This window comes from Loxodonta africana, chromosome 1 (genome assembly GCF_030014295.1).
Source record: "Loxodonta africana isolate mLoxAfr1 chromosome 1, mLoxAfr1.hap2, whole genome shotgun sequence".
NCBI classification, from domain to species: Eukaryota; Metazoa; Chordata; class Mammalia; order Proboscidea; family Elephantidae; genus Loxodonta; species Loxodonta africana.
In genome coordinates, this window is record NC_087342.1 from 102204697 (window position 1) to 102493054 (window position 288358).

At 43.8% G+C, this 288358-nt stretch overlaps 2 protein-coding genes and 2 pseudogenes across 3 annotated transcripts; 2 read left to right on the forward strand and 2 right to left on the reverse strand.

Moving 5' to 3' along the window:
• Positions 1–17977: 17977 nt before the first annotated feature.
• Positions 17978–19517, forward strand: LOC104845645 (small ribosomal subunit protein uS8-like; annotated as a pseudogene).
• Positions 19518–33274: 13757 nt separating this feature from the next.
• DAAM2 (dishevelled associated activator of morphogenesis 2) lies at positions 33275–88790 on the forward strand. The gene is made up of 24 exons (XM_064285546.1): positions 33275–33664; positions 38272–38361; positions 40264–40338; positions 40845–40939; positions 44064–44397; positions 45665–45775; positions 47904–48007; positions 50351–50417; positions 51507–51624; positions 53816–53954; positions 56806–56864; positions 57010–57194; positions 57821–58120; positions 64255–64362; positions 68110–68216; positions 69410–69494; positions 71712–71818; positions 71981–72069; positions 80897–81065; positions 81256–81363; positions 82547–82607; positions 83414–83545; positions 85260–85430; positions 85778–88790. Exons 1-24 carry the CDS (start codon positions 33497–33499, stop codon positions 85997–85999), a joined length of 3204 nt encoding a protein of 1067 aa, XP_064141616.1. The 5' UTR covers positions 33275–33496; the 3' UTR covers positions 86000–88790.
• LOC100669147 (small ribosomal subunit protein eS1-like) lies at positions 48367–49303 on the reverse strand (annotated as a pseudogene).
• Positions 88791–90614: 1824 nt separating the features above from the next.
• On the reverse strand, positions 90615–141300 carry MOCS1 (molybdenum cofactor synthesis 1). 2 transcript variants are annotated; one of them, XM_023546059.2, is made up of 11 exons: positions 141123–141300; positions 132893–133019; positions 130930–131097; positions 106776–106940; positions 106101–106162; positions 105634–105745; positions 105110–105222; positions 104478–104588; positions 101804–101924; positions 101262–101309; positions 90615–91418 (listed from the first exon to the last, which is right to left on the reverse strand). In XM_023546059.2, exons 1-11 carry the CDS (start codon positions 141243–141245, stop codon positions 90658–90660), a joined length of 1911 nt encoding a protein of 636 aa, XP_023401827.1. In that variant the 5' UTR covers positions 141246–141300; the 3' UTR covers positions 90615–90657. The 2 variants fall into 2 exon arrangements, with proteins under 2 accessions (XP_023401827.1, XP_064141629.1); XM_064285559.1 differs by having other exon boundaries at positions 91316–91418; positions 101247–101309.
• Positions 141301–288358: the final 147058 nt, after the last annotated feature.

Genomic DNA, 288358 nt, shown 5'->3' on the forward strand with positions numbered 1-288358 from the left:
AACCAACTTTCCCAAGGTCTTATAGCTGGTAAGTGATAGAGCCAATTTTAGAATCTAAACCTCTGGACCCTTATCCCCATTGTATTCCTAAAGCTTTTGCTGCTTCTCAGAAAAAAGTCATGACGGAAGGTTCTTTGGCTAACACTCAGTGACTGATGAAATGTAGTCCCTTGAATGTTTAAAATTTCCTGAGAAAGGAGCGTTGGCTTCAATTGCTCAACAACGGTTAATATCAAGGCATATTCCTATGTCAAAGGAGTCCTGATGGTGCAGTCAGTTAAGTGCTGGGCTGTTAACCAAAAGGTTGGTGGTTCGAACCTACCCAGTGACTCTGCGGGAGAAAGACCTGGCAATCTGCTATGGTAAAGATTACAGCCAAGAAAATTCTACGGGGCAGTTCTACTCTGTCATAAGTGTCTCTGTGAGTCAGAATTGACTTGATGGCACACAACAACAACCCCTATGTCATAGGACATCTCATTCTGTGAAGAACAGGGCGTGTTGGTCTTCAAATTTTCCCTCATTCGTATGTATATAAATATTTGCATCTTTCTTTCCTCATCAGTCCTGACACAGAAATGGTTTTCACTACGTGTCTGTATGTCTGAGCTTGACAAAGGTTTGGTGTGACAACCTTCTGCCCACTCTGCCTCCCCAGTTAAAGAGACTTTTGACGCACAGCTGTAGCTGCTTTTCGCAGAGCCTGGTACAGCCCTGACTCTCAGCCCCAAGTCAGCCCTGCCCTTTTCTGTCTGCCAGTAGCTCTTTTCCAGCCACTGAGGACCGTGATGTGGAATTTGAAAACTCAGCTTCTTGCTTCCGTTGCACTGGGGTTGAAAGGCCAAGGGGTATCTGGGCACCACCTAAAAATAGTCAGGGGAAATAAAATCTGGCTTTGTATTTTTAGATTTTATTACATAATCAGCATCATGTTATTGGTGTTATGACGTTAGCTCTCAATAAAAGAAGGGAAAAGTCTCCCTATGGCCATACCACATGCACATAAACTCATTTTTCTAGAAGGTCCAATGACCTGAGTATCCTGAGATGGAGCGGCAGGGAAGGGAAGGGAAGGGAGCAAAGCCAGTGAGACGAGATTAAGTTGATCTGAAGTGGCAGGCATGAGGGTTCAGTGGTAGATTTCTCGCTTTCCATGTGGGAGACTTTGGTTTAGTTCCTGGCCAACGCACTTCACGTGCAGCCACCATCCATTAGTGGAGGCTTACGAGTTGTGATGATGCTGAACAGGTTTCACTGGAGCTTCCAGACTAAGGCAGACTAGGAAGAAAGGTCTCGTGATCTACTTCTGAAAATCAACCAATAAAAACCTATTGATCACAACAGCCCAATCCACAACCAGTCATAGGGATGGTGCAGGACCAGGCAGCTTTTTGTTCTGTTGTGCATGAGGCCACCACGAGCTAGGAGCCAACTTGATGGCAGCTAACAACAACGAAACTGGCAGGAGCCAACCAACAAACAGGCTCAATTTCAGATGTGTTGTTTCTAATTTTTAAGGCTGAGCTCTGAGTTGCCTCCTGCAGAAAGCCTTCACTCATGTCCTCTCCATCAACAACCAGGCTGTATGAGATGCCTCTTTCAAAGCCTTTCCTTGATCACTGTGTGCTTCCCATGTTGTATTAGGACTATCCGTTTATGTGCATGGCTTTCCCACTAGACCAGGAGCGCTGTGTGCCCAGGAATGTGTCTTGTTCATCTCTGTACCTCCAGGGCCTGGTACATCCAAGCAGGTCAATAAGTGTTGGTTGATACGATCACTAAGCTAAGATGCTGACATAGAGACTGAGGCAGTGGCTGGAGATGGGATACACTGAGGCTCAGACAAATTTCTAAAGCCTGTGAGGTGGGAGAAAGAGGAAGACCTTCAATGAGATAGACTGACACGGCAGCTGCAACAATGGGCTCAAGCACAACAACAATTGTGAGGTTGGCGCAGGACTGGGTATTTTGTTCTGTTGTACATAGGGTTGCTGTGAGTCAGAACTGACTCGATGGCACCTAACAACAACAACAACATGGTAGGGAAAGCAGCATGGAGCCATGAAGCATGCCGTCTGCGTCTGTGTTTTTCCTTGTGTGTTTTGTGTGTGCAAGAGAGAGGAGGGTTTAAAAATTACTCTGAAGCAAAGATGAGAAGGTAAGGGGGCCGCGAAACTAGAGCACTGGAAATGGTACAACCAGAACGGAATGAATGAGAATAATGACACATTATGAAAAATGTAAGCAATAAAAATACCACTGAATAATTTGTGTAGAAATTGTTAAATGGTAGCCTAATTTGCTGTGTAAACCTTCACCTTAAACACAATAAAACATTATTTAAAAAAAAAGAAAGAGAGGAGGATGATTTGGTCTCATCTTGCCGTAGCTGGGAGGGTTTTTTGTTTTGCTTTTAATAGACTTTATTTTTTTTAGAGCAGTTTTGTGGTTATTGCTAGTGCTGTGGAGTTGGCTGACTCATGGCGACCCCATGCACAACAGAATGAAATGCTCCCTGGCCCTGCACCTTCTTCTTCTAGCACCCTATCAGACGACGTCCTGTTGTGATCCATAGGGTTTTTGTTGGCTAATTTTTGGAAATAGATTGCCAAGCCTTTCTTCCCAGTCTCTTAGTCTGGAAGCTTCACCGAAACTTGTCCACCACGGGTGAACCTGCTGGTATTTGAAATACTGGTGACATGGCTTTCAGAGTCATAGCAACACACGAGTCACCACAGTACGGCGAACTGACAGGCAATGGAGAGCAGTTTTAGGTTTACAAAAAAAATTGTGCAGAAAATACCAGGAGTTCCCATATGCCCCTTCTCATACACACACACACACACACACACACACACACACAAAACAAAAAAATGTAGTTTCTCCTATTATTAACCTCTTGTATTCTTGTGCATTTGTTTCAATTGATGAACCAATATTGATTCATTATTATTAACTAAAGTCTATTGGTCGCTAGGAAACCCTGGTGGTATAGTGGTTAAGTGCTACACTGCTAATCAAAAGGTTGGCACTTTGAGTCTACCAGGCGCTCCTTGGAAACTCTATGGGGCAGTTCTACTCTGTCCTATAGGGTTGCTATGGGTTGGAATCAACTCAACGACGGTGGGGGTTTTTTGGGTTACTGGTCACTATGAGTCAGAATCATCTCAATGGCAATGGGTTTGGTTTTTTGATTATTGTTCTACTTTGTCACGTGAGGTTGCTGTGGGTCGAAAGCTACTGGACAGCACCTAACAACAGAACAACATAGTTTACGTTAGAGTTCACCCCTCGTGTTGTACAGTTGGGAGGTCTTTTATTGGAAGATCTTTATTGGGTTAAAAGAAGAAGAGAAGACATGAAGAGCGTGAGGAGGGGCCCCACTTCCTCCCCAGGACTGTCAGCTCCCACTTCCGGAGGGCAGGGACTGTGATGGCACTGTGCCTGGTCACAGCGTAGATCCTCAGGAAACATTTGTAGAATGAAGGGATGAATGAATAATCGAACATGTGGAGGGAGGAACTCTTGGCAATCCTGTGAGGCTCATCAGCAAAGACTTCAGGGAGCTGAGCATGGAGCTGAGCTATGGAAGAGGGAGGGGCATCATTGGCAAAGCTGACAGAGAGGACTTTGGGGATGGGTGATGGGAGGGAGGCCATTGGTGCTCCTCCTGGTGTAGATCCCCTTGGCCAGATGGCTGGACTGCTGCTGACTCAGAATGACTGTCTCTTGCGGGGAGGGTCCTGTGGGGCTGTGGGAAGTCATATAAAGACATAGGCCTAGAGAGAGGATTTTTTCCCTTTGTATTTTGGTTGTGCTTCGTTTCCTCCAGTACTTAAACTGGAGACATTGCTAAGATTCCTTGAGTCCCTAGGGCGAGGGTGGGGGTGGGGGGCAGTTCTAACAAACGAGTCTGGACAGAGGCTTGTGGAGTGTGACCTAGAGAGAAAGGAGGTGGGAAAAGGCAAGCTGCGACCTTGGAGGGAGGGAAGTTCTATTTTGGGTGACACGGCATCCTAGCCCCTCCATCTACATCTGTGGCAGACCCCCACCCGCTGTCCTTAACTCGCCTGTCCCCACTTCTGTGCACTTTTTCCTGCTCCGTGTCTGACTTACATCACCCCATCCGTGAAGACTTGGCTCATTCTCCCCGCGGTGCTTTCTATCTCTTCGTATTCTTCCCTACATCCCAAACCTCCCCCCAATACTCATCTTTTCAAAGAAACCATTCCTAAATAACAATAGCAATAATAATAAACGTCTACTGTATGTCGAGTAGAAGCCCTGGTGGCACAGTGGTTAAGAGCTTGGCTGTTAACCAAAAGGTCTGAAGTTCAAATCCACTACACTAACTGCTCCTTGGAAACTCTATGGGGCAGTTCTACTGTGTCCTATAGGATCCCTATGAATCAGAACTGACTTGACAGCAATGGGTTTTTTATATATCAAGTAAGAAGCCCTGGTGACACAGTGGTTAAGCAAACTGAAAGGTCTGCAGCTCGAGCCCACCAGCTGCTTTATGGGAGAAAGATGAAGCAGTCTGCTTCTGTAAAGATTACAGCCTTGGAAACCATATGGGATAGTTCTACCCTGTCCTGTAGGGTCTCTATGAGTCGGTATCAACTCTATGACAATGGATTTGGCTTGGTTTTTATGTATCAAGTGCCCACTCTGCAGTAGGTACTATACTAGGTACTTTATGTGTCCTCATTCAACTCACAAGACACCTGTGAGGTCATCATTACTGTGACCCCTATTTGACAAGTGAAGAAACTGAGCCCCAGAAGGGTTAAATAAATCAGTCAAGGTCATACTGTTAGTTGATTGCAAAGCCATGGCTAGAACTCAGATACGCCTGACTCCAAAGCGCCTGCTCTTCTCACAGCTCCAGATCCTCTGCGAATCCCTAGTAGAAGCCATCCGTGTTTAGCTACTGGAGTGAAGTGGTGATTAAGAGGTTAACTCAAAGTCAGGACCTTGATGGTGGAGGTGGCCAGGGGCTGGGAGGTCAGTCACATGGTGATCAGAGGGGGCTTCGTTTTGATTTGGATGCAGCAATCATGACTGACCACTAACGAGGTGTCTTTTATATGTCATCTCATTAACTTCAACAATAACCCTGTAAAGTATATGGTGTTGGGGTTGTATGGGGTCAAGTTCAGGACCAATTGAGCAGACAAAATACTTGAAACAGACAGATGGTTGTGAAAACATTAGCCTTGTTTCTTGTATGGGATTTTAACTGTGATTTGGCCAAATGGACATTCTCATAGCCCACTCACGAATGAGGCCAACTTACACACCCAACTCCTGGCACAGGAAGGTGAGGTGGATGTCCCCATTAGAGCAGACTCCTCACCATAGCAAGCTAGTCAGAAATACCCACCCTCCAGGATACAGAGCCCAGAATGGGGAGGAGGGAGTTGGCAGGCTCAGCTCATAACTTCTCTCAGAGTCACTGACCAGAGTCACTCACCTCTTCCCTTGAGGAAGTGAGGGGATAGAGAGAAGCCTGGGAGTGAGTAGCCAGGGCTCTCTACCTAGGATGTGCATTGGAACCACAGATGCTCCGACTCCACCCCCAAAACTAAAACCTTTGCTGTCAAGTTGCTTCTGACTCATGGCAACCCTGTGTGTGCAGAGTAGAACTGTTCCATAGGATTTTCTTGGCTGTAATGTTTCTAGAAGAAGATCACCAGGCTTTTCTTCTGCAGCACCTCTGGGTGAGTTCTAACCACTAACCTTTTAGTTTGTAGCCCAGAGTGCCATCCAGGGACCTTTTGACCCCACCCCCGCAGAAGCTGATTCAGTTGGTCTAGGGAAGGAACCGGACGTTAATCTTTTTTAAAAGTTCCCCAGATGATGCTTAGGGACCAGGGTTGAGTCACCACTTCTGGAAGATCTTCCTCATGGAGACAAGAAGACAGGGAGCTTTCCTTCTAAGTTCGGGATTGTTCCTATTTCACACCACACAGAACAAGTGTCAGGGAATTTGAGCATCTTGCCCTATGCCCAGAGCTAGTCAACAGAATAGTAAGGATCAGTTCATAGCCATGAATGGATAAGTTTTCCCCAAATTTAGGGTGAATTTGGAAGTTTTCAACCACATTGGAGCCAGATCAGCTAAACCAGAGTGTCTTGGATTGGGTTGTGTCCCCCCAAAATATGTATATCTATTTGGCTAGTCCATAATTCCCATTGTTGTGTGATTTTCCACCATTTTGTCATCTGATGTGATTTTCCTGTGTGTTGTAAATCCTATCTTTATAATGTTGATGAGATGGAATTAGCGGCAGTTATGTTGAAAAAAAAAAACATTAAAAAAATTTTTTTTCATGTTGATGAGGCAGGTTGCAATGTACAAGATTGGATTGTGTCTTGAGCCAATCTCTTTTGAGATATGGAGAAGAAAGGCAAGCAGAGAGATAAGGGGACCTCATACCACCAAGAAACAAGAGCCAGGAGAATAGCACATACTTTGGATCCAGGGTCCCTGCACTAAGCAGCTCCTCGACCAGGGGGAGATTGATGACAAGGACATTCCTCCAGAGCTGACAGAGAGAGAAAGCTTTCCCCTGGAGCTGTCACCCTGAATTTGGACTTGTAGCCTACTAGACAGTGAGAGAAATAAATTTCTCTTTGTTAAAGTCATCTACTTGTGGTGTTTTTGTTATAGTAGCAGTGCTACATAACTAAGACACAGCGGTTTTCAAACTTTCATGGGTGTCAGAATCCCCTGGAAGGCTTGTTGAAATGCATTTCACTGGGCCCCACCTCCAGAGTTTCTGATTCAGTAGGTCTAACATGGAATTTTAAGTTCCAGGTGCTGCATCTGGTTCAGGGATGTGTTTTTGAGATCACTTGAGCTAAATAAAAACAAAAGGCAGGTGAGCTCTGGCTTGACGGTATGCCCCAGGGGAGCTGGCTGATTGGAAGAGGCATCTCCCAACCTAGATGTAGTGCCAAACCAACCCCTGCTGTCGAGTCAATTCTGCCTCCTAGTGACCCCATAGGGTTACCAAGGCTGTAATCTTTACAGAAGCAGACTGCCACATCTTTCTCCCGTGGAGCTGCTGGTGGTTTTGAACCGCTGATCTTTCGGTTAGCAGTTGAGCGCTTCAACCACCAGAGCTCTTTTGGATGTAGTGCAGTGCTTCCCAGCCTTGGCTACAAATTAAAATCACCTGGAGAGATTTTACAACTGCCACTGCTCGGTAGGGTGACCAACCAGCTCAGTTTGCTCAGGACCATGGAGTTTCCTGGGATGCAGCACTCTGAATTTTCAAACCAGGTCAACCCTGGGCAAACCTGGGCCAGCTGGTCACCCTAGTGCCCAGCCCCAACAGAGATTCTGTTTTAATTGGTCCTAGTTGGGATCCAGTCACCAGTATTTCTCAAAATGCCCCAAGTGATTCTACTCTGCAGCCAGGTGTGAGAACCTGAGGGGTGTGCTCACAAGTCTGGAAAGAAGAGAAACTGGGTGAAATGTGAAAAAAGGTTCATAAAGGGAAATGTTGGCAAAAGAGAAGGGAAGAAATCCCAGAGAGAAGAAATTTGGGGAAACTTGTTAAAATGCAGATTCCTCGGTCCTTACTCCAGATCCTCTCATTCAAAAACATTGAGAGAAGATCCCTGGAATCTACAACTTTGATTAGTCCTCTATGTGGCTCAAAACACTGAAATTTAAGATCTTCCATGGAAAAGTGGAAAACCCAAGAACTAAATTGAGAGACAAGAGCTAGGAACCCCAGGATGTGCCCCAAGCAGGTAGTTTGTTCAATGGTTTTTACCTGAGTCCAAAGACCAGGTAAGAGGGATGCAGTTGGGGTCCAGAAGAAAAGGGTCAGTCTTGGCCTGGGCTTGGAGATCAACCAAACCGGTAAGAAAGGATAGATCAACACTGGAGAACCGGTTCTAAGATTATAGCACATACCAAGCTCAGTGAGTGAACACGAGGTGAGGTCAAGTGACTTATCTCAATGGTGCCAGTGAAACATACAGGCCTGTACACCCAACATCCCTGATGCCATGAGAATTTGGCTACACCCTGAGTGGAGCCTGCGTGTCCATGTAGGAGAGCAAAGAGTTGATACAGGAAGCATTTCTGAGTAGAATTCATTGAACATGGAGATTGATTGGATACTTTATAAAATAATGGAAAGAACAAAGCATTGGGGAAAAGGAATAGGACCTTTGGACAGTGAATAGCTTTGGATAGTCGAGTAGTGTCATTCCAATATTCATGTCCACACAGAACATCATTTGGATGAGACCAAATGAGGAGGATGTAGCCTCATTTGGAAATAGGGTCTCTGTAGATGTAAGCAAGTTAAGATGAGGTCATACTATATTAGGGTGGGCCCTAAATCCAATATGATTGGTCTCCCCATAAGAAGAAGGAAACTTGGATGCAGAGACACCAACACACAGAGAAGGTGATGTGAAGATGGAAGCAGAGATTGGAGTGATACAGCTACAAGCCAAGGAACCGTAAGGCTTGCTGGCAACCACCAGAAGCTAAACAAGGCAACCCCCCTTCCCCCACCAAAACAAAGCAAAACCAAACCTGTTGCCATCGAGTTGATTCTGATTCCTAGTGACCCTATAGGATAGAGTAGAACTGCCTCACAGGGTTTCCAAGGCTATAATCTTTGCAAGAGCAGACTGCCACATCTTTCTCCCATGCAGTGGCTGGTGGGTTTGAACCACCGACCTTTCGGTTGGCAGCCAAATGCTTAATCACTGCACTACCAGGACAAAAACCAAAACCAAACCCACTGCTGTTGAGTCAATTCTGACCGATACTGACCGTATAGGACAGAGTAGAACTGCCCATGGGTTTTCCAAGGAGCAGCTGGTGGATTCAAACTACCGACCTTTTCGTTAGCAGCTGGAGCTTGATTTTATCACCAGGGCAAGGATGGATCATCCCCTAGAGCCTTCAGAATGAGTATGGCCCTTCTGACACCTTGATTTCATACTTCGGGCCTCCAGAACTGTGAGAGAATAAATATCTGTTGTTTTAAGCCGCCCAGTCTGTGGTACTTTGTTACAGCAACCCTAGGAAACTAATACAAACGGCTTATTAAGTCCTGCTTCTAACCCCAGCTCAATCAGTTACTCACAGTGACCTTGGGTGAGTCACTTAACTTCTCTGAGCCTCAGTTTCCTCATCTATAAAATCACGATGGGAGTACCCGCTATTATGGGCTTGTTGTGAAAGTTAAATGCAATTGTGTGTGTGTGTGCGTGTGTGTGTAAATATATATATATAGAGAGAGAACTCTGATGGTGCAGTGGGTAAGCGCTCAGCTGCTAACCAAAAGGTCAGTGGTTCAAACCACCAGCCACTCTGCTGGAGAAAGATGTGGCAGTCTGCTTCTGTAAAGATTTACAGCCTTAGAAATCCTATGGGGCAATACTGCTCTGTCCTATAGGGTCGCTATGAGTTGGAATCAACTCGATGGCAATGGGTTTGGTTTTGGTTTTTGCCCTGCGGGTGCAGTGGTAAATGCCTGGCAAGACATTACCTGGTGGTACTCAAGACACAGGAAAGGTTAAAGATGCCATTCATAGCAAAAAAAGTGGGAGTGATCTGAAGATGAAAGGAAAGGAATGGTGAGGATGGAGATGAAGAAGCTTGGGGGTAAGTTGATGGCAGTGGTGTTAGGACATCAGAATAGTAATGTAGGTAGTTGGGAATATGGAGTTGGGGCTCAGAGGAAAGGATTTTGGAGTGACCGTCTATGAATTGGAAACTCTGGTAGCATAGTGGTTAAGTGCTACTGCTGCTAACCAAAAGGTTGGCAGTTCAAATCCACCAGGTGCTCCTTGGAAACTCAATGGTACAGTTCAACTCTGTCCAATAGGGTCGCTATCAGTTGGAATCAACTCGACGGCAAAGTGTATATATAGGGTATATCGCTGAATTTGTCTGAAATAAGAAGACTGAGGGTGTTTTTTTAGAAGGAGGAAGGATAAGGGGAGAAGGGCAGAGATTTGAGGTGTGAGCCTTGCAAAGCCCTGGGACATCTACTATGTGCCAGGCTCTGTGCTGGGTGTCAGGATTCCTGTAAAACTGGTGAGACCCTGTCCCTGGCCTTGAGAAGGTCACAGGCCAGCGGGAGTGACTGTGGTCCAGGAAGCAGTAGCACATGGGCCTGATGTTTGGTGATGGGAGAAAGGCAGGATGCCATGTAAGGAGGGGGTGCCTGACTCACGATGGTGGGAAGAGTGTCAGGGTGGCTCAGCTGGGAATGAGGCTTTCCAGGTGAGTGGCCAGCAGAGCCAGGAGGGGCAGGGAGAGGGTACTCCAGGCAGAGGGAAACAGCTCTCAGACGTTGCAGAGGCGAGGGTCTGCTTGGGGCATGGGGGCAGGTGGACCAGATTCCACATTGTTCAGAAAGACCAAGAAAGGGGTGATCTGAGCAAAAGAGGCTCTGGAGGGGTGACAGGGTGGAAAGAAGTGATACCCCCCAAAGTGCAATTTCCAGGAGGAGGTGGGTGATGGACCCCAATAACTGGACACTGAGGAGGAAGAAGAGGGAGAGAAAATGGATATTCTGCTGTGAAAATAAAATCCTATCAATGGAGAGATTTTTTTTTTTTAATTTACATTTAACTTTATTACTAGCCATGTTTGTTACATTCTGTCAGACAGGAGGCACCTCAGAGCCTGGCCCTCTCTGGGCATTGACACTATAGTAACAGGCCCCCCAAAGCTGGGGTTACCAAAGAGAACCCTTTCCATGTGGGCGAGTGGTCCCGCCCCCAGCTGTAGGAGAACCTGTCCGATTCCAGCACTTGGTACTTCAGCAGGGGTCACCGTGACATGAGCACAGCAGTGGTGTGTAATAAGGAGTTTTGGGGTGCAGCCCAGGTCCCCAGAGCAGTTGAAGTGGCTGGATCTGCAGTAGCTCTGGTGGGCCAGAGGGGGCCAGCTATAATCCAGCCCATGTTTTGTGAACTCTGCTGCTGTCAGCTGGTTCTGCAATGAGTCCAAAGGAATGTGCTGGAGCCCTCAGGAATCCTGGGGGTCCTGGTAGAAGAGTTCCACTTTGATGTGTCTCGTCCAGTCTTACCTACATGAGGCCCAAGCCTCCAGGCCACACATAGGGATGTCCTGTCAAAGAAAGGTGATTTAGAAACAGGGAACCTCCATACAAGGACTGCTCCCAAGGGCAGCCCTTAGAGAGATGGCCTGAATTCTTAGAGGAAATCTCAGCCTCTGTGTCCTAAGGTCCTGGAGTCAGGTCTCATTCCCTCGGAGGAAGCATCTGATCCTTCGAAGCATAACCAAAAAAAAAAAACCAAACCCAGTGCCGTCGAGTCAACTCTGGCTCATAGCGAGCCTATAGGACAGAGTAGAACTGCCCCATAGAGTTTCCAAGGAGCGCCTGGCGGATTCAAACTGCCGACCCTTTGGTTAGCAGCTGTAGCACTTAACCACAATGCCACCAGGGTTTCCCTTCGAAGCATAGGCAGGAAAAAAAATCTCTCTTATGACTTTTATGTTCAAGATGCCTTTTATTGGCAGGGAGTGAAAAAAAAACAGCTTACCAGTTGCCATTGAGTTGACTCCGAGTCATGAATGCTGTGTGTCAGAATAGAACCGTGCTCCCTAAGGTTTTCAACGGTTGATTTTTGGAAAGTAGATCACCAGGCAACTCTGGGTGGGTTTAAACCTCCATCCTTTTGATGAGCAGCCGAGGTCGTTAACTGTTTGCACCACCCAGGGACTCCTGACAGAATGGGGTGGTGGGGGGGAGGGGAGGGGGCAATAAAGAACAAACCGAAATGAAAATGTCCTGATTTTTATCTGGTAATTCCAAGATCTGGTTTAACCATGCAGGCTTATAAAGGAGAATTTCTTGGCCTCTTGCTGCGTGTCATTGAGATACATCTCAGGGGTGTCAGGCCAGGGTGGTGCTTTTTACTCTCAATGGACTCAGAAGAAGACAGAGAGTTGAAGGACCTAAGTTCACTGGGATTGCCATAAAGATTTCTTTCAGGGAGCTAATAACTTTCTCCTCTTTCTCTCCTTCCACACACTGCCATTAGATTCATTCATTCATTCACTTAGGACCTGTGCCAGAAACTATTCTCTAATTCATGTAAAAAATATTAACTAATGTAAGAAATCAAATAACATGAAGTGCCACAATAGTATATAATGAAATACCCTATAAACAGCAGACAAAAAGTGCTCTATCTGGGAGAATTAATATAGACTGGGGTGGTCAGGAAGGCCGTTGGAGAAGGTAGGATCTGAGCTAGGCCTTGAAGGGTATATAGGGGTTGGATGGGAGAAAAGCAGGAGGAAGCAGAGGTTGGCATGGGTGGGGGGATTAAATTGTCAACCCAAACATAAAATGAGCAGACGAAAAACCAAAACCAAACCCGTTACTGTCAAGTTGATTCCGATTCATAGTGACCCTATAGGACAGAGTAGAACTGCCCCACAGGGTTTCCAAGGAGCAGCTGGTGGATCTGAACTGCTGACCTTTTGGTTATCAGCTGTAGCTCTTAACCACTATGCCACCATGGTTTCCACAGAATGAGCAGAGGGATTCTTTGCTGTATTTTTAAGCTAAGATAGTCTTTCCTTGCTTTTAATGTTTACCTAATACTTGGGTGATGCTAACCCAAAATTGGCAGTTCGAGTCCACCCAGAGGCACCTCGGAAGAAAGGCCTGGTGATTTACTTCTAAAAAATCAGTCACTGAAAACCCTATGAAGCACAGTCCTACTCTGACACACATGGGGTCACCATGAGTCGGAGTCAACTTGATGGCAGCTGGTGGTGTAGTGGCTGAAGTGCTTGGATCCTAACCGAAAGGTCAGTGGATTCAGCCCACCAGCTGCTCCAGGGGAGAAAGATGTGACAGTTTGCTCCAGTAAAGATTACAGCCCTGGAAATCCTATGGGACAGTTCTACTCTGTCCTATAAGGTTGCTAGGAGTAGGAATCGACTGGCCGGCAACAAGTTTTGTTTTGGTTTTGTGTTTGAATTGCAGTAGGGCATCCAGTGTTATCACACTGATGATATGTCTTAGAATTGATGGGGTCAAGAATTCAGGAAATACCGTTATTCATTTAATCCCTCAGCTCTTTTCAAGTCCCTGTTGTGCGTGCAGAAAGAACTCCCTGGGGCAGTTGGAGATAAAAGCACAAATATCCTTGCCCTCTAGGAATTTAATTCCCTTGAGCATTAATGCGTTTAGGGAGCAGTGAATGTGGAGGGAGCATGCAGAGAAGGTGGGTGAGCAATCAGGCTGGGGAGTAGCCTGGCAGTTACTAAATTGTGAATCAAAGGCATGGAGCAGGAAGCGCCCCCAGATTAAAGTAATTTGTCTCTGTCCAATCCTGACCATTCCAAGACCGGGTAGCATTTTTGGAAGCACAGAGGGAGTGGCTGGCAGGGCTGCCCTTCCTGGAAAAGCCTGTCTGTGCTGGTTGCTGTTGAAGACCGCCTGGACTGGCTACAGGATTTGCAGGGTCCAGTGCAAAAGGACCTCATACGGTTCCTTGTCCAAGAGCATCAAGAATTTTAGGATGGCCATGGCAGAGCATTAAGCCAGTGTGAGTCCTTTTAAGCATGGGACTGTACAGGTCACACACCTCAAAAGCTGGCCCTGAAGATGAGACTGAGCGAATCTCTTTGTGCCGGTGAGATGATGGGGCTGGGTTGCTGGCTGCAGCTGGGGACAAGTGCTGAATTCTTCCCTGAGAGCTAGGATGGGAAGTGGGGAGACGGATGAAGGGATGGGGCACGGGCTGCCCTGGATGAGGGAACCGATTGTAGAAGGTAATATTGCCATTTACCAGTTATCAGTTGCTGTCGAGTTGACTCCAACTCACGGTGCCCCGATGTGTTTCAGAGTAGAACTGCACTCCAGAGGGTTTTCAGTGGCTGTAATCTTACAGAAGTATACGGCCAGGGCTTTCCCCTGTGATGCTGCTGGGTGGATTCGAGCTGTCAACCCTTGGGTTACTAGTCGAGAGCAAACAGTTTGTGCCACCCAGGGACTCCAGTATTGCCATTTGCATGTGAGGGGAAGGGTTATGTCTGAGCCTTGGAATCAATCAGATGGGGGTTCAAATGTTTTATGAACTTTACAAAACATTTACAAGTGTTTTATGAAGGCAATTTACTAACCTCTAAGCCTAAATTTCTCCATCTGTAAAAATGGAGATAATGACACCATCTTTGCAGGGTCCTGGGATAATTAAATGAAATAGTGAATGTAAAAGTTTGAGCTGAGCCTAGTGCTTAGTAAATGGTAGTATTCTTCTTTCCAGAAATATATCAAATATCTAATTTTTTTTAATGTAGAGCATGGTATACCTGAAAAAAAAAAACACTGCCATCAAGTCGATTCTGACTCATAGTAACCCTAGAGGACAGAGCAGAACTGCCCTATAATGTTTCCAAGTTGCGCCTGGTGGATTCGTACTGCTGACCTTTTGGTTAACAGCTGTAGCTCTTAACCACTATGCCACCAGGGCTTTTGAATATACCTCCAGGATACATTATTGTTAGCAACATGTTTTTTCTCAGGCTTGATGGGGAAGCTGCTGAAATACAACAGTGTAACTTCAAATAGCAGAGACAGGGAGTGTACACCCCATCATAATATACACATCAGGGAAACTGGGTTATATCAGCTCGACACACACACAGGCACATATATGTACACACGCACACACATGAGCACATGCACATACCCACGGCTGAATTGAAACTGGATTGGAGTGGGATGGCGTGTTATGGGAAAGAGCCCTAGTTTTGCCATCATTTCCTGGTTTTGTACCTCAGTGTCCTCATCATTCAAAACTCCCAACTTTGCTGAGTTGTGGGATTAAGTGAGACAACGTGTGTGAACACTCTGTCTCTGGCCCCCAGCAGGGGTGACATCCATTGAATGGATCTCTGCTCCCAGTCCATAGTGTAGTTCATGGAAAACAGTAAAACACACTGCTTTCCCAACAGTAACATTTCCTAAATAGTATGCTTGGGCAGCTCCTTTATAAACCCAGGGTGGGCTGATGAGAAGTTGGCATGGGCTGGTTTTCCATGACATTACTGTTTCCTCCACTTACATCCTTTGGGGAGCTAAGTCTTCTTGCTGTTCAGATTTGAAAGTCAGTTGAATCACGTGTATTTATTGCCTAGGTATGAATACACACATACATACACACACATATCACATACGTACATAAACACATACCACACACATACACACACACCCCATGTACACATACCACGTACACATCATATGCACACATGTGTGCGTGTTAGGTGCCATCGAGTTTGTTCTGACTCATAGTGACCCCACGTACAGCAGAACAAAACACTGCTTGGTCCTGTGCCATGTGCACAATCCTTGTTACGCTTGAGCCCATTGTTGCAGCCACTGTGTCAGTCCATCTCGTTGAGGGCCTTCCTCTCTTTTGCTGACCCTCTATTTTACCAAGCATGATGTTCTTCTCCAGGGCCTGGTCCCTCCTGATAACATGTCCAAAGCAGATGAGACATAGTCTCACTATCCGTGCTTCTAAGGAGCACCCTGGCTGTACTTCTTCCAAGACAAATTTGTTTGCTCTCTTGGCAGTCCACGGTATTCAGTATTCTTTGCCAACGCTGTAACTCAAAGGTGTCAATTCTTCTTTGGTCTTCCTTATTCATTACCCAGCTTTCACATGCATATGAGGCAATTGAAAACACCATGGCTTGGGTCACACCTTAGTCTTCAAGGTGACATCTTAGCTTGTTGCTGTTAGTTTAACACTTTAAAGAGGTCTTTTGCAGCAGATTTGCCCAATGCAATGCATCTTTTGATCTCTTGACTGCTGCTTCCGTGGGTGTTGATTGTGAATCCAAGTAAAATGAAATCCTTGACAAGTTCAATCTTTTCTCTGCACATACACACGTACTGCACACATATCAGATACACACACACCACTCACACATATACACCACACCGCATACACACACAAACACCACCCACATGCCCCACGTACACACATACACACACTCCACCACACCACATACACACATATGCACACGCCGCCTACCCATTCCACCCATCCACACATCCACCGCTGCGTGCAAGGATTCAAACCTCTCATATGCCAGTGTGCATCAATTTTCTCCCTTCCTTTGTTCTTTCCTTTCTTTTTCCATCTTTAGAACTACTCCTATTCTTGTTTGTATCTCCTGTACCCTGCCCCACTCAGCCCACCTCCTTCCTGATACATTGTCAGGATTCTGTGTCCCTCTGGTGTCCTGAAAACCCCATTTCGTGGCTATGTTCTCAATCCCCCCCCCACCATCTTGTCTGCCTCTATCCAAGTCCTGGACTGAAAACCAGGCTGAGAGGGCCCTGTGAGTACCCTGGCTGCTGTTGATTCAACCCCAGACCCAGAGACCTCAGCTGACACCACTGTGCCTGTTTGTGCTTCTAACCTCTTCCTCACTCAGCTTCTGGAAGCCCCTCAACTTCTCTCTGTGTTTCTGTAAACTGAGCCCCAGGCCCTAGTCACACTGTGTGGAGTGTGGGGCCAGGAAAGGGGAAGAGAACACACTGTGAGGACAGCGATGTGCCCAGTAGTGTCCTGACTGCTTTATACATGCATTTCATTTCGTGCTTACAGAAGCCCTGGGAAGTGGGCCTTGTCATCCCATTGTGGAGGTACGGAGGGGCAGGGGAGCTGAGGCTCACAGAGAGAAGTAACCCAGCCACAGGCTAGTACGATGCACATCGTCTTTGCCCTATCTTACACTGCCTCCAGGGAAAAAGGAGGGAGGCTGAGCTTGGGCCTGGGCGAGGATTCTTCCCTTCCTGTCTTGCCACACCTGGCATATGGGATCTTTCCCAGAATTTGTAGAGTAGCTTATAGTATCAGTAATTTTCTAGACGGGAGCTGCTACAGTGACCTGAGGACCTGGTGCTTTGATATTGTGAGGCAATAATAGACCTAATTAGTTTGTTTTTTTTTAACAGTTTTTATCACATTATAATTGACATATGGTAAACTGCACACAATTTATTTGGTAAGTTTTGACATATGTACATACCCTTCAAACCATTGTCACAAATAGTGAACATTTCCATCATCCCCTGAGACCCTATGTAGTCCGCCCCCTCCATGTCTATCCTCTAGTCCCTCCCCAGGCAACCACTGATCTGTTTTTAGCCACCATAGATTAGTTTGCATTTTCTAGAACTTTTTATAAATGCAATCATAAAAATGTACACTTTTTAATCTGACTTCTTTCACTCAGCATAACTTTGATATTCATCTGTGTTATTGCATGTTCTACTGTATGGCTACAGTACGATTTGTTTATCCAGTCACCTGTTGATGGACGCTTGGGTTGTTTCCAATTTGGAACTATTACAAAGAGCTGCTCTGAACCTTCATGTGCACGGCTTTCTGGGGGCACATGCTTTGATTTCTCTTGGGTAGATACCTGGGACTGCATCGAATGGTAGGTCTAAGAAACTGCCAAAACTGGTTTCTATAGTGGTTGTACCACTCTACAGTCCCACCAGCAGCATGTAAGAGATCTAGTTCCTCCCCATCTCTTTGCCAGCACTCTTGAGGCTTGGTTGGTATGGACTTTTTTTTTTTCGATGACTAGCATTAACTGTATTAAGTTGTTGAAAAAAAATTTACAGCGTTAGAAATGTGCTGAGATTAGTAGTTGGTTTATTAACAATTATTTTATTATAATTAATATACTTTTTTATAATAGAGGAATTTTGACTAACTTCACTTTGTCTTTCGATTTAAGGTAACATTCCTTGATTCTAGATCCAAAAATCAAACCACAAGATTATTCGAATCTGCTTTATGTAAATGAGAAGTGCTATTGCTAGATACTCTTCAAAGTAACATAGTAAGAAATTTTACCTTTTTTTTTTTTAATGCATTCATTTTCCTTCTTTTTTTTTTTTTCGGTATGGAACTTTTGAGTCCTACCAAATGACTGAGCCTAAAAATTAGAGAAGGTGGCTTTCAGTTTGTACTGGGAACCGTTGAGGGATGTTGAACTGACGACTGCAGAATCTGGATGCTCCTAGAAATATTATTCAAGGTGCTATTTGCAGGATAGTGAGCCCTGGTGGTACAATGGTTAAGTGCTTGGCTGCTCACTGAAAGATCGATGGTTTGAATCCACCCAATGGCTCCGTGGGAGAAAAGACCTGGTGATCTGCTTCCATAAAGATTACAGCCTAGGAAACCCCATGGGTCAGTTCTACTATGTCCTATAGGGTCACTAGGAGTTGGAATTGACTCTATGACACCCAACAACAACATTTGCAGGATGGCTGGGAAAGGGGAAAGGGGAGCAGTCAGCAACAGTTCCATCGTGAAATCACGTGGGCAGGACCAGGCCTGGAGCTGGGTGTTTCAGAATGAAACAAATGCAACTGAGGCATTTTGGGGAAAAGGCAGCAAGTTCATTAGTGGGATGGGCCATTAGGGATGTAATCGAAAGAGCATTTGAAGAAGACTTCAGCTTGGGAGATTAGAGCTCTGTGAGGGCAGGGCTGTATCTGCTTCATTTACCTCTGTATTCCCAGCACCAAGAACAGTGCTCAGCAGAGAGTAAGTGCTATAAAAAAGGTAGCTGAATAAATGAATGAATGAGTGAATGAACAAACTAATGATTCGATTCAACCAGCATTATTTCACACCTAACGTATCTGTGGCACAAAGCCTACAGTGTCAGGGTAGAAGCAACTTTAGAGCTCACGTCAAGTAGAATCTTACAGTGGTAGAGGAAACCCTAGACAGTGCAGGGCTTAGCCTGCTGATTTAAGGATAAGACTGCTTTCTGACTTCTTCCTGTGCCACCATAATGGTGTACATGTACGTCCTAGTCAATGCTTTTGAGAGCATCAGCAATGCTGAGAAGAGAGGCCAATGCCAGGTTCTTAGTAGGCTGTGCTTCCAAGTCGTCATCTGGTTTCTAAGTGATGATGGAGCATGCTTACATTGGGAATTTGAAATCACTGTTGGTCATAACAACTTGACTAGTTGTCGTTGAGGTGACTCCAACTCATGGCGATCCCATATAAAAAAAAAAAAAAAAATTTTTTTTTTCATCATAATAAAACCCTGTTCCATATGGTTTTCAGTGCAAATTTTTCAGAAGTAGCTTGTCAGGCCTTTCTTCTGAGTTGCTTGTGGGTGGACTTGAACCTCCAGCCTTTCTGCTAGCAGTTGAGTGCCCTAATCATTTGCACCACTCAGGGACTCCATTGTTGATAACAGAGCTGGGAAAACTGTGACCCTCACAGGCATGTTAAACAAGTTGAAGTGATCAGCCCCAGGACTGATGTGCAGTTCAAAGATCTAGAAGAGGAGTAGAATAAGCTGCTCCTGTCTGTCAGCCTGGTTGCATTGTACTGACAACCTCAGCTGCCATCACGGACTATGAGGAAGCAAGATGAAAACCAAGGCAAAAACACACAGGAACAAAAATCCTGGGATGCTTTTTCTAAGGATGTAATGCATACCAAAAAAAAAAAAAAAGCCTCAATGGACCAAAAAAGAAAAGATAAGGAACGAAGAAATGATGTCTTCTTGCCCATGGTCATTCAGATAGCCCATTAGAGCAGAGACGAAACTCAATCCTAAATCTCCCCATTCTTAGTCTAGGGCTTTTCTTCTTCTTTTAAAAACAACATTATTTTTTTCTGATTATAAAAATAATAAATGCCCACAGTAGGAAATTTGGAAAATTCCAGGAAACTATTTATTTATTTATTTAACCAATCCCCTATGGTTGAATATTTAGGTTGTTTTTAGTTTTCTGATGGTATCAGTCACCCTGGAATGGACTTCTAGTCCTGAATCTTAGATAGCATCGCTGACTCTTCCCCCGCCTCCGGGCCCACTACGTGATACCTCTCTAAACAACCCTATTTGTGTGAGCAGAGGGCTGAGGCTGGAAGGAACCCCCACTGGGATGAGGTTCTGTAAACATTCCTTAAGCTCAAACATTTGTGCTTGCCCTTTCATAACCTTCTCCACACTGAATTATGTATATTCGCTGAATTATCTTCTTTTTCCTCCGTACCGAACTCCCCACAATACAAGAACTAGGTCTGTCTTGTTCATAATTGTATTTTTCCAGCTCTTAGCATCGTACTTAGGAGTCCCTGTGGGTGCAAACGATTAAGCCCATGACTACTAACAAGTTTTCCAGTTTGAATCTACCCAGATGTGCCTCAGAAGAAAGACCTGGCAATCTATTTCTGAAAAATCTGCTATTGGAAACCCTATGGAGCACAGCTCTACTTTGACACACATAGGGTTGTCGTAAGTTGGAATTGACTTGACAGGAACTAGCTTGGGTTTTTGTTGTTGTTGTTGTTGTTGTTGTTGTTGTTAGGTGCCCAAGAAACATTTCTTAGATTGAATGAATGAACAGATGAAACCCTGAACAAGACTGAGGGGCAGGTGAGGGGTCACCCTGGGTCTGCATTTGCAATCATATTTGCTTCCCAGGAGTCAGTGCAGCTCCCGTCCCCCACCGGTCCCACAGCCCCAGTCCTACCCCACTCTGCTGCTGGAATGTTCCTTTGGTCCAGGATTATGTCCAGCCATCCCAGAGGCATACAGGGGACCCTTTCTAGTGTGAATGCAGGATGCTGAGAGGGACTAGCTGGATCATAAGGAGGGTACCCTGTGCTGGAGAAGACTTGCCCAGTGTTCCTGAGTGGGACCATGTACACAAGCCCAGCTAGTGTCTCAGGGTGGGTTTGTGACAGCCCTCCAAGGTGCCGCCTTCGTGAGTGGTAGAATGTCTTCTGTCCTGGGACTCCAGGGGAAGAAGACCAGGAGGAAGGATGAGTCAGGAGCTTCTCCCAGCCCCAGGGTCAACTTAGTAACCCGTTGCCCTTGAGTCCTCTCCAACTCATGGTGACCGCATGTGTGTCAGAGTAGAACCGTGTTCCACAGATTTTCAGTGGCTGATTTTTCAGAAGTAGGTTGCCAGGCCTTTTTTCTGAGGCACCTCTGAGTGGACTCGAACCACCAACCTTTCGGTTATCAGCAGAGCACACTGTTTGCACCACATGAGGGCTCCAAGATTGCTTGGAATGGTGGTGAATTCTCAGAATGGTAGGCTTCTTTGGTGGGAGGCCTGGAAGAAGAGGGCAAGAGGAAACTGTGGGCTGTTTTTTCCTGTGCCCTTTCCATAAAGACAGCTCAATCTGTGTAAACTAGAAGAGGGGCTTGGATTCCCGGAAACAGAAGAGGGTGAGGCTGCAATGGGTTGTGATGTGTAGGGTGGTTTCCCTTTGGCCAGGAGCTCCAGACCTCTGACTCTAATGGGTAGCAGAGGCTTGGGTGTTGAAATTCCTTCTTCTCTGACTCCACAGCTGTTGCTCAATGACTCCCCCGCCCCCATTCCCCCTCCTTCTCAGCCCAAGTCCTTGTTTTATGCACCCTGTGCATGTCCTACCAAAGCCCCTCATGCACTCACACAAGCACACTGGCATGCACACCCTGCTGTGACATCTCCGGCATCTGTCCCCTCCTCACCATTCTTAGCAGTTCCGGGCCTCGACAACTCTTACCCAGAGTTGCCTCCTAACACTCTCTGTCATCTGTCTTTCCCTCCTGTAATCCCCCTCATACAGTGCTGCCAGCATTGCCGGTCCAAGTCCCAACTCTGATCAGGTCTCACAAACTCTCTCCTCTGTTACAAGCCAACCAACAGATCAGCCAATAAACCAACCAATCAACTGACGACCAACCAGACTTGAATGACTTCTTCCTCCGTAGCCTGGCATTTAAGGCCTTCCTTCATCTGACCCCAATCTGGTTCTTACTGCACCTCTTAGAACGCTAGGTTGCAGCCTGATAGAGCTACTTCTCTAGACTCTTACTCAGCTCTGGGCTTTTCTGTATGCAGATCCTCACTCTGGCACGCCCTTTGTTGAGACTGCTTTCTTGGAGCCCCACTGTCATGTGGCAACATTCTCTGAGGCCAAGCTTCGATGCCACATCCTCTGGTGGCTGTTCTAGATTACCTCTATATGAATCGTTTTCCCTCCCCGGAAGGACTGGTGGTACAACGGTTAAGCACTCGGCTGCTAACCTAAAGGTTGCAGTTGGAACTCACCCAGTGGCTCCTCGGAAGATAGATCTGGCCATGTGCTCATGTAAAGATTACAGCCTAGGAAACCCTGTGGCCTGGTTCTACTCTGTCACAGGGGGTGACTATGTGTCCAAAATCAACTCGATGGTACCTAACAACAGCACAGTCCCAGGGCCTGGAGCTGTACCACCTCCCATCTCTTGTATGCCTTCCTCCCCAACAAGACTGTCAACCCATGAGGGTAAGGGCTTGGTGTCTGGTTCATGTAAAACACCTGGCAGATTGCTCTGTACATGGTAGTCACTCAGGGAGTAGATGAATGAATGAATGAGTCAGTGAATACATGACCATGGCCTTGGAGAGGGACCTTCTGCTTGTTTCCTGCTTTAGTGAGACAAAAAAACCTATATTCTCCTAATCATTTCTCAAAATGACAAAGCCAGTGGGAAAATCCACAACTCCCACCCTCATTCCCAGCCATCCCCTTGCAGTCAGAGAAGTGTCACTTTGGGGAATTTTCAGTTTCACTTTTCCCACCAGGACACCCTTTCCTCTCCCCTTCTCCCTGGGTCTCAGCGAGTCCTTTCTGGCTCTTCTACTCACCAGACAGCCCAGAGGGGACTCTGGGGCTGAGGGAGTTTGCTTTTGCTTTCCTTGCCTTTCCCAGAGCAGAGGGGAAACCATAATTTAGGCAACTGCTAAAAATAGCTTCCCTAGTCCAGGAAAAAGAACTTGCTTATTTTTGAAAGCACTCCCTACCCCCTCTCCAGCGCAGCCTGAGGCTCACACTACAAGACTTATTGTTGAGAACAGGGCCTGGGGCCTCCAAGAGAACAGAGCACAGTCCCACCGTCCTGGCTGGGAAATCACAGGACTGGGTGTAGTTAGGACGGGACCTCAGCACTGTCTAGGGCAGAGCCTGGCTCCCAGGGAGCTGGGCTCACAAAGTGGACAGATGGGGTGGGGCATCTCCAAGCTCTCAATTCCTTGTCCTAATCAGAGGTGGATCACAGTCCTAGCAACTTCTTAGAAAGCTCTGAGTGGGGACAGCACTTCAGATGTGGGGTTTGGAGAACTAGTTTGAGTCCCAGGATCACACTGAGCATCTGTCTGAGCCTCAACTTTCCCTCATCTGTAAAGAGATGAGAGGATGATCGTATTTACCTTGCAGAGATGTGGTGAGGGTTCAAGATAAACCTTGCACATACTGTGTGCTCAATAAATGATAATTACAACTTTATTAGTATTGGAATCACTGTATTTAGAGCACTTGTAAACCCATGTGGTCGAGACGATTCTGATTCATAGCGACCCTGGAGGACAGAGTAGAACTGCCCCATAGAGTTTCCAAGGAGCGCTGGGTGAATTCGAACTGCCGACCTTTTGATTAGCAGCCGTAGCACTTAACCAGCATAGCACTCCGGATTTAATGAGTAAGACGGGACGTGCAATGAACCACTTGTCATTGTTAGCTACCACTGAGTCAGCTCCCGACTCATGGTGGCCCCGTGCACAAACAGAAAGAAACACTGCCCAGTCCTGCACCATCCCCAGGTCATGGTCATGTGTGGATCAGACCATTGTGGTCCATATGGTTTTCACTGGCTGATTTTCAGCAGTGGATCACAGGCCCTTCTTCCTAGTCCATCTCAGTCTGGAAGCTCTTCCGAAACCTGGGCAGCGTCATAGCAACACACAAGCCTGCCCTGACGGATGGGTGGTGGCTGAGCGTGAGGGGCAGTAGCCGGGAACTGAATCCGTCTCCCACGTGGAAGGCGAGAACTCTGCCGCTGGGCCACCACTGCCCCCCTGACAAGCCAATAAAAAAAAGAAACTATAGTAAATTGAACCATGTGAAATGGATGTTTTTGTACGTTAAATGTAATTGGATATTGCTGATTATATATGATTCAACCTAATACACAGGAGTGACAAAATTTCTGTATATGGCCAGAGAGAAAATATTTTCGCTTTTGTGAGCCCTACGGTTTCTGTTGCTTGAGAGCAGCCATAGACAATACTTAAACGAATGGGCGTGGCTGCGTTCCAATAAAACCACATTTACGAAACAGGCTCCTGTTGGCCCACATGTTATAGTTTAGTGACTGCTGTAATAATATATAAAATTCACTCATATATAGAGAACATTTTCTGCAATACATACTGTCAACATTTAGGTATCTTCGTGATAACAGTAGCTTTTAGATAGATGATAGACATATGGATGGATGGATGGGTGGGTGGGTGAGTGGTTGGACGGATGGATGGACGGACGGATGGATAGGCAGATAGACAGACAGACAGATAGACAGACAGACAGACAGATAGATATAGCATTTACCATTCCCATGCACAGTTCTAAGTACTTTACAAATATTAGCTAATTTCATCCTCATGACCAAACCAAAAACCAAACCTGTTGCTGTTGAGTCAATTCTGACTCATAGTGACCCTATAGGACGGAGGAGAACTGCCCCACAGGGTTTCTAAGGAGCAACTGGTGGATTCGAACTGCCAAACTTTTGGTTAGCTGTGGAGCTCTTAACCACTGAGCCACCAGCGCACCATCACGACAACCCTATGAATTATGTACTACTATTATTTTTCCATTTTACAGATGAGGAAACAGGCACAGAGAGGTTAAGTAACTTGTCTGAAGTCACATAATAAGAGATGATGGTAATTGAACAGAACCCACCCAAGTTTGCAAGGGTGTACTTGTAGGGTAGAATTGTGTGTCAGTATTTCAGACAACTTCTGGGAGGAAGCGTGTGTAGATAGGGTTGTGAGGGACTCCCAGTCTGTTATGCAGCAGGCATGGGGGCGGGGGGGTCTTCAGAGGCTCAAGGTGAGAGCAGGGTGGTGTAGGTGGGCATCAGGAGAAGAGTGGGCAGTGCAGTCTGGGATGGGGACGCACACACTCCTCCCTGGTAGCCAGGCCTGTGGCCATTTCCTAGGTACCCCAAGAGGCACATGCAGGGTCAGTGTATGGGGAGGAATCTCTGGCCCTTGGAGCAGAAAATTGTTTACATTCCTTGTGTTTCATGCAGCAGCTCTGGGGAGCTCTGGGCCCCATTCCCAGACCCTGGCCCCAGGGGATCTGGTGGGGACAAGAGGGCAAAGGAGCATGCTCCCCAGGATGCCTGCAGCTCTGGCATCAGACCAGGGGACTTGTGTATGCTATCTGTTCCCTTCACCTAGCCACAAAAGGACAGGGCCACTGACCAGGTCCCCCCACACACCATGCTATGCCTTTGCTTGTGCTAGTTCCCATGCTTGAAATGCCTTTTCCCACAGCTTGCACCCTTCCTTTATTCTTTCGTCTCTTTCAAAACTGTGTCATTGCCACCTCCTCCTGAAAGCCTTCCCTGACATGTCTTTCACCCCACAGGCTGGACAAGAACCCTCCTCTCTCTAACCCTCTGTGCTGTCACTGACTCAACTCACCTTTCTTCTCCACTAGAGAATGACTTCGAGGAAAGTGACCATGTCTTGTTTACTTCTTTGTCCTCCTTGTCCAGCTCAGTGTCCAGCACACCATCTAGAAGCCTGATTAAAAGCATATGTATTAGAGCTAGACACCACTGTCCTCAAAACCCAGCTCTTTCACTTATAGGAAACGGTCCTTGAGCAAGTTGCCTGACCTTTGTGAGTCTTACTGTAAGGGGATAGTGAAACCTACTCCCAGAGGTATTAGGGAGATTAAATGAGAGAAAGCAGAAAATTACCCACATGGTGCCTGACTCCTAGTAGGCACTTTGGAAGTGGCCAAGGAGAGATGGACAATGGCATGTCCCTGCCCTCTTACCCTAGATTATGCACGTGGGGAGAGGGATAGGAGAAGCAACGTGAATACTCCAAAGCCACAACATTGGCCACTAGAACTAAAGAAGGGCTTATGAGTTGGTTCTGTGACAAGGGCACTGGACTTGGAGTCTAAATACTTAATTGTGAGTCCCAGCTCTGTCTCTTAGCAGCTGGGTCTCATTGATCAAGTCATGTGACAGCTCCTGAGGGCTCCATGTCATCGTCTGTAAGGAAGGGAGGATATAATAACCACCTCACAAGGTCACTGTGAGGCTTCAGCGAGATCTCAGAGCTGTATAAACACCTGGCCCAGCTCACAGGAAATGCTGGATCACGAGTTATGGAATCTCAATCTGCAGAGCACTTGAGAAACCTCTGAGCAAGTTTCAGCTTAGGGCAATCCTTGAAAATGTATCCTATGGTTTAGTGATTTGCAGCTTCAGCATCAGGCAGTCCTGAGTTTGAATCCCTGCTATGTCACTAGTTAGCTGTGTGACCTTAGGCAAGTAACTTAGCCTCCCTGGATCACAGTTTTATTTATTTATTTATTTATACTTTTCTAAAATGAATCCACTGTCTTGGAGAGTTGTGGGAATAAAATGTAGATAATGCCCAGTGTCTGGCACATAGCAGAGACTCAAGTAGTAATATTAGTCTGCTTTTCTGATGGTTTAGTGGGAGAGGGTGGGGGCATTGATGGTTCAGTGGTAGAATTCTTGCCTTCCATGCAGGAGACCTGGGTTTGATTCCTGGCCAATGCATTTCATGCGCAGCCATCACCAGTCTGTCAGTGGAGGCTTGTGTGTTGCTGTGATGCTGAACAGGTTTCAGAGCAGCTTCCAGGCTAAGATAGACTAGGAAGAAAGGCCTGGTGATCTGCATCTGAAAATTAGCCAGTGAAAACCCTACGGGGTCATAATGTTCTGATCAGCAACCATTCTGTTGTGTGTGGGGTCGCCATGAGTCGGGGGCCAACTCCACCGTAGCTTTTCCCCAAGGCTCAGGAATAGGCACTGATGATATAGGGCTTTTGGAGTCCTAATCAATGCAAAAACTGGTGTGTGGAGACGTTAGGGGCCAGAGTGTGGGAGGTAAGAGTTAGGATTTTCATTGTTACAGACCAAATGGGAGGAGTGAAATAAAAAATAACAAATATTTTTGGCTTGGGGGTAGAACCTTGGAGGAGTCCTCAGTACCCACTGAGGAAAGCCCCTTGGGAACCCTTTGAAAATGGGATCAAGCCAAACAGTGTGGAAGTTCAGGGTTGATGGGGTCCTTGAGGTCTTTAGTTGAATCCTGCCATTTCAGAGGGTAAACTGAGGCCCAGAGGGGCTAACACCTTGGTTCTCTAACCCTCAGCTGACTAGTGAAAAAGCTGAGACTAGCCCTGGTCTCCTGCCTTAAGGCTGCATGTTTTTTCTACAATGTGGAAGGTCTTTGACAATAAGGAGTAAAATCTGGCAGGAACCAGAGGGATGAAGGAGACCCCCTTCGAGTGCACCTTGCAGCTCTCACAGGACATGTTGACCAAATGGTTGTATCCTGATGGTTTGATGTCTTAGGGCTGTTTGGGGACAGAAAATCCTGAGAAGGCCTTGTCCCCACAGGAAGACGAGGAGAGAGCTGAATAGGAGGAGCAAGGAGACCAGACGTGGAGGGTATGGAGCTGTTAGTGTTGGGAAAGTTACCCAGGGACGGGAAAGTGAGTTGGGTAGGGAGATTAAATCCCTCTGGTCCAAGTTCAAGTCCAAGTCCACTGGGTTTTGTTCTGTCTTTGCTTCCCGTTTTTCTGTTTTGCCTCCCAATTCTTCTCCCAAGTGGAAGACTTCATTGCCCCTCTTTCTAAAGCGCTTTTACAGAAATGGATCACTCTGGGCACCTCCACTTTTCACACTCCCTGTCCAAGGTCAGTGGTTTACCTTGCCAACTAGAGAGCGCTCAGAGCCCAAGGAGAAGCCCAGCAACTCTGGGCAAGATCTTTAAAGATCTGGAAGGCAAAGCTGGGTGACTTCTTAAATCTGGCTGGCCAAGTTCCCCCAATGCCAGTCCTTCTGCAGACCTGTGCCTGGAGAAGGGCAGAGAGTCACGGGGTCTGGGCAGGGCAAGTCTGACCTTGCTGGTGACAATGATAGTGAAGTCACAGCATCAGTGTTAAAAAAACAAAACAAAAACCCGTTGACGTTGATTCTGACTCATGGAGACCGCATGTGTGTCAGAGTAGAGCTGGGCTGCATACAGTTTTCAATGGCTTATCTTTCGAAAGTAGATCTCCAGGGCTTCCTTCTGAGGCACCTCTCGGTGGACTCTAACCTCCAGCCTTTCGGTTAGCAGCCGAGCACATGTACTGTTTGCACCACCCAGGGCCTCAGCACCAGTGTTGGCCTTCATTTATTGAGTGCCAGCCGTGCTCCAGGCATTTTTCTTATGTTACTTCATTTACTTCTCACCTAAATCCAATGAGGAAGATGCTATTATTATCCTAATGTCACAGACTAGGAACTGAGGCTCTGAGAGGTTAAGAAATATGATCAGGGTCACCCAGCTGAGAAGGCAAAGCCAGGAGCTGAATCCCCAGTGCGCCTGACTTCAGGGTCTCTGCTCCTCCCTCCTTGCCACCAGGAAGCTGGAGTGAAGGAGGCATTAGAGCAGAGGCGGGCCAAAAATTGAGGTCGTGGGAGATGGAGACAGTTCTTACCGATGGGGGAGAAGCAGGCAGCCTTTGGGATCTCTGTAAGCCTCTCTTGACCTAGAGGACACCTTCAAGACTGGAGCTATTTCTTTCTTTAAAAAAAAAAAAATTGGTGAGAAGATACACAGCAGAACATACACTCCTTCATCGATTCTACGTGTACAATTCAATAACATTGGTTATATTCTTAACATCGTGTCACCATTCTTGCTAGCTTTTCCCATATTGTTTCACCACCGTTGATGTAAACTCTCTACCCACTAAACTTCTCATCTATGCTGTAGCTACTGTTGACAATTTGATCTCATATAGATAATTCTTTAAAAGAGCTCAAATCTCATGGCAAACATTCTTTACTAATTTAGCTAAACAGTTGTTTAGTTTAAAAATGGCTTCGGGGATAATTTCGGTTCATGGTTTGAAGCTTTTCTCAGAGTGATAGATTCGGGGGTTCCTCCACGACTGGAGCTATTTCTAAACAAAGCTGTAGAGATTGGTCTTCTCTAGCAGAGGAAGGTTACTGGGGGAAGGGGACAAGATGGGGAGAGGGGCTCATTGAAGTGGGAAGACAAGCTCTCATGGGGTAGACTAGACCACAGCCGATGCCGTAGTCCTGGGTTTCAATCCCAGAGCGTCCCTGAATGTGTGACCTAGGGTAAGACGTTCCCTGTCTTTGGACTCGATTTTCTGATCTCTACCACAAGGCTGGAATCTGTGGTGGTGTAAATGGTTAACATGTTAGGCTGCTAACCGAAAAGTTGGTGGCTTAAGTCCACACGGCAACACCTTGCAACACCACACGCCAGCACCTGGCGATCTACTTCTGAAAAACCAGCCTTTGAAAACTCCATGGAGCATAGTTCTACCCTGTGGGTACATACACGGGGTCTCTATGAGTCTAAATCGGCTCAAAGACAACTGGTACTGGTTACCCTGAGAGTAAAGTAAGTGATTTCTGAGGCTCCTACTAGCTGGGAGCCTGTGGTTTGGGTCTTGTATGTTCCAAGGGGCCCTAAGAAAGGGAGGCAGGAACAGATTTCAGGGAAGTCATGAGTGGGAGAGGTGTTCTCAGGAACATAAGCACATTCAGGAGCTGTCAAACAAGCAGCCCCTTAAGAGGGCTAATATGCAGTGCTTCCTTGGGTACCCAGCCCCGCTCTGTGGGGATGGCACTTCCTGTTTGGAGGGTCTGTATCAATTTCTTTCTTAGTCCTGAAGGCCACTGCCCCTTGCTCCCTGGACTCAGGTGAGACATTAAAAATATTTAACAAGTATAGTAGGAGCCTGGGTGGCACAGTTAAGTGCTTAGCTGCTAACTGAAAGGTTGGTGGTTCAAACCCACCCAGTGGTTCTGTGGGAGACAGACCTGGCAATCGGCTCTCATAAAGATTATGGCCTAGAAAATCCTATGGGACAGTTCTACTCTGTCACATGGGGTTCCTATGAGTCATGATTGACTCAATGGCACCTAACAACAACGGCAACACAGATGGGGACTGTTTTAGTCATCTAGTACTGCTCTAACAGAAATACCACAAGTGAATGGCTTTCACAAATGGAAGTTCATTTCTTCACAATAAAGTGGGCTGAAAGTCCAAATTCAGGGCATCGGCTCCAGGGGAAGGCCTCCTGTCTGTGTAGGCCTTCTTACCAATCTCCCCCTGACCAGGAGCTTCTCCACGCAGGGACCCCGGGTCCAAAGGACCTGCCCTGCTTCCTGCACTGCTTTCTTGGTGATTTGAGGTCCACCTTCTCTGCTTGCTTCCCTTTCCTTTTTATCTCTTGAGAGATAAAAGATGGTGCAGGCCACACCCCAGGGAAACTCCCTTTACACTGGGTCAGGAATGTGACCTGGGTAAGGGTGTTACAATTCCACCCTAATCCTCTTTAACATAAAATTACAATCACAGAATGGAGGACAGCCACGTAATAGTGGGAATCACGGCCTGGCCAAATTGATACACACTTTTTTCGGGGGGCATAATTCAATCCATGACAGGGACGGACTAATTGAAAATCATGGCTGTAAACAGTGAGTATATATGACTGTAGTAGTGTGTGCCAGCTGTATGCCAGCCTTGCCTGCACCCCTGATTGTCCAGGTAAAACCTGGCTTACAAGCTGATGAACCAAAAGCTAAGAAGGATAAGAAGGGAGGCTGGAAAAGGAAGAGAATTTGAGGAGGTGAAGGCAGGAAGAGGGGTTCACAGGTCCTCCCAGGCATCTACCTATCCTTCCCTAGAACCCCATCATGCTATCAACCCAGCCTCACCAGCTGCAGCTGCATTTCAGAGGCTGATGAAACAAAGAGGACCTAGTCTGTGTTCGGCACGACTCTTCCAAGCTTGACAACGATCAGAGGATCCCAGGGTAGTCCACCCCTATCTGCCTGCACAATTGGCACATTACTAACACTAAGAGTTGGTGACCAGGGCTTTGTCTCACTTACTCTTGGCTGTTGGCCATCAAGTCTCATGGAATATGCTAAAGCCTCCCTTCCTCTCTTTATTACTGCATACCAGGATCGCTGCGCTAGGCTGCAGTCTGCTTCTCCTATACCCAGCCTCTGGCTGTCCTACTCTTGTACTCCACAATAATTCCTGATTACTTGTGAACCACTAGTAGTCAGAGATTTCAATCAATAACTTATTAATAAGGACCCCTTTTCCCTCCTTTTCCATGAGAACAAATAGTTTCCCAATTGATAAAGAAATATTTATTGAGCATCTACTAAATGCAACACATTTTATTAGCTATAGAAATGGGGGAGGAAGGTCAAAGAAACAGAAGACACAGCCCCCTGCCCTCAAGAAGCCTTCGCTATAGCTGTGGAGAGCCAATATGTAAACACAGAAAAGATAATCTATAATGTAAGGCAACTTTGGGTAATGTGTACTATGAGGTTATCCCAAAACCCCCCAAAAAAACCAAACCCGTTGCCATCAAGTTGATTTCAACTCATAATGACCCTGTAGGACAGAGTAGAACTGCCCTATAGAGTTTCCAAGGAGCGCCTGGTGGATTCAAACTGCTGACCTTTTGGTTAGCAGCCATAGCACTTAACCACTATACTGCTAGGGTTTCCTGAGGTTATCCCAGGTCTATTAAAAGGCCTGTCACAAAATTTATAAGGACAGATAAAATGAAATTGGTTTAAAGTTCTGCAACTATGATTAAAATGGATCATGATTTACATAAGAGGCAGGTCAGATTAAACTAAATTATTAGCTAGATTGTTAGGGTTTAGGAAATCAAATAACATTCTCCGGAAGTTATCTTGAGTTCACAAGGAACAAGTTATGCCAAATTTATCTTGTTTTCTTTTTCGATATGATTCTAGAGCTTGGTTCAAGGGAATGCCTTAAGTTTGGCACATCTTGAATTCCTCAAGGCTTTAGGAAAACTCTTTTAGGGTGCCTTTATAGAAAAGCGGGTTAGATAAGAGTGTGGTTACATAGATTCAGAGTTGGTTGGAGAACCGTCCCCTGTGAGTGTTGATAAATAGTTCCCTGACATTCCAAGAGTAGGTCACTGTGCCACCAGGGTCTGTTTATGTCCTTGTCATGGTCAACATTTTTTGCAATGATATGGATGAAGACCATGGAGGCATTCCGATCATTCTGCTAATGGCTTGAATCTAGGAGGAACAGCTAAGAAAACTGAAAAATAGCTTGTCCCCAAACCAATGAGATAATATTCAACAGTGATAAAGGCAGAATCCTATGTTTGTGTTCAAAAAAATAAGATATGTAAATACAGGGTGGGTAGAATCTGGCTTTGACGTGTGAACTGTGGTCTCTCTGCTGAACCCACTTGGTTCGCCTGAAAGCATGTTTAACAACCAATGGCTAAGGATAGTCAATCCTTTTGGGAAGACTGTGTGCTGATAGCTTAGCTTAAGCTACCTAAAGACTATGTGGTGTCAATGAGTGGGGCCAGTCCTTTTCAAACTGGTCAGCGTTGAACGAAGCTCTCTCAGTGACAAGCCAAAGACTTAACCATTTCTGTTCCAATGACCACCCCCCAAAAGAGTTGGATGTCCACCAGTTCCTGTCTCTGGCCAGAGTGATGTCTTCTGTTCTCAGTTGGAATACCAAGTAGATTTGATCAGGTTTCGTTTGAGATACAATTGAACACCATTCCAATGATCATTTCCATTTCCTTGCCCAGCTTTTACTCTAATGACTCTCTCAGGTGATCCCTCTAAGGATGGGAAGCCAGTGCCTTGATAATATTTCACATTCACCTTGGTGTGCCTGAGTACAGTAGACTGGGCAGAAAACTGTGCCAGTCTCTGAAACCTTCCATCCTCTACTCCTGTGGAGTCGCCTGCTCCAGGAACCATGCCATATAATTACCCCTGGGTCTCCTCTGTCAGTGTGCTTGAACCCGCCCCTCCCTATTAGATGCTGCCCTTAAATCAGTCATCCCCATATCCTGAAATGATCAAATAAGTGAAACCTGCTGAAAACTGAGCTACCAGAGGACAAGGACAGGGAATAGGATTCCCATCTGTACAATCATGGGGAGGGTAAGATTAGCCCTAGCTCTGGCTGCCCGGAAGTCACATTCTGTGACTATAGCCCTCCTCTCTTTTCTGGGGGCATGGAGGGAGAATCTGAAAATGTGGCAAGAAACACTGGGAGGGTGATGTGGGAAGAAATGTAAATGCCTCCAGGCAAAGGAGCTGGTGGGAACCAAGAGAACCTTTTGGAGAAGGAAGGGGGCCTTGGGTATTGTGTTGAGAGCTCCTGCCAGTCTGTGGGATGAAGAGGTTATGAAGATTACTGTGGCTGACTACTCTGTGCTCTCTGTTCTGCCCAGATCACGATGAGGACCTAGGGCAGCTGCCTGCTGACCCCCAGCCTGCAGAGACCATGGCCCCCCGCAAGAGGAGCCGCCATGGCCTGGGCTTCCTGTGCTGCTTCGGGGGCAATGACCTCCCCGAGATCAACCTCCGGGACAACCACCCTCTGCAGTACATGGAATTCTCCAGCCCCATTCCAAACCCAGAGGAGCTTAACGTCCGATTTGCGGAGCTGGTGGTCAGTGAGGGGGCTGGAAGGAGGGTGTTGACAACGGGGAGGAGGGTGGATGGAGCAGGCAAAGCAGGACAGAGGGGAGGAGCCCATGTGCTGGGACTTCCACCTTTCAAAACTCTGCTTCTGGCTGAAGTGGGATCCCCATGAAACCTCAGCTGTGTGGGGGAAACAGAGTCACTCAGAGGAGTGGAAGCCATTCCTTCCAAGTGTATCCTGGAAACAATGAATCAATCTCCTATCTCCAATGGATGCTAGACCTCATGGTACAGCATTTAAGCCAAGATAAAATGGGGCAGATCCAGGGTTTTTGTGGAAAAAGACAGTGAGGAACCTCCAAGAACATCAGACCACTTAACACCTTTCTCTCTTCTGCAGTCTGGAATTTCCCCGGGATCACCTTATCTCAGAGACAGGCAGAGGGACAGAGTGCAATTCTAAAGGCAGACACTGTGGCACCTGTCAACAGGCAGAGATGCCTGTAGCATGCGTGGGGCCTGGTTTGGGTCCAGGATGATTATATCCTGTGTCTGGCCAGGGTCACATGGAAGCTCTGTGGCTCATACTAGTACCAACTCTTCCTGATGCTGTGATGCCCGTCCAGACCAGTGCATTGCTACCTTGTGAGAGCGCCCTGTGTGCGAAACTTTATACTCTGACCAGAAAGAGACAGAACAGGGGAAAAAGCACAATTCCTCTCTGGAGGTTTGATATTAGAGACAAAACTGAGTACCAGTGAAGGTCCTAGGCCAGGAATGCAGAATCTGTACCCAGGACGTGGGCATGAACACTGGGATATGATCATCTACAGCTTCATCTATGATTAGCTCTTGGGCATTCATCGTCATGGAGGGCAGGCAGTAGAGAAGCAGTGCCGTGTGGTTTGGAATGTGGTTTCGTACTTGTATTTGGTAATGGATATGTCTGATTGAGGCAACCCAGCCCTTCAAATAGCAGAACCATAAGATGAGACCATGCAGGTTAAATGAAAAAGTTGTCCAACTTTCCTCATAACGTCAGGTTCAGAAAAACTCATTGTTGCCTTGACTTATACCTCGCCTCAGCATAGGAGAAGAAACGAAGCCTTCAATAGTGTAGAATAACATTTGAAGCCTGACTGGTGTTAGTCAGGGACATTTTCTTGAATAGAGTGTGAGAATTTTGAAAGAAAGACATGACAAGAGGTGTTGCTTTCTTTGGCCCTTTTATTCAACATACATTTATTGAGCATCTTCAGTGGGCAAGAGTGTTTGCAATGCACTTTGGCAAAAGCAGAGATGAATCAAATAAGTCTTACCTGCACGGAGATTAGCATCGTGTATGAAATAAATGAAAAATATTTCTTGAGGGGCTGCTGTGAGCTGGGCCCTAGGAGCACCCTAGGGATTTTGTGATGAGCAGTGATTCCCGCTTCTTACAGGACATGAAGCCTAGCAGAGAAGACTGGTTTTGAACAGTAATGAGGTGGTCTCCCTAAAGCAGTGATATTTCTACTGAGATCTGAAGGCAGAATGATGGTTAGATGGATGAATGTGGGTACGGAACAATGCCAGAAGGTTCCCTGCAGAAGAAACAGCACATGTGAGAGTCTCAAGTCAGAAAAGAGCTAGGTCCTCTTGGGGGACACAATGAAGACCAGAATAACTAAGGATTTGGGATTAAATCCTCAGGGCTAAGGGAAGCCGCTGAAGGCTTTAAGCAGGGGTTCAAGGTGACCCAAACTGCTTTTCTAAAGGACCAGTAGGGATACTTTGCTGAAGAAGGGTTCTGGTTAGACTATTAGGAGGCTATTGTAGCAATCCAAGTTAGGGAGAATGGTAGCTCCAGGATGTTAGCAGTGAGGGCAGAGAGCCGCAAATAGATTCAACACTTAGCTAGGAGAAAAGATAAGAGGACTTGGCAGGACTGGTGAATGAGTAGGAATCAAGGAAGAACCAGGTTTCCGACTTGAGAAACTAGGTGGATGGTGGGGCCTCATACAGGGTAGGGCCAACTGAAGGAGACTCAGGTTTGGGGGCTGGGATGATGAGTTTAATTTATACGATCTCTCTGTGCCACAGTTTTCTCATCTGTAAAATGGGTTGTGGTAAATTTCAAATAAATGAATAAACATTAAACACTTAGAAAAGTACCTGACACATAGTAACATTGCATAAGAGTTTGAGGTACCTAACGGACATCAAAGTAGGGAAGGACAGAAGGCAGTTGGGTCTGAGGGTCTGGAGCTCAGGAAACAGGTGGGAGGGAGGCACAAGTTTGAGAGCGTTTGGGGTAACAACTAAGTCCTTGCCAATTGTGGGAAAGCCTGGTGGTGTAGTGGTTAAGTGCTGCACCTGCTAACCAAAAGGTCGGCAGTTCAAATCCACCAGGCGCTACTTGGAAGCCCTTTGGGGCATTTCTACTCTGTCCTATAGGGTCGCTATGAGTCAGAGTTGACTCGACAGCAATGGGCTTGGTTTTTGGGGTTTTTTTTGCCAGTAGTGAGAAGGCTTCACTTAGAGAGAAACAGCAAGGGAGGAGAGAAGAGGAACCGGGATGGTGCCTTGAGGGGCTTCCGCCCCAGAAGGAACTTGGAGAGACGCTCCTGAAGAGTGTGGTTGTCAAAGACACTGGGCAGAAGGATTCAATATGGAGTGATCAGCAGAGTCAAATGCTGCCTGGGCCGGGCAAAGTTATGTCCATTGATATACTACTGAGATCTGTGCACAGATTTAGTGATGAGAGACCACTAGTGAGAAGAGACAAGCCCATAAATATCCAGAATATAAGGCTGACTATTTTTTTTTTTTTTATACTTTCTCTGGGGTTTAAGAAGGGGGAGATTGTTCTGACTTGGTCTATAGAAGGCTTGCAGGGGGCTGACTTTCCGCATGGAAATTAGACTAGGGTGCTTAGGGTGGCTGGTCAGGGAGGGCAGTCCCCGTAGAACTAATTGTGTAAGCAAATGCACAGAGGTAGAAGAGGTACAGGGTTTATGCTGGGAAATGTATGGTGTACAGAGCTCTAGTTTTCCTCCCCTTCCTGATTTTGAGGAAACACGCAGAAATCTCAAGCACGGCTCTGGGGATTTTGACTATGAATATCCCTGGGATATGTAGAGAATGGTTACAGGGAAGAACTTTTGGCGTTAAAGCTGCAGGAGTCTTTAATTCCAAGGGCAGGGAAGCTGATGGGCGTTATTTCATATAATCTATGTCTGTGCTGTCCAATATGGCAGCCACTGGCCACATGGGGCTACTAAGCACTTGAAATGTGATTCGTTTGAATTGAGACGAAGTCAGTGTGAAATATACATCCGATTTTGAAAACTTAGTGTGAAAAAATATATATATAAGATATGACATTGATAATTTTTCACACCGATTACATGGTGAAATAGTAATATTTCTGATTAGGCTAAAGAAAATGTATTATTAAAATTAATTTCACTTATTTTTTTTTTGCTTTTTTAATGTGACAAGAAAATTTAAAAAATATTTGAGGCTTGCATTGTGTTTCTATTGGACATTTCTGATCTAGGTGAAGGAAAGTGTTAAATGCTTTCTCTTCAATAAAAAGTATAGGAAAACGAGTATAGATATTGACATTTAATATACTTATCTAGTTAGGTACTTACACTTCTTAGACATTGCTTTCATTGTTTATTACTTTGGCAAATCCAAAGATTAGTAATCTTATGCATTGTTGTCCTAATTCGAGTTTTGCTTTCGATAAGAAAAGAGCCCATTATAATTGAGCCGAAAACACATTCTGTTCTTTATGGCCCATAGCTGTTTCTTTAATGAGCCAGAGCATTGCTCATGAACCACGGGAGAAGGAAGCTTCAAGAAGAGAGCTTTTTAAGGGCCATCTGGCACAGCCAATTCTATAAAATCATCCCAAATTACCTAGAGAGTTACCCTAAACTTGATGAAACTTCCAGTTCTTCTCCTTGGAAAGTGTGGGCCAGCCTGGTGGAGGGCTGAGCCCTGTGGTTCTGGCTGTGTACAGCCTTGTCTTGGTTGTGCAGGAGGCGAGGGCTGCCTTCAACAGGCCTGCCTTCCTGGGAAGCAGATTGATGCCTCCTTTGATGTGGCATTCCCTTCCTACTCTGCTAAGCTCCTGGGCCTCACCAGCTCTCCCTGGCCCGTGCTGGAATCCACACAGACACTGGGGAAGCCAGAGAATTGCTGAGAGTGAGGCAGGACTCAGTCTGTAGACTGAATACTGTACTTTCTTTCTCAGGCCTTGACTTGGTGGGTGGACAAGAGAAGGCAGGACAAGGGAGAGAAGACAAGAAATAATGGTCAGGAGGATTAAGGGCTAGTGAAGCAGTGCAGTAGATGGCAAGGCACAGTGGCCTGGAGAAGGAGGAGGGTGGATTTGGAGAGACAGGGGGCTGTGGACAGGAAGTAAGGAAAGCATGAGCAGAAGAAGCACAGGCTTGGACTGCGGTGAAGAAATTGAAACTGTGCTTCTAGTAAGAAAAGGAATTGCCCTGTCATACCTTTTGTGCTCTTTGGGAGGAAGATATAAGGCTGAGGGCTGGATTTTGGAGGACTGTAATTTCCCATAGGACTGAACATTCTAATCTCAATGTCTCTGACATTGTTTTGTTCTTGTTGTCTTTGCAGGATGAGTTGGATCTCACCGACAAAAACCGGGAGGCTGTGTTTGCACTGCCTCCTGAGAAGAAATGGCAGATCTACTGCAGCAAGAAGAAGGTGCCAGCTCTGAGCCCCTTCCACTGCCACCTCAGGCCCCACAGCCCTGGGGCAGTTCTTGCCTCCATACTCACTTGTTCATTCAATGGACACTATTATGGGCCAGCAATGGAGAAACAGCAATGAATAAATCAGAGAGAGATGGAAAGAGAGAGGGAGGGAGAGAGAAAAAGAGGGAAAGAGTAAGGGGAAAGAAAATAAATTCCAGGTGTAATTAATCATGTCTCATGACTCCCTGCTTTCCAAATTGATTTATTTTGGAATTCCCTTAAGCTGACCTCTTGTACAGCTAAAGTATATGGTTTATTAAGATATAAGAGCATCTCTCACTACTTTCCCAACCAAATTGTGTATAATTTCCCCACCAAATTTTAAGCCCCTCTACCTTCTTGTATGATACTTCCTCTTTCTGTAACACCCTCCACCCCGCCCCGTACACACACCTGTCTTACCTTCAACGATGTCTATTAATCTTTAATAACCCACACCAGGGGGCTTAGATCAACCAGCCCCCCTCCGCTACCTCCCAAGCCTGTGTTAGATGCCGCTTCCCCCGGTTTCCACGGTTGACTACTGAGTTCTACCGTAGAGCGTTTAGCACTCTGCCTCTGGTATTAGACTGTTCTGTCCAAGTCAGAGACCTGCATTCAAGACTCAATACAGTGATTGGCGTTTAGCAGGTGCTCATTAAATGCATATGGAGTGGAGGAGTGATGAGCCACCCAGTGCAGGAGAGTATGTGTTTGCTCACTCATGCAGTTGTTTTTGGTGGTGAGATTCCTCTCCCCACCCCTAAAACAAGGTAGAAGACAGAATTCTTGACCTTGAGTCATGGAGATTTTAACACATATGTCCACATGAAGTCACGAAGACCAAAACAAGGATTTTATGAAACAAAAGAGTGAAAGCCAAGTGGACATGGCTGAGGGAGGCAGGGCAAGGGCCAGGGCAGCTAGCTGGCAGAGAGGTGCTTCTTTGGAGAGGTTCCTGGAGGAGGTAGGTGAACACATAGATTTGGAGGCAGGAGATTGACAAAAGGAAGATGAGAAGGAGCATTCAAAGTGACCAGAGCCCAGGGACAGGAACAAACAGGGCCTGGGTAATGCCCAGAAGCATATTTATTTGGCTGGAGGAAAGGGCTAGATTTTCAATCAACATTAATGTTTATTAACTTCTTGTCATTCTTGCTCATATCTGGGGGAAAGTTGGGTCTTTCTCTTGGGGCCTGAGAGCTGAGCAAATGGTTCTCTGATCTAGACACTGCATTTACCCCTCGCTCAGGAAAGTTTGATTATTAAACCACAGGCCTGTGAGGACTCCTGAGTTTCCAAACCTGGGGCCTTGGGAGTTACTCTTTCCTTTTTGTTAATTTACTATTTACTGAGCACCTACTCTGTGTTTGGCATTACACCGAATGCTTTATATCAGTGCTTCTCAAACTATGTGAGAGACTGAGGTTTCAAATTTCCAAACTGTCACAGACCAAGACTTCTGTAAAATACAATAAGAATGACATTAAAAGAAAACAAGCTAGAAAAAACATATAAAAAATTTAAGCACACATTTTTATGAGATCGAACAGACATAAAATTATGTTTTATTAGCATAATCAGAACAAAGGTAGCATAGGAAAAGGGAAAGATTTTTTTTCTTTTTTCTTGTTCACATTGTTCAATGAAAGTGTGTCTACCTGCATAGTTTTTGCCCATGTCATTTTGTCGTCATGAGATTAAATGTTCATTATCCCAAGGAGGAAATGAAGATTTTGTAACTTCCCGAAAGTCGCCCATCTGGGCTGGGCTGGGAAATGAATCCCTCTGCTGACACCACATGAAGCTCAGGACCTCAGGCCACGGGCCTCGTCTTGCCTGTTGGTCCATACCATCCCTCTTCTCATTCCAGGAGCAGGAGGACCCCAACAAGCTGGCAACCAGCTGGCCTGACTATTATATCGACCGTATCAACTCCATGGCAGCGGTGAGCAGTCCCTCTCCCCCTGCCCGACGTCACCCTGCCTACCCCATCCCGGCACTGAAAGGCTGAGGAGGGCAGAGACCCTCGAGATGTGTCACCCTACCTTTCCCTGTGCCTGATGCCCCACTCACTGGGGCTCAGCAGCGTTCTGATTATACCCAGGATCTTAGCATAAACCCTCCCCACTCTGTGTGACTTTAGATTGCCCAAACATTTAAACATTTCTGAACCCACTTAGATGTCACACATGCTTGGGAAATGGGCTGGGCCCATAATTCTCCCCATTTTAGAGATGAGAAAACTGAGGTCCAGGATCAGAACCAAGGTCTTCTTAGAGTATCAAAGTCTCTTCTCACTGGATCACTTTGTTTTAGCAAACCATTCCCTGAGGCCTCACCCTTCCTGAAGGGAGGGTGGCCTCTGGGTCATACCTGGGGTGGGGGTGCAGGGTGTTAGGAGACAGGCAACCCAGGATGACCTTTGTACTCTCTTATTCTCTCGCTCCACAGATGCAGAGTCTGTACGCATTTGATGAGGAGGAGACCGAGATGAGGAACCAAGTCGTGGAAGACCTGAAGACAGCTCTTCGAACGCAGCCCATGAGGTGTCACTCTGGTTCACCTTCCCTCATTTCCTTCCACATCCCTTCACCCAGTCAGTTCCCCCCACTTCAACTTCCTATGGCTTCACACAGTTCTCTGCTTCTCTCCTGGTTCAGCTTCACTCCCAGCATTCACTTAAGGTCACTTACATGACTTTACTTCCCAGGTCCTTTCATCCTCTCTGCCTTGGGGTTGCTGGGGCTGAGCACATTGGGGAGGAGGGGAGATTTACATGTGAAAACTGAATAAACCTTAGATCCAAAGAGTACCTAAAGAGAAATTGAGGGCAGGTGCTTGTTTTTTGGGGAGGCTAGAACAGGAGAGTGACCAAATGGAGAAGGTGTCCAAGAAGGAGCTTCCTGAGAATGCGGGGCAGGGTGAGCGCCCCAGCCAGGAAGGAGGTGGGTGTAGGTTGAGAAATACTCCCACCACTAGGGGGAGATGCGGTGTCTATGGATGTCCTTTCTCCATCCAGAGTGGGAGCAATGCAGTTTTCCCTGAGGAAAGGAAAAGGGAATGATGAGTGTCCTAAAGACCATAAAAGAACCCCAGAACCTCTCTCCTTCTCAGACCACACAGTGCAGGAGGCAAGGGTTCTTGGGTTTGGGTCTGCTCAGTGGTGTGCTGCAACTGGCTCTTACCATCTTGTGAGAGCTGACTGTTAAATTCTCAGGAATTTTGCAAACCAGTTGTAAAACATAGCTATGGTTAAAAACTAAATTATGTAAACTTACAATTCAATAAGGTATATCAAAAACAAAGGTAATAAATACTCAAACCTTATCACTCCCTAATTATTTTGCTGCATTTTACCGTGACCTATATGCTTCTTGAGTTTATTCGCATCCATTGTATCTGCCTGGTGGAAATACGATATACATAATGGTGTACTGGAGCCCTGGTGGTGCAGTAGGTAAGAGCTCGGCTGCTAACCAAAAGTTCAGCAGTTCGAATCCACCAGTACCCACTCCTTGGAAACCCTACGGGGCAGTTCTGCTCTGTCCTGTAGGATCGTTATGAGTTGACATTGACTCGACAGCAATAGGTTTGGTTTGTTTTGTTTTTTTTAATGGGGTACTATCCTGCATGTCTCCTGACCTACATGCTCAGTGATGTCACATTGGTAGCTTGAAATTGGCTCTATGGGAGTATTTATACCACGAAATGTGGCGATTGTCTCCCCCCCACCCTTTCTTCCCTAAGAGACCCAGTTTTTAGACATTTACCAGCAATCCACTGGCTTGTCCTCTGCATGTGTGAGTGTGTGTGTGTGTCGCCTGAGCTGAACCCTCTGCCCTAGGAGCCTGGAAACAGAGCCTCAAGGAGTATAGGAAGATCCTAACTCCCCTTTTCTTCTCTAGTAGGGGTGCAGGTCTGGTATGGGAAGAGGATGTAGGAAAGGGTGAGGAGGTCAGGAATAAGAGACCAAGGGTTGGTGTCACAACCTCTGACTTTCTAATTCCTCCAGCCCCTTGACATGCAAAGAGTGGACAGCTCACCGGGCTGAATCACTGACATATTTGCACAGTGTCCTCTGACCAGGCCATTCATCTACACACACACACACACACTCACACACACACACTCACACACAACACACTCACATACGCTCACTCACTCTGAAGGTTGCCAGGTTCATCTCCCACCTCAATTTGTTTTTCTTTCCCTTAATAACATTCTGATTATAAATTTTACATGCAGTTATTGTGAAACTTTTGTGGGCTACAAAAAATCATGTAATAGAAGAAAGTAAAAACAAAAACAGAAAACCTAGTATTAACAACAGTTTGAAAGTTTATCCTTCTATTTTCCTAGGCACATTTGTATGCTAAAGTATGGAAACACACACAAATACACTTTGTGTATTTATTATGTTTAGTGGTTTCCTCATTTATTTATGACTATTTCTCTGGGTCATTAATTATTCTACTAAATCAAGGGTTCTAAACCTTTGTGTGTGTGTGTGTGTGTGTGTGAGAGAGAGAGAGATGTTTTTGGCACCTGGGTGAAAAATATGGACCACTTTATCAGAGTAATGCTTTTAAGTAATAAAGTAAAATAGATAGGATTTAAAAATAAACCTAGTAAGTTATTTAAAATATTACAAATTTGTGAGATAGCACTAAATGTGCTTCTTTATGCTTCAACAGCAAGAGCTAGCGGTGGGTCTGATAACCGCCATAATCTTGAAGTACTGATAAGTATAAATGATATTTTGAGATACCTGCAACAACCATAATTTGTTATGAAAATAGCTGTGATTTCTTTTGGTGATCGTCACAGGTTCTGCTAACACCACTATCGTTTATTGCCTCCATTTATCACTGAAGGAAATGCTAAGTTTCAGTGAGAGGTTAGCAAAAATAAAAATGTGATTTTCTTTTCACGTCCAAGTTCATGGACCCCTGAATTGAGTCCCTTTAGGGGGGCACAGACTCCAGGTTAAGAACCCACCCAACCAGTGGTTTTTAATGTTTTCTGCTGACATTCAAGAACTCTCTGCTGTTCCCTTAAGGATCCCTTGAAAAGTAGCTTACCGGTCTTTGTCCCTTGACTCAGTGACTCCAGTGGGCTCACTGTCTGGAAGTCCTTCTTGTTATCTGACTGTAATTCTCTTAATTCCTATCCTTGGTGGAGATGAGTCTTCAGAATTCTTTGAGGTGGATTTAGGTTTAACAGCCATAATAATTATGATAATCTTCTTCACATACACACCATCATAGTTATGCAAGTCAATGATATTCAAATGCAAGACATTTAAAATGCAAATAAGATGCTAGTCTGCGAGGGTGAGAGGATGGATTTTGTGCTTTAGGTAAACTTTATAAATGAACCTAGAGGCTACTATAGGTACAACAGGGTGCATGGTGGTACACAGATAATGGGGGTAACTATCTGCAAAACAGAAACCCTGGTGGTGTAGTGGTTCAGAGCTACGGCTGCTAACCAAAAGGTTGGCAGTTTGAATTCACCAGGCACTCTCTGGAAACCATATGGCGCAGTTCCATTCTGTCCTGTAGGGTCATTATGAGTTGGAATAGACTTGATGGCAATGGGTTTGTTTGTTTGCAAAGTGTATTCAGAATAGTATGCAAATGCAAGACATCATTTTTCTTGCTGGGGTAGGTTTGTGACCCGCTTCATCGAGCTGGAAGGCTTGACCTGTCTGCTGAATTTCCTCCGGAGCATGGACCACGCCACCTGTGAGAGTCGCATCCACACCTCGCTCATTGGCTGCATCAAGGCACTGATGAACAACTCCCAGGGCCGGGCTCATGTGCTGGCACAGCCTGAGGCCATCAGCACCATTGCACAGAGCCTGCGCACGGAGAACAGCAAGACCAAGGTGGCGGTTCTGGAGATCCTGGGTGCCGTGTGCCTGGTGCCTGGAGGCCACAAGAAGGTACTGCAGGCCATGCTGCACTATCAGGTGTATGCGGCCGAGCGGACGCGCTTCCAGGTAAGGGGCCTGATGGAGGGCGGGGTGCCAGCCAGGTGGGGCAGGCAGGGGTGTCATATTCTGGGGGTGACAGACAGAGGATTTTCTGTGGCAGAGACTTGGGGGAAAGGGGGAAGGTAATGTGGGCTGCATGGGAGCTCCTGGCAGGTAACAGGCAGAGTACTGGGACCCAGAGAGTTTACATAAAAAGACACGAGGGGCCTTAAGAGTTAGAGCCCTCTTTAAGAGTTAGGCTGGGAAAATGGACGTGTCCCCTTCACTAGGTCCTGGGCCTTCCCAAGAGGTTGGAATATTAACCTGCTTTATTTTGTGGCTTTTACACCTCTGAGCCCAGCACCTGCTCATTATAGGGCGTCAGTCAAGAATTGTTGACTAGCATGCAATTGCCGGGGTCCAGGTGACACCCTTTGCTGAGCCAGTGTCCACTGGGAACACTGGGACCAATTCTGGGAGCCCAGGCCATGCCGTTCTCTTTTCTTCTCCCTGACCTGCCCTAGAGAAGTACCAATGAGTCAGACAATAAATATGGAGTGTCTTTAATTTTTTTCTTTTTTAGCACAGTGCCTGGCACACAGCAAGTGCTCCATAGACGTGAGCTCTCATTCCAAATTCTATGGTTTCTCCTCTAGCATATGCTATTTGTTCATTCTGTCATCTGACAATATTGAGCACCTGCTCTGTGCAGAAAGTGGCCCCTGGCCTTTGCAGAAGACACAAAAGAGATAAAAGGCAGTGTCCATACTATCAAGGGGATGGGTAAGGAATACATAAGAGCTGTAAACAACTGAGGAAACCCTGGTGGCATAATGGTTAAGTGCTACAGATGCTAACCAAAAGGTTGGCAGTTCAAATCCACCAGGTGTTCCTTGGAAACTCGATGGGACAGTTCTACTCCGTCCTATAGGGTTGTTTTGAGTCGGAATTGACTCGACGGCAACAGGTTTGTTTATTTATTTATTTTTTTTGTAGACAACTGAAGCACAGTTATAAGCAGCACTTCGGCACTGCCCAGCAATATAAACCAAGCCCTCAAAAGATGAGTGATGAAGAAGTTAGTCGGTACTGAGACTGAAGTGTGGAAAGGCAAAGAACTCTTCCTGGCAATTTGAGTTTTAGGGGTGGTCTGAGAGAAGCTAGGTAGACATGATAGGTAGAGAGAATGGGTGGGGCATCTTAGGTAGTTGGAATGGCAGGAGCAAAGCCTTAGAGGCTGGACTTGTAGTATTCTGAGCTGTCCTCTCCTTGTCTGTCCTGCCTTTCCCTCCAGACGCTGCTGAACGAGCTAGACCGAAGTTTGGGCCGATACCGGGATGAAGTGAATCTGAAAACAGCTATCATGTCCTTTATCAACGCTGTCCTCAATGCTGGAGCTGGAGAGGTGAGGCACCTTCTCCTGGCCTTTGCTGTTCACTGACTTCCTGGGTCTGGGGCAGGTAGAGGCGTGCATGGTTCCTGGGGAAGCGGTAGTGGGAAGGGGTCAAGGCATTTGGCTGGTGTGGCTGCCACTATCATCACCATCGTTAGATTATCTTTATAACCTCATGCCGCCTTCACTCGGGACCAAGAGAGAAGAGCATGTCATGAACCCTATTGTTACGGAGGGCAACACAGCACCAACCAGACCTGGACTGTATATATCCCACAGCCTAACTTATCTGTGGCTCTCAAAAGTTGTGGCAAAAACTAATTCTGGCTTTGCTTCAATACAGAATTCTTTTGGGTTTTTGTCTAAACCTGGGAGCACTCATGGCGAGTTTCCTACATAGGCAACATCATGCATCATGTATGTCATGGGCAAAGAACATAGACAACCACTGAACTTGGCTGCTGATGTTGGCTCAGGTGGTGGGGGGTCATTTATAGGAGGAGGACAAGTGTTGGCCCTTCTTTCTAGAGCTCTGTTAGCCTGCTCTCGGACTGGCTTCTAGTCCTGCAGGAGGTATGGCTTCTGGCGTCCCTTCTTTTGGAGTCTGAATGACAGTGTTGGTGTCACTTAGTGCAGTAACTCATGGTGTCACCTCCCCACTCGACCTCCTCCTGTACCAGACCATGCAGAATCCTTAGTAATGTTTTTTGTACTAATGTTACTCATAAATTATAATTTCCGTGTATCACTCCTTCTTTTCTTTAACCACTACTTCATTCTCAAAAAGTTATTGATAGAGGTTCACAAATGCTAACCACCATAATATTGTAGCTAAAACACCAGTAAATCTGATAAAATCGGGGACTATAAAGCACTGGCAGCAATGAAAACAACTGTGCGTGCTTGTAGCGCATGTAGACAAAACCAGGTGATTTGAAGCATCGTTGTAATTGGGTAATAATGACAGCTCTGACCAGAGGGCATTAAAAAAAACAGTTGCCTTCAAGTCAATTCTGACTCATAGTGACCCTGTAGGAGAATAAAACTGCTCCACAGGGTTTCCAAGAACTGCCTGGTGGATTCAAACTGCCGACCTTTTCGTTAGCAGCTGAGCTCTTAACCACTGTGCCACCAGGGTGCCACCAGAGGGCATTAGAAGGTTCAGAAAGTAAATTAGCATAGAGCTTTAGCCTTGTAGGTATATTGATAGCTGTAAACTGGGCTTATGAAAAATGTTTTTGTTGTTATGACTACAGGGACTTTTTATAAAAAAAATAAATTTCTGCTGAAACACTGCACAAAAATTTTATAGAGTCTTTTTGGTATCACCCCCTCTGACAGTGTCACCCAGTGCAGTCTGCACCCCCTGCCCTCTCCTAGTGACACCACTGCTATATGGGGTCCTCAGACTATAGAAATAATGACATTAGAGGAAGGACTTGAAGAGCAGGGGAACTCCACAAATTCTAAGTCAATCATACTCCCCAGTTAAGGTCAACTGTTGAAGGACAAAAGGAACAATTTAAAGATCTTTACATTTCCCTTTTTTCTCCCAGCATGTATTTTTGCATTTAGTCCTTATGGACTGGTTAAGTGAGAAGGGTTGGAGGAATTATCTGCCCTTAAGATGCTAACATCACCTTTACCAGCACCAGCTATTCATGGCTGGCATCTGTTCCGCTTAGTTGCTAACTGTGACTCACCAGGTAATTTTTATGAATATCACCCTAAGTAGGTAGGTAATGTTCCCATTTACAGATGAGGAAACTAAAATTTTCCCAGGATTACAAAGCCATTAAGTAGCTGAGCAGGGATTTGAACCAAGATCTGTCTGATTTCAAAGCTTGTGCTCTATCACTATATACCACTGCTGTTTGATGCTGAAGGCTAAGAGAAAACTGATAAGGACTTGAAGGAAATGAGGCAGGAACCTTAAAGGAGTTGGGCAGTGGGCATGCTTTAGAGAAATAACAAGGTCAAAGGATGTCTCCTCCTGTCCTTTCTTGGAGCTCTGGGACTTGAAGCAGCTCCAGGTAAGTTTGCTGCAGGAGATGTGGTGGGACAATGGCTGGGGTGGGACAACTGAGAACTGGGGTCTTGAACCAGCCAGTAAGTCTGGTTTTCCCTTGGTGACCCCCAGGATAATCTGGAGTTCCGCCTGCATCTACGGTATGAGTTCCTGATGCTGGGGATACAGCCTGTGATTGACAAACTCCGGCAGCATGAGAATGCCATCCTGGACAAGTAAGGCTCAAGCCACCAGTCCCCACTGCAAACCTGTGAGCAGTGCCTCAGTTTGGGATGGTCAGGACATTTAAGGCTGCTATTCCTACTGGAACCCACCCATCATAACCCAGCATAGATTCAGAATCAGCTCTGTGCGTGTGTGGGAAGGTAGACAGCTCTCCTGCCACCTTGTCCCACCTCTTACCTATGTCCTTGACTGTCTTCTTTGCTGACCTGTTTGACTTATCTCTGATCTTATAGACAGATGAGCCTAATAGTACTCAACCACAGAAGTACTGCTCCCTAGGGGGCATTTAAAAATATGTGGAAATGGTCTTTGGTTTTCAAAATGGCTGGTGAGGGGCACTTCTGGTATGTGTCATTGGGGGCCAGGAATGCTAAATGTCCTTCATTGCACTCCTGCTCAACAAAGAAATGACCCACCCAAAATGCGAGCTATAAAGGTTCTTTTTTTTTTTTTCCACAAGTAAGATCTTTTATTTGTCACCATTAAAAATCTTGAATTTTAAACAGATTCTTGAACAGGTGGCTCATAGCCATAAGCTCGTTCAACTTTAGCACCTATTTCATCTCCGGTAGCTTTTCCAGAACTACTACCTTCACCATGAAGCTCCATGAGTTTTCCCAATTCAAACATGGGCTTCTTTAGCATTTTTACTTTTCTAACTAACACCTCATGGAGAGGATAGATTGGCAAGCCTTTTCTATGTCTTTCCCAATGCTATCTGGAATCAAGTTATTGACCACTTCTTTCAAGTCATTTGTCTGCACCTCTTGGCTCATGATTTCCATCATTTTCTTCTGGATTTGGTGGACTTGTTGGTGCTGAGCATAAAATGTCTTCCAAATCTGATTATTGCATTTTTTTAGTAAAACCAACACAGAACAGACGAAGCAAATAACCACCGGTGGTCTTGACATCGACATGAGCTTCAATCATGGTCTGCCAGTTTTTGACCATGGAGCACATTTTGTCACTGGTAAGATCCATGCCATGGAAGTTGGTGTGGCAGTTTTTGTGCTGGACATCCTCAGTAATTAGCTAGAATTTTCTAAATGTGACTTCATCGTTCTGCAGGTTAGCAAGGCTCAATTCAAAAACATGACCCTTGAGGCCATCAGATGCAATTTTTGTTCCTTGAGATCTTGTGGCTAGAGTTTTCACAATATTTCTTATATTGAACATGGCTGGTACTTTCACATCATACCAATCTTTCTTAGAAAATGGATCAGCCACTTCGTGGCTCCTTTTTTGCCACCTTTTGTAAGGCGCTTGTTCTTGCCAACTGCCATGGCGCTGCTCAAAGCCCCAAAAAGCTAAAGGTTCTTGTTGACTAAAGGGTACAATAAAATTCCTGTGTGTTACCAGTAAGCCCCCTCTGGTTCTGTTCCATTAAAACCTGTAGGACATAGTAGAACTGCTCCATAGGGTTTCCAAGGCTGTAATCTTTATGGAAGCAGACTGCCATATCTTTCTCCTGAAGAGTGGCTGGTGGGTTCAAACCCACCAGCTTTCAGTTAGAAGCTGAGCACTTAACCACTGTGCCACCAGGGCTCCTTTCCCATTAGTACAGGCAATTTTATTATACTGGGTCTTAAGGGACAGAGGATGGATCTGTTTGGGGTTGAGGTGGTGAGTGGAGGGGGCTGAAAATGAGAGAGATTAGCTTTACAAATGCTGGGAAAGAACACTGGGGAAGATAGGTGTAGGTTAGTGGTTCTCGACTGGGGATAATTTTAACCCCCTGGGGACATTCAACTGTAGACATTTTTGGTTGTCGCAACTGGGGGAGGGGGGTGAGGGGCTGCTATTGACATCTAGTGGGTACAGACTGGGGTGCCAATAAACATCCTACAAGAAACAGGAAAGCCCCCCGCAACCAAGAATTATTCAGCCCAAAATATCAATAGTGCTGAGGATGAGAAATTCCTATCTAAGTGAAGGGACCCCAGGTTGGCCTCTCTGAAGGAGAGGCATGGGGTCCTATAAAGGAAAAGAGTGTTGGCCTACAGGCAGATGGTTTCTTTCTGGGTTTGCCTTGGAGGGGACAGAGTGGGGGTAATGCTGTGTGTATTATCTAGCCCCACTGACTTTGGTCCTATGGCCTCTCACTCATTTCCACGGTCATTGCCCCTCTCCAAGAATAAGTGAATGCTCATCTATAAGTCCATTTCCAGCCTCTGTGGGATGCCCCTCTGGACAAGATCAGATTCCAGAACGGAGAGTCCCCTCACCTGAATAAAGCATTCAGATAGAGAGGGCTCAAAGGGGCTGGAGTCCTCCACTGGGGGTGTCCTAGCTATAATGTCTACTCTCTCTACCTCCCCTTTTCTCTGTAGGCATTTAGACTTCTTCGAGATGGTCCGGAATGAAGATGACCTGGAGCTAGCCAGAAGGTTTGACATGGTGAGGAGCCTGGAGGTGGGTGGGTTTCATCGTGAGCCCACAGTCACTTCTCCAGATCCTGTGCTGTGTTGGATCTAGTGTTGGTTCTCTGATGGGTGCCCCTCTGTGGCCAGGTCTTGTTTCTGGAGCCCTGGCAATATGCTGGCTCTGGTGGGCCTTATTTGGCAGACTTTACCTGGAGGGCTTCACCTGATGGGCTTTTGTGCCCTCATTGTGTGGCTCCAAGGAAAGGAGACTGCAACCCCCAAGAGAAGGAAAGCCAGTGCTTATAAGTAATTAGTCCCAAATGCCACTCCTAGGCTGACATTCTCTCTGCCGTCCAGTAATTTCCTGAGTCACCTCTCCCCATCACTAACCAGATCATACTTAGCAAACCAAACCATATTTTCATTTTGCCCATAAAGACCATGAAAACACACAACGTTGCTGCCTAAAAATTGTATTATAAAATCCTTATCCAAATAAATAAAAACCTACTTTTGGCTAACATTTCATAGTCGCAAAGCACTATCCATTGTAGCACAAAAGCCTTGGATTTGTAGATGAAGAAACTGAGGTCAGAGAGGTTAAGCACCTTACTGTTGTCACACAAGTAGACAACACAATATGAACCCATGAAGTGCCCTTTCCACCTATACCACTTGCTGCTTTGAGCCATCTATGCCCCTGCTTCCTTCCCTTAGTTTGGATCAGTAGTCCTCAAACAGGGACAATTCCCCTCCCCACCACCAGGGACATTTGTCAATGTCTGGAGCATTTTTGGTTGTCACAACATGGGAGGAGGCTACTGGCATCTAGTGAGTAGAGGCCAGAGTAGGTGCTGCTGAACATCCTACAATGCACAGGACAGCCCCACGACAAAGACTTACCCAGTCACAAATGCTGAGCTTAGGGAACCCTGGTCTATGTAATTAACACATTGCCCTCCTCCTTTTCTCAGTCTCTCTCTTTAAGCTGGGGCAGAGGCAGGGGAAGGAAAGCTCTCCTAGGAGATAGGCTCAGTGGATGGGAACAAGGTCTTCTCTCCCTTGTCTTTTCCTCCTCTCCCTTCCCTGCTCCCCATTAACTGCCTGCCCTGTGCTCCCCCAGGTCCATATCGACACCAAGAGTGCATCCCAGATGTTTGAGCTGATCCACAAGAAGCTGAAGTACACTGAGGCCTACCCTTGTCTGCTGTCTGTCCTGCACCACTGCCTGCAAATGCCCTGTGAGTCCACTGTACTTGCTGCTTCCTGACCAGACCCCCAAGCTCTGGCTTTCAGAGCAGGCTGAGAAAAGGCTGCAGGGCCCACTGGGTGGGTGAGCCCCCCTTGGGAAGCTAGACCACAGGACTCAGGCCCCTGCACTTCCCTCCCTTCTTGGGGTCAACAAAATAGAGCAGCCTGCACCGTCACCCAGGGGAGGAGCTGGGGACTTGGCCCTGAGGTACTCCAACAACCCAGGACAACAAGCAGTAGCTCAATCTTTGCATTTTCAGAATCAAACTATTCCAGCTGTCAGCTCATGACAAGGGAGTGATCAGTCCTCTTGGGGAGTTCCAGTAAGAAGTTTTGTGCTTGGGGGAATGATATAGATGTGGAGTGATCATGCCTTTTTAAGTGTTTTATCTACTCCTCCACCTAGCCCTTGCTGACTCCCCATCCTGTCTCCTTTATCCCTGCCTCAGACTACAAATACCAAATGTCAGTGACTATAGGACTAGGGTGGCTAAGTTCTTAAGAACCAGATATACACAGTGATTGAATAAATTACATGGAACTACTAATAAAACCAAAACCAAACTCACTGCCGTCAAGCCAATTCCAACTCATAGTGACCCTATAGGACAGGGTAGAACTGCCCCATAGAGTTTCCAAGCAGTGCCTGGCGGATTCAGACTGCCAACCTCTTGGTTATCAGCCATAGTACTTAACAACTATGCCACCAGGGTTTCCAGACTAATAAGCCACCCAAAAATACAATTTGAAATGAGCTGTAATTGCACCATTTGGTATTTAAGCTGTTCACAAAATACAATATTTTGAAAATTCCTATGGTCAATTATAATGCTCAGCTTAGAGTCTCACTAGTGATGATGATGGTGGTATTGGTAATCACGGTGATGGTGACAATATCCACAATTTATTGAGTGCCAACTCTGGGCCAAGCATGATGTAAGGTCCTTTATTTACCACATCATCTGTAAACCTCAACATGACCTAAGGGGTGAGTATTATTATTCCATTTTACAGTGAATGAACCTGAAGCGGAGAGCATTCTTTATATATGGAGGGGGTTTTCATTTCTTCGTGGTCAGGGCTTTTGATAAAACATGTTTACCCAGTTTTCCTCGGTGAGAGGCAAATGGAAAAATGTGTCACTTTGAAATGCCTGTGTTGGGTGGAGTGGTGGAAAGAAAGACAGGCACTGCAGTGTAGACCAGGAAGCTATCAGTTCTCCAAAACTCAGCCCAGAAGGTCTTCATGGCAGACACAGGAAGACCTCAGGAAACATGACTTCTGCTTCCAGGGGTTCCCATGCCTGGTGTTCCATGGGGGTAATGTGAAGGGGTCCCTCTATTTTGTTCCCAAATGGGGCTTTGTGGACTTGACCTTCTACCGAGAAGGCATCATGATTTGACTTTGATGTAAAAATCCCTATGATTGACCTCCCTTGCTGATCAGTAGAGACAAAGCTATTGGGATACAGAACCAAAAGAGGAGACTTGTGGCTGTCATGTGAAAGGAAAGTCTACATCCATCCAGACTGTCATTAGAGGGGGACAGACTAGGGCCCTGTGAGAGCAGGCACATCACATGGTGCCTTTGTCCTCATAGTTCAGGGTCACCTCCGCCAGAACTCTTCCTGGATTCCATGAATCATTTCTCTAACCCATTCTGACTCCCTCTCAGCACACTTGCAATTATTTCCCATTCATCTTTCTCTTTAGAGCAGTAGCATAGATAATTCTACCATTTTTAAATTTCCCTAGAGACTTCATTGTTCAGCATGTAATATTTTAGAGCAGACTTACTTTCCTAATGGTGGTGGGTTGGGTTTTTTTGTTTTTGCTTTTTTTTTTTTTTTTTTTGAGATAATGTAAAAAGCAATTTGCATTCCCAGGACATAGGATGCCCAGAGTCCAACCAGGAAGGAAAGGCAGCCAGGAAGGAGAGTAGAGAAATATGTTGGGAGGATTGACACATACATATAAGATCAGTTGTGGATAATCCAGAGATGACTGGACTTGTGAATATTCACCATCCGTAACTGCACTGTCTCCTCCATCAGACTGCAAGGTTACCAGGGGTGGTGAATGGAACACCTCACCAGCCTCGGCCCAGGCAGTGATTCTGGGACAGGGCTCCAGGGGGCTGCAGGGAGCCCCAGTAAAAAAGATGATGCCTGTCACCCCTCAGATAAGCGGAACGGTGGCTACTTCCAGCAGTGGCAGCTCCTAGACCGCATCCTCCAGCAGATTGTCCTCCAGGATGAGAGGGGCGTGGACCCTGACTTGGCTCCATTGGAGAACTTCAATGTCAAGAACATCGTCAACATGTGAGCAGTGACCAGCCTTCACCCTGTCCTCCTCCTCCTTCCCCAATTCTCCCCCACACTGGGTCTCACCAGTGAAGCCTCAGCTCTCAAATCAGACTGGTTGCTGAGTCGATTTGACTCATGGCAACTCCATGTGTGCCAGAGTAGGACAGTGCTCTGTAGGGTTTTCAGGGACTGGTTTTTCAGGAGCAACACCAGGCTTTTGTTCTTAGGTGTCTCTGGGTAGAATCAAACCTCCAACCTTTCAGTTACCAGCTGAGCACATTAACCATTTGCTCCACCCAGGGACTCCTCTCTCAGACCAATGGGTTTTGAGCGGCGCTGTCTAATAGAACTCTGAGATAATAGACACGCTCCTTATCTGTGGTAAGCACTAGCCACATGTGGTTGTGGAGCATTTGACATGTGACTAATTTTACTGAGGAACTGAATTTTTAATTTTAATTGATTTAAACCTAAATAGCCACATGACCTGTGGCTAATGAATACCCCGTTGGACAGCACTGCTTTATAGGGATGTGTAACTAACTCTCAATCACCCACTGCATGGACTGGATACAGGGGGGATTTAAATGTATTAACATAAAGCAGAGGTCAGAAAACTATGGCCAGTGGGCTAACTCAGATCCTCCAGCTGGTTTTTGCATGGCTCATGAGCTAAGACTAGCTTTTACGTTCTTCAGAAGTATTGTTACAAACAAATGAACAAACAAGAAAATGCCTCAGAGACTGTATGTGGTCTGCAAAACCTAAAATATTTACTCTCTGATCCCTTACAGAAAATTTGCCAACCCCTGAACTTTTGGACAAGGCATGTCAGAGCCTAAGGCCTTCTGGCTCATCATCTTTTTCTGACTCTGGGTTTAGAGAAAACAATTTAAAAGCACATCAGTTAATAATAAGACCTTACATTAACACACTGATTTTTAATTTTAAGCCTTCATTTAACTTTCGGTATGAGTCTGAGCCCACTGCCCTTAAGGAGGTAAACGGACCCTAAATGATTCATTATTCTGCATTCCAAAGCCAAGTAGAAAACAACTTCTGAACTGTTCATGCTGTTTTCCTCAGCACAATTGGGTGTTGATCTAGTTAAAGCCCTAACTGGTATGTTGAGCAAGTACAACCAGTAAAGTTATCAAAATGCGATTTCATTTTGTTTTCTATCATTCCTTACACTAGTTGGTGGGGAAAAATTTCCTCTGCCAAAGGATGAAAACTTCTCAGGCCCATTGACATTTTTGGTCCTTTCTGGGTAATAGAAGTCTTAAGGTCACTCAGCTGTCAGCATAGTCTCAAATCTGAGAAAGACTAATCCCAGATGTGAATCAACATTCTAGACTTGATTTAGCCTTAAATTTCTCTCTTCCCCTAGCTGGGACTGGGAGGCTACAGTGGGAAGGTGTGTGTGTGTGTGATGGCTGGCTTCTTTTCTCTGCTCTCAGTTTCTCCTCTAACCCCTGCTACCCCTCCTCCTCCCACTAGCTAACCAGTCTTTCCAGAGGCAGCGATGGGGGCAGGAAGGAGAAAGGGAAAAAAGTCTTACTTGATCTGGTGACTTATTAAGCAGTCTTTGCGTTCTGTTGGCACATGGGTGGAGACACGCGATTATGTTCCTGGGACCTGCACAGGTTCCTTTGTGTGAATCTCCTCTAACAAAACCCAGGTCACTGGTCATGGAAGCTGTTTTGGTTTTTCCCAGCTGGCTAGCTGGCTGCTTCCATCCCTTCTGTCAGCCCCTGGCTCGCTGACGATCCAGAGCACACAGACTTACACTGTTGGTGGTTCCAATTTTCTCCCACGTGAACCTCTTGGGCAGGACTTAAAATAGCTTTAGCCCAGTTCCCCCACAAGGCTTACATCTGGCCTGTGGGAAACTTTCATGCCATCTCTTGTTCTAACAACCTCTAGGAATGCCAGCAGACCCCAGCACAGCAGTGCTCTTCCGATCAGTCCTTCACCCTCTGGATTTGCCTGGCCCCAAGTCAAAACCAGTCCACCATGCCTCCCTCCATGGGTCGAAACTTTCTGGGTGGGCCTGGAGAAGCCCCTTCTTTAGGACTGTAGTCAAAGAAGTAGTCTCCCCCGCCTTCTGGGGAAGTTGACAGTGGCTGTCTTCAAAAAATACTCTTCACAAAATACTCCTCTGTCTCCATTCTTTGCCCCGTTTAGATCCTTGATCAGGTTGAGAAACCAAGGGTCATGGATCTAACTCTTCACATTTCAGGTTTAAAAAGGAAATTATCACTGAGATCTCACTTGGGGGTTCCCCCTCTCTTTTATACCTGGGTGTGGAGATGAAAGCTTAATTTTAACACCCTGTTATAAGAGTTTACGTGATGTTTCAGATATGTCCCTTCTTTACCCTCAACATCCTGTGTTATGGGATATGCGGCAATTTCTTTTGCTCTTACATATTGGTCTTTGCTGGGCCTGGAAATTAGGACCACGGTAGGGTCAATATTTTTCTCTCTCAGCTGCAAAAATCTATTTTTACAAAGGGATACAGGTCTTTATACGACTAAGGGAAGTCTGAGACTTAGTCCTAGTTCTAAAGTTAATTAGCTGTTGTTCCTGTGTCTGGTCTCTGAGCCTCAGCTGTATCTCAAAGGGGTTGGGACAGGGCATCTAAGGGTCCTTCCAGCTCTCATCGTCCAAGGAGAGACACTTAATGAAGACTGGGCAGGGGTGGAGACCTGAAGAGACATCTGGGGAATTAAAATCCCAGCCACTTGTGGCTGGACAGATTGGTGATCAGGGTACCAGTGTGGGGAACAGGGAGATGACATGTCTGCTCAGAAACTGAGCAGACAGTCAGCAGTCACATTGCCCCCTCCCCATCTGTCCCCAGGCTCATCAATGAGAACGAAGTGAAACAGTGGCGAGAACAGGCTGAGAAGTTCCGGAAAGGTGAGGGGTTCTGCCTGAGCCTCCTGCATGCTCTGCACCTTTGTTCAGCACAGCCCAGGGCCCCACATCCTCCCTTGGAGATGAATACACACACGTACTCATGCTCTCTCTTCCCATTTCCTCTCCTGTCCCACCCCCATCCCAGAACACACAGAGCTGGTGAGCCGGCTGGAGAGGAAGGAGAGGGAATGCGAGACAAAGACGTTGGAGAAAGAAGAGATGATGCGGACACTGAACAAGATGAAGGACAAGCTGGCCCGAGAGTCCCAGGAGCTACGCCAGGCTCGGGGACAAGTGGCAGAGCTGGTAGCCCAACTCAGTGAAATCTCAGTACGCGGGCACCCTTTTCCTTTTCACGTAGTTGAGCTGAGACCCTGGGCTTCCAGGCAGAGTGGGCAGAGCAGATGTGGGGAGGGGCCAAGGATCCTAGAGTGAGGTAGAAGAGAGAGAGAGAACTTCAGGCCAGGGTAGCGGAGACCCAGACCCCTGAGGCTGTAAGGGCTGACTGTGTCCCCCAGTAGTCTAGACGGCATCTTTGTGTTAATTAGAAAAAGTAATGCTCCTTCTCTGGGTGACGCTGTCCCAGGAAGCATACCTTGGAAAGCAGAGTGCAGGTGGGATTTTGGCTCCCTCTCACCCTGTCAGCTGGATGCCATTGTGCAGTCAGCAACCGACACAACTGTACGTATCAACCCTGCTGTTACATCATGATGACTGTGACTGATTATCCAGTATCTGTGTATGTGTTTGAATGTATGTGTGTCTGTCTGTGGTTGTATCTGTGTGTGTTGGATGTTTGGGATGCAGATAAAGCAAGGGGACTAAATGTGTGTGGGAGGTGACAGAGGATTTGGCGGGTAGTATACATGGAAATTAAGAGTAAGGAATAGCTCTGAGGGATCTGAATGGCATCATTACTGATGGCTTTGTCTTTTGATTTTTCTGTCTCCCCACAGACAGGCCCTGTATCCTCTCCGCCTCCCCCTGGGGGCCCACTCACCTTGTCTTCCTTGATGACAACCAATGACCTGCCTCCACCCCCACCCCCTCTACCCTTTGCCTGCTGCCCCCCACCGCCACCGCCACCCCTTCCACCTGGTGGGCCTCCCACTCCCCCAGGTGCCCCACCTTGCTTCAGCATGGGCATGCCCCTCCCACCGGACCCCTTCCCTAGCAATGATGCTCCACTCAGGAAGAAGCATGTTCCCCAGCCTTCCCACCCACTGAAGTCCTTCAACTGGGTCAAGCTGAATGAGGTGAGTAACCAGGATGGGGTCAGTGGGTCCATTCTCCTACAGCCAGTAGCCATCAGCCCCTGGATTGACTGACCATTGTTTACAGATCACCACGCTGGGTTCTTTCTTTGGTGGAGGGAAGGGTGGACACAGCAGCTGCAGAAGGTCGGGTTGCTGATGCCAGGCAGCTCCCTCTACTCTGGGGGGACATCTACACTGGGAGAAGATGCTTGGCACCTGATAATTATCACACTAGCAAAGCCACCTACAAATGGAATTTGCGATTTGTGTGTGCTGAGGGAGTGGAGCAGGGGATGGGCCAAGCAACTGACCCTGGAAATTCAAGGTCAGGGCCAAGTTGAGGAAGAGAATGGAAAATGTGGAAGAGCTTTGACCAAGGTCTAGAGATGGTAAAAATCAATGAGGCCATGTCAGAGGGTAACAAGGCGAGGGTGCTGAGGCCCTGGAGCCCTTGCAATGAAGAGTTTGGTGTCAAGATGCAACCCTGTCTCTCTCAGACATCCTCCCCAGGAGAAGGTGCACAGCACTGGCCACATTTCTTAGACCAGCAGTGAGAGATCTTTGTGAGTTTCATCCAATAATAATCACCATTCCCAGGTCCAAGTGTGGGAGCTGATTCCTCTCTTAGACTTTCACAGGCATGAAGTAAAAATGCCTTAGGTCTCATTAGACCACAGTAATTGAAGGCTGGATCCAACCTCAGCTAAACCCTATCATCTCTGGTTCTGTAAATTGGCAAGTCCTATTAAGAGAACCGAGGGAGCCCTGGTGGTACAGTGGTTAAAGCACTTGGCTGCTAATCAAAAGGTTGGCAGTTCGAACCCACCTGCTGCTCTGAGGGAGAAAGATGTGGCAGCCTGCTTCCTTAAAGATTTACAGCCTTCAAAACCCTGGGGGAAAGTTCTACTCTGTCCTATAGGGTTGCTAGGAGTTGGAATTGACTCAATAACAGTGGGTTTAGGTTTGGATATTAAGAGGACCAGGAGTTCCCTGGGTGGTGCAAATGGTTAAGTGCTCATCTACTAACTGAAAGGCTGGCAGCTCGAGTCCACCTAGAGGTGCCAGCCTCCAAAAGGTCACCAAAACCAAACCAAACTCATTGCTGTTGAGTCAATTCCGACTCCTAGTGACCTCATAGGACAGAGTAGAACTGCCCCATAAGGCTTCCAAGGAGCCAAGGAGCGGCTGGTGGATTCGAACTGCCAACCTTTTGGTTAGCAGCTGTAGCTCTTAACCACTGTGCCACCAGGGCTCTCCAAAAGGTCATAGCCATTGAAAACTCTATGGAGTGCAGTTCTACTCTGGCACACTCATGGGGTCACCATGAGTCAGAGTTGACTCAATGGCAACTGGTTTTGATATTTTTTGTTTTGTTTTGTTTTGTTTTTTTTTATTAAGACCCTGGGGTAAACACATACCTGGCCAAATACAGTGGCGACTGGCTGCAATTAGCCTGGCCCATACCCACACTGCAACACCAGTCCTGCAGGCATCAGTTTGGAGCTGGGACTAATGAATCCACTGTGACCTTGTTGTATGGGCCTCTTGGACTAAGTCTTGGGGAATTCCTAACTGGATCGTTCTCTTTGAGCTAAACTTGAACTCAAACAGAGACTCTAGTAGGAGAAGACTGGAGATCGTTAAGTGAAGTACCAAAAAAGACCCAAACCCGTTGCTGTCTGGTCGATTCCGACTCACAGGGATCCTGTAGGATAGAGTAGAACTGCCCCATAGGGTTTCCAGGGAGCGCCTGGCAGATTTGAACTGTTGACCTTTCGATTAGCAGCCATAGCTCTTAACCACCACACCACCAGGGTTTCCTTAAGTGAAGTAGGTGGTCAGCTGTTTGTCAGTCACCTTCTGCTAACAGTAGGCCAGCTAGTCTGAGGTCAGTTTTATGTAAAGGCCTTGCTGGGGGCCATAGTGGATAGTAATAAAAGGTGAGACGTGACATTACCCTATAAGAGGTTAACCAAAACACAAATCAGTTGCCGTCAAGTCATCCCCGACACCATGTGTGAGCTCCATAAGATTTTTAATGGCTGGTTTTTCAGAAGTAGATTGCCAACTCTTCCTTCCAAGGCACCTCTGGGTGGACTTGAATAGCCAATCTTTCAGTTAGCAGCTGAGCACATAACCACTTATACTATCCAGGTACGTCAGGATCTGACAAATTAGGAAATGTGTTCAAGAAAACACCTAGAGACCCTGGGGATGGGTTGAAGGAGAGATTCTAACCAAAGCAACTAACTAGCCCTAACTAGCTGTGCGAGCTGTGGAAATCCCTTGTTTATCTTAGTTTGCTGGTCTGTGATATGATCTCTAAGCTTCCCTCCACCTCTGATTGATAATCTAGCTCATTCATAGTCTGCTGGGCCTCTGATGACGTCTGCAGTTTGTGTTATTGGCCTTGTAAAGCCACCTGTTAGCAGCATTTTGAAGCAAGATTGTTAAGGTCTGCAACAGCTGCACTGCACAGCTATGCCCTGTGGAGGACCAAAACGGCAGCAGGCAAACAGCTCTGCAGAAGCAAAATCTATGGCCTATGCAGAAACGTTCGTTCTTCATGATCAGATGCAATATTGCTTTGTTTTAAACTGCATGAAAAGTCGACCAGGCACGCCAACAATTAGGGAAGGGAGACAAAGCAACTAAGATTTTCTCAGTGTTTTCATCATATGGAGATTTATGCTTAATGGGATGCTCTCCGGGGCCCACTAATAATAAAACTGATATAAATCCCCCAAGGCCCCAGAGGAGGCTGGAGCTTCATTGCTAGACTGAAACATGTAGGTTTGATAGACTAGGCAATGGGGAGCTTTTGGCTGGGCTGCAGCCATTTCTCCACAGGAGTGGGCAGCGGGGGTAGGGAGCATCAAGTAATATTTGAGAACCTATTATCCCAGCCCTAAACATTTAACCTCATATGCATGTGAAAGCTGGACAATGGATAAGGAAGACCGAAGAAGAGCTGATGCCTTTGAATTATGGTGCTGACAAAGAATATTGAATATACCACGGACTGCCAGAAGAACGAACAAATCTGTCTTGGAAGAAGTACAGCTGGAATGCTCCTTAGAAGGGAGGATGGCCAGACTTCATCTCATGTACTTTGGACATGTTATCAGGGGCCATTAGTCACTGGAGAAGGACATTATGCTTGGCAAAATAGAGGGTCAGTGAAAAAGAGGAAGACTGTCCTCAAGACAGACACAGTGGTTACAGTGGGCTCAAACATAGCAACCGTTGTTAAGGATGGCACAGGACTAGGCAGTGTTTCATTCTGTTGTACATGGGGTCACTATGAGTCGGAACTGACTCAACAGCACCTAACAACAACAACAAACTTTTAACAGAGTCCCTGAGTGGTGCAAATGGCTAGTGTGCTTGACTGCTAACCGAAAGATTAGAAGTTCAAGTCCACCCAGGAGCAACTCAGAATATAGGCCTGGTGATCTACTTCTGAAAAATCAGCCATTGAAAACCTCACAGAACACACTTCTACTCTGACACACGTGGGTGGCCATGAGTTGGAATTGACTCAATGGCAATGGGGTACTGGTTAAACTTGTGTGACCAGAGGCAGGTTATTCCATTGTTTGGACTTCAGGCTCCTGATCTGGACAATGAGGGTAATAATAATTTCCATCTCATAGGACTGTCATGAGGTTTCATTGACTTAATGCATATAAGTACTTGGAACAGTGATGGCCAAGCACGTAACCACTGTGCCACCAGGGCTCCATCTTGACACATAGAAAGTCTTAATAATATGAAGTTCATTATTATTAATACCACAGTGTGCCTTAAATATGTTATCCCACTTAATCAACTCAGCAAGGTAAGCATCACTGAGCCTCAGTTCCTTTTACATGAAACGGGACAAGAGTAGCGACACTCCATTTGCACACAGTCCCCCAGAGTGGTGGGGCTGGGGGTTCAACCTAGCTACTCTGACCCCAAAGGAAATACTTTACGAGGGAAACATAATGAAATGTGCTTTTGAGAACAATTCCCCTGGCATATAAGGCATGCCAACAGAAGAAAAGAAGGTCCAGGAATCTAGGCTAGAGGTGATGGGCCTTGGGCAGAGTGTTGCAAAAATTAAATCCAAGAATTAGTACACAAGATGGGCATATCAGGGAGGCTTGGTGAAGTCCAGGATGTGGAGAATAATTGGAATAGATACATCTCTCTCTGGCTCCAGACCTCAGTTACACCTTCACAAAGACCCCCGCCTGGGTCCCTCTGGCAAAGGTGGAGAATCTAGATGGGGCCAGGGGAGGAGCATGCTGGGAAGGAAGTGAGGAAGAGTCAGGATGTCTATTGTTAGGTAGGAGATTCTTCCAGGTGTTGAACGGCCAGCTCTTTTTGTCTTGTCCTGGTCTCAGGAGATTTACCTTAGTGGCTTTCCCATCCCCCCACCCAACCTCCACCCAAGTCTGAATTTAGCCAGCAAATGAGGTGGGAGTTTCCCACAGAGCAGAGTGGGGTCTCTTTGCACCCCACACTGCTTCAGTCATTGCCCCTGCTTACCATCCCGGATTCCATCCTCCTTCCCATCTTCTCTCTGTCTCCCACACACCTCTCCACAGTACCTTCCCCTACTCCATGCATGCTCCTATGTGTGCACACTCACACACATACTCACTCTCAGGCACACTCATACGTGCACACACTAGTTATTTCTGCCATGAAAAGAATGTGTCTGTGTTAGGTTTGGCCAGTTGCCTATATCCCTTGCTTCTTTGAGCTTCCCAGCCCGACATTCCACAAGAGGGTCCCTGGCCTTGGGAAGGCCACAGGAATGTCCCCACCCCCACTCTGGCCTAGCCACCCCTTTCCAGAGTTTAAGAAAATAAAAGTGAGTGAAAGGTATGTTTCTCTTGCTGAGGGGGAGATGTAGAAAGGGGGAGGGGGCATTAAGAAGGTTCTCTGGCTGCCCCTCCACCCACAAAGAAAGATGGGAGATTATGTTTTAAAGGACAGCAAAGCTCTGGGCTCACTGAGGATTCCTGGGAGAGGTGGAACACAGTGGGAGGGGCTTTGCTTTTCATGCTTTAAGGACTTCACTCCGCTCCTCACCACTCACTGCCCAGTCTCCTCCTCCAGTTCTCTAACCAAACCTGTTGATGTCAAGTCAATTCCAACTCATGGAAACCCCATGTGACAGAGCAGAACTGCCCCATACGGTTTCCAAGGCTATAATCTTTATGGAAGCAGACTGTCACGTCTTTCTCCAGCGGAGCGGCTGGTGGGTTCAAACTGCCGACCTTTCGGTTAGCAGCTGAGCGCTGAACCACTGTGCCACTAGGGCTCCTTTTTACAAAAGTATGGGGATGTTTTCTGGCTTGGCTAATAGCTCCTTCCTGGATCTTTGGGATGGGAATTCAGCCCAAGGGTCTCTTACATAGAGAGTTGAGGGACTAAGCTAAAAACCGTTGGAATCTAAAACTCTGGGCCCATCCCAATCATAAAGAATGGGATAGCTTCCCTGGGTCTGACCAACGGGAAACTGTGGCAGCGTCTTGTTGGTCTGAGCAGCGTCACTGGAGAGGCCAGGATGTCCCGACCTTTGGCATTGGTTCACTTTCTGCGAATCTGGGAAAGTGGAAAAAAGACCCTTGGGAGAGAAAACGATGATCTAAGATAAATATATTCTGCAGTGAGGCTTTGAGCAATCCCAAATATGTGTGGGCACTATTCCTTGCAATGATTCCAGCCAAATGATTGGAACCACCTCCCAGCAGACCATAGCCTTCAGGGCGAGTGGGCCCTGTGTTCTGAGAGCATGGTTTGTTTGTTTTTCCAAAAGGAGCGTAGTTCGCACCCTTTCATACATGCCCACCCATCACTCTAACACTCGCACGGATTTCCAGAACATGCTTACATGTGGCCCCACACAAAAGGAAGAAGGGGGTTGTCATTGACTTTCATCCTGGAGGAGAGAATTTCCACACAGTTTCTCAAGGATGGTGGAGGTTTGAGGGGAGAAATTGACCCCCTTCTGAAAGTCTAATAGCCTGTCCCTGTGGTACGCACAGCCGGGGGACAGGTGGGGTCAGGGAGGTATCGGGAGGCTCCATAACAGAGTTGGGTCAGCCATGGCATCTTTTCTCTCATCTAAATCTTAGGAACGTGTCCCTGGTACCGTATGGAATGAGATTGATGACATGCAGGTATTTCGGATTCTGGACCTAGAGGATTTTGAAAAAATGTTTTCAGCCTATCAGAGGCATCAGGTAAGACCTCGTCCCCTCTGGCCTCTTGGGCCATGTGTTACCTACTTTTCCTGCGTTGACTTCCACACACAAACCTTGAACCCAAACCTAAGCTCCCTTTCTGGCCCTTTTCCTTTGTCTCTCCCTCCCTCCATCCTTCCCTCCTTCCCTCCTTCCTTCCTTCCTTCCCTCCCTCCTTCCTTCCTTCCCTCCCTCCCTCCCTCCTTCCCTCCCTCCCTCCCTCCTTCCCTCCTTTCCTCCCTCCTTCCCTCCTTCCCTCCCTCCCTCCCTCCTTTTCTCCTTCCTTCCTTCCTTCCTTCCTTCCTTCCTTCCTTCCTTCCTTCCTTCCTTCCTTCCTTCCTTCCTTCCTTCCTTCCTTCCATGTTATTTGTTGAGGACATAGATATGAATATGAATAGATATGAAGTGTGCAGTCCAGTGTGGCGGGGGGGAACATCCCATTGTATTAGTTTATAATTACAGACGAAATGATGAAATTGCATTTTGTGTATTTCTGTTTTTGTCCTGGAGCACTGGAGAAGGAGTTGCAGAGCCTGGCCACTGTTGACCCCTGCTCTTTCTTTGGCCCTAGGATTTAGGGTCTATACCTAGAAGACATTATAAGTTTTCACACTACTTTCTCCACCATGCTCTCATCTCCCAACACCCCCATGAGTCAGCAGATGTTCCCAGGAAGATGCTGCTGCTGCTCCGAGTCACTTCTGGGGACTGAGACTGGGCTGAGCCCTGAGAAGGCCCTGGATAGACTCTGATCTTTGCTCTACAGGCACCATGTGTCTATGGCTGGTCATCCAGTACTGGTCTTCCAGCCACAGAGCAAGTAGGGGGAGTGGGGTTGGTGGCAGAACACAGGGCATTCCCAAAGCGGGGCTCTCAAACTATGCTGGGTACCCACAAAATTGCCAAAAATGTTTATTCTCAGACCTCATCCTCCTGTGATTCAGGAGGAGAGCTGGGGCCCATGAATCTGCATTGTTAGTAGCACATCTGGGGACCTTCCTACCAAGTCCAATTTGGGAATTACCAACCTAGATGCCCCGGGGTACTTGCCTTCTCTCTAGCCTGCCACAGAGGGGCTGTTTCCTGTCTGGGTTGTCTTATTTTCTCCTTTGTTTCTCTGCTCAGACTAGGGCTCTGGCCTTGGGGACCTCCTCAGGTGCCAGTAAATGGAGTCTGTGTCCTCCTGGGCCCTGGGCAGCTCTTGGACATTGTGGTATGTCTTCTACTGGTCTGGAGAGGTGCCCCACCCTGCTTTTGGCCAAGCCCAGACCTAGGGAGGATCTTCCTAGGAGCAGACAGGACTGAAGACAGATTTAATTGCTTCTAGGGCATTGGCAATGTGTGTACTGGGTTGAGGAGTTAGACACTGGTCCTGTCTTGGGGTTCTAGAAAAACCAGATAATTATCGATTTCATTCAGGTGTGGGGACCCAAGGAATCTGATTCTCCACCTTAATTCTATGAAATGCTTTAGCGCCACACTCACATTAAGCTGCCATGACCACAGGCAGCAGCTAAGGCCCAGCTGGGGCTGGCAAGAGCTCTTCTGAGCCCTCGGCTCCTGAGAATCAGTGCTCCCTGCGTGGATGTCCTGGTTGGGTGCTGGGTGATGAAGGGAGTGTGTGCAAGGGCATAGAGGGCACAGCCCACCTCACACACTTCCCCCTGCTTGGAGAGTCTTCCTCCAGGCCAGGGCTGTAGTCCTGCCCATCCAGTCCCCGGGGCCCTGAGGTGGGGTTAGGATGGGGGCCAGTGGGGAAAAAGCAGGTATGGAGTTTAGGACAAACTGGGTCTGGGTCCTCCCAGTTTGGTGGGTTGAGAAAAGCTGAGACTGAAAGCCCCCTGTTCTATCCCCCCTCAGCTCTCAGAGCCTACTCAGTCTAGTGCCCTGTTTCAGGGCTGGGCTCACCCAGAGCACTGTCACGCGGCAGGTCACCCCGTCTCTGGGACTGAATTCATAGCAACAGAGATGGAGAGATCCCAGGGGCTGTGCTGCCCTCTCTCTCTGTCTTGGGGCCCTGGGTGGTGTGTGGCAGGTGATGAGGGGCAGAGGGTCCTGGGGATCGTGGTCTTCCTTTTGGGCCCTCTGCAGGTCCTGAGTTAGTGACTGTGCCTCCATTAGGGTCAGGAAGGGAGAACACAGGTGTGGGCTCAGCTCCCTCAGTGCCCCTTAGAGAGCAAACACTGGCTCCTACTCCTTTCCTGCCCCTTCCAGACAGAGGGCAAGGGCCAAAGATTAAAGATCAGAGACATTGGCTTTCCTCTGCCTCAGAGAATACAACTTACACATGCTTCCCAGCTCAAGTTTGTTTGCGTCTGCTCTCCTATCTAGAAAGATGAGTTTATCCAGGTTGGAGGAGATGTCTCTACCCTCTCAGCAGTTCTCAGGAGAAGAGAGGGAATAACTGGCAGCCAGGCCTGGGATGGGGAACTCAGGGGCCTGATCTGCCCAGACCTGGGAGGGGTGACCCCAATGGGCCTAGGTGGGTGGGAGAAGCTGTGTGTTGTCCGCTTTGTTTGGCTCTCTGTGAGTGAATGCCTGCTAGAGTCCATGTTTGTTCAGTGCTACTTCTGGGTCTCTCGCTCCAACCTTGGGGGTTGCATTGGGATGGGGCTGATAGAGTGGAGTTGGGGGATCTCATATCTGTCCTGTTGTTCCTGGGTCCCCGAATCTCATGGCTAACGTTGTGCATGTTTAATTCTCTGTTGGCTGTGGCTGCTGCCTGCCTAGGAGCTGATAACTAATCCTTCTCAGCAGGTGAGTCATTCCTGGGGCTCTGGACGCCTCAACTTTTAACCAATGTGCTGGGATGCTGCCCTATGCAGGGTCCTAAAGAGAGGGCTTGTCCATTCTGCCTCCTACCTTATTACCCATCCTCACGTGGGGGAGGGTCCCCAAAGAGAGAGAAGATATGTAGGAGAGGTAGGTAATGCAAGGGACCCCCACCAGCAATAGAGGTGAATGTCTACTGGAGTAAGGAGAAAGCTTCAAGGTCTATTGTCTTACCCCCCAGGCCCAAGGCAGGGCCATCCTGTAAGGTTGCACAGGCTGGGTACTGCACTATTCCAGGGCATAATTCACGATGATGTGATTGGTGCCCCCTGGAGTTGTGCAACATGGAGAGGTGCTCAGAGTGACCTCCCAGAGCAAGAGCCAGCCTCCTGTCTACCTCACCAGGGCCCCATGAGAAGGGTGTACATTTCTGATTTCTTAGATATCTGCCTGCTGGGGCCTCAGAGGAGAGACTCCTGCATGGAATTCTGCCTGCTTTTCCCCACCTCTGAACTTGTGGAAGCGCTTTACCCTCAGAAGTCCAGGAACCGTGGCTTTATGGAGGGCTTAGAACCAGCTTCTCATCCTAAGCTTGCGGAGACTCTTTGAGTGGGGTGATAGGAGTGGGGGTTGATTCTGTAGGGGACATGGTAGGTCATATCACATTGTCCAAAGCCACAGGGATCAGCCACCCCCCATCAGAGAAGCCCCTTCCCTAGATTGCCCAGAGAGGACAATCTCTAAAGACGGGGTTCCAGCCCATTCTAGCCCATGGTAAAGTCAATCATACCTGCTGCTAGAGTCGGTTCTCAACCACCCTCCTCTCTTTCTTCTGTCTTTTTCTTTCCCCTTCTTTCTTCCCCTCACCCCAGGAGCATTCTTAGGTTGGTAGGGTGTTGGTTTCTGAGGGGTAGGCAAGAAGAGAATGGGGGAAAACTCACACCTCAACCTTGCCCCTTGGCTTGTTGGTTGCAGAAAGAGTTGGGTTCCACTGAGGACATCTACCTGGCCTCCCGCAAGGTCAAAGAGCTGTCGGTCATCGACGGCCGGAGGGCCCAGAACTGCATCATCCTCCTCTCCAAGTACGCACTCGTTTTGTCTCTGTGGTCCTGCCCCATGATGGGTTGCTGGGGTAGAGAATGGGCCTCTTGGTAGCAGAGACCTGAGATGAGACTTGAACAAAAAAAGATGGTTGAACTGAATGCCTGGGGGGAAGGTGGCAGAGCAACAGGGTGAGGGACATCTCTGGGCTCCCCTTTCTCTGTCCCCTGGGAATCGGGGGGATGTTGCACTGGTCTAGAACCTTCTCAGGGGAGCCCACTCTGAGCAGCAGTGTAGAGCTCTGCAGACAGGAAACTGCCCAATCGCGAGGCCAGATGGTCAGCGTCTGGCAGCTGAGTTGCTCTAAGCCCGCGGAGAGCTCTGCTCAGCTTAGGCCCCAGAACAGCATGATCTCAGCCCCTAAGCATTTCCCGCGGCCTGCAGAACAAGCAGGGCAGTATCTGCACTAACAGCACAGCTTCTGTGCTGGGCCTCCAGCCTGAGCCTGGGTCAGAGGGTACTGCCTGCTGTACTATTCTTAGTCCTGCCTCCAGCCACCTCTGGAACATCTGCCCTCCCCTCCCTCCCACAAGGTCCCGGGCCTCAGCTTCTTTCAGTTGGTGGTGGGGGAGAGTTCTGCATCACCAGGTATCCCAATGGGTGTGCATTTGCAGGAGACAGGGAAGGACTGTCAGGGGTTTGTGCTGGGGGGTGCTTCTTACTCCCCCAGACAGCAAGACAGATTGGAAGAGCTGTGTGGCAGCTGGGGCTGTTTCAGAGGACTGAGGACTCTTCTCTCTTCCGAGAATGAAGGAAGCAGGCAGTTGCCCCCTTTGTTCCCTGCTGATATTCTCATCCTCCCGTGGAGGATGCTGTAGAATTTTTAGACATGAGGAGCAGAAGGATCAGAAACATTTTGCTTCGTCTCTCAGTTCATGCTGAAGACATCCCTTTTACTCCCAAATGCCCCGTTACTTCTGATGGAAACTCAAGCAAGAGACTTGAGAGACTCAAGTCTCTATTTAGAGACTAAAATAGCTCACTCCAGAGTGAATCATAGCAGTGGAGTCTGAGAAAACTTCACAGGGGAGGCAAGGAGAAGTACCGTCCAACGTAGTCCTAAGTTGACATGAGGGAGGGAGGCTGGGCTGTACCTTCTGGAGAAGCATATTTGAAGTCTGTTCTAAGCAGAGCAGCCTGGCCAGGCTGCTCAGAGGGTGGGGTTTTACCCTAGGCTGAAGCTTTCTAACGAGGAGATCCGGCAGGCCATCTTGAAGATGGATGAGCAGGAGGACCTCGCGAAGGACATGCTGGAGCAGGTGAGGACCCTCAGTGGGGAGGGAGGGGAGTTGAACCTAGAGAGCAGCCATAACCCTTCCCGACAGACCCTACTGAGGCTGAGATTCTTAGGTCAAGGAGAAATCAGGCTGGGGGAGAAGGTTTATGGAAATTTCCTTAGGCCAACCTTTCTGGAAGGAGGCCAGCTGCACCTTTTTCAGGGGTCTTGGAGGTCCCTGGAAGGAGTTAGGAGGTACCATCCCTCATGAGTCTCAAGGAAAATGAGGATGCTCTATAATCGTGCCTTTCCCAAATCTCTCTCACCCTGACTTGTGTGTCCTTCAAACACCAAGCAAAATACCATCGATTAGACTTTGTTAAAATTAAGAACTTGTGTTCCTCAAGAGGCACCATTGCTAGAGTGAAAAGGCAAGCCAATCCCCAGAAGAAGAGTTTGCAATACAGGTAGTCCCCCACTTACGACGCATTTGGGCTACGACAAACCAGACTTAACCATCCTCCTTTTCTTTTTTGTTGTACATCTTATCACTAGTAATATGTACTACATACAATGTTGCAGTGCATAATTTACTGATGTTATCATTCTCAGATGTCCACTCAAAGATGTTTCCAACCCCCAAAGACAAATAAAGATGAAATTTATAAAGATACTGATAACAAAAGTCAATAATAATGAAAACTTAAAAAAATGAAACAAAATAAGGTATTCAACTTAGATCAGAACTGACTTACAACGGAGTCATCAGAGCAAAACCCTGCTGTAAGTCAGGGACTACCTATACATATAGCTAGCAAAGATCTCATATCCAGAATAAACCGAAACCCAAACCAAACCCGCTGCCGTTGAGTTGATTCCGACTCATAGTGAGCCTATAGGACAGAGTAGAACGGCCCCATAGGGTTTCCAAGGAATGCCTGGTGGTTTCGAACTGCCGACTTTTTGGTTAGCAGCCAGAGCTCTCAACCACTATGCCACCAGGGTATGTATCCAGGATAAAGAAGTCTACGAATCAATGAGAAAATGACAATAAATCCAATTTTAAAAATGAGCAGAAAGAGGATTTTCAAATGGCTAATAAGCAAATGAAAAGTGCTTGATGCTATTAGTCATCAGAGAAATGCAATAAAACCACAATGAGATAGCACCACACATCCACTAGAATGGCTAAAATTAAAAAGACCGACGATGCCAAGTGTTGGCAAGGATGTGAAGCAATCGGAATTCTCTTTTGGTATAATCACTTTGGGAAACTATTTGGCAGTGTATACTAAGGCTAAACATACGCCCACTCTATGGCCCTGCAATTCCACCTCCTAGTGTATACCCAAGATAAACAAGTACAAATACCCACTAAAAGACATACACAAGAATATTTATAGCACCTGTATTTATAGAACTCCCGAACTGTGAACAACCCAGCTGCCCACCAATAGGAAAATGAATGAATAGGTTGTGGTATATTCTTACAGTAGAATACTACTCAGCAATTAAAAAAATATATATATATATATATCAGTACTCACAAATGGATGAGTGTCAGACATTACGTTGAGTCGAAGAAACCAGACACAAAATTAGAACATACAGCGTGAGTATATTTATATGAAGTTCAAAAATAGGCAAATCTAATTAATCTCAGGTTATAGAATTCAGTTGAGAGGCTATGAGAGGGCAGGTTGTCATATCGAAGTGGCAAAAGGGAGCTTTTTGATGGGATGGAAATCTTACGTATCTTGATCTGGATTGCGGCTCAGTGTGTGACCAGTTCCGTCAAAAAAAATCGTTGGACTGCACGGTTAGAATGAGTGCATTTTATTTTATGTAAGTTATACCTCAATAAACATAGTGGCTAAGTGCTATGGCTGCTAACCAAAGGGTTGGCAGTTCGAATCTGCCAGGTGCTCCTTGGAAACTCTATGGGGCAGTTCTTCTCTGTCCTGTAGGGTCGCTATGAGTCGGAATGGACTCGATGGCAACGGGTTTTTTGTTTGTTTGTTTTGGTATATCTCAATAAAATTGATTTATAAAGAAAAAAATCATTGAGCTGAATACTTAAGACTAGTCTACTTTACTGTATAAGCCATATCTCAGTTAAATAAATGGAGGGGGGGTGCCTCTCTCTTTTGAGGCTCCCCCTCTCGTCTTGAGTAGGGTCAGGGCTTGGGTTTCTAATGGGCTGCACCCGCATCTCAGCTTCTCACTAGTTTCCTGTCTGACCTTCACCTGCTCTTTGCAGCTCCTCAAGTTCATCCCAGAGAAGAGTGACATTGACCTCCTGGAGGAACACAAGCATGAGATCGAGCGGATGGCCCGTGCCGACCGCTTCCTTTATGAAATGAGCAGGTGGGCAGCAGATATAGCTGGAGGGGCTGGGCTTGGGGCAGACAGGGGCTCTGCCCAGGAAGAAGTAGAGGGGGTCAGGCAGGCTCAACAAGAGGCTGTCTCTGGCTCCCAGTGCTGGGGCTAGTGGAGGCTACCTCACCACGTGTCTCACCTTGCCCGCAGGATCGACCACTACCAGCAGCGACTGCAGGCCCTCTTCTTCAAGAAGAAGTTCCAGGAGCGGCTGGCTGAGGCCAAGCCCAAAGTAGAAGGTAGGGCTGAGGGTGTGGAGGAGGCCTGGAGTGGAGAAGGTGTCTGGGAAAGCCAGGGTGGTGGGAGGCAATGTGAATGGGACAGGGAGAGCACCTCCCTTATCCTCTGCTCCAAAAGAAAAACTAAAGTCAAGGACAAAATTGAAAATGATCGTTATTGTAAATACATGCACTTGTTTATATTAGCACGTGTGCCAGCATGTAACACAGTCCTTATGCCTCAGCATGGGAACTTGCCCAGGTGGGGGATCTGTTGATGTCTGCCCAGCAGGGGACAGAAACACTGAGAAGATAACTATAGCAAACGCCTATAACAGTGCCTGGCACATACTGAGCTCATCAGTCTTTACCCCACACAGGAGGGACTGAGTTAATCCATATAAATTTCCATAAAAAAAAACAATCCATAGAACACGACTGGCACGTTATTTTAAGTATGAGCCATTCAGGAAGTAGGAAATTGGGCAAAGCAATCCCTGGAAACATCTGATTTGGGGTTGGAGAAACTCCTTTGACACAGGCCTTTTCCAGATGAGAAATTTGTAATTTAATGAGAACCAGGTGCTGGGCACTGTGTGAAACACTCTAACATGGATAGCCTCATTTGGTCCTCACTACAACACTATGGGTGTGCTGTTATAACTTCTGTGTGCCTCAGTTCTCTCAGCCTAAAATGGGGGTATGTTAGTTGCCTGAGGTCATACTGCTGGAGTCAGAATAGGACCATAGATGTCGTTTTTCAAAATCCATCTCTTCACTCCTGTGCCACATTGGTTCCCAGATAGTATCTCCCTGGAACTGTCTATGGGGGTGGCAGAGCAGGAAGGGATGGGGAGTTGGGGGCAAAGTCTGGCAGTCAGGATAGTGGGTAGACATGCAGAGCTCAGAGGGGAAAAAGCAGGAGAATTTGTGAGGTCCATTTAGTGGTGAGGACGGATGGGTCAGCAGAGCAGAACAGGAGAGCCTGTGTCCCAGATGCTGAGGGTGACAGGCTGGGGCAGAGCAGAGCATGGGCCCCCTCTGCTGGACACCAGGGCCAGCCAGCACTCCCCAGGATGCCCAGTCCAGAGAGGGGCCCTTCCTGGAATCTGAGGAGCTGCTGCTGGGAGGATTCTGGGAATAGGGTGGGGAAGACAAGAGCATGAGAGGGCTAGGACCAGACGATTTTCTGTAATCTGGACCTAGCTGCTCCTCAAAACACACACACACACACACACACACACACACACACACACACACAAAAGGAAACTGCTGGCTGTGATCATAGCTGTTTGACCTGGGGTGAGGGTGGGGGAGGAAAGGCGTTAGCAGTGACTTCAGCTCTAGGACTCTCTGGGTGGTGCAAACAGTTATCGTGCTTGGCTGCTACACAAAAGGTTGGAGGTTTGAGTCCACGCAGAGGCACCTTGGAAGAAAGGTCTGGCCATCTACTCCTAAAAAATCAGCTGTTGAAAACCCTATGGAGCATCAGTTCTGCTCTGACACAGGTGGGGACACCATGAGTCAGAGTCAACGGGTACTGCAGCTCTAAGGTCTGGCAGCCATCTTCTGCCCTGGTGATGGGCGAATCCTTCTCTTCATCACAACTTTCTTTTGTCCTGCCACAGACTGCCCCTGGAGAATGTGGCACAGATAAGGAGTTCAGCCCAAGAAATATGTGCTCAACTATTCACGTGTCTTGAATCAGTCCAGCACATGTGAGCAATTGCGATTGGGAGCTATGGAACTAGAGTAGCCGAGCCACCCGGAAGGCTTAATCCCGCCTGATTTCCTGCTCCCAGGAGCCCACTCCAAGCTCTCCCTAAGTTATCTGTGACTTATCAGTGGATGTTTAAGAAAGAGTCTCCCTTTAATGTCAAGTTCAGCAAAGCAAGATGTGTTTGACATCGCAAAATGCTGGGAAAAGTAATAACCACTCTGCTATAGCCATGGCTGCTGTCCTTGAATGGCCCAGATGTCTCTTCCATCTGAGCCATGGGTGGGGGACAAGTGGCTGTAATTGTACTTCACTGAGTCAGGTGAGTTTGCCTGACTGGGGGTTAGTAAATGTGGGACATTCAACAGTAAAAATATTCATAACAAGGGTAGATTCAAGAAGAATATATTCATGAATATATTTATAGAAAATTGGAATATTTTGTTGAATTGGCTTTTTGCCCACTGACCCAGAGCCCCTGCTGTGGTGTGGGTGACAATAGCCCATCAACCAGCTGGGATATGCCAAATCTTAGGTCCTCCAGAGATATTTCTTGGAGAAAATGAAAGGATAATTATGAATCCCCAAGGCAAGAGTATTATGCAGGAATTGGAATTCATAATCCTTACATGCATAATCCATAGTAATTTTCAGGAAATATTCCTGGAAGAACTAAAATTTGGTATATCCCAATTGGTTGATGGGCTGTTGATACCCACCAGGGGCTCTCAGTCCAATGACCAGTAATAGCCAGTTCACCAAATTCACCAGTTCTTTTATGAATATTTTTTTATGAATATATTTATGACGTGTTCTTCTTGAATCTCTTCTTCTGAATATGTTTACTGCTGAATGTCCCAAAATCTACTGATTCTCATTATGAATGTATTCACTGCATATATTCAAGATGAATATGGCTGCAAATGTAAACATATTTTATGAATATATTCATGAATATATTATTCATATGGATATAACTAAAATGTCAGCATTTCATACAGTTTTCCCGTTTATACTTATTTCCTCAGAACTCTTGTCATTTTCTGTTTTACCAACATTTTAGCATTTTTAAGATTTCTTTGCAAATTTCTCAAAGAGCGTAACAACCTTTGAAAAACTATACCAAACAATATAAATTGCTGGAAACTTTTATAAGTAGGTTTTTTTAAATAAACCTTTTTATTGAAATGTAGCCTACATATAGAAAAGTATACGAATCCTAAGAACCTACCTGATGAATTATCACAAAGTGAACCCACCTGTGTAATCAACTCCCAGGCCAAGAAATGGAATATTTCCAGCCTCTCAGAAGCCCTTCTTCATGCTCCCCCCAACCCTTATCTCCTCCCTCCTCTAAAGATCTATCCTGACTTCTAGATTAGTTTTGTCAGTTTTTGAACTTTATATAAATGGAATAACACAATATGCGTTCTTTTATGCTGGCTTCCTCTGTGCAATTATGATTATGCCTATCCAGACAAGTTGTTAGTTGGCCTTCCACTCGTGGTGACTCCACACACAATGGAACGAACCACTGCCCAGTCCTGTACGATCCCTGTGATCAGTTGTGGATTAGATAGTTGTGATCCACTCCACAGGGTTTTCTTTGGCTGATTTTGGACGTAGATCAGCAGGGCTTTCTTCCTAGTCCATCTTAGTCTAGAAGCTTTGCTGAAACCTGTTCAGCATCATAGCAACATGTAAGTCTCCACTGATGCGTGTTGTTGTGTGTTGTCAAGTCAATTCTGACTCATAGGGGCCCTATAGAGCAGAGTAAAACTGCCCTATATGGTTTCCTGGGCGATAATCTGTATGGAAGTAGATCATCAGGTTTTTTTCCTCCATCAAGCAGCTGTGGGTTTGAACCACAACCTTTGGGTGAGTAGCCGAGTGCTTAACCATTGCACCACTAGGGCTCCTCTTCAATGAAGTGCTGTTGTTGGTTAGCGGCTGAGTGCCTAGCCATTGTGCCACTAGGGCCAATGAGGTATAAAACCAAAAAAAAAATAAACCAGTTGCCGTCAAGGCAATTCCGACTCACAGCGACCCTAGAGAACAGAGTAGAACTGCGCCATAGGGTTTCCAAGGAGCACCTGGTGGATTCAAACTGCCAAACTTTTAGTTAGCAGCCATAGCTCTGAACCACTACGCCACCAGGGTTTCCATAGCAGTGATTTATTTATTTTCAGTGCTGTGTTTTATTTCACTGAAGAATGTACAGTAATTTATCCAATCTATTCATAAACTTAAAAAAAACAGCTACCAGCCTAAATATCCATCAAGAGAAATGCTACTGTGAATGTTTTTTCCATGACTTTTGGTGCACATTTATAGGTACTTCTGTTGGGTAACACCTAGAGTGGGGAGGTTAGGTCATAGGGCATGCATATATTCACAACTTTAGAAGATACTGACAAACCTTATTACCTGTTTTTACACCTTCTTTTTTACACTGATTTATTTTTACACTGCAAACTTTTAGTCAATTGATTTTCGTTTTGTTGTCATGGCAGCATTTTAAGGAATATTTGGCTTGGCATAGCCAAAGAGCATAGAATGGGTTAGTCTTCTCATCACCTCGCTTAGTATGCAAAAAGTATATTAAACAGTATGTAACTGTTGTTGTTGTTAGGTACCATTGAGTTGGTTCTGACTCATAGCTACCCTGTGTACAACAGAATGAAACACTGCCAGGTCCTGTGCCATCCTCATGATCATTGTTATGCTTGAGCCCATTGTTGCAACCACTGTGTCAATCCATTTCTTTGAAGGATTTCCTCTTCTTTGCTGACCCTCTACTTTACCAAGGATGATGTCCCTCTCCAGGGCCTGGTGCCTCCTGAAAACATGTCGAAAGTATGTGAGATGAAGTCTCGCCATCCTTGCTTCTAAGGAGCATTCTGGCTGCACTTCTTCTAAGACAGATTTGTTCATTCTTATGGTAGTCCATGGTATATTCAACATTCTTCACCAACACCATAACTCAAAGGCATCAGTTCTTCAGTCTTCCTTATTCATTGTCCAGCTTTCACATGCATATGAGGCAATTGAAAACACCATGGTTTGGGTCAGGCTCACCTTAGTCTTTAAAGTGACATCTTTGCTTTTTAACACTTTAAAGAAGTCTTTTGCAGCAGATTTGCCCAATGCAATGTGTCTTTTGATTTCTTGACTGCTGTTTCCATGAATGTTGATTATGGATCCAAGTAAAATGAAAGCCTTAACAACTTCAATCTTTTTCTCTGTCATGATATTGCTTATTGGTCCAGTTGTGAGGTTTTTTTGTTTTCTTTATGTTCAGATGTAATCCATACTGAACGCTGTAGTCTTTGGTCTTCATCAGTAAGTGCTTCAAATGTTCTTCTGTTTCAGCAAGCAAGGTTGTGTCATCTGCATATCATAGGTTGTTAATGACTCTTCCTCCAATCTTGATGCGCCCTTCTTCTTCATATGGTCCAGCTTCTCAGATTATTTGCTCAGCACACAGATTGAGTAACGATGGTGAAAGGATACAACCCTGACACACACCTTTTCCTGACTTTAAACCACGTAATATCTCCTTGTTCTGTTCGAACAACTGCCTCTTGATCTATGTACACATTCCTCAAGAGCACAATTAAGTGTTCTGCAATTCCCATTCTTCGCAATATTATCCATAATTTGTCATGATTCACACAATTAAATGCCTTCGCGTAGTCAATAAAACACAGGTAAACATCTTTCTGGTATTCTCTGCTTTCAGCCACAATTCATCTGACATCAGCAATGATATCCTTCGTTCCATGTCTGCTTCTGAATCCAGCTTGAATTTCTGGCAGTTCCCTGTTGAAGTACTGCTGCAAACACTTTTGAATGATCTTCAGTAAAATTTTACTTGCACGTGTGATACTAATTATATATATATAATAAGGTTTGGATATTTTTTATATATTAATTATATATATAATATATATATATAAAAAGAACAAACCAAACCCATTGCCATCGAGTAGATTCTAACTCATCACAACCCTATAACACAGAGTAGAACTGCCCCATAGGGTTTCCGAGGATTTGAATTGATGACCTTTTGATAAGCAGCTGAGCTCTTAACCACTGTGCCACCAGGGCTCCAATATTAATGATATTGTTCAATAATTTCCACATCCGATTGGATCACTTTTCTTTGGAATAGGCATAAATATGGATCTCTTCCAGTTGGTTGGTCAGGTAGCTGTCTTCCAAATTTCTTGGCATAGATGAGCATGTCCTTCCAGGGCTGTACCTGTTTGTTGAAATATCTCAACTGATATTCCATCAATTTCTGGAGCCTTGTTTTTTACCAATGTCTTCAGTGCAGTTTGAACTTCTACCTTCAGTACCATCGGTTCCTGATCATATGCTACCTCCTAAAATGATTGAACATCGACCAATTCTTTTTGGTATAGTTACTCTGTGTATTCCTTCCATCTTCTTTTGATGCTCCTGCATCTTTCAGTATTTCGTTCAAAGAATCCTTCAGTATTGCAACTTGAGGCTTGAATTTTTTCCTCAGTTCTGTCAGCTTGAGAAATGCCAAGGGTGTTCTTCCCTTTTGGTGTTCTACCCTTTTGGTGTTCTATCTCCATGTCTTTGCACCTGTCTTTATATTACTTTGTCTTCTGGAGCTTCCCTTTGAAACCTTCTGTTCGGATATTTTACTTCATCATTTCTTCCTTCATTTAGCTATTCAACGTACAAGAGCAAGTTTCAGAGTCTCTTCTAACATCCGTTTTGGTCTTTTCTTTCTTTCCTGTCTTTTTAGTGGCCATTTGCTTTCTCCATGTATGATGTCCTTGATGTCATTCCACAAGTCATCTGGTCTTCAATCATTAGTGTCCAATGTGTCAAACTAGTCTTGAGATGGTCTCTAAATTCAGTGGGGGGGATATATTCAAGACCGTATTTAGGTTTTCATGGACTTGTTCTAATTTTCTTCAGCTTCAGCCTGAACTTGTATATAAGCACTTAATGGTCTGTTCCACAGTAGGCCCCTAGCCATGTTCTGACTGATGATATTGAGTTTTTCCATCATCTCTTTCCACAGATGTAGTTGATTTGATTCCTGTGTATTCCGTACAGTGAGGTCTAAGTATATAGCCACCATTTATGTTGTTGAAAAAAAGTATTTGCAATGAAGAAGTTGTTGGTCTTGCAAAATTCTATCATGTAATCTCCTGCATCATTTCTATCAATGAGGCCATATTTTCCAACTACCTATATATCCTTCTTCTTTGTTACCAGGTTTCATATTTCAATCACCAGTAATTATCAATGCATGCTTATTGCATGTTCGATCAATTTCAGACTGCAGAAGTTGGTAAATTTGAATGATAGTTGTATTAACTGATCTCCCTTGTAGGCATACGGATATTATCCTATCACTAACAGCGTTGTACTTCGGGATACACCTTGAAATGTTCTTTTTGATGATGAATGCAATGCCATTCCTCTTTGATTTGTCATTCCCAGCATAGTAGACCATATGATTGTCTGACTCAAAATGGCCAATACCAGTCCATTTCAGCTCACTAATGCCTAGGATATTGTTTATGTGTTCCATTTCATTTTTGCTAATTTCCAGTTTTCCTAGATTCATACTTCATACATTCCACATTGCAATTATTAATGGCTGTTTAGGTGGCACATATCTGTCAGTTTGTTGTACTGTAGGGGCTTGCGTGTTGCTGTCATGCTGGAAACTATGCTACCAGTATTCAAATACCAGGAGGGTCACCCATGGTGGACAGGTTTCAGCTGAGCTTCCAGACACACTAAGACAGATTAGGAAGAAGGACCTAATGGTCTACTGCTGAAAAAAAATTAACCAGAGAAAACCTTCTGAATAGCGGTGGAATACTGTCTGATATAGTGCTGGAAGATGAGCCCCTCAGGTTGGAAGGTATTCAAAATATGACTGGGGAAGAGCTGCTTCCTCAAAGTAGAGTAGACATTAATTACGTGGGTGAAGTCAAGCTTTCAGGACCTTCATTTGCTGATGTGGCAAGACTCAAAATGAGAAGAAACAGCTGCAAACATCCATTAATAATTGGAACATGGAATGTATGAAGTATGAATCTAGTATGTAATTAGTACAGAATTTCAGTGTAAGTCTCATATGCTAATTCCGCATCGCCACCACAAATACATCACAGCTGAAAAAGGCCAGAGCATTCACATTAGAATGAAATACTAAGGTTTTGGCTACTATTGGCCTTAATTTGTATTTGTAGCAGATATATCATTTAAAGCAATAGGGGAAATAGTTAAAATATCTAAAGGTTCAAAAAATTAAAAGCTGATATTCAACAGCATGTCAAGAAACCTATTTTATCAAAGCTAAGACACCGTCAACTGTAAAGCTCACCTTTATCTTATAGAAGGAGCCTCTGGGTAGTGCAATGGTTAACATGCACAGCTGCTAGCCAACAGGTTGGCAGTTCAAGTCCACCCAGAGGCACCTCAGAAGAAAGGTCTGGTAATCTACTTCTGAAAAATCAGTCATTGAAAACTCCATGGAACACAGTTGTACTCTGACACACATGGGGTCACTATGAGTCAACTGACTCCGCGGCAACGGGTACCAACACAGAATGAAAACAATATGAGAATGCATGTTGTAATTGATGATGTTATCATTTAATTGACAGGGATTTCCCCCCCAAATCAATAAAATACAGTATTTCAAAAGAGTCATAAACAGTACTATAGTATGTAAAATTCTGAAATTTAAAAATTTAATTGCTAGGTTTAGAAAAATAAAAGTATTATATTCATGCATATATGCATAGAAAAATATTGATAATATTTAAATATATACAGGAAAAGATATCCTCAAATATATTCTTAGGAAGAGTTGGGACATTCAGAGAATGGGTTATTTGGTGAGTTGGCTTTTGGTGTATTGGTCTGCTTGCTTGGATGTATGTGGATACGGGAATGTGGAGTAGGTTGGTCTGCTGATGAGTAGGTATAATCTCTGCCCTTCTGAGAGTTGAGGTCACTTGGCAATCCCTTTTCTGAGCTTTGTGGTGGCATCGTCCTGGGGTACAAGGGGACCTGCTCCCCTGGCCCAGTCTGTGTAGAGCTCTGACCTGTCTCTCCTCCTCCCAGCCATCCTGCTGGCCTCCCGGGAGCTGACCCGCAGCAAGCGTCTAAAGCAAATGCTAGAGGTCATCTTGGCCATTGGAAACTTCATGAACAAAGGGCAGCGTGGGGGTGCCTACGGGTTCCGGGTAGCCAGTCTCAACAAGATCGCTGACACCAAGTCCAGCATTGACAGGTGGGGCCCCCTCCTAATTCCTTAGCCTCCATCTCACTCTACCCTGGTCTCTCCCCTCCTCCCCTGTATCCTTCTTCTATTTCCTAAGCCAAGACTCATCCCTCTTCCCTTAACACCACACCCTTGTTTCCTTCTGACCTCAGTCCTGATTTCCTTGGTCCCTTACCCCAGACCTGACTTCCATCCACAGAAACATCTCTCTGCTCCATTACCTGATCATGATCCTGGAGAAGCATTTCCCTGACATCCTGAACATGCCCTCAGAGCTGCAGCACCTTCCAGAAGCCGCCAAAGTCAAGTGAGGAATCTCTCCAAGACATCCTTCTCCCTGTGACCACACACACTCCTGTCTGACTTCCTACCTCAGGGCCTACTCTGGGCAGTGTCTCAGAGTCTGCATCTGGGAGAATCAAATGAAGACAACTATTTGCCCTCAAATCCTTATTTCAGAGATGGTCCCAGGGAACACTAACAGTGGAGTGGGGGAAGAACAGCAATAACAAGAGTGTTACTAAGCCAGTTACCACTGTGGGCAGTTGGAGCTTCATTCCACTGGATGACTCTGTGACAGTGTAGAACACTCACTTCAGTGGTCCTGCCCAAGGGTGAGGGAGCTGGGCAATTATACACCGTCTCCTGTCAGTCACTGGTTGAGGGGTACTAGGGGGCACATAACTCTCTGGCTATGGGTACAGACAAAGTTATCCTTGGTCCCCAGAAAATGTGTCCACACAGTTGGAAGTCAGGGCCATGCACTACAATGGAGTGGCCCAAGGCGATATGGGTGGGGCACCAACATCATCTGCTATAAGCAAGATAACACACCTGAACACACAGCCGAAGAGACACCATCTACAGTAGAGCCAGGAATGCAGTGGTAAATGGCTGTTGTTGTTGCAGCTGTGTGCCACTGAGTCAATTCTGACTCATAGTGACCCTATAGATCAGAGTAGAACTGCCCCATAGGGTTTCCTAGGCTGTAATCTTTATGGGAACAGATCGCTAGGTCTTTTCTCCCATAGAGCTGCTGGTGGGTTCCAACTGGTGACCCTTCCGTTAGCAGTCAAGCACTTAACCACTCACTTCACCACTAGGCTCCTTGGTAAATGGTTTGCATGGGTCAAATGCTTACTGCATACAGGATACCATGTTAAGAGCTTATTAGCATTACCTGGTGATGATAATAATAAGTCTAAGGCAGAGGCCAGGTGTTGGAAACTTTCTGATATGTAGCATGGCACCTCTGAGGTGGAAGAACCTATAGAGTGCAGGTTACACCCCTGTTATTTTATAGAATGGAGATGGAGGTACAGAGGGGAAGTGTATGGCCAAGGCCACAGGACAGTGACCAGAGAGCAGGGCTGGAGCACAGGTCCACTGACTCCCAGGCTGTTGTGCTTTGCACTGCCCTCTCCTGGAGGTACTCTGAGCCCCTCAAGTCTAAGCTGATGACCCTCCACCCCTCCCCATTCTCCCCACAGCCTGGCAGAGCTGGACAAGGAGGTGGGCAACCTCAAGAGGGGCCTCAGAGCAGTCGAGGCGGTAAGTACATCTCTGCCTGCTGGGCGTGGTTTCCAGGGGGATGCTGTCAATAGCTGGTCATGCCGCCTGTTTGCTGCTGCCTGTCACTGGGCCAGATGGTGGCCTTATAGTAGCAGAGCCCCTGTGGGATGCATTTCTGGACCCAGAGTCCTTGGTTGGTGTGATAGAAAACTGGTACAGTGGGTACAAAGGCCCTACAGCACAGAGTCAGCCCTCAGGAAAGGGTGATTGGATTACCTGGGGCTTACAATGAGACCCTCAGACGAGGACATCTGAGACTATATCCACATCACTAAAACATGACAGCGGTCTGGAGTGGGGAGGAATGGACCACAAATCTGCCCCATGCTTCAGTTTGATTCAAGTGGATGGGAAAGGGAACCCACACCCCTCGTAGCACACAGTGTGCCAGTGGGGAATGCTGTTACCAGAAGCTTCTATTAGTTTCTTCACCTCTTTCCTGGCCCAGTGGAGGACCCAAGCCTCTGCTCCACACCATTGCTGCTGTGATGGCTTCTCAGCCAGTACTGTGGCTTGGCGGTCCCAGAACTGGGATGTCTCCAACCCTTTGTCCCCCATACCGAGGAACTACAGACCTTTCCCAGCTTCACTGGGGAAGACGGGTTAAGGGGACAATGGATTTAGAGAATGAGGTTAAGTATGAGAAAGGACCTTTCGTTGCCACTGTGGCTGAGGCGTGGTGATTTCCAATTTTACAGTGCTGTACTGTAAAGTCTTGGTGACCCCTGAGCTCCTGACTCTGACCAGGCACCAGTCTAACCAGCCTCTCCCTGTGACCTCCTTAGGAGCTGGAATATCAGAAACGCCAGGTGCGGGAACCCAATGACAAGTTTGTCCCAGTCATGAGTGACTTCATCACTGTCTCCAGCTTCAGCTTTTCAGAGCTGGAGGACCAGCTAAATGAGGCCAGGAACAAGGTAAGCATGCCCTAAAACCCCAGCTTGACCCCCAGCCTAACCCTGGCCCCCAGTCCACTCTAATTCAGCCTCATCTCTGCATGGCTCCTTCACCCATTTCTACCATAGATGGCCAGAAGGGACAAAGCCAGAGTCACAGAGCTTTGAGGAAAAACCCAGTTTCCTCACTTCTACAAGAAAATTCACTGCTACAGAGATCATTTTTCATTTATCAGGTGTCAGGCACCATATTAAGCATTTTACATGATTTATTTCACTGCCCACCTATGGGTTCATTGGGAAAGTTATCCTAGTCGACAGGTGTGTAAACTGAGATTCAGAGAGGTTATCCCTTCAATGATTTCTAGTAAATAAACTTACCACTCACATTTTCTGCACTTCCTGGGCCATGGTACCAATATGTACCATGGGTGTGATGTGCTTCATGGACCATGGTAGCAATATGGCCTGCTCTAAATCAAACCGATAACAATTTTATGTACAGCAAGTGCAATGTTTATCTAGTATTTTGTGTCTTTTTGGAAAGTTGAGTAAGATAGTTTTTGGTTCAAGTGTAACCAGATAGCACGATGTACTTCCTGGGCCATGGTACCCATATATACCACATTTGCGATGTGCTTCGTGGAACACGGTACTGATATGCTCCACTTGCAGCTGGCACCCCAGTTTTTCAAGTAATAAAAAACTAGCAGCAAACAATGATTCAGCATCCATTCCATTAGTGAAAAGCCATGGCATCACCAAAAAAATTCAACACACACAAAAATCCATCCACGAAAGGGTTAACTTGGCTAAGTTCCCAGCTGTAGGTGATAAACAGAGATGCATTACAATCCTGACTCAGAGAGCTCAGCTTTGGACTTAGCTGCACATGGACCATACTTCCATGCACTTTGAGTAACCAGGTCTTTCTTAGAAGACATTGAGTGAGTTGAACTAGAGACTGTTGTTATTGCTAACTGCCATCGAGGCTGTTCTGACTCACGGTGATCCCGTTGTGTGCAGAGTAGAACTGCTCCACAGGGTTTTCCAGGCTGTGACCTTTCAGAAGCAGAGCACCAGGCCCATCTTCCGAAGTACCTCTGGGTTCGAGCTGCCAACGTTTCGGCTAGTAGTAGAGGGCTTAACCATTTGTACCACCCGGGGGACTCCTGAATTAGAGATAGTAGCTCTCAAGGTCTGGACAGTGCCTGGCACATATAATTATAGCTAGTACTTTACCTTTCACTTACTTAATGCCACAGACAACACTATGAAGTGGGTTTCATTATTATCCCCATTTTACAGGTAAGAAACTGAGGCTTGGGGTGGGAGGTTAAATAACCAGCCCAATAACTAGATGCTCTCTGAGGTCTTCTTGAGTTCTGACTGGGCAGTTCTGACTTAGAAAGGGCTTCCCAGACTCCATAGCTCCTAATCCAATACAGACATAGCTATCAGGCAGACCGTCAGGTAGCCAAGGTCTGAAAGCTGGCTCCTGTCCCTCATCTCCCAGGTGTCACCTCAAGCCTTTCCTTCAGCCTGGTCCCTTGATCCTCATGATAAGGGGGCTGTCCCACTTCTCCCAGTCCTGTGCCCCCCCCCCCCCCGCCCCGCGCCATGCCAGTGCTCTTCAGCCTGGGACTGAGCTCTGCTCTGGCTGGAACCCATCTAACCACATGTCTGAGCCACCACACTTCAGGTTGCCCCACCAACCCTTCCCCTCCTTTGTCAGTTCGCCAAGGCTCTGATACACTTCGGGGAGCAGGAGAGCAAGATGCAGCCAGACGAATTCTTTGGCATCTTTGACACCTTCCTGCAGGCCTTCTTGGAGGCCCGGCAGGACCTGGAGGCCATGAGGAGGAGGAAGGAGGAGGAGGAGCGGCGGGCACGCATGGAGGCTATGGTGAGGGCTGGAGCTAGGGCTGAGGGGAGAAAGCTTGGTCCGACGGGGTGTGTATGAGGTGCGCAGGCTCTGAGGAATATGGTAGGGACCCATGTCAGCCCCAGGAGAGAGAAACCCCTTCCTGGGCTGAGGAAGAGGGCCTGGGGAAAGCCTAAAAGAGAACAGTGAGGTTGAGAGGCCAAGGGCTTCCTGGAAGGAGGAAAACCGGGCCAATTGATAAACACAAGAGTCATGGCTCACAGCCCAGAACTTGGCCCCTGGTGGGAGGGCAGCCATTTCAGGCAGCATTGGCCTCTGCCGCAGCTCACCCCGGGTTCCTCTTACTCTCCACCCCGCCATACCCCCAGCTGAAGGAGCAGAGGGAGCGGGAGCGGTGGCAGCGGCAGCGGAAGGTCCTCGCAGGCAGCGCGCTGGAGGAGGGAGGCGAGTTTGATGACCTGGTGTCGGCCCTGCGCTCCGGGGAAGTTTTCGACAAGGACTTGAGCAAGCTCAAGCGCAGCCGCAAACGTTCAGGGAGCCAGGCCCTGGAAGTCACCCGGGAGCGGGCAATAAACAGGTTAAATTATTGACCTGGGGACTGGCCACAGATGAAGGCCGGGAGATAGGGGCCGGTCCAGAGGGGCTGGGTGGAGGAAGTGGTGATGCTTAAACAGTGTGGTGCTCAGTGTGGAGCCCTGGGCTGGGTCCCAGGGTGGTGGGTGTGCCCAGCTGCACCAGGAGTCGCCCCACACTTGGCTTAAGGGGGCTCCTCTCATCTCCCCTTCATATTATCCTTTCTGTATCCCTGCCCCCAGGGGTCATCTTCTGAGGATGGCCTGGACATCCCTGGCGGGGCCTAGGCCACCGGCCAGGTAACCACAGGCTGAGAGAGCCCTGTTCCCCATCCCCCACCATGGGCACTCACATAGTGGCACAGAATGGTCCCAGATCTAGATCCAAGGGGCCCATGTACCTTGTCCCGATTTCATGTGCACTGGGGAGGAACAGAGTGGGGGTGGACCCCCAGGAGCTGGGGTGAGGGAGTCTGGGTTCACATCCCTCTAGAGGCTTGGAACATCCAGCTGAGCTCCAGAGCTAGGGTGAACTTTCTACTTGGATGGAAAAGGAAGAGGCGTTATATATTCTAACTAGATCAGCTCCGATATATTCCAGGAAAAAAAAAAAATGCTGGGAGGATGATGCAAGCACTAAAGCCATCAGGACACAGAGCACCAGTGTCTGTTTCCTGCATCATGATTCCATTGGCCTCCCTCTTGCATGTCTTAAGTCTCCTGCCCTTCCTTCCCTACCCCCACCTCCATCCTATCTAGCAATGCAGAATTCCAGAAAACTCACCTTTGGGTTCCACTGACTATGGATGAATCTGGTATGGGAGGAAGTTCCAAGAAAGATCCCATTCATCACCCCATCTCATGCCTTGGACACAGGGACTCTGGAACGACCTCTCCCCCAACCTTCCCCATACAACCTGCCCATTGTCTTGAAGTGAGATGGTGACCTCACATGTTGCCTAGGAGTTCCTCCTGATAGCCACTCACCAGAGGGCAACACTTGAATGCCATCTCTATCCAAGAGCTCCCTATTCTACCACCTAATGTCACACAGATCCTGTCTTTCTAATACGTGCCACAGGGCAGAAGCCACCTGACCTCCCACTCTGTCTAGCCTGCAGAAGACTATTTTGAACCACATGTGCCCTGCTATAAGAGTCAGTTCCTGAGAGGGTCCCAAGGGCCAGAGCTGCCTATCTGCATTTACAAGTCACTGCTAAGGCATTGTGTCAGGGGGCTGAGAGAAGAGCAGGTGGGGGAAGCTGGGGAGATGGAGGAAGAAGGAGGAAGGCCAACTCCTCCGGGGAGCACACTGACTGAAAGAGTCAAAGGAGGAAGCTGAGAGGGGGCTCCCACCCCATATCTCTGTTACCCAATTTGGTTCTTCAACCTGACTTCCAAGGGGCCTGTTTGGGTTCTCCTGTCCACTTCCACCTTGCATTTTGTCAGTCTTGAGCTTTTCCTTGGGAGGCAGACAACGGCTGTTATCTAGACAAATTTTCTCTCTTCTAAAGGAGGGTGAGGTTTACTCCACTAAGGCTCACTACATTTTCACCCCAGAGACAACCTTTCATCCTGTCTGAGGCCAGCCCTGCCTGACCCATCAACCAGCTCCTCATCCTTCAGCCCCCTGCCCTTCCTTTTGTCTCTCACCTTCCTAACCCAATCCTCTGGCTCAGGGTATCCAGTGGACAGACTGGTGGGCTGGGCCCACTTTTCAGCTGCCTATCTTCTGCCTTTTCCCTACATTACATTCCTGGGGGTGGGACTTGTAGCTGGGGTGGAAGAAACAGATTTGGTGAGCCCAGCATGTGTGTTGGTTTGAGTGGGTGTGCGTTTGAGTTCTGGTGGGAGGGACCTGAGCAAGTGCAAGCCTGGCTGGGACAGGTGTGAAGAAGCCATCCTGGAATTCAGGCGAGGGCAAGATGCAGGCTTCTAGGAAGAACAGCTGCAGAGAGCTCTGTTATACCCATCTGCACACCCAGAGCCCCCACTGCAGGAAGCAGGTGTTGGGAAGGTTGTGGGTGGGCCCCCTACTCCTCTCCCAAGCTGGCTGGGCTGAGGGAAACCTCACCTGCCAGAGCCAGGGAACAGAGGAGGGCTCCCCCATCTGTCCAACAAGCATTTCCAAACCTTGACATTCCACCCACCATGGAAGACTGGATATACACCAGCAAAGACAAGGGATGTGGAAGCTGTTCATGACACACTCAATCTGCAGAAAAGCATAGTTTGATTTAACTGTTTACAGAGGGCACATATATTATTCCGGGGCCCAGGCTTCTCACCCCCAGTGATTTCTCTTTATTTATTATTTTCTAGTTCTGGCCAAAGGCTCTGGTGCCAGAGGTTATTGTAGCCAGATACCCAATAGTGCCTTGGATCATGGACCATGGTGGGTAACTAGAAGGGGCTGGTGCTCCACAGAGGTGGCTGAGATGGTCCTTGATATGCTAAATGTTGAAGCCTACTACATTTGTTTCTTGGTCCTGCTTTCCCAGCACCCTTCCTGCCCCTCCTCCACTTTTGGGTAGATCTTACCCACTGTCTAATTTTGTGTCCAATGTAAAATTCATAGTCGACCTAATACAACCTGGTCCCTTCTCAGCAGTAGCACCCACTTCACTCTCCCCTGGGTTGGAAGTCAAGGGTGTTGAGGGCAGTGGGAGGAGACAACTTTCCAAGTGGATGGGGAGGGGTCTGGGCCAGGCTTTTCCCATTCCATTTCTACCAAATGGGGCACTGTGACCATCTCCCCCACCTCTACCAGTGAGGCCTTCATGCCGCCGCTGCTCTCACCAGCTGTCTTGGATGACAAACGAGTCTAATGTACAAAATCTGCAGTGTCTTTTTTATCTGCAACTTTTTTTTAATAAGAATATATGGTAATACTAAAAATTATTAAATCCATACCACCCCTACCCAGCCTGCCTTGAAACTTGTGCCTCCTTCCTGGGGTCTTCAGGTGGGCTTGGGGAGTGGACATAGCCAGCGGTGTGCTGGAGACAACGCGCACCAATTCCATGAGAGCTGATGGTTACATTTCCAGGAATCTTGCAACCCAGTTGATGCCATATTGTTAGCTTAAAATCGACCAAGGTGGGCATAATTATACATGGAAATTGGTGTTTTCTGGAGAGTCAGTTGTCAAATGTTTACCAGCACCTCTTGGCATAGGGCAGAGGGGAGGCAAGCAAGGTCACTACTGAAGATGGACCCAAAGAAACTCATCTTTGGTAGAGAACTCAGAGGGCCAGTCCAGTGTTTTGGGATGTGAAAACCAGGAGCCTATAATTGCACTTCCCCTGCTCTTTAATAAGCTCCCTGGTTGGTGTAAATGGTTAAGCATTTGACTGCTAACTAAAAGGCTGGTAGTTCGAACCACCCAGGTGATCTGCTTCCAAAAAAGTCACAGAAGTATTGGACATGACTACCTGGCAAATTTACTTGAGATAGTACATTTCTATGTCTCCCACTCCACACCTACATTCTCCCCACAGGGAGAAGGGCAATATGCTGAGAATATGCCTTTCCAAGGTCTCTACTTCTCCTCTCCCCCCAGGGGAGTAGGTCTTGAGATGAGGCTGAGGGGTGGGCATGAAATCACAGCAGCTCGGTGCCCTCTGCACAGACACAGTCTCACCCTTGCATTCCAAAATCGACATTGTGGCTTTATTTGTGTGTGCGCTGTGAGGGTGAAGGCAATCTTCAATGCTCTCCTTTCCCTGATGTGTTCCAGAATCAAAGGGTGTGGGTAGAATGGCGGTGAGCAGGGCCAGGTGCACACATGTGATTGGTCAGAAGTCCTGGTATGGGATATGTGGTTGGTCAGAAGTAATTAGGGCTGTGGCCACGTGTGTCCCATTTAAGATGAAGGGGAGCTGGCAGGGCAGTGCAACTGTTAAGCTGAAAGCCTGGACGTTTGATGGGATAGACTCAGGCAAAAGGAGGGAAAACTGTCTCTTTCAAAGGAGGGTAGAGAGGTAGGACGGGGGGGTTTGCAGCTGCCACAACCATAGGAGGGTCCAGCTGCTGCAGAAAAGTCTGGATACATTCTTTATCTGAGTGAGTGTGTGAGTGTTTTCCCTCCTCGAAGGGGGTTCCACTCCTTAAAACCATTGCCGTTGAGTCGATTCTGACTCATAGTGACCCTACAGGACAGAGTAGAACCGTCCCATAGGGTTTCCAAGGAGCGGCTGGTGGATTTGAACTGCCAACCTTTTGGTTAGCAGCTGAGCTCAAACCACTGCACCAGCAGGGCTCTACTGCTTAATAAGTCTTTATTCCTTTCTGGGGGAAATATGAGAAGAGAAAACTCAAAATGGGAAGTGGAAATGAAGGGCCAGACTGGCTGAAATGAATTGTCTGAAATAGTCCACAGATAACACAATGTGGTTTTCAGGTATCTAGAATTGCATGTTGTAACCCTATTTCAGGACCTCAGTGTCCTGGAAAGTTTAAGGGGTTTGCTAGTTTCCTGTTTGTATAAATGAAACACCTTCCAGGTCATCAAATTCTAGATCATCTAGCAGTAAAGAGTGCGGGTGACCTTGGGTTCCTACTGGTAAAGGTAAACGGTGACAGTGTTAAGGGAACTTGACATCTTCTCCTTGACCTGAATTGCATCCCAACTCTTGGCCTGGCTGGGCCATGGGAGGGTGGGGAGGGCAGGAGCTCTAAGTCCTGTGGAAGTCCCCCCGCTGGCCCCCAGTCTTGCTAATGAGCTTGATCTCTTCCAGCACGATGTCCCTGCTCACAGCCTTGCACATGTCGTACATGGTGAGGGCAGCCACCGCAGCCGAGGTCAGGGCCTCCATCTCCACCCCTGTGGGGCCCCGAGCCCGGCACGATGCCCGGATCATCACGGCATGGCGAGTGCTGTCCAGCTCCAGCTGCACCTGGACGTGGCTCAGGGCCACATTGTGGCACAGAGGAATCAGCTGGCTGGTCAGCTTGGCCGCCTGGACTCCAGCCAGCTGGGCCACCACCAGGGCATCTCCTTTCTTTAGCTGGTTTTGCTGGACGAGCTGAAAGGCCACAGGCCCCAGCAGGACAACAGCTGAGGCCACAGCCACCCGCTCTGTGTCTGGCTTCCCGCCCACATCTACCATAGATGCCCGTCCTTCCGTGTCCACATGGGTTAGTTTGTCTGAGGGTGGCAGGGGTCCTGAGGGGGTGGCAGAAGCCTGGGACCCTGAGCTAAGGCACTTTGGGTTGGTGGCCGAGTCTAGGAGGGAGTTGTAGTGTCTTTGAAGGAAGACAGATCCCAGCCACGGCTGGGCTAGGAAAGGGGCTTGGGGGACCCCACATCCTTTCCATAAAGTCAGCATCTGGTTGGAGAAACCCACTCCAGGTCTCAGATTCTGAACACAGAGGGAGTCCCAGGAAGAAATGCTTGGGATGGCTGGTGGGGAATCTCGGTGCATCGAAGGTAACTCTGGAAGACAAGAGGGAAAGGGAAGAAAGACTAAGCCCAAAAGGTAATTGCTTTTCTTACCTCTTCTTCCCAATCCCGTCCCTATCCCACCTGGAGTTCTCTCTTCCACATTAGGGAAAGAGAAAGGACAGACGAAAAGAACAGGGAGAAGAAATGAGGTAGAAAATATGCAGATATAACTCACTACCATTGAGTCAATTCTGACTCTGAGCAACCCATAGGACAGCACAGAACTTCCACATAGGGTTTTCAAGGAGTGGCTGGTGAATTTGAACTCCTGACCTTTTGGTTAGCAGCCAGAGCTCTTAACCACTATGTCACTGGGGCTTCCTGCCATACAAGCTTATAGCCCTTCTCATCACGTCATAGACAGGGCAACAGTTCCGCCTGTTACTATTGTGCAATGCTGGTGGGCTCCCTTTCTCACGGTAACTCATTGCCAAATGCCTAAGGTCTGGAGGCTGAGGCCTGGATCAGATACCTCTCCACGTGCCTTCATCTTCTTAAAAGAAAACTATAGCCAGGTCTCAGCCTCAATTACCAATTAGTTACTTTCATCTTCACATTCTTTATGAAGAGCTAACACTAATCATTTAGTTTACGGACAGAATACTAAGGGAAATATTTAATCTACTGAAATAATATCTTGAAGTCCTCTCAAGCATATCAGAAGTGCACATCCACACGCGAACTGCCAGGCTGACTGATATGATCCTGAGGGCCTCCTAGAAGCCAGCCTCCTTAGGGAACCTTGTTATTCACAGATGGTCCATGGACCAGCAGCACCAGCACTATCTGACAGCTTGCTAGAGATGCAGATTCCCACCCTAGTCCTCCCAAATCAAAATCTCAAATAATAAGATCCCCAAGTAATTCATATGCACATTAAAGTTGAGAAGCCCTGTGCTAGGCAACTCTTCGTTTTATAGAAACCAAACCAATCTAGTTATGATATTCTTGAAAGTAATAAAAATGCTTAAGAAGCAAATAAAAACTAAACCAGATCTGTTGCTGTCAAGTCAATTCTGACTGACAGCAACCCTACAGGACAGAGTAGAACTGCCCCACAGAGTTTCCAAGGAGTGCCTGGTAGATTCGAACTGCCGACTTTTTGGTTAGCAGCCATAGTTCTTAACAACTATGCCAACAGGGTTTCCTAAGAAGCAAATAGTTTCCCAAATTCCAGCCTTTTCATACTCTGGGTCCCCAGCCTTGTCAATGTCAGAGGTACAATCGCCCTTCTAGCATGCCATCCCTGCTATGAAGGTACATGAGCATGGGTCAAAGCACAAGAAGAGGACTATGACCCTGGAGGTGGAAGGAGAAGAGAGATGCTAAAGTTTCCTCTTCTGGGTGGCTGGTGTGCAAAGGGGGTCCTTGGGCTATCTCTGGCTCACTACAGCTTGCTTTCCTCTGGACTACTGGGCTCAGTCTGCTTCACTTCTAGACAAAAGAATCCTTTCTTCTAGCTTTTTCACTGCTTTCTCTTGCCTAGTAGTAGAATTCAGAGGGCCTAAATATGAGTGTAGACAAGGGATGAAGCTTCACCTGTCTCTAATCTGGACATTATGCCCGGGAAATAACAGAACCCTAAAGCTCACAACAAGATGCCCAATGCTTAGGCTGCGTTCTCCAGAGAAACAAAACCAATGAAGCCTGGCTATCTCTCTCTATCTCATCTATTTATCTACCTACCTACCTAGTTTATCCAATCTATCATCTACCACCTACCTACCTAGTTTATCTAATCTATCATCTACCTACCTACCTAGTCTATCTAATCTATCATCTACCTACCTACCTATCTATCCATCTCTCTATCTCAAGAAAATGGCTCACACAATTGTAAAGGTTGGCAAGTCCCAAACTCATGAGTTAGGCATCAGGCTGGAGGCTTCTCCTGACTCATGTAGCCGCAGGAGCTGATGAACCCAAGATTGGCAGGTCAGATGGCAGGCTGCTGGCTCACGGGCTGGGGAGACTGACAAATCCAAGATCAGGTAAGACAGCAGGCTGCTGGCTAACAGGCTGCAGAGGCCAACAAAACCCAAGATGGGCAGCTAAGATGGCAAGCCACTGGCTCACAGGCTGCAGACGCTGACAAATCCCAAGATCAGCAGGCAATACGGCAGGCCGCTGGCTCAAGTCTCAAGAACTGGGGGTCAGATAATGATGAGCCACATGCAGAATCCAGACCAAGCAAGCTAGCTTTTCCAGAATATCCAAATATATCTCGGATGCAGGCCACATCCCAAGGAAACTCCCCTTACAACTGATTGATCGCATCAGATCACATCATAGAGGATGAATACATTATTACATAAATGCCAAACCAAGGAGAATCATGGCCCAGCCAAGTTGACACACAACCGTCACCATGACAGTCCACCCATGTCAAGTTGGCACCTGTACACAACTCCTTAAACTATATGCAATCTCTGAATAAAGACAATTACAAAGTTACACTTCGTTTAATGTGACAGAACACGTGTACAACCAAAAATGTGCTAGCCCTGTTTATGTTTTATATTTCATAAGTGAAGAAAACAAAAACTCTTGATGCTCATATACAAGGAAGTAATACCCATTAAAAACTACTGTCCTCGTTTCTTTTACTGGTCACATGGCTGTAACAGGTATTTAGAACTACCTTCTTCCACCACCCATTGCACACTCTCTTTACCCTCAGTAAGCACCTCAGCTGGTCATGGTTCTTTGGTGGTGGGGTGACCCAAACCTTCATTCCTGAAGGGTCTGGGCCATTAGTAGTCATATTGGAATTGGGTTGCTATAGTTTTCCATTGACTTTAATCACAGGGCATGGTAGTATTAAGAGATGCCCTAAGGGATCTCCTATATTCCAGGTATACTCTTTTTTACCTCCATTATGCTGAGTCAGAATCGACTCGACGGCACTAGGTTTATGCAACATCAACCTGATTTCCCCCTGGTAGTCAGTGTCAATCACACCAGCAAATATGGTAACTCCCTTCTTTGCCTGTTGATCTACAGGCATGAGGAGCCCAAAGTGGCCGAGTGTCATTTTTAACTTCCAGTTCAATGGAATCCATGTTGTGTCTCCAGATGGGAGCATTCCTCTTTTTGGAACTAAGACCTCTAGACCTATAGAGCATAGGGTCACAGGGACAGAAAGCAAAAATTTTGCAAGTGTGTTGGTAGGGGTAATAGTGAGTGGTGCTACTCCCATCTCCACCACTTGATTCCTGGAACTGTGAATTCTGGTTACGGGATAAACAGCACCATATATTGGACTCTGATTTACACCATATACAGCCTCCTGGAGAACACTGTCCCAATCCTGCAAATTGTTGCCACCTAGCTGACACCATAAGTGTGTCTTTAGAAAGCCATTCCATCGTTCTATCAATCTAGCCACTTCAGGATGATGGGTAATTGTGTCTTTAGAAAGCCATTCCATCATTCTATCAATCTAGCCACTTCAGGATGATGGGGAACATGGGTAAGACCAGTGAATTCCAAGAACATGGGCCTGTTGCCATACTTCATTTGCTGTGAAGTGAGTCCCTTGATCCGAGGCAATGCTGTGTGGGATACCATGATGGTAGATAAGGTATTCTGTGAGTCCACATATGGTAGTTTTGGCAGAGACACTGTGTGTCCAAAAAAAAAAAAAAAAAACCAAACCCGTTGCTAACAAGTCGATTCCAACCCATAGTGACCCTATAGGACAGAGTAGAGCTGCCCCATAGAGTTTCCAAGGAGCGCCTGGTAGATCCGAACTTCTGACCTTTTGGTTAGCAACCATAGCTCTTAACCACTATGCCACCGGGGATTCCACACTGCGTGTAGGCAAGGCAAATCTGTATCCAGAGTATTTGTACCAGCAAGAATGAAACGCTGCTCTTTCCATGATGGAAGTGGTCCAGTGGAATCGCCTCAAGGAATGGTGCAATATCAGGCCACAGTGTTGGTCTCTGCTTCTGGCAGATTGGGCACTCAGCAGTGGCTGTAGCTAAGTCAGCCTTGGTTAGTGGGAATCCATGTTGCTGAACCCATGCATAACCTCCATCCCTGCCACCGTGGCTACTTTGTTCATAAACCCATTGACCATTGATGGGAGTAGCTGGGGAAAGAGGATAACTTGTTTCCACAGAATGTGTCATCCTTTCCACGTGACTGTTAAAATCCTCCTCTGCTGAGGTCACCCTTTGGTGAGCATTCATATGAGACATAAATATCTTCATTTCATAGGCCCATTCAGAGACATCTATCCATAGACCTCTTTCCCATATCTCCTTGTAACCAATTTTCCAATCATGTTCCAAGACCCTGGCCATCCAGCCAAACCACTGGGCACAGTCCATGAATTGGTATACAATTGCCCATCTGGCCATTTCTCCTTCCAAGCAAAGTGAACAACCAGGTGCACTGCTGGAAGTTCTACACATTGGGAGGATTTTCCTTCACCACTGTCCATTAGGGAGGTCCCAGAAAGGGGTTGCAGTGCTGCTGGTGTCCAGTTTTGAGTGGTGCCTGTATATCGTGCAGAACCATCTGTAAACCGGACACAAGTCTTCTCTTAGTCAAATGATCATAAGGAACTCCTCATGAGGCCATAGATGCAGACAGGGAGAGGGCAGGAAAAGTGAGAGAAGTGGAGACCACGGGAATTTGGGCCACTTCCTAATGAAGCTTACTTGTGCCTTATGCTTATAACTATGCTTCACTTTAGAAGGTCTTGTTCGAGCCAGATCTCATATATACCACTTCTATTTAATGATGGAGTGCTGCTGCGTATGTCCAACTTTATAACTCTGTGGGTCGAACAACACCCAGTTCATGGTGGGCAGCTCAGGCCACATGGTAACTTGGTGGCCCATGGTTAAGTGTTCAGTCTCTACTAAGGCCCAGTAACAAGCCAAAAGCTGATTCACAAAATGAAAGTAGTTATCTGCAGAGGATGGCAAGGCTTTGGTCCAAAATCCTGAGGGTCTGCACTGTGATTCACCAATAGGGGCCTGCCGAAGACTCCCAACAAGCATCTCTATCTGCCACTGACACTTCAAGCACCATTGGATCAGCTGGATCATATGCCTCAAGTGGCAGAGCTGCTCGCATGGCAGCCTGACCCTATTGCAGAGCCTTCTCTTGTTATGGGCCCCACTTAAAAACTAGCAGCTTTTTGAGTTGCTTGATAAATAGGTCACAGTAGCACACTCAAATGAAGCATATGTTGCCTCCAAAATCCAAAGAGGCCCACTAGGCATTGTGCCTCCTTTTTAGTTGTAGGAGGGGCCAGATGTAATAACTTATGCTTCACTTTAGAAGGAATATCTTGACATGCCCCACACCCCTGGACTCCCAGAAAATTCACTGAGGTGGAAGGTGCCTGAATTTTTGTGGGGTTAATTTCCCACCCTCTTGCATGCAAATATTTTACAATAACTCATTGACACTTCTTCGTTACCAGGTCCAGTCAGCATAACATTATCAATGTAATGGGCCAGTGTGAAGTCTTGTGGAAGGGAAAGGCAATCAGGGTCCCTGCAGACTAAATTATGACATAGAGTTGGAGAGTTGATATACCCCCGAGGTAGGCAGTGAAGGTGTACTACTGGCTCTGCCAACTGAAGGCAAACTGCTTCTGGTATTCCAGAAGCGAAGTCAAGAAAAAGGCACTGGCCAGATCAATAGCTGCATACCAGGCACCAGGAGATGTATTAATTTGCTTAAGTAGTGAAACCACATCTGGAAGAGCAGTTGCCACTGAAGTCACCACCTAGTTAAGTTTACAGTAATCCACTGCCATTCTCCAAGATCCATCTGTTTTTTGCACAGGCCAAATAGGTGAGCTGAATGTAATGTGGTGGAAATCACCCCCCTGCATCCTTCAAGTCCTTGATGGTGGCGGTAATCTCTGCAATCTCTCCAGAAATGTGGTATTGCTCTTGGTTTCCTATTTTCCCAGGTAGGGGCAGTTCTGACAGCTTCCACTTGGCGTTTTCTACCCTAATAGCCCTTATTCCACTTGTCAGAGATCCAGTGTGGGTGTTCTGCCAGTGGCTGAGTATATCTATTCCAATTACTACAGGGTGGATTCAGAGACCCACTGGACCTACTGTAAGACAAACCTGAGCTAAGACTCCATTGGAAACCCTGGTGGCGAAGTAGTTAAGTGCTACAGGTGCTAACCAACAGGTCAGCAGTTCAGATCCACCAGGTGTTCCTTGGAAACTCTGTGGGGCAGTTCTACTCTGTCCTATAGAGTCACTATGAGTCAGAATCAACTTGACGGCAGTGGGTTTTTTAAAGACTCCATTAATAACCTGACCTCCATATGCCCCCACTCTGAGTGGGCTACAGTGACTTTTTGGGTCTCCTGGAGTTAGCATCAGTCCAGAGCCAGTATCCAGGAACCCCTGAAAAGTCTGATTATTTCCTTTTCCCCAGTGAACACTCACTCTTGTAAAAGGCCGTAGATCCCTTTGGTGAAGACTGGGAGAAATATTAACAGTATAAATTTTTGGCAGTGTAGTGGGGTCCTTCCTCAAGAGGACCCAGCCTCTCCTTCATTCAAGGGGTTGTGGGTTTGTAAGCTGGCTCAAGTCTGGGAACTGATTGAGGGGCCATGAGTCTATTCTGGCTATTCAAGTTAGACTACCATTCACTTGACCTAGAATTCTGCTTATACAGATCAAGTAAATATGCAGTGGATTTCCCATCTATTTCAATCCTAGAAAACCATGACTAAATAGTCAATGCCGTAAGTCCACATGAGTCAGGCTATTCTGATTACTACTTTGACTCCCTTGTCCATTATGATAATCACACCCACTTTGTCAATCGAGTGCTGCCACTTGGCCCCTACCATCACAGGGTCCAATCAGCCTCACTGTAGTTAACCCACTGCCATTAAGTCAATTCTGACTCATAGTGACCCTATAGGACACAGCAGAATTGCCCCGTAGGATTTCCAAGGGGTGGCTGGTGGATTCAAACTGCCTATCTTTCGGTTAGCAGCCAAACACTTAACCACTGTGCCACTAGGACTCCCCATTGTAATTAGGTGTCTTAATTTGGTTAGGGTAGTTCCCACTGACAAATCTGATCTACATAAAACAGCAATCACAGCCCTCTTCAAGGATGCTGGGACTCCTTTCATAAATTTGTTCCTCACCAGTGTGGTAAAAGGTATGTCCTCTGGGCACTCCACACGTGGGTCTGTGGGTCTAACCTTATAAATCCACTAACATGCCTTTGGATACTTTCTTCTACAGCATACCAAGGCAGGTCTGGTACTTCAACTTGATTTAGCATAGGCCACCGCGTAATCCATGCTTCAGCGACCCAACCAAACAATTAGATCCTTTCCTAAACTCTCGAGCTGAAACCTTAAATGAAGAATATGTGCTTAGTGGGCCCATATCAATAAACTCAGACTGATCTATCTTTATATTTCCTTGTACCATTATCCCACACCCTTAATAGCCATTCCCACACATATTCCCCAAGTGTCTGTTTGTACATATTAAAAAAGTCAAGCAGTTTTTTTGGACTGTAGCATACCTCCTCCTGGGTCACACTTTGTAATTCACCTTTTGGCACTCGGTGAGACTTAAGTCTAGTTATAGGTCTAGAAGCCAAAATGGGTGGTGGGGATCTGTTTTCAGAACATTCAGCGTTGTCTTGTAAGGCATCTGCCTCGGTCGATGCCCCAGGCAATGATAGACACAAAGGCTGTTTAGACCCAGCTGGGTTAACTTCATCAGATGGGGGTGGAAGGGCTAATGGTTTTATTGGAGAGGGTGGCTTAGCAGACAAACACAGAGTAATCTCTTCAGATGAGAGTGAGAGGGCTGGTTCTGTTGGCAGGAGTGATTCAATGGAATTTAGGGGCTCAGTGTCCCTAGCCTTCTGATATCTGTCCATATGTCCCCATCCCAAGCTTCAGGATCTCATTTCTTCCTAATCAATGCCCTCACTTTAACTTCAGACACCACTTGAAGTTGGGAATTCAGTTAGCGTTACTACAAGAAATAAGGCTTTCTTTCCAGGTACGAGTGGAAACTTTTAGGTCATTTATGTACTGCTTAAGCTTTGAGTCTGAAGCCCTGAACTCACCTCTTTATTTCACCACTTTGTCTAGCAAAAGTAGGACCGACCAACCAACCAGCTTCCTTATACTTCTCATTATGACAAAACCGTAGAAAGGTATCAAGCATGTCATCGCCCAGAGCCTTGGCTCTCACCAATACCATATCTACTGGTGGTGATTTAGTGTATTTCTATTGCCACCTCACACCATGGATTAGCAGTGCCCTCTTTACTACTGGAAGCAGAGTCATCAACATCTTTAAGAATAACCAGACTTGAGAACCAATTTAGAAAACTCATCCTTAAAATTCTGTTTCTCTAGAACCCCTCTCAGTACCAAATGTCTTAGGCTGGGTTCTCTAGAGAAGCAAAACCAGTGAAGAGGACAAATATAAATACATATCTAAAGGAGAGAGACTGAGAGATTTATCTGAAGCAAATGGCTCACGCTACTGTAGAGGCTGGCAAGTCCCAAATCCATGGGCCAGGCATCAGGCTGGAGGCTTCTCCTGACTCACATAGCTACAAGGGCTGACAAACTCATGATTAGCAGGTCAGACAGCAAGCCACTGACTCAAAGGCGGCAAAGGCTGATAAATCTCAAGATTGGCAGGCAAGATGGCAGACTGCTAGCTCATAGACCACCAGGCCACAGAGGCTGATAAATCCCAAGATCAGTAGGCAATACAGCAGGCCGCTGGCTCAAGTCCCAAGAACTAGAGGTCAGATGATGATGCGATAGATGAAGGAACCAGAGCAAGCAAGGCTTTGCCAGAATGTCCAAATATATATTGGATGTAGGCCACATCCCTGAGGAAACACCCCTTACACTTAATAGCTGATTGCATCAGATCACATCATGGAGGATGGTTACATCATTACACAACACGCCGAATTACATCATTACACAGCTTCCAAACCAATCATGGCCTAGCCAAGTTGACACAAAACCCTAACTATCACACCCAGAGTAGGTGACCACATACAGCTTTATAAAAAAGATGTTTTTTTTTCTTGAAGAATCCTGTACACATGAGATACGTTTACATTAGCTCCTAAGAGTTTAAATTGGAAAGTTAAGATCCTGGCCATCTCCTTGTTGAAAGGTAACATTACTACCTTGCTGGCTCAAGCTCTGCCTAGCACAGAAGTAAATAATACATCAGTCAATGGTTGCTAATGGTCCAGATATCCCCTCACTGATTTGGCCTTACTATAGAGAGGAAGTGAGGGTCGTAACTGTACCCAGGCTGGGGGATTCTAAAGCTGAGGAAAAGGCCTCTATTTTAACCAGTTCAATTTTCAAGGCACAATTAACCTTTTAAAAAAAAAAAAAAATTGCTGTCAAGTTGATTCTGACTCATAGCAACCCTATAGGACAGAGTAGAACCACCCCATAGGGTTTCCAATTTGCGGCTGGTGTATTCAAACTGCTGACCTTTTGGTTAGCAGCCAAGCTCTTAACCACTGCGCCATCAGGGTCCTGATTAACCTTAGTGATCTTGAAATCTGGAGCCCTGCCCCCTGTTCTTGTTGAGACGGAATGATCATTTCTGTGACATGTGTAGTGAAGAGGAGCCACAGACAAGGCAGAGAAGAAACAGCAAAGGCTTAAAGGAGTAAGAGAAGATAAAGGAGGAAAAGAAGAAAACAAGGAGGAGAACATCAGAAGGAAATGCAGGAGTTGGAGTGCCTCATGGCAGGGGCCCCATCCCACAGGACCCCCAATGACAAGGGTGAGTGGTTACGTACTGATGGGTCACCCACCGATGAGGATCATGGGCCGGTTCTTCATCTGGGAAATATTGAACATGCCTGGGGTAAGGGAAAGGTGGGGAGGGAGAGAAAGAGGGTGGGAGGATAGTTCACTGACGTGAACAGATGGACATAAGTGGTATGACAACCACCTATATATGTTCAAAAATAGCTCCCACATGTATAGTGCAAGGTCGCCCATGACAGAATCCAGAGAACAGTCTATGGACACCCAGGACCCAGCCCGCCCTAAGCAGAAGGCCAGGTATGGGATGAGAGAGAGGCAACAGCACCCCCCTTTCCCTCACCCAATAAAACTGCTCAAGAGAATCCCAGCGCCTCTCTCCTGTGCAGCCTCTGCTATGCCAACTTCCCAAGGAAGGAGAGCCATCACTATACCCCAAGTCCAGAGGCCCAAGAGGACAATACTGAGTCCCACTAGCTTCCTCCTCAGCTTTCCTTTGTTCTCTCACACTACAACTATGGCCCCCTCCCTCCTGCTAACAATGGCCCACTCCCCATCCAGCCCAGCCTTCCCCATTCCTGGCCTGTACCTGCGTGCTGCCGCTTCTTCCTGCCCACAGCAGCCCCAATGATTCTCAGCAGCTCTTCCTCGGAGGCCCCCATTCGCAGGTGATCCCGTAGAGATACCTCTGAGTTCCCAAAAAGGCAGACCTGTAGGGGTCACCATGGGGGTGAGGACAACCACGTCTCCTTCATCCCTCAACCTTGGCCACCCAGCCTCTAAGCACCCACCCGTAGAGTCCCCCATGGGCTAAGCATGAGTGCCCAGATCTCCCCTGGTAGGTTCATACTCCAGGCAAGACTCACTGGCAACTGGGAGACAGATGGTGCAGACAGAGGAGTCAGAGAGGCCGGAAGGGCAGGAAGTAAAGCCAGGCATCCCAAGGCCTGTATTTGACTTGTGGTTATGTTTCATTCAGCTTGTGTAGTGTACTTTAAAGAATAAACAGTTGTCAACAGAGATAGCACATAAAAATACAGATTTGCACCTTTTCCAGAGACATTCAATGGGATGGCCCCTTTATTGCCGTGAGAATGGACCCTAATCAGTTGGAGCTGAGTCCTGGCCAACCACTTCAACTACTTCATTCCATTTCACCTGTCCCCTCCTGGTCCCTCACTCATGTACATTATTTACCTTCCCTGACAGTTATTTGAGCTTGGGGTACCCTTACTGGTATCTTAACCACAGAGGGCTGGTGGAAATGGCATCTTGAGGACAAACTTGACCAAACACTCTTTCTGTGAAGAGGCTTAATTGGGTGTTATTGGGGCTGAGGGATGGATGAGCCAGTCCCAGAAATCAAGGTACCCACCATCCTTCCAAGAGCCCTGGTGGTACAGTTGTTAAGTTCTCAGCTACTAACTAAAGGGTCAGCAGTTGAACTCACCAGCCACTCCACAGGAGAAAGATGTGGCAGTCTGCTTCCATAAAATTAGAAACCTCTGTCCTATAGGGTTCCTATGAGTCAGAATCGACTTGATGGCAGCAGATTTTGGTTTGGTTTATAACCTTTCCACAAAATCTTATAAAGCACCTATTTTGCAACAGTTCTGTATAAGGCATTGGGGATACAGAGACAGAAGAACATTTGGGAGACCCTTGAGGACACAGCCTACCAGGGAAGATAAGACACAAATGAAATCTAAGACAGAAGGTATAACTAGTACACTATACTGGCTATTCACTCCTCGCTTCCCCCACCAGACCCCAGGTTTCATTCTCTGCTCTTGTTTGCAACCAGGAGGCTACCTGCTGTGGGCTATAACTTGTGGGTTCCCTTTCAGCTGGCTTCTGCCTGGGTTTGGCCGATGGGAGATCAGAGGGTGAGAGGAAAGGAAGGTTGTGGTATTTTTTCCTTGCTTCTTCCCTGATTGGCATCTCTGCTCCACAACTATGGCTCCAGCCAGGTGGCCTCTTCTCCAAGGCCCCAGCTTTCACTGGGCGCCAGTGACATGATTTCCTCCCTTTCCCCTTCCAGCAAAAAAAGTAACAGCTTTTTGCTATTGCTTGTCCCTAGTGTCTCAACAATCCTTATTGATTACCTTAATCCTGCACCATAAAGACCCTCTTCATTACATTCCTTCAGAAATTCACCTTCCATTTCCTGCTGGGACCCTGATTGATACAGACACTACCTATAGTCCAAATCAATCTATATCTCCAGCCTAGAAAAAAATCCCCTACATTTTCAACAACCTGCTGGATGGTTCCATTTGGATGTCCAATTTGATACATTAAACTCAACCCACCATCACCCTTCCAATCCTAACCAGGCCAAGGCCAACTGGCCACCTTGGCACCCTCCTTTTCTCCTTCCGCATACATTACCATTAATTCTTCCCATCTTCACCTCACACTCCTAAATATCTGAAACATTGCTAAATGGCCATCTAATCTGTTGTCCTATCTCCAAATCCAACCTGTAGGTTATTCTTCCTAAAACATTGGTGGGGGCTCATGATTCTCCCTTGCTCAGAAACCTTCCCTGTGCTTTATTGTCAACAGAAAATATTCTTTGTCTTTTATCTGGGCATTCAATGTCCTCCACGATGTGGCCTCACAATACTTATTTTAATCTCCCCTTGTCAAATTGGTTCAAACTCCAAATATACACTCTTCTCTCCCCTTACTTCTACCTCATCCATTCTTCAACGCTCACCAAGGTCTACAAAGCTCCTCCTCAAGGTCCATAGACCACAGCCTGTCTGACTGCTCATCTGACAAAGATTCGTGTGCTGCCATACCTCATCTCTAGTTTGTTCTTTAGTAGTCTTTACACTCCTAAGGGAATTGCCATGTCTTCTGACATCCCCCACAGGGCTGAGCACATTACACATGCTTATTAGCTCTGAAGTAAGTGAGGAATGAATGCTGGTTTCAGAGCTAAGCCCTGGCCTGGTAGGAGGGGCCAAGTAGGCAAAGTGCCCCCTAGATGGGTCACCCATTACCCCTCCCCTCTGGTAGCTAAATCAATTGGAAGCTACTCTAGGGACCCAGTGAAGGAAGGAGTCAGGTTGAGAGTTCCACAGGGGCCATGAGTTCACCCTCACCTGCTACTCTCACAGTCCTCCCAAGTCTGATACTATTTTACCATCTACCCTTTGGGCCCAGCTAGTATCCCCTCCAATCAGAAGCACAGGTAGGAAGAGATATTCAGAACAGAGGTAGCAAGGGGGTCTTGTGGAACAAGGGACACTCACCTTAAGGTTCCCATCAGCTGTGATGCGCAACCTGTTGCAGGTCCCACAGAAATGCTCAGACATGGACGTGATGAAGCTGATCCGGCCTCGGAAGCCAGGGATCTTAAAGGCCTAGGGGGAAAGGAGGGGAAAATGGGCAGTGGAGGGACAGAAAAGAGCTACTGAACCTAAGCCCTCACTTCCTGTCATTGGAACACTTACTCCATACTCCTCGCCCAGAGAAGCCCCTTGGAAGGTAGTGCCCAAGGCCCTGCGGGCAACAGAAGACTCCAGGTACGATGACCCATGAGCAATCTGAAGCAGGCAGTGACAGCTGCCTGTGCCTGGCCCACCTGCAGGGAAAACCTGTAAGGTTGATGAGCCCTGTGGGCAGCATGTCCAGAGGATGCCTCATGGAAGTCCAGGATGAGCACCCCCCTGCAACACTTACTGGTCCTAAGATAAGTTATTTAACCCTGCCAAGTCTTCTTCTTTATCCATCAAACAGGGAGGTTGTTGGGATGGCACTGTAATGCCTTCTGCTTAAGCTGCACCATCCCACACCACTGCATTCCAACCTCAATTTCGGCCCTCCCCTACAGTGGAGGCACACCCTTCCTCCCTGTCTAGCCCTCCTCTTCCTGCTTCCCAACCTTGGCTGTGCTGGACTCTTCCTCCGGCAGCTTCTCCAGCTCAGGCCACTGCTGCTGCACTGTGTCCAACATCTCCTTGTAGCTGACCATCTTCTTGAAGTTCCACTTGTTGCCTGTATTTGGGTGGGGGAGGCAGGAGGAATGATTGAATCACGGAGTGGAAGGGGCCACAGAGTCAAGTCCATCCTCTTACACAGCATAGGAATCAGCTCTCCAGCCTCTCCTATGGGAAGTCATGAGACCCTTGACTAAAATGGGTGCATCAAATCATACCCACAATGGCTCTGAGGGGCCTCCCACGCCCCATTCACAGCACAGGGGCCTTCCTAGTCCCCTCCCACCATCCCTGGAACTATTCCTACACACACAGCAAAGATTCGGGGTCAGCAGCACTCACACTCAGCCCTTCCCACCACCCTCAGCATGTACCAATGCCATACAGCAGTCACCCTGCCACACCCTCAGTATGGCCCTGGTCACGCTCTACTGACAGACCCAGCCTGCCCCACCCTCACGTCACTGACCATCAAAGGGCATGTATTCTATGAAGCGTACGTCCAGGGGGAGCCCCTCAGTCAAGGCCACAAAGTCCAGGAGTTCATCCTCATTCAGGCCTCGCATCACCACACAGTTCACCTGGCCAGGGACAATAGCACCATGAGGGCTGGCCCGCTTCCTTTCTTCTATGTAAATGACTTATGTGGGTCTGGCACGTGCCTAGGCACTCCACTGGGGGGCCCATTCATCGTTTCCCCCCAGTTCTTCTTTAGCTGGGGAATTCCATGGGGTCAGTGATTTTCCTCCCCTCCCTGGTAGGGGGCAAGGACTGGATGCGACTGGGGAGGAAGTGGTGATAGCAGGGTGCACTTGTGCTGCCTGGCCAGGGCCAGGAGCTGTCAAAGAGGCCAGGAGCTGGGAGTGGAAGGCCAAACTTTTGGGGGGCTGGGAGTAGTGTAGAAAGTCAGAGTGAGCAATAGTGGCACATACTCACTTTCACAGGGTTGTAGCCCAGCTCAATGGCCTTGTGGATGCCCTCCATGACCTTGTGGAAGCCTGCAGTGAGGAAGAGAAAAAGAAGGTCCATGAACCTCCTCCCATTCCTCTCCTCCTCCATCCCTCAAACACAGGGAAGCACCTAAAGCTATGAGGGGCCTTAGAGACCACCTAGCCTGGGAGTCAGCCAGTGTTTTCTGTAAAAGGCCAGATAGTAAATATTTTAGGCTTTGTATGCCAAGAGGAAAAATATTATGTAGGTATACGTCATAAAGTTGTTATTGACAAAATTCAAAATACAATAATTAAGTACAATTTTTTGTAATACAGGTCTACAAAAAAGAAAACAGAATGGGGGTGGAGGATAAATTTTGCTTAATTGGAGTTCAAAGTTAATGTCCCCTATCATCAAATTGATTCCAAATATTCATTTGTAAAATCCATTTGCAGCTCATGGGCTACACAAAAAAGGCAGCTGGTCAACCTGGATTAGCATCTGATCCAAAAAAGCCCCCAAGGGTGTGGCTACAGAGATGAGGGACATTTAGCAAAGGCGAAGGAGGAAGAATAAATGCCTAAGCTTTATCTACAACTCAGAAACCAAGAGGGAGAGACCAGACCCCTTGCCTGGCACCTCCCACATGTTCCCTAAACACCAGCGGCATCTGATCACCTCTCCTGCGGACGATGAACTCAAACTTGGCCGGCACCAGGGTATCTAGGCTGATGTTGATGGCACTGAGACCAGCCTTCTGAAGCTGGGGCAGCAGCCGGGCAAGGTTGACACCATTGGTGGTGACGCCGATGGTCCTCAGCCCTTCCAGCTGGTGGAGCTTGGCTATAGGAGAACAGGAAGGGGTGTTAGAGTGCTTGTTCTTGGTGAGGCCGGGAGGAGGGCTGGAAGGTAAATGTCTTTGTCTAAACAGGATGAGTGGCCAAGAGGCTCTCTGCAGACTTCTGTTAACCAGGATTGTCTTAATAAGAAACATAATAACAAAGGCAAAAATAACCAAAGCATTAAACCCTGAGTGTTCTCTCTATGTCAGATGCTCAGCTGAGGGCTTTGCATACGTTAGCTCATTGAAGTCTGACAAAATAATTATCCCTATTTAATAGGTGAGGAAAGGTAGCTCAGAGAGATTAAGAAAATTGCTCAAAGTCACATAGCAAGCCAGAAGAACAGCTAATAGTCCCTGGTGGTGCAAATGGTAAATGCACTCAGCTACTAACCAAAAGGTTGGAGGTTCAAATCCACCCAGAGGCTCCTCAGAAGAAAGACTTGGCAATCTACTTCCAAAAGATCAGCCATTAAAAACTGTGAAACACAGTTCTACTCTGACACACATGGGGCTGCCATGAGTTGGAATCAACTTAAAAGCAACTGGTTAGTTTGGTACAACACAGACAATGCCACTGACTAGAATCTTCCAGCCCCCAAACATGGCACTTCTGACAAACCACTTGAATGTCTGCCTCTTTGTGTAGAATTGGTTCCGCTCTGCTTGAGAGCAGAAGCCAGAAAAGGAAATGCCCAAGCAAAGCCGAACTGAGGAAAATGCATCAGATTACAAAATTGATACCTAGTTTAGGGAGGGGTGTGTAGAAATGCATACCTTCATGGTGTAAGACTAAAATTACATAATCTTTCTGGAGGGAAATTATGTATATAAGGCCTTGGAACTTTATAATGCTTTTGACCCCAAAAGGCTTTCACTTCTAAGAATTTAATCTAGGGAAATAATCACGGAAGTGAACAATATTTATCTATAAGGATGTTTATCACAGAACAACACATAATAAATGAAAGTGAGGAATAATACAAATAGCCAACAGTAGAAAACTGGTTAAATTATGTTTTCTCTGGATGATGCAGTATGATGCAGGCAAAAATGATTCTGTAAAATAATATATTAGGGGCTGAGAAAGGCACAAGCTATATGAAGTAGAGAGAGCAGGTCATAAAATAGTAAAAACTAGATGCAGAGACAAACCAAAATGTTGACAATGGTAACAAACGGGCAGTAGCAATGTTCTTTTTGCTTATCTGAAATAAATATTTATTTTTTACTTTTGTGATAAGAAAATGAAAGTGTAAAAATAAAAAGCTGTTCTTTTTAAAAGAAAGAAAAGAGCTTCACTGTGGTTCTGTCAACATGGAAAATTAGTAGTGGTTGTTGGCTCCCTCTGCCAAATCAGCCCTGGAGAAACTATTGAGGGAAATGTAGAATCCAGGAACTTAAAAAAAAAAAAAAAATCTTGAGAAACTCATAAGAAGATAGATGGTTGTTTTAAACTGGTATGAGGGAGGGGATAGTAGTCTGGGGTGAAGGCAACTGGCAGAGAATGTGAGCAAGTAAAGGAAGGCAAGAAGTTTAAGCTCTGTTCTTGCCCACACCCACTAATGCCTCCGAACAATCATTGTCCCTTCACTGAAGAAACTTGTGGAAAAGGCCCAGAGAACTTGGCTCGGAGAACTCAGTTAGGAAACTAGTACCAGAGTTAAACTCAGGGAAGCTGCCGAAGCTCCGCTGGAAGAGGAATTGAAGACAACAGATAAGGACTGACAAGCCTCAGGTACTCCCTCCTTCCCCTCCCTGTCCAGTGCCCCAAGACTGGTAGGTGGATTAAAATCAAGGGTGCTTACAGCCTTCCAACTCCGCTTCTCCCTGAGGGTTTGAAGGTGAAAACCTGCAGGACGTCCAAGTTACACATCTCTAGGGGAAGCCACTCTCATCATAATCTAAGTGAATAATATCTCCTGGAGTTTTGCAGTGCACAACCTGTGTGGTCTCACTTGACAAAGCTGGTTGTTTGGTGGGATGATAACAGACGTGTGAACAACTGTGATATTCTGGGGCCTGAGGCTCTCCTGTCCTTGGGCTCTAAGGGCCTATCAAAGACTGGGATCTGACCTTAGTTAGACCTTTTCCTAGTAAGCAATGCCAGACAGACTAGCTGATGCCCCCAAGGAGTATAACTAACCTATTTTCCACATCCCCCACCCCCCCAAAAAAAAGCCTTGTAAAATATATAACAATGGAAGAAAAAGTATTAAAACAGGCAGACCAAGAATATAAGCAAACATGATAAATGCAGTTAAAAGAAAATAACGGTATGAGACATAAATCAGTGGGATACAGACCCCAAATTCTCATAAAAAGACCAAACTTAATGGTCTGACTGAGACTGGAGGAATCCCGGCGGCCATGCTCCCCAGACCTTCAGTTGACACAGGACAGGAACCATCCCCGAAGACAACTCATCAGAAATGAAAGGGACTGGTCAGCGGGTGGGAGAGAGACGCTGATGAAGAGTGAGCTAATTATATCAGGTGGACACTTGAGATTGTGTTGGCAACTCTTGTCTGGAGGGGGGATGGGAGGGTAGAGAGAGAGGGAAGCCAGCAAAATTGTCAAGAAACGAGAGACTGAAAGGGCTGACTCAAGAGGGGGAGGGCAAGTGGGAGTAGGGAGTGAGATGTATGTAAACTTATATGTAACAGACTGATTGGATTTGTAAACGTTCACTTGAAGCTTAATAAAAGTTATTAAAAAAAATTTTAAAAAGAAACAATGGGAAATATTAAAACATCACTGTGAAATAAAGAACACAAGAAATAAGATAAATTGTAAGACGGACACAGAAGGAGAAAATGGTGAGTAGGAACATCAGACTGAGGAGCCCACCCAGGAGGAAGAAAAGGGCAAGGATAAAAAATCACAATACAATTTAAGAAAAATGGAGGCTACGAGTAGAAGGGGCAACACCCAGATAATAGAGGTCCTGGGGTGGGTTGGGGCAGGGTGGCCTAAAATGGAAAGAAGTAAATATTAAAAGAAATAATGGAGAAAATTTCCCCCAAATTTAAGATAAATGGCTTAATAGCAACTTCACTGAATGTCAATAAGACAGAGGAGGAAAAGCCTATTCTAAATACGTTATAAAACCAAACCAAACCCAGTGCCTTCCAGTCGATTCCGACTCATAGGGACCCTATAGTAAAATTTAAGAAAGTCAGATACAAAGACAACACTTGAAGTTTCCAGAGAAAAAGAACCTATTATTGTTATGTTAATGAGCCAAAGGTGGCTCCAGGTTACTTATTTCTTCACGCAAGCTGAGGCCCATTAGCCCAAAACAGCCTGCTGGCACCAAACTCAAATTTGTACACATCCAATTGTTTTAAAGATAGCCCAAATAAACATAATTTTAGCCAGTTAGAGCCTGCTTGCTTTATATACTCCAAGAAATTGTACCCAACATCTGGTAAGCATGTATAATATAAAATCCTGTAGTTACAAGGACCCTAAATTGCTGCTGCCTCTGGAGTTCTCTGATCCAGAGACTCCCCACCTTGCTGCAGGACATCACATAGGGACATGTAAGCTTTCCCCCTCCCTCGTCCTCTTCCCTGTGGATTTTTCATGCCCTCTTCCCCTTCTGTTGCCTCTGGCAAAGCCCCTGCTGAGAGGGAGGGGGCCCTGCATGTGGCTGTCATTCCATCGCCCCAATAAACAGCTATCTCATGGTCATATCTTTTTCCTTGATTAACCCCCCCTTAAAAAAAAAACGCCAAACCAAACCAGTTACCATTGATTTGATTCCAATTCATAGCGACCCTATATGACAGAGTAGAACTGCCCCATAGGGTTTCCAAGAAGCGGCTGGTAGATTCAAACTGCTGACCTTTTCGTTAGCAGTGGAGCTCTTAACCACTGTACCACCAGGGCTCCAGATTCCCTCAAATTTCTGTACAAAGAGCAAGAACCATACTGACATCAGACGTTTCTTAATAGCAGGACTGGCTATAAGAAGACAATGGGGTAACATTCTTAACATAATTGAAAGAAGGAACCCTGAACCAAAAATTTTATATGCATTTAAATAACATTATAAAACTATTATTGTACGGAAACATTATAAAAATAGTAGAGGCGGGGCCAAGATGGCGGACTAGGTGGACGCTACTGCGGATCCCTCTTGCAACAAAGACTGGGAAAAACAAGTGAATCGATCACATACGTAAAAATCTACGAACTCTGAACAACAAAAACAGATTTAGAGACTGAGAACGAACAAATACGGGGAGGCAGCGATTGTTTTCAGAGCCTGGAGCCAGCGTACCAGTCAGGTGACCTTCGGAGCCCGATTCGGGGCAGAGCCCAGGGGGGGCAGACGGCACACACAAGGGGCCCAGCCCTAGCCCCTGAACTCATTCCGGGAGGGGGCCCAGCCGGTTCGCGCGGGCCGCGTGACGGCGCACCCGGTGGGAGAAGTGCCCGGGAGGCAGCGATTGGTCTTGGAGCGGGGAGAGCAGCGCCCCAGCCGGGGAGCCGTCCCGCCGGGATTTTGGAGGGCACGGGTGTGGCGTGAGCACGGGGAGCAGCTACATCCCCCTGAATTGACCCCGGGGGGGGGGCCCAGCAGGTTCGAGTAGGCGGCGCCCAGCCAGTTCGCGCTGGCGGCGCGGCAGCGTAGCTGGTGGGAGAAGACCCCGGGAGGCAGTGACTGTTCTTGGAGTGAGGAGAGCAGCGTCCCAGCCGGGGAGCCGTCCCGCCAGGATTTTGGCGGGCACGGGCGTGGCGTGAGCACGGGGAGCAGCTCCATACCCCTGAATTGACCCCGGGGGGGTCCCAGCTGGTTCGCGGGGGCGGCGCGCGACGCGGCTGGTGGGACGGGGAGTCCCCGGGAGGCAGCGACTGATTTTGGAGTCGGGAGTGCACCGTCCCAGTAGGGGAGCCTTAACCTAGGGGGTAGGGCTGACAGCGGAGGATCTGACCGTGACTCAAGCGGGCCAGACCCCCTGGGGGCAATCTCCACACAGACAGTACACATAGGCGACACGCCCCGCGGAAATCTCAGATATAATAGTCATTCCAAGCAAGACAAGCAACTCTGGCTATATTCTGAGGTGCTACTCTCCTAGCTCTCTGATCCCTCCCCCACCCTCTCCAGGCGGCTCCATTAACATCCGAATAGCCTGAGCCAGAGGGAGAACTCTGATAGGGATCTGACTGCATTTTTTTTTAGCGGATTTTCTGGAAAAACTAGTTTCCCAGTGATGGCTCGGAGACAGCAGTCCATATCAAACCACATAAAGAAGCAGAAGATGACAGCTTCTCCAACCCCCCAAACAAAAGAATCAAAATCTTTCCCAAACGAAGATACAATCCTGGAATTATCAGATACAGAATATAAAAAACTAATTTACAGAATGCTTAAAGACATCACAAATGAAATAAGGCAGACTGCAGAAAAAGCCAACGACCACACTGATAAAACTGTTGAAGAACTCAAAAAGACTATTCAAGAACATAGTGGAAAAATTAATAAGTTGCAAGAATCCATAGAGAGACAGCATGTAGAAATCCAAAAGATTAACAATAAAATTACAGAATTAGACAACGCAATAGGAAGTCAGAGGAGCAGATTCGAGCAATTAGAATGCAGACTGGGACATCTGGAGGATCAGGGAATCAACATCAACATAGCTGAAAAAAAATCAGATAAAAGAATTTAAAAAAATGAAGAAACCCTAAGAATCATGTGGGACTCTATCAAGAAGGATAACTTGCGAGTGATTGGAGTCCCAGAACAGGGAGGGGGGACAGAAAACACAGAGAAAATAGTTGAAGAACTCCTGACACAAAACTTCCCTGACATCATGAAAGACGAAAGGATATCTATCCAGGATGCTCATCGAATCCCATTTAAGATTGATCCAAAAAGAAAAACACCAAGACATATTATCATCAAACTTGCCAAAAACAAAGATAAACAGAAAATTTTAAAAGCAGCCAGGGAGAAAAGAAAGGTTTCCTTCAAGGGAGAATCAATAAGAATAAGTTCAGACTACTCAGCAGAAACTATGCAGGCAAGAAGGGAATGGGACGACATATACAGAACACTGAAGGAGAAAAACTGCCAGCCAAGGATCATATATCCAGCAAAACTCTCTCTGAAATATGAAGGTGAAATTAAGATATTTACAGATAAACACAAGTTTAGAGAATTTGCAAAAACCAAACCAAAGCTACAAGAAATGCTAAAGGAGATTGTTTGGTCAGAAAACCAATAATATCAGGTACCAGCACAATACAAGGTCACAAAACAGAACGTCCTGATATCAACTCAAATAGGGAAATCACGAAAACAAACAAATTAAGATTAATTTAAAAAATAAATAAAATAATACACATAACAGGGAATCATGGAAGTCAATAGGTAAAAGATCACAATAACCAAAAAGAGGGACTAAATACAGGAGGCATTGAACTGCCAGATGGAGAGTGATACAAGGCGATATAGAACAATACAAGTTAGGTTTTTACTTAGAAAAATCGGGGTAAATAATAAGGTAACCACAAAAAGGAATATTAACTCCATAACTCAGGATAAAAGCCAAGAAAAACGTAACGACTCAACTAACATAAAGTCAAACACTATGAAAATGAAGATCTCACAATTTACTAAGAAAAACGCCTCAGCACAAAAAAGTATGTGGAAAAATGAAATGGCCAACAACAAACATGAAAAGGCATCAAAATAACAGCACTAAAAACTTATTTATCTATAATTACGCTGAATGTAAATGGACTAAATGCACCAATAAAGAGACAGAGAGTCACGGACTGGATAAAGAAACACGATCCATCTATATGCTGCCTACAAGAGACACACCTTAGACTTAGAGACACAAACAAACTAAAACTCAAAGGATGGAAAAAAATAGATCAAGCAAACAATAAGCAAAAAAGAAGAGGAGTAGCAATATTAATTTCTGACAAAATAGACTTTAGACTTAAATCCACCACAAAGGATAAAGAAGGACACTATACAATGATAAAAGGGACAATTGATCAGGAAGACATAACCATATTAAATATTTATGCACCCAATGACAGGGCTGCAAGATACATAAATCAAATTTTAACAGAATTGAAAAGTGAGATAGACACCTCCACAATTATAGTAGGAGACTTCAACACACCACTGTTGGAGGACAGGACATCCAGTAAGAAGCTCAATAGAGACACGGAAGACCTACTTACAACAATCAACCAACTTGACCTCATTGACTTATACAGAACTCTCCACCCAACTGCTGCAAAATATACTTTCTTTTCTAGTGCACATGGAACATTCTCTAGAATAGACCACATATTAGGTCATAAAACAAGCCTTTGCAGAGACCAAAACATTGAAATATTACAAAGCATCTTCTCAGACCACAAGGCAATGAAACTAGAAATCAATAACAGAAAAACTAGGAAAAAGAAATCAAATACTTGGAAAATGAACAATACTCTCCTCAAAAAAGACTGGGTTATAGAAGACATCAAGGAGGGAATAAGGAAATTCATAGAATGCAACGAGAATGAAAATACTTCCTATCAAAACCTCTGGGACACAGCAAAAGCAGTGCTCAGAGGCCAATTTATATCGATAAATGCACACATACAAAAAGAAGAAAGAGCCAAAATCAGAGAACTGTCCCAACAACTTGAACAAATAGAAAGTGAGCAACAAAAGAACCCATCAGGCACCAGAAGAAAACAAATAGTAAAAATTAGAGCTGAACTAAATGAATTAGAGAACAGAAAAACAATTGAAAGAATTAACAAAGCCAAAAGCTGGTTCTTTGAAAAAATTAACAAAATTGATAAACCATTGGCTAGACTCACTAAAGAAATACAGGAAAGGAAACAAATAACCCGAATAAGAAACGAGAAGGACCACATCACAACAGAGCCAAATGAAATTAAAAGAATCATTTCAGATTACTACGAAAAATTGTACTCTAACAAATTTGAAAACCTAGAAGAAATGGATGAATTCTTGGAAAAACACTACCTACCTAAACCAACACATTCAGAAGTAGAACAACTAAATAGACCCATAACAAAAAAAGAGATTGAAACGGTAATCAAAAAACTCCCAACAAAAAAAAGCCCTGGCCCGGATGGCTTCACTGCAGAGTTCTACCAAACTTTCAGAGAAGACTTAACACCACTACTACTGAAGGTAGTTCAAAGCATAGAAAATGATGGAATACTACCCAACTCATTCTATGAAGCTACCATCTCCCTGATACCAAAACCAGGTAAAGACATTACAAAAAAAGAAAATTATAGACCTATATCCCTCATGAACATAGATGCAAAAACCCTCAACAAAATTCTAGCCAATAGAATCCAACAACACATCAAAAAAATAATTCACCACAATCAAGTGGGATTTATACCAGGTATGCAAGGCTGGTTTAATATCAGAAAAACCATTAATGTAATCCATCACATAAATAAAACAAAAGATAAAAACCACATGATCTTATCAATTGATGCAGAAAAGGCATTTGACAAAGTTCAACACCCATTTATGATAAAACTCTTACCAAAATAGGAATTGAAGGAAAATTCCTCAACATAATAAAGGGAATCTTTTTTTTTTACAGCCAATATCACTCTAAATGGAGAGAACCTGAAAGCATTTCCCTTGAGAACGGGTACCAGACAAGGATGCCCTTTATCACCACTCTTATTCAACATCGTACTTGAAGTCCTAGCCAGGGCAATTAGGCTAGACAAAGAAATAAAGGGTATCCCGGATTGGCAAGGAGGAAGTAAAGTTATCACTATTTGCAGATGACATGATCTTATACACAGAAAACCCTAAGGAATCCTCCAGAAAACTACTGAAACTAATAGAAGAGTTTGGCAGAGTCTCAGGTTATAAAATAAACATACAAAAATCACTTGGATTCCTCTACATCAACAAAAAGAACACCGAAGAGGAAATAACCAAATCAATACCATTCACAGTAGCCCCCAAGAAGATAAGATACTTAGGAATAAATCTTACCAAGGATGTAAAAGACCTATACAAAGAAAACTACAAAGCTCTACTACAAGAAATTCAAAAGGACATACTTAAGTGGAAAAACATACCTTGCTCATGGATAGGAAGACTTAACATAGTAAAAATGTCTATTCTACCAAAAGCCATCTATACATATAACGCACTTCCGATCCAAATTCCAATGTCATATTTTAAGGGGACAGAGAAACAAATCACCAATTTCATATGGAAGGGAAAGAACCCCCGGATAAGCAAAGCATTACTGAAAAATAAGAAGAAAGTGGGAGGCCTCACTCTACCTGATTTCAGAACCTACTATACAGCCACAGTAGTCAAAAGAGCCTGGTACTGGTACAATAACAGGCACATAGACCAATGGAACAGAATTGAGAATCCAGATATAAATCCATCCATGTATGAGCAGCTGATATTTGACAAAAGCCCAGTGTCAGTTAATTGGGGAAAAGATGGTCTTTTTAACAAATGGTGCTGGCATAACTGGATATCCATTTGCAAAAGAATGAAACAGGACCCATACCTCACACCATGCACAAAAACTAACTCCAAGTGGATCAAAGACCTAAACATAAAGACTAAAACGATAAAGATCATGGAAGAAAAAATAGGGACAACCCTAGGAGCCCTAATACAAGGCATAAACAGAATACAAAACATTACCAAAAATGATGAAGAGAAACCAGATAACTGGGAGCTCCTAAAAATCAAACACCTATGCTCATCTAAAGACTTCACCAAAAGAGTAAAAAGACCACCTACAGACTGGGAACGAATTTTCAGCTACGACATCTCAGACCAGCGCCTGATCTCTAAAATCTACATGATTCTGTCAAAACTCAACCACAAAAAGACAAACAACCCAATCAAGAAGTGGGCAAAGGATATGAACACATGTTTCATTAAAGAAGATATTCAGACAGCCAACAGATACATGAGAAAATGCTCCCGATCACTAGCCATTAGAGAAATGCAAATTAAAACTACGATGAGATTCCATCTCACACCAACTAGGCTGGCATTAATCCAAAAAACACAAAAGAATAAATGTTGGAGAGGCTGCGGAGAGATTGGAACTCTCATACACTGCTGGTAGGAATGTAAAATGGTACAACCACTTTGTAAATCTATCAGGCGTTATCTTAAACAGTTAGAAATAGAACTACCATACAACCCAGAAATCCCACTCCTCGGAATATACCCTAGAGATACAAGAGCCTTCACACAAACAGATATATGCACACCCATGTTTATTGCAGCTCTGTTTACAATAGCAAAAAGCTGGAAGCAACCAAGGTGTCCGTCAACGGATGAATGGGTAAATAAATTGTGGTATATTCACACAATGGAATACTACGCATCGATAAAGAACAGTGACGAATCTGTGAAACATTTCATAACATGGAGGAACCTGGAAGACATTATGCTGAGCGAAATGAGTCAGAGGCAAAAGGACAAATATTGTATAAGACCACTAGTATAAGATCTTGAGAAATAGTAAAAACTGAGAAGAACACATACTTTTGTGGTTACGAAGGGGGGAGGGAGGGAGGGAGGGAGAGGGTTTTTTATTGATTCATCAGTAGATAAGAACTGCTTTGGGTGAAGGGAAAGACAACACTCAATACATGGAAGGTCAGCTCAATTGGACTGGACTAAAAGCAAAGAAGTTTCTGGGATAAAATAAATACTTCAAAGGTCAGCGGAGCAGGGGCGGAGGTCTGGGGAACAGGGTTTGAGGGGACTTCTAAGTCAATTGGCAAAATAATTCTATTATGAAAACATTCTGCATCCCACTTTGAAATGTGGCGTCTGGGGTCTTAAATGCTAACAAGCGGCCATCTAAGATGCATCAATTGGTCTCAACCCACCTGGAGCAAAGGAAAATGAAGAACACCAAGGTCACACGAGAACTAAGAGCCCAAGAGATAGAAAGGGCCACATGAACCAGAGACCTACATCATCCTGAGACCAGAAGAACTAGTTGGTGCCCAGCCACAATCGATGACTGCCCTGTCAGGGAGCACAACAGAGAACTCCTGAGGGAGCAGGAGATCAGTGGGATGCAGACCCCAAATTCTCATAAAAAGACCATACTTAAGGGTCTGACTGCGACTGGAGGAATCCCGGCGGCAATGCTCCCCAGACCTTCTGTTGGCACAGGACAGGAACCATTCCCGAAGACAACTCATCAGACATGAAAGGGACTGGTCAGCGGGCGGGGGAGAGAGATGCTGATGAAGAGTGAGCTAATTAAATCAGGTGGACACTTGAGATTGTGTTGGCAACTCTTGTCTGGAGGGGGGATGGGAAGATAGAGAGAGAGGGAAGCTGGCAAAATTGTCACGAAACGAGAGACTGAAAGGGCTGACTCAATAGGGGGAGAGCAAGTGGGAGAAGGGAGTAAGACGTATGTAAACTTAGGTGTGACAGACTGATTGGATTTGTAAATGTTCACTTGAAGCTTAATAAAAATTAATTAAAAAAATAGTAAACATTATAAAAGCTACTCTCAGGCATCCCATATTTACTCAGATTTGCCATAAAAAGACCAACACTGAAACACTTTTATTGAAAATACTCAAATCAGAAGAGAAACAAATTCAGGAAATCATGCAAGAGTTATGGGAATTAAGGGTAATCAAACACCTTGGTAAAGTTTGCCACTATCTTAAAAGACAGGGAGTATACTCACAAGAGACATTCAAGGACAGACTATTCATAACAACCCAGAAGTAAAAATCTAGAAAATGTCAACAATAAGGCTGAGGGGAAGGCTGGAGAAAATCAAAGGGCGTAAGAGTGTGCTCAAGTTCCTGTCCTGTGAGGGAAAAGAAGGGAGATCATTTCTTAAAAGACAAAAAGAATGACAAATCAAAAGATTTTATAGAAAGATATCCAAATGTTTCAACAGTCACAATAAAGGGAAACAAAATAAACTCACCAGTAAAAAGACAGAGATGATTAGGTTTGATAAAAGAAACAAAAGTTAACTATTGTGCCAATACAAAAGACATACCTAAAGCATGCTGTTGTTAGTTGCCATCAAGTCAGCTCTGACTCAGGGTGATTACTTTATGTATAAAGACAAGGAAAGGTTTAAAGTAAAAAGATAAAAACAGATATAACAGTCATACCAAAACCAAAGGAAAGGTGATATAACGTCAGTAAAAATATACATAGACCTTAGGACAAAATGTACCATTAAGGAGAAAGAGATCCACTACATAATGGTAAAAGATTCAGTTTACCAAGAAGGCATAATGTTTCTAACTATGAATCCAACAAAATACATATGAAGTAAAAAGTAATCAAACCCTTGGCAGAAGATAACAAATCTACCCATTGATTTATTACTGGTTGGCCAAGCAGATAGCCAGCAAAGATAGAGATAACACAGAGGTTTGAACAATAAAATTAATAAGCTGGTATCAATGAACAAATATAAACTTCTCCATTCAATGATTAGAGAACAAAGATTTGTCTCAAGCACACAGAACTACCAATGTACTTGATTATAAAGCAAGGCTCGATAAATTTTTAAAAACAAGTATCATACAGATAACATTCTTTAATCGCCATCCAATTAAATTAGAATTTAATAATAGAATGATAAATTAAAAATCCTCATACACTTGCAAATTAAAATCGTTACTTCTAAATATCTCATGGATCAAAGAACAAATTATAATAAAAAATAACAAAATACTTAAAACTAAATTTTATAAATGCAGTAGTCTAGATTTTTGTTATGGATTGAATTGTGCCCCTCCCTCCCAAAATATATACTGAAATCCTGGCTATATGCTGTTATGATTCAATCATATAATTACATCAGTTGGCCCTGGACCGGGCAGATTACCTTACATAAGGTAGCCTAATGTAACGTAATGCAATCACCTCCCAAGATGCAGTCTAATGTAAAGTCAGGAAAGGTGTACCTCTGGGTTGTATCCTTTCACCATATCTATTCAGTCTGTATCCTGAGCAAATAATCCAAGAAGCTGGATTATATGAAGAAGAACAGGGCATCAAGATTGGAAGAAGACATTAATAACCTGCATCATGCAGCTGACACAACCTTGCTTGCTGAAAGTGAAGAGGACTTGACGCACTGACTGATGAAGATCAAAGACCACAGCCTTCAGTATGGATTACACCTCAACATAAAGAAAACAAAAATCCTCACAACTGGACCAATAAGCAATATTATGATAAATGGAGAAAAGACTGAATTATCAAGAATTTCATCTTACTTGGATCCACAATCAACACCCATGGAAGCAGCAGTCAAGAAATCAAAAGATGAATTGCATTGGGCAATCTGCTGCAAAAGACCTCTTTAAAGTGCTAATAAGCAAAGATGTCACCTTGAAGTCTAAGCTGAAACTGACCCAAGCCATGGTGTTTCCAAATGCCTCATATGCATGCGAAAGCTGGACAACAAATAAAGAAGACTGAAGAAGAACTGACGTCTTTGAACTGTGGTGTTGGCAAAGAATATTGAATATACCATGGACTGCCAAAAGAACGAACAAATCTGTCATGGAAGAAATACAACCAGAATGCTCCTTAGAAGCAAGGATGGTAAGACTACGTTTCACATACTTTGGACGTGTTATCAGGAGGGATGAGTCCCTGGAGAAAGACATCATGCTTGGTAAAGTAGAGGGTCAGCGAAAAAGAAGAAGGCCCTCAAGGAGATGGATTGACACAGTGGCTGCAACAAAAGGCTCACGCATAACGATGGCACAGGACTGGGCAGTGTTTTGTTCTGTTGTACACAGGGTCACTTTAAGTCGGACTGGACTCGTTAGCACCTAACAGCTACGACAATGTAATGTAATGCAATCACCTCCCATGATGCAATCTAATGTAATGTAATCAATCAATCAGATCAGGTCATACCAGTGTAGGCTGGATCCCAAACCTAAAGACTTCAGAGATATAAAAAGAGAAGATTAAACACAGAAGGGGAGACAGATGCCATGTAAAGATTGTCTACAGGGCAAGGAACCAAGGAAGGCTGAGATTACCTACAAGGAAGGGATCTACCGAAGCCCCGGTCTGGACTTTCAGCCTCCAGAATTGTGATAAAATAAACTTTTATTCTTTAAAGCTACCTATTTGTGGTATTTGTGTTACAGCTAGGAAATTAAGATAGCTATTAAAAGAGAAAAAAAAGATAGAAATTATAAATACACAATAAAGACATTTAATAAATTCAAAAGTTGCTTTGCCTAAGACAAGCAAAATAGTCTTCAAGATTAACCTGAAAAGATTAACCTCCTGCTAGATTAATCAAGAAAAGAGATAAAGCATAAATAAACTATATTAAGAATTTTTTAAAAGCCTAAATCACGAGTAAAACAGAGATGTAAAAGATAGTAAGAAACAATCCACCAAGAAAACATAACTCTTATAAATATCTATGCACTCAATGACATAAAATACATAAACTCTAACAGCACTGAAAAGAGAAATAGTTCCACAATAATAGTAGAAGACTTTAATACACCATTCTTGGTAAAGGACAGAACGTCTAAAAAGAAACTCAACAAAGATACAGAAGATCTAAAGGCCACAATCAATCAGCTTGACTTCACAGACATATATACAACACTCCACCCAACAGCAGCAAAGTAAACATTCTTTTCCAAAGCACAGAGAACATTCTCCAGAATAGATCATAGTTTATGCCACAAAGCAACTATCAGTACATCCAAACAAAAAGTTAAAAGAAACAAAAAAAAAAGAAAGAAAACCAGGCCAAAATCAACATGTTAGCCCTACAACTCGAACAAATAGAAAGAGAGCAGCAAAAGAAGCCCGCAGGCACCAGAAGAAAGGAAATGATAAAGATTAGAGTAGAAATAAATGAAACAGGGAACAGAAAAACAATAGAAAGAATCACAAAACCAAAAGTTAGTTCTTTAAAAAGATCAACAAAATAACAAACCACTGGCCAAATGGACGAAAGAAAAACAGGGAGAAAGCAAATAACCCAAATAAGACATGAGATGGGGGACATTACAACAGACCCAACTGGAAAAAAAAAATCATAACAGAATACTAAGAAAACTTGTACTCTGACAAATTTGAGAACAAAGAGGAAATGGACAAATTTCTGGAAACACACTACCTAAACTAACACAAACTAAAATAAAAAATATGAACAGGCCCCTAACAAGAGAAGAAATTGAAGAGGTAATTAAAAAAAAAAACAACTCAAGAAAGAAAGCCCTGGCCTGGACGAATTCACTGGAGAATTCTACCAGAAATTCAGAGAAAAGCTCACACCAGTACTACTCCAACTATTTCAGACCACAGAAAAGGAAAAATACTTTCTGAATTCATTTTATGAAGCCAGCATAACCCTGATACCAAAGCCAGGCAAAGACACAAGAAAATTACAGATCAATATCTCTCATGAATATGGATGCAAAAATTCTCCACAAAATTCTAGCCACTAGAATTCAGCATCATATCAAAAAAATAATACACCACGACCAAGTGGGATTCATACCAGGTATGCAAGAGTGATTCAATATTAGAAAATTAATCAACAAAATCCACCAAATAGAATAGAGAAGAAACACATGATCATCTCAATCAATGCAGAAAAGGCATTCGATCAAGTCCAAAACACCCATTTCTGATAAAAACTCTCAATAAAATATACATAAAAGGGGAATTCATCAACATAATAAAGGGCATCTACACAAAACAAACAGCAGCCAACATCATTCTTAATGGAGGATGAAAAACATTCCCCTTGGGAACAGGAACAAGACAAGGATGCCCTTTATTACCACTCCTATTTTACATCGTGCTGGAAGTCCTAGCTAGAGCAATAAGGCAAGAAAAAGAAACAAAGGGCATCCAAATTGGTGATGAAGAAGTAAAACTGTACCTATTTGCAGATGATATGACACTATACAAAGAAAACCCAAAAGATTCCACAAGAAAACTACCAGAACTAATAGAAAGATTCAGCAGAGTTGCAGGATACAATATAAACACACAAAAATCAGTCGGATTCCTATACACCAATAAAGAAAACAACAAAAAGGAAATTGGGAAAACAATACCATTTATAACAGTCCCTAAAAAAATAAATACTTAGGAATAAATCTAACCAGGGATTTAAAAGACCTACACAAAGAAAACTACAAAACGCTAACATAAGAAACCAAATGACATCTTCATAAATGGAAAAACATACCATGTTCATGGATAGGAAGATTAAACGTTATGAAAATGTCAATTCTACCCAAAGCAATCTACAGATATAATGCAAACCTGATCCAAACACCAACAGCATTCTTTAGCAAGATAGAAAAGCTAATCACCAACTTTATATGGAAAGGGAAGAGGCCCCAGTTAAGCAAAGCATTACTGAAGAAGAACAACAAAGTGGGAGGCCTCATACTACCTGATTTTAGAATGTATTATATCTCACGGTAGTCAAAACAGCCTGTACTGGTACAGACAGGCACACAGACCAATGGAACAGAATTGAGAAACCAAATCTAAATCTATCCACCTACGATCAGCTGATCTTTGACAATGGACCAAAGTCCATTAAATTGTGAAAAGACAGTCTTTTTAACAAATAGTGCTGGCAAAACTGAATGACCATCTTTAAAAAAATGAAACAGGACCCATACCTCACACTATATACAAAAACTCAAAATGGATTAAATACTTAAATATAAAACCTAAAACGATAAAGATCATGGAAGAAAAAATAGGGACAATGCTAGGGGCCCTAACACATGGCATAAAGAGAATACAAACCATAACTAACAATGCAGAAACACCAGAAGAGAAACTAGATAACTGAGAGCTCCTAAACACTTATATTCATCAAAAAACTTCACCAAAAGCATAAAAAGAGATCCTACAGACTGGGAAAAAAATTTTGGCTACAACATATCCAACAATAGTCTAATCTCTAAAACCTACAAAATAGTTGAACACCTCAGCAACAAAAAGGCGAATGATCCAGTTAAAAAAAATGGGCAAAGGATATAAACACACACTTCACCAAAGAAGACATCTTGGCAGCTGATAGACACCAGACTCACGAAGAAATGCTCATGATCATTAGCCATTAAAAAAAAGTGCAAATCAAACTACGTGAGATACCATCTCACCCCAACCATTACTGGCACCAATCAAAAAAACAGAAAACAACAAATGTTGGAGAGGTTGTGAGGAGGCTGGAACACTTATGCACTGCTGGTGGGAACATAAAATGGTATAACCACTAGGAAAATGATACAGTGTGTCTTGGTCATCTAGTATTGCTATATAAAAATACCACAAGTGCATGGCTTTAACAAAGAAAAATCTATTCCCTCACAATTTAGTAGGCTATAAGCCCAAATTCAGGGTGCTAGTTCCAGGTTCGGAAGGCTTTCTCTCTCGGTTCTGGGGAAAGGTCCTTGTCATCAATCTTCCCCAGGTCTAGGAGCTTCTCAGCACAGGAACCCTGGGTCCAAAAGACCCACTCTGCTCCTGGTGCTGCTTTCTTGGTGTATGAGGTTTCCTCTGTCTCTCTGCTCCCTCCTCTCTTTTATATCTCAAAAGAGATTAACACAAAATACAACCTAATCTTGTAGATTGAGTCCTGCCTCATCAACATAAAAAAAACCTGCCTCTAATTCTGCCTCATTAACATAGAGGTAGGATTTACAACACATAGGAAAATCACATCAGATGACAAAATGGTGGACAATCACACAATACTGGGAATCATAGCCTAGCCAAGTTGACATACATTTTTTGGGGGAACACAGTTCAATCTATAACGTGGTGTCTCCTTAAAAAGCTAGAAATAGAAATACCATATGCTCCAACAATCCCACTACTAGGAATATATGCTAGAGAAAAAAGAGACGTCACACAAATAGACATCTGCATACCCATGTTCATTGCAGCATTATTCATAATAGCCAAAAGGTGGAAACAACCTAGTGCCCATCAACAGACGAATGGATAAACAAATTATGTGCCATAACACAATGGAACAGTACACAACGATAAAGAACAATGATGAATCTGCAAAGCATCTCAGAACACGAATTAATCTGGAGGGCATTACACTGAGTAAAATAAGGCAATCACAAAAGGACAAGGATTGCACGAAACTATTATAAAAACCCAAGAAAAAGTTTACATGCAGAAAAAAAATCTTTGATGGCTACAAGGGAGTGGAGGAACAGGGAGGGGGAATCACTAGATAGACAAGCGTCAACCTCAGTGAAGGGGAAGACAACACACAATATAAGGGAAGTAAGCACAAGTTGACCAAGGCAAAGTCAAAGAAGTTTCTTAGACACATCCAAACACTTTGAGGGACTAGTTACTGGGGCTGAGGGCTGTGGACCATAGTCTTGGGGACATGTAGTTCAACTGGCATAACACAGCTCATAAAGAAAATGTTCTACATCCTACTTTGGTGAGTAGATCACCAAAGTAGGATGTAGAACATTTTCACCAAAGTAGGATGTAGAACATTTGGGGTCTTAAAAGCTTGCAAGCAGGCATCTGAGATACATCTATTGGTCCCATCCTGTCTGGAGCAAAGGAGAAAGAAGAAAGCCAAAGACACAAGGAAAATATTCATCCAAAGGACTTATGGACCACATGATCCACAGCCTCCACCAGACTGAGTCCAGCACAACCAGATGGTGCCTGGCCACTACCACCGACTGCTCTGACAGGGATCACAATAGAGGGTCTCGGATAGAGGAGGAAAAAAATGTAGAACAAAATTCAAATTCACAAAGACCAGACTTACTGGTCTGACAGAGACTGGAAGAACCCCCAAGACTATGGCCCCAGACACCCTGCTAACTAAGAATTGAAGCCACTCCCAAAATCCACCTTTCATCCAAAAATACAAAACAAAAAATAACACATGTGAGGAACGTGCTTCTTAGTTCAAACAAGTATAGGAGAACAAATTGACAACACCTGCCCAAAGGCAAAGACCAGAAGGAAGGAAGATATAGGAAAACTGGAGGAATAAGAATGGGGAACCCTGGGTGGAAAGGGAAAGGGGGAGAGTGCTGAAACACTGCAGGGATTGCAGTCAATGTCACAAAACAAACTGCGTATAAATTTTTGAATGAGAAACTAATTTGTGCTGTAAACTTCACCTAAAGCACAATAAAATTTCAAAAAAGGACAAACATATAGAAGTGACAATGTTATAACTGAAAAAATAAAACTAAGAAATGTTATCGACACTTCATGCCGATAAGTCTGAAGTCAGAAACAATGAAAAATTTCTCCAAAGAAAACAACTCATCAAACTGACTCTGAATGAAGTAGAGGACTTGAATAGTGTAATTACTATTAAGGAAATTAAAGCAGCAGTTAAAAATCTCCCTGCAAAGAAAAGACCAGGAACAGTTTTACAAATGAGATCTACCAAATTTTCAAAGAAGTAATGATTACAGATTTACACAAACTCTTGCAGAGAATAGAATAAGAGATAATCCTTCCTGATTTGTTCTTTGAGACTTGACCCCTAAACCAGTTAAAGCAGACATGAGAATGGAAAAATTACAGGCATATTTCACTCATGAATATTGATGCAAAAATCGAAATAAAATATTAGCAAACTGAATCCAATAGCAGATAGAAACACAATATGTCATGGCCAGGCTGTACTTATATATTAGAAAATCAATAAATGTTATTCAGAATAACAGAATAAAGAAAAAAACTCATAGATCATCCTAACATATGTAGAAAAAGGCATGCAATTAAAGGAAGAAAACACTTTAGTAAACTAGATAGATAATTCCATTAACCTGACAAAATTTATTTGTGAAAAAACTTACAAGCATCATTCTAAATGGGGAAACTTTAGGAGCAGTCTCCTCTTACTACTACAACTGAACATTGTACTTGAGGCCCTAGATCTTGTAATAAAGCAAGAAAAGGAAATTAAAGGCAAATAGACAGGAAAAAAAATAGTCTTTGGTTGTAGATGATATGGCATGGCGTAGTGGTTTAGAGCTACAGCTGCTAACCAAAAGGTCAGCTGTTTGAATCCACCAGGTGCTCCTTGGAAACCACGTGGGGCAGTTTTACTCTGTCCTATAGGGTCGCTATGAGTCAGAATCGACTCAACGGCAACGGGTTTGGTTTGGTTTTTGGATTTAAACAGACGTATTACATAGAATTCATAGGAGAGTTAGCAGCCAGGCTGAGTAGAAGATGAATATACCAGCAACAAAAAATCAGAAGATGTAGCTTAAAATATGACACTGTCAAGATCTAGAATAGAACAGAAATCACCCCAGAGGCTTAAAATAAAGAGACTTTAGTGAAAGGACTACTTACAAAGGTGTGGGCAGGATTAAAGGACCCAACAATGCATAGTACAGTGCTCATACTAGCAACCTTGGGAACTCAATAGCAAGCCTAGGGCCAAAGGAAAGTCGGGAGAAAATTAAGAGCCCAATGAAGTCACCTTAGAGGAGGGGATGCCCTGTGGGACTATTAGTCCTGGAGAGAACTTAGCTACTGTCCTGGGTTAACTCAGCACAGAAACAGAGAGGGAACAGATGGAGAAGTGCTGGAGAGGCAAAGGGTTGGTGGAGGGAATCACACATAAGTGCAGAAAGAGAAAGTCAGGCAGAGCTTGAGTCCTTCCCACAGGGAGTTCTGTGGCACCAAACCAAGACTGACAGAGCTTCAGGCAAGGACCCCAAGTGAACAGAGCAATCCTTTCCCTTCACTCTGCACTCTGGATGGGGTAGGGGAACTTGGAAGCGTTTGTAAACATCCTAGCTCTAACTTCTGCCCCCACCCTTCACTCCAGCACCCCCCCCCCCCACACACACACTAGCACCCTCTTGCCCTGCTGTTCAGGACTGTTTTGCTCTGAAGAAGTACCTCTGCAGAAGATCAAAGGAGTGAGCCTGACAGATCAAGGTGTCAGTAAGCACTGCATCACTAGAATTCAAGGCATTGCAGCCGCCATTCTTTTTAGTGTGCTGGGAAAGGAGGAATGGTGTAATCTTTCCCCCATCAGCCCACACCCACAGCTGGGTGGCAGAAGTAAGTCCTCAGAAGCTGGCTACTGTGCTGTGTCCATGGCCTACCCAGTACCTAGTGGTGATCAGTCCTTGCCCCACCCATGCTATTAGTCTGATAGATAATCATGGAATATCACAACAGAAAAGGCCCTTACGTGGCTGTTCCACAGATGAGGAAGGTGAGGCCCAGAGTGGAGAAGAAACCAGCATAAGTTCCTGGGGTCAGGGGGTGGAAGACCAGAAAGAGGGCTCCCATCCTTCTCGCCGTGCAAATCTAGGGCTTCCCGTGGAGGCTCTGAGTCCTCACATCTCTGCTCAGTCATCCCGTGTCTGTCTGGCCAGTGAGGGATCCCTGTCCCCTCTGTTCTCCCACAAGCCAGCCTTGTCACAGAGCTCACTTAAGGAGGGACCCGTGCCAGAGGGTGGCCCAGAGAAGAACTGGCCTGACTGAGGAGGCTGGGCCTAGCATCCAGCCAGGTTCATGAGTTTCAGAACTTCCTGAAACCCAGCCTACCTTTCAGCTCTGAGGAACCACCTGGAACAAGGGAGTCAGCTCCCCTGGGCAGCCCATGTAGCACAGGAATGAAGGCACGATTTCAGGTCAGGTGACGAGTGGGGGCTGGAAGGGGTTGGCCATGGGGAAGTTGAGAGGAGAGGGCTGTCAGGGGGCCCTGGGCTCCTGCAGCTCATTCATCTGCGTATCCCCCCGCACAGTGTCAGGCACATGGAAAGCACTCAAGAAAATGAATGAAAGAAGCAGAAAGCTGAGTGTGGGGAAAAGCCACTCGAAGCAGCTCAGGTGGGGAGGGCAGCAATGAAGAACAGAGAACTTTATTTTCCTCTGATTTTATCATCTGTGAGCAAAGGTCTCTCTGCCTGACCTGAGGCTCAGAAGAAGCACATGGCGGAAGGATCTGTAGAGCTACCCCTTACAGAGCACTTGCCATGCGCTGGGCATTTCATTCTCATTTCTTCCTCCTGTTGACCATATTAAACCCAACCCGTTGCCATGCAGTCAATTCCACCTCATAGCGACCCTACAGGACAGAGTAGAACTGCCTCATACAGTTTTCAAGGAGTGCCTGGTGGATTTGAACTGCCAACCTTTTGATTAGCAGCCACGGCTCTTAACAGTACACCACCAGGGTTTCCTTGACCTTATTAAAAAAAAAACAAACAAAAAAAAACCACTTTGGGTAGGTACTATTATTGTCTAGTGGCTTAGAAGAGAATTTAAAAATTGCCCAAGGTACACTGCTATAAGAGGCACAGCTCAAGATTCAATACAGGTATTTACTGCTTGAGAACCAAACTTTGAACCACTGTTCATTCATTCAACAAATTCCAGCGAGCACCCACTATGTGTCAGGCATGGTTCTGAGTGCTGGAAACACAGCTGTGAATAAAACCCACAGCAGCTCTCCCTGAAAGCTTCCATGCTAGATATTGGAGGACACAGACAATAAAAAGCAAACACATAACTAAGTAACATCATGTCAGAATGAGATAAACCCGATGAAGAAAAGTAAGGCGGGATGAGAAGATAGAGCAGGGGTCAGTACACCTTTTCTGCAAAAGGCCAGAGAGTAAATATTTTCTGCTTTGCCAGCCATAGGGTCTCTGTTGCAATTACTCAGTTCTGCCTTTGTAGCACAAACGCAGCCATAGACAATCTGTAAGCAAAGGGGCGTGGCTGTGTTCCAATAAAACTTTATTTATGGACACTGAAATTAGAATTTCATATAATTTTTACATGCCACAAAATGTTATTCTTCTTTTGACTTTTTTTAAGCTATTTAAAAACATAAAAACCATTTTTAGCACGGGCTATACAAAAGCATATGGTGGGCCAGATTTGGCCTGCGGGCTGTAGTTTGTCAACTCCTGGGCTAGAAAGTGGCTGGAGCGTGTATATAGGAATGTGCTTTAGATGGAGTGGTCAAGGAGGGCTTCGCTGAGGAGACAGCACCTGAACAGAGACCTGAATGAGGTCAAGCAATGAACTCTGTGCTCCAGGCAATGGGAACAGCAAGTGCAAAGGCCCTGTGGTGTGACCAGAGAGGAGGCAGTAAGGTAGAGTGGCAGGCAAGAGGTCATAGAGGTCAGCAGGTGCCAGATCATGTGGGCCTCCAGGCCTTGGGGGAACTTTGGTCTAAATGTGATGGCAAGTCACTGGGCTCTAACACTTACTAGCTTTGTGACTTTGCACAAGTTATTGAACCTCCCTGATTTTTTCATCAAAATGGGAAAAAACAACTGTACTTGTCTCAGAGGGTTGTCATAGGATTAAAGAAGCTAACATGTACAAGGGATACCCCACCCACCACCACTGAGTCGATTCCAACTCACAGCCACCCCATAAGGTTTCCAAGGCTGTAATCCCCTTTGGAAGCAGACTGCCACATCTTTCTTCCGTGGAGCCACTGGTGGTTTCGAACAGCCAACCTTTTGGTTAGTAGCCGATCACTTTAGCCACTGCATTACCAGGTCTGCTAGATAAGGGACACAGTAAGCTGTAAATGAATGTTGGCTTCAGGTATCAATATTGTTGTGATCTGCTCTGACTTATATTTTTAATAGGGTCACTCTAGCTGCTGCATGGAGACAAAAAGCTCTAGAGAGGAAAGGAGGGTACAGGGAGACCAGCTAGGAGGCAATTTTGGGCATCCCAGGGTAGATGACAGTGCATGGCACCAGTGGAGGTGATAAGGGCACTACTCGGACTGCCAAGTGGCTTTGCAGATGGCAGCTGCAGTCCTCCAGACAACCCTCAGTGAAGGTTCTGAGAAGTCTCCAATGACCAGCAAACCTGGATTCATCCCCAACACCATCACATCCAACTGCGTGAAATAGGAGTGGGGAGAAGAGGTGATAACTTTCGTCAAAACTTACCCACGATGTCCACAACGTCAGGCCGGATGAGCGGCTCCCCACCCGTAAGCCGGATCTTGTCCACGCCTTCTTTCACGAAGAGCCGTGCAAGAGCCAGGACCTCTTCAGTGGTCAGCAGGTCAGCCTTGGGGGTCAGGGGGACCCCCTCCTCGGGCATGCAGTATTGACCTGGGGGCATGGGAAGGGTCGTGGAGGTGGGTAATGGGCACAGCAGTCAGGCCTGTGATGTCCTCACTCCCCAACTCCCCCACAAGGCAGAAAGCTCTTCCTGAGCCCCATATAGACAAAGAGAAGAGACCTCCCCAAATCTGGGGGTCAAAGCAGGGTGGTGATTAGCCCTAGGCCAGATTCCACCTGGGGCTCATTTTTCTCATCTGCCCTAGTGGCACAGGGGTTAAGAGCTATGGCTGCTAAACAAAAGGTTGGCAGTTCAAATCCACCAGCCACTCCTTGGAAACTCTATAGGGCAGTTCTACTCTGTCCTATAGGGTTACCGTGAGTTGGAATAGACACAATGGCAATGGTTTTTTTTTTTTTTTTTCGGTCTGTTCATTTGGCCTTAATATCCCTCAGTGGGGGAGCTGAGGACATGGGTTAAAGAGGATAAAATAGGCTCTGAGCACAGCCTGGCCTGAGGTAGCGGGAGGCCGAGATGCTGAGTCCCTCAGCATCATTCATCTTTCTTCATTCATCTGATTCTGGCATACAAATATTAGCACATACTACCTGCATCACGTGGGGAAAGGGCCTGGGAAGTTCTCATTCAGCTGGTGGTAAAAGCTGCCCTCCTCTACAGCTACCAGTGTTGTCATAGCCATCCTATGTATTTCAGGCCATCATCTGTCCCATTTTATAGGTGGGAAAACTTAGGTACTACTTGTTCAAGGTGAGGTAACAGAATGCAGTAAATTAGGTGAGCTGGGGCAGGTGGGGGGTGCCATCTACTATACCACTTGATCCTGTAATACAGGTTTCTCAAGGGTTAGGTCAAGATCGGCTTGAGGGCCACGGAATCAAATTACCGAGCTGGATCTGGAATTGGTTTTTAAGACAGAATAGTAACCAAACCAAAATCCACTGCCGTCAAGTTGATTCCGACTCATAGCAACTCTATAGAACAGGGTAGAACTGCCCAGAGAGTTTCCAAGGAACGCCTGGCAGATTTGAACTACTGACCTCTTCGTTACCAGCCGTAGCACTTAACCACTACGCCACCAGGGCTTCCAGGATAGTAACAGAATAGGTAAATATGTCAGAACATACTACATGCAGTTAAAGTAAATATTACTTGACTAAACATTTATTACTTACACACATACACACATATACATGCATTTATTGGGCTATGAGGTTAATTAATTTCTTATTGTAAGCCACAGTGAAAAAAGAAAGAGAAAGGCAGAAAGACAGACACAAAGACAGGAAGGAAGATCAAAACTTTAGGAGTACCCCCAGCAATGGATACAGCCCCTAGAGAGCTCCCCTGAGATTATGAAATGGGTATTCTTCATATCAGTACTGGTCCCAGCCAACTGGCATAGCAGGCAGGGTTGGCCACGGGCACTGTTGTGTATTTCACATGTTTATAGTGCCCACCCCCCACATCCTGAACTTTGAGAACTGCAGAGAAACAGCACAAGAAAGGGGAGAAAAGAACCCTAAACAGAGAGAGAGAGCCAAGACCCAACTCCGAGCCGAAACCCAAAAGCCATTCTGTTTTCAAACCTAACCCCAAGTGGAATCCACCTTTCAGAATTGTAAAACTCAACATTGATCCCTATCTCAACCCTGAACCCTGCCTGGCCTGAGAGGCCGGGGGAGTGGGTGGAAAAGTCAGAACCAGGCATCAGGAGAGCTGAGGACTCCTGGGCATGGGGCGATTCCAGAAGCTGCTTCAGTGGAGGCTCAGCAGTCCCAAACACAGGATTACAGGAGCCCAGAGGGGCTGAAGCAGGTGACTCACATCTGAGGTTGCACTTTTCCGTGAGGGAGATTCGCAAGTAGCTGTGCTGGCGGCCGAAGCTGTCGGTGAGGAAGGCGGAAAAGGGGGCGGCGTGCTCCCTCAGGAACTGCCTCCGCCTGGACAGCTCCTGGGGGGACAAGACAGAGAGGACAGCGTGGGCCCCTGCTCCCAGCCTGGGGGGAGGAGCCAGGAGAACCCACCTGGGGCCAAGTCAGCCAACCTTAGGTCTACCGTCCCTCCCTCATCTATGACTTGCCTACAGCACTGCTAACATTTTCACACATTCAGACCCCACTGTCCTGAGGGTGCAAGGATTCTCCTTCTCATTCACAAGATTGGGAAAGAGACTTGAGACTAGGGCATGCGGTGTGTTGCCAGCTGGGCAGCATGGTGGGTGGCAGGGACAGCAGACAGGTAAGGCATTATACCCAACCCAGGCCCGTCTTCTTCCCTGCTGCCATCTTACCACCTCCACCTCCCTCCAGGAAGCCTGTCCAGGAACAAACATTTCCAATCTCTCTTGAACAGGGTCACTGGGAGGGAATGTGCCACCTCAGCATCATGCCAAACTGAGGTGGGAGCTTGGCTTGGTTGTCAGGAGCTGGCGGGAGCTTGGCCAGAAAGGAGAAGGGATGGAGTAGGCGACTGTAAGAGGACTTTGGCTCAGACCGTACTGCTGCCTCTGCCTGGGAAATGGTGAGCCACTCTCCAACCTAGGCCTCCCCATGTGCCTTCCCTTATAACAAGGGACAGAAGGAGCTCAAAGCCAAATTGCTAACTGTGAGTTTGGGGTGTCACGCAAGCTGCCTTTCCCATAGCTACACCCCTGCTGGCTGGGGCATCCCCTCTCCCCTGAGGAAAAAATCAGGTCAAGCCATCAGGAACCGCTGGGGCTGCCCCCACCTGGGAAGGATGGTGCTTGTAGAGTGGGCTCCCCTCGTTGAGAAGGGTTTTGGGACAAGGACAGCACAATCAGGGAGACCCACAGGAGGAAGGAGGCAACAGCCCAGCCCCAAGCAAGGGAGAAGTAGAGGGCCAGGATGACCACCCGCAAAAACATTGCTGTTGATTTCAACTCAAGGCTACCCGATGTGTGCAGGGGCAGAACTGCTCCATACGGTTTTCAAGGTTGTGACTTTTCAGAAGCAGATTGCCTGGCCTGTCTTCCTAGGTGCCTCTGGGTGGGTTCAAACTGCCAACCTTTTGTCTAGCATTACCTAGTAGTCAATTGCTTTTCAACCTTTATTCTTCATCCTGTCCTGTGCCAGAAGGAAGGATTACATACCCATTGTCTGGGGCCTTAAGGGGAAGAGATAGCTAGAGGCACCAAGCAAGGCCCAAACTTGTCCCAAGGAGAGAAAGGAGACCGCCAATCTCACCCTTTCCCACATCGGATCTCCCTCTCCCTAGAGAGCACAACCCGACAGATGTTGATGAGATAACTGCTCCAAGGAAGCACACTTTGCAAAGCATCTCACAGTTTCCCAAGAAAGTTCTCTCCTTCAATTCCCACACCCACCCATAAGGCGATTATTATAACTAAGGCTTGGATGGGGTCCAAGAACACCCTAGGCAGAACCAAGATTCAAATCCAGGTCTTCTAATTCCAAATTCTAAATTCCTTCCCCTAATCACACAAGGAGAGTCCAAGAAGGTATGCAGAAAGATGATGGGGTGGGGAGAAATCACTTCTCTAGGATTCTTAGAACAAAGAAATCATGACTCCAGTGGTCTTCCATGAGGTCTACCTATGAACAGGACTCTGGATTAGGGGCAGGAACCCCTGGTTTCTGGGCCTAGTATAGCCAGACATACTGGGAAAATTCCTTAACTTCTTCAGGCTTGTTTTCCCAGTTATAAAATAAGAACATAGTATGGGCTAAGAAGTAGTCCCTGGGTTGTACAAATGGGTAACACATTCAGCTTCTAACCGAAAGACTGAAGGTTCGCGTCTACTCCAAGATGCCTCAGAAGAAAGGCCTGGCAATCTACATCTGAAAAATCAGCCACTGAAAACCCCGTGGAGCACAACTCTACCCTGACACACACAGGTAGTCATGAGTCCATTGACTTGACAGCAGCCTCTTTTTCCAATGGGCAAAGGATGTCTGTGAGTAAGGGAGTGGAGGGGGACGGGAAGCTGGTGGGTAACCTAGGAGAGCAGAAGGCTTCAAGTTATCCTGAGGTCCAGGGTAACAACACCTATACTCTAGGAGGCAGTGGTGACCTCTTCAGACTTAGCTGATGTCAGAACCATCAGGGAGCTTAAGGAAAAAAATTCCACTGGAGACCAACTGAATTGGGAATCTCTGGGGCTGGAGTCTAGGCACTGGTGGGGTTTTGTTTGTTTTTTCATCTCCCCAGGTGATTCTAATGTGCACCAGGGGTGACAGCCATTGATCCACACAGAAGACAGAGGAATATGAGAGAGGGTGGGGGAGTGGGGAGAACCAAAAACTGCTTCCATGATTTTCCTGGGTCCATAAAACTTACCTCACTCTACCCACCCCAAAACCAGTTTCCCAAGGCTGCCAAGAAACCCTGCTCACGGCTCCATGACAAATGAGCAGCAGCCACTTCTCTGAACTGCAGCATGCTTGGATCCAGCAGCCACTTCCTCCCTACGGACTCACTATGAACACAAGCTCACCCCTTGGCTTTTCTACCAGTAGCACAGGGGTGGGGCAGGCGGAGCTCCACAATGAAGAATCCCAGCGCCAACCAGAGACCGGGAGATAAGATACCAGGGAATTTGGATTCAGGACGCAGATGCACCCTCTTCACCAACAGCTCAGTCATTTGTTAGCCCAGACCCCACCTCCTCATTTACCAAGATGACTACCCCGCCCCCACCAATCTTAACAGATTGGGGGTGGCTGGGTGAGGGAGGACCTCAAAAAAATCTAGGAATTTGGAGCGGTGAGAAGACCAAGGAGCATGAGTCAGCAGAAAGCAGAGGGCACACAGTGTGATGAGGCAATCAAGAATGGAGAATGGCGTTAGGCACGCTAGTTCTACCCGAGGGAGGGGCCGGTCAGATTTCACTTCGACACCTCAAGTGACCTTATCTAGATTCATTCAGACTCTGTACCCCTGGTGCCCAACCCAGGCTCCTACATACCCACACCCTCACCCTGCTGGAGAGACACACAAACTCACTACTTGGAGATTAACAAACTTCATCCCCTACCGCCCTCCCACTCCTTGTCCTCTCTAACACTGGGTGTCCTACTTTCATTCTTCCAATTTTTTTTCCTTTCCCTTAAATCCCTTATTGTTACGAGTTGATTTCAACTCATAGTGACCCTGTGTGACAGCGTAGAACTGCCCCATAGGGTCTTCTAGGCTGTAATCTTTACAGAAGCAGATCATAGGTCTTTCTCCTGCACAGACAATGGGTGGGTTCGAACTGCCAACCTTCCAGTTAGCAGCCGAGCACATGACTGTTTGTGCCACCTGGGCTCCTTTTAAATCCCCTGGAAGAAAAAAAATCTCAGTACCAGTCAAAGGAGTCCAGGATCCAGCAGGTGTTAACAGGCGGAACAGACAGCGACCTCCCTCACTCAGGAAGGGGTGGGGTGGGGTGTGTTGGAAGCAGTAGGACCCCAATACCCTAGGCTGTTCCTTTGCCCATCTGTGTGCAAGGCCTTTCTGCCTAGCTCGATATCTCCAGCGGCTAGTACATTATGTTGGTAGAAAGTGTTGAACCATTGTGTCAAGTGAACAAATAGGTCTATCCCCAATCCAAAGGGAAAGGCGAGGTGTGCAAAGCCGAGTGGCATGGTGGTGATCATTCATTTCCCGGCTGCTTTCCGCTGTCAAAACTTAAACCTAGAACAGTCGTTCTCAACTCTAGCTACACATTCAAATCACCTGAAGAATTTTAGAAGTATTCATGTGAGGGCCCACCTCAATCGCTCTGGAATAGGGCCTGGGCTCTGTTTTTTTTTTTTTTTTTTTTAAGTGCCTCAGCTTTCTACTGGAGCCCTGGTGTCAGGGCTGAGAGCCACACGCCTAGTGGAATTAGCATCAGGCACTACTTTAATCCAGGGGGTAGCTGTTGCAGTTATAAGCACAGACTTTGGAAAAGCCTGACTCTGTTACTGTTAGTCTGTATGAGCAAGTTGCCTAAACTCTCTATGCCTCAGTTTCCTCATCTATAAAATGGGGATAATCACACCCAATTGGAGGACTGGATGTGAGAATATAGTTCTTGCCACATAGCAGGTATTTAATGAGTGGTCACTGCAAATTTTCTTAATTCTTAGATACATATATTCATTCATTAGACACATATTCATTGAGGAGCACTAGATGTGTGGGCTATGACCAGTTTCCTACTCTGTCAGCGTCCCCAGGCCTGAAAGATCCTGGCCTTCCGACACTACTCAATGGCAGATGGCCCAAGGCCAAGGGCTTCAGACCTGCTGTCGCACCACCCTAAGCAGGACAACTGGGGTCTGAGCACCCCCATGACCATGAGCGCTACTTCTAGTAATCAGGCACTAGTTAGTGGTTGCCATATGTTGCTGGTTCTCTTTTGTCTGGAGTTCCTGGGTGGCACAAACGGGTAATGCACTTGGCTGCTAAAAAGGTTGGAGGTTTGAGTCCATCCAGTGGCACCTTGGAAGAAAGTCTTGGTGATCTACTTTTGAAAAAATCAGCCATTGAAAACCCTATCGGGCACAGTTTTACTCTGACACACATGGGTGCCCCATGAGTCCAAGTTGACTCAAGGGCAACGTGAAAAAAAATTCTCTCTTCTACCCAACCCGGTTTGAGTAGGGTGGTACAAGGAAGTTAGTTAAGGGAGGGACCCCACCCTCAAAGGATCTTCCCATAATAGTCACTAACCTTGGGCATTTGATTTGATTGGGAAAGGCCAGCCCCAAACAGCTCTAGAGTCAAGACAGAGCAGCAGAGTTAGCCAGGAGAAAGTGCACATTCCAAACTCCAGTATCAGTGCCCTAAATTACCTGTTATATTGGAATGATGCATACCAAGGGCCCCTCAAATAACATTAATCTCTATTAAATGACTGGACACAGCCAAGTACCTAGCCCCAGGCGTGGTTCTCCTCCCCTCTCTGACACTCCAACCCTATGTGGCTCCTGGCAAAGAGAATCACACTTCACTGAAACAAAAATTGTGAGGAGCTGTGCAGACTAGAGGAAACCCTGGTGGCATAGTAGCAGAAGGTCAGCAGTTTGAATCCACCAGGCGCTCCTTAAAAATTCTGTGGGGCAGTTCTACTCTGTCCTATAGGGTCACTATGAGTCGGAATTGACTTGACGGTAATGGTTTTTTTTTTTTTTTTTTGTGCAGACTAGAAGTCAAGATGGCCCCCTGACAAATCTCCTTTCCCTCCACATGTCACTCCCACGCCAGGCCCTGGCTGTACTTCTCCTGCCTTCTATCACACTAGTTACCTTCCTACAAGCCCCCACTCCAATGTTCATTCCTTCTGACCCCTGAGCTCCTGGGTGCCTTTGCCTTCTCCCCTGCCCCTGCAGGCCCTGGGCCTCAGGCCAGTTCCAGAGGTCTTGCTGCCCCGACAAAGCCTGCATGGAATCTGACAGGAAGAAAGAGGGACACTATGCACCCTGGCTGGGATAGACCCTCTAGATTGTCCAGGTCACCCCAATCCAGACACCAGGTGGCTGTATCTCCCTTACCCACCTCCCCTACCCACCTCCCCTTTCCACCTATAAAAGCTGCTCAGCTTCTCCTTGGACTAGCCCAAGGCCCCCTTCCCACTGTCCCAACAGCCAGCTCCCACTCCACACCTCACCTCTTCATCACACACTCACATCCTAACACCCAAACAGGTTAACACCCAGTGGCTTTCCCTTCTGCCTCTCCAGACATCTCCCATCCCAAATAAGCCCACCAGAGCCCAGTGGAGAGCATGGGAAGAGGGACCTGCAGGGAGGAAAGTGGGGGATGCCCCACCCCTGCTCCTGCAAACAGGCGAGCTCTATGGCTCTGCCAAACGTATGTATCTTGGGACTCATCTCACCTCTGAGGATTCTATTAAAGACAGACTTCCCTTAGTGCATAAAGATGGGCTGATCCAGAACTTAGGTTTTATAGACATGAAAAGAGGGAAGTGAGCCAGGAGCCAGAAGATACTGCAAGCAGGGTAAGAGTGGAAACCTAAGGCTCTCTGTCCAGTGCTGTCTACTACTCCACCTGCACCCTCCCTAGCTGGGTTTCAAACGATGTAAAATATCTGCTGATGCCACTACTGTGTAAGCACTGTAGGGAAATACCCAGAAAGGCAGGGGAGCACCCAGCACTCAGGGAGTTCCCCATCTGCTGAGGATAACCCTACTGGGGGTCTGTGATCAAATAGTTAACAGAATGGCTGCCCTGAGTGTCCAGGTGGGAGAGGACTAATAGGACACCACTTGTGCCAATGGTGGCAAAGATAATAATAACAACTACAACAAACATTTATTAACACAGCACTTACTTTGTTCTAATTACTTTACATATATTAACTCTTTTAACCCCTATACCTGAGTTGATTCCAACTCATAGCAATCATAGAATAGAGTAGAACTGCCCCATAGGGTTTCCAAGGAGTGGTTGGTGGATTCAACCTGCTGGCCTTTTGGTTAGCAGCTGAGCTCTTAACCACTGTGCTACCAGGGCTCTATCTTATAAAGCAGGCATCATTATTCCCATTTTACAGATGAGAAAACTGAGGCACTGAGAGGTGAAGAGACTAACTCAACTTCACACACCTAATAAGCGTGTAGCTGGGATTCCGCTCCCGATTCTGTGTTCATACCACTGTATTATAGCTCCTCTCACAGTGTAGAGGAAAGGAGAGGGATAGACTCTCTTATTTTCCCACGTGGAGGAGAAATGAGCAGAGGGGTGAGAGTTTCAGTTCCTGCTCCCTCACTTTTCAGCTCTGTGACTTGAGTGAAGTCACTTAACTTTGATGAACCTCAATTTTCCCATCTGAAAATACAGACCTTGCTTATATCACAGAAGTCCCTGGGTGGCACAAAGCGTTCAGTGCTTGACTGCTAGTGAAAGAGTTGGCTGTTCGGACCTACCCAGAGGCGCCTGGTAATCTGCTTCGGCAAGGTCACAGCCTTGAAAACCTCAGAATCTATTAGTTCTCAATTAACAAAACTCTGGGAGTGTTTTACTGTGAAGACTAAATGAGACCATGCATGAAGTCACTTAACACAGGGCTCCTCTCATAAAGTACAAAATAAATGGGTGGGGGGGAAGGCTTTTTTCTTGAATTCTTTAAAGACCTCTCAACAATCTTTACTTTCCATTTTCCCCTCAAAGAAGTTCAGAGTTCAAGGATACTGAAAACAAACACACAGACACAAAACTCCATTTCCCAGCAATGGGGCCTGCTTATCTGAGGCTCCCAGAAGGACTCTGGTTTAGGAAAAGCCCTTGGCCTCACTGAACAATAAAAAGCCTAGTCCTGGGAGATGAGGAAAAAAAAAAAAAAAAAACTAGATAGGCCTTGAAAACAGGTTTCCCCAAATAAAAAAAGATGGTTCTCTCCAAAAGTATTCTCCTGACCATGTGTGCAAAAGAACAACAAACTCAAAACTTGTTATTACATGCAAAATTCAGGGGGGCTCGTCAAGGGCTCTAAAGAGATCCCGGAATCCTGAACCTGGAAGCGCCCAGGTCTTGCTCTGCTCTGTTCTAGAATGAGGATGAACCCTCCCAAGAGAAATGAAGATGAAACAGAGTCAAGGAAGGGTGGGTCACAGAGCCCTGTGTCTACAGAGGTGACTACTGACAGCTGGTGGCAGCGAGGTGACACTTTTAGTCAGTGTCACACTGTGAAGCAGTGTCACATAGACATCTGGTCACACACTGACAACCTCCATTTGGGATAGGGAGGAAAGGGTTTAAGGAAGAGGCTGAGTGTGGGGCGGGCTGAGGGGGACACTAATAACACACCTCACTGGGCCAAAGTCCTAGTCCTATTCCCCCATTTCTGGCAGCCACTCACACCTGGAAGAGGACTGCATGGCTGGGTGGGCAGGGAGCCCCTTCCGCTGGGATAGCTAGCAGCTTCAAGAGAACATCAGTCCATCCCCACTGCACCCCCTATTAAGCACCTAAGGGTCCTTCCCAGAGACAGCTGCCGGGAACGGGCCGAGGTGATTCTCGGAGTAAGGAGCAGCTTGCCCGGCGGCCCCCTCCCGGGAAGGTGTGGCTTTCCGCGGGGCGGACTCACCTTCGGGGCAGGTTGGGAGGACTCCCCAGGACTGGGGTCCGTCATCGGAGCCCCAGAGCTGCAGCTCCGGGTGCTGGTCCTCAGGACTCTCCACAGCATCCGGGACACAGGCCGCGCCGCCATTTAGCCTTTAGGCCTGGGGGGAGCCTCCGCGGGGCAGGTGGCTTCTGGTAAGCGCTATACTGGGGCTAGTGGCCCTGGGTCATCCCGGCAAGGGTGGCGTGGGGGTGGGGTCCGCGCAGCCAATCGGCAGGGGTGCCGCGCCGCCTTCTGGGAGATGTAGTCCACTGGCTGCGCCTTTTTTTTTCCTGGGCGGGCTTAAGGACACAGCCTTGTCTTTGTTATTGTTAGTTGTCTTGGAGTCCACTCCGACTCATAGTGACCCAGGGTGGCAGAGTAAAACGGCCACATAGGGTTTTCTTGGCTGTAGCTTCATTTTATTTTATTTTTTTGGTGAAAATATACACAGCAAAAACCCACTCCCACTTCACAGTTTCCTATGGGGTCGCTAGGAGTGGGAATCAACTGACAGCAACCGGTACCCATAATGATCAGTGACACTGGTTACATTCTTCACATTGTGTCAGCATTCTCCTTATTTCTGTTCTAGTTGTTTCGCTTACATTTACTTAATCTCCTTGTCCCCCAACCTTCTCACATAGGCTTTAAAATAGTTGCTGACTCTTTTGATCTTACACAGATTATTTGCTTGTTTTTAAAGAAACACAACACTCAAGGGTGATAAGCTTTACTCTTTGGGCTAAACAGTTACTCAGTTTAAAGTTGACTTCAGGGGATAGTTTCAATTCAAAGTCTGAAGAGCAACTCAGAGCCACGGTCTCAGGGATTCAATAAGTCCAGTAAGTCTGGATTCTTTAAGAATTTGAAGTTCTGTAACATACTTTCTCCCTTTTTATCAAGACTCATCTATTCTGTTCCTGATCAGAAAGTTCAGTAGTGGTAGTGGGGCACCACCTAGTTCTGGTCTCAAGGTGGCAGAGGCAATGATTCAGATAGACAATCCTGAGGTCTAGTTTCTTCTCTGATTCTTGGATTTCCTTCTTTCTCTTTTGTTCCAGATGAATAAAGACCAATAGTTGCATCTTAGATGGCTACTTGTAAGCTTTTAAGACCCCAGACACTATACACCATACTGGGAGGTAGAACATAAACTTTAAGAACTATATTATGTCTTGGTTGTAATCTTTACCAAGGCAGATCACCAGGTCTTTCTCCCAAAAAGCCACTGGGTGGGTTAAAACTGTCAACCTTTCAGTTAGCAACTGAGCACAGGGCTTGGAAAGCAAAAATTTAAACTCGGGGGGAGAACCTGGGTCTTTTCCTCCAGGCTTCTCTGTCTGTCCTGGTCTGGCAAGGAGATCATGATGGAACTGGCACAAAGTGCTGTAGGCAGGGCAAGACTAGACCTAGGAGAATGAGGCACTTGGGTTGAGCACAAAATTTAAGGAGGCATCAAAAAAAAAAAAAAAAAAAACTTGGTTATCAAGATAAATAGTACATTACTGCAACATTTTTAAAAAATCAAAACAAATGCAAAGATGTCTGTGATAAACTATCAACATTTTAAAAGAAAACAGAATCCAGCCTGCACTTGCGTATCTTTGTCTCAATAGCTTAATCCTAATCCAGACCTTATTGTAGAACTGCCACCTTCCTCTTTCAAGATGAACTTCTCCATGTGTGCCCTAAAAGGACATTAGCAATTGTGATCTCTCTATTTATCATGACACTGTTTATTGGTCCAGTTGTGAGGATTTTAGATTTCTTTATGTTCAGGTGTAATTCGTATTAAAGGCTGTAGGCCCTGGTGGCATAATAGCCAACCAAAAGATCAGTGGTTCGAACCCACCAGTGGCTCCTCGGGAGAAAGATGTGGCAGTCTGCTTCCTTAAAGATTTCAGCCTAGGAAACCCTATGGCGCAGTTCTACTCTGTCCTATATGGTCATTATAAGTTGGAACCGACTTGACGGCACACAACAACAACAAACACGGCTCCTTGAGGATAGGAGCCTTGGTGATGAAATGGTTAAGTGCTTAGCTGCTAACCGAAAGGTTATAGGTTAGAACCACCCAGTGGCTCCCCAGGAGAAAGACCTGGTCTTGTAAAATTACAGCCTAGCATACTCTAAAGGGCAGTTCTACTCTGTCACATAGGGTTGGTATGACTCGAAAATGACTCCATGAGACCTAACAACAAGTCTTCGAAAAGGGTTGTTAATGAGTCAGTACGTGTTGGAGAAAGGGGCCTCTTTTTCTGTTTCTGAAAAATAGAAATGCTAATGCACACTTAGTAATGAACCTACGTACTAAGAATCATTATGCTGGAACCAGTTATCAATTGTATCTAAAACCCTATCATCCTGGAATTGCAAAGAATCAAACACTGACAAGAACATACTAGCTGCCAAGTATGTATTAGGTGAAAAGATACAACCCTTTTCCAGTTTTAAACCATCCAGCATCCCCTTGTTCTGTTTGAGTGACTGCCTCTTGATCCGTGTGCAGGTTCCGTGGCAGCACAATTAAGTGTTCTGGAATTTCTAGTCTTCATAATATTATTCATAGTTTATTACCATCCACACAGTCAAATGCCTTTGTGTACTCAACAAAACACACGTAAATAAATATCTGTCTGGATTTCACTTTAATCAGCCAAGATCCATCTGATATCAGCAATGATATCTCTCAGTTCCATGTCCTCTTATGAATCTGGCTTGAACTTCTAGCAGTTCCTGGCCAATGTATGGCTGCAACCGTTTTTTAATTATCTTGAGCAACACTTTGCTATTGTCGTTGTTGTTAGGTGCCACCCTGTCAGTTCCAACTCATAGTGACCCTGCATACAACAGAAGTAAACATTGCCCAGTCCTGCGGCATCCTCACTATCATTGTTATGCTTGAGACCATTGTTGCAGCCACTGTATCAATCCATTTCCTTGAGGGTCTTCCTCTTTTCACTGACCCTCTACTTTACCAGGCATGATGTCTTTCTCCAGGAACTGATCCTTCCTGATAACACGTCCAAAGTATGTGAGATGAAGTCTCACCATCCTTGCTTCTAAGGAGCATTCTGGTTGCACTTCTTCCAAGAAAGATTTGTTCGTTCTTTTGGCAGTCGGTGGTATATTCAATATTCTTTGTCAACACCCTAATTCAAATGCGTCAATTCTTCAGTCTTCCTTATACATTTTCCAGCTTTCGAATGCATATGAGGCGATTGAAAACACCATGGCTTGGGTCACGCGCACCTTAGCCTTCAAGCTGACATCTTTGCTTTTCAACAGTTCTAGGAGGTCTTTTGCAGCAGATTTTCCCAATGCAATGTGTCATTTGATTTTTTGACTGCTGCTTCCATGAGTGTTAGTTGTGGATCCAAGGAAAATGAAATCCTTGACAATGTCAAACTTTTCTCCATTTTCCATGATGTTGCTTATTGGTCCAGTTGTGAGGATTTTTGTTTTCTTCATGTTGAGGTGTAATCCGTACTGAAGGCTGTGGTCTTTGATCTTCATCAGTAAGTGCTTCAAGTCCTCTTCACTTTCAGCAAGCAAGATTGTATCATCTGCATGTCATAGTTTGTTAATGAGTCTTCCTCCAATCCTGATGCCCCATTCTTCTTCATACAGACAGGTTTCTTAGATTATTTGCTCATCTTATGAGTATACAGAGGAATTTTCCATGGGCTACACTATGTGTGGTTTTACAACAGATTGAATGCAGAAGCAGATATGAGAATCTAGCTATTTTCTACCGAGACAGACACTAAAGAGATCTGCAAAAGTGTAACACAATGCCACACTTCTCCCTGTTTTTTGAAAATGTATTATTTTCATAAAAACATTATGTTAACATGTAGTAGGTATTACTGACACTGCTATTTTTAAGTGAGTTAATAAATGTTTTTAAAATTTCTCAGTTTTAATTTCTAATATGGTAAACAGAAATTAGGAAGCCCTGGCAGTGCAATGGCTAAGCGCTCAGCTGCTTACCAAAAGGTTGGTGGTTCAAACTCATCCGGCAGCTCTGTGGGAGAAAGTACTGGCAATTTGCTTCCATAAAGATTACAGCCTAGGAAACCCTAGGGGGCAGTTCTACTCTGTCACATGAGGTTGCTATGAGTCAAAAATTGACTCTACAGTACCTAACAACAACAATAAAAAAGAAATTAAATCGATTAATATAATAAATAGATGTAACCCATATAAACCAAAGGTCTTTGGGGTCTTTGATTTTTTTTTAAGAATGCAAAGTGTTTCCGAGACTAAAAAGTTTGAGAATTGCTACTTTAATAGAAACTCTCTCATCCTGGAAAACCCAGAGGCATTCTAATAGTGCTTTATAATGGCTCTGCACCAACGTTATCTTCCCCAAACCATGAAAATAATGGCTGGGATAGTGATGATAGGATGAGGGCTTCATGAGCCATCCTCCCTAGGCCCACCAAGTTCAACGCAGGCGCCTCACAGTGGGAACCAGGGGACTCTCCTTCACAGCCAACCTCAGCCATTTAGTTTCTCTCTTTTCTACTGGTTTTAGTTTCCTCATCAGTTAGAAATCATAAAAAGTGTCTTTAGTTTTGTGGTGAGAATTGAATCATAATTTTTAATGTATAAGTAAGTGCTTTGTTGTTTTTGTAATATCATTTGGGGGCAAGGAGGGCCTTACTAGTGTCACGAAACCACCCTTTTCTCCCATATGAAATTCTGTTTTAAAGAGAATGGCCCCTTTGGGTCCATTGAGCCTCCCCAGGAGACCTTTTATAAGAATTTGGTAATCTCTTTAAGACATCCATTACAAACCACGAATACTTCACTTAACTGCCTGCTTTCCAAAAACAGGCAGCCAAAAGCAATAATGGGAAATAAGGTAGGTATAATAAGAAGTTGGGATGATTAAGAAGACACAGGGCCTACCAAGTAGAATGGATTCCAATACAGCCTCATTTACTAGGAAATCCTGAGGCCCTTGGTGCATGGAAGAAGGGGAGTGCGTGGGAGGGCTCTGAGAGCCTTCTTTCTAGGTTTTCTCAGATCTTTTGCAGGCCAGTCCTTCATCCCTGTTGTGATAATCATCCTGAACTATTTCTCCTACTGATCTCTTCAAAGCATGTGGTGGTTTTAAATAGGTCCACAAATTACTATGTACTCCTCACTTCAAAATGTGGAGTCTAATTCTCTGCCCTTAAATCTGGGTTGAACTTAGGAACTCTAACAAATAGAATGTGGCAGAAGTAATGGTGTCAAACTTTTGAGAGTAATTAATAAAAGACTTTGTTGCTTCCTCTTGCTCTCTCTTGGATCACTTACTCTAGGAAAAGCCAGCTGCCATGTTGCAAGCCATCCTATGGACAGGCCCATGTGCCAAGGAACTGAAACCTCTTGCCAACAGCCAGCGAAGAGCTGAGGCCACCAGCAATAGCCATGTGAGTGAGGCATCCTGACCTGGATGCAACCTCATCCAACACCCTGAGCCAGAGCCACCCAGCTAAGCCCCTCCCGGGTTCCTAGCCCCAAAAAACTGTGTAGGATAATGAATGTTTTATTTTATTTTGATTTAAACTGCTACACTTTGGGGTAATTTGTTACACAGCAATAGAAAATTGACATAGTGTGTGATTGCCTACTGTGCGTTACTATTTCTTGGAAGATATGCCTGCCCCTGTTACAAGAACACGATGCTTTTTGGTATTGGAGTTGATGAAATTCTGAGTTGTTTGCTCTCCATTTGCCCCACCCTCATCTGAGATCTATTCCCCACCTGTCTTTGCCCTGCCCTCTGCCTCAAGAGGTTGAATCTATGAACTGCGTTATCTGGACTTCCTTGTCCTCAGGATTCTCTTTGGTTTCCATCGATGGATAGCACTGGCAAGGAAGCAGAGGGTGAGATGAGAGAGGTCCAGAAATTTATGTCCTCTGACTTTGCTTTCCTTCCTACCGGGCCTCGGAGGCAGAGTTGATATTACACGTGACTTTGTTTTACTCATACCTGCAGAGTTGGTGTACTCCATGTTAATGTCCATGCATTTAGGAGAAAAGCAGTCCACTCTTAATTCTACCTTTGAATTAGAAAACTGCCTTTAATCCCCTTACAACAACCAAATCCACTCCCTCAGTCCTGCTTTCTCTGCAAGCAAGATCAAGTTGCACTCCATGGATTATGTGATTGCTCTGTTAAAACAAGTTGGGATAATTATCTGGGCAGAGATATGAAACAAGAAATACCAAATGCTGATGTTTCTGGAAGCACCTCAGAGCCCTTCCTGCTTGCATGAGAATTGGCCAGGCCGAGAACACCGTGTGACAGGTTCCCTTCCTGGAGAAGTCAAGGTTGGGGCATGACTCTGTGAACCAGGCAGGTGATGGATTAGAAAGAGCACAGCCTTGACGGTGGGAAGATCTGACTGCCAGTCCTTACTTGCTGCGAATTCACTGCATAACCTTGAGCAAATTACTTAGTTTCTCTGATTTTCTCATATGTCAAAGGGATAAAGCTGCCAGTCATGTCTACTTCACAGGCTGGTGATTGTGAAAAGTCAGTTAAATAGGATTTTACTGTATTATAATAATGTAAGATGAGGCACAAAGAGATTTAGTAACTAGCCCAAGGATACGTAGCAAATGGGGTTTGAAGTCAGGAAGTCTGGCTCCAGAATCCATGCTATTAAGCACTCTCCTCTGTTGGTGTCCTCGACCCTGACCACACCCCTGCAAATAGTTCCTTCAGTAAATTCCCTTCAAGTAGCCCTTTGGGTCTCTCATCTTTTTCCTGCTACAACCCTGTACTGTACTGTCTCTCATAGTCTTACATAACATTCCAAAGGGGTGAAATTTAAAAAAAAAAAACTAAGTTATATACATATATATATCTCTTATATTTTATTTCAAAGCCAATTCTAGGTAAAGAATTTCTATTAATTATAAGTGAAAAACATAGTTTTCCCAATCTGTTTTCTAAAGAATATTATGGAACTGAAGTGAATCAGCACATAATTCCCAGATCTCTTATGGGAAGGCCTGGGGCCAGGTAGATTTTGGAATTTAGAAATGTTTCAGAGTTTTGAAAAGTACCATAGTATGCTTAATCATAACACTAAGCAGAAATAGCTCATCAGTAGGCCATGTGTTGCTGAAAAATGTATTACGGAAAAACTTTCAGTTTTCAGAACTAGTTTGGATTTTGGAATTCTAAATAAAGGATTATGGACTTGAAGTAATACAGAATTGGGCCAAATGTAATTAAGATCAACTTTGTTTCATCAGGCAGGAGTACACCCTCCCTTCTTCCAATTCTAATCACCTAGCCAGGGAAAAGGACCAAGTTCTACAGCTCTGCTCTCTCCCAAGATCAAGATCAAAGAGATTTTTTCCCCTTTAAAGTTCAGTACCATTGGGGCAGTCAAATGTTATGAAACACTTTGATCCTGTTAGGGATTGAGTTGTGTCCCTCTAAAATATGAGTCGAAATCCTAACTCCTGTGCTTGTAAATATGACCTTGTTTGGAAACAGGGGTTTTCTTTTGTTTTGTTAATGAGAGCAGAAGTATGAACAAGTCTGTAATGGAGGAAGTACAATCAGAATGCTCCTTAGAAGCGAGGATGGAAAGACTTTGTCTCTCTTACTTTGGACATGTCATCAGGAGGGACCAATTGCTGGAGAAAGACATCATGCTTGGAAAAGTAGAGGGTCAGTGAAAAAGATACAGACCCTCAATGAGATGGACTGACACAGTGGTTGCAACAATGGGCTCAAACACAATAACAATTGTGAGGATGGCACAGGACTGGGTAGTGTTTCGTTCTGTTACACATAAGGTTGCTTGAGTTAGAGCGAACTCAGTGGCACCTAACAACGACAACCAGAATAGAGTGGGCCCTAAACTTAATCACTTCTATGTTACAAAAACAGCAGAATAGACACAGAGATACACACAGAGGGGCTGGAGGGTAGTTGCCAAGGAATGCCAAGGATTGCCGCCAGACATCAGAAACTAAGAGAGAGACTCACAGAAGGAGTCAACAAGGCAAAGACCCTGATTTGGACTTTTAGTCTCCTGAAATGCGAGAAAATAAATTTGTTTTCTTTAAACCCACCCACCTGTGGTATTTCCATCACAGAAGCACTAGGTAACTAAGATACATTCTAAGAAGGAAAGTGAAGCCTTTGCTGCTGGGGTGGGGGTATTTTCTGTTTGCACCTCCAGACCTCCTCTGCAGCTGCTCCACCCTGCTCTGGACCTCAGAATGCTGACTGCCATGGGCGGGCTAGCCTCACCCCCTGGCTTCTGGCTGGGCTTGTCCAGGGGGATTGCTGGCAGGGGATCATAGGAGGGAGAAGAGTGATGCCTGGGTACCAGTCCCTCCACTCCTTCCCTAGGTGGCCACCTTCGGCTGGCTGCCACAATTAACAGTGACAGATTTGGTCAAGGTGTTTCTCTCCAGCTTTCTGGGCTCCATTATCTGTCCGCTCCCCTTGCTCCTTTCAGCCTCAGAGTGGTATACTCCTCTCCCACTCTCTTCTCACTCCCATACACAGTTCTAGCTCTAGAACTTCGAACTTTTTCTCGTGGCTTCCCTATACCTACCCACGCCTTTATAGTTATCACTTTATTGTTGCTGTGTGCCATCGAGTTAATTCTGGCTTACAGCAACCCTGTTTGACAGAGTAGAACTACCCATAGGGTTTCCAAGGCTATACCCTTTATGGAGCCCTGGTGGCACAGTGGTTAAGAGCCACCAACATCGGTAGTCAGGAGGCAAAAGGTCAGCAGTTCAAATCTACCAGCTGTTCCTTGGAAACCTTATGGGGAAGGTTTACTCTTTCCTATAGGGTTGCTATGAGTCAGAATTGACTCAACAGCAATGGGTTCAGTTTTTTTTTTTTTTTTTTAATCTTTACGGGAGCAGATCTCCAGGTCTTTCTCCTGCGAAGCTGTTGGGTGGGTTCAAATCGCTGACCTGTCGGTTAGCAGCTGAGTACTTAACCATTTCACCTGACAGGCAGCTGACTGGTATCAAAGCCAAGGTAAATTAAAATGCAATAACAGTTGAACCACTCTGCACCTAAGAGTTAAATTTATTTAAAAATGGCAATTTAATATATAGTTAACATGGAAAAAGCATCGTTTAAAAACCATTTATTAAAGAATAATAATTTTATAGAAAATCGTTATTAACTAGACTTTCTCAGTGTGATTAAAACTTACTCCACGCATGCATGGTCTGTTTTAAACCCTTACTAGATCAAGATGGATCTAAAGGCGCAGTGGTCTAAAGGTGTGTTGGCACGACTCCATGAGACATCTGGGAAACTGACACTTGACCTGCAGTTCTGAATGAAGGAAAGTACTTGGACCAGGCTGGACTACCTTACAGAGCCTGAAGGTAGTGTCCTATCTGTGCAGTGACCTCAACAATCACATTGTGCGTTTTATCACACCAAGAAAGATAAGGCACACCTGGTCTAGGAGATGAGGTCTCCAGCACATGTATAGGTTGTGCCTGTGGAAAGACTAACCTGACCTGATGTATATACGACTGGGCCTTAGAAGGGAATGACTTACGGTTCCAGAAGACCTGAGAGGCCCCTAACTCATGGTGAGGCTTTGTGGGCAAGGGAGCTTGCAACCCTCCTAAGGTGGAAAGGCAGCGTAACTAGTAAACCAGTTGCTGCCAACTGGTTAGGTCACTTAGGACAACCCCATGTGTGTCAGAGTTTTTCAATGGCTGATTTTTGGAAGTAGATCGCCAGGCCTTTCTTTCAAGGGACCTCTGGGTAGGCTCAAACTGCCAACCTTTTATTAGCAGCTGAGCACGCTAATCACTTGCACCACCCAGGGATGGACAGGAAGTAGTGCAGTGGTTATGAATGTGGGCTCTGAAGCCAGGATGCCTGGAGTTAGTTAGATCTTGTCCCCATCACTTAACAGCTATGAGACCTTGAGCAAGTCAGTATCTCTCTCTATGCCTCAGTTACTTCATAATTTTTTTAATTTTATTTTTTAATTATTGAACTTTAGATGAAAGGTTCACAGAACAAACTAACTTCTCATTAAACAATTAGTACACATATTGTTTTGTGACATTGGTTACGAACCCCATGACATGTCAATACCCTCTCTTCTCAATCTCAGGTTTTCTATTACCTGGTTTCCTGTTCCCTCCTGCCTTTTAGTCCTTGCCCCTGGGTTGGTGTGCCCACTTAGTCTTGTTTTGTTTTATGGGCCTGTCTAATCATTGGCTGAAAGGTGAACCTCAGGAGTGACTTCATTACTGAGCTAAAACGGTGTCCAAGGGCCATACTCTTGGGGTTTCTCCAGTCTCCGTCAGACTAGCAAGTCTGGTCTTTTTTTGTGAGTTAGAATTTTGTTTTACATTTTTCTCCAACTCTGTCCAGGACCCTCTATTGTGATCCCTGTCAGGGCAGTCAGTGGTGGTAGCTGGGTACCATCTAGTTATGCTGGACTCAGTCTGGTGGAGGCTGTGGTATTTGTGGTCCATTAGTACTTTGGACTAACCTTTCCCTTGTGTCTTTGATTTTCTTCATTCTCCCTTGCTCCTGATAGGGTGAGACCAGTGGAGTATTTTAGATGGCTGCTCACAAGCTTTTAAGACCCCAGACACTACTCACCAAAGTAGAATATAGAACACTTTCTATATAAACTATGTTATGCCAGTTGAGCTAGATATTCCTCTAGACCACGATCCCCACAACCCTGAGCCCAGTAATTCGGTCTCTCAGGGAGTTTGCATGTGTTTATGGAGCTTCCATGATCTTGCCTTGGACAAGCTGTTCTGGCTTCCCCAGTATTATGTACTGTCTTACCCTTTACGAAAGTTACCGCTTATCTAATGTCTATTTAGTGTTTTTCCATCCCCACTCCTTCCCTCCTTTGTAAGCATCAAAGATTTTTTCTATTTGTGTGTAACCTTTTCATGAGTTTTTATAGTAGTGGTCTATCATGGATTGAATTATGTCCCTCCAAAAATGTGTGTATCAACTTGGTTAGGCCATGATTCCCAGTACCGTGTGATTGTCCTCCATTTTGTGACTGTAATTTTATGTTAAGAGGATTAGGGTGGGATTGTAACACTGCCCTTACTCAGGTCATCTCCCTGATCGAAGGTAAAGGAAGTTTCCCTGGGGTATGGAGATAAAAGGAAAGGGAAGCAAGCAGAGAGTTGGGGACCACTTACCACCAACAAAGCAGCACCAGGAGCAGAGTGCATCCTTTGGACACAAGGTCCCTGAGCCTGAGAAGCTCCCCGACCATGGGAAGATTGAGGACAAAGACCTTCCTCCAGAGCTGACAGAGAGAGAAAGCCTTCCCCTGGCTCTGACACCCTGAATTTGGACTTGTAACCTACTAGACTGTGAGAAAATAAATTTCTCTTTGTTAAAGCCATCCACGTGTAGTAGCTCCGTTTTGGCAGCACTAGATGGCTGAGACATGGAGTCATACAGTATTTGTCCTTTTGTGATCAACTTATTTCACTTAGCATAACGCCCATCAGATTCACCCATGTTGTGAGATGCTTCACAGATTCATGGTTGTTCTTCATCATTGTATACTACTCCATTGTGTGTAGCTATTCTAGTTTATCCATTCATCTGTTGATGGATAGGTGGTTTCTATCTTTTTGCTGTTGTGAACTATGCTGCAATGAACATGGGTGTGCATATGTCTATTTGTGTGATGGCTCTTATTTCTCTAGGAAATATTCCTAGGAGTGGGATTACTGGATCATATGGTATTTCTATTCCTAGCTTTCTCAGGAAGCGCTATATCATTTTCCAAAATGGTTGTACCATTTTGCATTCCCACCAGCAGTGCCTAAGAGTTCTAATCTCCCTGAAGCCTCTCCAACAATTGTTATTTTCTGTTTTTGTTTTTATTCATGCCATTAATACTGGGGTGAGGTGGTATCTCATTGTGGTTTTGATTTGCGTTTCTCTTATGGCTAGTGATGATGAGCATTTCCTCAAGTGTCTGTTAGGTGCTTGAATGTCTTCTTTGGTGAAGTGTCTGTTCATTTCCTTTGTCCATTTTTTAATTGGACTATTTGTCTTTTTGTTGTAGAGCTGTTGGATTTTCCCGTAGATTTTAGAGATTAGGACTTTGTTGGATTTGCCATAGCCAATTTTTTTTTCCCCAGTCTGTAGGTTCTCTTTTTACTCTTTTGGTGAAGACTTTTGATGAGCACAAGTGTTTAATTTTTAGAAGATCCCAGTTATCTAGCTTATCTTCTGGAGTTTGTGTGTTGTTAGTTATGGTTTGCATCCTGTTAATGCCATCTATTAGGGCCTCTAGCATTGATCCTATTTTTTCTTCTATCAATTTTATAGTTTTTGGCTTTATATTTATGTCTGATCCCTTTTGAATTAGTTTTTGCATATGGTTTGAGGTATGGGTCCTGTTTCATTTTTTTTTTGCAGATGGACATCCATTTTGCCAGCACCATTTGTTAAAAGGCTGTCTTTTCCCCGTTTGATGGACTTTGGTCCGTTGTCGAATATCAGGTGACCATAGGTGCATGGATTTACATCTGGGTTCTTAATTCTGTTCCATTGGTCAATGTATCTGTCACCATACCAGTACAGGCTGTTTTAACTACCATAGCTGTATAGTAGGTTCTGAAGTGAGGTAGTGTGTGTCCTCCTACTTTATTCTTCTTCTTGAATACTGCTTTACTTATCTGGGGCCTCTTCCCTTTCCATATAAAGTTAATGATTAGTTTTTCCATCTCTTTAAAGAATGCTGTTGACATCTGGATTTGGATTGCATTGTATTTGTAGACTGCTTTGAGTGGAATTGACATTTTCACAATATTGAGTCTACCTATCCATGAGCATGGTATGTTTTTCCATTTATGTAGATCTCTTTTGGTTTCTTGCAGTAGTGTTTTGCCGTTTTCTTGATATAGATCTTTTACATCCCTGGTTAGATTTATTACTAAGTATTTTATTTTTTTAGGGACTATTATAAATGGTATTTTTTTCCTGATTTCCTTTTTGTCATCCTCTTTATTGGTGGTTTTTTTTTTTTTTTTTTTTTATTGGTGTGTAGGAATCCAACTGATTATTGTATGTTTACCTTGTATCCTGCTGCTCTGCTAAATCTTTCTATTAGTTCCAGTAGTTTTCTCATGGAGTCTTTTGGGTTTTCTATGTATAGTATCATACTATCCACAAATAGGGACAGTTTTACTTCTTCATTACCAATTTGGATGCCCTTTATTTCTTTTTCTTGCCTTATTGCTCTAGCTAGGACTCCCAGCACAATGTTAAATAGCAGTGGTAATAAAGGGCATTCTTGTCTTGTTCCTGTTCTCAAGGGAAATGTTTTAAGCCTCTCTCCATAAGCGTGATGTTGGCTGTTGGTTTTGCATTGATGTCCTCTATTATGTCGAGGAATTTCCCTTCTATACCTATTTTATTGAGGTTTTTTAAAATCAGGAATAGGTGTGAACTTGTCAAATACCTTTTTTGCATCAATTGAGATGATCATGTGATTCGTTACTTTATGTGGTGCATTATGTTGATTGAGCTTTCTAATGTTGAACCATCCTTGCATAGCTGGTATGAATCCCACTTGGTTGTGGTGTATTATTTTTTTGATATGATGCTGAATCTATTGACTAGAATTTTGTTGAGAATTTTGCATGTATGTTCATAAGAAATATTGGTCCGTAATTTTCTTTTTCTCTTTTTTTTTTTGTGGTGTCTTTGCCTGATTTTGGTGTCAGGGTTATGCTGGCTTCATAGAATGACCGAAGTATCCTTTCCTTTTCTATCTTCTAAAATAGTTTGAGTAGTACTTGTGTAAGCTTTTCTCTGAATGTTTGGTAGAATTGTCCAGTGAAGCCATCTGGGCCAGGGCTTTTTTTTTTTTTTTTTAAATTACCTTTTCATTCTCTTCTCTTGTTATGGGTCTGTTCTGATTTTCAACATCATTTTGTATTAGTTTGGGTAGGTAGTGTGTTTCTAGAAATTTGTCCATTTCTTCCAGGTTTTCGAATTTCTTGGAGTATAGTTTTTCATAGTACTCTGCTATGATTCTTTTTATTTCACTTGGGTCCATTACAGTGTCCCCCATTTCATTTCTTATTTGGGTTATCTGCATCCTCTCCTGTTTTTCTTTTGTCAGTTTGGCCAGCGGTTTGTTGATTTTGTTGATCCTTTCGAAGAATCAACTTTTGGTTTTGTTGATTCTTTCTATTGTTTTTCTATTGTCTATTTCATTTACATCTGCTCTGATCTTCATTATCTCCTATTGCTGTGGGCATCTTTTGCTGTCCTCTACTTGTTCAGGCTGTATAGCTAATGCTTTGATTTTGTCCTTTTTTTCTTTTTTGATGTGTGCTTCTGTTGCTGTAAATTGACCTCTGAGCACTGCCTTTGTTGTGTCCTAAAGGTTTTGGTGTGATGTGTTTTCATTCTCATTTAATTCTAGGAATTTTTTTTGATTCTGTCTTTGATTTCTTCTATTACCCAGTGGATTTTAGCAAGTTGTTATTCAGTTTCCGTGTCCTGTTGTTAATTTCTGCTTTGATGGTGTTTTGATCAGAGAAGACACTTTGTATTACCTCAACGTTTTGGATTTTGCTGAGGGTTGCTCTGTGGCCTAAGATGTGATCTATTCTGGAGAACGTGCCATATGTGTTGGAAAAGAATGTGTACTTTGCAGCTGTTGGGTGCAGTGTTCTATATATGTCTACAAAGTCAGGCTGGCTGATTGTGGCCTTTAGAGCTTCTGTATCTTTGATGAGTTTCTTTCTAGATGTTCTGTCTTTTACCGAGAGTGATATCTTGAAGTCATCTACTATTATTCTGGAACTGTCAATTTCTCTTTTCAGTGCTGTTAGAGTTTGTTTTACGTATTTTGGAGCCCTGCCATTGGGTATGTAGATATTTATTATGGTTATGTCTTCATGATGGATCATCCCTTTAATCATTCTGTAACGTCCTTCTTTGTCTTTTATGGTGGATTTTGTTTTAAAGTCTGTTTTATCTGAGATTAGTGTTGCCATTCCTGCTCTTTTTTGGTCGCTGTTTGCTTGATATATACTTTTTTCCATCCTTTGTTTTTAATAAATGTCTTTGTTTCTAAGGTCTGTCTCTTGTAGGCAGCATATTGACGGATACTGTTTTTTATCCATTCTGTCACTCTCTGTCTCTTTAAGGGTGCATTTAGGCCATTTATAATTCAGTGTAATTATTGATAGGTGTGAGTTTATTGCTATCATTTGGTAGTGCTTTTTTGTGGTGCTATGTCTTTGTTTGTTCCTCTTACTCTCCTGTGCTGAATTCCTTTTGTTTGTGGATTTTTTTTTTTTTTTTTTTTTTGTAGATTTTGTATTTACTGAGACTTTATGTTTTTCTTCTTTATTTTGATGAGTAGGTTTGTTAACTTTCTTTGTGGTTATCTTGAAATTTACCCTTATTTTCCTAAGTTTGAACCAGTCTTTTATTACTTGGTATTGCCTTGCCTTCATCACCATTTGAAAGTTCTATACTTAAACCATTTAGTCCCTCTTTTATTGTTCTGATATTGTTGTCGTTTACAGATTAACCTCTCTGGTTCCCTGTTGTAAAGCTTTTAGTTTTGATTAAATCTATGGGAGTTCATTACCTAGGTTGGTATCTGGCTGATGTGATCTTGTGTCCTGGATTCAGGCTATTGTCTGATGTTGTTTGTTCACAAACTGAAGGACTCACTTTAATAATTATTGTACGTTTGGTTTGGTTTTTACATATTCCCTTAATTTCTGTTTATCTGGAAATATCCTAATTTTACCATCATACTTGAGTGAGAGTTTTTGAGGATATATTGTTCTTGGTTGGCAATTTTTTTTCACTGTTTTGTATGTCATTCCATTGTCTTCTTGCCTTCATGGTTTCTGTTGAGTAATCAGAGCTTAGCCTTATTGTTTCCCCTCTGTACATGACTCAGTTTTTCTTGAGCTGCTCTCAGGATTCTTTGTTTGTATATGGTTTTAGTGAGTGTGAGTATGATATGCCTAGGTGATTTTCTGTTGTGGCCTATACAAGATTTGTTGAGCTTCTTGGATGGTTAGCTTTTCATCTTTCATGATATTAGGGAAGTTTTCTGTCAGCAATTCTTCAATGATCCTCTCTGTATTTTACATTTTCTTCCCCTGTTCTGGAAATACAATCACTCACAAATTTTTGCTTTTGATTGTATCCCACATCACTTTCAGGGTTTCTTTATTTTTCTTTCTTCTTTTCTCTGATTTTCCCTCAAACAAAGTGGTATCAAAGAATTTGTCTGCAATTTTGCTGATCCTGTCCTCCATTGTCTCAAACCTGCTCCTCGTAACTTCTATGACCTAGTCCATTTCTGAAATCTTGTTGTTTATCTTTTGGATTCCTAATTGCTGTTTTTGTATGATTTCTAGTTGTGAATTAATTTTGACATTTTGTTTCTGTATTATTTTCCTGGGATCTTCCATCGTTTTGTCTATCTTTTCCATGATTTTGTTTGCTTTTTCCGTGATTTTGTCTATTTTTTCCTCATTTTTGTCTACTTTTTCCTTCAACTCTTGGCTAGCTCTGAATATTAGAGGTTTGAATTCCCTATCAGGTAGTTCCAGAGCCTTTTCTTCTACTGGAAGATCATCTGGTGTTTTATTTTGGATGCCTTCTGGAACCATCCTGAACTTTTTTTTTTAAATATGTTTTGATATTGTCTGCTGTCTTTGGGACATTCAGAAGTTATTTTCTTTTTTTTTATTGATTGTAGATTTATTTGTTTCATCCTCCTTTTTTTGTTTTATTTGGTTATGTTTGAGCAGGTGGGCTGGGTGTTCTTTGTTGTTTGCTTGTCTGTGGGCACGATACTTCTCACCACCTTGTCTAATGGGCAGGGCCAGCCACTCAGCTATGTTGCAGCAGGGCATGTCCAGTGGAAGGGGAGAGGCTGGGATGGGTTGTTTGTGGCATGTACTGGGCCCAACAGGGTGGGGTCAGGGGTCAGTACAGGGCAGGTTCTGGTAGACTGTGTTTGTCCTGCTTGGGGGTGCAATATTCAGTGCATGGTGCAGATAGGCAAGAGGGAGAACAGGGGTTGTGATGTGTGGAGCTAAATGGGTGTGGGAAAGAAGAGAAAGAGGAGAGAGAAACAGGAGCCAAAAAGTAAACAGTGCTGAAGGAGCCTGCCATTGAAGCAGCACAAACTCAGGGAAGCTGTGTGCTATTGGAGCAGCACAAACTCAGGGAAGCTGTGTGCCTGTAGCTTTCTAGCCAGGCAGTGATGCACAGCCCAACACAAAGGGACGATATGGTGCACGCAGCTAGATGGGTGGGAGAAAGGAAGGGAGGGGAGAGAGAGCTAAGAAACTAGATTAAAAGACAAAAAAGAGAGATAAATGCACACACAGCTGGGTGATTGGGAGAAAGGGATGTAGAGAGAGACAAGAAGCTGAGATGGGGAAAAAAAGATGTTAGGTGGTTGGGAGGAAGGAAAGGAAGTGAGGCAGAGAGAGACAAGAAATAGAAAAAAAAGTAGAAAGAAGAAAGAAAGAAAAAAAAATGCCCCCACAGGAGCCCACCAGATGCAGGTCCCCAGCTGAGCATTGCTGTACAATCTGTCCAGAAGGAGCGTAGTTTGGCACACAGTGCCAGATGTTCAGGAGAAGGATAAGGAAGGGAGATAGAGAGAGACAAGAAAATGAAAAAAAAAAAAAAAAAAGAAGAAGAAGAAGAAGAAAGAAAAGAAAAATGCCCCAAGGAAGCCCACCAGAAGTGGGTCCCCAGCTGAGTGACATTGCACAGCCTGTCAAGAAGAAGCGGAGATGGTACACGGGTCCAGGTGTTTAGGAGAAGGGTAAGGAAGGAAGGTAGAGGGAGACAAGAAATCAAGAAAAGAGAACAAGAGAGAAACAAACAAACAAAAAGATGCTTCAAGGGAGCCCACTGGTGTGGTGGCATAGACGGGAGAAGTGGTTTCCCAGTTGAGCGGTGCTTCACAGCCTATCAAGAAGAAGCGGAGACGGCACATGGAGTCAGGTGTTCGAGAGAAAGGATGGGAAGGAGGTGAGAGAGAGTGGAAAAACCAAAAGAAGCCGAAAAAAGCAACAACAGCAACAAAAAGAAGGCACTGAAGGAGCTGACCATTGTGAGTGGGGCGAATCCAGGCAGCACGGAGCCAGAGCCTCCCTGGCGAGGGAGTGACCAAGGCCCGCCAGGAAGCGGCAGACTCTGAGCAGGGGAAAGAAAGGTGGGGAATGGGAAAGCGTGTATCGCTGGTTACTGGGTGCTCTGTCTCCTGCTGGGAAATCCTTGAAGCTGTCTTCCTGTACTTCCTGTATGCTGATCTCAGTGGTTGAGGAGTCCAAGATGGCGAATCCATGGCGTGTCAGCTGTTGGTAGCAGACCTTCACTCCATATCTCTTCTCACTTTCTGTTCTCTGTTGGTTTCTTATTCCGTTAAGTGCTTGGTTGAGTTCTTTATCCTTCATTTGAACTTAGGGTTCCAGGACTTATGTTTGTCTCTGTTTTACTCAGTTTTTCAAGTCTTTGCTGTGGAGAGACAGCGTGGTGCTTTCGTCAATAATGCCGTTTGGCTCCAGTTTCTTCATTATTAAGAGAAAAAGATAGCGCCAAGTTCCTAGGGGACTATGAAGGATAGATGAGTTAGTATCAAGCCTTCAGACTCAGAGCCACACCTTGCACGTTGGGATGTTCAGTAGAGTTAGCTCCTTACATTGCAGAGAGTTGCTGAACTCTCTGTGTTGTGTCCAAGCTGCTGCCTTCTTTCTGTATTCTTTAAGTACACCTGGGCTTGGCCTTTCGGTTACTCCATCGTATCTCTGACACCCATCTGTCTATCTGGGCCTTCCTTACATCCCTGACAGACACCACTGACCCCTCGGTGACATCTGTACAACACACAGTTTGGCATCTAAAAAGAGCCAGCTGCCTCTACAAAAAGAGTCCTGCAATGTTACCCCTGCAAGTTATAAAAATGGGGTTTTCCATGTGAGATGCATAAACCAGAGAGAATATAAAAATTAACACAAAGACCCCTCAAATGATTTCACAGAGAAACTAAAAACTGTTCTGCAGTTCTGAGGGGTCAGGAGGCGGGTAGAAATGATAATGAATTTGCTCTTTTCTAAATACACAGTTTTCACATTCTTGTCTCATTTTGCTAGCTCCAAACCCATAAACCAGTTCCCGTTGAGTCTATTCTGACTCATAGTGACAGTATTGGACAGAGTAGAACTGCCTCATAGTGTTTCCAAGGAGAGGCTTGTGGATTCAAACTGCCGACCCTTTAGTTAGCAGCTGGATACTTAACCACTGTGCCACCAGGGCTCTTTTTGCTAGATAGTCAAGGAAAATTTCTAGAGCTGCAGTTTAAGTTTCTTCATGAAAGCAGAGGGCTTGGGAAGCTGGAGGGAGCAAACATTATAAGCCTAGGGTGGGGTAGAAAAGCCTAGGATAGAAAAAGACACAAAGGTAATAAAGGAGAGAAAAGGGTATGGATGCTCCTGGGAGAAAGAAAGGTGAACAGGCAGAGGTGCTTCCACAGGGTTGAGGATGGAGAGGGAAGCATGCCCTTGAGCAATGAGTGGTACCATCTTGGTCATGAGCCCAAGAATTTGGCAATAAAGAAAAATATTTATTGCCAACTCTAAACACAAAACTTGTTGTTGCTTTTAGGTGCCATTGAATTGTTTTTGACTCTTGGTGAGTCCATGTGGCCGAGCAGAACTGCCTCATAGAGTTTTCTAGGCTGTAATCTTTACAGGAACAGATTGCCAGGTCTTTCTCCTGTGGAGCAGCTGGTTTGGCTCAAACCACCAACCCTTCAGTTAGCAGATGAGTGCTTAGCCACTGTGCCACCAGGGCTCCTTTCACAGATTAACTCTGGCATAACCTTTCACCCCTATTTCTAAAACAAGTCCGTAATTAGCTCCCCTTAAATGCTTATGAGGAAATCCCGATGGTGTAGTGGTTAAGTGCTATGGCTGCTAACCGAAAGATCGGCAGTTTGAATTCACCAGGCGCTCCTCGGAAACTCTATAGGGCAGCTCTACTCTGTCCTATAAGGTTGCTATGAATCAGAATCAACTTGATAACAATGAGTTTTTAAATGCTTAGGAAGGAGCCCTGGTGGTGCAATGGTTAAGCACTCCGCTGCTAACTGAAACGTCAGTGGTTGGAACTCACCAGCAGCTCTGTGGGAGAAAGATGAGGCAGTCTGCTTCCGTAAATATTTACAGCCTTGGAAACCCTATGGAGCAGTTCTACTCTGTCCTATGGGGTTGCTATGAGTCAGAAACGACTCTATGGCAACGGGTTTGGTTTTGATTTGGTAAATGCTCATAATTCCCCTTACCTATTTCCCAGTATTTGAAACTTCATAAGTATACATGTGTCTTCTTCATGTGGTATTATCTATGCAGCCCTTTTTTTCAGCAGCACAGAGGATACAAGAAAGCTCCCAGAAATGTGTGAGGGTGTTGTTAACAAGGCAAAAAGATAGGGCGGACTCGAGATCACAGGCATCCAATTGTTCAGCTCACTTTCTACAGCGAACACAGGGATCACCCTTCCTAAGTGTCTACCTATAGGCTGCCTGGCTTCCCCAGTGCTTGTGTTCAGAAGGCATGTATTCGGTTATTTGTACTGTCACAATTCTGCCTCTACAGTGCAGTGGAAGGAGCACCTAAGCCCAAATGAAGACTTTCTGGGACTCACAGCTCTACCAAACTTTAGCTTAGTTTTAACCACTGGTGGCATTTCCAGCTCTCTCTGTGTTATTTTTTCCCTGGTCACCCTTGATCTTTGGGGAGAGAGATGGGAGTGGTGAGTGGGGGAAGTGGTCACTACCTGCTGGTTCATTGTACTTCCATGACTTTGCTGTCACAGTCCATTGCCATTTCCTAGATGGGTATAAGGCTCATTCCTCACCTTTTTTGCAAAATTGTTTCCCCAGCTCCCAGAGTATGGGGTGATGAATTAATATTGAGGAACTGATGAAGGTATGGGTGAACGTGAGGGAAGAACAGTCAAGTCATTGGGCTGTGTGTTTAGTATAGAATGCATAGAGCTTGAAGTCCCTGGGTGGTGCAGATGGCCAACGTGCTTGGCTGCTAATCAAATGGTTGGAGGTTTGGGTCCACCCAAAGGTGCTTTGGAAGAAAGACCTGGTGATCTGCCTCTGAAAGGTTGTTGTTGTTGTTAGGTGCCGTTGAGTCAGTTCTGACTCATAGCGACCCCATGCACAACAGAATGAAACACTGCCCAGTCCTGCACCACCCCTACAATTGTTGCGATGCTTGAGCCCATTGTTGCAGCCACTGTGTCAATCCATCTCATTGAGGGTCTTCCTCTTTTCCGCTGACCTTGTACTTTACCAAGCATGATGTCCTTCTCCAGGGACTGATCCCTCCTGACAACATGTCCAGAGTGTGTAAGACGCAGTCTCACCATCCTTGCTTCTAAGAAGCATTCCGGTTGTTCTTCTTCCAAGACAGATTAGTTCGTTTTTTTGGCAGTCCACGGTATATTCAGTGCTCTTCACCAACACTAAAATTCAAAGGCATCAGCTATTCTTCGGTCTTCCCCATTCATTGTACAGCCCTCGCATGCATATGATGTGATTGAAAATACCATGGCTTGGGTCAGGCACACCTTAGTCTTCAAGGTGACATCTTTGCTTTTACACACTTTAAAGAGGTCCTTTGCAGCAGATTTTCCCAAAGCAATGTGTCTTTTGATTTCTTGACTGCTGTTTCCATGGCCGTTGATTGTGGATCCAAGTAAAATGAAATCCTTGATATCTTCAATCTTTTCTCTGCTTATCATGATGTTGCTTATGGGTCCAGTTGTGAGGATTTTTGTTTTTTTTTTATTTTGAGGTGTAATCCATAGAGAAGGCTGTGGTCTTTGATGATCATTAGTAAGTGCTTCATATCCTCTTCACTTTCAGCAAGCAAGGTTGTGTCATCTGCATAATTCAGGTTGTTAAGAAGTCTTCTTCCAATCCTGATGCCCTGTTCTTCTTCATATAGTCCAGCTTCTCGGATTATTTGCTCAGCATACAGATTGAATAGGAATGGTGAGAGGATACAACCCTGACGCACACCTTTCCTGACTTTGAACCACTCAGTATCCCCTTGTTCTGTCTGAACGACTGCCTCTTGATCTATGTACAGGCTCCTCATGAGCAAAATTAAATGTTCTGGAATTCCCATTCTTCGCAATGTTATCCATAATTTGTTATGACCCACATAGTTGAGTGTCTTTCCATAGTCAATAAAACACAGGTAAACATCCTTCTGGTGTTCTCTGCTTTCAGCCAGGGTCCATTTGACATCAGCAATGATATCCCTGGTTCCACATCCTCTTCTGAATTCAGCCTGAATTTCTGGCAGTTCCCTGTCAATGTACTGCTGCAGCTGCTTTTGAATGATCTTCAGCAAAATTTTGCTTGTGTGTGATATTAATGATACTGTTCGATAATTTCCACATTTGGTTGGATCACCTTTCTTGGGAATAGGCATAAATATGGATCTTTTCCAGTCAGTTGGCCAGGAAGCTGTCTTCATATTTCCTGGCATAGATGAGTGAGCACTTACAGTGCTGCATCTGTTTGTTGAAACATCTCAGTTGGTATTCTGTCAATTCCTGGAGCCTTGTTTTTTCCCAAAGCCTTCAGTGCATCTTGGACCTCTTCCTTCAGTACCATCGGTTCCTGATCGTATGCTACCTCTTGAAATAGGTCGAACGTCAACTAATTCTTTTTGGTATAATGACTTTGTGTATTCTTTCCATGTTCTTTTGATGCTTCCTGTGTCATTTAATATTTTCCCCATAGAACCCTTCACTACTGCAACTCCAGGCTTGAATTTTTTCTTCAGGTCTTTCAGCTTCAGAAACACTGAGCATGTTCTTCCCTTTTGGTTTTCTATCTCCAGCTCTTTGCACATGTCATATAATACTTTACTTTGTCTTCTCGATCTGCCCTTTGAAATCTTCTGTTCAGTTCTTGTACTTCATCATTTCTTCCTTTTGCTTTACCTGCTCAATGTTCGAGAGCAAGTTTCAGAGTCTCCTCTGACATCTATCTTGGTCTTTTCTTTTTTCCTGTCTTTTCAATGACTTCTTGCTTTCTTCATGTATGATGTCCTTGATGCCATTCCACAGCTTGTCTGGTCTTCAGTCATTAATGTTCAATGCTTCCAATCTGTTCTTGAGATGGTCTCTAAATTCAGGTGGGATATACTCAAGGTCATATTTTGGCTCTTGTAGACTTGCTCTGATTTTCTTCTGTTTCAGCTTGAGCTTGCATAGAAGCAATTGATGGTCTGTTCCACAGTCGGCCCTAGGCTTTGTTCTGACTGATGATATTGAGCTTTTCCATCGTCTCTTTCCATGGATATAGTGGATTTGATTCCTGTGTGTTCCGTCTGGTGAGGCCCATGTGTATAGTTGCTGTTTACATTGGTAAAAAAAGGTATTTACAATGAAGAAGTCACTGGTCTTGCAAAATTCTATCATTCGGTCTCCAGCATTGTTTCCATCCTCAAGGCCGTATTTTCCAATTACCGATCCTTCTTCTTTGTTTCCAACTTTCGCATTCCTAGCACCAGTAATTATCAATGTATCCTGATTGCATGTTCCATCAATTTCGGACTGCAGAAGCTGATAAAAATCTTCTATTTCTTCATCTTTGGCCTTGATAGTTGGTGTGTAAATTGGAATAATAGTTGTATTAACTGGTCTTCCTTGTAGGTGTATGGGTATTATCCTATCACTGACGGCGTTGTACTTCAGGATAGATCTTGAAATGTTCTTTTCAACGATGAATACAGCACCATTCCTCTTCAAGTTGTCATTTGCAGGACAGTAGACTATATGATTGATTCAAAAGGGCCAATGCCAGTCCTTTTCAGCTCACTAATGCCTAAGATATCAATGTTTAAGTGTTCCATTTCATTTTTGATGACTTCCAATTTTCCTCAATTCATACTTCGTACATTGCATGTTCCAATTATTGATGGATCTTTACAGCTCTTTATTCTCATTTTGAGTAATGCCACATCAGCAAATGGAGGTCCCGAAAGCTTTACTCCATCCACATCATTAGGGTCGACTCTACTTTGAGAAGGCAGCTCTTCCACAGCTGTCTTTTGAGTGCCTTCCAACCTGGGGGGCTCATCTTCCGGCACTATATCAGACAATGTTCTGCTGGTATTTATGAGTTTTTCACTGGCTAATTCTTTTCCAAAACAGACTGCTGGGTCCTTCTTCCTAGTCTGTCTCAGCCTGGAAGCTCAGCTGATACCTGTCCTCCATGGGTGACCCTGCTGGTATCTGAAAAGTTACAGCCTTGAAAACCCTACAGAACACAGTTCTACTCTGCAGCACATGGAGTTGCCATGGGTCAGAATCATCTTGACAGCAACTGGTTTGTGTTTTAAAATTTTTTTTTGTATGTGTGTGTCTGTAGAGCTCAGGCAAGGAAAGGAAAAAGTAGTAAGATGATATAAGGTACAAAATTTTGATCCTGCCCTTTCCCATGTTTCTGTAACAACAGGAGAAGCAGTATCTGCACCTCTTCCTTGTCCTGCCCCTAAATGAGTTCCCAATTTCGGAAAAAAAATTGGGATTGGGAAAAGTTTTTATCTACAACTTAAATGCATCTCTTCAACTTTTGCAAAGATTAATCTCCTACAGGCACATTGCATTGCTCATCTGCTGTTTTATTCTAAATGTCTCTATCCCCTGCCTGTTTGGGGTTACATTTCAAAGGGCCAACTTCTAGGGGGCACTTTATAGACATAAGGTTTTAATTTGGCCACCAGTTGGTGACATCCATTTTGGCCCCATGTATCCCCTGCCCAAGAAACACAAATGAAATTCATGGCTGTTCATCAGGCTAATTGGTAAGACACAGCTGTGCCAGGCATACTTGTCCCTGCATCTATTCTGTAGAGCAAATGTGTGCCATCAGCCCAGGGCCCCTGGCTTGAACCTCTACTGTGGTTCTGTAACCAGACAATCCAGTGTGGAAGACTGATGCAGCAAAGAGAGAGAGAATGAGAGACAAAGACAGGACACATGAACATGTGTATCAGGACTCAGGTAGTATGGATCTTCCATCCCACTTGAGCTCCTATCCTAAGTGTCTTATATCAATTCATCTTTTTTCTCTTTACTTCTCCTTGCGTGTCTTAAAATTGATTTAATAACCCATGCAATTTGAGCTTTAAAGAAAGGTCCCTATTACGGTTTGAATTGTGTCCCCCCAAAATATGTGTTGAAGTTCTAGCCCCTATACCTGTCAATATGACCCTGTTTAGAAACATGGTATTTTCTTTTTTATGTTAATGAGGACATACCAGAGTAGGGTGGGTCCTAAACCTAATCACTTCTGAGTTATAAAAAGACCAGAATAGACACAGGGGGAAGATGCCATGTGATAAGTCACACATGGTAGACACTTTTAAAAGCCCAGGAAGGCCAAGGATTGCTGGCAGCTGCTAGAAGCTGAAATAGGTAAGGACAGACCTCCCCTTAGAAGCATCCCCTGAGTTTGGACTTCTAGCTTCCTGATCTGTGAGAAAATAAATTTCTGTTCTTTAAAGCCACCCACTTGTAGTGTATTTTGTTACAGCACCATTAGGTAAAACTAAGACAGCCCACTTCTATTACCTTAGCCACGTTACTTGGTGAAGGAGTGAAGGGGTTATGGGTGGGGTACGTGTGGCAAACACTGGACTAATGCTCCACCCCGTATTCACTCAGCCCGTCCAAGTTCACAGCAGCTATGGCTGACAGCGTCTGCACAGTGAACACTTTCCACCTCAAGCCTAAGTGTTTTCTCAGATATCACCAGAGCTTGCTTGTCAAGTGCCAAGAGGATGGAATTTGATGGGAAGGATGCTCCCTGAGGTGATCCTCAACCAACAGGGTATGGGAATCAGTGAATACATGGTCCTCCTAGTTCCTCAGAAGGATCACAGGACTGTGCCTCAGTTGTTCCCAGAAGTCTTGCCCATTAATGCCCCCTTTTACTGCCTTTTCTTCCTTCCCTTTCTCCTACATTCTTCACCTCATTTGTGCTTTCAGAGATCACCTCCCAGATAAACTGACTGTTCTTCAAGTCTGCTTTTGGAGAAACCTAAACTAAGACAGTTGGAAAGGCAAAAAAAAAAAAAAAAAAAAAAAGTCTACACTGCTCTCTCTTCTTTTTTCCTCCCATTTATACTCCACTCCCACTGAAGGCTGGCCTCTGCCTCTGCCATTCTGAAACTTTCAATCTTATGAAACACAGTAGATTCTGCCCTACCATACATGAGTTCTTTGTAGCCACCGACTGACTATTTCTTCCTTAGAATGCGTTCCTCTCTTGGTTTCTGGTAACAGCCATCTCTCCTGGATTTCCTTTTATCACTGAGCTTTCTGTCACAGTCTCATTCAAGATACCCTGCATTTTCACTTTTCCCTGAGATGTCCATATTTCCCAAAGCTCCATCTTAGCCCTTTTCTGTTCTCCTCACACTTTCTGGAAAATCCCATTGACTTCAGTGGCTTCAATTATAACAAATGCCAGTGATGCCCTAGTCGATATCTTCCATCCAGGATTATGTTCGACTGCCAACTGGGTAGAAACCCTTGAATGTTCCATGGATCCTAGTCCAAGTATATCTCCAACAGAACTCTTTGTGGCAGGACATCCTCCTCCCTGCCTCCCAGGAAATTTGGAAGAGGACATAGAAAAGAGGCAGGGAAGTAAGGAGGTGGGGTTTTTAAAGGTTATGACTGGTTTTAAAGTAGAAAGCATGCTAACTTGCATGAAAGGTGAATGGAACAACTAGTGGAAAGAAAGAAGTCAAAGACAAGGAGTTGAGTTTTTGTAAAGACAGAGGAATAGAGTAGAAGAAAGTAGGAAGCTAGGCTCAGACTCAGAAATATTTAAAGACATTGGGGAAATAAGTTGATAGAGCTCCTGCTATATAGTATCCATTTCCTTTTTGAAATACAAAGCAAAATCTTTTGCTGAGGGTGTAGGTAATTGGGAGATTTGAGGGTAAAGGTAAAATTTTGGAATGGTGCATCAGTTAAGATGCAAATAATGGAAAGCTTAATATGAACCAACTTAAAAAAAAAAAAAAAGGAGGAGGAGATTTACTGACATATAATTTGAAGGTCTAAAGGCAGACCTGAATGTAGGTACAGTGTGATCCAGAGGCTCAGGGTCCTATTAGGACTCTGGCTCCTGCAATTCTCTTGTGTTTGCCTGTTCCTCCTGTCTCAGCAGTTTCAAACATTACATCTGTATTGCCACACCCAGAGGAAGAAAGAGTCCCCTTTGGGGCTTCTGAAGAAGAGAGAGAAAACTTATTTTCCAGGAGTCCTTACAATTGTCTCCTTGTGTCTCATTGGCTGAAATTGATGAACCAATCGCTGTAGCTGGAGAAATGGGAGAGTCAATTAGCTTAAACCAATCAGGGCCCACCCCTGAAGATGGGAAGGAGGTCAAACCCACCCACACAACGTGGTTGAGAATGGGGGAGGAACACTTCCTCAAAGGAAAATCAGGATGCTATTGGTAGGAAAAGGGGAAAATGGATGCTGGGAAGACAATCAACAAATTCCACTGTTGTTAATCACTGAGGAAAATGTGAAAAGCCACTGTGGAAAGATTTGTTAAGGTATGACTGGGGATTAAGATGAGTTTGGGGGAGAGAAATTTGTAGTGGCGCCAAGCCTCATGGTTTTATGATTGTCCCCAGCAGCCCTGAATAGGCTGTTGGTAGGAGTGAACAAAATGAATAATTGGATTGATCTAAAGTTGGAGATTTGCCAGGTATGTATTCTGTAAGGACAACTGGACAAGATTTGAGTTGAGGGTAATAGAGTGCTTGAAGTGATGGATGGGGGAAGAAGGGAATTTGGAAGGGAGCTGATAGATCAGGATAAAATAGAGTGATTCAGGACTGAATGTTTGGATGGACTCAGAGAAGGGTGGATTGGGAGGGAGGAGGAGAGCATGCTTGCACATGTGGGATACAAAGTGGGATAGCAAGTGAGCTAGAAAGTGAGAGAGATAAAGCTAAGTAGAAAAAGTAAGAGGGAGATGAGAGGGAGAGGGAGCTAGGGAGGAGGGAGGGAGAGAGGATATGAATAAATGACAAATACTGGGAAGGGTAAAATACTGGTATGTAAAATTCAGAGGAGTGCAAATTAAAACAATGAGATACCACTATACATCTATTAACCACTATGCCACCAGGGCTCCATACATCTATTAAAAAAAGAATAGCTAAAATCCAAAACACTGACAATACCAAATGCTGGTGAGGATATGAAGGAACAGGAACTTTCATTCGTTGCTCGTGGGAATGCAAAATGGTACAGCCACTGTGAATGACAGCTTCTTACAAAGCTAAGACTCACTAGACGACCTAGCAATTATGCTCCTAGGTATTTACACGGATGAGTTAAAGGCTTATGTCCACACAAAAACCTGCACAAGAATGTTTATAGCAGCTTTATTCATAATTGCGAGAATTTGGAAGTAACTAAGATACCCTTCAATAGGCGAATGGATAAACAAACAGTGGTGCATCCATACAATGAAGTATTATTCTGCAATGAAAAGAAATGATCTATCAAGTTATGAAAAGACATGGAGAAACCATAAATGTATATCGCATGTGTAACGTGTTTCTTTGGGGCCCTTTGGCCCAGCTTTGGCCACCGATGGGAATTATCACCCCTGTGGGCTAAATAGGAGCCCATGCTCTAGCAAAGACTCTTATGAAGATATTTCTAGAAGGCCCAGTCGATGTCTTAAATATGCTGATAAATACAATACTCCTCCTCATCTTCCCTACCCCCACCTTCACATGATGTTAATAGCCATGACCTACTCTGCCTGGTGAAAGGCCCTCAGCCTTGCTCCTGTCCTCTGGAGTTCAGAGGCCCCTCTAGTCTTACCCTTTACCATTGACAGCCTCCTGCCAGGGCATAGGATGGTGGCACCTCGAACTGCCAAAATTTCCACAAATTGCACCATGTTCATACAAAACGGGGTTGAAAGAGTCTCTCTTTTCTTGTGTTAATAGTCAATATGCCATTGTTGGGTGCCGTCAAGTAGATTTCGACTCATAACAACTCATGTGATAGAATAGAACTGCCCCATAGGATTTTCTAGGCTGTAGTATTTACAGAAACAGATCACCAGGTCTGTCTCCTGCTAAGACACTGGGTGGGTTTGAACTGCCAACCTTTTGGTTAGTAGCCAAGCACTTCGCCATTATGCCACTTGGGCTCCTTAATATTTAATAGAGAGCTATTTAAAAAGAAAGAAAGCTAGTGTCCACTTAGGCTTGAATGTAATGAGGAGAGACATTTAACTTGGTGATGGGGTTAAGGCTGATGTATTACAGTATGTAATGCCAGCTATCATTAATAACCTTTTACTGTTAAAAGCCACTTAATGTTTTTTGTTTGTTTTTCATTCACATCACAGTACCATGCAGGTTGGGGCTGGAAGGGGAGAATCTTTATTCTACATAACTACTCAAGGACCCCATCTTCTTCCATCATATGACTCTACCAACTTTCAGAAATTTGTCCTTTTCTCTGTTCAACCAGGGTGGCAAAAAGTGGGAGAAAGGGGAACAGAGGATTGTGTGGGGAGATTTTATGGCCCAGGGCTGGAGATAGAAACATCGCTTCTATCCACATTTTCACTGGCCAACTCAGTCACATGGCCATATTTAACTGCAGAGGAGGCTGGGAAATAGAGTCAAACTGTGGGCTAGATAGGCAGATGGCCACCTCCATTGCATGGAAGGATGAGATATGGAGGTGGTGTTCTGTTGTTTTTAGGAGCTTGGCAATTAGTAATGAAGAAAGACGACTGGATATTGGGGAGGCAGCTAGACATCTCTGTCATAAGAAGAAATGGAAGCAAATATAAAGACATCTTCTGAGGGGGAAAAAACAATATTAATTTGTGACTAACCAGACTGAGGCAAGACATAAGAAGCACCAATAATCATTATATTTGCAGCTACTCATGCACGTTTTACATTTTAAAGGTCACTGTTAAGTTCATAAACTGCTAACCTTGAAGGTCCCCACCTTTGAAGGTCTGTTTAAATGTAGAGTTCCTTATAGAATCTGGTTAAACATTGTATTTTAACCACCCCCAAATTACACAAAATTATGTGTATGATTGATTAACTTTATATTCTTTCTACACAATGTGAATTCTCAATGCAATAAAATCTTATTTCTATTAAAAAAAAGAAAGAAAGAAAGCATGGCTAGGGATGGTTTACCCAATAAGAAAGGTATGCATGGGCTTAATTGTGTTTACTCACTAATCTGTAATACATAATTTCATGTGGGTTGTGTGAAAATGTGCACTATAAATTAGTAAGCAAATGCAATTAAGCCTGTAAGCTGGTGCATACATTGTTTACTGTAAGCCGGTACATACTGTGCTAACTGGTTAATCCACCCCTGGCACTGGTGACCATGAGAATGCACCTGGCAGACCTCCTAGTACAAGGAGCATAACAGGCCCAAGGCCCCAGCCATGGCACTTTGAAATCCATCAGAGCGTTTCTACCAGGCCACACCTCCCATAGGCATTATCTTGCCAATGACTGAGTCTGGCAGAGATACTAATGCACACCCACTCCTGGGAGAGACAGAACTCTTTTATCCATTCTTGGGAGAGACAGAACTTTTTTACCAGCCAACTTTGGCTCAAGGGCTCCCTGATAACTTTGCCAAACGTAGGCTGTTCTGCATTTTAAGAAACTTTCACCCAGAATTCCCTTTCTCTTCTCATACTCTCATGGTTAGGATTGTGTCATGATCTGATGGCTCTCCTAGCTCTTCCCAGCTTCCCCCTTATTTCCTTTTACACAGGCATTTCCCTTAATAAAATTCTTGCACATTTATTCCTGTCTCGGTGTCTGATTCTCAGAGGACCCAGATTATCACAGTGGAGAAAATAATAGTATCCGAGTCACTGAGGGGATAAATGAGTTAATTCCTTTAAAATGCTTAGAACAGTGCTTGGTAAGTAGCAATAACTCAATCCATTTCAGTTATCATTACTATTAAAAACAGGCCTCATCTTATACTTCTAGTATTGTAGCAGATTAAATAATTAAAAAAAACCTCCATTAAATATTAACATGAAAATACAAAAAAATATAGCAAATAGTCTTCTAAATAAGCTTATGAGAAAGGAAATCCCAGAAGCCAAAATGAAGAGGGAACTGAAAATCAGAGCAGGAATCTTGAGTTTACATTGCAGCTATCCTTACAGGGTTTGCTTGTCTCAGGAACCTTGATGAAGCCTTTAATCAAAAAGATGAGAATCACCAAAAAGCTACTATAGCCTCATAAAAGGGGATTAAAAACAAAATCAACCCCTCAGCAAAGAGGGATACCAAGAAAACTTTTCTGTCTTCACTTGTATCTGCATAAAGAGAAAGATATCCCAAGATACATGCCCTTACTGAAGGCAGAGTTAGACATTTATGTTATTTATGTTGTTGAGAACTTCCAAACTGGTTTTATCTGTGATACAGCAAATGCAAATCCCCTCTGGAGGGACATGCCCTCAGTTAAAGCCTCCCAGAGTTCCCTTCAATATAGTCCTACTGAAAGTGAACTCACAATCCAAAATTACAAAACACATAAGGAAATAATCTACCATCAGTGAGAGTTAGCAATATGAAGAGCAGGGTTAGATTCCCAATAATTTAAGGTAGTTATTTTAAAGACATTTTATAGTCTATAGGTGGTAATTATATTAATAACTTCAAAGAAAACAATTTTTAAAAAGAGGAAAGATCAAGATTCTCAAAAACCACTCAACAAAATTTTAAAGACTCTTAGCTAAACTTTTTTAGAAAGAACACAGCCTGAGGTAAGGATTAAGGTATGCTACTTGGGAATTAGAAGTCCAGTGAGATGAGGGTGAGGGAAAAAAGGGAAGTGGGGCTAGGAAAGATATGAAGTGATGTGATGTGATGTGTTACTGTGCTGGCCACTGTTTCTTGACAAACCGTGAAGAAACACAGCCGGTCCTTTGAAGTCATGTCTGCTTATCACACAAGACTCTTCTAGAAAGTTTTCAAAAAGATACGCCTCTGATTGGAAGGGAGAAAAAAAGAAGAATTTCTCTTCTCAGTTCCCTCCTGGTTCCCATTTTCCTTTGCTCAAATTTTACCCCACGGAGAACTAGTGTTACATTATTTATCCTTCAATGCTGCTCAGGAAACCAGATCCTCTGTCCAGATGTGGAAGGGAACCTTGGTAGACAGGCTCATGAGATGCGAGGGCCATGCAATCCCATGGTTTCAAACTTAGCATCCCTTATTCTCAAAGTTCTTTCCATTTCCAATAGCTCAGTTGGAGTGCACAGGCACTCTTCTGCCTTTGATGATATCCCTGGACTGTTTGAATCTGAGGAGGAGGTGCACAAAGTTTTTATTTGATCCAAAATTAAAAATAGAGTAATGGCAATTAAGAATAGATTAATCAGCATATTAGATCCAGATGAAGAGAAAATTAGGAATTGGAAGAAACAACTTTGAAGTTAACTTCTGCGCTACATTTGGAGTAAAACAACAAAAAACACAAGGGGCATAAAAGAATGAGAAGGTCCAACTTACATCCAATAGGATTTTCAGAAGGTGAGATTAGAGAGAAGCAGGAAGAGATTTTGTTGACAGAAGAACATAAATTCTCAGATTCAGTTTCTATATAAGATGTCTAAAGTCAGCTTGTGTGCAGACTTTTTTCATCATTTGAATTTGAAAAATTTTATTTTACTTATTGAAATTTATACGTTTAAAAGCCTAGTTTTCTTTAAACTCCTAAATTTTCCTTTTAAATTATAAAACCCAGTAAATTTTATGTATAAGAAAAATCATTTTCAGGGGTCTCTTAATATAGACTGGCTGCTTAAGAGAATATGATTTTGATTAAGGTTAAACTTGAGTGAACAGACTGATTTCCTTTAAACAATTTAAATAACATTTTTAAATTTAATACATTCAACTTTCTTTGTAAGAACTTAGAATGTCTAAACTCAGCAAATTTATGACCCAACAAGCTAATCCTTCCCACATTATTAAGCAACTCTTTAATACAAGTTCTCCTAACCATTCTAACACTGTTTATAAACTAAGTAACTTCCTCTTACACCATTGAACTTCAAGTCAAGCACACATTTAATTTGGAATCACAGGCCAATTCATCATATACTTTAATATGCCAAATTCAATACGCTGTACAAGCATTTTAAATACCAAACATGAAGACATTATCCTGAATGTAACAAAAACTGATTAATGTCATGGGTTGGATATACTTCATAATTTCTGTGTATCTGGGGCGAAGAGATACAACCCACTAAGCCTCACTGTGACTTTACATTGTTGTTGTTGGGTGCCGTTGAGTCCATTCCAACTCTTAGAGACCCTGCACACAACAAAATAAAACTCTGTCCAGACCTGTGCCATCTTCACAATCGTTGCTGTTTGAGCCCATTGTTGCAGCCACTGTGTCAATCCATCTCATTGAGGATCTTCTTCTTTTTCATTGACCCTCTACTCTACCAAGCATGCTGTCTTTCTCCAGGGACCAGTCCTTCCTGATAACACATCCAAAGTAAGCAAAATGAAGTTTTGCCATCCTCACTTTTAGGGAGCATCCTGGCTGTACTTCTTCCAAGACAGATTTGTTTGTTCTTCTGGTGTCCATGGTATATTCAATATTCTTCACCAACACCATAATTTTCAAATGCATCAATTCTTCTTTGGTTTTTCTTATTCATTGTCCAGCTTTCACATGCCTATGAGGCAAGTGAAAACACCATGGCTTGGGTCAGGTGCACCTTAGCTCTCAAAGTGACATCTTTGCTTTTTAACACTTTAAAAAAGTCTTTTGCAGCAGATTTGCCAATGCAACACACCATTTGAGTTCTTGACTGCTACTTTCATGGGCGTTGATTGTGGGTCCAAGTAAAATGAAATCCTTGACAGCTTCAATATTTTCTCCATTCAGCACGATGTTGCTTATTGGTCCAGTTATGAGGATTTTTGTTTTCTTTATGCTGAGGTGTAATCTATACTGAAGGATGCAATCTTTGATCTTTATCAGTAAGTGCTTTGAATTCTCTTCAATTTCAGCCAGCAAGGTTGTGTCACTGAGACATAATCCATATAACAATATTATTGTCACCTGAGGTGAGTTGGAATTGCTTATTTGACAGAAACATTTAGTCCAGAGATGTCAGACTATGGTGTTGCCTATGTTCAATTTGATTCTTCCTGGATCACGGGTAGGCATACTGAGTCCATTTTTAACAGTCTCTAGATTATAGGAGATTCCTAAATCCTTGTCCTTCAGGTGAGGTTAGTATCTCCTTACACAACACTTCTTTTAGCCTCTTTAAGTTTTGATGACCCGATTTGAGTCACCTGGATTCTCCAACCATCCCCCAGCTTGCAGCTGATTTTGTTCACTAAACTTATCACTGCCTTACTCCACTCAGTACTTTCACTTTCTTTCAGCCACAAAGTTTTGGCTGAATTCAGGCAGAATCTGTCTATCTCTTTTCTTTAGTCAAAGACCGTATCTTTACGGTCGCAAAATCCTTGAATGATGTGAGTAAAAACAGATGTACATTTAGATATATTCAAGTGCAGAAGAACAACAAAGACAAAGAGGAAGTCTTAAAACAGAGGCAGAATCTCAAAAGCAGAAAGAAATGACAGATCACCAAAGCAGAGTGATAAATACATAGAGCTCCAATTAACAACAACAATTGAACAATAATTGAAGTGCTGAGACAAAGTAACAATGAACCTATAATTTTATACCTGGTCAAGCTGTCATTTTGAAATGGAGAAACAAAAGTCATTTTCAGAAAGACAAAAACTAAATACACAAAAAGACAGTTGCTAAAAAAAATTTTTTTTAAGGTATAAAGGTATGCTTTTCACTCTCATTTTCTAAACTCATTTTTGAAACCTACGACCCAAAAAATTCAGACAATGAAGGAAATATATACTAAAAGAAGACGGAAATTAAAACCATAAGGAAAGAAATGAGACTCAAGAAGGAACGATAAGCAAGGAAACTGGTTAACATACGGGTAAATCTGTGTGACCACTGATTGTTTAAAATAATTTAAAAAATCACTATTTTTGTAGTTATAGAAATAACATACATATAACTGAAGAATATGTAAAGTAAGATGGGATAATTGGAATGGGAAAGTTCAAAGTTTTGGCAATGAGTGTGAAGTGGCTAGAAATACAGATTGCAGCAGATACTGCTGATACTCCCCCACCCCTATATCCCCTCTGCCCACCTAAAACCCACTTGCAGCTATAGTATACAGTTTTCAACAGGCTGACGACTTCCACTCAAACACCTATGTCTCTTTTCTCCTATGCCTGATAGCTTTCTCCTGCACCATGGAAACTTGCTCTGCATTAAGTAGGTGCAACCTGGATGTGCTGGGGATTTAACACTCTCAGAAATAACTTATAACCAATGGGGGAGTCAGTCGGTAAATGCCCCAACCTCCTTCTTCCCTAGTAGGGCAATTCTGAGGTGTCTGTTCAGAGGGTTTGAGCCCCAGTTGCCTACAAGAGTAATACGCTCGTAAGTGTTCCCTATACTGGCTTCTCGGTCTTCCCTGTCTCACTTTTCCTCATTTGTGCTTTCCAATGAAGCTTCTCAAATGCTTGTACCCATGTTCTTGTCTCCAGAGCAGCTTTTGAGAGACCACAATCTAAAAGACTGATTAGTTTTAGAATTTGTTAATTCAAGTATGCTTGTTAAAATTCTAAGGGCAATCACTAAAGTGGAAAAAGATAGAATGTGGAACTTGAAAGGAAAAAAAGGAAATAAAAAACTTTAATTGAGTCCATAAAGACAGAAAAGGGATGGGGGCACAAGGAAACAAGAATAAATATCATATTTCATAGAATTGAAGATGACATCAGTTGTAGGATACATCTAAATTTCATGTGCTAATAGGAAAGAAAAAATACTGACAATTGCATCAATAGTAATACATATTCTGATTTCAAAGGTGTTAAAACGTGTGGGGGGTGTGTATGTATTGTATAACTGAAGAAATTTGGTAGCGCAAAGTAAGATTTTAGAAATAAGTATGTCAGTAATCACCATTCATGCAAAGGGACTAAATTCATTTAAAACATCAGATAATCTAATTGGATTATATTTAATAAAAACAAAATTTAGCTCTATGCTGTTCGTAAGGGACCCAACCGAAACATAAAGGAACAGAAAGGTCACATGTAAAATAACAGAAAAAAATAATACCAGGCAAGTGCGAACCAAAACAAAGCTGGTGTAGCTATCTTGACATGAGACAAGAACTTTGTCTCTAGTAATGCTTTTTGCATAAAGAGGGTCACTCTATAATGATAAAATTTGAATCATAAGGACGACACATTTTTAAATATTATATACCTAAAACATAGCCTCAAAATATACAATGCAAAAAATTGAGAAAACTACAAGTAAAAGTGTCAAATTCACAACAGAAGGGGACTTTAACATTCCTTAATTTTGACAGATCAAGCAAATAAAAAATTAATAAAGATTTACAAAACAAGAACAAAAAACAAACCTGCTGCTGCTGAGTCAATTCCAACTCATAGAGGCCCTATAGGACAGAGTAGAACTGCCCCATGTGGTCTCCAGGGAGTGGCTGGTGGATTCAAACCACTCACCTTTTGGTTAGAGGTCAAGTTCTTAACCTCTGTGCCACATAAAGCTTTAAAACAAACAAAGAAACCCCTTGCATTGATTCTGACTCATGGGGACCCTATAGGTCAGAGTAGAACTGCCTCATGGAGTTTCTAAGGGATACCTGGTGGATTTGACCTGCTGACCTGTTGGTTAGCAGCCATAGCACTTAACTCCTATGCCACCAGGGTTTTCACATGAAGCTTTAGACAAATGTAAAGAACATAACAATTGTGATATAATGTATATGTATTGAACTCTATACCCCAAATTAAAAGTTACAAATGTTACTCACACAGGGAATATTTATGAAAATTAGCCACATATGAGGCCACAAAACAAATCCCTACAAAATTTAAAAGAATCAATATCATACAGATTATGTTATCTGACTTCAGCGCAATTAAGTTAGAAAGCAATAATAAAAAGACAATAAAAATATTTTTAGAAATTTAAAAACAACACTCAAGTAGTTTTTGGGTCAAAGACAATATTGTAAGGGACATTAGGAAATATTTCAACTGAATAATAATGAAAATCTACGTATCAGAACTCATGGGTGTAGCTAAAGCAGTACATTTAGAGAAATTTACAGCCTTATACGCTCAAAGAAGTCTGAAAATTAATGAGTTAAATTATCCAACTCAAGAAATTAGAAAGAGAACAGAGTCCAAAGTAATTAAATGGAGGATAATAAAGATAAGATCAGCAATCAATTGTGATAGATTGGATTATTGGTCTCATTTCTTCACTTTCACACTTTCACAGTGGGAGGATATTGTAAAATTCAAAAATAAGTTGCTGTCAAGTCGATTCCAACTCATGGTGACCCCATGTGTGCCAGAGTAGAATTGTGCTCCATGGGGTTTTCTGTGGCTGATTTTTCAGAAGTAGATTAGCAGGTCTTTCTTCTGAGGTACATCTGGGTAGACCTGAATCTCCAACCTTTTGGTTGGCAGCCAAGAATGTTAACTGTTTGTTCACCAAGGGACTCTACTGTAAAACTGCCAAGTAAAATCTACTTCCCTGCCCCACTGACAAGAGTTTGGAAATCAACTTGTTTTAGCCAATGAAATGTTAGCAAATTTGATGGGTGCAGCAGACTTAAATATGTTTGTGAAATTTAGTTTGGTCTCTTGCACGCTTGCCACTCACCATGAGAAGAATATGTACCAGGTAGCTGGTGGTCCAAGGTGGATAAGACACATTGAAACAAACCTTAATACAGCTTGCAACTTGGAGCCTGGAACCCAGAGCCCAGAGCTTGGAGCCTGGAGTACAGTTTAGCCCAGGTGAGTGCAGTTGACCCACATATCCATTAGTAAGAAACAAATGCTTATTGTTTAAATGCTGAATTTGGGGTCGTCTGTTATGCAGTATTATTTTCACAATAACTAATTCATTAAAGGAATAGAAAATACATAATGGAGCGTCACTAAACCTAAAATCTGATCCTCTGAAAAGACAAATATTATAGACAATCCTCTACCAAGTGTAATCAGCAGAGAGAGAACAAGCAAGTCAAAACTATGAATAGAAAAGGAGACTTAACTGTTGATATATCAGAAAAGCTTAAAATGAAAGAGTAGTGTGAAGAGACCAGTATTGCTCATGAATATAGATGCAAAAATTCTCAATAAAATTCTAACCAATAGAATTCAGCATCATATCAAAAAAATAATACACCACGACCAATTAGGATTCGTACCAGATATGCAAAGATGGTTCAAAATTAGAAAATCAATCAATGAAATCCACCACATAAATAAGAGAAAAAAACCACACGATCATCTCAATTGACACAGATGAGGCATTCAACAAAGTTCAATGTCCATTCCTGATAAAAATTCTCAATAAATTATAGAAGGGAAATTCCTCAACATAATAAAGGGCATCTATACAAAACCAACTGCCAACATCATTCTTAATGGACAGAGGCTGAAAACATTCCCTTTGAGAAAAGGAACAAGACAAGGATGCTCTTTATCACCTCTCCTGTTTAACATTGTGCTGAAAGTCCTACCTATAGCAATAAGGCAAGAAAAAGATATAAAGAGTGTCATGGGTTGAATTGTGTCCCCCCAAAATATGTGTCAACTTGGTTATGCTATGATGTGGTTGTCCTCCATTTTGTGATTGTAATTTTATGTTAAAGAGGATTAGGGTGGAATTGTAACACCCTTGTTAAGATCACATCCCTGATCCAGTGTGGCCTGCACCACCTTTTGTCTCACATGAGATGAAAGGAAAGGGAAGCAAGCAGACAGTGGGGACCTCATACTACCAAGAAAGCAGTGCCAGGAGCAGAGCGCATCCTTTGGACCCAGGATCCCTGCATGGAAAAGCTCCTAGTCCAGGGGAAGATTGATGAGAAGGTCAACAGAGAAAGAAAGCCCTCCCCTTGACTCAACACCTTGAATTTGGAGTTTTAGCCTACTTTACTATGAAGAAATAAATTTTTCCTTGTTAAAGCCATCCACTTGTGGTATTTCTGTTATAGCAGCACTAGATGACTAAGACAAAGGGCATCCAAATTAGTAAGGAAGAAGCAAAACTGTCCCTATGTGCAGATGATATGATACTGTACATAGAAAACCCAAAAGACTACATAAGAAAACTACTGGAACTAATAGAAAGATTTAGCAGAGTGGCAGGATACAAGATAAACATACAAAAATCAGCTGGATTTCTATATACCAATAAAAAGAACAGCAAAAAGGAAATCAAGAAAATAATACCATTTACAATGCCCCTAAAAAATAAAATACTTAGGAATAAATCTAACCGGGGATGTAAAAGACCTATACAAAGAAAACTACAAAACACTACTACAAGAAAACAAAAGAGACCTACATAAATGGAAAAACTTATCACGCTCACAGATAGGTAAACTTAACATTGTGAAAATGTCAATTCTACCTAAAGCAATCTACAAATACAATGCAATCCCAATCCAACTACCAACGGCAATGTTTACAGAGATAGAAAAACTAATCGCTAACTTTATATGGAAAGGGAAGAGGGTCCAGATAAGTAAAGTGCTATTGAAGAAGAAAAAGTAGGAGGACTTGCACTACTTAACCTCAGAATCTACTATACAGCTATGGTAGTCATAACAGCCCTGTACTGTACAATGACAGACACACTGCACAATGGAACAGAACTGAGAACCCAGACATGAATCCATCCACCTATGATCACCTGATTTCCAACAAAGGCCCAAACTCCATCAAATGGGGAAAAGATAGTCTTTTTAACAAATGGTGCTGGCAAAACTGTACACCTGTCTGCAAAAAAATGAACCAGGACCCATACCTCATGCCATACACAAAAACTAATTCAAAATGGATCAAAGACCTAAATATAAAATGAAAAACTATAAAGATCATAGAAGAAATAATAGCATCAATGCTAGAGACCCTAATACATGGCATTAACAGGATATGAACCATAAGTAACGATACACAAACACCAGAAGATAAGTTAGATAACTGAGATCTTCTAAAAATTAAGCACTTATGTTCATCAAAAGACTTTGCCAAAAGAGCAAAAAGAGAACCTACAGGCTGGGAAGAAATTTTTACCTATGACAAATCCGACAAAGGCCTAGTCTCTAAAATCTACCCCAAAATCCAACACCTCTACAACAAAAAGACAAAGAATCCAATTAAAAGATGGGGAAAGGAAATGGACAGACATATCACCAAAGAAGAATTTCAAGTGGCTAACAGATACATGAGGAAATGCTGGAGATCACTAGCCATTAGAGAAATGCAAATCAAAACTACTATGAGATACCATCTCACCCCTACATTACTGGCACGAATTAAAAAAAAGAAAAACAGAAAATAACAAATGTTGGAGGGGCTATGGGGTGATTGGAACTCTTACGCACTGCTGGTGGGAAAGCGAAATGGTATAACCATTTTGGAAAACGATCTGGCGCTTCCTTAGAAAGCTAGAAATGGAAATACCATATGATCCAGCAGTCCCAGTCCTAGGAATATATCCTAGAGAAATAAGAGTCATCAGGATAACAGACACATGCGCACCCGTGTTCATTGCAACATTGTTCACAATCACAAAAAGATGGAAACAACCTAAGTGCTCATCAACAGAGGAATAGATAAATTATGGTACATACACACAATGGAATACTATGCGATGATAAAGAATAAAGATGAATCTGGGAGGCATCTCACAACACGGATGAATCTGGAAGGCATTATGCTGAGGGAAATAATCACAAAAAGACAAATATTGAATGAGACCACTACTATAAAACCTCATGAAAAAGTTTACACAGAAAAAGAAACAATCTTTGATAGTTACGAGGAAGGGGAAGGGTGAGAGGGAAAAATACTAAATAGATGAAAGATAAGTGGTAATTTTGGTGAAGGGTAAGACAGTACACAATACTGGGGAAGCCAGCACAACTTGTCCAAGGAAAAGTCATGGAAGTTCCAGACATATTCAGTCTCCCTGAGGGACTGAATCACTGGGCTTGAAGCCATCAATAGGATCTTGTCAAGCAGACTAGAGAATTGAAGTCAGCCAGACACATGTTTGGAAGAACAGAAAGGTTTATTCACAGTTTGCAAACTGGGAGACAGGCAGGATCTAGTGACCTAAGGCTGTCAGGTCCCTGAACCAGGGCAGATTTGCTCCTTTTATAGGGAGTAACATACATATGCATGAACAGTGAGGGGAGGATCTTCAGTCTTTTGATGCATGTGCAGTCCACATAATTTTAGTGAATGGGCTTTTTGCACATGGCTCTAAAAATACTGTGCACAGCCCTGAAAAAAATGGCAATGGCTCACTACTGCCACCCCCAGGAAGGTCATATAGAGGGTAGATTCAGAGTCTGTGCCTCAGCCTCCCGCCAGGAGAATACAAGAAACCTGGGGATTCGACCAATCATGGTGAAGTGCTGTAAAACTTGTAACAAAAATGTTGCAAGAGTAGACTCTTCTGAAATACAGCTATTATGGGATGGTTAATAACCCTTTCATGACCACCTGCTTCAGGCTGAGGGCTGTGGGGACTATGGTCTTGGGGAATATCTAGCTCAATTGGCGTAACATAGTTTATAAAGAAAATGTTCTATGTTCTACTTTGGTGAGTAGTATGTGGGGTCTTACAAGCTTATGAGTGACCATCTAAGATACTCCACTGGTCTCACACTGTCGAGAGCAAGGGAGAAACTAAAGATACAAGGGAAAGATTAATTCAAGGGGGACTAATGGACTGCAACTACCACAGCCTCCACCAGACTAAGTCCAGCACAGCTAGATGGTGCCTGGCTACCACCACTGACTCCTGTGACAGGGATCACAATAGAGGCGCCCAGGGAGAGCTGGAGAAAAATGTAGAATAAAATGTTAACCACTCCCCCACCCCCACCCCCCACACACAGATCAGACTTACTGGTCTGACAGAGACTGGAGAAACCCTGAGAGTATGGCCTCAGACAAAAATCAGATAGGCCCATAAAACAAAATGAGACTAAATAGGCACACTAGCCCAGGGGCAAGGACAAGAAGGCAGGAGGGGACAGGAAAGCTGGTAATGGGGAACTCAAGGTTGAGCAGGGGAGAGTGTTGACATGTTGTGGGGTTGTCAAACAATGTCACAAATCAATATGTGTATTAAATGTTTAATAAGAAACTAGTTTGCTCTGTAAACCCTCATCTAAAGTGCAATAAAAAATTTAAAGAAAGAATACTGTGAATAATTTTATTTCAATAAATTGGAAAACTTAGGTAAAACAGATAATTTTCTGTGGAGGGGAGGAGCACATAGGTTACCGACATTGACTGAAAGAAAAAAACAGAAAACCTGAGTAGTCATAACTGTTTTTAAGATAAAGCAAAATTTAGACTTCCACTTCTGTGATGAAGGAGTAGGTATAATTTTCTCTATTCTTTCTGCTAAGTACAACTAAAAATTTTGGATATTATTTTTAAAACAAACATAAGAAAACTCTGAAAGGTAGAGGGAAGGCAGACCAGTTAGAGAATTTAGGACTAAGAAACAATATGATGATGAGTTCCTTAGGTTTTATTTTTGCCTCATGTTCCACATTTACAGCTGAAAGAAACTGCCAACTTGGAAACATCAACAGGCACAGACCAAAAAAAAAAAAAAAAACCAGCCTGACAAAACTTGTTTTCTCTAGTCATGGGACCAGGAAGGAGGAAGCCACACAAGTCAGAAAACTTTTAGACAATAACTGCTCTACTCCAGCCAAACACTGCAGGAAAAAAAACGTGGCCCCACCCACACCAACACCAGCAGAGGCCATGCTGCAAGGAGGAAACAAATCCTTCCCCCTTATGCTGGTGTCAGAGAAGGACAAGTAGGGATCTGGAACACTTTCTGCTTGGCAGTAACTATCTTCCCAAACCTTGATGTGTCAGTGGAGACCACACAGGAGCTTGGACTCCCACCCCCATCTAGCAGTAATGAGGCAAACCTCAATCTCTCTAGTGGGGTGATAACAGAGAAGCCCTAGGGGAGAGACAGGGCTTTCACCACCATCCAGTGGTAATGAAGCTATCTCTTATCTCTGTGGTATCAGTATTGGCCATGTGGGGAGCATTCATGAGACAATCCTACCCCTCCCAGCTAGGGAGGTATCATTGGAGGCCTCGTGGGGAGCTGGCACTCCCACCCCTAAATAGCAGTAAAAAAGAGCTTCAAACCTGGGCTTCTATCTTAATCTGGAAGTAACAAAGTGGCACTTACCCTTCTACTGGAGTGGTGTCAGAGGAAGCCAGCTAGAATAGAATGTTTAAATAAGATCCAGAGCCTCATGACATAAGATTCCAATGTCCAGGTTTCAGTTGAAAATCACTCATCATACCAAGAACCAAGAAGATCTCAAGCTAAATGAAAAAGGTAATCAATAGATGGCCACAGAGAGATGACAGAGATGTTAGAATTATTTGACAAAGATTTTACAGCATCCGTCATAAAAAAATGCTTCAGTGAGGTTTATGAACACACTTGCAACAAACGAAAAAAAAAAATCTCAGCAAAGAAATAGAAAGTTTCAGTAAAGAAATAAATGACATAAAGAAGAATCAAATGGGAATTTTAAGTGAGAAAAATACAAAAACCAAAATAAACTCAAAGATGGGCTCAACAACAAAGTGGAGGGAACAGAAAAAGCAGAACTTGAAGACAGAATATTAAAAATTACTCAGTCTGAACAATAGATTAGAAATATACAAAAAAAAACAAATCTGACATTCATGTTATTGGAGTCTCGAAGGGAGAGAGCAAAGAGGGTGGGGCTGAAAAGTACTCAAAGAAATAACTGCTGAAAACCTCCTAAACTTGGCAAAAGACATAAAACTACAGATTCAAGAACACGAGGGAGCTCCAAACAGGATAAACTCAAAGAACTCCATGTCAAGACACATCATATTCAAACTTCTGAAAACTAAAGACAAAGAAAAAATCTTGAAAGGAGTGAGAAAGAAACAACATCATACATATAGGGGAAAAACAGTTCAGATGACAGTGATTTATCATCAGAAAACATGGAAGCCAGAAACAAGCAGCACAATATTTTTCAAGCACTGAAAGAAAAAAACTTTCAATCTAGAATCCTATACCCAATGAAAATGCCCTTATAAACGAAGGGGAAATGAGGACATGCTCAGATGAGAGAATTTGTTACCAATAGACTTAGCTTTAAAAAAAATTGGCTAAAGGAAGTGCTCTAAACAGAAAGGATATGATAAAGGAAGGGAGTCTTGAAAAATCAGAAAAAAGAAAGGACAACTGACAGAGTAAAAATAGGTGTAAATATAATATGCTTCCTTCTCTTGAGTTTTCTAAATATGTTTGATGATTGAAGCAAAAAATATTGTCTGATGCAGTTCTAAATGTGTCTAGAAGAATTATTTAAGACAACTATATTATAAATCAAGAAGCTGGACTATATGAAGAAGAACAAGGCATCAGGATTGGAGGAAAACTGATTAACAACCTGTGTTACGCAGATAAACTACCTAGCTTGCTGAAAGTGAAGAGGACTTGAAGCACTTACTGATGAAGATCAAAGACTACAGCCTTCAGTATGGATTACACCTCAACATAAAACAAAAATCCTCACAACTGGACCAATAAGCAACATCATGATAAACAGAGAAAAAAAGATTGAAGTTTTCAAGGATTTCATTTTACTTGGATCCACAATCAACACCCAGGGAAGCAGCAGTCAAGAAATCAAACGGTGCATTGCATTGGGCAAATCTGCTGCAAAAGACCTCTTTAAACTGTTGAAAAGCAAAGATGTCCTCTTAAAGACTAAGGTGTACCTGACTCAAGCCATGGTGTTTACAATTGCCTCATATACACACAAAAACTAGACAGTGAATAAAGAAGACTGAAGAAGAATTGATGCTTCTGAATTGTGGTATTAGTGAAGAATATTGAATATACCTTGCATGCCAAAAGAACAAACAAATCTGCCTTGGAAGAAGTACAATCAGAATGCTCCTTAGAAGCAAGGATGGTGAGACTATGTCTCACATACTTTGGGCATGTTATCAGGAGGGATCAGTTATCACGCTATGTAAAGTACAGGGTTAGCCAAAAAGAGGAAGATCCTCAAAGAGATGGATTGACACAGTGGTTGTAACAATGGGCTCAGACATTTAACAATGATTGATAGGATGGCACAGGACAGGGCAGTGTTTCATTCTGTTGTACATGGGGTTGTTATGAGTCGGAACTGACTGGATAGCACCTAACAACAACACCATATTATAAATGGGAAAAGGTAAAGAAACTTATAGGGACATAAGATTTCTGTACTTCATGATAAAAATTTTCAGAAAAATAGGAATTGAAGGGAACATCCTCAACTTTGATAAGAGCATCTACAAAAAATTATGCCTAAATTGTACTTAGTGGTGAAAGACAGTGTTTTCTCTTAAGATTGAGGACAAGGCAAGAACATCCTCTCTCACCATTCTTATTCAACATAATGTTGGAAAAACTTGTCAGTGTGGTAAGGCAAGAAAAGGAAATAGAATGCATACAGATCAGAATGGAAGGAATGAAAGTGTCCCTTTTTGATATGATGGTCTATGTAGCAAGTCCCAAAGAATATGCAAAAAAAAAAAAAAAACTTCCTATGACTAGTGAGTTCAACAGTGTCACATAATACAAGATAAACACACAAAAATCAGTTGTATTTCTATATACTAGGAATGAACATGTGGACAACAAAATTAAAAATACAATACCATTTACAATCACTCAAAAAATGAAATATTTAGTGTTAAGGATTGAATTGTGTCTCCCCTCCCTCCCCCCCAAATGTAACGTAAATCCTAGCCTCTATATTTGTTGTCATAATCCCATTTGGGAATGGGCTTTCTTCATTATGTTAATAAGACCATATCAATGTAGGGTATGGCTGAAGCCAATCACTCTTGAGATGTAAAATGAGCAGATAGGCATAAAGAAGCAGGCAGAAATGGGAGAAGGTAGATGTGAAGCGACATGAAGATTGTGAGGAAAAGAAGCTGAAAAGAGATGAGGACCTTCCTCCAGAGCTGACAGGGAGAAAGACTTTCCTTAGAGCTGGCACCCTGAATTCAGACTTCTAGCCCCCTAAACTGTGAGAAAATAAATGTCTGTTTATGAAATCCACGCACTTGTGGTATTTTTGTTTTGGCAGTACTAGATAACAAAAACATTTAGGTAAAAATCTAACAAACATGTAAAGGACTTGTATGCTGAAAACTCTAAAACACTAACAGAAGAAATCAAAGAAGATCTAAATAAATAGCAAGACATACCATGTTCATGAATTGGAAAACTAAACAAAGTAAAGATGTCTCTAAATTGTTATACAGGTTTAATGCAATTCCTATCAAAATCCCAGCAAGATTATTCCCAATTGTATATGGAAAGGCAAAAAATCTAGAATAGCTAAAACACAAGAAGAATAAAATAAATGGGTCTACCCAATTTTAACTACAGTAATTAAGAATGTGTGATATTAGCAGAGGATAGACACATCAACGGGACAAAATAGAGAACCCAGAAATAGACTGACATAATTTTTATTCACAAAAGTGCAAAAACATTTCAGTGGAAGAACAGCCTTTTCAACAAATGATGCTGGAGGAATCGGCAATCCACAGGCAAAAGCCTCGTACATCATACAAATGTGAACTAAAAATGGATCACAGATTATAAAACTTTCAGAAAAAAATTGGAGAAAATCTTTAGCATTTAGGGCTAGGCAATGAGTTTTTAGGCTTGACACTAAAAAACACAATCTGTACATGGAAATCTTGATAAATTAGATTCATCAAAATTAAAAACTTTTGCTTTGTGAAAGACTGTTAAGAGGATGAATGAGCAAACTACATATTAAAAAAGAAGAACATAATTGCAAACCACATATCTGACAAAGAACTAATAAAGATTTCTTAAAACTCCACTGTTAAAAAAAAGCGACAAACACAAATAAGCTACTTAGAAAATGGACAGAAGTCATGAACAGACATTTCACTAGAGAGGATACACCAATGGCAAATAAGCACATGGAATATGTTCGACATCATTAGTCATTAGGAAAATGCAAATTAAAACCATAAAGAAATATCACTACACACCTATCAGAATGGATAATACACACACACACACAAAGAATACCACCAAATACGAGTGAGTATGCATCACTCTCAAAAGAGTTTAGTAGTGTCTTTAAAGACTAAACATGCAACTGCCTTACAATCCAGCAATTGCAATCCTGAGCATTTATCACAGAAAAATTATGTCTTCTTTTTGGATTCCTTTTTCTAAAGCCTATCCTTCATTTTTAACACACAGGGTCAGTGGGTGGTAAAATTTTTGCATCCTTGCACGTCAAAACATCCGTGCCTGCCATGAGAACGCACCTCTCAGATCTCCCGCTGCAGGAGTGTAATTGACCCGCAGCCCCAGCTGCTGCCTGAAATCATGTGGAGACTCCTCATAGGCTGCCCCCAGCCAGTGACCAAGAGCACAGGATACTAAGACAGGTCTATTCCTTGAACTCCTCTAACAGGCATCTTGGGCTTGAGGACTCCCTACAAGCCTTTTCAAACTCTCTTAAAATTTCATCATAGTCTAAGATCCTTCCACCCAACCTTTCTTCCATCCCTCTCTCCTTTACTTGGGGTCAGATCAGCATCACAGTCTAACAGCTCTCCCAGCATCTCCTGGCTCCATTGTCTACTACAGATGTTTGCCTTAATACATTTCTTATATGCATAGTCCCATCTCGGCATCTGTTTCTTGGAAGACCTGGACTTGCACAACATTTTTATTTGGCCTCCAATTTGATTTGATATTTTGCACCTAGAATTCTATACTCACTCCTTTTTGCCGAGATTTTTGAGGGCACTGCTTCATTGTCCTTTAGTATTCAGAGTTGTGGATTAGATCTGACATCTTTTTGATTCTTGGTCCTTTGTAAAAAACAAAACAAAACAAAAAACTTCATCTCTGAAAGCTTTTGGAATTTTCTCCTTATCCTTGGAATGCAGAAAGCCACTAGTATCTATCTAGGTGTTTGCATTTTTAGAAATTCTTTCTGCTTAATAGTTGAGCTCTTGCAATTTAAAGACATATACTTAGCTATTGTTTTCTGATTTTCTTTGCTCTTCTCCCATCTTCCGTTTCTTCACTTTTCTTCCATTTTGTTCTTCTGAGACTTCTATAAAGACTCCTACCTCAGTTTTAAGCTCCTGAGAACTATGAGGGTTCTCAGTTCACAGGTGTTTTGGAGAAAGAATTGGTTTTTGTTGTAGTTGGTTGTAGGAATCTGAGAAGCCCAGAGCAAGCCATAGAACCAGAACAGGATTTCCCTGGGAGAGAAAGGAAATTAAAGACCAGGTGAGGTGTGTGCGGCTTTGGATTCTCAACAGGCGAGGCTATGAGATTAGAAACATGATAAACCCCTTTGTGGTTATGAGACTACAGGTAATTTGTTTCAGTACAAACTGCCTTTATTTTCTAAATGTACAGAAATAGGACTATTTTCTAAATTTAGAGAAATGAGACTATATGATTGTGCAGTAGGAAATTGTGCAGTGGGGAAAATTCACTCTATTTAAATACCACCATGCCCACCCTTTTCTGGACCCAGTGAGTCTTAAGTTCTGAAGCAGTATGGGCTGCCTGCTAGCAAAGAAAACGGTACGAGCCAAGGAATGGCTGGCTCAGAAAAGATATGACTTGGAGGGAACATGATGGTAGATCCCTGTTTATTGAGATACCAGAAGCAAAGCTAATGGCATATATGGCCCAGGGCTATTTTATAACTAAATGTACATATATCATTGGAAACTATAAGCATAATTCTTGGGTCTCAACTTACATCTCTTATGCCCAACCTTCTCCTTACTCCTTACTTCTCAGATTCAACTCACAGTGGTAAAAAGGAGCACTGGGTTGGGAGTCAAGAAACCAAGTTCTAATTCTGTAACACAGGCAATTTGCTTCCCTTCAATGTCCTTCCGGAAAAAAAAAAGGACAAAACATTGCTGTCGAGTCGATTGCGACTCATAGCGACCCTATAGGACAGGGTAGAGCTGCTCTATAGAGTTTCCAAAGCTGTAATCTTTACAGAAGCAGACAGTTAAAACTTTCTCCCATGGAACGGCTCCTGTGTTCAAACTGCTGGAGGTTAGCAGTCGAGCTCTTAACTGCTGTGCCACCAGGGTTCTTTTCAATGTCCTTAGATTTCTCATTTGTTTGCCAGGAAGGATGGACCTGACATTCCCTTCCTTCTGTGACACCACAGGACTTTACAGGACTACCTCCTTCTGCTTTCAGTTTCCCTGGCCCTGGGCCTCCTCTCTTGCCTCTACTGACCTCCACCACACTGACAGCTTCTCTGCTGATCGCCATCTTCATCCCCCTCCACAACTCTGATTTTGTGCCAGCATGCAGGGCTCCTCAAGAGCCCTTGTCTTTAAGTCACAGCAATGCAATTTCTGGACAAATATTTGCCATGCACACTGACAAAAGGCCAGAAGACTTGGAGAACTCAGGAGAACACAGGCTACTACCTAAAGGATGGAGTCCAGACCCTTGAGCCTGACAACAAATGCCCTCTATACTCTGCTTCAACAACTCATCCTTCCTAGCCTCACCTGAACCTGAGGTTCCTGCCAAACTGGCCTGCCCATTGTTTACCAAACATGCCGAACTCATTCCCGCCTCAGGCTTTAGCTTGAGGCATTTTCCTAACTGTGAAAGTCCTTCAGCAATTTGCGAACCCTTCCCTCCTCTGTTCAAAAGCCTTCAGAAGCTCCTTCAGGGAGGAAGTCTATGCTGTTTATGCATGTGAGTAAGTCCCCATTGCAGTCTGACCCCTTAGTCCTCCATCTCAGCCTCATCTCCTGCTGTACATGAATATTCCATTACATCAGATGGCACAAACCAAAACCAAACCAAACCCATCGCCGTCGAGTCAATTCCAACTCACAGTTACCCTACAGGACAGACTAGGACTGCCCCATAGGGTTTCCAAGGAGCAGCTGGTAGATTTGAACTGCTGACTTTTTGGTTAGCAGCCAAGCTCTTAACCACTGCGCCACCAGGGCTCTATCAAATGGCATAACCTTCCCCCAATCTACCATATACATTTTTGGCCACAGGTCAAAGTTAAATCCTATGCCTGCATTTTTGCTACAAAGCCTTCAACATCCAGCTCAAACATCACTTTTCATGTTTTCTAGACCCTCTCCTCCCTGAGTCCATCTCCTCTATCGATCAGAATTAATTGCCTACTCCTCTGTTTACAGAGTTTCTTCCTCTATTGTTTGCAGTTACTATTATGGTACCCTTATGTCTGTCAACCCCACTAAGCCCGCAGCTGGTTTACTAATGGTCTTGTTTACTTTTGCTTACTCCAGAAGGCCTTGTCTTTAAGAAGGGCTCAAAACTGGACTTGCGTGTTTATGTGTGTGTATGTGCACGCCACCAGATCTGAATTTTATAGTGATGCCACAGCTGGAAGGTAAATTTAGAGTGAGGGACATAAGACAGTATCTGCATTAGGAGTAAACGAGGCTGGGACTTTCTATTTCCAAGGCTGGGACTGAGCAGTTGGTTGGTGATACATCCAGGTTCTAGCTTTGGCAACTAAGAGGCTGGGATACTTAGAATCAAGGTGGCAAACCTGGGAAGGCCCAGTGAAGTGGCTCACCAGGAAAGCAAGAGAGACCTGCCTTTGCTTCTCTGATGGAAGAAAGAAAAGATGGAAGTAATTTTGAAGTGAAGAAAAGTGAGTTTATTGTCATCTTTTCCAGTGAAGGAAGAAGCTGTTTGTGGGATGCGAAGGAATAAAAAAACCCAGTGCCATCGAGTCGATTCTGACTCACAGCGACCCTATAGGACAGAGTAGAACTGACCCATAGAGTTTCCAAGGAGCACCTGGCAGATTCGAACTGCCGACCCTTTGGTTAGCAACGTAGCACTTAACCACGACGCCACCAGGGTTTCCTGTGAAGGGATAGGGGATGGGAAAGTGGAAGAAATACTGTGTGACCCAGTGAAGAAAACTACCCAGTAAAGACTGAGGAGCGAACCCAAGGGTGTCAAAACCCATTTGGGGCAGAAAAAATGAACATGTAGGATGTGCGAGATCCCTAGCTCCGTGATAGGCATGTGGTCTTAGTAGCTGTGAAGCAGGTGTGGAGAGAGTCCAAGGCCTCCTTTCTGACATGCTTCAGCCTCCAGGACATCAAGTTCATTGGGTTTTCCTTCTACCCTCTGGCTACTTGTTCTCAGTCTCCTTAGCTGGTTCTCCACCCTTCTAGATCTCTAAAGGTTGGAGTACTCCCAAGGCTCAGTCCTTGGGCCTCTTATCTTTCCGTTTGCACCTGCTCCTTAGATGTTACCCAGCCACTTGCTGCTCTTTGAACACACAATTACATTTCCTACCCCAGGACCTTGGCATTCACTGTTCCCACTTCCTGAAAGGTTCAAATACCAGATATTCACTTCATACAGGTTAAAAAGTCTTTCCTAGACCACAATTATTACTCTGCTTTATTATTATTTTTTGTAGCCCTCATCACTACATGACATTATATCATTTGTATGTGCATTGTCTCCTGCCACTAGAAGAAAAGCCCAGGGGGAATTTTGTTTTGCTCACTGATATATCCTCAGTGCCTAGAAGATTGCATGGCTCATCACAGGTTCTTTGTTTTAGTTGTATGCAGTTGAGTCAATTGACTCATAGCAACCTCATATGACAGAGTAGAACTGCCCCATGGAGTTTCCTAGGCCGTGATCCTTATGGGAGCAGGCTGTCACATCTGCTCCTGTGGAGCAGCTGGTGGGGCAGGTGCTTAACAAGTATGAATTCAAAGAAAGGATGGAAGTATAGGCTGGGCCCAAACTGGGAATTGGCAGGGCAGTTAAGTCAAAGGTCAAGGGCATTGGTGAGACTATAGCTGGTAAGTTAGCCATGAATTCCAAGGCAGATATAGAGATGAGAGCGGTCAGGAAGCTGTGTAAACTGGAAGATGGGTGGTGAGTGTGGTCAAGTGACTAATGAGTGGGTTAGTAGGTGGAGGGAAGAAAGGGCTTGTAATCAAAAGAGAAATGACAGGGGTTGTTATTCTATGGAAAAGGAAGCATGAGTAAATTGAGGAAGTACAAGTTTTTTCAGAATAGGAGCTACATTTTACTCATTTTTTTCTATGTTTTATGCCCAGTATAGCAGCCCTGGTGGCACAATGGTTAAGTGCTTGGCTGCTAACTGAAAGGTAGGCAATTCAAACCCACCCAGCATTTCCATGGGAGAAAAGACCTAGTGATCTGCTTTCATAAAGATTACAGCCTAGGAAACCGTATGGGGCAGTTCTACTCTGTCCTATTGGGTCACTACGAATTGGAATCCACTCAACGGCATACAACAACAACAATGCCTAGTATAGAAATTGGCACATGCCAAACACTTGATAATTAGTTGGTGAATGAATGGACCCAATTTCCAGTCTCTATGGGTGAACAATTTTATTCTGATTCCTTGTATTTTTCCAAGTGCTATAACAAGAACATATTTTCTTACGCTGTGTTTGTGTCTTACAGACAATAATTCTCCCCTATTTTTTTTTTTTTTTATTCACTACCATATGGGCACATCTCTTCCTTTTACAGGAACTTGGGCCAATGCAAACCAGGCAACATGAGTTGGAGGTAGAAAACATTGCCCAAGACTCGGCCACCTTACTGGTACAATGAATAGGCTCAACTAGATGTACCCCAAATTCTCTGCAATTCCCAACATGGGTTAGATTTCAGACTCATGCTAGTTCTAAAGTCCTCTTCAGGATTCCCTACTTTTTCATTTGCTCTTTCCAATTTCTGCTATTCTGGTCCACCACTCCTCTCAATACTGAATAGCTTTCTCCTTCATTGCTCCTATGGTCTTGCATACTGTATCCAAATCAATCTTCTAGATACTCACCCATCACCATGACACTCTCTGCTATCTAACTTGGGGATTTCTTGCACACAGTAGGCAGGTAATAATTAAGAATGAATAGGGTTCAACATAGGATTAGTGATGGGAGAGGAGAGCTGAAACCAGGGCCTTCTGTTCTACGTACCTGGACCATTTCCCTCCTTTCAAACCAGTTCTGTCACCACCGCTGCAGAAGCTTTCAACTTTCCACTCCCTCCATGTTCTTTCCCAGGCAGTGGGTGGAGAAGACTCAGCTTCTTGGAAAAGCAGGGTGGAGTCTTGAACTGACAGGAAAGAATAAACATAATCCTTTGGATTTATGTGGACAACAGCAACCTTGCAAAATGCATTACCAAAAATAGACACAAAACAAATCCCTTCACTCTGTCTCACTACTGCAGAATTAAACAGAAATAAAGTCAGTCAATTTCAGCAATTTCAATTTCACATTATGTTAAACAAGGCAGGAAGTCTTAAGAGGTCACCAAAAGACCTGAAAATGTGGACCTTTTTTTGGTTTTCTTTATGGAGTTTTGAGTGTATCCACCTTGTCCTTGTCTCTTCTTCCTTCCTGCCAACTCTTCTCTTCCCTCCTATCTCTCCTTCAATCAGGATTCAGGTTGAAAACTGTAGGAAGCAAGTAGATGATGTTCAAGGAGTTTCTTGGTGCTAGAAATTCATAGTCAAGGCTGGCAGGTGTCACTCAAGCAGGAGTCCAGGTCAGTGGATCCTGCATCATCTGCCACACAGCATGGCCCTCCAGCTGTCCTTCACCCATCCAGTCTCAGACCTGGACATGTTTCTGACTTATGTCATGGGGAAGGGAAGAGTCACACCTTGATTTGGTAGAACTATATCCAGGGTTGCTAATATAGGTATTGCTATTCTGGCTCTGGGGTTGAAAGAAGAAGAGAGTAGAAGTTGAGGGTATAGGAGTGAGCACATGGAACCAGAAATAAGGATGATTTTCTCCAGTAGGAATATTTTGCCAGGATTTGGACTATAGAACAAAAGCTTGTCTTCTGATATCTTCATAAGATATCAGGTGATGACAGCAATTTGTCATGAGGGGAGGCTCAGGAGATATTGTCCTGGTAATAGAACCTATGGCATAGGCCATGTCTGGCACCAGCAACTCAGATATTAGAGGACATCTGATGGTGGTGGCCCTTTCAGCATAGATACCAGTTAGTCACTGTTCAGTCAACTCAGACTCATGGTGACCTCATCTGCATCGGAATAGAACTCTACTCCATAGGGTTTTCAATGGCTGATCTTCTGGAAATAGATTGCCAGGCCTTTCTTCCAGGCCTCTAGGTAGACTTGAACCTCCAATCTCTCAGTAGCAACAGCATTAATCATTTGTACCACCCAGGGACTTCTGGCAGCACCCCCAGTATCTGCCACGAGCAGCTCGCATGTGGGCTTTGATAGCTAGTGAAGCATGGGGGGTTTGATATCCATGAAGATAATGAACTGCAAAAGAACGCCTCAGCCCTGTAAGCTAAAACAGAGTTAAAAAAAAAATAACAACAAACAAACATGGCAGAACAAGATGACAGGAGTTGTCAACCAGTGTTGATAATTCCCAGAATTATTGTGGAGGAATATGATGGGGCTGAAGGTCATTCAAGAAAGATAGTGAAAGATTCAGAGAAATTCCATTTTCTGACAGTATTATCATTTTACATTTATTTTAAGTTGATGGATGGAACCTAGGAAGCACAGATTACACTAGTTTTGAGGGTCGTAGAGATTGGTAAGTGGGAATAGCTTGGAGGTTGTAGAGCCCTATTCCCACATAGGGGATTGTGTTCATGTGCATAGTGGTGGGAAGACTGGGGTGAAGAACCTGAACTTGAAAGAGACAATCATTGAGAGACCAGGCAGAAAATACGGACTGTCCCTCCTCCCAGCTTGAGGAGGGACTGTAGCTGGGGTGATTTCCAAAGGTTCCCACTAGATGGTGGTGTCGATCAGTATATGAGTCTGCAAAAGCTTCTCACAGAACAGTGCACTGGTGAATGGACCCTGTCATTCCACAGATGGGAAGATAGAGGCCCTGGGAGGCAAGGCCCATGGTTACCAATGACTAACATCGTCCCATCCTTTCTTGCCTCAAATTTCTGGGGACAATGCAATGACTCGTTTCTGCTTCCAGAACTCCTGACGTTATTTTTAACATCTAATCTCCCCCCTTTTTTTTGACCACCTTTTTTAAACCAAGAAGGGGGAACCCTGGTGGTACAGTGGTTAAGAACTTGGCTGCTAACCAAATGGTCGGCAGTTCGAATCCACCAGTCGCTCCTTGGGAACCCTATGGGGCAAATTTACTCCGTCCTATAGGGTCGCTATGACTCAGAACTGACTTGACTGCACTTGACAAGGTGCAGTGGTTAAGAGCTCAGCTGCTAACCAAAATGTCAACAGTTCAAATCCATCAGCCATTCCTTGGAAAACCTATGGAGCAGTTCTACCCTGTTCTATAGGGTCGCTATGAGTTGGAATTGATTCCACGGCAATGGGTTTGGTTTTTGGAAACCAAAAAGTGTCGGCCTGAGGCAGATCAGCTACTTTGATTGAAAAGTAGGTCTAGGGTTGCAGATACTCTGTGGCTCCCCATCACCTGTGGGATAAAGTCCAAATACTATAGCATGGCTGCAGAATTCTTGCTTTTACTACAGTCCCTACGTTACCTGAAGCTCCTTAAACTTTGCCCTGTGCTTTTTGTGTTCTGAAAACCTAAGCCTTTAACAGCTTCTGAACTGCTTCTTTGTGAAGCACTCTCTGACTCATGTAGGGAGATTTGATCGCTGTTGACTTTATGCCATTACTCTGTCTACTCTATATTGTTAAGGATTTAGGCTAGAGGTGGAATGATGGCCAGGGACCCAGAAATGCCCACATTCTTCCCTGACAATCTCCTACTGAATCAGTCAGGGATCTCTTGGTTGTGACAGAAACCGAATTAAGTCTACCCTAGACAAAAAAGACAAGCGATTGACTCCAGGAAGGGTACAGGTGCAGCCTGGAAAGACTAAAAGTAGGGATTAGATGACCTCTATGGGAAGTTTTTGGTGCTTTTCTTTGTTGCTCCCTGAGTGTCAAATTCCTTCTCTCCTTTGGAAGACTGACTTTTCCATCTGGTGGGGACATGAGTCCTGGGTGTTTTATGCTCACTTCATACCAACTTCATCACCAGAAAGGAAGAGGCTCTTTCCAACCAATATTCAATTAAACAACAACAACAAATGGCACTGATAAAAGGTGGGCATATTATCAAAGCAGGGCCAATCATTTACTGTAGTCAGAGGGTCAGGTGCCCTGACTGATCCATCTTGGGTCATCTACCCAACCCGTAGCCAATGCTTGACAGCCTCCCACTAGAACTGCACAGTTTAAGTGGGGGAGGAAAAGTTTCAAAAGGAAAATGCTCTTACCAGGAGAAAATGGCGATTGGGAGGGGGAAAGACTGCTGAGCAGGCAACAATGAACATCTACTCTACCTTCTTCCATACCTTCATTACCTTTTGGAAGTACCCAAAGAACGCATTTACAAAAAATGAAAGCAGAATTAAACTCACAGTACCTCTTTATTACCAGCTAGTTCAGTGACATTTAAGAGAGCAGAACTTAAAAAGGGAAGTAGGAAGGAATTTGGTGAAGTGGTTTACACCATAAAGAACATGCAACTTCCTAATGCTCTCTCTCCTTCCACCTGACAGAATCAGTGAACTGAATCAAATCAGGAATCTCCTAGCTGGCTTAGCCTTGCCCCAACTAGTAAATAAGTCCCAATCAGCGTCTCAGCAATCCGATCGGATAACACGTCCTCCCTGGGTGGTAGGTAGGGGTCAGGAAGAGGTAGGCTGATTGTGGAAGAGATGAAAGTGTTTGTCTCTCTGCATTTACCCACATTGTGTTCTGTTAGACCATTGAGCTTGGTCAATCAGGGGTTTATGGTCAACTAGGGGTGAGACAATCCCCTTCAGTGGGGGAGCCCAGCAGCTTGTTTAAAACCTCTGAAGCTACCTTCTAACATTTATTCATAATTTTTATAAATTCCTGGATCAGAGAAATGACCACTTTTGCTGGTGACCTAGAAGCATCTGAAATGATTGGAAGAAGACGCTGAGTCTAAGGTCATAGAGTCACTGAACATTAACCCCTTTTTTATTTCTCAACTCAATTCCTAGCCTTACAGAAAAGCCTGGCTTACTAGAGCGGTAAATAACTGTGTAACACACATACAATGCCCACAATATAAAAAATGCCTCTAATGGAAATCACATGGATCCCCTCCCTTTATTAAATTCCTTCACAGAAATATAAGTCCCAGTAATGAACTCTCCTTTTCTTTGTTGCCATAGAGAAAATAAAATCTCCCTTCCTTCAGGGAAATTAAAGTCCCAGAGAAATTAAAGTACAAAAGTCTCACTGTAATTTTCTTATTTTGCCCAATCCCAGCTAGAGGCAGTCTCACTGTGCTGATTCTCTTTATCACCACCATCTGCCCCCACCAAACACAGAAACACATCTTTCTCAGAGCTTGTCTCTGTCCTGGGAGGTTGATGCCTGGGAACTGTATTGCCGGAACTAGAGCTCCCTTGCTACTGGCCTCTCTTCAGGTTCATCCAATGAGAACCAAGGCCAATTGATCGGTAGGTGGGAGGAGAGAGAGGTTGGGGTATTTCCTCAGCCCCCTCTCTGCTTTGGGCTACATTTTTGGCAATGGCTGAATACTGGCGGAATCACAGATCCTGCCCAGTAGCCCTTCTCTCAAGCTCCAAGCTCTCAGTGGGCTAAAACTAACTCCTCTCCTTCCTTACCACTTAAGTGTATTTCCAGGTTCCCACTGTTGCTGGCCTCGGGTGCCTAAACAACCATGTTGACTCCCTTAACTCTGCCCACACTTCTGAAAGTCCTTTCATTAAGGTCTCTTCCTCTGAACGATTTCAGTTGTATTGTTTCCTGCTAGGACCTTGACTGACATATTTACCTAGTACCTAGTACCAGGCATCCTGGGTAGAGTGGGTGGTACTCCAACAGCAGCATTCTGGGAAGTCTTCAACCAGATTGGATGGAAACATTTCAGCACCTGCACTATTGAATTAATTCCAACTTCATGTCTCATCTGTTCCACTTTTCTAAAGTTCCAAATGGTAAGCAGGACACACAGATATCATAGTACCAAACTTAGACCCATAAAATTTAGTTACAATACCAAACCAAAATAACCAACCCCAGTGCTGTCGAGTCAATTCCAACTCATAGCGACCCTATAGGACAGAGTATTACTGCCCCATAGAGTTTCCAAGGAGCACCTGGTGGATTCGAACTGCCGACCCTTTGGTTAGCAGCCGTAGCACTTAACCACTACGCCACCAGGGTTTTCTTAGTTATAATAGCATTCCCTAAACAAGACTGATATTTCCAGAACATGGTACGTTTTACAGTCTTTAGACCCACATTGCTGTTGCCAGCTGTAGACACTAACACAGATGAAGTGCTACGCGGGGGAATTAAAGCAGACAAGTAAGCAAAACAGAAGAGAAAATCTGGGCTTCAGCTTCATGAGGATGCCAGTTTTGGTTGTCAATTATGCTGTTCACCAAATACTCACCCATCTCGCTCATTCCAGACACATAATAAGGACTGTATTTCCTGGTCCTTCGTGGTTAGGTGGCGTCATCTGATTACTTCAGCCAATGAATTATAAATGGAAATGACTGAAAATGACATGTGTCTCTTCTAGCCTGAGCATCTACTTTCTTGATCTGGACTCCCTAGAGCACCCTTTCCTTGCTGTATTAGGACTCACAAAGTTCAAGATGGTGGCTGCTTCATCAATCAGGGTCCCTGAGTGACTATGATGAGCAGAACACCTAAGTCAAATGTGATGGTTAAGGTTATATGTCAATTGGCTGGGTCATGATTCTCAATGGTTTGGCAGGTATTATGTAATCATCCTCCATTTTGTGATCTGATATGAGTAGCCAATCAGTTGAAAGGCCAATGAGTTGAAAGCCACTAAATTTCATTGGGGGCATAGCCTGCATCCAATATATATGGATGCTCTGGCAAAGCTCTCTCTGGATTCTGCGTCCAATTTGGTATCCTTTGACCTCCAGTTCTTGGGACGTGAGCCAGCAGCCTGCCATCTGACCTGCAGATCTTGGGATTTGCCAGGTCCTGAAATCCCATGAGTAGCAGCCTTCTGCCTGGCCTGTCAATTTTGGATTTGTCAGCCCCTGCAACCGCGTGAGTCAGGAGAAGTACCCAGCCTGACACCTTACCCACGGTTTTGGGACTTGCCAGCCTCCAGAACCGTGTGAGCAATTTTCTTGAGATAAATCTATGTATATATATATTTCACTGATTTTGCTCCTCTAGAATCCTGGTGGCACAGTGGTTAAGTGTTCAGCTGCTAACCAAAAGGTTGGCAGTTCAAATCCACCAGGCACTCCTTGGAAACCCTATGGAGCAGTTCTACACTGTCTTATAGAGTTGCTATGAGTCAGGATCGACAGCAACAGGTTGGGTTTTTGGGACTGGAGAACCCATCCTAAGACATCAAACTATTACAGACATGAAGTATGAAAGAGAAACAAATCTTTGTTTAAGCCACCAGAATTTGGGAACTGTGTGTTACTACATACAGTACAACCTAGCATATCCTGACTGATACAAAACATTTTTTGTATTGTTTATTTTTTTATTGTGATAAATACGTCTTACAGAACATTTCAAAATATTTTAACATAGTAGAAGCCCACTGAGCTCAATGGCCTTTACTATTTTCTTCCATCTCAAGCCTTGCAGATATCCAGCTTGAACAACTACGATCCTGCCTCTAACTAAGGCTTCAAAAACCCAGTGAAATTCAGCCAGACCTCTGCCCCACGCTCGTTAAAATCTTGTCTCACTCAGACCTTTGGATTCCCCTTTGGCTGATTTCACTACCCCAAAGGGAGCACCAAAGTCCCTTTCCTATTTTAGTTTTCCTGTGTCATCAGAATTATATTTCCCCTGGAGAAGCAAAACACTTCTTCAGCAGGATTTGAGAATCATTTTTTTTTTTTTTGAGATGGGAGGGGACGAGTTGTGATAACAAAAAGCCAATCTGCCCACCAAAGATTAAAGGTCTTATTTTGATTGCACATGCTCTGGTTCAGGCAAGAGCCCTGCCCTCTCCATTTGGAATGAGGCTAGCCAGCAGAGACTGATTGTATGTGCAGCCACATTCACAATCTAAGATCCCAGAGAGAGTCCCCCCCTGACCCTAGGAAAGACCTTTCTAATGCAGGCCAAGACAAGATCTGTGCTTATTCATTTTAAGATTCTGGCCCATCTGAATGCCAGACACCTCAACCTTCTAATGCAGTGCTTTCCCCCCAAATTTGGTGAATGTACTCAGTTGATCTGCCATGATTATCCAAGTGTTATAAGTTGAGGGGAAGGAGTTTAATGGCATTAGATAGTATATCCATGGGATCCTAGAATGTCAGTTCACAGTTCACATCCAGGAGATCCAAGATGTGCTTGGATCTCCTCCAGTCACTTGCCCTAAGTCTTCAGTATGACCTGAATTGACAAGCAATTACTATTGGATTGAAAGCTGGATGAGGACCTCCTCTGCCAATAATTACTCTTTGCAAAAGGTGGGTAGGAGGTCCAAGAGGCCATTGTAGACAGCTTCCAAGATGGTATTCAACGATCCTCATGTAGTGGTATTCACGCTCTTGTTTAGTCCCCTCCCACTTTGTACCAGGTTTTTTCTATGTGACTAATAACATATGGCAGAAGTGATGACCTGTTACTTCTGAGACAGTGAAGCTTCTGTATTGGGTGTTCTTTCTTGGATCACTTCATCTGGGGAAAGCCAGCCACCATGCGTTTAGGACACCCAGGTGAGGCTTATGTGGTGAGGACCTGAGTCCTGCCAATAACCACTTGAGTGAGCTTGGAAGCAGATTCTCCAGCCCCGAATAACTACAGCCCCAGTCAATAGCATGACTGCACCCTTGTGGGACACCCTGAGCCTGAACCACCAAGCTAAGCCACTCCTGACCCTCAGAACTTATATGAGGTAATAAACGTTGCTTTGATCTGCCGTATTTTGGAGCATTTTATTACATAAACCAAAAAACCAAACCCGTTGCCATCAAGTCAATTACAACTCATAGTGACCTTATAGGACAGAGTAGAACTGCCCTATAGGGTTTCCAAGGAGCACCTGGTAGATTCAAACTGCCAACCTTTTGCTTAGCAGCTGAACTCTTAACCACTACACTACCAGGGTTTCTATATAGTTATAGATAAATAATGATAAGCCAATACATTATGAATTCTGGGACCTTCCCAAACTTCTGGTGGGCTAATTGTGATGAAACTTGAAGCAACAGTCCAGCCTCTTAATTACTCATTTTGTGGTTGAAGCTTCTATGCACCAGTAACATGGCCCACTTATCAACTATTTATTCTTTTGGGAGCAGGAGTCAAGGGACTAGGAAGGGAAGGGGCAGACAAGCATATCTGTGAGCGGGAAAGGGGGTTTGAGATTTTTTTTTTTCACTTTCACATGTACCTATGCTAACAACTTTCCTAATTATCTGGGTAATATATTTTGTGGGCTGATCTGGGCTTTGCTCATTGTATAAGCAATGCCTCCATTCCCTCTCTCCCACCTCCACCTGTCTATGTGCATAGATACTGGATGGGAATTTTACATTTGTAATTTGAAGGAGGATTTTAGGTTTGAGGGAAAAGTCTAGGACGAGAGGTGTGAATCCTGTTTAGCCCTGTTATGGACTGAATTGTGTCCTCCAAAAATGTGTGTCAACTTGGCTATGCCATGATTCCCAGTATTGTGTGATTGTCCACTATTTTGTCATCTGACATAATTTTCCTATGACTTATAAATCCTACCTCTAGGATGTTAACAAGCAGGATTAGAGACAGTTACGTTAATGAGGCAGGATTAGGTTGTGTCTTAAATCAATCTTTTTTGAGATATAAAAGAGAGACGTGAGCAGAGAGATGGGGGACCTCATGCCACCAAGAAACTAGAGCCAGGAGAATAATGTGTCCTTTGTACCCCAGGTCCCTGCACTGAGAAGCTACTTGACTGGGGAAGATTGATGACAAAGACCTTCCTCCAGAGCCGGCAGAGAAAGAAAGCCTTCCCCTGGAGCTGGCACACTGAATTTGGACTTCTAGCCTCCCAGATTCTGAGGAAATAAATTTCTCTTTGTTAAAGCCATCCACTTGTGGTATTTTCTTTTATAGCAGCACTAGATAACTAAGACAAGCTCTGTAAAAAAAAATAGCACCATTAAATAACTAAGACAAGCTCCAATGGTTAGAGTGAGAGAGGCTAGGCCAAGTTTTCAAGAGAGACCAAGTCACATGGCAAGAAACTTAGGCCCATATTGGGGAGGAAGCTTTTCTCCCTTTTTCTGATGAAGTCTAGGAACTCTGACATCTCTAGGATGGGAAACCCAGGGTGCATGCCTTGGGTGCATATCCTGGGGGGGAGGTGTGGCCTCTGCTCCTTACAGACAGAGAGCTGAGACTTACCCTGTGTTCACTTCTCCCCGTTTGAACTACCTAGAATCATTTCTGTTTTCCTGACTGGATCTTTGTTGATACAGGGCCCATCACCCAGGAAATCAGAAGAGGCAGAAGATGGAGGAGAGAATAAACATGAGACTAGATAAAGCTGTAAAGAATTGGAGCAACTTTTGGATCTTAGTAGGAGCATACAGAGGCCATAGTACTGGGCCTCCGGCCACCTGATTTGAGTCCCCAACGTGGGCTGCTCCAGGTTGTATGCATATGTCTGGCAGATCAGCTCTCTCATCTCATGGCTGAGTAAAAGAACCAGACACAGGAGACACAGACACAGAAAACAGTCACTTCAGGCAGACCTGAACACTTCCTAAAGTGCTTTGTGCCGCTTGACTAGGGATTACTTCAAGCGATGTCCCAGGGGATGTTTTCCTTTGTGTGAGGCCAAATCTATGGTATGGAAAGAATACAGACTCTATTACCTTGAATATTTAATATTTCTCACTGGGAGGTTTGAAGCATAAAGAAAAATAAGAATGTGCAACACATGAAGCAAAAGATTCCTGGCTCCAGGAAAAATCCAACTAAGCATAGTTTAGGACACGCAAGTATTCCAATGCAGTTGAATCACCTTTATAATTTAGCAAACAACCCTGAAAGGAAGCCTATAATTTCCCTTTTAAAATGTGGTTTGATTCTTTTTCTCTCCCCTCATATGAATTTTTTAAGTTCTGAAGTTGAAAGCTCTAGTCCCAATACCAAAACCCACTTATGGTCCCTTGGTACATTTGATTGGATGAAACTGATTCTTTTGGGTTTCTTCTGTGGTCATGCTGCCATCTACAAAACCACATTTGTGTTAGCTGTAGGGAGAGGTTGGTTTCCTCATGCTTCGGGAGTAGGCCCATCTTCGGTTGAAGATAAGGTTGGGGTGCACGGGCTTATTTTTTTCAGTTACTTCAATAATTTTCTGCAAAACCAAATATCCTGGAAGGAAGAACAACAATTCTTAAAACTCACCCTATGGCATTTCACTTCACATGAGCCTCTCAAAAATAATATGCCTCAATAAACTTGAAGTTACTTTTTTATTTCCATATGGAGGGCAACATACATAGCTATAGTTTGTGTGTGTGTGTGTGTGTGTGTTATTGCTGTTAGGTGCCGTTGAGTCGATTCCGACTCATGGGAATGAAACACTGCCTGGTCCAGTGCCATTCTCACAATTGTTGTTATGTTTGAGTCCATTGTTGCAGTCACTGTGGCAGTCCGTCTCATTGAGGTTCTTCTCTTTCGCTGACCCTCCACGCTACCAAGCATGATGTCCTTCTGCAGTTTCTTCTCATTTTGAGTCATGCCACATCAGCAAATTTAGGTCTCGAAAACTTTACTCCATCCACATCATTCAGGTTGATTCTACTTTGAGGAGGCAGCTCCTTCACAGTCGTATTTTTAGTGCCTTCCAACCTGAGGGGCTCATCTTCTCGCCCTATATCATACAATGTTTCACTGTTATTCATAAGGTTTTCACTGGCCAATTCTTTCAGAAGTAGACTGCCAGATCCTTTTTCCTAGTCTGTCTTAGTCTGGAGGCTCTTCTGAAACCTGTCCACCATGGGTGACCCTGCTGGTATGTGAAATACCGGTGGCATAGCTTCCAGTATCACAGCAAAATGCAAGCCACCACATTATGACAAACTGACAGACAAGGTGTGTGTGTATATGTATATATATGTATGTATGTGGGAAACTCTGGTGGCATAGTGGTTAAGTGCTACGGCTGCTAACCAAGAGGTCTGCAGTTCTAATCCACCAGGCACTCCTTGGAAGCTCTGTGGGGCAGTTCTACTCTGACCTATAGGGTCGCTATGAGTCAGAATCGACTAGATGGCAGGGTGTTTGGTCTTTTTTTTGGTATGTATGTGTGTGTATATATATATAAAACATATATATATCTTCATGCCCAATATATATATATTACGGTCAGTAATGTTCTCATACACTTGCAAATGTTGAGACAAGAGTTAAAAGTACTTCAGTCCTGTATCACATACATATATTCAGAGCAAATTTTTGCAGATTATTTTACTTTTTATTAAAAGTCTGTGGGGTTTTTTTTAATTTTTTATTGTGCTTTAAGTGAAAGTTTACAAATCAAGTCAGTCTCTCATACAAAAATTTATATAAAAAACACACCTTGCTGTATACTCCTAATTGCTCTCCTCCTAATATGTCAGCCTCCTCCTTCCCTCCACTTCCTCGTTTCATGTCCATTTTGCCAGCTTCTAACTCCCTCTGTTCTCTCATCTCCCCTCCAGATAGAAAATGCCAACATAGTCTCAAATGTCTACTTGATCCAAGAAGCTCACTCCTCATTAGCATCCCTCTCCAAACCATTGTCCAATTCAATCCATGTCTGAAGAGTTGGCTTTGGGAATGTTTCCTGTCCTGGGCTAACAGAAGGTCTGGGGACCATGACCACTGGGGTCCTCCTAGTCTCAGTCAGAAAAAGCCTGTGGTTTTTAATACATGGTTTGGAGGATTTCTTAATTCTTGTTGGGGGATTACATTATTTATTTTTTTATATTTTTGCCAAAAAAACTTGCTTTTTAGTGGTTATCAGGACATAGAAATATTGAAATGTTTTCAGAAATTAAAAACAACAGCACACATAGTAAGGTCAGATAAAAAAGCTTTAAGTCAGGCAGCAGGGAGGCTGGTACTTTTGGGTCACACATCCAACTTCCTGCCAGATACTGACTTGTTAAACACTAGATATTGGTGTTGAAGATTCGGGAATATTTATTGCATTCAATGGAGAAAAAGAAACTGGAATTCAATCAGTTATTTGAAGATTGAACTTCTACGTTTCGAGACTCAGTTTCATACTTTTAAGTTGAGAGTTTTAGATAAGACTTCTAAGGGTAGGTAGAAAGAGATACCTGATTTTTAAAACCCCAGCTTCTCAGTCGACCATTTAAAAATTTCATCTCTATTAGCTATAGGTCAGGTCACTAGTTCTCAAACTTAACTGCACATTGGAATCACTTAAAAAACAAAACAAAAACAAACAAACCTGTTGCTATCAAATCCATTCCAACTCCTATAGGACAGAGTAGAGCTGCACCATAGGGTTTCCAAGGTTGTAATCTTCACCAAGGAGCCCTGGCGGTGAAGTGGTTAAGAGCTCAGCCTGCTAACCAAAAGGTTAGCGGTTTGAATTCACCAACTGATTTTTGGAAACCCTGTGGGGTAGTACTCTGTTCTAGAGGGTCACAATGAGTTGGAATTGACCCCATGGCAAAGGGTTTGGTTTTTTTGGTTTACGATCTAGATCTAAGGAGCCCTGGTTGCACAGCGGTTAAACCGCTTGACTGCTAACCAAAAGGTTGGTGGTTTCAAACCACCAGCAGCTGGGTGGGAAAAAAATGTGACAGTCTGCTTCTGTTAAGGTTACAACCTTGGAAACCCTATGGCAGGTCTACTCCGTCCTACAGGGTTGCTATGAGTTGGAATTGACTCAACAGCAATGGGTGCAGTTTGGGTTTAGGTCTTAGAATCACCTGGGTTGCTTCATAAAGGTGCAGATATCCTGTTCTCAGGCTCAGAGGTTCAGATTCAATAGGGTTAGAGTGGAGTCCAGAAATCTACATTTTTAACAAGTTCTTACAGTGCTTGGTATAAAGGTTCTCAGGAACATACTTTGAGAAACTCTGCTTTAGATGATAACCCTGCAGTGCTCATTTAAGGCTGGTTCCACTTATCTGAACCATAAGGAACAGCTCCTCTAGATTAGGTTCCAACCTTAAGAAATCGGGAGAAGCTGAAGAAAGTATTGGGGTAAGATGCCATTCAGTTATTATAATTGAGGTTCTCCTGAAAAAAAAATTAGGATGCTATTAAGGCAACAGGCTAAGGAGAGCAGGAAAACCCCTCCAAACACATGCACTGCCCCTGTAAAAACAGAGACCCAGGTCTGAATTGTTTAGACACCGTCACGGGGGACCAAGCCATAGGCCAGAGTGTCTGGACCTCAAGCCACCTGTACCCTTTTTCATGACTCTGGGTTCTCACAGTTTTACATGCCAGGCAGCACTCAGTAACAGAATAACTCTATGGCGCAATATCATAGCCCTTGGGCAGACTCATCTTATCAGGATATTGAATGGGCAGTACTCACCTGCTCATCTGGCCCAATATAATCACCCAGCGCCCTCCTCTATCACTCAAGGCACTCATTCTATCTGAGGCCCTTTAAATAACAGTAAAGAGTTACAAAGGTGTCTGATTGGGTATAGCAGATGTTGTTGGTGCCCTACCCAAACTCCTTTAGCTCCTTCCCTTTCAGGGCATGCTGGTCTGATTTCCACCTGCCAGCACCTGCTCCTCTTCCTCTAGCTCTGTCCTCAACACAGCAATTAACACACACAGACTAACAGCCCTCAACTAATGACTGATGGGAGTTGGTATATAAATACCTTAGCTCTCTTGCCTCTTGGGTGGGATATTCCGAGACACGCGTCCTGTAAAGTTTCCCAGAATCCCTCAATGGGATTAAGTCTGAGGGACCCACAGTGGTAAGTGACACAGCTTTTATTGGCTGCTTCCCTTCCTTGTCTCCCTCTCTAGCCAGTATTTCCTGGGATCACATCCAAAATAAACAACTTGCACTGGAATCTTAGTTTGAGTTCCTCCACAAACAGATGCTGAGACAAAGACATTGGGATTGTTGGCTTCTTGTAACTAATCCCTGGTGTTTACAGTTCAGCTACTTGTGCATATTTCAACGTGATGCTCTCAGATAGAACTAAACATTATCTATGGTTACAGAGACAGTTCTGGTGCTCAGATACCTGAACTAAACACCTTTAATTGTCTGTAATACTCAAAGGGGTTCTTGAACTTTATTTGTAATTTATAAAACCATTCTCTTGTCTTTATATAAAGTCTAATTTATTTTATGATATGCATAGTCACTCAACCATTTTTGGAACAAGTAGGCATGAATAAATTTAAAGTGGCTTGTAGGCTATTAAGCTTAGTTTACAAACATTATTTCAAGCTATGTATGGCATGAACTTGGTATTGCCAATCCTTTGTACTAGGCAACTGACAAATCCCTTCTAGGCTCTCCCCCTTCCCCATCCTGATCTGCATTGTTTGCTGACCCCCCTCTGGGCCCATGCTGTTCCATACTCCACACAAGTGTGCATTAGATCCTCTTTGTTGTGCCGAAGACTGACAAGTGTTTATTTTAGAACATATCTATATATCTCTATAATTGCTCAGGGCTTTCATCAGCTATGTTTTATAGCTCTAGTGATCCATAATTTGCCACCACAGGTCTCTGTGATTTGGAACACAACAATTTATTTTCCTTCAACACACTTTGTGAAATGAGTGACAGCTACTAGTGATGCTGTTCCCATACTGTGGCTCTCCTTTTTAGGGTGAAAGGACAACTGTCAGACAGATTATTATTTAAAAATCCTCCCTGCGGTGCAGGGGACACAGACTTAGTGGACATTAGCTGGTTGAATGGTGAACTTCTGGCAGGTTCAGTCAGAAGCTTATGTGACTCTGTTGTCACAAGAGCAGGTGTGGACAGCACACAACAAACTTTGAGGGCTTTAAGGGTGTCATTCATCCTCTAAATTCTCTGATCTCAGAAACGATTCAGAGGTAAGCACAGCAGGGACAGCCCAGTGGAGATCCAGCTATAAGCTTCGTTGCTGGTAGTGGTGGACTTGAGAACATGGCTTGGATTTGAGCCACAGTCAGATTTCCTAAATTCCCATCCTTCCCTCTCTGCAAGTCTAGACCTTATACCTGAGGCAAGAGATTGGACCTAGAGGGGTCACACAAGCCCAGAATCACCCGGAATATATGGCCAGAGCGTAAGTGGGCTCCCAGCTCAGCTGATCAATTCTACACCTGAATGAGGCTGACCAGCCTGTCTAGGAGGCTGCTGGTTATAAAAGGAGAGTGAAGAAAACCCATATCACATAAGCACCGACATGGTGACCCTGCCCACTAGTGAATCATGGGCCTGTGAATGTAAATTCCTGGCCTATTGCATTAGCCATTCCTCTCTTGTGGTGCTAAAGGGAGGTAAGAATTCCCATGCCTGCATTCTCCCACGCGGAGGGAGAAAGGAGGTCCCCTTTTCCATGGTCCCTGTCTGCAGTGCTTTTATACCCGTTCCCCCATCTGACCACAATCCACCAGTTGGGTAGACTTCCCCAAATCTCTTTCAAGTCTTCCATTTCTCTTTATGCTCCATGTCATGCCCCTAGTTCAGGCCACCACAATGTTGGCTTGCTGCTAGAGACTCCTGTGCAAATATTTCTTCATTTCCCCCCTCCACATCCTTCTCTGTACACTAGGAGGCTGCTACAAACTGCATCACCCAGGCTTTCATACCACCTGTCTTCTGGCTGGGTGAGGCCAATGAGAAGTATGGACAGGAAATCTGAGGGTAGGAGGGCTTAGGGATTGGGGTATCTCTTTCTGCTGGGCAATGGTTTTGGCAGTGGGTGCAAAAGGCCTCTTTAAAGTTTTAAAAAGCAATGATGCCACTTTGATGATTAAGTTGCACCTGACCCAGGCCATAGTCTTTTCAATTGTCTCGTATGCATGCAAAAGCTGGGCAATGATAAAGGAAAAAAGAAGAATTGATGAATTCGAATTATGGTTTTGGCAAAGAATACCGTATATAGCAATATACCATGGACTGCCAGAAGAATAAACAAATCAGTCTTGAAGGAAGTACAAGAATGCTCCTTAGAAGCAAGGATGGCAAAACTGTGACTCACTTTGGACATGTCATCAGGAAAGACCAATTGCTAGCAAAGGACAACATAGTTGTTAAAGTAGAGGGTCAGCAAAAATGAGGAAAACTCTCAATGAAATGGATTGATACAATACCTGCAACAATGATCTCAAATATACCAATGATCATAAGGGTGGCACGGGACCCAGCAAAGTTTCATTCTGTTACACATGAAGTCTTCATGAATTGGAGACAACTCGATGGCAACTAACAACAACAACAATGATCATTCTTCTGCAGCCACAGCTTCTGTTATGTGGACCCTCTCTCATGGCTCTAGTTCCCACCAAGCTCTGGTAACACAGCTCCCTCCCCTTGTCCCTGTGAGCCTGGTGTGGTAAAGGCTCACTGTCGCTAGTCCCTGGGTGCTGCACCATCACTTCTTGGTTCCCTTAATCTGTCCACACCTCTGTAAGGATCCCTTCATTACACTTTTTTCAATTAAATCTCATGCGTTTGCCATATGTTTCTCGTGGGGACCGTGATCTGCCTTCCAAATGATCTCCCTGCAATATGGTCCTCTAATTCATTCTGCGACACCCAGCAGCTCAGAGCCGCTTTTCTAAAATGCAAATCTAATATCACTTCCTGATTAACACACTCCAATGTGACCAACTTCCCTCGGGCTAAAGTCCAAACTCCAGCAAACCCTGCATGATCTGTTTATACTCACATTTTCTCTTGCCACCCTCTCCTTTGTTCTTTTCAGTCCAGCCAGACTGAACTTTATGGTTTCTCAAAACCTCCTTCATTTAAGTGTTTACACATACTGCCTTCTGCCTGAAACATGCTCTCGTCCTCCTTTACCTTTCACCCTCCATCCCAAACCTTTACTTGGATAGATCCTGCTCGCACCTTAGGTCTCTGCTTGGCTATCACTTTTTTCACCCAACCAAATTTGGATTAGAAGATTCCTTTATCTTCCACAGCACCCACTTATTTTGCCTACATCTCCCAGTAAACTGTGATTTCCCTGCCTTAGAGAGCTCTCTTCTTTACCATCCTATCCCCAGCCTCTGGAGCAATGCCTGGCAAAGGAATAGAAACAAAGGAATAGGGTGGTCAACTGGTCAGTAATTCCTAAATTAGTCCTTCTATGTTTCATGCAGAAATGATTCTATGCTTAGCCTTTAACCGTGGTAGATAACTATAAACCTTATAAAAAAAAAAAAAAAGGAATATGATACATGAATCTCAGGCTGTTGGGGGTCCTGTCAAAAAGAACAAAACAAAAACAATGACCCTTTGACCTTAGGTCACACTACTTTCTGACAATGCTGGTGAAGGTGCATACCCACATTTAAGCTTTATCTCTGGATGACTGAGGATCCCTCCACATATATACCCCTTTCTTCACAAAGCTAGTGACCATAGCACTAGTTCTGTCATTATGTTTTTTTTGAAATCTCAGGTTCATAGAATCAGATTATGCATTAGTCATAATCTTGGTTCATACAGAATTCATCATCAATCCATGAATAACCTGCCATTTAGCTAATTAGTTAACTAGTTTCATAACATAATGTTGTTTTTGTTAGGTGCCATCAAGTTGGTTCAGGCCATAGTGACCCTATGTACAACAGAACAAAACACTTCCCATTCATGCGGCATCCCCACAATCATTGTTATGTTTGTGCCCACTGTTGCAGCCACTGTGTGAATCCATCTCATTGATGGTGTTCCACTTTCACTGACCCTCTGCTTTATCAAGCATGATGTACTTCGGCAGGGTCTGGTCCCTCCTGATAACATGTCCAAAGTATGCGAAATGAAGTCTCGCCATCCTCTCTTCTAAGGAACACTCTGACTGTACATCTCCTAAGACAGATTTGTTCATTCTTCTGGAAGTCGATGGTATATTCAGTATTCTTCGACAATACCGTAACTCAAGTGCATCAATTCTTCTTTGGTTTGCCTAGTCATTGTTCAGCTTTCACATGCATATGAGGCAACTGAAAATACCATGGCTTGGGTCAGGCGCACCTTAGTCTTCAAGGTGACATTTTTGCTTTTTAAAGAGGTCTTTTGCAGCAAATTTGCCCAGTGCAATCCACCATTTGATTTCTTGACTGCTGCTTCCACGGGCATTGATTGTAGATCCAAGTGAAGTGAAATCCTTGACAACTTTAATCGTTTCTCTGTTTATCATGATGTTGCTTATTGATCTAGTTGTGAAGACTTTTGTTTTCCTTATGTTGAGGTGCAATCCATATTGAAGGCTGTGGTCTTTGATCTTCGTTAGTACGTGCTTCAAGTCCTCTTAACTTTTGGCAAGCAAGGTTGTGTCATCTGCATAACGCAAGTTGTTAATGAGTCTTCCTCCAATCCTGATGCCTTGTTCTTCTTCATATAGTTCAGCTTCTTGGATTGTTTGCTCAGCATACAGATTGAATAAGTATGGTGAAATCATACAATCCTGATGGACACCTTTCCTGATTTTACTTATTTTATTTTTTATCGTACTTCAGATGAAGGTTTACAGAAAAGACTAGTTCCTCATTAAACAGTACTCATTGTTTTATGACATTGGTTAACAACCCCACGACATGTCAGCACTCTTCCTTCTCAACCTTGGGTTCCCTATTACCAGCTTTACTGTCCTCACCTGCCTTCTAGTCCTTGCTCCTAGGCTGTTGTGCCCCTTTGGTCTTGTTTTGTTTTACCGTTCTGTCTAATCTTTGGCTGAAGGGTGAACCTTAGGAGTGACTTCATTTCTGAGCTAAAAGAATCCCTGGGGGCCACACTCTCAGGGTTTCTCCAGTCTCTGTCAGGCCAGTAAGTCTGGTCTTTTTGTGAGTTAGAATTTTGTTCTACATTTTTCTCCAGCTGTATTCAAGAACCTTTATTGTGATCCCTGTCAGAGCAGCCAGTGGTTGTAGCCGGGCACCATCCGGTTGTACTGGACTCAGTCTGGTAGAGGCCATGATAGATGTGGTCCATTAGTCCTTTGGACTCATTTTTCACTTGTATCTTTGGTTTTCTTCATTATTCCTTAATCCCGAAGGAGTGAGACCAGTGGTGTATCTTAGTTGGCCACTCACCCCAGACACTACTCACCAAAGTAGAATGTGGAACATTTTCTTTGTAAACTATATTATGCCAGTTGAGCTAGATATTCCCTGAGACCATGGTCCCCACAGCCCTCAGCCCAGTAATTCGGTCTCTTAGGGGGTTTGGATGTGTCTGTGGAGCTTCCATGACCTTTCCTTGGATAAGTTGTGCTGGCTTCCCCAGTACTGTGTACTGTCTTACCCTTTACCAAACTTACCACTTATCTACTGTCTATTTAGTGTTTTTCCGTTGCCACCCTCCCTCTCCCTTGTAAACTATCAGAGATTGTTTCTTTTTGTGTGTAAACCTTTTCATGAGACTTTACAGTAGTGGTCTCATACAACGTTTGTCCTTCCTGATTGACTTATTTCACTTAGCCGAGTGCCCTCCAGATTCATCCATGTTGTGAGAAGCTTCACAGGTTCATCATTCTTCTTTATCATTGTGTAATACTCCATTGTGTGTATGTACCATAGTTGGTTTATCCATTCATCTGTTGATGGGCATCTAGGTTGTTTCCATCTTTTTATTGTGAACAATGCTGCAATGCACATAGATGTGCATATGTCTATCTGTGTGATGAGTATTATTTCTCTAGGGTATATTCCCAATTCCCACCAGCAGTGCATAAGAGTTCCAGTCTCCCTGCAGCCTCTCCAACATTTGTTATTTCCTGTTTTTTTGATTTGTGCCAGTAATGCTGGAGTGAGCTGGTATCTCATTGTGGTTTTGATTTGCATTTCTCTAATGGCTAGTGATTGCAAGCATGTCCTCATGTGTCTGATGGCCACTTGAATGTCTTCTTTGGTGAAGTATCTATTCATTTTCTTTGCCCATTTTTTAATTGGAGTATTTATCTTTTTGTTGTAGAGGTGTTGGATTTTCTTGTAGATTTTAGAGATTAGACCTTTGTCTGATTCGTAATAGCCAAAATTTTTTTCCTAGTCTGTAGGTTCTCTTTTTACTCTTTTGGTGAAGTCTTTTGATGAACATAAGTTTTTAATTTTTACAAGATCCCAGTTATCTAGCTTATCTTCTGGAGTTTGTGTATTGTTGGTTATGGTTTGTATCCTATTAATGCCATGTATTAGGGCTTCTAATGTTGATCTTATTTTTTCTTCTACGATCTTTACAGTTCTTGGTTTTATATTTAGGTCTCTGATCCATTTTGAATTAGTTTTTGTGTATGGTGTGATACATATACATGTAATGATACACATATATACAGTGTTATATACATAAAGTGACACATATATAAAGCAACACATATATAAAGAGATATATATGTATATTATAGATTCTATATATGGCACGTGTATATATATACTATATATATGTATAACATATATAATCTTTTGGGACTTACTTTTTCACTATATTACTAAAACTCATCTGTATTGTTATATGTAGCTATTTTACTCTCATTGCTGAACAGCCTCCCACTGAGTAACTATACCACAGTTTATTAATCCTCCTTCAGGGGACAGGCATTTGATTTGTTTTCAAGGCCACTGTGAACAGTGATGGTATGAACACTCTTGTAGTGTCTTCTGTTGTAGATGTGTCAGTCAGAATAGGCTAGAATATGCTGCATCAACAAACAATTCTTAAAATCTCAGCAGCTTAAAACTACAAAGATTTATTTTTCACTTGTGCCATATGTCCTATGCAATCAACAGAGGCAGCTCTGCTCATCATGGTCACCCAGGGAGCTACACTGACAAAACAGTCAACCTCAAGCATCGACAGTAGCTATGGCAGAGGGAAAAAGAGAGCCCTGAAGGATCTTGCATTATCATTTTAGTGCTCTGGCATGGAAGTGACATACATCACTTCCGTTCATAAATAATTGCCCAAAACTAGACCTGTGGCTCCAACAAACCACAAGTTACCAGGATATGCATTAACCAGAAGATGGAAGAACCAGAAATATTTGAAAAAGAGATTGAATATTCAGCTTTAGGACATGATGTCAAATATTTTATATACCACCAATTCACCTCTTAGGTATCTGCAGAAAGAATCTTGCACATTGAGGAATTCACTAATGCTATCTCCCAAAGTGACCGCACCAACTTATGCTTTCACTAGAAGTCCCTGGGTGGAACAAACAGTTAAATGCTGGACTACTAGCTGAAAGGTTGGAGGTTCAAACCCACTCAGAGGCACCTTGGAACACAGGCCTGGTGATCTGCTTCCAAAAGTTCACAAGTCCTATTGTGCAGTTCTACTTTGCACTTGTGGGGTAAGAATAAGTTGGAACTGACTTGACGGCAGCTAACACTTCCACAGCAATATAGTCATGCATAGCTTAACGTCCACAATACATTCTACAAAGAAGGATGTTATGTAATTTGGACATTGTCTCAGTTATCTAGTGCTGCTGTAACAGAAATACCACAAGTGGATAGCTTTAACAAAGAGAAATTTATTCTCTCATAGTCTAAGAGGCTAGAAGTCCAAATTCAGGAAACCAGTTCCAGAAGAAGGCTTTCTCTCTCTGATGGATCTGGAAGAAAGTTCCTGTCATCAATATTCCTCTGGTCTAGGAGCTTCTCAGGCACAGGGACCCCGGTTCCAAAGGACAGGCTCTGCTCCAGGTGCTGCTTTCTTGGTCCTCATGTCTCTCTGCTTGTTTCTCTCTTTTATATCTCAAAGGAGATTGGCTTAAGAGACAGCCTAATCTTGTAGATTGAGTCCTGTCTCATTAACATAACTGCTGCTAATCCTACCTCATTAACATTATAGAGGTAGGGTTTATAACACATAGGAAAATTACATCAGTGACAAAATGGTGGGCAATCACACAATACTGGGAATCATGGTCTAGCCAATTTGACACATATTTTGGGGGGACACAATTCAATCCATGACAGACTTTGTGTGAACACCATATTATTTGCTGGGGCAAATAACTTCCCTCTACAATTTACTGTACCATTATATGCCTGACAGCACAATTGCTTTGTATACAAGAGACATGAGATGCATGTGTTGTATGCAGGAAGCTGTTGTGTTTGCTATGTCCGTGTGATGGTTAAGATTGTATGTCAAGCTGGCTGGGCCTTGATTCTCAGTGTTTATATGTGATCACCCCCATGATGGGATCTGCTGTAAGTAGCCAATCAGTTGAAAGTGAATTTCCTTGGGTGTATGGCCTGCGCCCGAATATAAGTGGAGGTTTTGGCTATTGCCTGCTCTGAATCCTGCAGCTGCCTCCTGTTTGTCTGACCTCCGGTTCTTGGGACTTGAGCTAGCAGCTTATCTGCCAATCTTGGAATTCACCGATCTTCACAGCCTGTGAACAATAGCCCTGCTCTCTGACCTGCTGATCTTGGGTTCACCAGCCCCTGCGGCTATGTGAATCGGGAGAAGCCTCTATCCTGATCCATAGACTTGGGACATTCCAGCCTCTACAATCACGTGAGCCGTTTCCTTGATATCAACCTCTCTCTCTATATATATTTATACACTTTTCTGGTTTTTCTTCTCTAGAGAACCCAGCCTAAGACAGTCCAGTTACATCCACTACATTCTGTTCACTGATCAGGATTTCTGAACTCTATTATAACCTTATGGTACCATGGAGGTATATGTAGTCAGACGTTGCTTGAATGGGTTATTATGCAGCCCGCTACTATGTAAGAAATATTGTGGATCCAAAGCCTTTTCTACTCTTGGTACTGTGAGAATTTAAAATTTTTTTGCCAACTGAGCGGGTATAAAATATCTCATTGTGATCTTGGTCTGCATTTTTATGATCACTAACGATGAACATATCTTTACATTTTTTGGTCATATATGCTTCACTTTCATTCATGTCTTTTACCTATTTACTGCTTATTTTATTTATTCATAAGAATTCTATGTTTTGAATACTAATCTTTTATTTTTTGTGTTAATGAAGAAATCTCAGTTTGTAACTTGTCATGGATCAAATTAAGTCCCCCCCAAAATATGTGTATCACTCGGTTAGGTCATGATTCCCAGTATTGTGTGGTTGTCCTCCATTTTGTGATTGTGATTTTATGTTAAGAGGATTAGGGTGGGATTGTAACATCACCCTCACTCAGGTTACCTCCCTGATCCACTGTAAAGGGAGTTTCCCTGGGGTGTGGAGATAAAAGAAAAGGGAAGGAAGCAGACAGTTGGGGACCTCTTACCACCAAGAGAGCAGCACCAGGATCAGAATGCATCCTTTGGACACGAGGTCCCTATGTTTGAGAAGCTCCTTGGCCAGGGGAAGTTTGAGGATGAGGACCTTCCTCCAGAGCTGACAAAGAGAGAAAGCCTTCCCTGAATTTGGACTTGTAACCTACCAGACTGTGAGAGAATAAATTTCTCTTTGTTAAAGCCATGCGCTTGTGGTATTTCTGTCAAGGCAGCACTAGATGACTAAGACACTTGTCTTCTCAATTTCTTTATGGATGCACAAAAGTTCTTAATTTCAGTATAGTAAAGTTTATAAATTTTCCTTTATAGTCAATGTTTTTATGTCTTAAGAAATTTTTCCCAACTTCAAGATCCAAAAAATGAAACTTTAAAACTCTCAGTAGAAAATATAGGACAATTCTTTAATTTATGTGAAGTTATTCTGTATGTGTGTGTGTGTGGTGAGAGGTATGGATCTAATTTAATTTTATTCCACATGAATAAAGTTTTCCAACTATATTTATTGAAGAATCCATCCTTTATCCATAATATGACACTCTACTGTCATGGCCTTTTTCTGGGGCTCCCTATTCTATTCAGTTTGTGACTTTGTCTACCCTGTCAATCCCATCTACTTTAATATAGCTTCCTAGTTAGTAATGATATCTGATACGGAAAGCTTCCCTCCCTACTATTCTTTTTTGGAAATTTTTTTTTGTCTATTTACTCTTCCATATAAAAGTTAGATTCATCTATTTGAGTTCTATAAAAACCCCAGCATTAAGGCTTCAATCAGTAAACATACCATAATTCTCCATTTGTTTAGATATTTTAAATATTTCTTAATTGTCTCAGGCTGGGTTCTCTAGAGAAGCAAATCTAGTGAAGTGTATATATATGTATATATATATAGAGAGAGAGAGAGATTTATCTTAAGGAAATGGTCATGCAGTTATAGAGCCTGGCAAGTTTCAAAGTCCATGGGTAAGACGACAGCTGGAGGCTTCTCCTGACTCACATGGTTGCAGAGACCGATGAACCCAGAATTGGCAGGCTGCTGGCTCACAGGGCTGTGGAGCTGGCAAATCCCAAAGTTGGTGGGTCAGATGACAAGCTGCTGGCTCAAGTCCCAAGAACCGGAGGTCAGATGATGATATTTTGGGTGCAGACAACACCCCTGAGAAAATTCTCTTACAACTGATTGGCTGATCATATCAGATCATATCATGGAAGTGATTACATTATACTACTTATGGGAGAGCACGAAATGGAGGATAACTACATCAGATCACAAAATGGAGGATAATTATGTAATACTGAGAATCATGGCCTAGCCAAGTAGACACATAATATTAACCATCACATTAATTAAGGTTTTTTTCCCTTATAGAGGTTTTACATATCTTTTGTTGGATTTATTCTTAAATTTTTGATATTCTCTGTACTGTTGTAAATGGTGTCTTCTCTTTAATTACATTTTTTAGTTGCTTGCTGCCGGTGTATTGAGATGCAACCAGATAGGCATATATTATTTGGATAATTTATTCTTACACCCAGACATCTTAATAGATATTATTTCTAATAACTTATCTACAGATTCCCTTCAATTTATCTTTTACAAATAATGACAGCTTTATTTCCTTCTTTCCAACCCTTATGCTTCTACTTTTCTTGTGTTATTACACTAGCTGGGACCTTCAACACAATGTTTAGTACCTTCAACACAATGTTGAATAATTATAGTAAAGATTGTTTCATTTCTGATTTTAAAATAGATGCTTCTAATATTTCCCTATTAAAGAATTTTTATCATAAAAACTGGTTGTGAAATAATTTCATATGCTTTATCCTGCACATTTTGAGATGATAATTGTCAAGAACTGAGATTTTATTCTATTCATAAGCTAACAAATTGGCCTACTATAATTTTATGGATGTTGGCATAAGACCTCAGACTCTTGGGTCAGAGATAAAGGACTATTACTCATGGCACAGCAGGCAGCATGGTCTTCATGTTTGCATCCGTTCACCCTATCTCTTAAACTTCATGGGGTAACATGGAGCAGCTCAGGTGGATGCCATATATGCAGCTGAGAGATCTCAAGCTTAGGGAGCCCGAATCTTTTAAAATAGGCTGCAAGCAAACCTGCTCAACAGTTGCCCTGAAGCAAGACATTCTTTATTATACTAGTCAGTTAAAACAAAGAAAAAGAGAAATAAATGAACAAATGTTTCCATCTGCTTCAGAAGGAGACACTATCTCTATCTCTCAAGGCTATTTTCTATACAAAGATTCTTGAAATCATAGTCTGGAACCAAGGTCATCAGTGCCTCTGCTTGAAAGATGTACATGAGAATTGTCTTTCAATTGTAATATTTGGTTTTTCTGTTAATCTTTTGTTGGAGATTACATTTTTTAGTTTTCTAATATTAAGCTGCCTGTACACATGGTGGAGCAGTGGTTAAAGCATTTGGCTGCTAACTGAAAGGTCACTGGTTCAAACCCACCAGCTGCACCATGGGAGAAAGGCATGGCAGTCTGTTTCCATAAGGATTTACAGCCTTGGAAACCCTATGGGCAGTTCTGCTCTGTCCTAGAGGGCTGCTATGAGTTGGAATCAACTCAATGGCAATAGATTTTTTTGTTTGTTTACATATGCTATAACCCAACTTGAACATGATTGCTGTTGTTGCTAGGTGCCATCAAGTCAGTTCTGACTCATAGTAACCCTACGTACAACAAAATGAAACACTTTCTAATATTTCTGCTTTTGATAGAATCTGTAATCTAGTGTGTGTGTGTGTGTGTGTGTGTTTAATAGTAACCCATTGCTGTCAAGTCCATTCTGACTCATAGCAACCCTATAGGGTAGAGTAGAACTGCCGCATAGGGTTTCTAAGGCTGTAAATCTTTATAGAGGCAGATTGCCACATCTTTCTCCCACAGAGAGGCTGGTGGATTCAAACCACTGACCTTTTGTTTAGCAACCAAGCTCTTAACCACTGCACCACCAGGGCTCCTTTGTTTTAATAGTAGGCTCCCTAAACTTCTAATTTTGGCCTATGAGCTTACTTTTCCCTGGGTTTTCATTTCTCATGCCAGTCAATGCTTATGGGAAAGGCCAAATCCTAGTCCCGGTCAGCTGCAATAAACTCAGGAATTGCAGAGGGAGTATGGTCCAGTGTGGAGTGCTCTGGGCACCAAAACCCCCAGTTGATCTTCACCCTTTACTCTTCAGGGAAAAGCAAGAGAAGGTGTATACATATATCCAGTTGCCATCGAGTCATTTCCGTAGTGTATAACTGTGCTCCATAGGGTTTTCAATGGCTGACTTTTCAGAAGTAAATTGCCAAGTTTTTCTTCCACGGTGCCTCCAGGTGGACTCAAGCCTCCAACCTTTCACTTCGCAGCGGAATGCATTAGCCATTTTTACCACCCAGGGACTCCTTGCAGAAGGAAAGACATTCTTTATACTTCCCCAGTCCTATAGTTAAGAGGGCAAAGATTGCTAGAAGCAACTGCCTGAGGTCAGTTGATCCTCTCTTATTTTTCTGCAGTTTCTCACAAGCACAGGACTTCTGTGCTGCCCTGGTTTTAGTCATGAGGATACTGCACATTCAGCAGGAGTTCCAAGGCAACGGTAAGAAAACGAAAGAGCAGGACTCCAAGACTTCTTTTCCTACTTTTGTACCCATAGCTATGCTTTGCTCCTTCCTGCCCCAGGCCAAAGCTTCTATCCTCCCCTCCACCACCACAGACACATTTAAAACAAACAAACCAAAAACTACTTTCTACTCCTTGGAGTTTCTTCACACTTTCCTCCTTTGCTGGTGTTTTCTCTGTTTAGCTTTCCCCGGATTAATTTCAAAGGAATGAGTTCATATTGGCTAGTTCAGTACTTTGGTAGGCTATGCTTGTTTCTCAACTACAGCTGAAGCACAGCTACAAAAGCTCTCTTTACCTGCCAAAACTTGTGTGCAAGGGTCAGGCAGCCTTAACTCAATTTCAGATGGGAAAACTAAAGCTCAAAGCATTCATTGACCGGTCCAAAGGTCTCCACAATTAAACCATCCCCATCGAGGTCTGGGCTAACTGTCTCTGACTTTCCACCTGCAGAGGTCTTGAGCACCTCCCTCTCGTACTTTTCCATATACCCGTACGGTGCAGAAACACATGGCTTGGCTGGTAACCATATTCCTATCAACTCCCTCCATGCCCCACCCGTGGTTGTCAGGATCATCCCTCAAATCAATATTGAGTAAATCTCCCAAGCAAGCCAAATGGAGTACAAAGTAACCACCTTGGGGCTCTGCCCTAGGTGGGTTGCCAATAAGGTATATGTACCAAGCCCAGTCAGATTGGAATGAAACCAAGACATGAATAGACAGGTATTTGATGAATTCAAGCTTTTCTTAATCTCCCCTTCATGATCGTTCTTGTCTACCCAAAACACTCAAGCTGTAAGTCCCTCCCTAACTCATCACCCAACACCCAAATATTTTTCACCTTCTCCCTGCCTTCGCCCCACCATTCAAAATTTAGGACTACCCTAGTTCATTTTCATAAGAATTTGAAGAATAATCTATGCTGCTAGGAATTACAGATGGTGGTAGGTTAATGGATTTTCCCTTTAATATAGATGTTTTTATCAGGTATTATCTTGTTAAAAGATCCTCCAGGAGTGGTGGAAATATTTAGAAGCAGGTAGGTAGGTACCATAGAGAAGGTACATTTTAGGTATTGATATTATTTCCTGACCTAGGGTTTGGGTAGGGTTGACATGAGAGAGACAGCCTGGAAATTCGGGTCAGTAGGGAAGCACATTTGGAGTCTTTAGCACGTCTGCTGAAACCCTTGCTTATGAGTCTGAGCACAGACAAAAACTACAGAGAGGGTGTGGTCCCTTATCTCTAGACACCAAGTGTGATCACTCTGATGTTGTGCACGTCTTCGGTCTTTTCATGTCTGATTGTACTTTTTGCATCAGAGATCCCAGGCCAGAAGTGGGAAGACATCTATGAGATTAATTCAGACTCAGGTTTGCCCATCAGCCACATGAGGTGTGCAACTACACAATGGTTTTACCAGTAACTCTGCTTACTAACTATCCTGCTTCTGATTGAAATGTGTAGGTAGGAGAGGAAGATCAGTTTTGGACATGTGTCACTGAATTGGGCATCTCCTTCTGTTCTCCTAAGTTCCTTGCAGACGTTCACAAAAATATGCCCTGTAGCCCAACGCCACTGGGTGTACACAGACACTGCTCCCATACTTAAAATTCCCTTCCCCACCTGATCTAGGCAACGTCCCCTTCTCCTTTTAAATTCAGTTCAACTGTCATCTCTGAAGCCTTCCAGGAATCATCCTTCCTTTCTGATTCCCTTCCCAAAAGCAAGAGTTGACTCTTCTCTTTATTGTTTACTAGGGCTACCTGCAAAGTGCAAGATATCTGTACCTGTATTGTTTGGCCTTTGATAACTGTCACAGTTGGAACTGTGACTGATATTTATAACTATGTAAAATATATAAATTATGTAATTTGTATATTATCTGAATATATAAATTATATACATAAAATATGCACATCATAATTATTATATTATATAATGATATAAAATTAAAATTTTATGTATTTTATATAGTTTAATATTTTATAACTATATTTAGAAAATATTTCTTCTATATTTATAACTACATTTAGAAAACATAGCAGGGGGCCTGCAATCACACAGGGCACATCTGAAAAAGTAGGAAGTTTGAAGGGAAAAAGCCACTTAGTCTTTTAGGGAGGTACTGGTGGTGCAGTGGTTAAGATCTCAGCTACTAACCAACAGATCAGCAGTTCGAATCTACGAGCTGTCCTGTAAGGTCACTCTGAGTTGGAATCAACTAGATGGCAACGGGTTTGTTTTTGTTTTTGTTTTTGTTTTTGTTTTTGATTTACCCCCCAACCCAGGGACAAGCAGCCCTGTGTCTTGAGTGCTGAGCAGCAGAGTTAGCATTTTGCTCCAGAACCTGGTAAGCACAGGGCCAAGCTGTGGTATGATGGGAGGAGCCAGTTCCTGTCAGGATCTGGGCCACCTCCTGCCCAGCCGTGTGGCAGGCAGCCCATGTAGGTCCTTTGGGGCCAGGGTGCTGAGCAGTGGTCATAGCCTAGGCCAGATGCCCTGAGTGGTGTTACCCATGGTGTGCCAAAGAAAGGACAGACCTGCTCCGACCCAGTCTTGGGCTGTGCAGGCTCCAGACAGGTGCCTTTACTCTGAGGTCCCCTTTGTGAGGGAACCACAACCACCCAAATGGTGCTGGCATCCTTGTTAAATATTTAAACATCATTTGCTTGCCAGAGCAGCAGGAAAGGTACAATTAGATTTTATAGGAAAAGTTGACTCTGAGGAGATCAATTTCATTCTGTATCTGGGGACACTGTCCTTTCTCTTCCACTTCCTTCCACAGGGCAGCATCTCCCATGAGCCCTTGATGCCCCTTCGGCGGGACCTACAGCTAGCTTGGCATGGGAGACTGGGTCGGGGAGATGCTGTAAAATCTGACATGGACGTGAAAAGGACTTGACAAGGGGGTGGGGGTATGTGCTAAAGAAGAAAGTAGTGGAGAGAGGGTGTTGTGATGAGGCCAGAGGCTGAGGCTGTGGGGAAATAGTCTCTTGCAGCTCTTCTCATACACATTTGAGGAAATACTAGCTGGCATTTATTAGGGTTTACAGTCAACAAAACACTTTCACATTCTTATTGAACTCTCAACAGACCAGCGAGGCCAGATTATCAGTTGTAAATTAAATGAGCTTAGAGTCCACCACCACCAGAGTTTTAAGAGAATTTTCCCCAGAGTCACAGAGCTGGTACTCCAAGTCTGACACTGCTTCTCTTTATGCCATGGGATTGGACATATTTTTGGACTGCCTTTTATCCCTTCAGCCCACCTTTCACTCCAGCCACTGCTGTCACAGCCAACTCTGTGCAGCTTCACTGTGTATCTCAACACATTCTGCTCAGGGGCCTCTCTTGCTTCTCTGGCTCCTGCACATACAGCTGGAAGCTGGAGCCCCGGGCAGTTAATGTACAGAGGGGTAACCTTTGGCCAAGGGGGCAGGAAGCCAGGAAATAACGGTCCCCTCCTCTGTCCCTTGGATGGACAGTTCTGGAGGGCTTTGCTAGAGCTCCTCAGAGAGTCCCAGTGACAGCCTCTCTCTGTTGCCCACAGTGGTGACCAGCTTGGTAACCCATGCTTGTATTGGCTTCCTCTCTTTTACTGTTTTGCTCTCTAGTTCCTCACTCTACTTCCTGGAATCACTTCTCAAGGTGATCTGTTTACACACATACCCTTCTTCAGGCTTGGATGTCTGTCTTTCAAGCTAAGACCATCACAATGATCCCCCTTTCCACAAGGTCATTAGGTGGTAGGGGTGGGAAAAGTACGGATACAGATAGATGCTAATTATTACCCCTTTGCGCAAAAGATGGAGACAGACTCTCAGGCACCTTGAGCTGAGAATCTCAGGATTTGAAGAAGACCCACCCTAAACTCAGGATAACTTAGAATAGAACTTAGGATAAACTTAGAATATGAGGCAGGCAAAGAGAAAGTATGAGCCCAGAAAAAGTGCTGGGGGGAGGAAGAGCCAGGTGGTTCAGAAGACATGGCCAAAATCAAAAGCTGGGAAGAAGCTCCATGTGCCTCTTGTGTGGGCACCTTATAGTGGAACCCAAAGCTGGAGCCTTCAAGCAGGAGTGAGCCCCAAAAAGCTGACCCTTAAAACAAAGGTCTCAATGGTAAATAGATCCCATCAAGGTCATGGAAGAGCAGAGTACACAAGCCAGGGAGTGTGAGCTGGACAGCTGTGGGTGGGAACAAACCAGAATGGATAGACTCAGATTTCTAGTCCAAAAAAATAAAATACATATCCTCTTCTGAACTAAATGGTAGCAGTGTGTTACTGTAATGGAAATACAAGGCTCCCAGATTTTGTCCAGAAAGAAAGGAAGTATATAAGATTGGGAGCCTGAGTGGAACGGAAGGAAACAGAAAGAACAGGCTATGAGTATTGGCAGCCTAGGTGCTTGGGTGCCGTCCCAAATTTAACATAACAGAATACATAACAAAGCAATGAGGTATTTTAAAGTCATACACACTGATTATAATAAACACATATACTGCAGTATACTTCATAGAACTCAGAAAATAATAAAGGTTGCCTGTAATAAAACCAACTTAAGAAGCCACTGTTATATTTGATGTTTGCAAAAAAGGGATTGCACTCTATAATGTTTTTTAATTAATTGTACTTTGTGGTTTTCCATGTCAACATACATTTCTACATTATCTTTTCATAGGCATAGAGAATCCTGTTGTATAGTGCTACCATCATTTAGTCAAGTTGTTGAGCACTTCAATTGTATTTCTATTTGTTTCTTTATTATAAGCACTGCATGACTGGTTTTATGTACTTGTCAATGATATAAGACACATTCCTAGAGGAAACTGCTAGGTCAAAGGACGTATATGTGTTGTTTCCCAACTTTGTCTTTTGTTGAGATAAAATCCACGCATAAAGAAATGTATAGTTTTTAAGTGTACAACTTGATGAGTTTTGACAAAGGGCATATACCTGTGTCATCACCTTCACTGAGGGTATAAACCATTTCCATCACCTAAGAAAGTTCTCTCACGTTTGCTTTTAGAAATCGAGTCTCTGTCCCAGCCCCCATAGACAAACTCTGTTCTGATTTCTATCACCATAAATCAGCTTTGCCTGTCCTTGATATTCACAGATGTGGAATCATACAGTTTGTCTTTTTCGTATGTGGTTTCTTTCACTGAGCATAATGGCATAATGCTTCTGAGATTCATCTATGATATTGCATTTACCAAAGGTTCTTTTTATTACTTTACATCTTATATTAACTTTATGGTATTGCAGTGTGATGAATTACTTAAGTTGGCCTTTCTCACCATGGTCTTGTAACTCACACCCAAGTGATTAGACAGGGCTGTGCAAATAAGATAATTGTGGCCACCAAGGGGATTGGTCAGTTTTGCCTTAAAAGAGAGCCGATACCAGAGCAGAAAGAAGAACACAGCACCACCAAGGAAGGAGAGACCAGCAGGAGAGACCTGGCAGCAGAGACCCGGTATCAGGAGACAGCGTAGTGGTCTTCCAGGCCCGAGGAAAGAGAAAACTGAGTGTTTTTAGGCAAAGACTAAGGGCCAGGGAGACGCTTGCCTGTGAGCACAGCTGGGAAGAGGCTGTCCTGATGAAAGAACTGTATCCTTGAGTGTTCCAGAGCCTGAATTGTAACCTGTTACTTAGTTAATAAACCCCGTAATAGTGATTATTGTCTGTGAGTTCTGTGTGGCCATTGCAATGAATTACAGAACCCGGTGGAAAAGCAGAGGGTGCTGTGGGAGGGACAGTTGGTGTCAGAATTAGTAAAGATGGCAGAGAGAGGAGGCATGTCTGACCCCCACCTCATAGGAATCAGCCTTGGGCTGTTAGCCTTGGTTCTCTTCCTCCCTTGTGGAGTTAGAGGAGGCCAGACACTGCCCTCATGCTGAGTTTACATGTATTTATTACTTTTATGTATTGGTTTTACTCTGCTGTGAAAAATACCGTAGTTTCCCTTTTCCTGTGGATTTTTTATCATTATTTTATTACACTGTATGGAAATACCACATTTGCACCGTTGCCCCACATTTCGGCTTACAAAAAAAAGTGTTAAGATTCTTGGAATGTCAAGGTCTAAATGACCCGCATGTCTTTGCCCTAGAATATAAGAAGTTGGAAATGACCTCAGATCCAAGGGGACATTGATCTGCTCGTGGTCACATAGTTCTATAAGGGTCCCTAAAGTCTTTGGAAGCTTTGAGTTAGAGGTAGCGCATTTACAACTCCGTTCATAGGAAGATGGGGAGGGAGTGGAGAGAACTGGGAATGTGTAAGGGTTGGGCTTCTGGATAACAGAATTTCCCCCTGCCTGGTAATTTAACAACTACAGTACTCCAGGGGGCAGTAACTCTGGAGGAGGTAGGTTAATTACTGCCAGGCTGTAGAATGAAATTTCCCCAAGACCCCTGTTTCCTGGGCTGCATTTCATACCAATTAAAAGACTAATCCAGTGGGACTCTTTCCCAGCAAATTAACATCATGGACTTTGATGAGCCGATGCTTTTAATAGACTCTGGTATTTGGGTAGACTCAGTCACAGTGGTAACTCTGGTCTTCCTCCTCAACGAGGTCAACAAGACTACGTGCAGGGGATTCAGAACATTGGCACAAGGTGAGCCAGGACAGTGAGGGGAGGAAAGTAGGACGTTCAGTTGGGAAAGGCACTTTCAGTGACCTCATTCAGTTTTTGATCAACCCTATTTACGGTCAGGAAACCCTGGTGGCGTAGTGGTTAATTACTACAGCAGTTAACCAAGAGGTTGGCAGTTAAATTCCACCAGGTTCTCTTTGGAAACTCTGTTCGGGGCAGTTCTACTCTTTTCTATAGGGTCTCTATGAGTGGGAATTGACTCGATGGCAGTGGGTTTGGTTTTTTTTGGTATTTATGGTCAGCAGTAGCTGAGGGGAATCAGTTATAAGATTTCATTTGGTCATTCGGGTTCTTGTATGTCAGGCACTGGGTATAAAAAAACCTGTTGCCATTTCAGTCCATTCTGCCTCATAGCAACCCCACAGGACAGAGTAGAAAGGCCCCACAGGGTTTCCAAGGAGTAGCTGGTGGCTTTGAACTGCTGACTTTTTGGTTAGCAGCCTGAGCTCTTAACCGCTGTGCAATAAACATGACTGTTCTTACTCTGAAGGAGCTAGGAACCTACAGGGAAAAAGACCCCAACATGCCTTCAACTCACTAACATACACACACATTCACACAAAACCATCCTTCACCCCTACTTTACATTCGTTTCTATGGACTAAAACTTTATATCTAGAATGTTCTGATTAATAATCTACCCCTTAAAGAACATTTCTATATTAAGTTATAATCTGGCTATATAGCCCAGATAGGGGTACTGGCTGGTGAAGAATAGGAATGGGATAAATGGAGACAAAGACAATGATAAAATATTGGGAGTCATACGGTATTTAAAAAATGGCCTGGGTAATAACTTAATTAGTATTACTTGACCCCTGCTCCCCAACAAAAAGAATAATACTTTGATGATAAAAGTGCTACAGTGAACAAAATTCTAAGGATGTACTATTTTCTTGCTCTGTGATTTCTAAGTGGAATTTTAGCAATTATTTTTGGTATACATGCTATACGGGCACTGTGGTAGAGGAGGAAATTCAGAAGAGAAACTCTGGCTAAAAGAATCACCACCTCTTTAGCCTGGAGGATGAGCCTATAAAATCTAGAATATTTGCTTGCCTTACTTTCAGATGGAAACCCTGGTGCCTTAGTGGTTAAGATCTACAGCTGCTAACCAAAAGGTCAGCAGTTCAAATCTACCAGGCACTCCCTGGAAACTCTAGAGGGCGGTGCTACTCTGTCCCATAGGGTCGCTATGAGTCCGAATTGACTCAACGGCAACAGGTTTGGTTTTTTGTTTTTTGGTTTTTTTTTGGTTAGCTTCAGACAGAGCCCTATCTACAAATTTATCAGGGTCCTCATGAATACATGCAGACAACAGTTGTTCAGACTGATAATAAGACTGGGAGACCTCATGGAATCTTAGCTGTCAAGAAACTTCAAATCATTTTAACACTTGCTCTTATTTTCTCAACCAAAGTCAGGGACCTAGGGTCTGAAGTTTCATTTTCTCTCCAGCTACAACTTCAGCCCATTCCCTCCTGTTGTAAAACTGGCCCATAGAAAGAAAACACAGCCATGAGCATTACACAGTGGGGACAAGATCATGGTGGGGACCTCTATGTGGCTGTCCCACATCAAGAGAGGCTGAAAGTTCTAAATAAGATCCTAGAGAAATCCAGTTAGCTCAGGGTCTAGAAAATTATCGAAGAAGATCTTAGAGGAAAATACTGGAAAATTCTCACCTTCATCAACAGAAAAGTTGGGGGAGGGGTTTGAATATCTGGGGCTTTTTGAGATTAGACTCTCCATCTTTGCTATAATAGGTACCTACATGGACACACATGACAGGCTAGGACAAAAAAAAAGCATGGAACAAATGACCGTAAGTACCATTCATTCCCAAACCTTCACCTTGCATATAAGCTCCTTTAGATGAGAGCTTTGCCTTAAATTGTCTTGCACAGTTGTTCAAATGCATGGTGAATATCACTCCTCTCTCCCCCAGCCATTCTGAATGCCTCAGTTCCTTAAATTCAGCCTGTTCTCTTCTCTGCAGCCATTTACATGTTCCTTTCCACAGGAAACCCTGGTGCCGTAGTGGGTAAGTGCTGCTGCTGCTAACCAAAAGGTCAGCAGTTCAAATCCACCAGGAACTTCTTAGAAACTCTATGGGGAAGTTCTACTCTGTCCTATAGGGTTACTATGAGTCAGAATCGACTCAATGGCAATGGGTTTGGTTTTTTCATAGAGAACACTCTTCCTCCACCCTTATTTCCTTGACCAACGCTGCTCATCCTTTAAGTCTTACTTAAATCCTTCAGACTTCTGAAAAATCTAATGCCTTCCAAGATTTTGGAATATTCTGTAGTAGGGAATGTGTGGCTGATGTTAGCACTGTTCACTAATATCTTTAACAGAAAAGGAGGATTTTTTTCCCCCATCCCCTTGAATATGACCAAGTGACATAACTTGGCCAATAAAGTGTGATGTGTGTTACTTCCCGGTGGAAGCACTTAACTACCATGACTGACTCTCTACCTTTATCTTCCCCTGCACCTCAGGAATCATGGAAGCAAGTGTTATTGTGGAGGCACAATGTAACGTGGAAGACAGTTGCCCTGGAGAGTAACTGAAGCCCCAAAGTGGATTTTGCGTAAGGGAGAAATCTTTGTTTTTTCAAGACCCTGAGATTTTGAAGATATTTGTTACCATTGCATAATCTAGCATATCTTGCCTAATACATGGTATTGTTGCTAGCTGCTGTCGAGTTGATTCTGACTCATAGTGACCCTATGGGACAGAGTAGAACTGCTCCATAGGGTTTCCGAGGAGTGCCTGGTGGATTTGAACTGCCTAATTTTTGGTTAGCAGCCAAGCTCTTAACTACTACCCTACCAGGGCTCAAAAGATGGTATTAGGCTCCAAATATCTTAGATGGGCATCAGTGACTCAATGTCTTACCTCCTGTGGCTACCATTGTCTCTACCTTGTATTACCCATGTATCCTCTTTTATGTTCCAAAGAAAGCGCGACTAACAAACCTATTGTATTAGTCACATCAGACAAACCCTGAAATCTCAGTCACTTAATATGTTAGTTTTAACTGTTGCTCACATACAGTGCAGTGTAGATTGGGTTACTTCTGTAAATTGTGAAGCTACACCACCTGGAACTCCTGACCTTCAAGATTCCCATTGCGGGAGAAGAGATGGTTGGAGGAAAAGCACCACCTCTTAACCGCCTCACCCTAGAAATTACATACACCATTGTAATTTTTTTTATTATTATTGTAATGTGCGGTAGAGGCATCAGACCTCCTCATCTAACTTCACAAGGGAGAGGAAAGACAATCAAAATCAACATCAGCCCAAGGCTGGTCCCTATGAAGTAGAGGTCAGACATACCTCCTTTCTCCATCCTTCTTACCAATTGGGATACCAGCCATCCTTCTCATGACACTCTCTGATGGGTCCAGTAATTCATTGTGATGGCCACACAGAACTCACAGACCATATTCACAGTTACTGGGTTTATTAGGAAAGTAATAGGTACCATTCAGGATACAATTCTTTGGTCAGGTCAGCTTCTCCTCAGCCGTGCCTGCAGGCAGGCCTTTCTTTGGCCTTTGGCCCCTCAGCCTCTCCTTCTTGCCTCTGCTTTATTTGGTAAGTGTTACGAAGCTCTTTACTTGGCCAATAAGTGCCCAGAGGCCACTGACTCTGCCAGCAAGCCTCTTCCTGAAGGCTCTCAGCTCTTTTGCTCCATGGGTCAGCACACCCACTGTAGCCACCTTGCTTCATGGGCCGGGAAGCCCACTGCACCTTCCTTGAGCCAGTCCTCTGCTTCTGCTACCACCATTTCTCTACCACCACATCTTGCTATCTTGCACCACCTCCAGTGTTACAGCCCTCTCTCTCCTGGGTCTAGAAGGTTCTCAGTGCAGGGACCCCAGGCCCAAAGGATGCATTCTGCTCCTGGCTCTTCTTTCTTGGTAGTAGTGAGGTCCCCCTCTGCTCTGGGATTAACTCTCTTTTTAAACCTAGCTGATGGCAAAACTGACCAATCCTCTTGCTAGGGTTCCACATACCTTATTTTCATGGTCCCATCCCTACCAGGGTTCCATGCACCTTATTTGTATTGTTAGTAAGCTGTCCAATCCCCTTGGTGGGCCATAAGCACCTTATTTGCATAGTCCCAAACACTGTGTGGGAATTACAAAACCATGCATGGCTAAAAGGGCCATGTTAAATAATTCACTGTACTGCAGCTATGCTCACTCATATTTTATTGGCTAGAAATAGTACCAATGTAATTGCAAGGAAGGCTGGGAATGTTAGGCAGCACATGGTATACCTGATGAGAACCAACTGTCTCTGATTCAACTACTGTCTTTTACAGAAGTTTGGTGATACAGGTTGAGGGATTACACTCCTGCAGAGTTTGAAATAAAATGTTAGATCTGTTCTGAATTCCTCAGTTATCTCCATCCGAAGAAGTTCTTTACTGGGCATCTTTCTCCTTGGAGGCCCTCTGCTGCTATCTTCTGCAAGTCTCTTCCTCTCTTTTCTCTTCTATATGAATATCGATTAATGTTCACCCTCCACCTCCAGCTAAGCTCTGGGAAACATATTTGGCCTTTCCAAAAAGAAGCCCACTGATGCTCTTACCTGAACAGAACAATCTGCCACAATCTCCACTTTTAATTAGTTAAATGACCTACAGAAACTTTTTTTTAATGCTTTAATTGAAAGTTTACAATTCAAGTCAGTTTCTCACATAAAAACTTACACGCACTTTGTTATGTGGCCCTAGTTGCTCTCCCTACGAGGTGGCAGCACACTCTTCCTCTCCACCCTCTATTTCCTGTGTCCATTCAACCAGCTCCTGTCTGCCTCTGCCTTCTCATCTTGCTTCCGGACAGGAGCTGCCCACTTAGTCTCATGTGTTTACTTGAGCTAAGAAGCACACTCCTCACCAGTATTATTATTTTTTTTTTTTTAAATTTTTATTAAGCTTCAAGTGAACATTTACCATTCCAATCAGTCTGTCACATGTAGGTTTACATACATCTTACTCCCTTCTCCCACTTGCTCTCCCCCTATTGAGTCAGCCCTTACAGTCTCTCGTTTCGTGCCAATTTTACCTTCTTCCATCTCTCTCTATCTTCCCATCCCCCCTCCAGTCAAGAGTTGCCAACACACTCTCCCGTGTCCACCTGATTTAATTAGCTCGCTCTTCATCAGTATCTCTCTCCCCCCCACTGACCAGTCCTTTTCATGCCTGATGATTTGTCTTCGGGGTTGGTTCCTGTCCTGTGCCATCAGAAGTTCTGGGGAGCATTGTCTCTGGGATTCCTCTAGTCGCAATCATACCATTAGGTGTGGTCTTTTAATGAGAATTTGGGGTCTGTATCCCATTGGTCTCCTGCTCCCTCAGGAGTTGTCTCTTGTGCTCCCTGACAGGGCAGACATCGATTGTGGCCGGGCACCAACTTGTTCTTCTAGTCTCAGGATATTGTAGGTCTCCGGTTCAAGTGGCCCTTTCTGTCTCTTGGGTTCTTAGTTGTCGTGTGACCTTGGTGTTCTTCCTTTGCCTTTGCTCCCGGTGGGTTGAGACCAATTAATGTATTTTAGATGGCTGCTTGTTGGCATTTAGGACCCCAGGTGCCACAATTCAAAGTGGGATGCAGAGTGTTTTCATAATAGAATTGTTTTGCCCATTGATTTAGAAGTCCTCTCAAACCAAGTTCCCCAGACCCCAGCCCCTGCTTCGCTATCCTTTGAAGCTTTCATTTTATCTCGGAAACCTCTTTACTTTTAATCCTGTCCAATTAGGCTGACCTTCCTTGTTTTGAGTGTTGTCTTTCCCTTCACCCAAAGCAGTTCCCATCTACAGATTGATCAATAAAAAGCCCTCTCCCTCCCTCCCTCCCTCCCTCCCCCCTTTGTAACCACAAAAGTATGTGTTCTTTTCCGTTTTTTCTATTCCTCAAGATCTTATAATAGTGGTCTTATACAATATTTGTCCTTTTGCAACTGACTCATTTCGCTCAGCATAATGCCTTCCAGATTCCTCCATGTTATGAAATGTTTCAGAGATTCGTCACTGTTCTTTATCGATGCGTAGTATTCCATTGTGTGAATATACCACAATTTATTTACCCATTCGTCCGTTGATGGACATCTTGGTTGCTTCCAGCTTTTTGCTATTGTAAACAGAGCTGCAATAAACATGGGTGTGCATATATCTGTTTGTGTGAAGGGTCTTGTATTTTTAGGGTATATTCCGAGGAGTGGGATTTCTGGTTTGTATGGTAGTTCTATTTCTAACTGTTTAAGATAACGCCAGATGGATTTCCACAGTGGTTGTACCATTTTACAATCCCACCAGCAGTGTATGAGAGTTCCAGTCTCTCCGCAGCCTCTCCAACATTTATTATTTTGTGATTTTTGAATTAATGCCAGTCTAGTTGGTGTCAGATGGAATCTCATCGTAGTTTTAATTTGCATTTCTCTAATGACTAATGATCGAGAGCATTTTCTCATGTATCTGTTGGCTGCCTGAATATCTTCTTTAGTGAAATGTGTGTTCATATCCTTTGCCCACTTCTTGATTGGGTTGTTTGTCTTTTTGTGGTTGAGTTTTGACAGAATCATGTAGATTTTAGAGATCAGGCGCTGGTCTGAGATGTCGTAGCTGAATATTCTTTCCCAGTCTGTAGGTGGTCTTTTTACTCTTTTGGTGAAGTCTTTAGATGAGCATAGGTGTTTGATTTTTAGGAGCTCCCAGTTATTGGGTTTCTCTTCATCATTTTTGGTAATGTTTTGTATTCTGTTTATGCCCTGTATTAGGGCTCCTAGGGTAGATCCTATTTTTTCTTCCAAGATTTTTATCGTTTTAGTCTTTATGTTTAGGTCTTTGATCCACTTGGAGTTAGTTTTTGTGCATGGTGTGAGGTATGGGTCCTGTTTCATTCTTTTGCAAATGGATATCCAGGTATGCCAGCACCATTTGTTAAAAAGACTATTATTTCCCCAATTGACTGACACTGGTCCTTTGTCAAATATCAGCTGCTCATACGTGGATGGATTTATATCTGGATTCTCAATTCTGTTCCATTGGTCTATGTGCCTGTTGTTGTACCAGTACCAGGCTGTTTTGACTACTGTAGCTATATAATAGGTTCTGAAATCAGGTAGGGTGAGGCCTCCCACTTTCTTCTTCTTTTTCAGTAATGTTTTGCTTATCCGGGGATTCTTTCCTTTCCATATGAAGTTAGTGATTTGTTTCTCTATTCCCTTAAAGTATGACATTGGTATTTGGATTGGAAGTGCGTTGTATGTATAAATGGCTTTTGGTAGAACAGACATTTTTACTATGTTGAGTCTTCCTATCCATGAGCAGGGTATGTTTTTCCATTTAAGCGTGTCCTTTTGAATTTCTTGTAGCAGAGTTTTATAGTTTTCTTTGTATAGGTCTTTTACTTCCTTGGTAAGATTTATTCCTAAGTATTTTATCTTCTTGGGGGCTACTGTGAATGGTATTGATTTGGTTATTTCCTCTTCGGTGTTCTTTTTGTTGGTGTAGAGGAATCCAAGTGATTTTTGTATGTTTATTTTATATCCTGAGACTCTTCCAAACTCTTCTATTAGTTTCAGTAGTTTTCTGGAGGATTTCTTAGGGTTTTCCATGTATACGATCATGTCATCTGCAAATAGTGATAGCTTTACTTCCTCCTTACCAATCTGAATACCCTTTATTTCTTTGTCTAGCCTAATTGCCCTGGCTAGGACTTCAAGTACGATGTTGAATAAGAGCGGTGATAAAGGGCATCCTTGTCTGGTTCCCGTTCTCAAGGGAAATGCTTTCAGGTTCTCTCCATTTAGAGTGATATTGGCTGTTGGCTTTGCATATATGCCCTTTATTATGTTGAGGAATTTTCCTTCAATTCCTATTTTGGTGAGAGTTTTTATCATAAATGGGTGTTGGACTTTGTCAAATGCCTTTTCTGCATCAATTGATAAGATCATGTGGTTTTTGTCTTTTGTTTTATTTATGTGATGGATTACATTAATGGTTTTTCTGATATTAAACCAGCCTTGCATACCTGGTATAAATCCCACTTGATCAGGGTGAATTATTTTTTTGATGTGTTGTTGGATTCTATTGGCTAGAATTTTATTAAGGATTTTTGCATCTATGTTCATGAGGGATATAGGTCTAAAATTTTCTTTTTTTGTAATGTCTTTACCTGGTTTTGGTATCAGGGAGATGGTGGCTTCATAGAATGAGTTGGGTAGTATTCCGTCTTTTTCTATACTTTGAAATACCTTCAATAGTAATGGTGTTAAGTCTTCTCTGAAGGTTTGGTAGAACTCTGCAGTGAAGCCATCTGGGCCAGGACTTTTTTTTGTTGGGAGTTTTTTGATTACCATTTCAATCTCTTTTTTTGTTATGGGTCTATTTAGTTGTTCTACTTCTGTATGTGTTAGTTTAGGTAAGTAGTGTTGTTCCAAGAATTTATCCATTTCTTCTAGGTTTTCAAATTTGTTAGAGTACAATTTTATGTAGTAATCTGATATGATTCTTTTGATTTCATTTGGTTCTGTTGTGATGTGGTCCTTCTCGTTTCTTATTCGGGTTATTTGTTTCCTTTCCTGTTTTTCTTTAGTCAGTCTAGCCAATGGTTTATCAATTTTGTTAATTTTTTCAAAGAACCAGCTTTTGGCTTTGTTAATTCTTTCAATTGTTTTTCTGTTCTCTAATTCATTTAGTTCAGCTCTAATTTTTATTATTTGTTTTCTTCGGGTGCCTGATGGATTCTTTTGTTGCTCACTTTCTATTTGCTCAAGTTGTCGGGACAGTTCTCTGATTTTGTCTCTTTCTTCTTTTTGTATGTGTGCATTTATCGATATAAATTGGCCTCTGAGCACTGCTTTTGCTGTGTCCCAGAGGTTTTGATAGGAAGTATTTTCATTCTCGTTGTTTTCTAAGAATTTCCTTATTCCCTCCTTGATGTCTTCTATAACCCAGTCTTTTTTCAGGAGGGTATTGTTCATTTTCCAAGTATTTGATTTCTTTTCCCTAGTTTTTCTGTTATTGATTTCTAGCTTCATTGCCTTGTGGTCTGAGAAGATGCTTTGTAATATTTCGATGTTTTGGATTCTGCAAAGATTTGTTTTATGCCCTAATATGTGGTCTATTCTAGAGAATGTTCCATGTGCGCTAGAAAAAAAAGTATATTTTGCAGCAGTTGGGTGGAGAGTTCTGTATAAGTCAATGAGGTCAAGTTGGTTGATTGTTGTAAGTAGGTCTTCCGTGTCTCTATTGAGCTTCTTACTGGATGTCCTGTCCTTCTCCGAAAGTGGTGTGTTGAAGTCTCCTACTATATATGTGGAGGTGTCTATCTCACTTTTCAATTCTGTTAAAATTTGATTTATGTATCTTGCAGCCCTGTCATTAGGTGCGTAAATATTTAATATGGTTATGTCTTCCTGATCAATTGTCCCTTTTATCATTATATAGTGTCCTTCTTTATCCTTTGTGGTGGATTTAAGTCTAAAGTCTATTTTGTCAGAAATTAATATTGCTACTCCTCTTCTTTTTTGCTTATTGTTTGCTTGATATACTTTTTTCCATCCTTTGAGTTTTAGTTTGTTTGTGTCTCTAAGTCTAAGGTGTGTCTCTTGTAGGCAGCATATAGATGGATCGTGTTTTTTTATCCAGTCCGTGACTCTCTGTCTCTTTATTGGTGCATTTAGTCCATTTACATTCAGCGTAATTATAGATAAGTAAGTTTTTAGTGCTGTCATTTTGATGCCTTTTTATGTGTGTTGTTGGCCATTTCATTTTTCCACATGCTTTTTTGTGCTGAGACGTTTTTCTTAGTAGCTTGTGAGATCCTCATTTTCATAATGTTTAACTTTGTGTTTATTGAGTCGTTACGTTTTTCTTGGCTTTTTTCTTGAGTTATGGAATTGATATTCCTTTTTGTGGTTACCTTTTTATTTACCCCTATTTTTCTAAGTAAAACCCTAACTTGTATCCTTCTATTTCGCCTTGTATCACTCTCCATCTGGCAGTTCAATGCCTCCTATATTTAGTCCCTCTTTTTGATTATTTTGATCGTTTAGCTATTGATTTCCATGATTTCCTGTTGTGTGTATTATTTTGTTTATTTATTTATTTTTTAGAATTAGTCTTAATTTGTTTGTTTTTGTGCTTTCTCTGTTTGAGTTGCGTTGATATCAGGACGTTCTGTTTTGTGACCTTGTATTGTGCTGGTACCTGATATTATTGGTCATCAGGCCAAACAATCTCCTTTAGCATTTCTTGCAGTCTTGGTTTAGTTTTTGCAAATTCTCTAAACTTGTGTTTATCTGTAAATATCTTAATTTCTCCTTCATATTTCAGAGAGAGTTTTGCTGGATATATGATCCTTGGTTGGCAGTTTTTCTCGTTTAGTGCTCTGTATATGTCGTCCCATTCCCTTCTTGCCTGCATAGTTTCTGCTGAGTAGTCTGAACTTATTCTTATTGATTCTCCCTTGAAGGAAACCTTTCTTTTCTCCCTGGCTGCTTTTAAAATTTTCTGTTTGTCTTTGGTTTTGGCAAGTTTGATGATGATATGTCTTGGTGTTTTTCTTTTTGGATCAATCTTAAATGGGGTTCGATGAGCATCTTGGATAGATATCCTTTCTTCTTTCATGATGTCAGGGAAGTTTTGTGTCAGGAGTTCTTCAACTATTTTCTCTGTGTTTTCTGTCCCCCCTCCCTGTTCTGGGACTCCAATCACTCGCAAGTTATCCTTCTTGATAGAGTCCCACATGATTCTTAGGGTTTCTTCATTTTTTTTAATTCTTTTATCTGATTTTTTTCCAGCTATGTTGGTGTTGTTTCCCTGGTCCTCCAGAAGTCCCAGTCTACATTCTAATTGCTCGAGTCTGCTCCTCTGACTTTCTATTGCGTTGTCAAATTCTGTAATTTTATTGTTAATCTTTTGGATTTCTACATGCTGTCTCTCTATGGATTCTTGCAACTTGTTAATTTTTCCACTATGTTCTTGAATAATCTTTTTGAGTTCTTCAACAGTTTTATCAGTGTGTTCCTTGGCTTTTTCTGCATTTATCCTAATTTCATTCGTGATATCTTTAAGCATTTTGTAAATTAGTTTTTTATATTCTGTATCTGATAATTCCAGGATTGTATCTTCATTTGGGAAAGATTTTGATTCTTTTGTTTGGGGGGTTGGAGAAGCTGTCATGGTCTGTTTCTTTATGTGGTTTGATATGGACTGCTGTCTCCGAGCCATCACTGGGAAACTAGATTTTCCAAGTAGTCAGCTAAAAAAAAATGCAGTCAGATCCCTATCTGAATTCTCTCTCTGGCTCCGGGTATTCGGATGTTAATGGGCTCGCCTGGGGAGGGTGGGGGAGGGATCTGAGAGCTAGGAGTGTAGCACCACAGAATATAGAGCTGAACACCACGTTCACGCTCCGCCCCCGTTTGCCAAAATCCGGGCTGGACGGGTCCCTGGCTAGGACACTGCTTTCCTTGCTCGGAAACCAGTCCCTTCCTCCTGGGGACTTCCTCCGGTGCGCGGCACCGCTCGTGGGCACTGGATGGGCGTTTCCCGCACGAACGGGTGGGCCCGCCCCCAGGGTCTATTCAGGGCAATAAAAATGGACTCCGTGCTCACGCCCCGCTCGTGCGCGCGCCCAAGCCCCAGCAGGACGGAACCCCGTCTGGGACGCTACTTTCTGCGCTTCGGGACCAATCAGTTCCTCCGCACGGCCAGGTGGGCCCGCCCCCTGGGTCAATTCAGGGCGATAAAAATGGACTCCGCGCTCACGCCCCGCCCGCGCGCGCCCAAGCCCCAGCAGGGTGGCACTCTGTCTGGGATGCTACTTTCTGCGCTTTGGGACCAATCAGTTCCTCCGCACGGCCAGGTGGGCCTGCCCCCTGGGTCAATTCAGGGCAATAAAAATGGACTCCGCGCTCACGGCCCGCTCGTGCGCGCGCCCAAGCCCCAGCAGGGCGGCACTTTGTCTGGGATGCTACTTTCTGCGCTTTGGGACCAATCAGTTCCTCCCGGGGACTTCTCCTTCCAGTGTGCCGCACCTCTCGCGCAAACTGGGAGGGCGTCACTCGCACGACCAGGTGTTCCCGCCCTCTGGGTCAATTCAGGGTAATAAAAATGGACCCCGCGCTCATGCCCCGCCCGCGCGCGCGCGCGTGCCCAGATCGCAGCGGAATGGCTCCCCGTCTGGGATGCTGCTTTCCCTGTTTTGAGACCAGACACCTCCGGGGATTTCTCCCTCTGGTGTGCCGTGCCACACGCGCGGACTGGGTGCGCGTCCTCCCGCACGAACGCGTGGGCCCCGCCCTGGGGTCACCCCAGGGAAACACAGCTGACCCCCCCCCGCGCGCGCCCCGTCGGCTTCTCGCCTAACTCCCGGCGGACAGCAGGGCACCCCAGCTGGGACGCTGTTCTCCCCCCTCTCAGATCAGTCACTGCCTCCCGGGTGTTTCTCCCTCCGGCTGCGCCCCTACGCCGCCCGCGCCAACCTGCTAGGCTTCCTCCCGGGATGGGTTCGGGGGGGAAGGGGTGGGCCCCCTTTCTGTGCCGTCTGCCCCCCTGGGCTCTGCCCCAGATCGAGCTCCGAAGGTCACCTGCCTGGTGCGCTGGCTCCTAGTTCTGAAAACAGTCGCTGTCTGCCCGTATTTGTTCGTCCTCCGTCTCTAAGTCTGTGCTTGTTGTTCAGAGTTCATAGATTGTTATGTATGTGATCGATTCCCTTGTTTTTCCGAGTCTTTGTTGCAAGAGGGATCCGCGGGAGCGTCCACCTAGTCCGCCATCTTGGCCCCCCTCCTCACCAGTATTATTTTATATCTTATAGCCCAGTCTATGTCTGAAGAGTGGCTTTGGGAATGGTTTTAGCTTTGAGTTAACAGAGAGTCCAGGGTCTATGTCCTCTGGGGTCTCTCCTGTCTCAATCAGATCATTAAGTCTGGTCTTTTTTACTAGAATTTGAGTTCTGCACCCCAATTTTCTCCTGCTCCAGCAGGGCTACCACCAGGCACTGTCTAGTTTTTCTGGTCTTAGCCTGATGGAGTCTCTGGTTTATGCAGCCCTTTCTGTCTCTTGGGCTTATATTTTCCTTGTGCCTTTGGTGTTCTTCATTCTCCTTTGCTCCAGGTAGGCTGGGATGGATTGATGCGTCTTAGATGGCTGCTCGGTAGCTTACAAGTCCCCAGACGTCACTCACCAAAATGGGATGCAGAACGTTTTCTTAATAAACTTAGCTATGCCAGTTGACCTAGATGTCCCCTGAAATGATGGCCCCCAGACCCCTGCCCCTGCTACTCTGTCCCTAGAAGTGTTTAGTTGTATTCAGGAAACTTCTTAGCTTTTGGTTTAGTCCAGTTGTACTGACTTCCCCTGTATTGTGTGTTGTCCTTCCCTTCACCTAAAATAATTTTTGTCTACTATCTAGTTAGTGAACTCCCTTCTCCCTCCCCTCTCCACCCTCGAAATCATCAAAGAATGTTTTCTTATGTGTTTAAACCATTTCTTGAGTTCTTATAATAGTGGTCTCATATAATATTTGTCCTTTTGTGACTAATATCACTCAACCTGATGTCTTCCAGATCCATCCATGTTATAAGATGTTTCATGGACTCATCGCTGTTCTCTATTGTTGCTTAGTATTCCATTGTGTGAATATACCATAATTTGTTTATCCATTCATCCATTCATGGGCACCTAGTTTGTTTCAATCTTTTTGCTATTATAAACAGTGCTGTAATGAACATGGGTGTGCATATATCTATTTGTGTGAGGGCTCTTATTTTTCTAGGATATATTCCAAGGAGGGGGATTGCTGGATTCTATGGTACTTCTATTTCTAGCTTTTTAAGGAAGTGCCAAATCAATTTCCAAAGTGGTTGTGCCATTTTACAACCCCATTAGCAGTGTAGAATTGTTCCAGTCTCTCCACAACCTCTCCAACATTTGTTATTTTGTGTTTTTTGGATTAATGCTATCCTTGTTGGGTTTAGATGGTAACTCATTGTAGTTTTGATTTGCATTTCTCTAGGGGCTAATGACTGTGAGCATTTCCTCATGTATCTGTTAGCTGCCTGAATGTCTTCTTTGGTGAAGCGCCTGTTCATATCCTTTGCTCATTTTTTAATTGGAGTATGTGTTTTTTGTTGTTGAGGTTTTGCAGTATCTTGTAGATTTTAGAGATTAGACATCGATCAGATTTGTCATAGCCAAAAGTTTTTTTCCAGTCTGTAGGTTGCCTTTTTATTCTTTTGGTGAAGTCTTTGGGTGAGCTTAAGTGTTTGATTTTTAAGAGCTCCCAGTTATCTAGTTTTTCTTCGGGTGTTTGTGCACTGTTAGTAATGTTTTGTATACTTTTTATGCCATGTATTAGGGTTCCTAGCATTGTCCCCATTTTTTCTTCCATGAACTTTATCGTTTTAGATTTTATATTCAGGTCTTTGATCCATTTTGAGTTCGTTTTTGTGCATGGTGTGAGGTATGGGTCTTGTTTCATTTTTTTGCAGATGGATATTCAGTTATGCCAGCACCATTTGTTAAAGAGGCTGTCTTTTCCCCAGTTAACAGACTTTGGGCCTTTGTCAAATAACAGCTGCTCATAAGTGGATGAATTTATGTCTGAATTCTCAATTCTGTTCCATTGGTCCATGTATCTGTTGTTGTACCGGTACCAGGCTGTTTTGACTACAGTGGTGGTATAATAGTTTCTAAAATCAGGTAGTGTGAGGCTTCCCACTTTGTTCTTCCTTTTCAGTAATGCTTTACTTACCCGGGGCCACTTTCCGTTTCCTGTGAAGTTGGTGATTTGTTTCTCCATCTCATTAAAAAATGCCATTGGAATTTGGATTGGAATCACGTTGTATCTATAGATAGCTTTGGGTAGAATAGACACGTTCACATTGTTGAGTTTTCCTATCCATGAGCAAGGTATGTTTTCTACTTACGTAGGTCTATTTTGGTTTCTTGCAGTAGTGTCTTGTGGTTTGTTTTGTATAGGTCTTTTACATCTCTGGTTAGATTTATTCCTAAGTATTTTATCTTCTTGGGGGTTATTTTAAATGGTATTGATTTAGTGATATCCTCTTCGATATTCTCTTTGTTGGTGTAGAGGAATCCAAATGATTTTTTATGTTTGTCTTGTATCCTGATGCTTTGGTGAACTATTCTATTAATTCCAGTCATTTTCTTGTGGATTCTTTGGGGTTTTCTGTGTATAAGATCATATCATCTGCAAATAGAGATATTTTCACTTCTTCCTCACCAATTTGGATGCCCATTATTTCTTTTTCTAGTCTAACTGCTCTGGCTAGGACCTCCAGCACAATGTTGAATAAGAGCGGTGATAAAGGGCATCCTTGTCTGTTTCCTGTTCTCAAGGGGAATGCTTTCAGACTCCCTGCATTTAGGATGATGTTGGCTGTTGGCTTTGTATAAATGCCTTTTACTATGCTGAGGGATTTTCCTTCTATTCCTATTTTGCTGAGTTTTTATCATGAGTGGACATTGTCAAATGCCTTTTCTGCATCAATTGATAAGGTCATGTGGTTCATGTCTTTTGTTTTATTTATGTGATGGATTATATTGATTGTTTGTCTAATGTTGAACCATCCCTACATACCTGGTATGAATCCCACTTGGTTATGGTGAAGAATTTTTTTAATATGTTGTTGAATTCTATTGGCTAGAATTTTTTTTGAGGATTTTTGCATCTAAGTTCATAAGGGATATTGGTCTATAATTTTCTTTTTTTTGTGGTGACTTTACCTGGTTTTGGTATCAGGGTTATGCTGGCTTCATGGAATGAGTTTGGGAGTGTCCCATTGTTTTCTATGCTCTGAAATACCTTTAGAAGTGGTGGTTTTAATTCTTCTCTGAAAGCTTGGTAGAATTCTCCAGTGAAGCCGCCAAGCCCAGGACTTTTGTTGTTGTTGTTGTTGTTATTGTTGGGAGTTTTTAAATTACCTTTTCAATTTCTTCTTTGTTATAGATTTATTTAGTTGTTCTACCTCTGTTTGTGTTAGCTTAGGTAAGTAGTGTGTTTCTAGAAATCTGTCCATTTCCTCTAGGTTTTCAAATTTGTTAAAGCACAATTTTTCATAGTATTCTGTTTTGATTCTTTTAATTTCAGTTGGGTCTGTTGTGATATCACCTGTCTCATTTCTTATTCAGGTTATTTGCTTCCTCCTCTGTTTTTCTGTTGTAAGTTTGGCCAATGATTTATCAATTTTGTTGATCTTTTCAAAGAACCAGCTTTTGATCTTGTTAACACTTCCAATTGTTTTTCTATTCTCTATTTCATTGAACTCTGCTCTAATTTTATTATTTGCTTTCTTCTGGTGCCCAAGGGTTTCTTTTGCTGCCCTCTATTTGTTCAAGTTGTAGGGTTAATTCTTTGATTTTGGCCCTTTCTTCTTTTTGGATGTGTGCATTTATTGATATAAATTGACCTCTGAGCACTGCTTTTGCTGTGTCCCAAAGGTTCTGGTAGGATATGTTTTCATTCTCATTTGATTCTGTGAATTTCTTTATTCCAACCTTAATTTCTTCTATTAACTCAGTAGTTTTTGAGCAAGGTGGTGTTCAGTTTCCATGTGTTTGATTTTTTTTTTCCCTTGCTTTTTCTGTTACTGATTTCTACTTTTATGGTCAGAAAAGATGCTTTGTCATATTTTGACGTTTTGGATTCTGTTAAGGCTTGCTTTATGGCCTAATATGTGGCTTATTCTGGAGAATGTTCCACCTACAGAAGCTTTAAAATTCATTTTTCCAATTGGGGTTAGATAAATTTCTTCAGTTGAGCCTTCTCTCCTATTGGTTTCTAAATATAAGAGGATTGGCAGAGCATTTATTCTTTCTTTGTTTAGAGGGGGAGTTGACACACTTGAGCCAAATGCCGTCTGCCACCTGTTTTTATAAATAAAGTTTTATTGGAGTGCAGCCACACTCATTTTTTATGTATTACCAATGGCTGCATCTGAGCTATAATGGCAGGGTTGAATAATTGTGAAAAAGACCAACTATCTGGCCCTTTAAAAAAAATTTTGTAGACCCCTGGTTTAGAGCAAACTCAGGGTAGGCTTTTCTTCTTCTGTATACACATGACTTTCTCCCGAAGCTCTTTTAACCCTCTCTCAATTCCTCCAAGATGGTTTCTAGCCCCTCTGCATTCTCCTTTCATGCTATATTGGACTGCCTATCTACTTTTCACTAGGCTAAGTTTTGTGAAGGCCAGGAGTATATTTATCTGCTTCATTGCTTAATCCCAGTGCCTCACTCATTAGGGGTGCCCAATACATTTGTTGAAAGATTTAGCTTTAAAGTTACTGTATTCGGGTCTGGCCTGGGAAAGTAGTCACCATTCTCCAATTTCCCCATGGAAACAGGGACATTATAAAAACTACCGGAGATGAAGGCTACTCAGAGGGGAGCTTTCCAATGGAGGCCTGGAAGGGGTTACTGGAAGACTAAGATAGAGATTCACTCAGCCCTTGGAATAGTCCGGGAGGCCTGAATAGTCAGAGGACTGGCTGACTAAGACAGATGGGAAGCACTGACTTAGACTGCGTTATTAGCAGGTCCCTGTCCCTTGTGCTCAATTCTAACTTGGGGTACATCCTGAGGATCACAAAGGCATCCTGAGCTGAAAGATCATTTCACAAATGAGGCAGGTCTGGACTGATGAAAACTATAGTAGTGTGGACACCTATGGCCATGAAGGCTGGGAGGGAAAGGGGCATAAACAGGAAAACAAAACGGAGAGAGACCCCCTTTACCCAATAAAACCTGGCTGTGCACTCTACTCGGTAGCTCTCAAAGTAGTTCACTGGGACAGATAGTTTCCTGAGCTCTGCCTCATATTCCAAATGTCAGAATTCTAATTATTTCTCCCCTCCAAAGACCCTGATATTTACAGAGCCCAGTTCTACAAGCTCGCCTCAAACAGCCCAGCAACCCCCAGGAGCTCCTTTTCTTGTTCAAACATGCATATTCCGAGCACATGTTTATCACATTTACCAAAACACCTAGCTTGTTACCAGGGAATAAAGATAAACAAGGCAGTGCTGCCTTCCTTGAGGCAACTTACACTCTTACATGGAAATTTGCAACCTGGACCACCTTTCTGCTTCTCTCTTCTATCAATATTTGGTCATTTACGGCTAAGTTCCACTGAGCTCCCCCATAGTCCCTCTTAAGTGGACCACATGAGGGCATTGATGCTAATGACTTACCCAGTGACCCAGGAATTGCCCTCCTCCTGCACAATTTACTCTCTCTTCCACAATGACTCTTGTTCTGAAGTTGTTTTAACTGGGAAGGAATTAAAAATACAGAAGTCACAGGAGCCTGGTTATCTGGGTCGGGAAGTCAGGGTGATTATCCTCAGGACTCTAAGTTTATGGAATCCCTATTGCACTGTCAGTATCTCCTCTATGCCGAGTATCGCCACTTTGCCGTGTGCCTTGCTCCTCTCCTCTCCACAATGCCACCTGAAGTGTCACCTCCTACTGGAAGTCTCCTCAGACCCAGAACAAGGAAGGTGAAAAAGCACTTCCTAGTACCAATGAAGGCAGAAAAACAGTGGTAGAGTTAATTGATACAATGGTACAATCAAATACAATTTGATACACCAGTGGCAAGTTATTTATAAGTCATATTTGCCTGTAAAGGACTAGATATCGTCTTCAAATTAACAATTCAGAGATTCCCTTGTGAAGATATTTTCTTGATTCTCCTCCATTCCTTCTCACTAGCTCAGTATTGCTAAGCCACTGTGCACCCTACACCAGAAGTTACACATAGAGGCAGAGAAGGAGCCCCATAAAACAGGCCTATTACATCATCTAGGGGACCATTGCTTTCTCCTCAAAAAAAAAAGGAAAATTTAAATACCCCAGGTGATCTATAGTATGTTCATGGGTGAGAGTATGAGAGGCAAAAGAAGTTGAAAGAATCCGTTGCAACGAGGGACGACCTCAGCCAGGCCCAGATCCAGCCTCAGCAGGAATGAAACATCCAAGGCTCTTTTACCTGGACTTACACCTTGCCCCTACCAGAACCTATGACCTAGTTCTGAAAGGTAAGTTTTCAAGCAGTTATCAAATAGACCTTTAGCTGCTTCCACGAGAGCAGCTCCCCAGACCTTCAGGCCTGTTCCAACTCCTATAACTCCACCATGGCATAGTTTGAGGGCTGGGGTGAGATGAGAACTCTCCTCGACTGCTCATCCTCATGTACTTGGAGACAGAAAGAGCACAGGCATGCACACGCACCCATATGCACACACACAAGAAGGCCTGATACTTAGTATTCCAATATTTGCCTAGTAAGGAATTTATAAAGTTGAGGTCTTAGCTTTTGTTCCCCTAGAAACATTCCCTGAAATAAGGATTTGATGCAAATGGTTTTTTTGATTGCCATCGAGTTAATTCCAACTCAGATGTGTCAGAATAGCACTGTGCTCCGTAGAGTTTTATTTCTGCCCCCCATAGGGTTTTAAATGACTGATATTTTAGAAGTAGATCACCAGGCTTTTCTTCCGAGGCACCTCTGGGTAGACTCGAGTCACCAACATTTCAGTTAGCCACCAAGTGTGTTAACTGTTTGTACCACACAGGGACTCTGCAGAGAAGGGAAGAAAGTCAATAAAGCCATAAAGGGTAACTCAAATTTAATTCTGCTGAGAGATCCTGGGTAATGATACCAAACAAATGCCTTAGAATTATCTCACCCATGTGGGGGATGTGTATGTGTATATGTGGGTACGTGTGTGTGTGTGTGCATGCTAGGGGTGTTAGTACACCAAGTTCTGTTACTGGTTGAGGGCAGCTCTTGCCGTTTGCCATCGAGTCAATTCTGACTTATAGTGACCTATATCACAGAGTAGAACTGCCCCAAATCGTTTCCTAGGTTGTAATCTTTATGGCAGTAGATTGCCAATTCTTGTCTCCCATGGAGCTGTTGGGTGGGTTCAAACCCACTGAACTTTCGATTAGCAGCTCAGCACTTAACTGTGCCACCAGGGCTCCCGAGGGCAGCTCTTAAAACCAAAAACCAAGCCCATTGCCATCGAGTCAATGCTGACTCATAGCTACCCTATAGGACAGAGTAGAACTGGCCCATAGGGTTTGCAATGAGCACCTGGTGGATTTGAACTGTCGACATTTTGGTTAGCAGCTGCAGCTCTTAAACACTACACCGCCGAGGCCAGCTCTGGGGAATGTTAATTGCTTAGTGCTTGGGGCCTGCTGTTAGTTTTCCTGCACTTTTAGAAAAAGCTGCAGATACTGACATTTGAAACTTAGCCTTGAGTACTTGAAAGGTCCCAGGGAAATGGGAGGTACACTAGCAGATTCTGCCTCAGATGGTAACAAGTCAGGTTAACCAGAAGACCCCAAAGGTAGGGCAGGTGAAAGCAAGGGTAAGACCTTCTATGGCGAAGCCAGGGATCTAGGGGGCTGAAAAGCTGGTTCCTCCTTGTGTATGTTTTTCCTAACTCCTTCCCCCACTCTTTGTCAATGATCTAGAAATCCCCCCTCAAAGAACACATTTCTCATAATAAGCAACTGGAAAAGTGATATTTTCTAGTCATTTTAAGTAAATCTAATATATACAAATCCAACCATCTTATTATGAATCCTTTCATATGGCAATCATACTCCAATGTTAGTTAAATGGCATGCTCTTTCCTACTACACTTTAAATGATTCAATTTGCACTAGTTCAAGAACATGTCTAGGGTATGCAAGACTGGGCACAGAATCCCAATTGGTAATACAGTTGCTGGAATGTAATTTGTTTTCTCCATAGATTTAAAGAAAGAGGTCAAAACATTTTTCATACCTATTATCTATCTCATTTCTTCTAATGAAAATCCCTGGTCAGGCAATGAGATACAACAAGGCTTAACAGGAAGGGTTTAGAAACAAAATTGTTTTCAGAGCTTTTGGTCAGAACAGAGTCCACTCACAGTCTGCTGCTGCTGTGTGCAGTCAGTCGATTCTGACTCATAGCAACCCTATAGGACAGAGTAGAACCACCCCATGAGGTTTCCCAGGCTGCAATCTTTACAGGAGCAGATTGCCAGGTCTTTTCTCTCATGGAGCTGCTGGGTGGGTTCAGGCTGCCAACATTTTGGTTAGCTGTCAAGCACTTTAACCAATGCATCACCAGTCCTCCTACTCATAGTCTAGTGAGTCTGAAAAATAAAATCAGCACACATAACTCACAGGGTTTGAAGTGGCCTCAGAACCTCATACTCTGGCCACCAAAGGCTGTCTCAAAACTTTAAAGAGCAGCTCACCTAAGGGGTGAGCTTGTGCAGCACTGCTCAAATACTTCTAACAGGGAGGGTCTCTTGATTCCCAGGAGAACCACTCTATTATTTAGACAGTCCTAAGTACCAGGGAGAAACCCTGGTGGTATAGTGGTTAAGTCCTACAGCTGCTAACCAAAAGGTCGGCGGTTTGAATCCACCAGGCACTCCCTGGAAACTCTATGGGGCAGTTCTACTCTGTCCTGTAGGGTCGCTGTGAGTTGGAATTGACTCAATGACAGTGGGTTTGGTTTCTGGTTTTTAGGTGCCAGGGTGGTGCAAACAGTTAATGTGCTTGGCTGCTAACTACAAAGTTGGAGGTTCCAGTCCACCAGAGGCACCTAAGAAAGGCCTGGCGATCTACTTCTGAAAAATCAGCCTTTGAAAACCCTCTGGAGCACAGTTCTGCTCTGACACACATGGGGTCAGCATGAGTTGGAGTCAACTCAAAGGCAACTGGTTAGTTTTTTTTAAGTGCCAGGGAATTCCTTCTAAACCTAATAATAATGTCAATCCATTTGTTGGCCATTTACTGTGTGCCAAACTACCTACTGGACATTCTATACAAGTTGGTTGCTGTAATCCTCATATCACCCTTTGGAAGTAGCTTCAAATCCCCATTTTATATACCAAAAAACTAACATTTAGAGAGGAAATCATAAAAATTGTCCAAGCTCTCTTAGCTTGTAAGTGGTTGGGCCAGATTCAAGCAAGGTTGATTTCAAACACCCCCTGCCTTATATGACCATACAGCCTTCTCTCAAGGATTCCTGAGGTTCTTAAACTCTTCCTCCTAATCTCTTCTGGTATACTTCTACGTCCATCTGCCTTTCCCCTTCAGTCCCATCCTCCTCTTCTATCTCAGTTCTGTTCAATATTCCTTACCTCCAGAGATTCTTCTTGGACTACAGCCAGTGTAGAACTTTCTTCGTCTGGACTGTTACCTCCTCTATTCACCTTTGAAAGTACTATCCTCTCTCCCTAATTAGCTCTGACATTCCCTACCATTTGAGACCATTAACCTCCAACCCCCATCTCCTTATACCTCTTACCCTAGCCCCTGGGATGGGATGTTAATTTTAGTGCCAAAATAACATTATGTTGTTCTGCCTGTAAGAGCCTAAGTCACAAAACAATTTTGGATCAGTAGTTCTCAGAATGAAATTAGCACGTATTATGGAGTAGTTTGGTATCGCAAGATTAAGTTCTCCAGTTACTCCCTCCTGAGGGTGAGGGAGCTGGTGTATGTATACACTAACTTCCAGCGGTAGTTGATTGAGGGCTGCTTCCGGGGGGCTTAATTCCCTGGGCCTTCTGGCCTGCCATGTTGGTAGGTAAATAAGGTTTCACAAGCCAGAGAAATCCCTCAGGTGAAGAACTGTAGGTGCTGTAGTTGGAAGTTGGGTTGGAGTGCACCGAAGTGGTAAAGATGAGGAAATGTGGGCAGGCCACCAACACCATCACATTGTCAATGCCACTTGCCTTCTTGAGATGGAGCATGGGCAGGTAAGGCTCGTGTTACCTACTTCTTTGGTCTAGCTCTAGTTAGGTCTGTGTCAGAGGTCAGTAAACTTTTTCTGTAAATAACCAGATAACAAATATTTTAGGCTCTGGGGGCCATAGGGTCTCTGTTCAAGTGAAGGAAGAGACACTCCCTTCAATTTCTCTCCAGCCCATAATAACTTGCTATCTTTGGGGCAGCCTTTAATGTAGGATGTGTAACCCTTCCCAACTTGGTCTCCTAAAACACTGGTGTCTTCTTATGGTGCCCTCACACCACAATCCCAGCTCAGGTCATTTGTGGTTTTCTCTTGTCACGCTGTACACTATTTATGTTCACTATGGGTTTTTTTTTTTTTTTTTTTTATGGGGTTGGGTGGTGTAATTTTAAGCATGTTTAATGGCAGCTTTCCTCCAGTTTCAGTGTCACTGTTAAATTTATCCAAAAGCAACTTCACTAGGGGTTTTCTTAAGGAGTAAAGACCTGTTATGCAGTCCCTGGGTGATGCAACAGGTAAGCGTATGGCTTCTAACTGAAAAATTGGAGGCTTAAAAACTCACCTAGAGACACCTCAGAAGAGAGGCCTGGCGATCTGCTTCTGAAAGGTCATGACCATGAAAACCCTATGGAGCAGTTCTACTCTGTACACCAGTCACCATGAGTAAAAATTGACTCAATGGCATCTGGTTTGTGTTTTTTGCTGTTTTTTATACATCTACTTCTCAATAAAGTATGTTTTCTGCTTAAAAGCAAACCAAACAAACAAACAAACAAATTCTGTTGTAGCATGCAACAGCAACCATAGACAATTTGTAAACAGTCTTGCAAACCAGGATAAGTCCTGGGCAGCCAGGAGTATGTGAGCAAGCCACATCTGAAACATATCCTCCAGCTCCAGTCAAGCCCTCAGATGACTACAACTTCATGAGATACCCTGAGATAGAACTCCTGAGTTGATCCGACTCATAGCAACCCCATAGGGCAGAGTAGAACTGTCCCATAGGGTTTCTAAGGCTGTAATCTTTACGGAAGCAGATTGCCACATCTTTCTCTCATGGGGTCGCTGATGGGCTCAAGCCACCAACCTTTCAGTTAGCAGCCAAACACTAAACCACCAGGGCCCCTTTAATTAACTGATACAAAGATAATAATGAACCAGCCTTTAAGCCTACCCTTGGGAGTAAGCTTTGATAGGGACACATACTGACTAAATGAAAGGAAATTAGGAGAATGCTGCATCAGATGTCTTTCACTTGCTCCTCAAGGTACACTCCACCTTCCTACTCTCTGCTCTGAGAGGGCTGGGACTGCATCAACAGAGCTCCCCTGCTGTCTGGTTTCTGCTTGAGTTCATCCACGGGGAGACCCAGCAGAAGAGCAGAATAGGGGATCAGGATAAGGAAGGGAGGTAAGAGGATTTACTCCACTGGTTGCCTTCCCGGAGGTCACCAGAAGCTGGCAGCACCCTGTGACCAAAGGTCACTGCTCCTCTCGAGGCTGCCTGCTCTTCAGGATTTGCTCCCTAGGGGTCATTTCTCCCTCCCCTCAATCCTTTGGGCCCAGGAGTGGGCACAGCCTTACCGCTTGTTATTGACCATTCCTTATAATGGTCAATATAATGCACCCATAGCTTTGAAATTGGCGCCTTTGGAAATAAGCCCTGTTTGAATGATCCAAATTTGAGTGTGTCACCTGTTTCCTACTGGGACCTCATTGATACAGATTTAGAAAGGTGAGATACTGCTGAGATCTGCTGGCCTCGGCATCAGCAATATCACCTGGCACGTAGCTCCCTAAGCTGACAGAGGCAGGGGGATTTGGGAGTTGGCACACCATTGCTGACAGGCGCTCCTGGGAGTGGAGTAGGGACAGCCTTAGCGTCCGCCAGCATTTGTTTCATCACCTGGTTCAGATCTATCTGATAAGTCTCTGGCATCGATGTGCCCACAAGGAGCCTCCGCAAGTAGGACACACCCTGAGAGGTGATATGTGGCACAGCAGATGGCAGGTCCTGGGAAAGGCCCCAGTGCCTGTGAGGATGGGTGTAATTCAGTGCAGAGGGGCATTTGAGGATATCTAGTCAACCAGGAAAAGATCCCCCTGGGTGGTGTAAATGGTTGGAATTCTAACCTAAGTGTTGGAGGCTGGAACACACCCAGAGGTGCCACAGAAGGCCTGGTTATCTGCTTCCGTAAAGATTACAGTCAAGAAAATCCCATGGAGCAGTTCTACTCTGTAACACATGGGGTTGCCATGAATCAAAATCAACTCAATGGAAGTGGGCTTAGTTTTTGGTTCAGTCAACCAGGCACACCTCCAATTGCCTTGCCAACTAGAGCTGGGCCAAAGACATAGGCAACACGAGCCTCACCTGTCAGGACTGCATCTCAACGGTGCAAGTGGCATGCTGATTAAGTAGCTGCAATGGGGGCAGGAGTTGAGGACAGAAGTAAATGGGCCCTGGAGTCTACTCCTGCCTCACTGCACAGTCTCTAATCAAGTGCCCACTGATGGAGAGAGTCAGGGTATGCCTATATGAGTCTTAACGTGACGGCAGCTGCTCCTGGGCTTGGTGTGGCCACTCCTCTGCTGCTAGCCCAGACTTCAGGGTGGGGCCTATTCTCCTGATCTTGACACCCATTAAACAGAAGCAGGAACCCACAGGGAGCTGGGTGACCAGGTGAGAGTGGCATCCCATCAGAAGTGCTTTTGGAGGAAGGAGACAGCCTGTGTGCTCCAGCTTCTCCACCTCAGACCTGCAGAGCCGGTTCTAGATAACCCTAAAAGGTAAAAAGTAACCAGGAAAGGGAAAGCATTCTCCCCTCCAGGAAAACCGGCTGTTTTGCTAACCCTCAGTTATTACCGATGTTTATGTAATTATCTAGTTCCTTAATGTGCTTACTGCTTTGTAATCTCCAGCTCTGTGCCCAAGGAAGAGTCCCACGGGCCTCTGTCTTGTTATCGCAGTCTCTGAGTGTGGCTATTTTAGGGAGGAGAGACGAGGAGGCAGTGGACTCACAGTGGCTGCAAGTTTGGTTTCGGCCAATCTTCTCAAGACCAGTTCAAACTGTACCCTGACACAGACCACCCAGAACTTAGGTCCAGTAGGAACTAACCAAGTGATCCATGGTTGGACCCCATTGTCTCATCTGGGAACAATGGGACATCCCAATTCCCCCTCCTCAGGGATTCAGGGGTGGTTGCCCTTCCCCTTCATCATTTGGAGTCAGCATACATGTGACCAAGGGCAGCCCCATCCTAAAGGCCACCAGAGGCATATCTGGCAGTGGGGCATGAGACAGTGTTTTAGACAAGGAGATGCACCACCCAGATCCCCCTTCACAGAAGGACTTGAGGCCATGCCTTCTGGGCAAGTTGTATTGGGTGAGAGAACAGGGTGGGAATATAAAGTCCTGGTCATTTTGGTCCATCATAGAACACTCAGATGGACTACAGGGGCTTCCGAGTTCCCTGCCAGGCTGGCTAAAGCTTTGTCAGTTCTGCATCATGGTTCACCTTCTTTCTTTGTCCTTACTCCTTCTCCCCACCCTGCCTCCTTCTTTTTCCCGGTCTTGATTGCTAATAAACACCTTGAACCCCAAACTCTGTCCCTGTGTACCCCTTGACAGAAGCTCCCTGTCTAATGGTGATGGGATTCAAAGTGGAATTGATTTTAAAACAAACAAACAAAAAAACTGTTTAAATGCAAGAAAATCTGGATAGAATGAAAAATTACTGTAAAAGGCCCAGAGGGGACTCAGAACAAATGCTGTGGCAGTGGAAAGGGTGACTGTGCCTTAAGCCTGCATCCATCTAAGAGCTCCCCATCTTCAGCCTCAGGTACACAGGGGCTCCCCAGCACGCCTCTAGTCTGAGCTCAGCATGCCCCTTCAGTGCTGAGGAGACTGTTCCCCAGAGTGGGCCAGGCTGCCCTGCTCCCTGGACAAGGCTGTTTATAGCCTCCCTTCACTAGAGCCCTGTTCTGACTCACTCAGGCATGTCCTCACCAACCTCCCGTTGCCTCACTCCCCAGGAGGCTGCTCTTGTCACTGAACTGTTTAATCACTTCACTTAGAGCTGCATCATTTAACATCACCATGGAGTTTTCCTTGACAGCACACAGGGGGGTGCAGCGCAGGGGGCTGACGCACGTATGCCACCAGAGACACAGTGACAATCACACATAGACAGATACTCAGCGCACTGCTTGGGGAGTATGCACACCATGTTCGTCCAGCTCTCCATATTCCTACAGATTTCCTATAGTTTATCGCAGGCCCCTCAGGTCAAAGGATACCAGGTTCACTAGTACTCTACACTTTAAGGGATGGAGCAGTCTAGAGCACAGGAACGAGAAGTGCAGACTTACTGGTGTTTCTGTGTTTAGCCCAATGCTTTGTCTTGCTCTGCATGCAGGGGGCTGACCTCTGTTGACTGCATCACCTAAGCTCCTTTGCTGTTGCAGGGTGGTTTCTCTGGAAGGAGACACTGAGATGGAGCGTGAGATGCAAGATTTTTCTTAGGTATCAACACCTGTGAAAGAAGAATGAGGAATAAATCAAACTACAGTGTGGACTCAACAAAGCCCTGGAAGCCTGGCAGGGAGCTCTGAAGCAACCATAGTCCATTTCAGTGACCTGTGTTGGGTCGACGTGTTATTGTTAGCTGCTGTCTAGTTATCCCCCAACTCATGGCAACCCCACGCACAACTGAACGAAATGGTGCTGCAGGTCCTGTGCCATACTCATGATCAGTTGTGCATGGGACCATTATGATCCACAGGATTTTCATTGGCTGATTTTCAGAAGTAGATCACCAGGCCTTTCTTCCTAGTCCATCTTAGTCTGAAAGCCTGGTTTCAACATCATAGCAACATGCAATCCACCACTAACAGATAGGTGGTGGCTGTATAGGAGGTGCACTGGCCAGGAATCGAACCTGGGCCTCCTGCATCCAAAACAAAACAAAACAAAAAATCCCAGTGCCGTAGAGCCCTGCATAGAAAGTAAGAAACCTACCACTGAACCACCAATGCCTCATATTGAATCGACACCACTGGACCTTTATATCCCCACCTCACTCAGACACTGGATGCAGGTTGCTTCAGATTGGTCATGGCCTTGGGTGAATGGCTCTCTGCAGCCAGGCAGCAAGCCTCTCCTTCAAAGGGTATCTGATGAGCCATTGTCTTCTACATTTGCCCTCTAATCTCTTGTGGGTACGTCCTATTGGATGAGCCCAACTAAAAGCCAGAGGGTGGGAGAAATGAGAGGTTGGGGTGTTTACTCCCCATGCTCCCTTCCAGGCAGGCCCTATTTGGCAGTTGCTGGATTTCTCTTCAAAAACCATGACCCCTGCTGGGTGACCCCCATGCCATGATTACTGCTCATGCTGGGTTCCAGTAATAACCTCCTCTCTTCATCTCTGCAGGTCCTGGTGGCAGTAACAGCTCTCCTCTGTTGCTAGTCTTTTAGTGCTGCACCATTCTTAGTGCTTAGTTCCCTTAATCCTGCCTCTACCTCCTTAAATAGTCCCTTTATTAAATACTCTTTGGCTAAATCCATTAAGTATAACAGCTGTTTTCTGCCAGAACTTGCTTGGAACAGTAATTAAGGGGCTTTCTTCAAAATCCTCTGTAAACCAGGCAAAAGGCTAGGGAAAAATCTTTTAATTTTTTTTTTTTAAGTACAGTATGAGAAGTTTCATGTATAATAGTGGTACAGTATTTTTTTTTCTCCTTTTTTTTAACCCTGAGAGCTACAAACTACTGTTTGTATAGGGAAGAATACAAGATATACTTTGGATCTTAAGTTACATTTCCTAGAAACAGACCCTGAGATGAGGCTCTATACATGGGATTTATTAAGGAAGGGCTGCCAGGAGAAATTAGTAAGGGAGTCGGGGAAGCAGGACAGGGAAGGAGAAGAAAGCCAAGCAGGGGCATGACTTCAGGTAAAGTGCTGCAGAAGATAGCTTTGGCCTCACCCTACAGGAAAACTCTGGAGTTAAGTTAGGCTTCTAAGTTTGTTGGGTACAGAGACAGGAAAACCTAGCTTCTGTGCCTCTGGTAGGGGCAGTCTTTGGCTAAGGGCTGTCCCAGGGAGATAAACTCCTGGGCACTTCTGGTTCTCTCTGCCTGTGGATAACGTAGTTCCAGAAGCCCCAGAGCAGTTCTCTAAAGAAGAAGCAGTAGAAGTGTAGGCAGCTAGAGGTAAAAAGCACATCAAAGCTGGGGAGAGATGCATGGGTACGGTAAAAAGATCTAGATGGAACACTGAATGTCCACTATGCTTTGGAGAGATCTTTTTCCTACAAAAGGTCCTGTGAAAGCCTTTTGCCATTAAGAATTTAGGACAAATAGTCAGCTGTCGCCCTAAGATATGCTTGCAACATGACCTTCTGCAAACATCCGTTAATAATTGGGATGTGGAATGTACAAATTATGAATCTAGGAAAACGAAATCATCAAAAATGAAATGGAATGCATAAACACTGATATTCTAGGCATTAGTGACCTGAAATGGACTGGTATTGACCACTTTGAATTGGACATTCATATGATCTACTATGCCGGGAATAACAACTTGAAGAGGAATGGTGTTGCATTCATCATCAAAAAGAACACTTCAAGATCTATCCTGAAGTACAGCGCTGTCAGTGATAGGATAATATCCATAAACGTATAAGGAAGAACAGTTAATACAACTATTATTCAAATTTATGCACCAACCACTATGGCCAAAGATGAAGAAATTGAGGATTTTTACCAACTTCTGCAGTCTGAAATTGGTCAAACATGCAATCAGGATGCACTGATAATTATTGCTGATTGGAATGTGAAAGTTGGAAACAAAGAAGAAGGATCAGTAGTTGGAAAATATGGTCTTGGTGATAGAAATGATGCTGGAGATCGCACGACCAACAACTTCTTCACCACAAATACCTTTTTTCAATAACAAGCATCGGCTATACATATGGACCTTGCCAGAGGGAATACACAGGAACAAATCGACTACATCTGTGGAAAGAGACAATGGAAAAGCTCAATATCATCAGTCAGAATAAAGCTAGGGGAGGACTGCAGAACACACCATCAATTGCTCATATGCAAGTTCAAGTTGAAACTGAAGAAAATTAGAACAAGCCCAAAAGGGTCAAAGTATAACCTTGAGTATATCCCACCTGAATTTAGAGACCATCTCAAGAATAGGTTTGAAACATTGAGCATTAATGACTGAAGACCAGACGAGTTGTGGAATGACATCAAGGATATCATACATGAAGAAAGCAAGAGGTCATTAAAAAGACAGGCAAGAGGAGGCGGGGCCAAGATGGCGGACTAGGTGGACGCTACCGCAGATCCCTCTTGCAACAAAGACTCGGAAAAACAAGTGAATCGATCACATACATAACCATCTACGAACCCTGAACAACAAACACAGATTTAGAGACGGAGAACGAACAAATATGGGGAGGCAGCGATTGTTTTCAGAGCCTGGAGCCAGCGTACCAGTCAGGTGACCTTCGGCGCCCGATTTGGGGCAGATCCCAGGGGGGCAGATGGCACAAACAAGGGGCCCAGCCCTAGCCCCCGAACTCATTCCGGGAGGGGGCCGAGCCGGTTTGCGCAGGCGGAGTGGCGGCGCAGCCAGTGGGAAAAGTCCCTGGGAGGCAGTGACTGGTCTTGGAGCGGGGAGAGCAGCGTCCCAGCCAGGGAGCCGTCCCACCGGGATTTTGGCGGGGCGCAGGCGTGGGGAGCTGCTCCACCTCCCTGAACTAACCCCTGGAGGGGGGCCAGCCGGTTCGCGGATGCGGTGTGGCAACGCAGCCGGTGGGAGAAGTCCCCGGGAGACAGTGACGGGTCTTGGAGCAGGGAGAGTGGCATCCCAGCTGGGACGCGCGGTCGCGGCGCAGGCGCGGGGAGCAGCTCCGCTCGCCTGAGCTGACCCCGGGGGGGAGCCCAGCCGGTTCGCAGAGGCGGCACGGCAACGAGGCAGGTGGGACGGGGAGTTCCCGGGAGGCAGCGACTGATTTTGGAGTTGGGAGTGCACCGTCTCAGGCTGGCAGTGGAGGATCTGACCGTGACTCCAGCGGGCCAGACCCCCCGGGGGCAATCTCCACACAGCCAGCATACATAGGCGACGCGCCCCGCGGAAATCTCAGATATAAGAGTCATTCTAAGCAAGACAAGCAACTCCGGCTATATTCTGAGGTGCTACTCTCCTATCTCTCTGATCCCTCCCCCACCCTCCCCAGGCGGCTTCATTAACATCCGAATAGCCTGAGCCAGAGGGAGAACTCTGATAGGGATCTGACTGCATTTTTTTTTAGTGGATTTTCTGGAAAAACTAGTTTCCCAGTGATGGCTCGGAGACAGCAGTCCATATCAAACCACATAAAGAAGCAGACCATGACAGCTTCTCCAACCCCCCAAACAAAAGAATCAAAATCTTTCCCAAATGAAGATACAATCCTGGAATTATCAGATACAGAATATAAAAAACTAATTTACAGAATGCTTCAAGACATCACAAACGAAATAAGGCAAACTGCAGAAAAAACCAAGGAACACACTGATAAAACTGTTGAAGAACTCAAAAAGATTATTCAAGAACATAGTGGAAAAATTAATAAGTTGCAAGAATCCATAGAGAGACAGCATGTAGAAATCCAAAAGATTAACAATAAAATTACAGAATTAGACAACGCAATAGGAAGTCAGAGGAGCAGACTCGAGCAATTAGAATGCAGACTGGGACATCTGGAGAACCAGGGAATCAACACCAGCATAGCTGAAAAAAAATCAGATAAAAGAATTTAAAAAAATGAAGAAACCCTAAGAATCATGTGGGACTCTATCAAGAAGGATAACTTGTGAGTGATTGGAGTCCCAGAACAGGGAGGGGGGACAGAAAACACAGAGAAAATAGTTGAAGAACTCCTGACACAAAACTTCTCTGACATCATGAAAGACGAAAGGATAGCTATCCAAGATGCTCATCGAACCCCATTTAAGATTGATCCAAAAAGAAAAACACCAAGACATATTATCATCAAACTTGCCAAAACCAAAGACAAACAGAAAATTTTAAAAGCAGCCAGGGAGAAAAGAAAGGTTTCCTTCAAGGGAGAATCAATAAGAATAAGTTCAGACTACTCAGCAGAAACCATGCAGGCAAGAAGGAAATGGGACGACGTATACAGAGCACTGAAGGAGAAAAACTGTCAACCAAGGATCATATATCCAGCAAAACTCTCTCTAAAATCTGAAGGAGAAATTAAGATATTTACAGATAAACACAAGTTTAGAGAATTTGCAAAAACTAAACGAAGACTGCAAGAAATGCTAAAGGAGATTGTTTGGCCTGATGACCAATAATATCAGGTACCAGCACAATACAAGGTCACAAAACAGAACGTTCTGATATCAACGCAACTCAAATAGGGAAAGCACAAAAACAAACAAATTAAGACTAATTCTAAAAAATAAATAAATAAACAAAATAATACACATAACAGGAAATCATGGAAATCAATAGATAAACGATCACAATAATCAAAAAGAGGGACTAAATGCAGGAGGCATTGAACCGCCAGATGGAGAGTGATACAAGGCGATATAGAACGATACAAGTTAGGTTTTTACTTAGAAAAATAGGGGTAAATAATAAGGTAACCACAAAAAGATATAACAACTCCATAACTCAAGATAAAAGCCAAGAAAAACGTAACGACTCAACTAACATAAAGTCAAACACTATGAAAATGAGGATCTCACAATTTACTAAGAAAAACGCCTCAGCACAAAAAAGTATGTGGAAAAATGAAATTGTCAACAACACACATAAAAAGGCATCAAAATGACAGCACTAAAAACTTATTTATGTATAATTATGCTGAATGTAAATGGACTAAATGCACCAATAAAGAGACAGAGAGTCACGGACTGGATAAAGAAACACGATCCATCTATATGCTGCCTACAAGAGACACACCTTAGACTTAGAAACACAAACAAACTAAAACTCAAAGGATGGAAAAAAATATATCAAGCAAACAATAAGCAAAAAAGAAGAGGAGCAGCAATAGTAATTTCTGACAAAATAGACTTCAGACTTAAATCCACCACAAAGGATAAAGAAGGACACTATATAATGATAAAAGGGACGATTGGTCAGGAAGACACAACCATATTAAATATTTATGCACCCAATGACAGGGCTGCAAGATACATAAATCAAATTTTAACAGAATTGAAAAGTGAGATAGACACCTCCACAATTACAGTAGGAGACTTCAACACACCACTTTCGGAGAAGGACAGGACATCCAGTAAGAAGCTCAATAGAGACACGGAAGACCTACTTACAACAATCAACCAACTTGACCTCATTGACTTATACAGAACTCTCCACCCAACTGCTACAAAATATACTTTTTTTTCTAGTGCACATGGAACATTCTCTAGAATAGACCACATATTAGGTCATAAAACAAGCCTTTGCAGAGTCCAAAACATCGAAATATTACAAAGCATCTTCTCAGACCACAAGGCAATAAAACTAGAAATCAATAACAGAAAAACTAGGGAAAAGAAATCAAATACTTGGAAAATGAACAATACCCTCCTGAAAAAAGACTGGGTTATAGAAGACATCAAGGAGGGAATAAGGAAATTCATAGAATGCAACGAGAATGAAAATACTTCCTATCAAAACCTCTGGGACACAGCAAAAGCAGTGCTCAGAGGCCAATTTATATCGATAAACGCACACATACAAAAAGAAGAAAGAGCCAAAATCAGAGAACTGTCCCTACAACTTGAACAAATAGAAAGTCAGCAACAAAAGAACCCATCAGGCACCAGAAGAAAATAAATAATAAAAATTAGAGCCAAACTAAATGAATTAGAGAACAGAAAAACAATTGAAAGAATTAACAAAGCCAAAAGCTGGTTCTTTGAAAAAATTAACAAAATTGATAAACCATTGGCTAGACTCACTAAAGAAATACAGGAAAGGAAACAAATAACCCGAATAAGAAACGAGAAGGACCACATCACAACAGAACCAAATGAAATTAAAAGAATCATTTCAGATTACTACAAAAAATTGTACTCTAACAAATTTGAAAACCTAGAAGAAATGGATGAATTCTTGGAAAAACACTACCTACCTAAACTAACACATTCAGAAGTAGAACAACTAAATAGACCCATAACAAAAAAAGAGATGGAAACGGTAATCAAAAAACTTCCAACAAAAAAAAAGTCCTGGCCCGGACGGCTTCACTGCAGAGTTCTACCAAACTTTCAGAGAAGACTTAACACCACTACTACTGAAGGTATTTCAAAGCATAGAAAATGACGGAATACTACCCAACTCATTCTATGAAGCTACCATCTCCCTGATACCAAAACCAGGTAAAGACATTACAAAAAAAGAAAATTATAGACCTATATCCCTCATGAACATAGATGCAAAAATCCTCAACAAAATTCTAGCCAATAGAATCCAACAACACATCAAAAAAATAATTCACCCTGATCAAGTGGGATTTATACCAGGTATGCAAGGCTGGTTTAATATCAGAAAAACCATTAATGTAATCCATCACATAAATAAAACAAAAGATAAAAACCACATGATCTTATCAATTGATGCAGAAAAGGCATTTGACAAAGTCCAACACTCATTTATGATAAAAACTCTTACCAAAATAGGAATTGAAGGAAAATTCCTCAACATAATAAAGGGCATCTATGCAAAGCCAAGAGCCAATATCACTCTAAATGGAGGGAACCTGAAAGCATTTCCCTTGAGAACGGGAACCAGACAAGGATGCCCTTTATCACCGCTCTTGTTCAACATCGTACTTGAAGTCCTAGCCAGGGCAATCAGGCTAGACAAAGAAAAAAAGGGTATCCGGATTGGCAAGGAGGAAGTAAAGTTATCACTATTTGCAGATGACATGGTCTTATACACAGAAAACCCTAAGGAATCCTCCAGAAAACTACTGAAACTAATAGAAGAGTTTGGCAGAGTCTCAGGTTATAAAATAAACATACAAAAATCACTTGGAGTCCTCTACATCAACAAAAAGAACACCAAAGAGGAAATAACCAAATCAATACCATTCACAGTAGCCCCCAAGAAGATAAAATACTTAGGAATAAATCTTACCAAGGATGTAAAAGACCTATACAAAGAAAACTACAAAGTACTACTACAAGAAATTCAAAAGGACATACTTAAGTGAAAAAACATACCTTGCTCATGGATAGGAAGACTTAACATAGTAAAAATGTCTATTCTACCAAAAGCCATCTATACATATAACGCACTTCCAATCCAAATTCCAATGTCATATTTTAAGGGGACAGAGAAACAAATCACCAATTTCATATGGAAGGGAAAGAACCCCCGGATAAGCAAAGCATTACTGAAAAAGAAGAAGAAAGTGGGAGGCCTCACTCTACCTGATTTCAGAACCTATTATACAGCCACAGTAGTCAAAACAGCCTGGTACTGGTACAACAACAGGCACATAGACCAATGGAACAGAATTGAGAACCCACATATAAATCCATTCACGTATGAGCAGCTGATATTTGACAAAGGACCAGTGTCAGTTAATTGGGAAAAAGACTGTCTTTTTAACAAATGGTGCTCGCATAACTGGATATCCATTTGCAAAAGAATGAAACAGGACCCATACGTCACACCATGCACAAAAACTAACTCCAAGTGGATCAAAGACCTAAACATAAAGACTAAAACGATAAAGATCATGGAAGAAAAAATAGGGACAACCCTAGGAGCCCTAACACAAGGCATAAACAGAATACAAAACATTACCAAAAATGATGAAGAGAAACCAGATAACTGGGAGCTCCTAAAAATCAAACATCTATGCTCATCCAAAGACTTCACCAAAAGAGTAAAAAGACCACCTACAGACTGGGAAAGAATTTTCAGCTATGACATCTCCGACCAGCGCCTGATCTCTAAAATCTACATGATTCTGTCAAAACTCAACCACAAAAAGACAAACAACCCAATCAAAAGGTGGGCAAAGGATATGAACACACATTTCACTAAAGAAGATATTCAGGCAGCTAACAGATACATGAGAAAATGCTCTCGATCATTAGCCATTAGAGAAATGCAAATTAAAACTACGATGAGATTCCATCTCACACCAACAAGGCTGGCATTAATCCAAAAAACACAAAATAATAAATGTTGGAGAGGCTGCGGAGAGATTGGAACTCTTATACACTGCTGGTGGGAATGTAAAATGGTACAACCACTTTGGAAATCTATCTGGCGTTATCTTAAACAGTTAGAAATAGAACTACCATACAACCCAGAAATCCCACTCCTCGGAATATACCCTAGAGATACAAGAGCCTTCACACAAACAGATATATGCACACCCATGTTTATTGCAGCTCTGTTTACAATAGCAAAAAGCTGGAAGCAACCAAGGTGTCCATCAACGGATGAATGGGTAAATAAATTGTGGTATATTCACACAATGGAATACTACGCATCGATAAAGAACAGTGACGAATCTGTGAAACATTTCATAACATGGAGGAACCTGGAAGGCATTATCCTGAGCGAAATGAGTCAGAGGCAAAAGGACAAATATTGTATAAGACCACTATTATAAGATCTTGAGAAATAGTAAAAACTGAGAACACATACTTTTGTGGTTACGAGGCGGGGAGGGAGGGAGGGAGGGAGAGGGCTTTTTATTGATCAATCAGTAGATAAGAACTGCTTTGGGTGAAGGGAAAGACAACACTCAATACATGGAAGGTCAGCTCAATTGGACTGGACCAAAAGCAAAGAAGTTTCCAGGATAAAATGAATGCTTCAAAGGTCAGCGGAGCTGGGACGGGGGTCTGGGGAACAGGGTTTGAGGGGACTTCTAAGTCAATTGGCAAAATAATTCTATTATGAAAACATTCTGCATCCCACTTTGAAATGTGGTGTCTGGGGTCTTAAATGTTAACAAGCGGCCATCTAAGATGCAGCAATTGGTCTCAACCCACCTGGAGCAAAGGAAAATGAAGAACACCAAGGCCACACGACAACTAAGAGCCCAAGAGACAGAAAGGGCCACATGAACCAGAGACCTACATCACCCTGAGACCAGAAGAACTAGTTGGTGCCCGGCCACAATCGATGACTGCCCTGACAGGGAGCACAGCAGAGGACCCCTGAGGGAGCAGGAGATCAGTGGGATGCAGACCCCAAATTCTCATAAAAAGACCAGACTTAATGGTCTGACTGAGACTAGAGGAATCCGGGCGGCCATGGTCCCCAGACCTTCAGTTGACACAGGACAGGAACCATCCCCGAAGACAACTCATCAGACATGAAAGGGACTGGTCAGTGGGTGGGAGAGAGACGCTGATGAAGAGTGAGCTAATTATATCAGGTGGACACTTGAGATTGTGTTGGCAACTCTTGTCTGGAGGGGGGACGGGAGGATAGAGAGAGAGGGAAGCCGGCAAAATTGTCAAGAAAGGAGAGACTGAAAGGGCTGACTCAATAGGGGAAGAGCAGGTTGGAGTACAGAGTAAGGTGTATGTAAACTTATATGTGACAGACTGATTGGATTTGTAAACGTTCCCTTGAAGCTTAATAAAAGTTAATAAAAAAAAAAAAAAAAGACAGGCAAGAAAAGAAACACCAAAATGGATGTCAGAAGAAACTGAAACTTGCTCTTGAACACCTAGTAGCTAAGGCAAAAGGAAGAAATGATGAAGTAAAAGAGCTGAACAGATGATTTCAAAGGGTGGCTGGACATGTACAAAGACCTGGGGATAGAAAACCAAAAGGGAAGAACACGTTCAGCATTTCTCAAGCTGAAAGAACTGAAGAAAAAAAATTCAAGACTTGAGTTGCAAAAGTGAAGGGTCCCACAGGGAAAGTATTAAATGATGCAGGAAGCTTCAAAAGAAGATGGAAAGAATACACAGTCATTATACCAAAAAGATTTGGTTGATGTTCAGCCATTTCAGGAGGTAGCATATGATCAGGGACTGATGGTGCTGAAGGAAGAGGTCCAAGCTGCGCTGAAGGCATTGGTGAAAAACAAGGCTTCAGGAACTGACAGAATACCAACTGAGATGTTTCAACAAATGGATGCAGTGCTGGAAGTGCTCACTCCTCTATGCCAAGAAACTTGGAAGACCGCTACCTGGGCAACCTACTGGAAGAGATCCGTATTTATGCCTATTCCCAAGAACGGTGATCCAACTGAATGTGGAAGTTATCAAACAATATCTGTCACAGATTGAATTATGTCCCCCCAAAAATGTGTATATCCACTTGGTTAGGCCATGATTCCCAGTATTCTGTGGTCGTCCTCCATTTTGTGATTGTAATTTTATGTTAAAGAGGATTAGGTTGGGCTTGTAACCACCCTTACCCAGGTCTCATCCCTGATCCAATGTAAAGGGAGTTTCCCTGGGGTGTGGCCTGCACCACCTTTTATCTCTCCACGGTTAAAAGGAAAGGGAAGCAAGCAGAGAGTTGGGGACCTCATGCCACTGAGAAAGCAGCACCAGGAGCAGAGTGTGTCCTTTGGACCTGGGGTACCTGCACCTGAAAAGCTCCTCGACCATGGGAAGATTGAGGATAAGGACCTTCTTCCAGAGGGACAGGGAGAGAAAGCCTTCCTCTGGAGCTGATGCCTTGAATTTGGACTTTTAGCCTACTTTACTGTGAGGAAATAAATTTCTCTTTGTTAGAGCTATCCACCTGTGGTATTTCTGTTATGGCAGCACTACATGACTAAGACAATATCATTAATATCACACACAGGTAAAATTTTGCTGACGATCATTAGAAAAAGTGGTTGCAGCAGTATATCAACAGGGAACTGCCAGAAATTCAGGCCGGTTTCAGAAGAGGGTATGGACCCAGGGATATCATTGCTGATGTCAGATGGATCCTGGCTGAAAGCAGAGAATACCAGAAAGGTGTTTACCTATGTTTTATTGACTATGCAAACATTGCGAAGAATGGGAATTCCGGAACACTTGATTGTGCTCATGAGGTTACTTGTACATAGACCAAAAGGCAGTTGTTGGAACAGAACAAGGGGATACTGTGTGGTTTAAAGTCAGGAAAGGTGTGCGTCAGGGTTGTATCCTTTCACCATACCTATTCAATCTGTATCCTAAGCAAAAAAATCCACGAAGCTGGAGTACGTGAAGAACAGGGCATCAGGATTGGAGGAAGACTCATTAACAACCTGTGTTATGCAGATGACACAACCTTGCTTGCTGAAAGTGAAGAGGACTTGAAGCACTTAATGATAAAAGACCACAGCCTTCGGTATGGATTATACCTCAACATAAAGAAAACAAAAATCTTCACAACTGGATCAATAAGCAACATCATAATAAATGGAGAAAATATCGAATTCGTCTGGGATTTCCTTTTACTTGGATCCATAATCAACACCCATGAAAACAGCACTCGAGAAATCAAAAGATGCATTGCATTGGGAAAATCTGCTGCAAAGGACCTCTTTAAAGTGCTAAAAAGCAAAGAATTCACCTGAAGACTAAGGTGTGCCTGACCCAAGCCATGGTGTTCCAATTGCCTCCTATGCATGCGAAAGCTGAACAATGAATAAGGAAGACCGAAGAAGAACTGACACCTTTGAATTGTGGCTTTGGTGAAGAATATTGAATATACCATGGACTGCCAAAAGAACAAACATTTTTGTCTTGGAAGAAAAGTACAACCAGAAGGCTCCTTAGAAGCAAGAATGGCGAGACTATGTTTCACATACTTTGGACATGTTACCAGGAGCGATCAGTCCCTGGAGAAGGACATGGTGCTTGGTAAAGTAGGGGGTCAGCAAAAAAGAGTAAAAGCCTCAATGAGATGAACTGATACAGTGGCTGCAACAATGGGCTCAAACATAATTATTGTGAGGGTGGCACGGGAGTGGGCAGTGTTTCGTTCTGTTGTACAAAGGGTCGCTATGAGTTGGAACTGACTCAATGGCACCTAACAATAGCAACAACAACAATCTGAATAAGGCCCAAGAGCTTGGGGGGTGGCAGAGACTAAGGGAGGGACAGGTAGAGGTACAGAACATGCATGCATTCATTATTTGGTCCTACTAGCAACTATCTGCTAGAAATTAACCATGTGTTATGCAATATGCTTCCAGGGCTGCAGGTTATGACGAACATATGGCATATGCCCAGATATCAGAATTTCCCCTTAAAAACTCATCCTTCAGAAAAGATGAAGTGAAGTTATGTAAGAGTCCTCACAAGACTTACATTCTGGGGCAGTCTCTCAATTGCTTTATCTTGAATACAAACTGCTGCTTGGGGAGGGCACGTTAACCAGAAAAAGGCTTCAATCGATGTCGAAATTGGTAAAGGAAGTGCATGGTCGCATGTGTGCACCCACACACAGTAACATCAATTCAATCATTACTCCTGAGAGTATGCCTTATGTCCTCACAATCCAATTTTGGATGTCACTATAAACAAGCTTTTTAAAGATCATTTTAGAAAGAAGCAGAGTAAGTTTCGCAGTAGGGTAATATACTATCATTGGAGGAATGGGGGACAAAACTTATACTACATCATGTGACTGGATCCTTGTGGCTTGGGATTAAGTTTCCAGCTATTGTATCTGATTCGAGTAATTGTGTCTGTCATACGACTAAGAGCACATGAGCTCCGAATAAAGATGACTCAGCATGTCACTAGTAATGACAAATTTAATGTTAGAGCTGTATATGAAGAATGAATGAAACCATTTTGTAAGATGTAAGCAAAAAAAGCAATTACTAAAAAGTCTTCATGTGATTACTTTAAAAGTAGACATAACCAAACCAATTACACATTTGGCCATTTTTCTTCATCCCTAAAAGTTTGTGTAATCAAGGTATTGCATATTATTGCTGGAAAATGGAAGTGCCTTGCATTTGTTATCAACTTCTATTTGGGCACTGTTATGGACTGAATTATGTTCCCCCAAAATATGTGTTGTAAATCCTAACCTCTATGCCTGTGGTTATAATCCTATTTGAGAATAAATTGTCTTTGTTATGTCAGTGAACCAGGATTAGTGTAAGGTGTATCTTGAGTTAATCTCTTTTGAGATATAAAAGAGAGTATACAAGTGAACAGAGAGAGAGATGGGGTAAGGTAGATATGAAGATCTCCAAGGAAGAAGGAAACAGAAACTGAAGAGAAATGACTTTACTCCATAGCCTACACAGAGAGAAAGACTTCCCCTCGAGCCAACACTACAAATTTGGACTTCTAGCCTCCTAAAGGAGCCCTGGTGGCACAGTGGTTAAGACCTCAGCTGCTCACCAAAACATCAGCAGTTCAAATCCACCAGACACTCCTTGGAAACCCTATGGGACAGTTCTACCCTGTCCTATAGGGTCACTATGAGTTGGAATCAACTCGATGGCAATGGGTTTGGTTTTTTTGGTTTAGCCTCCTAAATGTGGCAAAATAAATTTTTGTTTGTTAAAGCCATCTACTTTTGGTATTTCTGTTACAGAAGCACTAGATCGCTAAGACAGGCTCTTAGGGTACATGCTTGTCTGTACAGAGACAAGTATGTTACCCTTACTCTGCCAGTCTCTTTGGGTTGCAGGGTATCCTAATATCAGCTTTTGTTTTCACAATCCAGTTAGTTCTTAGAGGAAGAAAAAGGTGAATAATCTCTAATTAGAGGAAACTAACACGTACCTTTGTTAGCCCTCCAGCTGTTGCAAATTCTTGTTTCTCTCCAAAAACCTTCCACTTTGCCCTTTTCTTTCAGCACATGCCCCTGCCTCCTGCTTCTGAGAAAACAGGCTCAATCATGGACTCTGTTAGCTCTCCACCATCTTCTCCAAAGTTACTTAGGATCTGCCACCCAACCTCAACTTCTTTACTTGTTTAGATGTGGCCTTTTATAACGTAAAGTACTATCTTTCCTTGTGTTTTCTAAATCCCAGGGTTCCCTTTCTTTATTCATAACCATACTCTATTATCCGTCTTCTTGCACCTCCAACTTTTCTTCCAGTAGCCTCTCCCTCAGCCTATTAGAATTCTCACTTCTTCCCATCTAATTAAAAAAGAGAAGAAAAACTTTCCTCAACTTCTTGTCTCCTACTTATCACCAGTTTCCTCTAAAACCAACTCCTTGAAGTGTTTGTTCATTACACTAGTCGGATCCAATCAACCCCAATCAAATCTATTTGGGTGTACAGAGACTTACATTAATGTTGATAAGTGCTCTGATAAAGATACCATCACGTGGGCTGACCCTTGCTTATCTATGCAACAGATAGTCAAGGAGAACACCTGAGACATGTAAGAGAGGGAGTTCTCGAACCTGGAGGTGCTGATGAGGCTCCCTCAAGCACAGCTTGTATTGCCCTAAGTAGACAGATATTATTTAGTTTTAACTAAACTAATCCTCATTACGTGGGTGTGTGATTTAAAGATTGCTACGGTGAAATTACAGACTGATGAGAGCAGTGCAATAGATTGCTTTTATATGGACTTTCTAGCCATGGTCTTATAACTCCCACAAAAAAATCGGAAGGGAAGATGCAAATAAGGTATATGGAACTCTAATGAGGGGATTGTTCAGTTTTGCCATCCTGCTAGGCTTAAAATTAGCCATCCTAGAGGGGGAAAGTGGGGACCTCACTACCACCAAGAAGAAGAGATGGGAGTAAAGCATGCCCTTTGGACCCGGGGTCCCTGCCCTGAGAACCTCCTAGACCCAGGAGACACAGAGAAAGAGAAAGAGAGCTTAACACCAAGATGGTACAAAAGAGCAAGAAGCAGCAGCAGAGAAATGGTGGCAGCAGAGAAACCGTGGCAGCAGAGCCAGGAGAAACCGGCAGGAGATGGTGCAGTGGGCTTCCTGGCCCACAGAACAAGTGAGCTGAGTGCCTTTGAGCAGGAGGCTTACTGGCGAAGTGGGGTGCCTCTGGGCACTTATCAGTGGAGCTAACGAACTTTGTAACACTTGTCCAAGCAGGACAGAGGCTGGGCTGGCCTTAGAGGCCTGAGGAGCTGATGGCCAGGGAAAGTCCTGCCTTTAGGCATGGCCGAGAAGCTGTCTTGATTGAAGAACTGTATCCTGAGTTGTTCCTGATACTGAATTGTAACCTATTACTTCCCTAATAAACCCCAAAACTGTGAGTATAGTCTGTGAGTTCTGCGTAGCCATTGCAACAAATTACTGAACCCAGCAGAGAAGTACAGAGTGCCGTGGAAGGGATGGCTGGTGTCAGAGTCGGTAAAAAGTTTGGAGAGAGGATGTTTATGTCTGACCTCCACCTCATAGGAATCAGCCTCTGTTTGTTGATCTTGATTCTCCTTCCCCCTCGTGAAGTTAGAGGAGTCAGACGCCCGTCATGCCATTTTTACACGGCTAATATACAGGTCAGAGCCCTGGTGGTGTAGTGGTTAAGAGCTTGGCTGCTAATAAAAGGTCAGCAGTTCAAATCCACCAGCCACTCCTTGGAAACCATGCAGAGCAGTTCTACTCTGTCCTATAGGCTTGCTATGAGTTGGAACCAACTTGACTGTACCCAACAACAACAACAATATATAAGCACTTGAGAACAAGAGAATTGAAAAGCTGGTAATTCTCCTAGTATGGCTCTTCGATAGCCACATTATGAGGTAAAACAAATTATAAGGAGTTCTCCCAAATACACGCCAAAATACTTTTAAATTGTAATGACCAAGACTGTTAGGGTAAGGTTTGTTATTAACAATAGAAAAATCCTTTTCTAAGTATATACACTGGCTTGATATGTTAATATTTTTAAAGTCCTGCCAATCCTCATAAATTCATGTTAAGAATGCAGAACACAGAGAAACCATTCCAACTCTGTCAGTGCTCTTTAGAGTTATGTAATGTTTACTCTAATACTCTACAAGTTTTCAATAAACTTAAAGATACATGTTTAGGAGTTAAAGCTAAAAACCCATTTATCATTGGGGAAACAATCAGTTCTTTCTACCATGATAGAAATTGCTAGAATACACTGGAAACAATAGAACACATCAAATACCGTTGGCAGACGCACAGAAAATACTGCTAAAGATTTGAGGCAAATAAGGCTTAGAACAAATTACATAGTGTGGGAGGTCGCTATACAGTTGGATGAAAGCATAAATGTTTTGAACATGTTTCAAATTGTGACATCTGCCAGATTCTATTTCAAAAATGATATATACCTAAAATTACTTTTGTGAGCCCTATTCAGCATTAAATGACCCCTTGGTGGTGTAACCACTGTTGATATCAGGGTAAGCTTACAGATATCCCACTACATGTGCAATGCACCCATCACATCATTCACAGGAAGTTGCCAGAAGGAAGTTGAAAGCAGAGCGTGAGCAGCGCTAAAAGATGTTACAGATGGCGCTAATTTCATGAAAACATGACTTTAAACCATAGTAGACTCTCTACATACTTTGCAGTAAGAACTAGCAGATGTCTCAGTGCCGTGAAAAAGTTCATCATCGCTCCCTATCTCATTAATAAGGAAGAGAGTTAAACTTAAAGTTAGGCATTTGTCTTTTCAAAATGTCAAAAGTTCCACACTTGCTGAGTGACAGTAGTTTGCCGTCTTGGAGAAATGTGTCCCTCTGAGGTAAAAGTGAAGTTGTAACAACCATAAAGAGACAAACTGCTTTTGCAGGACAAACTCGTGCTACGGAGAGAGTACTGTGAAAGTAGATTTGGGGACATCTTGTCAATGCTGAGATTTTGTTCTGGAAAATAGGTCTAAAATCTCTTGTGTCGACATGCTTTAATATGGCAGATTTTTAAAGCAGGTTAGAAAATATTGTTTTCAAACAATTTCAGGAGTTTGTGGACTAATTGGTTAAAAATGTAGAAAATATAACACCTTCCAATTAGTTTGCAACAACTGATTGACATCAGAGAAGATGGGAATTTTCCAGAAGAATCTCGACAACAAAGAATTTTACATAATTGGTGGATGGAGCTAAACAGTGAGTTTCACAATCTAATAGGAGGAGGGAACGGGTTCTTTAATTTGGAGCCACCAATCTTTGCAAAACATCTTTCTCAGCTATGACAACCCTTAAAACCTAGAATCGAAACAAACTAAACTTAGAAGTAGATCTTTAAAATGCTGTATCATCGAGTGTTAAAAACAAACTTTAGAAAATAGGGCACTTTTATTCACATCACTGAGTAAACATTTTCATTTTTAGTGGAGAAAAAGGTATTATACTATTAAAAAAAGCTATTCAATGACACTCCTTTCATTTGTCTAAAGAGTGTTTAAAAGTACATAGTGCATTAATAGTACATACAGATGAGAAAAAGTATTACAATATGCAAATATCACTGGTCTATGTCTACACCGACCACAATCCATCTACTGCTTAGTATGTTGCAGCTTAGCTTTTATTTTTTCACCCCAGGAACCAGACTTTAGCTAACGACTTCCTGTCAAATTCGATGGCCACAATCCGCCCTATTTCATTTTTTCTGTCTTTGTGTTATGGATTGAATTGTGTCCTTCAAAAATGTGTACTAGTTTGACTAGACCATGATTCCCAGTATTGTATAGTTGTCCACCATTTTGTCATCTGATGTGATTTTCCCACGTGTTGTAAATCCTATCTCCATGATGTTAGTGAGATGGGATTAGTGGCAGTTATATTAATGAGGTAGGACCCCATTGAGTCTTAAGCAATCTCTTTTGAGATATAAAGAGAGAAGTGAGCAGAGAGACATGGGGGACCTCATACCACCAAGAAAGCAGCACCAGGAGCGGAGCACGTCCTTTGGACCCCGGGTCCCTATGCCAGGGGAAGATTGATGACAAGAACTTTCTTCCAGAGCAGGAGAACAGTGAGATGCAGACCCCAAATTCATGTAAAAATACCAGACTTAATGGTCTGACTGAGACTAGAAGGACCCCGGTGGTCATGGCCTCCAGACCTTCTGTTGGCCCAGGACAGGAACCATTCCCAAAGCCAACTCTTCAGACAGGGATTGGACTGGACAATGGGATGAAGAGGGATGCTGGTGAGGGGCGAGCTTCTGGGATCAGGTGGACACTTGAGACTATGTTGGCATCTCCTGCCTGGAGGGGAGATGAGAGCGTAGAGGGGGTTAGAAGCTGGCGGAATGGACAGGAGAAGAGAGAGTAGAGGGAAGGAGCAGGCTGTCTTATTAGGCAGAGAGCAATCAGGAGTATATAGCAAGGTGTATACAAATTTTTGTATGAGAGACTGACTTGATTTGTAAACTTTCACTTAAAGCACAGTTAAAAAAAAAAAAAAAGAACCTTCCTCCAGAGCCGACAGAGAGAGAAAGCCTTCCCCTGGAGCTGACACCCTGAATGTGGACTTCTAGTCTCCTAGACTGCAAGAGAATAAATCTCTGTTTATTAAAGCCATCCACTTGTGGTATTTCTGTTATAGCAGCACTACATAACCAAGACACTTTCGTACTATTTTCTAATCACTCCTTCCTAAAAACTCCATTCCCTTGGGTTTTGTGACAACTTTTACCTTCTTTTCTTTACTCTTAATCCTTAAACTATTCCTTTGGGTAATTTATTCTATCTCTTCCTTAAAAGTTTGTGTTCCTGCCCTGACAGGAACACAACAAAGAACTCCTGAGGGGGCAGGAGAGAAGTGGGATGCAGACCACAAATTCTATTAAAAGACCAGATTTAATGGTCTGACTGAGACTAGAAGGACCCTGGTGGTCATAGCCCCGAGACCTTCTGTTGGCCCAGGATAGGAACCATTCCCAAAGCCAACTCTTCAGACAGGGATTGGACTGGAGAGTGGGATGAAGAGGGATGCTGGTGAGGAGTGAGCTTCTTGGATCAGGGGGACACTTGAGACAATGTTGGCATCTCCTGTCTGGAGGGGAGATGAGAGAGTAGAGGGGGTTAGAAGCTGGAGAAATGGACACAAAAAGAGAGAATTGGAGGGAAGGAGTGGGCTGTCACTTTAAGGGGAGAGCAATTGGGAGTATGTAGCAAGGTGTATATAAGTTTTTGTGTGAGAGACTGACTTGATTTGTAACCTTTCACTTAAAGCACAATAAAAAAAAAAAAAAGTTTGTGTTCCTTAGGGACCCAACTGTATTAACTTGTCTCTATACTCTCCCTTAGTGTATTGGAAACCTTTGTGCACTGCTTCAATCCCTTGGCCTCACCTCTTCTTTGAATCATTGCTACAGGGGCAGTTTCACCCAGGAGCAACCATCCCAATAACATCTCACCCACCTGGCATCCTGTCCTGGAACTTCTGACATTGTTGCATGGATGTCTGTGGGATCTGCTTGGTGCTCATACATGTGTAATCCAGAAGGCTGAGAGAGTTACACTTGATTAATGGGGGTTATAAAGCTTCTGGATAAACACTTTCTCTTTATATTCCCCAGGTGGGTAGTTCTGAGACCTTTCTGAAGTTCCCATGAGATGAAGCAATCAGTTCACCCTGTAGTCATGGCCAACTCAATAATGCATCTTTTTATTTTTCCCTTCTGTTTCTTGCTACCCCTCACTCCTGCTCACGTTCCCAAACAGGCTACCTACACATCAGCGTAAGCCTGAGTTTCCCTAAAAGCAGGGCCTGGGACAAAGACATACAGTAAACTCAATCACTAATTGCCTTTCAGCTGGAAGCTTTTTACATGTAAGGCCACCTACTCCACCTCAGCTTCTGTCCAGCCTCTCTACTTTCCAGTGTCCATTTCTACCTGAATGACCCATAGACATGTCAAGCTCCAACAAAATGAAACATCTTCTTCTCCCTCGCCTAGCCCCTTATTTCAGTAAGAGGTACCATGATCTGAGTTGAGCACTTCTCTAGGATCCTTGGAGTGATTCTTGACACCTCTTAATAATTTGCCAATTCTGTACACCCGCCTCACCACTATAGTCTTAGTTCAAATCCTCCTTGTAACTACTATATTGTAAAATCCTAACTGCTACCCCTATCTCTGATTTTGTTCACCTTAATCTTCTTTGGCCCTCTTTAATTGCATTTATATTTTGTTTTGTGAAATGCAATATTTATAGCATATGTAATTTTGAAGAATAATTTTTAAAAAATACCTGTGTGTATAAACAACTCATCTCAGGAAATGAAGTTTCTTTTAACTTACAGTTTCCTCGAACTGGGTCATCTGCTCTATAAATGTTTCCAGAGCCTAGACTCTGCAGATTTTATCCCTGTGGTGTCATTTAACATGTTTGCCTGTCCCTTACATTTCCCATAAATTGAAAGTTAGGTCTAGAGACTTGATCAAATTCTATATTTTGGCAAGAACAATTAATAGAAGACTGTTTTAGGCCAGGTTTCTAGGACATAAAGCCTGAGTCAAAAAAAAAAAAATTGTTGCCACTTTAATGTAATAAAGTACAATCCCCAAAGGAGAAAAATTTAGGGCAGGAGGGATAACAAATATGAGGAAGTGCATTGCTAAGCTGGCCATAGCTTGCTGACAAGGTGATCGTGCCGTCTGCCCACAAGTCTTTATAGAGGGCCAAAGAAAGTTATCTCCCCAATAATCTCTCAGAGAGAAAGAGAGACTAGTTTATCCACCAGTTCTTTTCTTCTATCAAAGTTTGCTCCAGGAACTGTGAACTCTCCACACATCTGGTGTGCATGTGTGGATTAAAAGGGTCTTGAGAGGTCTCATCCCTCAGGGCGATGGGTTAGGCAAGCCCACGAGCAACATGAAGACTCACGAAGAGGCAGCCCCTGCAATTCTCTTGGTCAGCGATAGAGGTAGCAGTAACCTTTCTCCCCAGATTTCAGAAACAGCACAAACCATTGTAAAAGCCACTCCAGGCAGAACTCAGGGCGCATGAGTGGGATGGTGCACATGCTGAATATAGAACTGCTGTGCTGTGAACTTCCACCAGAAGGCAGTGTCTGGTTGTACCTGTTTTTATGAGGTCCGAAGACCTTGATGACCATTTCCTAAAACCATCATTTCATTTGCGGTGCAACAAGTTACTGATTGATCATCCGTGTTGTTGGCTGTACTTGCAGATCATTTCCACTGCTTATCTCAAACTCCCCAGGCATCAGGGTGCCCGAGTTGATGGCTTGCCTTCAACTTTCATAGGGACTAGGCTCTCTAAAAAAAAAAAAAAGGCTCTCTAGTCCCTACTTATTCAAGCCATCAGGTCACCTACCAGCCCTCCCTACCCTTTATGCTCAAGATGTCCCCAAAGTAGGTAGGGCCCGAGAATGCTGCTAACACTGGGCCCTGCAGTGAACTCAAACTGGGGTAGAAATAGGACCAGTACTGCCAGGTGCGGAGACAGTATATCAGAGATTACAAACAGATTAAAGAACAGACTGAACTGGAGAAATGACTTCCAGGAGCCTCATACTCAACAGGGCACAATTCCTACAAAGATCTAGTTTGAGAGAGCTAAGCCAAGGGAAAAGAAAAGAGCAGCAGCAGCTGGACAGCCTTGGCAGACCCACGGGAGAGCTGGCTCCACTGGGCAAGCAGGACAGCAGACAGTGGGGATGTGTAGGAACATTCTCCAAGGCTGCTGTGGCTTGCATCCCCCTCAGCTCCCCTCTGCCCAGCCACTCTGACACATTCAGCACAGCCAACTTGGCTGTTTCTACTTGTCACCTAACCTGGAACTAGAATCTATAAATTCTCCAGCTATTTTAGGATCTGCAGAGCCCTGGTGGTGCAGTGGTTAAGAGCTCAGCTGCTAACATAAAGGTTGGCAGTTTGAATCCACCAGCCACTCCTTGAAAACCCTATAGGGCAGTTTTACTCTGTCCTATAGGGTTGCTATAAGTTGGAACCGACTTGATGGCAATGGATTTGGTTGGTTTAAGATTTGCATTAGTCATAGAGTCTCCTTGCTCAAGGCAATGTTTTTCCTGTGACATCTCCTACCTGGTGACAGTGAAGCAGGGAAATAAGGACGTGGCTGGTTTGTCCTGACATGGCACACCGATGGGCAATACTCACAGCAGAGCTCCCCATCAGGTTGGTTGAGGCTTCATCTGGCCCGCATCACAATTTGACTTCCCTATCTACTCGATCTACTTCTGACCCATTCCTTTCACAGGCATTGATCCCCAGTAAAATTAACTATACCTTAAATATGCTTCTAGAGGACCTAACCTGCCAACAGGTCACTGCTGATGTTCATTATGTCCCTCCCTACCATCCATTCTAGATTTTCCTTGCCCTTGGCCCACATTCCTATGGTCTATGTTGCTTGCCTGAAGGGGAACCTAGATTTTCATCCCTGAGAGGTCTGAGACCCCGATTACTATGAACTTGTCAGGTCACAGTTCCTGAAATTTCCCTTTCTTGGTTGTCATTAGGTATGGAAGCACCAAGAAATGCCCACTGCTCCCTGCTGTCGTTATGTAGCATGAAGCTTTGCTCCTCACAATAACCAGAGTCAATTATACAGTATTTACTTCTTTGCCTGCTGGTACAAAATGACCTGGCAGTATTCACAACTTTAAATTTGGTGGAACTCTTGTTATGTGTCCTATCAGGAACCAGAACCTCTTGTCCAACAGAGCTTAAAGCTGCGGCAAGGGGAAGCACAAGTTCCCCAAGTGGGTCTCTAGAACGGATGGTGAGAATGGTCTTTCCTATTTCCACACCTTGGTTATAGGTCCACATAGTCTACCTATCAGTCGCATTAGGTAGTAGCTGTTGGCTCAAAGTATAGTAGGGTATAAAAGTCATTGGTGATGTGCCAGCTTTCAGAAGAGGTTATACCCAGGTTCTGTCAGGCTGGTGACATCTCAGCAATGCAGTATATGACGGAGTTAGCAGCCCTGTGGTCCTGTCCCCATTGTTACACTCCAACATCACCCACTGTGAGTCCATGTGATTTTTGTAGAGGCCGTACAGGTGAACTGAGTGGGGATATGAACAACTATTGCTGCATCCTTTTTGTTTTTTGAACATTTTATTTTTTTTTAGGTGAAAGTTTACAGAGCAAATTAGTTTCCCATTCAACAATATATACACAACTTGTTTTGTGACATTGGTTGCAAAACCCTGAATGTGACAGCACTCTCCACCCATCCTCCCTGGGTTTCCTGTGTCCATTTGCCCAGCTTTTCTGCCCCTACCTTCCTTCAGATCCTTGCTTTTGGGCAAATGCTGCCCTTTAAGTGTCGTATATTTGATAGTTCTGAAATATTCATACCTCACTGGTGTTACTGTTCATTTCATAATGCGATGTCTGGGAGTGATTTCAATTGCAAGTCTGAAGAGTGTCTAATGGCCATAGTCTTGGGGGTTTCACCAGTCTCTATCAGACCCATAGGTGCAGTGGTTAAAAGGTTGGCTGCTAACCAAAAGGTCAGCAGTTCGAATCCACCAGCTGCTCCTTGGAAACCCTATGGGGCAGTTCTATGCTCTCCTGGGGTAGCTATGAGTCAGAATTGACTTGATGGCAATGGATTTTTTTTTTTTTTTTTAGCAGACCAGTAAGTCTGGTTTTATTTATATGTTTCAACTTTGTTCTACATTTCTCTCTCACTTTGCCCATGACCTACTATTGCGGTCCCAGTCAGAGCAGTTGGTAGTGGTAGCTGAGCACCATCTAGTTCTTTTGGTTTCAGGCTAATGGAGGCCGCGGTTCATGTGGTCCGTTAGTTCTTTGGACTAATTGTTTCAATGGGTCTTTGGTTTTCTTCACTATTCTTTGCTCTGGATGAGAAGAGACCAATTGTATCTTAGATGGCCGCTCACAAGCTTTTCAGACAGCAGTCGCTGCTCACCAAGGTAAGATGTAGAATATTGTCTATACGGATTACGATATGCCAATCGATCTAGATGTTCCCTGAGACTGTGGTCCCTAGTCCTCAAGCTCAGTATCTCGGTCCTGGGAGGTATATGGTTATGGCTAAGAAGTTTTCATGACCGTGTCCCCCGTGCACACTACTGCATACATGGGTATATTTGCAGCAGGTATGCATATATATATATATATATATATATATATATATATATATATATATATATATAACATGGGTGTACTGCCATATGCTCTCCCACCCTTGTTTGGCTTACATATCTGCCTATGTATCCACTTGTACATTACTGTTATTTACAACTGTAGGACTTTTTTTTTGTATTAGTATTTACTGTTGTTGCCTTTTATCCTTGTGTACTTTTCAGTGTTTACCTTGATTATATTGTGTTGACTTCTCCCTTATTGTGTATTATCTCTCCCTTCACCAAAGTACATGACTACTATCTTGTTAGTGGTTCCCTCCATCTCTGGTAAACATCAAAGAATGTTTCTGTCTGTATGAAAACCTTTTTTTGACTTTTTATAATAGTGGTCTCATACAATATATGTCCTTTTATGATTGACTTATTCACTTAGCATAATGTCCTCCAGCTTTATCCATGGTGTGAGACATTCCGTGGACTCATTGTTATTCTTTAACATTATATAGTGTTCTGTTGGTTATAGGTCCTCATGGTCTACCTATCAGTAGCATCAGGTGATATCTGTTGGCTCAAAGTACAGTAGGGTATAAAAGTCACTGCTGATGCACCAGCTTTCACTAGAGGCTATACCCAGGTTCTATCAGATACATATGTACCACAGTTTGCTTATCCATTCATCCACTGATGGTCACTTAGGCTGTTTCCATCTTTTTGTTATTATAAATAATGCTGCAATGAACTTGGGTGTGCATATGTCTCTTCTTGTCACAGCTCTTATTTCTCTAGTATATATACCGAGGAATGAGATTACTGGATCATACAGTATTTCTATTTTTAGCTTTTTGAGGAAGCATTATATCGTTTTCCAGAGTAGTTATACCATTTTACATTCCCACCAGCAGTGTATGAGAGTTTCAATCTCCCAAAGCCTCTCCAACATTTGTTGTTTTCTATGTTTTTGGTAAGTGCCATTATTACCTGTGTGATATGGTATCTCATTGTAGCTTTGATTTGCATCTGTCTAATACAGGGTCACTGTAAGTCGGAATCGACTGGACGGTAATGGATTTGGTTTTTGTTTTTTTAATGGCTAATGATTGTGACCATCTCTTCATGTATTTGTTGGCTGCCTGGATGTCTTTGGTGAAGTGTCTGTTCATGTCTTTTGCCTATTTTTAATTGGGCTGTTTGTCTTTTTGTTGTTGAGCTGTTGGGAGTTTTCTATAAATTTTAGAGATTAGACCATTGGCAGATATGTTATAGCCAATTTTTTCCCCCAGTCTGTGGGTTCTCTTTTTACTCTTTTGTAAAAGTCTTTTGATGAACGTAATTATTTGATTTTCAGGAGGTTAACTATCTAGTTTATCTTCTGCTGTTTGTGCTTTTTTAGTTGTTTGAGAGTCTGTTTATGTCATAAATTAGGGCTTCGAGGTTTGCCCTTATTTTTTATTCTATGATCTTTATGGTTTTAGGTTTTGCATTTAGGTCTTCGATCCATCTTGAGTTAGTTTTGTGTATGGTATGAAGTATGGATCCTGTTTCATTTTTTCTGCAAATGGATACCCAGTATTGCCAGCACCATTTATTAGAGACTATCTCTTCTCCATTTAATAGATTTTGACATTTTGACAAAGATTAACTGTCCATAGGTGCATGGATTTATTTCTGGGTTCTCAATTCTGTTCCACTGATGTGTGTGTCTATTGTTGTACCAATATCACTCTATTTTGACTACAGTGACTGTATAGTAGTTTCCTGCATCCTTTAAGATTTCAAGTGGACATAAATTTCTGCCATTCTACCCAAAATATGGTATTAATTCTGATTTACTATCTTAGTCAAGAGGGAATTTCATGGGCTTCCCTCCTTGGGCTTTCTTACCACTATAACCCATACTCTACAGATCAGAAAATCAAAGTGAGAGCTTTGTGAACCACCAAGTATATCCTTAAAAAAAAAAAAAATTTTTTTTTTTTTTTTTTTTAACAGTCAGATATTCAGGTACTAGGGAAGTCACTGCAGGGCAGATCCAGAGATTCAATGGACTCATTGTAAGGCCAACTTGGATGAGGACTTTATTGGCTGACCCCACACATCCTTACTCTAATAGGAAAGTCATGAGGGTATTTTGAGCTCCTTGGTGTCAGTGCCATCTCAAGACATCCAACAGCTCCTGAAAGATCTGAGTATTTTCCTTTCCCCAGAGTAGTGGTTTCTTAGACAAATGATAATGATCCCTTTGGAGAAGACTTGGGGAATTTTTATTGTACGTGCCTGCTATGGTATTGTGAGGTCCTTCCGTATGTGGACTTAGCTAGTACTGGCTCAGATGTAAGAATTAGGAAAGGGATAGTGACTTTTGATTGGAGCAGCTGATGTTAGTCTTCTGCTTACCGACTGTTGATCTTTTTTAGTTAGATACATCAAGCAATACCTTTGTTGGATGCCCATTTCTCTCACTACTAGATATATTATGGTCTAGTAGCCCTGTGAGTCATGTCTCCTGGTTGCCATTCTGGCTTTGTAGCTCTTTATGGTAACTGCAGTGGCTCCAACAATGGGCTTAAGCATGACAATGATTTTGAGTATGGCATGGTACCGGGAAGTGTTTTGTTCTGTTGCACATGGGATGGCTGTGAGTTGGAACCAACTCAATGGCACCTAACAACAACAACATGGAAACTGCATCCACCTTGTCTCTGATGGTTAAGTGCTACTGCCTGGCCTCTGCAATTTAAGAATTTTAACATCCCCATGGACACCAGAAAGCCCAGTTCCATAACAATCTCCTCAACCATCAATGTAGGCCTACGTACGGCAGACAGCACTGAGCGTCTTAGTGAGGCTGGTACCTTCCTCAATAGGGCTTTCCTTTATGTTTTAGGGAAAGGAGTGACCTGTGGGATATCCTGGAAGAACATAGTAAACTGGTTTTTTCTCTGGTCATCTGTAATAAATCTCTTATAGCAGGCCCACCTCTGAGCCGTCTAACCACTTTCTAAAAACTCTACTGAGGCAGCTATGGTACCTCTACCTCATTTACTATAGGTCAGTGGTCCTCACACTGGAATTACCTGGGGCATTCTAAAAAATGCTGATACTTGGGCCTCACCTCCAGAAATTCTGATTTGGTAAAGGGTAGGGAGAAAGTTTGGGGATAAGGATTTATTTTAATAAACCTCCCACGTGGTTTGAATGTTCAGCAATGTTTGAGAATTGCTACTATAGGTCATTACTATCCCTTCTCTACCCTCTTCCTCCCCAAGCTTCACATTGTTATACCAATAGCATATTAGGACGTGCTCCAAATGTCCTTGCTTAGTCCCCTGAGAGTGACCCCATATTAAGAAATTCTCCCTTGTCCAGCATTATACTCTGTCCTCTCTGGTCTAGCACCTTTAAGATCCATTTCTAGGATTGTTCTTGTAGTTCCTATTTGACACAGAGTAGCCAGATCCTATAGATCCTTTGCTGAATAATCCCTTTCCCTTATGTAGCAGGGGCAGGCTTCCCCAGTTGAGTCATGCTAAGGCCTGAGACCAATAATTGGTCTACAAGCCATGAGGGCAGATCTTAAAAGGAATAAATATCACCTTGTGAGGCCTCTGCCTCAGGTGAGGCCTCTGAATTATCCTTAACGCAAGGAAAATTGCTATCCTTTAAAAAGGAGAGAGGCCCAAAGGATTCTGGGGAGTTTTGGAATTCAAGGACCTCAAGTGCATCTATGCAGATGTTCCTATTCCAGTATCCTATTTGCTCCCTATCAGGGCTCAATTTCAGCACAGGAGATGGGCCAGGGCTGTGAATTTAACATTCGTTGTAACTCTGCTATTCTCGTAATCATACCCTGGGCCTGATTTTCAGCAATGTCTGCTCATTGGCTCTTAAAAAAAAAAAAAAAAAAGCCCAACACCTTGCCGTCAAGTCAATTCCTACTCATAGCGACCCTATAGGACAGAGCAGAACTGCCTCACAGGGTTTCCAAGGAGCTCCTGCTGGATTCAAACTGCTAGCCTTTTAGTTAGTAGCCATAGTTCTTAACCAGTATGCCACCAGGGTTTCCATTTTGGCTCTAGGAGATGAGAATTTCTTTAAATGGCCATAGTTGGTAGTTAGTTGGCCTGACTTTCATTTTCTTTTTTCAGTGCTACTCTAGTAGTTAGCAATCAATTTCTCAATCCTGGTAATTATTATTGCCCCCCCCCTCCGCCAAGTGCTGGGAAAACCACACATGCCAGTACATCCTCTTGAACTTCTACTACCCCCCTTCATTACAGGTGAGAAGCCTTCGGTTCTCAGACTTTGAGTATTGGAATCATCTGGAACGTTAGTAATGAGCAGAGGCCCAGGGTCACTGAAGTAGGTAAGGCCTTGGGACTTTGTGATTTTACCAAGTTCTCGAAGTAATTCTGATACCTATTAAAATGCAAGAATCATTGATACAGTGCACTAGGAGCTATTACCACTTCACTCACCCCTCTACAATGTGGTCTTTTTGCCATCCAGCAGGTGAATGAATGATCCAACTTCAGAATGCCATCCATTTGTAGAGGTTCCCACTATCCAAAGATAAAATAACCCAGACATCATGAAGATCATAACCTCAATATACTGAAACATCTTAAAACTGTTAAAATATTTTAGCTACAGAGTTAAGGTACTAATTACCACTAGACTTTGGTTAGTTAATACACATTACAACTTTTAGTGCCACCACCAAAAGAACAGAAAGAATATATAACATCAGTAACTAATAGGAGGAAACAACAGAACAAAAATTTCATCAGTTCAAAAGAAGCAGAGAAGAATCAGACTATGTGGAACAAATAGAACAAACTAAATCCTAAATCCAAATATTGATAATAACATGAAATGTAAATGGCTAAATGCTTCAGTTAACACATTATCAGAGCACATAGAAAACTTAACTGTATATGCAAGGGACCCAAGACATAAGGACACAGAAAAGTTGATGGTAAGAGATAAAAAAAAGTTATCAATTAAACAAAACCAGAAGAAAGCCAGCGTTGCTATACAAACATGTCATAGAAAACAGACTTTAAGGCAAACAAAGCATTATTAGAGAGAATCACTTCAAAATGATAAATTGTTCAGTTTGTGTACACATAATAACTTGATCTCAAAATATAGAAACCAAAACGTGTAGCTTTCTCAAGATGAAAAAGACAAATCCATAAGCATATTGTGAGATTAATGTATCTCCCTCACTAACTGATAGAAAAGTAAGCAAATCAGTAAGGATATTGAAGATTTGAATGTGATTAATAAACTTGAACTAATAGATATGTATACAGAATACTGCATCCTGCAGACACATTCTTTTCAAGCACATGCAAAACTTTTGCAAAAAAAAAAAAAAAAATCAAATAGAGGAAGACAGCAAATCAACAAACTTCAAAAGATGGATTATATAGCCTAATCTCTGGTCAAAATGCAAATAGATTAGAAATCCATAACAAAAATGATTTCAAAATCATCTTATATTTTGGAATTAAGAGTCTCACTTGTAAATAATGCATAGGCCAAAGAATTATAGTGAAAATTAAAAAATATTTTAAGTGAAGGGAAATAAAAATATTGTGTCAAAACATTGGAATGAGTTACTGCTTCTGCTTAGAATGTAGAAAACCTCAAGAGAACTTCATTCCCACTTTAATAAGAAAAAGCTGGATAATCGACACAATTGTAACTTTTCTTGAGCCCATCAGAGAGCAGAAGTTGCAAGGCAACCAAGTGAATAAAATTCTAAAGAATGGTAAGTCCCTCCATGGAAAGAACGTACACGCTGCTTCACCTTTGGCAGAACGCAGGAGAAAGGAATGGCAGCTGTAGCGGTTGGTAAGAAGAAATCCACAAAAAATTCTATGGAACTTTGAAAGACCGAGTGTAGACTAGAGTGTTGGTCTGGAAGAGCTAGGGGCCCAAAGACACAAGAAGAATTTGCATCACTCACAAGCTTTTTGCCCAGGGCCTCTACTGTCTATTTCCATTAAAAAGATTGAAGGCAGAGACTAGAGAAAGCTCTGCTTGGTTGTGCAAAATACAGGAGAGGACTACTGCTGCTGGAAGTCAGGCAGAAAACACCACTTCGTTCCCTGGGTCCTTCTCTCACTAAAAACAAAACAAAATAAAACACTGGAGGAGAAGCTGGAACTGGACTTTGGGACTTGCAGAGATCCAAGGTTTCTGAAGGAGGCTAAGGAAAAGAGATACTTACTGCCTCTTCAGGAGGGAAAGTAATCCCTTCCTCCCAGGCCAGGACAAAAGGGAAGAAGATCCAGTGCGTCTGGGAGAGAGAAGGAGCAGGAAACCCACAGGACCCTCTCCCATCCTACGCCAATACAAACAGATGTCTGCTACTGCTGAAGAGGGTCAGGAAATGCTTTCCTGCTGAGACCAGGACCAAGTCACTGAGAAAACATCACCCAGAGGCCCAGGCACACAGGGTCAGCCGAAGACTAAGGCTGGGCAAGAAAAACAAGGGACTCCTCTGCCCCTACTGTAAGTCTAAACCAAAACCAAACCAAATCTATTGCCATTGAGTGGATTCTGACTCATAGTGACCCACAGGACAGAGTAGAACTGCACCATAGGGTTTCCAAAGAGCAGCTGGTGGATTTGAACTGTCAACCTTTTGGTTAGCAACCATAGCTCTTAACCACCACACCACCAAGGCTCTACTATGAGTCTAGCACTGAGTAATAAGCAACAGCAGTATACTGCTGGGGAAGGGGCAAGAGCATAGAAAAAGGCCTTCTCTGTGGCACAGCCATGGAGAGACTGCTGAATCCTAAGGAACGCTGAGAAAAACCCTCCAGCACCATAGGCTTCATTCTAAATATAAGGTAAAAACAGACACCACTGAAGTTGTTGGAAAAATGAAGGTAACAGTGTTGTTGTTTGGTGCCATTGAGTTGGTTCTGACTCATAGTGACCCTATGTATAAAAGAAAGAAACACTGCCTAGTCCCGCACCATTGTCACAATCACTGTTATCCTTGAGCACATTTTTACAGCAATTGTGCCAACCCATCCCATTGAGGGTCTTCCTCTTCTCCACTGACCCTCTATTTTACCAAGCATGATGTCCTTCTCCAGGGATTGGTCCCTCTTGATAATGTGTCCAAAGTATGTGAGATGTAGTCTCAACATCCTTGCTTCTAATGAGCATTCTGGCTGTACTTTTCTTCCAAAAAGATTTGATAGTTCTGGGCAGTTCATGGTATATTTAATATTCTTCACCAACACTATAATTCAAAGGCATCAATTCTTCTTCCATTTTCCTTATTCATTGTCCAGCTTTCACACACATATGAGGCGATTGAAAACATCATGGGTTGGGTCAGGCGCACCTTAAACCTTAAAGTGACATCTTTGCTTTTTAACACTTTAATGAGCTCTTTTACAGCAGATTTGCCCAATGTAATGTGTCATTTGATTTCTTGACTGCTTCTTCCATGGGAATTGACTGTGGATCCAAGTAAAATGAAATCCTTGCCAACTTCAATCTTTTCTTCATTTATCATGATGTTGTTTATTGGTCTGGTTGTGAGGATTTTTGTTTTCTTTATGTTGAGCTACAACCCATACTGAAGGCTGTGGTCTTTGATCACAGTGCTTCAAGTCCTCTTCACTTCGAGCGAGCAAAGTTGTGTCACATATATAGCAGATTGTTAATGAGTCATTCTCCAATCCTGATGCCCCAGCTTCCTGGATTATTTGCTCAACATACAGATTGAATAAGTATGGTGAAAGGATACAACTCTGATGCACACCTTTCTTGACTTTAAACCACTCAGTATCCCCTTGTTCTGTTTGAATGATTGCTTCTTGGTCTGGGTACAGGTTCCTCATGAGCACAATTAAGTGTTCTGGAATTCTCATAATTTGTTCTGATCCACACTCTCAAATGCTTTTGCATAGTCAATAAAACACAGGTAAACATCTTTCTGGTAGTCACTGCTTTCAGCCAAGATCCATCTGACATCAGCAATGATATCCCTGGTTCTGTGTACTCTTCTGAATCAGGCTTGAATTTGTGGCAGTTCCCTGTCGATGTACTGCTTCAATCACTTTTGAATGCTCTTCGGCAAAGTTTTACTTGTGTGTGATATTAATGATATTGT

Coding starts and splice junctions, on each gene's coding strand:
- DAAM2 (XM_064285546.1), top strand. CDS start 33,497: ATGGCCCCCCGCAAGAGGAGCCGCCATGGCCTGGGCTTCCTGTGCTGC. Junction 68,217..69,409: donor TGCATCATCCTCCTCTCCAA/GTACGCACTCGT, acceptor GTTTTACCCTAG/GCTGAAGCTTTCTAACGAGG. Junction 81,364..82,546: donor CCAGAAGCCGCCAAAGTCAA/GTGAGGAATCTC, acceptor TTCTCCCCACAG/CCTGGCAGAGCTGGACAAGG.
- MOCS1 (XM_023546059.2), bottom strand. CDS start 141,245: ATGGCGGCGCGGCCTGTGTCCCGGATGCTGTGGAGAGTCCTGAGGACC. Junction 101,925..104,477: donor CAGCTGATGGGAACCTTAAG/GTGAGTGTCCCT, acceptor TGACCCCTACAG/GTCTGCCTTTTTGGGAACTC. Junction 91,419..101,261: donor CCGGCCCATGATCCTCATCG/GTGGGTGACCCA, acceptor CTTGTCTTCCAG/AGTTACCTTCGATGCACCGA.